This window comes from Ranitomeya variabilis, chromosome 4 (assembly GCF_051348905.1).
Source record: "Ranitomeya variabilis isolate aRanVar5 chromosome 4, aRanVar5.hap1, whole genome shotgun sequence".
Lineage (NCBI taxonomy): Eukaryota > Metazoa > Chordata > Amphibia > Anura > Dendrobatidae > Ranitomeya > Ranitomeya variabilis.
In genome coordinates this window covers 394,784,834-395,073,191 of record NC_135235.1, presented here as the reverse complement: position 1 = coordinate 395,073,191, position 288,358 = coordinate 394,784,834, and the positions used below count along the sequence as shown (strand labels likewise).

Sequence of the window (288,358 nt, the reverse complement as noted above, 5' to 3'; positions counted from 1 at the left end):
GAGGTGAGTATTTATTGTTTATTTATAGGATCTGCCTATGGGAGAGGGGTGCTGCCTTATATGCAGGATCTGCCTATTGGGGGGTGCTGCCTTATATGCAGGATCTGCCTGTTGGGGGGGGTGCTGCCTTATATACAGGATCTGCCTGTTGGGGGGGTGCTGCCTTATATACAGGATCTGCCTATTGGGGGGGTGCTGCCTTATATACAGGATCTGCCTATTAGGGGGGTGCTGCCTTATATACAGGATCTGCCTATTGGGGGGGTGCCGCCTTATATACAGGATCTGCCTATTGGGGGGATGCTGCCTTATACACAGGATCTGCCTATTGGGGGGGTGCTGCCTTATATACAGGATCTACCTTTGGGGGTGGGGGTGCTGCCTTATATACAGGATCTGCCTATGGGGGTGCTGCCTTATACTACAGGGTCTGCCAATGGGGGTGCTGCCTTATACTACAGGGTCTGCCTATAGGGGTACTGTCTTATACTACAGGGTCTCCCTATGGGGGTGCTGCCTTGATCTATATTGAGGACTATCTGGCACATTATACTATATGGAGGTTATCTATGGGGCCATCATACAGTGCGGGGATTACAGTGAAGGGGCATCATACAGTGTGGGGATTACAGTGAAGGGGCCATCATACAGTTTTGGAGCCATCAAACAGTTTGGAGGCTAATAAGGGGTCAGCATACTGTGTGGATGGTACTATACAGTGAGGGGGCATTAAACTGTATAGGGGAGCTGTACAGGGGGAGACTCAGGACATTATTAAATGTAAAGTGGGCACTTATCGTTATAGGGGAACTCAGGTTACTGTGACTATCAATGAGGCACACGGCAATATTACTTTCTAGGGGGCAAAATGTGGGCACTGTTTTCTAGGGCACTTGCACCCGGCATTACTTTAGAGGGTACAGAGAATCACACAGCAGGGGCAGTAATAGGGACACATACGGCAGCAGCGGCTCAGTATTGGGGTATCAGGTGCAGTAATAGGGACACATACAGCAGCAGCGGCTCAGTATTGGGGTATCGGGTGCAGTAATAGGGACACATATGGCAGCAGCGGCTCAGTATTGGGGTGTTGGGTGCAGTAATAGGGTCACATACAGCAGCAATGGCTCAGTATTGGGGTATCGGGTGCAGTAATAGGGTCACATACGGCAGCAGCGGCTCAGTATTTGGGGTATCAGGTGCAGTAATAGGGACACATATGGCAGCAGCAGCTCAGTATTGGGGTATCAGGTGCAGTAATAGGGACACATACGGCAGCAGCAGCTCAGTATTGGGGTATCAGGTGCAGTAATAGGGACACATATGGCAGCAGTGGCTCAGTATTGGAGTATCAGGTGCAGTAATATGGACACATAAGGCAGCAGTGGCTCAGTCTTGGGGTATCGGGTGCAGTAATAGGGTCACATACGGCAGCAGCGTCTCAGTATTTGGGGTATCAGCAGGATAAGGCGTTTGTGCAGGTTGGGAATAGATGGTGATGGGGCTGGAATATGAGAAGTGAAACGTGTCTTTGTTGTATTCTCTGCAGACGAGTCCTGGCTGGAAGATGTTGTCATGTCGGTCTGGGCCAGATGGAAAAGACGGGAAACGTGAACGATTCCATCATAAAGGACATCAGCGGTAAGTCATTATCTGTAACTGTGCTGTGATCTCTTACATGTTCTGCAGGGCTGGTATCTACCACTGACCATATGGCGGTAATATCCATGTTGGTCTTTATATAGAGATTATCTTCAGTAACAGCCCAGTCATCTGCTGATGTTCTCCTCCACTATTAGGGTGCATCACCCAGTTATAATCAAGGTTACCTGGTTAGGGGCACACTCAGAAGCTTCGCCCCCCCGAACCAAAACCCTAGCTACGCCTCTGAGTACACTATATACTAAGGGACTGTGCTATACATAATAAGTGAGTACACTATATACTAAGAGACTGTGCTATACATAATACGCGAGTACACTATATACTAAGGGACTGTGCTATACATAATAAGTGAGTACACTATGTACTAAGGAACTATGCTTTGCATAATAAGTGAGTACACTATATACTAAGGGACTGTGCTATACATAAGTGAGTAAATATACTGTATATATATATTAAGGGACTATGCTATACATAATAAGGTTATATTCCTGTGTCCGTGTGCAGTGTTGGTGTGCTGCACGCATTTACAGATCCATTGAGCATGTCCTATTCTGTTCTTCAAAATTAGATCAGAACAGGACTTCTGACCTTCACGGATCTCATTCTCAGATCTGTGATTTTCACGAATGTGTGAATGGACCTATAAAACTCTACGGTATACCGTATGATAAAAAATTCTGGAAGTGCACGGACATTTCACACAAATGTGAGAATGTAGAATAAGAGATTTTACAAATAACATTATCACTCCACGTCACACAGTGCAGATACTGAATAATATTTACATCCAGGAACTTACCGCTGACGTCTCGTCTAATTAGAGCTGCTTTCTGCTGTTCCTTCTCCATCTGGTCAGACCTTCTTGTTGACATCTCCCAGCCATGACTCGTCTTGTCATGACCCTGGTAATGTCGAGCAGTTGGGGTAAGGTAACATAACCAACACTCACTCGTCGATGCCCACCCCCAAGCCCCATGCCCATGACTCCAAATAAAGACTACGACTACAAATTCTTTGGAATAATATCGGCCACAGCAGCCTTTTATTTAAATACCATCAAACAAAATGAATAATAAACATCCAATAATTTTAAACTAGGAGGGGTCCTTGGAGCTCCGAGGAATCTGGTGATCAAAACACAGCATAGTGTGAACGTTATCAAAAACCAAATTACTCCCAGCCGTTACCACCTGGCTCAGGAGCACCAAAAACCCCATAGGGTTCACTGTTCACGCTAAAATTCCCGGGGAACCGACCACCCCTGCCGAAACCCCCCAAGTCACCAGATCCAAAACAAGTTTTACCACAAAATACAGGGGATCCATAAGCCAATGAATCCCCCCAACCCAATTTCCATCAACTCCAAGGACTCCCCCCAGCCACCACGGCCACAATGACCCATGCTACTGAAATTTAACCTAAGAACAAAAGAAAAAACCACCCTCTGAAAACAAAACAATTAGGGCAGGCGGGCGGGACACTCGTTGCCCAGAGAGCGGGAACTGACCAGACCACACCCCCCACTGCCGTTTTGAGTTAAAAATTCCCCTTAAGCCCCCACCCCTAAACCTTAACCCCTCCCTCCATCCCATGGTCATGATGTGCCTACCCTTACTCCGCGGGGGGAGGGGCGGCTTCAGCTCCGGCCATTACTCAATGATCATCGCAGCACTAAAAATAACAAGGTCATATATATTGTATACATGTTTCTTCCTGAATGCAGATATGTACCCTACCATGAAAAACATAAAGCGATAAGCAGCACTGTTCCCTCCATTAACTATAATCACCGCCACCCAATAAATATAAATGATTTAGTCACTGGGACTCTCCACAATTAACTGTAAGGCTATGTGCACATGGAAAATATGAGAGGTTTACAGTACAGGAAAAGTGAATGAGATCCCTGAAGTCTCATGTACACATTGCATAGTTTTTCTTGCAAATTTGCAGCATATTAACATCTGCATAATGTAAATTTTCGCAGCTTATTTTACCCATACTAATGTGTGGGGGAAAATACGTAACAAAAGCAGGTAAAAAAGTTGCAAAAAAAATTATTTTACACAGCGTTCTCCCTGCCATCACATTAGAATATGCAGCAGAATTTTCTCCTGCAATCTTGAATGTGTGCATATAGCCCTAGTCCCATTTGGTCCCAAGTCCTCCCCAGTCATTATAAATCCTTGATACCATCATAATGAATTACAGGGTGGGAGAAGACTTTATAAGGTACTGAGCATCCACCGCCACCTCCCAATTCATTAAAGGGAATCTGTCACCTCATTTTGCCGCTATAAACTGCGGCCATCACCATTAGGGGCTTACCTGTAGATAAGCCCCGATGTAACCTGAAAGATAAAAAAAACAAGTTAGAATATGCTCACCCGGGGGCGGTCCCGGTTCAGGCGTCGCAGGACCGGGTCCAGCGCCTCAAATCTTCATGTGATGACGTCCTCTTCCTTGCTTCTGTTGCTGCTCCTGTGCAGGTGTACCGATTTGCCCTGTTGAGGGCAGCATAAAGTACTGCAGTTGCCAGGCTCCAAGCCTCTCTGACCTTTCCCAGCGCCTGTGCACTGTAGTACTTTGCTCTGCCCTCAACAGAGAATTACGCCTGTGCAGGAGCCGCGACAGAAGCAAGGAAGAAGACATCATCGCATGAAGATGGGAGGTGCCGGACCCGGAACTCCGACGCCCATCGGACCCGGACCGCATCGGACCGCCCCTGGGTGAGTATAATCTAACTTGTTTTTCTTATCTTTCAGGTTACATCGGGGGCTTATCTCCAGCATTACAGAATGCTGTAGATAAGCCCCTGATGGCAGCTTATAGCGACAAAATGAGGTGACAGATTCCCTTTAAAAGTCCATGAGAGCATCTTCTCCCACCTTTCAATTCATCATAAAGGGTCCTATACACCTTACTGCCTCCTCTCCCACTCCCCAATAAATTTTAAGTCACCAAGAGCATGAAAATGAATTGTGAGATGGGGAGGTTGCTATCAGGGACTTAGCACCCTCATCCACCACACAATTCATTTTGTATCCATATCTAATGTCTTCCTCCCCTCCCCCTGTTCAAAAGTCCATTATAAGTTCCTCTTCCTCCCATCTCAATCCCCCACATCTCTCATTGTCCTCCTCCCCATCCTCCATCTTTGTCCTCTCCGCCACCCCATCATTCCCCACTTCACCACCTACTTCAATGCCCTCTCCACCACCATCATTGCCCTCTCCACCACCTTTATCATTGCTCTCTCCACCACCTCTATCGTCGCCCTCCCCACCACCTCCATCATTGCCTTCTCCTCCACCTTCATCATTGCCTTCTCCCCACCTCCATCATTGCATTCTCCCCCACCTCCATCATTGCCTTCTTCCTCCACCTCCACCATTGCCTTCTCCCCACCTCCATCATTGCCTTCTGCCCACCTCCATCATTTGTTCTCCCCCACTGCAATCATTGCCCTCTCCATCATCCCAATCATTGTTCTACCCCACCTCCATAATTGCCCTCTCCACCACTCCCATCATTGCCTTTTTCTCCACCTCCACCATTGCCTTCTCCCCACCTCCATCATTGCCATCTCCACCACCTCCACCATTGCCTTCTCCCCCACCTCCATCATTGCCATCTCCTCCACCTCCATCATTGCCCTCTCCACCCCCCATAATTGCCCTTTCCACCACCCCCATCATTGCTCTTTCCACCACCCCCATCATTGCCCTCTCCACCAACCCCAATCATTGCCCTCTCCGCTACCCCAATCATTGCCCTCTCCACCACCCCCATCATTGCCCTCTCCATCACCCCAATCATTGTTCTTCCCACCTCCCTCCAATATATTGTTGAAAAAAAAACACCACTCACCTCTCTGTACATTCGCTTGCAGTCGCAGCATCATCATTCCTGGCAGCTTTCTCTCTGACACAGTTAGACTGGAAGCGCTGGGCAGAAAGCTCAGGACGGATACCTGAAGATCTGCTCCATTGCCATTTTCTCATGTAGACAGTGGACTTGCAGGGATCGCCCCCTGCTTGCCGCACATGAGCGCAATCTGGCCATGGGCCTCCCAGAGCCTCAGGACCGGAGAAACAGGCCAGATTGCCCTCATTTTTATCCGCCCTGCAGGGCCACCCTCCACCTCCGTGCCCCAGGTACAGCTGCACCAGCACTATGTCCGCACCTGTACTACCTTTGGTTAATTCCTGTTACTGAGCTTCTGCTATGCCTATTTGATTCTCATTCTGACTAGTGTTGAGCGATACCTTCCGATATCGGAAAGTATCGGTATCGGAAAGTAAGATCTCGCCGATACCGATACCCGATACCAATGCAAGTCAATGGGACCAAAATATCGGAATTAAAATAAACCCTTTCTTTCCTTGTAGGTTCATTCTACATGTAGGAAAACAACTAAGAATAATGTAGGATGTATTGGGGGAGGTGGCGGAGACATTAAAGGCATAGAGGTTTAGCCCAATCAAATAGAATAGCAGGAATTTAATTTTTTTTTTAAGATGCTCGGAGTTACAAAGATATTGACTATGTTAAGAATTTTTTTATTTTGTCAGATATTGATGTTTCACAACTTCCACGCCCTTCACCTTTTTTTTTACTTCTCCCACACTTTCTTCTTCATCATCATCAGCATCTTTGACATCAACTTCTTCTTCACCTTATTCATCTTCTTCATCTTCTACCTATTATTTTTTTTTTGTTACATTCTTCATATTCTTTTTATTCAACTATTATTCTTCTTCATATTCTACTTCTTCATCATATTCTTATTTGTGACAGGCATTCCCGTAGTTGTTATCTATACAAGTTTGAAGATTACACCTTCCGTTCTGCCTGTCACAAAAGAGTTACATTTGTCCGCATTCAGTTTGGCCTGCAGCATCAGGCTTTATCCAGGGGCACCACGAGGAGGAACGGACTCGCCCCCATACACTGCTTAGTCTTCTACTGCTTATAATTTAGATAATATCTTTTGCTCTGATATTTAGTGTTATGCTTAATGTTCTTCTGCTCTTTGTTCTGCAGCCTCTTGTTCTTCTGCTTCTCGGTCTTCCATGTTGTCGTCTCCAGGGTCGTCGTCTCCGGGGTCGTCGTCATCGTTGTCGTCATCGGGGTGGTCTTCAGGGTCATCGTCTCCAGGGTCGTCATCATCTCAGTGGTTGTCGTCTCTGGTGTCGTCGTCATCTTAGGGGTGGTCTTCCGGGTCGTCGTCTTTAGGGTCTTGAACTTGGAAATGTAGCAGAAGGTACAAGAAGGCTGAGAAAATGGCGAGAACCAGCTGATGGAACTGGAACTCGGATGGCTACCCGAAGGTCCAAGAGCCAATGGAACTACCGAGGACCAGCAGACGTTACTGGAACCCGGTTACTAAGCAGGAGGTACCCGTGCCAGAAAGCACTACCAAGGACCACCTGACATTGGTGGAACTCGGATACCCAGAAGGAGGCACCTAAGCCATAGGCTCTGCCCGGAACCAGCTGATGGTACTGGAACCACGATGGGGAGCAGAAGGTACAAGAGCAAAAGACACTGCCGAGAACCAGCTGACGGTACTGGAACCCGCATGGGTAGCCGAAGGTCCAAGAGCCAATGGAACTACCAAGGACCAGCTGACGTTACTGGAACCCGGTTACTAAGCAGGAGGTACCCGTGCCAGAAAGCACTACCAAGGACCACCTGACGTTGGTGGAACTCGGATACCCAGAAGGAGGCAGCTAAGCCAAAGGCTCTGCCCGGAACCAGCTGACGGTACTGGAACCAGGATGGGGAGCAGAAGGTACAAGAGCCAATGGAACTACCGAGGACCAGCTGACGTTACTGGAACCCAGTTACTAAGCAGGAGGTACCAGTGCCTGAAAGCACTACCAAGCACCACGTGACGGTGGAACTCGGATACCCAGAAGGAGGCACCTAAGCCAAAGTCTTCTACCCGGAACCAGCTGACAGTACTGGAACCAGGATGGGGACCTATTCAAGATTGTCTTCCTAGAGCCCCAACTAGCGGTGTTGGAGCAAAGAGTCAGCAGGGGGAGCAGAGTGTAGGCCGAAGCCTGCACTGGAGGTAGCTTTGTGTCTGCGTGGCGTTTGCAGGACACGATTGCGGCTACACAGCAGGGGAACAGCTGGCGTTGCTGAACCCCACTGACACAGTGGCGGGGGTTTTTCTCTGTGCAGCTAGCACTTCCGGGCAGCAACTGGTGGTGTTAGAGCCCAGGGTCAACAGGAGGAGCAGAGGAGCAGAGTGTAGGCCGAAGCCTGCACTGGCGACAGCTTTGTGTCTGCGTGGCGTTTGCAGGACATGTTGCCGGCTACACAGCGGCGGAACAGCTTGCGTTGCTGAACCCCACTGACACATTGGCGGGTGTTTTTCTCTGTGCCGCCAGCACTTCCGGGCACCAACTGGCGGTGTTAGAGCCCAGGGTCTGCAGGAGGAGCAGAGTGTAGGCCGAAGCCTAATTGAACCAATTTTAAAGGTAACCTTTAACCCCCCCTCATGTGTTACAAACTAGAAGAGCCACCTTGTGCAGCAGTAATGCTGCACAAGTCAAAGGTTGCTCTTTTAATTTTGTTCCTTGCACACGCTGAATGAAACACGTATAAAATTTAGCCCCTTATACAGTCAAAACTGTATTGGAGGCGTGAGTTCCCTTCTTAATGAGACGCAGCACAGCTGTCAAAAAAACCACCTTGGTGCTTGGCGCGGCCTCCTGAGTGTCACATTTTGCTGTACAGGAGTCTGCGCTGTTGTGTTATCCCTTGGCCCTGCGCTGTTCGTCTTCTGACATCATTTCATGTCGGCCGGTGCGGTTCGCGATGCCCATGAATCCCAGCCCCGCAGTGTCTTTTCATTAATTCACACTGCAGGGCTGGGATTCATGGCCTTGCGCAGTAAATATGTTCGCCTCTCACTCATGTCCTTACACCTGCTTCAGACTGTGCGGCGTCAGCTGATCCCTTATCGCATGCCACGGCCATGAAACCGCACAGTCTGAAGAAGGCGGAAGGAGATGAGTGACAGGCGAACATATGCACTGCTCATGCCCATCAATCACACCCTCGCAGTCAAAATAAATAAGACACCGAGGGGTGTTGTGTCGGGCAGGGCGGCCGCAGAGGCGCAGCCAGCCAACCAATGATGTCAGAAGATGGGCAGCGCTACCAAGGGGGTTGCTGCGTGTCATTACAAAGGAAAGTCACACCTCAGGGACGGTTTAATGGTCTCAGGGGACACATTTTATACGTGTTGAGTTCGACGTGTGCAAGGACAATAACTGAATGAGCCACCTTGTACAAATGCAGCATTACTGCTGTACAAGGTGGCTGCTACACATACAAACGCCTGGGGGGGGGACAGGTTCCCTTCAATTTCAGTTGTTGTGTCTGCGTGGCGTTTGCAGCACACGTTGCCGGCTACACAGCAGGGGAACAGCTGGCATTGCTGAACCCCACTGACACAGTGGCAAGTGTTTTCTCTGTGCAGCCAGCACTTCCGGGCACCAACTGGCGGTGTTAGAGCCCAGGGACAGCAGGAGGAGCAGAGTGTAGGCCGAAGCCTGCACTGGAGCAAGTTGAAAGGGAACCTTTAACCCCCCCCCCCCAGGCGTTTGTTGCTGAAAGAGCCATCTTGTAATGCTGCAAAAGGAAAAGGTGGCTCTTTTAATTATGCTCGTTGCAAACGCTGAACTAGACACTTATGAAATGTGTCCCCTCACACCGTAAAACTGTCCCGGAGGTGGGACTTTCCTTCGTAATGGGACGCAGCACAGCTGTCATTCCTACCCCCTTGGTGCCGTGTGCCGCCTCCTCAGCGTTGTTTGATTCTGTCCCGGAGCCTGCGCTGTTATGTTATCCCTTGGCCAGGCGCACTTAGAGCTGCCCGTCTTCTGACATCATTTGGTGTCAGGCTGGCTGCGCCTGTGCGGCCGCGCTGCCCAAGATCCCGCCTTGCAGTGTCGTCTAATGTAATCCCACTGCGGGCCTGGGATCCATGGGCATCCTCTGCTCCTCCTGCTGTCCCTGGGCTCCAACACCGCCAGTTGGTGCCTGGAAGTGCTGTCCGCACAGTCAACAGTCGCTCCTCTGTTATTGGGGTTCAGTAACGTCAGCTGCTCCCCTGCTGTGTGTGCGGCAATACCTCCAATCTGCTCCTCCTGCTGTCCCTGGGCTCTAACACCGCCAGTTGTTGCCTGGAAGTGCTGTCCGCACAGTCAACATTCGCTCCTCTGTTATTGGGGTTCAGTAACGTCAGCTGCTCCCCTGCTGTGTGTGCGGCAATACCTCCAATCTGCTCCTCCTGCTGTCCCTGGGCTCTAACACCATTACAAAGGAGAGTCCCACCTCCGGGACGGTTTTACAGTATCAGTGGACACATTATATAAGTGTTAAGTTCTGCGTGTGCAAGGAGCTAAAATAAAATAGCTACCTTTTCCTTGTGCAGCATTACTGCTGCACAAGGTGGCTCTTTCAGTAACAAACGCCTGCGGGGGGGGGACAGGTTCCCTTCAATTTCAGTAGTTGTGTCAGCGTGGCGGTCGCAGGACACATTGCACAGCTGGGGATCAGCTGACATTACTGAAACCCAATAACACTGGGTCCTATGTTTTGACTGTGCAGATGGCACTTCTGAGCCTCAACTGGCGGTGTTGGAGCCCAGGAATTACAGTTCAGGTGGTAGAAAGATGAACACAACAGGAGACCTGGATACTGTAGACAGTCACCCAATTATTTAATCAGGAAGAGGAGTGGCAAATTCCTGCGAGATCCAGGCCTGGTTCATTTTCAGAAAAGTAAGCCGGTCAACGTTATCGGAGGATAGTCGCATGCGACGGTCTGTTAGTACACCACCTGCAGCACTAAAGACGCGTTCCGATAATACACTAGCCGCAGGGCAAGCCAGCACCTCCAATGCATACTGGCTTAGCTCTGGCCATGTATCCAGCTTAGAGACCCAAAACTTGAAAGGGGAAGAGCCATCTGGGAGTACAGTAAGAGGGCAAGACATGTAGTCTGTCACCATCTGACGGAACCGTTGCCTCCTGCTGACTGGAGCCGCCTGTGATGGTGTAGACATTTGTGGCGGGCACACAAAACTGTGCCACAGTTGGGCCATACTGGTCTTGCCTTGGGCAGAGGCACTGCTTCTGCTCCCTCTTTGTGCAGAGCCTCCTCCACTGCCTGGACGCACTGAGCTGCTTTGTAAAGCACTAGCAGCACTTCTATCAGTTGGACTGGAGAAGATGATGGAATTCACCAGTGTGTCTTGGTACTCCCGCATTTTACGCTCCCGGTTCAACGGTGTGATGAGGCTTTGTACGTTGTCCCGGTAGCGAGGATCGAGGAGGGTGTACACCCAATAATCAGCCATGTTGAGAATGTGGGCGATGCGGCGGTCGTTTCTCAGGCACTGCAGCATGTAATCAACCATGTGCTGCAGACTGCCAACTGTCCAAGAAACGCTGTCCCCTGCTTGAGGGGTGATCTCTGCCCGCTCTTCATCACCCCACCCTCGCTGTACACACTGACTACTGGACAATTGTGTAACTCCCTCCTCTGGACGGATGTCTTCCTCCTCCATTGACTCCTCCTCATCCTCCTCACAAAGTGTCCCCTGCCTACGCGTTTGTGAGGAACCACGTGGCGCTGACTGTCCAGAAGCTGATGGAAATGGTGAATCCTCATCCTCCACCTCTTCCACAACATCATCCCTTAGCGCTTGCAGTGTTTGTTGAAGCAGGCAGATAAGGGGGACAGTCATGCTGACTAGTGCATCATCTGCACTCGCCATCCGAGTTGAATAATCGAAGGGACGCAAAACCTGGCAGACGTCCTTCATAGTGGCCCACTCTGTGGTTGTGAAGTCTGAACGGCGCGGAGTGCAACTTCTTTGCACCTGATGCAGCTGGTACTCCATTACTGCTTGCTGCTGCTCACACAACCGCTCCAACATATGTAACGTGGAATTCCACCTGGTAGGTAGGTCACATATGATGCGATGTTCCGGAAGGCAGAATCGGCGCTGCAGAGCTGCAATGCGCGATCTTGCCGTGCTGGAACGCCGCAAGTGAGCACACTCTAGGCGGACCTTGTGCAGCAGTGCATCAAGATCCGGATAGTCCCTCAAAAAACTCTGCACGACCAAGTTGAGCACATGTGCCAGACATGGGATGTGAGTGAGGTTGCCGAGGCCCAGAGCTGCCACCAGATTTCGGCCATTATCACACACTACCATGCCTGGCTGGAGGTTCGCTGCCACAAACCACACATCGCTCTCCTGCTTGATGGCATTCCAGAGCTCCTGCGCTGTATGGCTTTGATTCCCCAAAGAAATTAATTTCAAGACGGCCTGTTGACATTTGGCCACGGCTGTGCTCATGTCGGTCGTAACAGGTATACATTCACGGGTCCATGTGGAGGTGGACTGTGACGGCTCCTGCAGTGATGATTCTGAGGAACTTGTGTATGAGGAGGAGTCATTGCGTACAGACTGGATTCCTGCAATCCTTGGAGTGGGCAGGACACGTCCTGTGCCACTCGCACGATCTGTACCCGGCTCAACAACATTAAACGTAAACGGCGCTGCAAGGCCCAAAAAACCTCCTCTAGGTTATCCTATGTAGTGTTTTTCCACAATTTAGCTAGATACGGGTGGAAAGCCACTAATAGGAATTATTTGAAAAAATGTGCAGCAGCCTGCACTATTTGCAAAAAAAGACAATGTATTTTACGGTATGAGGCAGTGACGCACCCTGAGCTGGATACAACCGGCTGTGGCTGCACACAGACTACAGGGCGAGCTGCACTCACACGGAGACCGTGCAGACAGCCGTAAACGGCGCTGCAAGGCCCAAAAAACCTCCTCTACGTTATCCTATGTAGTGTTTTTCCACAATTTAGCTGGATATGGGTGGAAAGCCACTAATAGGAATTATTTGAAAAAATGTGCAGCAGCCTGCACTATTTGCAAAAAAGGACAATTTATTTTACGGTATTAGGCAGTGACGCACCCTGAGCTGGATACAACCGACTGTGGCTGCACACAGACTACAGGGCGAGCTGCACTCACACGGAGACCGTGCAGACAGCCGTAAACAGCGCTGCAAGGCCCAAAAAACCTCCTCTACGTTATCCTATGTAGTGTTTTTCCACAATTTAGCTGGATATGGGTGGAAAGCCACTAATAGGAATTATTTGAAAAAATGTGCAGCGCCATCACTATTTGCAAAAAAGGACAATGTATTTTACGGTATGAGGCAGTGACGCACCCTGAGCTGGATACAACCGGCTGTGGCTGCACACAGACTACAGGGCGAGCTGCACTCACACGGAGACCGTGCAGACAGCCGTAAACGGTGCTGCAAGGCCCAAAAAACCTCCTCTAGGTTATCCTATGTAGTGTTTTTCCACAATTTAGCTGGATACGGGTGGAAAGCCACTAATAGGAATTATTTGAAAAAATGTGCAGCAGGCTGCACTGTTTGCAAAAAAGGACAATGGATAGAACAGTATGAGGCAGTGAACCACCCTGAGCTGAATACAACCGGCTGTGGCTGCACACAGACTACAGAGTGGGCTGCACTCACAGACACACAGAGACCTTGCAGATCGCTGTGAAAACAGCGCTGCAAGGCAAAAGCAAGGTGAACACACAGCGGTTGCTAAATTAGCCTGGGAAAAGCACAATGAAGCAAATCGCTATCTCAACTGGCCCTCAGTCAGAACACAGCGTCCTATGCCTAACTGAATTCACAGCAGAGTGAGCCAGAAATGGCGGCAGCGTTTTTTATAGTGCATCATGACATCATATCAGCAGCCAATCACAGCCTTGCCAGTAGTTACATGCCCACCATGCTGAACAGGATGTGCCCACACTTGTAATCATTCCTCATTGGCTGAATTCGTGCAGTTTGATTTCTGGGAACTTCCGATTCCGGTATCCGATACGCGGTAAATATCGGAACTCGGTATCGGAATTCCGATACCGCAAATATCGGCCGATACCCGATACTTGCAGTATCGGAATGCTCAACACTAATTCTGACCTCATTCTGTATCCTGACAATTTTCAGACGGTTTGTCACTTGTCATGCCTTCTATCTCCAACCCAGTGACCTGACCATTCCAGAGTAGCTAGCACAAATATTGTCCATGGAAGCCCAATTTAAAGCTGTCAGGCGACCACGGACAGAGCCACTTTATAAATACTGGCACATATTTCCATTGCCTGCCACTGAAAACATTGTTTTTACTGGATCCTTGCACAATCGTAAACACCATAAAAGATGTGCCAGGTAACATGGGATACGCTGAATATAGTTCACAGCACAGCCTCATGTTATCTTTATTATATGGTACACATTACACTATGTAACAAATTTTTATTTTTTGTTTGTCCTTGGGTACCAATGGTGTTTTCCCAATCACTTATGTCTAAGGCCGGTTTCACATTTGCGGTTGTGTCCGCAGCGTTTCTTCCGCAAATATCCGCATGCGTTGTGTATTCCTATATTTAACATTAGGGACGCATGCATCTGCGATCGGTTGCTTTTTGCCGTGTTTGACGACGCATGCGTTGTTTCGTCGTCTGTGGTTTGGCGCGGTAAATGCTACATGAAGTAATTTTAGAGGCATCAATTTGCCGCCTAGAAACGTATGCGGTCGATTGCAGAAGGAATGCACCAAAAAAACGCATTGCTGTCTATGTGAACGCATGCGTTCACAAGCACATGCGTTTTCTTGCGTTTGTGAACGCATGTGTTGTATCCCAGGAAAACAAGTCTAGACACTGATTAGCCACCCCCCACATGCAAAGGTGATAAAGGGAAGGAGTGGACATTTGCAGGTCACTACTCAGCAGACAGTGAACCAGACGAGACGCAGGCTACAACCTTGGAGGAAAACAAGACACTGAACAATGTGAGTATATCCTAGCCAATGCCTATATTTTCTATTTTCTGTCTCTACATGTCCTAATTTCTGCCATTTCTTTCTGCATGCATGCATCAGAATGTCATCTTCTTCTGATGATGATCAAACGCCTGGGCCAGCACAAGCGGAAAATGTCAGTGAAGTGAGTACTCAACTCCCCAGATTGGTAAGTATTCACTGTCACATCAACACATATGACAATTTTTTTTTTGTTTTTTTAGAGCACTTCTTCCACTGCGGCAGAGGCTGAGCAGGAGGAGCGGGGTCACAGTCGGGTGGCACGGCGGCAGCGTGTACGTATACGTGGCTGACTGTTTATTGTATCCTCACTTTACAATTCTTGAATCTTCATTTCTTTACTTTTCTCTTTCTTTCCCTCTTGCTTCTGCACTCCTTTTTTTTTTTTACTTTCAATATTCATGCCATTTCTCTGCTTCTGTGTTCTTTCTTCCTTATGTTAATGTCTCCAATAGGGTTGAGCGAAACGGGTCGGCAATTTTCAGAAGTCGCCGACTTTTGGCAAAGTCGGGTTTCATGAAACCCGACCCGACCCCTGTGTGGGGTCGGCCATGAAGTCGGCGATCTTCTGAATCTGGAATCGGAATTCCGATACCGATTCCCGATATGTTTAAGATATCGGGAATTGGTATCGGAATTCAGATTTAAGTGTAAAATAAAGAATTAAAATAAAAAATATCGCTATACTTACCATCTGACGGGCCCTGGTACTAACCGGGAACCTTCCTTCCTTAGAATCAGCCTTCCAGGACCTCGCGGTGATGACGTCACGGTGACGTCGCGGCTTGTGATTGGTCGCGCGGCCGCCCATGTGACCGCTCGCGCGACCAATCACAAGCCGCGACGTCACCGTGACGTCACCGAGGGTCCTGGAAGGGCTGATTCTTAGGAAGGAAGGCTGCCGGAACGAAGCAGGGCGTGTCCGAGGGTGAGTATATACCTAATAGGAATATACACTCACCGGCCACTTTATTAGGTACACCTGTCCAACTTCTTGTTAACACTTAATTTCTAATCAGCCAATCACATGGCGGCAACTCAGTGCATTTAGGCATGTAGACATGGTCAAGACAATCTCCTGCAGTTCAAACCGAGCATCAGTATGGGGAAGAAAGGTGATTTGAGTGCCTTTGAACGTGGCATGGTTGTTGGTGCCAGAAGGGCTGGTCTGAGTATTTCAGAAACTGCTGATCTACTGGGATTTTCACGCACAACCATCTCTAGGGTTTACAGAGAATGGTCCGAAAAAAAAAAAAATCCAGTGAGCGGCAGTTCTGTGGGCGGAAATGCCTTGTTGATGCCAGAGGTCAGAGGAGAATGGGCAGACTGGTTCGAGCTGATAGAAAGGCAACAGTGACTCAAATCGCCACCCGTTACAACCAAGGTAGGCCTAAGAGCATCTCTGAACGCACAGTGCGTCGAACTTTGAGGCAGATGGGCTACAGCAGCAGAAGACCACACCGGGTACCACTCCTTTCAGCTAAGAACAGGAAACTGAGGCTACAATTTGTACAAGCTCATCGAAATTGGACAGTAGAAGATTGGAAAAACGTTGCTTGGTCTGATGAGTCTCGATTTCTGCTGCGACATTCGGATGGTAGGGTCAGAATTTGGCGTAAACAACATGAAAGCATGGATCCATCCTGCCTTGTATGGAGCATCTTTGGGATGTGCAGCCGACAAATCTGCGGCAACTGTGTGATGCCATCATGTCAATATGGACCAAAATCTCTGAGGAATGCTTCCAGCATCTTGTTGAATCTATGCCACGAAGAATTGAGGCAGTTCTGAAGGCAAAAGGGGGTCCAACCCGTTACTAGCATGGTGTACCTAATAAAGTGGCCGGTGAGTGTACTCACCCTCGGCTTCGTTCCGGCAGCCTTCCTTCCTAAGAATCAGCCCTTCCAGGACCCTCGGTGACGTCACGGTGACGTCACGGTGACGTCGCGGCTTGTGATTGGTCGCGCGAGCGGTCACATGGGTGGCCGCGCGACCAATCACAAGCCGCGACGTCACCGTGACGTCACCGTGAGGTCCTGGAAGGCTGATTCTAAGGAAGGAAGGTTCCCGGTTAGTACCAGGGCCCGTCAGATGGTAAGTATAGCGATATTTTTTATTTTAATTCTTTATTTTACACTTAAATATGGATCCCAGGGCCTGAAGGAGAGTTTCCGCTCCTTCAGACCCTGGGAACCATTGGAAACCCAATGCACTGCATTGGGTTTCGAGTTTTGGCCGACCCCGACTTTTTTATAGGATCGGCCGATTTCACTCGACCCGACTTTTGAAAAAGTCGGGTTTCGTGAAACCCGACCCGATCCTATAAAAGTAAAGGTCGCTCAACCCTAGTCTCCAACATTAATGTCCTTTTTTTTTAGGTTCCAGAACGGGATGAGGACCTCATAGACAATGACCACCTCATCTCCCTGGTCCATGAGCGAGTCCCGTTGTGGGACACCCGGATTCTGCAGCACTCGGACAACGTGACGATCCGGCGGCTATGGAATGAGGTGGCCAAAGCGATGTGGGATGGCTGGGACAATGCCCCGACTCGGGTCCGAAATGCATTTGGTAAGTATTGCAATGCAGTGTGAAGCAGCAGAGACCTTGGCCGTGCTCACACAACTGTGTGATATGAGAGAAACTCCTGAGAGTTTCTCTCAGCACACACAGTTGTGTGAGCACGGCAAAAAGACCATTGTCTAACCATTATGTTTTGTTTTTTCAACAGTGGGCAGAGTCAAAACACGTTGGCGTTCGATGAAGGATCGCTTCAACAAGGACCTAGTGGTTCTGGAGCAAAGATCAGAAAATACAAATATCAGCGCATCCTTGCATTTTTGAGACCGGTCCTTGCCCAGAGAATGTAAGTATATTTTTGGTGAAAAAAAAAAGATGTTTTGTATTGCATTAGGCTGCCGTCACACTAGCATTTTTGGTCACTATTTTACATCAGTATTTGGAATCCAAAACCAGGAGTGGGTGATAAATGCAGAAGTGGTGCATCTGTTTCGATTATACTCTTCCTCGGACTGTTGTACTCCTGGTTTTGGCTTCCAAAGTCTTATGTAAAACTGACCAAATACTGCTAGTGTGACTGCATCCTAATACAAAACAAATCTATACTCATCAAGTCGGGTGTCCGAAATAATGAATTCATGATGCCCAAATAAATGCCTCATGAATTCACTCTTTCTGACACATGTCCTGGTGAGTATAGATATGCCTTGTATTACCTCCATCGTCCCTTCATATTTTACATCAGTATTTGTAAGCCAAAACCAGGAGTGGGTGATCAATGCAGAAGTGGTGCATATGTTTCGATTATACTTTTCCTCGGACTGTTGTACTCCTGGTTTTGGCTTCCAAAGTCTGATGTAAAACTCTGACCTAATACGGCTAGTGTGACCTCAGCCTTAATCTGTATGTTTATATTCCACAGGAGTTTGCGTTTTGTAAATGTTTGGTATTATTTTTTTTTCTTCTTTTTTCACAGCACATGGAGCAGCACTGTTGGCCCAGGTTCTGGAGCGGTCCTTCATCAGACAGCCACGGACCCGTCCCAGCCATCCTCCAGCGCTGCAGCAAGTGGGCCTGCCACACTAACTGGAGACCAGGAAGCCGGTCCATCAGGTGATCCCCTTTCTCAGTCCTCTGCCTCTGCCCATTTTTGGGGGGGCTCCTCCCGGCAGCGGCAGAGGGCCGCGGACAGGTCACTCATGCCCGAGTTTTTGCACTTGAGCTCGGTTTTCCACGAGGGACTCAAGGCGATGGGTGACCGACTGTAAACTGCCATTAGCCATGTGAGTATGCGGCGCCCCAGAGTCCTGGTCGTTGCAGTACTGTCGCTCCGCCACTAAGGGGAGTGATGGTATGTCTGATGGCACTAAAGGAGTTCACCTGACCAGGTATCACAGACACACATTACACTTCACACTCCGGCCGCTAGGGGGAGCAAAAGGCCCTATCTACTAGGTCACTCCTCAGACTTGGGTAAAACTGGTGGCTGGATAGGAAGTTAGGGAGAAAGGAGCTGGGGAGAGCTCAAAAGGCCCTATCTACTAGGCCACCCCTGTCAGGGGTGGGATCCTGGCAGAGCTCTAGGAAAGGACAGATCGTTACGGAGCCGTGCCTGTGCCTTATAGCGGCAGACTCCTAAGAAAGGATAAGAAGCGAGGTTTATTGTGGAGAAGTGAGGAACGGGATCACAGCACAAAGGAGATAGAACCAGAAGGAGTCGTGCCCTAAGATCAGCAACATCCTTCTGAGGCGCATAGCCGGCGGCCGGAACGCCGAGGAAGTAATAGACTCTACGCATTACTTTAAACTATGGCCGGGCAGTTAACTTTAGGTTGGCTGTCTCACCTTTACACCTAACGAAGACAACGGAGGCAATTGAGGGAGAGGGGCATCTCTAGGGTCCCTATAAAATAACTCCAGGCCTACCCCGTCATACGGGTGCGTCCTATCCATATCATCTGGGGGACGGAGAGAAAGAACAGAAACATACATGACAGTTGTGAGGACTATCCCGTGGTGCTCAGCAGGGAGGTACTACAACACACAGGCGCTGGTAGAAGGGACACTGATTTCCACCTGCAAAGGGAACTCTGGATGTGCCTTTGGACCGGCCGGTCTCAGCCAGCCCTGTCAGCAGTGCTCTGGATGCCGAGGCCTTCAGTAAAGAGGTAAAGAGACTGCAACCCTGTGTCCTCGTCATTTACTGCGACCTACACCACCACCTACACCTTTTATTGCACGCCTTAGCAGGACCACGGACCGGGTCAGGCCACCGTGACATCTTCAAAACCGATAGACCCGGTACCGAGTACCCCGCTGCCCTGCGTCTGGGGGCCGCTCCAACTTGGCGTCACGAACAGGATGTACTTAAGCCTGAAGAATCAGGTCATGTGTGCCTTGGAACTGTGATTGAATTGTGCTTGAACTGTGATTTATTGCAAAGACTGTGTATTGCTATTTGCCGCCAAAATCCACCATCGCCGCGAACGAGGAGAGGAGCCATAGCTTCGTGGGCGGAGCCGGACAAAAAGAGCGTGGAACAAGAAGACGCGGAGAAGTGCCAATCCCGGAAGAGGAACCCCGACTTCCAGCAGGTTAGCAGGGGGAAGGAACGGCCATGTCTGATTCGGGAGGAGCGGAGGCGGCGGTCGCAGCCACAGACCCAGGGGTCCCCGCAGTAGACGCAGCCGCGGGACTTGTACCATCGCCGGTTGCCGCAGAGCTTGCTGCCCCCATCAGCCAGCCGGATACTGCCGCGGCTACAACAGCCATAATGCCCTTCTCCATGCTGTACCTACCTGGAGCAGCCTGGCTCCTGCGATACTCTGGGGAATCACATACATTAACTGACTTTAAAGAGGGGATCTGCAGCCTGCTTGAGTTCTATCCCTTGACAGAGCCTCAGAAAGTTCATATGATAACAGGCCAACTCTTTGGGGCGGCTCTGAGAGAAGTGAAGTCCTGGCCCACCGCGGATAAGGGAACTGCGCAGCAGGTCTTTGCAAAGCTTAAAGCCACCTTTGACACCCGCACCGCTACAGAGATTAAGTTGACGTTCTATGGGTGCAAGCAGAGGCCGCAGGATAGCTTACGGGACTATGCCCTTAATCTCCAGGAGGCGCTGCAGGCCATCAAGCAGAGTGACCCAAACAGCATGCAAGATGAAGATAAACATCGAGGGGCTCCTGTGCTGTCATCAAAGGGCTCAATTACACTTCCTGGCCATGCAGAATCCAGACCTGACTTTTGCGCAATTCAAAGATAAAGCAATCCAGGCACTACCGGAGCGACAGCCCAGCCGTGCCGTACTTCCCAGGCGTCAAGCCCTCACGTACCACCAGGAGGTGGCGCCGGATACTCCAATTTCCGCCGAGGCCGATGCCCAGACCCTGGAAGACGACTCCCCTGCAGGACTACACCTCCGGATGCAGGAGCTGACCAAGAGCGTTGCTGCCCTAGCCCGGACCGTACAGTCTCTACAGGAGGCCCCCAAGGAGAAGATCCAGCTGGCTTCCAGCCCGGAAGGGACGGATGACCTATCTGCCGCCGCTGCCACCAGGTGGGCCATCTTGCAAGATACTGTCATTTAAACGAGCAACCCCTGGGGCAGAGGGCCAACCCCCAGGAGTAGGACGATCAGGTCCGCAAAACTGGAGAGCCAAATACATCGGGGGGCGACCAGTTCTCCCCATCGTGATCGACGGTATCCCCATGAACGCTTTGCTGGACACTGGTTCCCAGGTGACGACTATGCCTTACATCCTTTATAAACATTATTAGGAGGACACGGACATTACCCGTGGCCCCGATGATGACCATAATAGCCAGTAATGGTCAGCCATTGCCACAAGTGGGGTATAAAGAGGTCACCATCAAAGTGGGGCGGGTAGAATTGGAGGCCCAAAGGATTGTAATTGTTGATATTGACCGCCGCGAATGTAATCCCATGATGACCATTGGTACTAATGTCATAGAAAACTGTCTTGCAGAAGTTATTGTCTTGTTACAGCAGGTAGAAGAAACAGCTGGCTACAGTGAACAACGTGCCCTGCAAAAAGAAATCAGGGCTCTGATGCAGAGACAGCAGGTGGAGCTGACTGGTGGTGAAATTGGTCGTGTCACAGTGAGTGATTCAAACCCCATTGCTATACCCCCAGGAGTGAAATGTTAATATGGTGTAGGGCAGCCATAGGCCTCAGGGGTAAAGACTATCAGGCCCTGGTAGAACCCGTATATTCAGATAATAGGCCTATCCTCCTGACAGCCAGAGGGGTGGTTGACGTCCGCAAGGGGAGGGTGCCAGTACGTGTTCTTAACTGTGGGGAGGAGGAAGTCCATCTAACCAAATATGCCACACTTGCCAAACTGTTTACTGTTAATAGTAGTGTGATACAGGCACCCGGACCCTTGGTCCCGTCCGATCCGGCGGAGAACAACGGTTCTGCAGGGCAACCGAAAGATTGGTGTCGGGAATTGCACGTGGGCACTGACTCTACCCCATCTCACCAGAAACAGGGGGCCTACAGGGTGGTTTATGAGTACGAGCGGGTATTTAGCAAACACCCCCTAGATTTTGGGCAGGTAAAAGGGATCCAACATCATATCCCCACAGGAGACCATCGACCCATAAAAGAGAGACACCGTCCTGTACCCCCAGCTTATTATCAGTGTGCCAAAGACATGTTGTGAGAGATGAAGGAGGCTGGGGTAGTGAGAGACAGTTGTAGCCCTTGGGCGGCTCCATTAGTCCTCGTTAAGAAGAAAGATGGCACAATGAGGATGTGTGTTGATTATAGCCAGTTAAATCGCATTACACATAAGGATGCATACCCACTGCCCAGGATAGAGGAGTCCCTGGCTGCTTTAAAATCTGCTAACTACTTTTCTACCTTGGATCTCACCAGTGGGTACTGGTAGGTTCCCGTGGCAGAGGCGGACAAGGAGAAGATGGCTTTCACGACGCCGATGGGTCTCTGCGAATTCAACTACATGCCCTTCGGATTGTGCAATGCCCCGGGGATGTTCCAGAGGATGATGGAGTGCTGTCTGGGACACAAGAACTTTGAAACCATGCTGCTGTATCTGGACGATGTCATTGTCTTCTCCAAGACCTATGAAGACCATTTGAAGCACCTGGCCGAGGTGTTTGAAGCCCTGTCCAACTTTGGTTTAAAGGTGAAACCGTCCAAATGCCATCTGCTAAAACCCAAAGTGCAGTACCTAGGCCATGTGGTGAGTGCTGAAGGAGTGGCCCCAGACCCCGACAAGGTTACGGTGATCAAGGACTGGCCGAAGCCCAGCAACCTCCATGAAGTCTGGCAGTTCCTCGGGTTGCTAGGCTATTACAGGAGATTTATCAAGGACTTCACCAAGAAGGCCGCGCCTTTGCAAGACCTGTTGGTGGGCCAATCCAAAAAGACCAAGGGGAAGAATACCCCATTTGATTGGAACGAGGGACTGGAAGGATCATTCACTTGTTTGAAGTTGGTGCTGACGGGAGAAGAGGTACTGGCCTACCCTGAATATGACCAACCGTTTGTGCTGTATACGGATGCCAGCAACATAGGACTGGGAGCCGTGTTGTCCCAGGTCCAGAAAGGCAAGGAGAGGGTAATCGCTTACGCCAGCAGGAAACTTCGTCCCACGGAAAGGAACCCTGACAACTACAGTTCCTTTAAGCTGGAATTCCTCGCCATCGTTTGGGCAGTGACGGAGAGGTTCAAGCATTACCTGGCCTCAGCAAAATTCACCGTCTTCACGGATAATAATCCTCTAACGCACTTGGACACAGCAAAACTCGGGGCCTTGGAACAGCGGTGGATGGCCCGGCTGTCCAATTACGACTTCACCATCAAGTATCGGGCAGGGCGCAAGAATGCAGATGCCGATGCCTTGTCCCGGATGCCCAATTTGCCAGAAACGGGGGAGGACCCGGAGGCACTTGAAGAGGTAGAGCTGCCCGCTTTCCATCGCCCCAAAGCCACTCAGTGCTCCCATCATGTGAAGAACAGGCACAAGAACAAACAGGATGCCACGCCGAATCCCCTGCCCCACCACGGATGGGCAGAGACCCAGGATGGTGACCTCGCGGTCCGTCGGGAGAAAGAGCTCCTGACGCAGGCAGGTTTGCATCCCTGTTATGATCTGGTGGCCTAAGAGCAGCATGGGACGTACTCTGGAGAAGGTGGTACCTGTACTGACCGCAGACCCTGAACCTAACACCGCAAATAGAAGTAGCCGTGGAATGTACCTAGCGCTCCCTAGACATCTCGACACAGCCGGAGGACTAATTACCCCTACAGATATAAAAGGGAAAACTATCTTGCCTCAGAGAAAATCCCCAAAGAACAGGCAGCCCCCCACAAATATTGACTGTGAGAGGAGAGGGAAAAAACATACACAGACTGAAATGAGAATTTAGCAAAGGAGGCCACTTCTAGCTAAATAGAAAGGACAGGACAGAGTACTATGCGGTCAGTATTAAAACACTAGAAAATATCCACCACAGAAAATACAAAAACTCCACAGCTAACTAAAGACATGCAGGGTATATCTGCATCTCCAGAGATACCAGCTTGGCTAAACAAATCCTTATACAGACCAAGCTGGACAAGACAAAACATGGAAAATAACTGAACAATAAGACCACAGCATGTGGACAGCAAAATCAAGGCCAGAACTTATCTTTGTTGAAAAGAACTGCAAAGCAGAAGAGGCCAGGCAGGGATGTGAATCCTCCAGGAACAATGGACAACTGGCACTGACTAAAGGGTGAAGCAAGACTAAATAGCCCTGTCCAAATTGCAAAAAGTGAAAACACCTGATAAATGCTGTGATTCAGAGACAGCAGCGCTACCACTTACAATCACCGGTGGGAGCCCAAGAGCAGAATTCACAACAGTACCCCCCCCTTGAGGAGGGGTCACCGAACCCTCACCAGAGCCCCCATGCCGATCCGGACGAGCCAAATGAAAGGCACGAACCAAATCATCAGCATGAACATCGGAGGCAACAACCCAAGAATTATCCTCCTGGCCATAACCCTTCCATTTGACAAGATACTGAAGCCTCCGCCTCGAAAAACGAGAATCCAAAATCTTCTCAACCACATACTCCAACTCCCCATCAATCAACACCGGGGCAGGAGGATCAACAGAGGGAACAACAGGCACCACATATTTCCGCAACAAAGATCTATGAAAAACATTATGGATGGAAAAAGAGGCTGGAAGGGCCAAACGAAAAGACACTGGATTGATAATCTCAGAAATCCTATAATGGCCAATAAACCGAGGCTTAAACTTAGGGGAAGAAACCTTCATAGGGACATGACGGGAAGACAACCAGACCAAATCCCCAACCCGAAGCCGGGAACCAACACAGCGACGACGGTTAGCAAAACGCTGAGCCCCTTCCTGAGACAACACCAAATTGTCAACAACATGAGCCCAAATTTGCTGCAACCTGTCAACCACAGAGTCCACCCCAGGACAATCAGAAGGCTCAACCAGCCCTGAAGAAAAATGAGGATGAAAACCAGAGTTACAAAAGAAGGGTGAAACCAAGGTAGCAGAACTAGCCCGATTATTAAGGGCAAACTCGGCCAATGGCAATAAAGCCACCCAATCATCCTGATCAGCAGACACAAAGCATCTCAAATAAGTTTCCAAAGTCTGATTAGTTTGCTCGGTTTGGCCATTTGTCTGAGGATGAAATGCGAAAGAAAAAGACAAATCAATGCCAAGCCTAGCACAAAAGGCCCGCCAAAACCTAGAAACAAACTGGGAACCTCTATCTGACACAATGTTCTCCGGAATGCCATGCAAACGAACCACATGCTGAAAAAACAACGGAACCAAATCAGAAGAGGAAGGCAACTTAGGCAAAGGTACCAAATGAACCATCTTAGAAAACCGGTAACAAACCACCCACATAACTGACATCCTCTGGGAAACCGGAAGATCCAAAATAAAATCCATAGAAATATGCGTCCAAGGCCTCTCAGGGACCGGCAAAGGCAAAAGCAACCCACTAGCACGGGAACAGCAAGGCTTGGCCCGCACACAAGTCCCACAGGACTGCACAAAAGAACGCACATCCCGTGACAAAGAAGGCCACCAAAAGGACCTACCAACCAAATCTCTGGTACCAAAAATCCCAGGATGACCGGCCAACACAGAACAATGAACCTCCGAAATCGCTTTACTAGTCCATCTGTCAGGAACAAACAATTTCCCCACTGGACAGCGGTCAGGTTTATCAGCCTGAAATTTCTGAAGAACCCGTCGTAAATCAGGGGAGATGGCAGAAAGAATCACCCCTTCCTTCAGAATACCAACCGGCTCAAGGACCCCAGGAGAATCAGGCAAAAAGCTCCTAGAGAGGGCATTAGCCTTAACATTCTTAGAACCCGGAAGATACGAGACCACAAAATCAAAATGGGAGAAAAACAGAGACCATCGGGCCTGTCTAGGATTCAGCCGTTTGGCAGACTCGAGATAAATCAGATTCTTATGATCGGTCAAGACCACAATACGGTGCTTGGCCCCCTCAAGCCAATGTCGCCACTCGTCAAATTACCACTTCATAGCCAACAACTCACGATTGCCGACATCATAATTGTGTTCTGCAGGCGAAAACTTTCGAGAAAAGAAGGCACACGGTTTCATCAAGGAACCATCAGAATTCCTCTGAGACAAAACGGCCCCTGCCTCAATCTCAGAAGCGTCAACCTCAACCTGAAAAGGAAGAGAAACATCCGGCTGACGCAACACAGGGGCAGAAGTAAATCGGCGTTTAAGCTCCTGAAAGGCAGAAACAGCCGTAGAGGACCAATTCGTAACATCAGCGCCTTTCTTTGTCAAATCGGTCAGGGGTTTAACCACACTGGAGAAGTTGGCAATGAAACGGCGATAAAAATTAGCAAAGCCCAAAAATTTCTGGAGGCTCTTCACGGATGTGGGCTGGATCCAATCATGAATGGCCTGAACCTTAACCGGATCCATTTCTATAGATGAGGGAGAAAAAATGAAGCCCAAAAAAGAAATCTTCTGTACTCCAAAGAGGCACTTAGACCCCTTCACAAACAAGGCATTATCACGAAGGATCTGAAATACCATCCTGACTTGTTTCACATGAGACTCCCAATCATCTGAAAAAATCAAAATATCATCCAAATATACAATCATGAATTTATCAAGATAATTCCGAAATATATCATGCATGAAGGACTGAAACACAGATGGAGCATTAGAGAGTCCGAATGGCATCACAAGGTATTCAAAATGGCCTTCGGGCGTATTAAACGCAGTTTTCCATTCGTGCCCCTACTTAATACGAACCAGATTATATGCCCTTCGAAGGTCAATCTTAGTAAACCAACTAGCCCCCTTAATCCTAGCAAACAGATCAGAAAGCAAAGGCAAAGGGTATTGGAATTTGACCGTGATCTTATTCAAGAGGCGGTAATCAATACAGGGTCTCAAGGAGCCATCTTTTTTGGCAACAAAGAAAAAACCTGCTCCCAATGGTGAAGAAGATGGCCGAATATGCCCCTTCTCCAAGGACTCCTTCACATAGCTCCGCATGGCGGTATGTTCTGGCACAGACAGGTTGAAAAGTCGGCCTTTAGGGAACTTACAGCCTGGAATCAAGTCAATAGCACAATCACAGTCCCTATGCGGTGGAAGGGAACTGGACTTGGGCTCATTGAATACATCCTGGAAATCTGACAAAAACTCAGGAATTTCAGAAGAGGGGGAGGAGGCAACTGACATCACAGGAACGTCACCATGAACCCCCTGACAACCCCAACTAGTCACAGACATAGATTTCCAATCTAATACCAGATTATGCACCTGTAACCATGGGAAACCCAGCACAATAGCATCATGCAAATTATGCAACACCAGAAAACGACAATCTTCCTGATGGGCTGGCGCCATGCACATGGTCAGCTGTGTCCAAAACTGAGGTTTATTTTTAGCCAATGGTGTAGCATCAATGCCCCTCAAAGGAATAGGACTCTGCAAAGGCTGCAAGGGGAAACCACAACGTCTGGCAAATTTTAAGTCCATTAAATTTAGAGCGGCGCCTGAATCCACAAATGCCATGACAGAAAATGACGATAATGAGCAGATCAGGGTCACAGATAACAGAAATTTAGGTTGTACAGTACTGATGGTAACAGAACCAGCGATTCTCTTGGTACGCTTAGGGCAATCAGAAATAACATGAGCAGAATCGCCGCAGTAAAAACACAACCTATTCTGACGTCTGAATCCTTGTCGTTCAGCTCTAGACACAATCCTATCACACTGCATAGGCTCAGGACTGTGCTCGGAAGACAATGCCATAGTGTGCACAACTCTGCGCTCGCGCAAGCGCCGATCAATCTGAATGGCCAGAGACATAGAATCACTCAGACCAGCAGGCGTGGGGTGTTGTGGATTCTGTTTGCAGGCTCCCTCTGGTGGTTACTGCTGGTACTGGGTGACTTTGGTGGGTTGCGGCCTTTGGTTTCCATCTGTCCATCAGAGGCTGGGTGTTTCCTATTTTACCTGGCCTCTCTGTCATTTCCCTTGCCGGCTATCAATGTGTTCAGATGTGCTCTGTTTGGTTCCTGCCTACCTGCTCCCAGATCTTTCAGGATAAGCTAAGTGCTGATTTTCAGTTGTTTGGTTTTTTGTCCAGCTTGCTTAGAATGTCTCTTTGTTAGCTGGTTGCTCTAGTGAGTTGGCACATGGGTTCTTGTAATCTCAGGATGGTTTTTTTGATTAGGGTTTTTTGCTGACCGCTCAGTCCCCTTTTGTGTCATTCTGCTTTCTAGTTTTCAGCGGGCCTCTATTTGCTAAAGCTATATACATCATCTCTATGTATGTGCCTTCCTCTCATTTCACCGTCAATACATGTGGGGGGCAACTATATCTTTGGGGTTAATTCCTCTGGAGGCAAGTGAGGTCTTTGTTTTCTCTGCAGTACTAGTTAGCTCTTAGGCTGGTGCGTGGCGTCTAGAACCAACGTAGGCACGCTCCCTGGCTATCTCTAGTTGCGTTTGTCAGGCGTAGGGCAGCGGTCAGCCCAGGTTCCATCACCCTAGAGCTCGTCCGATATTTAGTATACTTTGCTTATCCTGTGCTATCCCTAGCCATTGGGGATTCATGACAGTATAGCCGGCCCACAAAGTGTTAATTGTTTGGGCTGAAGCAGGAGGTAAAGAAGTGTTCAAGGAAAATTATTATTTTTTTTTTTTCCTTCAGAGTTTTGCTGCCTAGCCCTTAATTGCTGTCTAGCTGCTTCTTACCTCCTCTTAACCCTTGAATGGCTCTGATCTTAGCTGTTTATCATGGATGTCCAGAGTTTGGCTTCCAGCCTGAGTAATCTCGCGGCAAAGGTTCAAAACATACAGGATTTCGTTGTTCACACTCCCATGTCTGAACCTAGAATTCCTATTCCAGAGTTTTTTTCTGGAGATAGATCTACCTTCCTGAATTTCAAGAACAATTGTAAATTGTTTCTCTCTTTAAAATCTCGCTCCTCTGGAGACCCTGCTCAACAGGTCAAGATTGTTATATCGTTCCTACGGGGCGACCCTCAGAATTGGGCATTTGCATTGGCACCAGGGGATCCAGCATTGCTCAGTGTGGATGCGTTTTTTCTGGCATTGGGATTGCTCTATGAGGAACCTAACCTAGAGATTCAGGCTGAAAAGGCTTTATTGGCCCTCTCTCAGGGGCATGATGAAGCGGAAATATATTGTCAGAAATTTCGGAAATGGTCGGTGCTTACTCAGTGGAATGAGTGCGCCCTGGCTGCAAACTTCAGAAATGGTCTTTCTGAGGCCATTAAGGATATTATGGTGGGGTTCCCTGTGCCTACAGGTCTGAATGAGTCTATGGCTATGGCCATTCAGATTGATCGGCGTTTACGGGAGCGCAAACCCGTGCACCAGTTGGCGGTGTCTTCTGAACAGGCACCTGAGACTATGCAATGTGATAGAATTCAGTCCAGAAGTGAACGGCAAAATTATAGGCAGAAAAATGGTTTGTGTTTTTATTGTGGTGATTCAGCTCATGTTATATCAGCATGCTCTAAACGCACAAAAAGGGTTGATAAATCTTTTGCCATTGATACTCTGCAGTCTAAGTTCATTTTTTCTGTGACTCTGATTTTTTCACTGTCTTCCATTTCCGTCGATGCCTATGTGGATTCAGGCGCTGCCCTGAGTCTTATGGATTGGTCATTTGCTAAACGCTGCGGTTTTAGTCTAGAGCCTCTGGAAGTTCCTATTCCTCTGAAAGGAATTGATTCTACACCATTGGCTATGAATAAACCGCAGTATTGGACACAAGTGACCATGCGCATGACTCCCGTTCATCAGCAGGTGATTCGCTTCCTTGTACTGTATAATTTACATGATGTACTAGTGCTTGGTCTGCCATGGTTACAAACTCATAATCCTGTCCTGGACTGGAAAACAATGTCTGTGCTAAGCTGGGGATGTCACGGGGTTCATGATGATGCACCTCCGATTTCTATAGCTTCATCTACTCCTTCGGAGATCCCTGCGTTTTTGTCGGATTATAGGGATGTTTTTGAGGAGCCTAAGCTCAATTCGCTCCCTCCCCATAGAGAGTGTGACTGTGCTATAGAATTGATTCCTGGCAGTAAGTTCCCTAAGGGTCGTTTATTTAATCTGTCACTGCCAGAACATACTGCTATGCGGAATTATATTAAGGAGTCCTTGGAAAAGGGACATATTCGTCCATCTTCGTCCCCTCTGGGAGCAGGTTTTTTTTTCGTGGCAAAAAAAGATGGTTCCCTGAGGCCTTGTATAGATTATCGCCTTCTGAATAAGATTACAGTCAAATACCAGTATCCATTGCCATTATTTACTGATTTGTTTGCTCGCATTAAGGGGGCTAGGTGGTTCACTAAAATAGATCTTCGTGGTGCGTATAATCTGGTGCGGATAAAACAGGGTGATGAGTGGAAAACCGCATTTAATACACCTGAGGGCCATTTTGAGTATTTGGTAATGCCTTTTGGACTCTCCAATGCTCCGTCAGTCTTTCAGTCCTTTATGCACAATATTTTCCGTGAATATCTGGATAAGTTTATGATTGTGTATTTGGATGATATTTTGGTGTTTTCTGATGACTGGGAGTCTCATGTTCTACAGGTCAGGAAGGTGTTTCAGGTTTTGCGGGCCAATTCTCTGTTTGTGAAGGGCTCAAAGTGTCTCTTCGGAGTCCAGAAGATTTCTTTTTTGGGGTACATTTTTTCTCCTTCTACTATTGAGATGGATCCCGTTAAGGTTCAGGCTATTTGTGACTGGACACAACCTACATCTGTTAAGAGCCTTCAGAAGTTCTTGGGGTTTGCTAATTTTTATCGTCGGTTCATTGCTAATTTTTCCAGTATTGTTAAACCTTTGACTGATTTGACTAAAAAGGGTGCTGATGTTGCTGATTGGTCTCCTGCGGCCGTGGAGGCCTTTCGGGAACTTAAGCGCCGGTTTTCTTCTGCTCCTGTGTTGTGTCAACCAGATGTTTCACTTCCTTTCCAGGTGGAGGTTGATGCTTCCGAGATTGGAGCGGGGGCGGTTTTGTCACAGAGAAGTTCTAATGGCTCGGTGATGAAGCCATGTGCTTTCTTCTCTAGAAAATTCTCGCCCGCCGAGCGCAATTATGATGTGGGTAATCGGGAGCTTTTGGCCATGAAGTGGGCATTTGAGGAGTGGCGTCATTGGCTTGAGGGTGCTAAACATCGCGTGGTGGTCTTGACTGATCACAAGAATCTCATTTACCTTGAGTCTGCCAGGCGTTTGAATCCTAGACAGGCTCGTTGGTCGTTATTTTTTTCTCGTTTCAATTTCGTGGTTTCGTACCTGCCAGGTTCAAAGAATGTGAAGGCAGATGCTCTTTCCAGGAGTTTTGTGCCTGACTCTCCTGGAGACACTGGGCCTGCTGGTATCCTTAGGGATGGCGTAATATTGTCCGCCGTATCCCCAGACTTGTGACGCGCATTGCAGGAGTTTCAGGTGGATAAACCGGATCGATGTCCACCAGAAAGACTGTTTGTTCCGGATGATTGGACCAGTAGAGTCATCTCCGAGGTCCATTCTTCTGTGTTGGCTGGTCATCCTGGAATATTTGGTACAAGAGACTTGGTGGCCAGGTCTTTTTGGTGGCCTTCCTTGTCTAGGGATGTGCGTACCTTTGTGCAGTCTTGTGAAGTGTGTGCTCGAGCTAAGCCTTGCTGTTCACGGGCTAGTGGGTTGTTGTTATCCTTGCCCATTCCGAAGAGGCCTTGGACGCACATTTCCATGGATTTTATTTCTGATCTCCCAGTTTCACAGAAAATGTCCGTTATCTGGGTTGTGTGTGACCGCTTTTCTAAGATGGTTCATTTGGTGCCCTTGCCTAAGTTGCCCTCCTCCTCTGAGTTGGTTCCTTTGTTTTTTCAGAACGTGGTTCATTTGCATGGGATTCCGGAGAATATCGTTTCTGACAGGGGATCCCAGTTTGTGTCTAGATTTTGGCGGACGTTTTGTGCCAAGATGGGCATTGATTTGTCTTTCTCGTCTGCATTCCATCCTCAGACGAATGGCCAGACGGAGCGAACTAATCAGACCTTGGAAACTTATTTGAGGTGTTTTGTTTCTGCTGATCAGGATGACTGGGTTGCTTTTTTGCCACTGGCCGAATTTGCTCTTAATAATCGGGCTAGTTCGGCCACGTTGGTCTCTCCTTTTTTTTTGTAATTCGGGGTTTCATCCTCGTTTTTCCTCTGGTCAGGTGGAGTCTTCGGATTGTCCTGGAGTGGACATGGTGGTGGACAGGCTACATCACATTTGGAATCAGGTGGTGGACAATTTGAAGTTATCTCAGGAGAAGACTCAGCAGTTTGCTAATCGCCGTCGCCGCGTGGGTCCCCGACTTCTTGTTGGGGACTTGGTGTGGTTGTCTTCTCGTTTTGTCCCTATGAAGGTCTCTTCTCCTAAGTTCAAGCCTCGGTTCATCGGTCCTTATAGGATCTCAGAGATTCTTAACCCTGTATCTTTCCGTTTGGATCTCCCAGCATCGTTTGCTATTCATAATGTGTTCCATCGGTCGTTGTTGCGGAGGTATGAGGTGCCTGTTGTTCCTTCGGTCGAGCCTCCTGCTCCGGTGCTGGTGGAGGGAGAATTGGAGTATGTTGTTGAAAAGATCTTGGATTCTCGTGTTTCCAGACGCAAACTCCAGTATTTGGTTAAGTGGAAGGGTTATGGTCAGGAGGACAATTCCTGGGTGGTCGCCTCCGATGTTCATGCGACTGATTTGGTCCGCGCCTTCCATAGAGCTCACCCTGATCGCCCTGGGGGTTCTCGTGAGGGTTTGGTGACCCCTCCTCAAGGGGGGGGTACTGTTGTGGATTCTGTTTGCGGGCTCCCTCTGGTGGTTACTGCTGGTACTGGGTGACTTTGGTGGGTTGCGGCCTTTGGTTTCCATCTGTCCATCAGAGGCTGGGTGTTTCCTATTTTACCTGGCCTCTCTGTCATTTCCCTTGCCGGCTATCAATGTGTTCAGATGTGCTCTGTTTGGTTCCTGCCTACCTGCTCCCAGATCTTTCAGGATAAGCTAAGTGCTGATTTTCAGTTGTTTGGTTTTTTGTCCAGCTTGCTTAAAATGTCTCTTTGTTAGCTGGTTGCTCTAGTGGACTGAGGTTCTCCCCATGTGCCATGAGTTGGCACATGGGTTCTTGTAATCTCAGGATGGTTTTTTTGATTAGGGTTTTTTGCTGACCGCTCAGTCCCCTTTTGTGTCATTCTGCTTTCTAGTTTTCAGCGGGCCTCTATTTGCTAAAGCTATATACATCATCTCTATGTATGTGCCTTCCTCTCATTTCACCGTCAATACATGTGGGGGGCAACTATATCTTTGGGGTTAATTCCTCTGGAGGCAAGTGAGGTCTTTGTTTTCTCTGCAGTACTAGTTAGCTCTTAGGCTGGTGCGTGGCGTCTAGAACCAACGTAGGCACGCTCCCTGGCTATCTCTAGTTGCGTTTGTCAGGCGTAGGGCAGCGGTCAGCCCAGGTTCCATCACCCTAGAGCTCGTCCGATATTTAGTATACTTTGCTTATCCTGTGCTATCCCTAGCCATTGGGGATTCATGACAGTGGGGAACCCCACCATAACATCTTTAACGGATTCAGAAAGACCCTTTCTGAAGATTGCCGCCAAGGCATCCTCATTCTATTTAGTCAGTACAGACCATTTTCTAAACTTCTGGCAATATGATTCTGCCGCTTCTTGACCCTGAGACAGGGCCAACAAGGTCTTCTCAGCATGATCCACTGAATTAGGTTCGTCATACAATAACCCAAGCGCCTGAAAAAAGGTGTCTACATTAAGCAACGCCGGATTCCCAGGTTCCAGGGCAAATGCCCAATCCTGGGGGTCACCATGCAGCAGAGATATAATAATTTTAACCTGCTGGATGGGATCACCAGAGGAACGGGGTTTCAGAGAAAAAAACAGTTTACAGTTATTTTTAAAGCTCAGAAATTTGGACCTATCCCCAAAAAACAAATCAGGAGTTGGAATTCTAGGCTCTAAAACTGGAGTCTGAACGATATAATCGGAAATACCCTGTACTCTAGCAGCAAGTTGATCCACACGAGAAGCCAATCTCTGAACATCCATACCAGCGCCGAACTCCTGAGCCACCCAGAGGCAAAAAAAACACAACAGACTACAGAAAAAAAAATGGCTCAGCACTTTCCTTCCCTTCTTCTGAGATGCGGTTAACTCATTGTTGGCCAGTTGTACTGTTATGATCTGGTGGCCTAAGAGCAGCATGGGACGTACTCTGGAGAAGGTGGTACCTGTACTGACCGCAGACCCTGAACCTAACACCGCAAATAGAAGTAGCCGTGGAATGTACCTAGTACTCCCTAGACATCTCGACACAGCCGGAGGACTAATTACCCCTAGAGATAGAAAAGGGAAATCTATCTTGCCTCAGAGAAAATCCCCAAAGAACAGGCAGCCCCCCACAAATATTGACTGTGAGAGGAGAGGGAAAAAACATACACAGACTGAAATGAGAATTTAGCAAAGGAGGCCACTTCTAGCTAAATAGAAAGGACAGGACAGAGTACTATGCGGTCAATATTAAAACACTAGAAAATATCCACCACAGAAAATACAAAAACTCCACAGCTAACTAAAGACATGGAGGGTATATCTGCATCTCCAGAGATACCAGCTTGGCTAAACAAATCCTTATACAGACCAAGCTGGACAAGACAAAACATGGAAAATAACTGAACAATAAGACCACAGCATGTGGACAGAAAAATCAAGGCCAGAACTTATCTTTGTTGAAAAGAACTGCAAAGCAGAAGAGGCCAGCAGGGATGTGAATCCTCCAGGAACAATGGCCAACTGGCACTGACTAAAGGGTGAAGCAAGACTAAATAGCCCTGTCCAAATTGCAAAAAGTGAAAACACCTGATAAATGCTGTGATTCAGAGACAGCAGCGCTACCACTTACAACCACCGGAGGGAGCCCAAGAGCAGAATTCACAACACATCCCGGCCCGGATGATCCACAAGAAACATAACAGCTGTGGAAGGGGAGAGGCAAACTGTTTATTCACGATGGTAAGCTGTGCCGGAGAAGCATCGACCCGCGCACTCATGAATTGGTATGGCAGATAGTGGTTCCAAGGCAGGATGCGCCAATGGTTCTGGGAGCGTACCACAATGGGGCCGGGCACTTCGGATGGAGGAAGTTGGAGAGGCTATTCCGAGGGAGGTTCAATTGGATTGGTATGAAGAAAGCCATCGAGAAGTGGTGTCGGGAGTGTGGCCCATGTAGCCTACGCAGGAAGGACCGTGACAGCCAATGGGCTCCCTTGCAGCCCATCATCACCAAACGGCCGCTCGAACTGGTCGCGCTAGATTATGTGAAGCTAACACCTAGCCGGTCGGGCTATATCTACGCTCTTACCATCGTGGATCACTACTCCAGATTCCTGGTAGTTGTGCCTGTCAAAGATCTAACGGCCAGGACGGCCGCCAAAACCTTCCAGCAGTACTTCTGTAGACCCCATGGGTACCCGGAGAAGGTACTGACCGATCAGGGACCAGCATTTGAAGCGGAAGTGTTCCAGGAGTTCTGCAATCTGTATGGGTGTAAGAAGATCAGAACCACACCGTACCATCCACAAACCAACGGGATGTGTGAGAAGATGAACCAAGTGGTGATCAACTTGCTGAAGACCTTGCCTGTAGAGGAGCGGAACTTGTGGCCAACAAAGTTGCCTGACCTGGTAGACATGTACAACCACATCCCAGTGAACTCCACCAACTGCACTCCAGCGTACCTGATGCGAGGAAGATCTAGCAAGTTACCTGTTGATCTAGACATGGGGGTCCTAATCCCCGAAGATACCTCGCCGGATGCAGATTGGGATGCAGAAAGGCAGCAAAGGTACCGCAAAATACAGGAATGCGTGGAAAGAAGTCTGGCCCAGGCCAGACAAAAACAAGAAAGGGACTACAATCAGCATGCTCCTGCGATTCCCTTGTCACCCGGTGAGCAAGTACTCAAACGAAAGAGGAGATTGCACAAGCTTGACGACCAATGGGAAGCGAAACCGTATACCATCCTGCCATCCGATTTTGACAATACAAAGGTCTGTCTCATCAGCAAAGATGGAGGGGAAACCTCAACGGTAGTATCCCGAGACCACCTTAAAACATGCCCTGATAAGCTGAGAGAGAGGGAAACAGGTCCAGGAACCTCTCCACCTGTAGAAGAAGAGAAGATGATACACACTGTTCTTGGTGATTTTCCCCAGTCTTAGACTCAAATAAATCAGGCCATTGTGGTGCCCGTCTTAACGTTTCGTCAATTGAAACCGCCAGAGCTGGAGGTGGTGCCAGACCATCCGGACCCGCAATCACAGCAGACCCCACCAGAGGATGCCATGCCAACGGTTGAACCGGCGAGTCCTCCCTCTGCTATCGGTGAATCTGCCATACCCACCATTAGTAGCAGCAGCCCTGAGAGCTCCAGTGTGCCAGTGCTACCCAGACTCACTAGAAGTGTAGCTAGAAGACAGTGCACTACACAAGCGATAGCGAGCGCAGTGGGCCCTGTTAGGCCAATAGCAACCCCTGTACTGCGGAGGTCTACACGTAGCACCAAGAATCAAACTCCACTTCGATACAAAACTTGGAGATATTAAAAAAAGTTGCTATTTGGTTGAAAATGTTTGTGTAAATATCTTAGTTACAGGTTTAAAAATGGGCAATGGAGTAATGGACAGTGAATTGCTCCAAAACTTTCAAAGGGACCCCTTTGTTTACCCGGGGTCCCTGCTGTTTCAAAGTTACAACCACTGAACTGGGAGTCATAGACTGTGCATGACCAAAACTTTCGCAACGCTCAAGTGTCCTCACCTCCCATAAAGGGAAGCACTGTTATGTTTACTTGTTCATAGCATTTACTTGTTTATTGCATTTCAAAATTCTGTATGTCTTTTGCTAACATGTATTGTTGTTCTTCTTTCCCAGTCCGGGAGAACTGGATTTAACCGGGGGGGAGTGCAGCGCCCCAGAGTCCTGGTCGCTGCAGTACTGTCGCTCCGCCACTAAGGAGAGTGATGGTATGTCTGATGGCACTAAAGAAGTTCACCTGACCAGGTATCACAGACACACATTACACTTCACACTTCGGTCGCTTGGGGGAGCAAAAGGCCCTATCTACTAGGTCACTCCTCAGACTTGGGTAAAACTGGTGGCTGGATAGGAAGTTAGGGAGAAAGGAGCTGGGGAGAGCTCGTGAGAGGACCTGTCAGGGGTGGAATCCTGGCAGAGCCCTAGGAAAGGACAGATCGTTACGGAGCCGTGCCTGTGCCTTATAGCGGCAGACTCCTAAGAAAGGATAAGAAGCGAGGTTTATTGTGGAGAAGTGAGGAACGGGATCACAGCACAAAGGAGATAGAACCAGAAGGAGTCGTGCCCTAAGATCAGCAACATCCTTCTGAGGCGCGTAGCCGGCGGCCGGAACGCCGAGTAAGTAATAGACTCTACGCATTACTTTAAACTACGGCCGGGCAGTTAACTTTAGGTTGGCTGTCTCACCTTTACACCTATCGAAGACAATGGAGGCAATTGAGGGAGAGAGGCATCTCTAGGGTCCCTATAAAATAACTCCAGGCCTACCCCGTCATACGGGTGCATCCTATCCATATCATCTGGGGAACGGAGACAAAGAACAGAAACATACACGACAGTTGTGAGGACTATCCCGTGGTGCTCAGCAGGGAGGTACTACAACACACAGGCGCTGGTAGGAAGGACACTGATTTCCACCTGCAAAGGGAACTCTGGATGTGCCTTTGGACCGACCGGTCTCAGCCAGCCCTGTTAGCAGTGCTCTGGATGCCGAAGCCTTTAGTAAAGAGGTAAAGAGACTGCAACCCTGTGTCCTCGTCATTTACTGCGACCTACACCACCTACACCTTTTATTGGGCGCCCCTTAGCAGGACCACGGACCGGGTCAGGCCACCATGACATCTTCAGAACCGATAGACCCGGTACCGAGTACCCTGCTGCCCTGCGTCTGGGGGCCACTCCAAGTACAAATATCCAGAAGATTACCACAGCCCTTGCCCAAGTGAAAGCCGACCTCCAGAGGCCAGCACATCATTTTTTTTATCAAATTGAACAGGGCATGTCGGAACACCTTACTCCCGATCTCCAGATTAGTGTTATGCAGGCCTGCAATGCTGCTTACGTGCAGGCTATGCAGCAGAGTCGGTGTTTTCAGCAGACAGTGGGGGCATTTCCACCTGTGCCCACACTGTCACGCTTTCCCTCTATGCCGACCTCTGCTGCATACCACTGCACGGCCACCTCCATTCCAAGCACTGCCGGACACCACTATAGCACCACCACCATGCCGAGTGCTGTTGGACAGCCCACCGCCACCACCATGACAACTGCTGCTCCTGCTTGGACCTCCTCCACTGCCACCACCATGCGGCAGCCGCAGGACCCTGGCATGGCCTTCCCTGCCACCACAAGAATGCCGCTGCTGGACCCTGGCTTGGTGTTACCCACCACCACAAGTATGCCGCTGCCGGACCCTGGCCTGGCGTTACCCGCCGCCACAAGAATGCAGCTGCCGGACCCTGGCCTGGCGTTACCCGCCACCACAACAATAACGCTGCCGGACCCTGGCCTGGCGTTCCCCGCCACCACAACAATGACGCTGCAACGGCACACGGACCGTGACAGGTTGGCAGGTCAGCCACCACGGCCAGGCCGATACCAATGAGCCCAATGAGGCTCCCCGGACCGCAGCGCCGATCCAAGAAAGGGAAAGGCAAAAAAAACAAAAGACGATAGCTATCTCTTCCCCCTCACCTCCCAATGTGTCTGTAATGTCTGGTTTGTCTCACCCTTCCAGTGTGTCTCTGCCCTCTCATGTGTCTAGCCCAATCCCCGAATTTCCAGACCCCAGTAATTTTATTGCACTTTCTCCAGCCACCCCTGCGTCGTCCACAGTTAGCCATCCCTCACAGCTCCACACCCCCCATTTCCGTCAATCAACCCCAAGCAGGCACAGTTAATTTTTTTTTTTTTCGTTTGTTTTGTAAAAATAAATAATCATGTTTTTTGCCCCCAATAAGGTTTGGTTAATTGTGTATTTCGCAGCCGGCAACACACACTGTGCGCCAAATAAAAAAAATGCGCCGCACACTTTTTTTTTTGGCCACCTCCTAGCTCCAGTAGTTAGTAAGTACAACACTGAAGCTTTGTGTGTGTTTGGTATAAAGATATGAAATGGCCCAAAAAAATAATACTTGTATTTTCTCTATAATCTCTTCTTTCTGTTTACTCTGTGACTTTGTGTCACAGACTGAAGAGAAAATGGTGGTAATACACAGCTGAATACACAGCAGAACTATACTCAACAGGTCATGTGTACAAAAAATCATTAGTTATGACACCTGACCTGGTGAGTAGAGAAATGCCTTGTATTACCTCCATTTTATCTTCTGTGTACATAAAATCTATTTCACACAAAGTGAAGGGACGATGGAGGTCATACAAGGCATATCTATACTCACCAGGACATGTGTCAGAAATAATGAATTCATGAGGCATTTATTTGTGCATCATGAATTCATTATTTCGGACACCCGACTTGATGAGTATAGATCTGTTTTGTAGGTTGCCGTCACACTGTCAGTATTTGCTCAGTATTTTACATCACTATTGGTAAGCCAAAACCAGGAGTGGAACAATGTGAGGAAAAGTATAATAAAAACATATGCACCACTTCTGCATTGATCACCCACTCCTGGTTTTGGCTTACAAATACTGATGTAAAGTACTGAACAAATACTGCAAATGTGACGGCACCAAACAGCCGTCGTCTCTTCAGTCTGAGTCAAATAGATACTGGTGAACCGAGTCAGGACGCAATGATGTCAACAACCTAAGCCCAAAAAACCAAAGTGGTTTGTATAGGAAATACATAGGAGACATGGTCAAGATAATAAAACACGTATTTTATTAACAACAAACATTAGTAACATTTAAAACATAACTTGTACAGACCCAAAGCCAACAGGACATTTTAAACAATATTGTCCTGCCATGCCACACGTCCAATCTCAGAATCAAAAAAGGCAGCAAATTGGTTCCGCATGTGGCCAACTTCAACAGTTGACCGCAGCGGGTGATGCCGGTAATCAGGCAAAGGGTTTGTAGCTTGTTCGTCAAGTTCAATGGTGGGTCGCTCCTTTGCCAGAATGAAATTGTGGAGAACCACACAGGCTTTTACCACCTCATCCACTGTCTCCATTTTTAGATTTATGGCTGTTGCAAGAATGCGCCATTTTGAGACCATAAACCCAAAGGCACACTCTACTGTTCTGCGGGCCCTGGTTAGTCTGTAGTTATAGATCTGTTTTGTGCTGAAAGGCCTCATCCCCAACCATAACAAATGGCATCGGTGGGCCTTGAGTGTTGGGGAGAGGTCGTGGCTGTGGAAAATTAAAATTTTTGCCATAAACACGTCGGCCCATATCCAAGTTTTTGAAAGTCTGGGAATCGTTGCCACGGCCAAAAGCACCAATGTCCACGGCAATGAAGCGACAGTCCGCATCAGCTATTGCCATGAGAAATACTGAAAAATATTTTTTATAGTTGAAGAACTCTGATCCCGTTCTGGCTGGTTTGATAATCCGGATGTGCTTTCCATCCACCGCACCCAAACAGTTGGGGAAATCACACACAGTCCAGAATTTATCAGCAATTCCCATCCACATGTCCTCGGCGGGTATGGGTATAAATTCTTCATGGAGTACATTCCACAAAGCCCAGCAGGTGTCCAAAACTATTCCGGACAGGGTGGAAATTCCAAGCCGGTACTGGAAGTGGAGGGATGACAAGCTCTCTCCGGTTGCCAGAAATCTGTAATAAAATAAAGAAAAAATAAATTACAATCAATTCTATTTATGGTGTTATTCTGCTAAAGACATAAAGGAAAATGCAAAGAATACATGTCAGACCAACAATAATTATGACTGGCATTTGTTTAGAATTATTACGTACCTTAAGGTAACCAGGAGACGTTCCTCTGCTGGAATCGCTCTATGGAGCTGGGTGTCCTGTCTCCGGATGACTCCTTGAACACGAGCAAGCAGCTCCAAAAAAGAGTCTTGCAACATCCTGGTATATTCCGGAAATTTGTCCGGCTTGGCATTAAGCTCGCCATACAGTGTGTGATATGCTCCACGGCTCTCCCGCAGTTCTATAATGGGGTGTTGCCAAAAACGTGTCCTTCGCCGTCTTTCACGGTTTCGGTGTTGCTCCCAAGCAAACGCACAGGCAATGAAAGCTTGATGCTTAGATCCAGGTTAAAGTAAAAGCTATCCATGTGAAGATCCATCATGACACAGGATTCAGTAGCACACTGTTAAGATTTCAGCAGTCCTAGGGTCTATATATAGATATCCCATAATACACGCCCTCTTTAGTCCCATTGGCGGTGTCTGGTTATCTAGATTTTTCTCCTGTAAAATTTTCCACTATGCACACAAAAACGCAAACGCATGAAAAAACGCATGAAAAAGCATGGAAACGCAGCGTTTTTAAACCGCATGCGTTCCCGCATGCGCCTAAAAACCGCTGTGTTTGTACGCGCTTCTATGCGTTTTTTCCTGTACTTGCGTTTGCGGATTAAACGCTGAGGATTCTAACGCAAATGTGAAAGTAGCCTAAAGTGAAATGAAAATGGCAAAAATTCCCAAGAAAGTTTGCTTTTGTGGTCAGGACATTTGTCAGGTCACCGCCGGTCTAGCCATCACCGCCGCTGCCCCTGCTGCGTGCTCATACTTACCATTCCACGGCGTTCCGGTGCGCTCCTGTTCTCCCTCCAGTGCCGGCTCCTCTGCTCGCACCTCCGGCTCCTGCTTCCTGTCGGGCGCTCGCGCACTAGGTTTCACTGCGCACACTGTTTTCTATGATCTGCCGCTCCTTCCGCTGTTCTCTATGCCCCTGGAGGACCTTGACCCAGAAGGTACGCTGCCGCTCTGCATATCAGGCCGCCTCTTCCTTTTGGCTGTGCCTGATTATCATTTGTTTCCTAGCAAGTGTCTCTGGCCCCCACGCTTCTCTGCATGTGTTCTGCATTTTCTCTGTGGCTAGTCTTCCGTTTCTAGCTACCGCCTCCTGTGCTTAATCATTGTGTGTTTTCCTTGTTCCCTTTCAGCTCCAGTCCTCCTGTGTCTCCGTTTCCCTGGTGCTCCGGTTCCTCAGCTTGGTCCTCCTGCCATCGCCCCCTGCTCGTCCGTAGTCCTGCTTCCTCATCTATTCCTCTGGTTTGTCTCTCGTCGCCCGTCTGTCTTTCGTCAGTCTCCCGTTTCCTCGTCTCGTCCTCTTTCATGTTTTTTTCCCATCGTCCCTGCCTAGTCTTTTACTTTTCCTCCTTCTTTTGGTACCAGCTGCCGTACAGTAGTCTCCCCTGGGCCTGCTCCTAACGCTTCCTGTATTGGGGGTGGTCTACCTGGTCCACTCGCCCTGGGGAGGTTCGCTGCCACGATCCAGTGGGTTCACCTATTTTAGTTCTTTTTGATGTCCTCCGATGGGGTCATTCCTGTCAGACTCGATGCCTGCACCCTGTTATTCCTATGAGGTCGCCTGTGTCTACCACTCCACCGATGGGTTTGCCTTCGGCCTACCATTCCTTTGCGGATGTCTTCGACAAGAAGGAAGTGGAGAACTTGCCCCCGCATCGTCCATATGACTGCCCGATCGACCTCGTTCCTGGTTCAACTCCACCCAGGGGATGAATTTATCCACTGAATCCTCTTGAGTCTCAAGCCATGACCGAGTACGTACAAAATTTGGCCAGGGGTTTCATCCGAAAGTCCTCCTCACCCGCGGGCGCGGGTTTCTTTTTTGTTAAGAAGAAGGATGAAACCCTCTGTCCCTGCATTGCCTACTGAGGTCTCAACTCTATAACTATTAAGAACAAGTATTTACTTCCTCTCATTCCTGAACTCTTTGATCGGCTTCGAGGAGCACGAGTCTTTACTAAGCTGGATCTTCGTGGGGCCTATAACCTAATCCGAATTCGTTCCGGAGATGAGTGGAAGATCGCTTTCAATACCAGAGATGGCCATTATGAGTACCTGGTCATGCCCTTCGGCTTATGCAATGCCCCCGCAGTATTCCAAGAATTTGTGAATTACATTTTCCGAGACCTTTTGTATTCTTGCGTGGTGGTATACTTGGACGATATTCTCGTTTACTCTCCTGATCTGTCTACTCACAGAAGGGACGTTCGTCTTGTTCTTCTGCGTCTGAGGGAGAATCGCCTTTTCGCCAAGATCGAAAAGTGCGCCTTTGAACTGTCGTCTCTTCCATTCCTGGGGTACATCATCTCCGACTCTGGTTTGTGTATGGACCCGGAAAAGGTATCCGCCGTGCTCAACTGGCCTCGTCCTCTTGGTGTCAAAGCTATCCAGCGATTCCTCGGTTTCGTGAACTATTATCGACAGTTCATCCCTCACTTTTCTTCTCTGACCAGACCCATCATCTCTTTGATTCGCAAGGGATCGAATCCTCACATCTGGTCTTCTGAAGCTGAAGATGCCTTTCTGTCGCTGAAACAAGCCTTCTCCACAGCTCCCGTGCTTCATCGCCCTGAGGCTAATAAACCTTTTATTCTTGAGGTTGATGTGTCTGCTGTAGGAGCCGGAGCAGTACTTTCTCAAAGGTCTACGTCTGGGCAATTCGTCACCTGCGGTTTCTTCTCCAAAACTTTCTCCTCGTCTGAACGAAACTATTCTATTGGTGACAGGGAGTTGTTGGCCATCAAGTTGGCGTTGCAAGAGTGGAGGTACCTATTGGAAGGAGCTGTTCACCCATTCAAGATTTATACGGACCACAAGAACTTAGCCTATATTCGTTCGGCACAAAGACTTAATCCCCGGCAAGCTAGATGGTCTCTCTTCTTTGCTCGTTTTAATTTTGAATTACATTTCCGTCCAGGCAATAAAAATCTTAAGGCCGATGCCCTCACCAGATAATTTTTGACTACCGATTCGGAGGAAGAACCCACGCACATCTTGGATCCCTCCAAAGTCATCGTAGTAGCTCCCGTCAATCTGTCTTCTTTGCCTCCGGGCAAAACCTTCGTCTCTGAGCGCAACAGGAGGCGGGTTTTATGTTGGGGACATGCCTCCAAATTTGCTGGTCATGTTGGTTTTAAGAAGACTCTCATGTTTGTGTCTCGCTACTATTGGTGGACTGGCCAACCCTTTCCCAAGATGTCCAAAATTTTATTGCCTCCTGTCCGTCTTGTGCCAAGAACAAGATACCTAGGCAACGGTCCTTTGGACTTCTTCATCCACTTCCAGTTCCTTTGGCTCCGTGGCAGCACATTGCAATGGATTTTATCACCGATTTACCTCGCTCTTCCGGCTGCACCATCATCCTTGTGGTTGTGGATAGGCTCTCTAAAATGGCACATTTCATATCCCTTCCTGGTTTACCCTCTGCACCTGAATTGGCAAAAGTTTTTATTCACCATATTTTTCGTATCCATGGCTTTCCTCAGCATATCGTTTCGGATAGAGGAGTTCACTTCACCTCTTGGTTCTGGAGAGCTCTTTGTAAATTTATGAACATCTTGCTTGACCTCTCCTCTGCCTACCACCCACAGACCAACAGTCAAGTGGAACGCACTAATCAGACTCTGGTCACTTATCTTCGTCATTTTTCTAATTCCCATCACAGTGACTGGTCCGATTTACTCCCGTGGGCTGAATTCGCATACAACAACCATCCCAGTGAATCTTCTTCCAAGTCGCCTTTCTTTGTTGTCTACGGGCAACATCCTGGTGTACCTCTACCGGTTCCTCCTGTCTCGGGGGTGCCGGCGGCTGATCTTTTGTCCGGGGAGTTCTCCAGGATCTGGCAGGAGACCAATACCGCTCTTGAATTTGCGCATGACAGAATGAAAAGGCATGCTGACAAGAGGCGCTTAGATCCTCCGTTATATCATCCTGGTGATAGGGTATGGTTATCCTCTAAATTTGTTCGTTTAAAGATTCCTTCACATAAATTGGGTCCTCGTTATATTGGACCCTTTGAGGTCTTAACCCGCATTAATGATGTCTCTTATAAGCTAAAGCTACCTCCTTCACTCCGTATTCCTAATTCTTTCCACGTTTCCCTCCTGAAGCCACTTGTTCTCAACCAGTTCCATGCTTCTACTACTCATTCTCCTCGACCTGCCTCCGCTAATGATGTTTTTGAGGTCAAGGACATCCTGGCCATGAAGAGAATGAGAGGGAGGACCTTTTTTCTGGTGGATTGGAAGGGTTTTGGTCCTGAGGAAAGATCTTGGGAGCCTCAGGAGAACATCCAGGCTCCCCGAGTTTTGGCTAAATTTCTTTCCAGTCTTAGGAAGGGGGGAGGTAAGGGGGGTACTGTCAGGTCACGCGCACACTGTTTTCTATGATCTGCCGCTCCTTCCGCTGTTCTCTATGCCCCTGGAGGACCTTGACCCGGAAGGTACGCTGCCGCTCTGCATATCAGGCCGCCTCTTCCTTTCGGCTGTGCCTGATTATCATTTGTTTCCTAACAAGTGTCTCTGGCCCCCACGCTTCTCTGCGTACTCTGCATTTTCTCTGTGGCTAGTCTTCCATTTCTAGCTACCGCCTCCTGTGCTTAATCATTGTGTGTTTTACTTGTTCCCTTTCAGCTCCAATCCTCCTGTGTCTCCGTTTCCCTGGTGCTCTGGTTCCTCAGCTTGGTCCTCCTGCCATTGCCCCCTGCTCGTCCGTAGTCCTGCTTCCTCATCTATTCCTCTGGTTTGTCTCTCGTCGCCTGTCTGTCTTTCGTCAGTCTCCCATTTCCTCGTCTCGTCCTCTTTCATGTTTTTTTTCCCGTCGTCCCTGCCAAGTCTTTTACTTTTCCTCCTTCTTTTGGTACCAGCTGCCGTACAGTAGTCTCCCCTGGGCCTGCTGCTAACGCTCCCTGTATTGGGGTGGTCTACCTGGTCCACTCGCCCTGGGGAGGTTCGCTGCCGCGGTCCAGTGGGTTCACCTATTTTAGTTCTCTTATCCCTAAGTCATAACAACATTGATCATTTAAATCTGTTTTTTCGAACATTAGCAAAACATGCTACGTTGTGTAGACTTCGAGAAGCTTCCGGAATTGCGAGAACTGTTGATAAAAGTATAAATACGGGATCATTAATTGTCCATTTCTGCTTCTGTTACAGTTGATACATACCTGCATTTAATTTAGATGGCATCAAGAGGTTGTAAGTATCCGGCGGATGCATTTTGCTACATTTGTGACGAATTTATAAAAACATGAGCTAAAAGATATAACGTGACGGCATCTTCTAATATGTGTGAGGCCTGCAGAGCCTACTTCGGCATGCCTGTAGGGCATCAAGACAAACCATCGGTGCCTCATTTCACATGTGAATACTGCAAGAGAACTCTTGAGGGTAAGGTGAACAATTGTTGATAGCTAAGATATCAATATTTAAATTTTTTAAATTCCGCATTACAGCTTAAAAGAACTGTTGTTAAAATAAGTGCAATTTTTTTTGCTGCCATAGAAGAACATGTATAATTGTATATTATACAGTTCAATACACTTATATATTTTATTCTCATGTTTAATACCTTACAGGCTGGTACAGAGGAGAAAAAAAGGCAATGAAGTTTGTTATCCCACGAATTTGGCTAGTGCCTACTGACCACGTCAACAACTGTTACTTCTGTGTGGTGGACGCATCCAAACATCGAACTGGCAAGCGTGCGCGTCCTATCACCTATCCAGACATTTCACACTGCCCCGAGCTGCCCGTATCCATTCCTCTAGAAGGAGTTCAGCCATCTTCAGGAGAATGTAGGCACTCTGAGAGTGAGGAAGACATTGCAGATCCAGAATATAGTTTCAGAGAAGAAAGAACACCTTACTACCCTAACCAAAAAGATCTTAATGATCTCATCAGAGATCACAGACTCACCAAGTCAAACACTGAGCTTCTCATGTCCAGGGTGAAACAGTGGAACTTGTTAGATGAAAGTGTCAAAGTAGCTGATCAGAGAAAGCGTCATCAAACTTTTGCCAGCTTCTTCAGTCAGCAAGATGGACTATGCTTCTGCAACAATGTGGCGGGTCTATTCGAAGCTATAGGAATCACGTGCAACTCGAGAGAGTGGCGCCTATTCGTAGAAAGTTCATCCAGGAGCCTCAAAGCCTTGCTGCTGCATAATGGGAATAGGTACCCGTCTCTGCCTGTGGTGCACTCGGTTCACCTCAAAGAGGACTACACCAGTATCAAGCTGCTGTTATGTGTCTTGAACTACAAGGATTATGGCTGGGACGTCGTTGGAGATTTCAAAATGGTGGCATTTCTAATTGGCCTCCAAGGAGGTTTTACAAAGTTTCCTTGTTTTCTTTGCCTTTAGAACAGCCAGAACACCAATCAGCACTATCACAGGCAGGGCTGGCCACAGATGACCGAGTTTTCTGTGGGAAATAATAACGTGAAGTGGGAGCCATTGATGGACCCACGGAAAGTGCTGATGCCACCCCTGCGAATCAAGTTAAGCCTGATGAAACAGTTTGTCACAACTCTCAACAAAGAATTGGCAGCCTTCAAGTACCTATAAGATCTCTTTCCTAAGCTGTCTGAGGCAAAGGTAAAAGCTGGTATCTTCGTCGGACCACAAATCAAGCAGATTCTAGAGGACGAAGAATTCATAAAGAAGCTAACTAGAAAAGAGAAAGTAGCTTGGAGCAGCTTTGCTGCAGTTGTGCATGGTTTCATGGGCAATCATAAGGATGAGAGATATGTGCAACCAGTTCAGGCTATGATAAAGAACTTTGGAAAAATGGGATGTAGAATGCAGAGGCGTATCTAGGGGGATCAGCCGGGGCATGTGCCCTGGGCACAGCAGGCAAGGGGATGCAGTCGGGTCACCCCCTTGAAGGAGAGAAGAGATGAAAAATCAAGTTTTGTTTTTTTTTGTTAAAAATAAAGTTTGGGGGTCACCTCCTGCCTCCCATCCCCCGTGTGCATATTCATCACTGTAATGAGCGGTACCACGTGACCGCTCACACAGGACAAGCTGCCGGCGCTGAGAGGAGACATCGCGGGAGCTGGGTGAGTATTTCTCTGCATGCGGGCGGGCGCACGGGGGGTGGGACGCAGGAGGTGACCCAAAATTTTATTTCAAACAAAAAAAAACTTGATCTTTGATCCCTTCTCTCCTGCAAGCGCTGCTTTCAGCCGAGCAGGACAGAAGGGATGAATGCCAGCTTCAGCACCACAAGCAGGGGACAGCGCTTACTGTAGCGCTGTCTCTCCTGCACGATCCATATGGTCCTCAGGCGGCACACGAGCGGCACACGGCTGCTGCACGTGTGTCACACTGATGTGCCACGTGAGCACACGGACACACGGACATGTTTTCTCCAGTACCGGAATTATCTGGATGTGTGAAACCGGCCTAAGATAAATGTCTCCACAACTTGCCAGTCATATGGCTCAAATATCATGAATAGGGTAATAGTTCATATTACTATATATGGTGACCACATTACTTGGGAACACATATATCCTATACCTTAAGGTGGCCTATCCCAGTCAACAACCTTTCTTTAAATATGTTCCCAAAGAGTCACTTAATATATCACCCTAGTACCTCAACTGAAAAAGAAACTAAAGATTTATGCAGACGTTATAATGCACAAAAGATGGCTATATGTATATATATCTCCTCAATGAAAGGTTCCACTATGTTGCTAATTACTATCATATAAGGTGTCAATATTCAGAGTATGTGACTTAAATATAGTCTATAAAATAAAGTGCATAGTGCTTAATCAAAATCTCATACAAGACATATATTGCACATGTGCTCAAATGAATGAGGTGAAAGTCTCCAACATAGCAATCATAGCAGTAGTCACACCTAAGAACAGGAGATCAGTTTAAATTTGCATAAATGAAAGGAGTGTAACCTGGTTAGGCAGCTTGGGTCCCCGACGCGCGTTTCACGTTTAGCTTCTTCCTGGGGGGGGGGGGTTTCCATGGTTTTTCTTGACTATTTGGACATGAGTAACTGGAATATAGCAATTAAAAGGTGGAGACAAAAATTGTGTTACATAGTGTTATTAGTAAATAATACATGACAATCTAATATACTGTACAGTACACATTACACAATAAAGTATACATAGAATTTCTTGTATTAAAACTGTCTTACTGTCACTTTTGCTAACTGAAATGAATACATTTAATGCTTCTTGTGCTGTTTAAAAGATGAAAATGAGGCTATTTACTTTGAGAGGTATATAAAAGGACTAATGTATGGTTTCTTTATTCATAAAACATACATATTGTAGAAAGGAACTTGTTGGGGTTGGAATAATTATGCCCCCTGGGCGTTTTCACTGTACCTATAGGCCCCAGAATATCTTCTTTGATGCCATAGGGATAATTTATGTTGAACCTGACAGAATCCAATTAGCTGAGGCTAATATCATGAACCTAACACAGGGGAGAGGCACCAGTGAGAATTATAGTACTGAATTCTGGCAATGGTCCACCGAAGTTCAGTGAAGCAATGTGGCCCTAATTTGCTAATTCCATAGAGGTCTGTCCAAACTCTTAAGGACGCTCTGGCTCTTCATGCTCCCCCTTGTTCTTCGGTGGAGGCCAAGACTCAGGCCAATCGGATGGACTGCAGAATTCGTGAGAGACGTGGTGAGCAGTAGAAAGCTGTTTATACTCCCCAGGAGCATTTCCGTTTACCTGAGGTGTAGTTGATGGAGGTTGGAGTTGTCAGATCTCGTTCTGTGGAAAGAAAGCGAAAACACAATCTCAAACTCAGTCTCTACTGTGGCCTCACTGGATACTTTTTAAAGAACTGCCCAACTGACCCTCAAACAAGCAAACTGAGTATAGCCTAAATCTGCATGATTGTTGGGGGGGTCACCCAGACTTCCAGGTACCTTATTTCTCCTCCTCAGATACAGTACTGCTTAATACAGTTTTGTCCCTAAAGATCCAAGTGTTACCAGTAGGGTTGAGCGAAACGGGTCGTTCATTTTCAAAAGTCGCCGACTTTTGGCTAAGTCGGCGTCTCATGAAACCCGATCCGACCCCTGTGCTTGTCGGCCATGCGGTACGCGACTTTCGCGCCAAAGTCGCGTTTCAATGACGCGAAAAGCGCCATTTCTCAGCCAATGAAGGTGAACGCAGAGTGTGGGCAGCGTGATGACATAGGTCCTGGTCCCCACCATCTTAGAGAAGGGCATTGCAGTGATTGGCTTGCTGTCTGCGGCGTCACAGGGGCTATAAAGGGGCGTTCCCGCCGACCGCCATCTCACTGCTGCTGATCTGAGCTTAGGGAGAGGTTGCTGCCGCTTCGTCACAAGCAGGGAGAGCGTTAGGCAGGGTCCATAAACCACCAAACCGCTTGTGCTGTAGCGATTTCCACTGTCCAACACCACCTTCGGTGTGCAGGGACAGTGGAAGCTAAATTTTTTTTTTTTTCTCTCAGCGCTGTAGCTCATTGGGCTGCCCTAGAAGGCTCCGTGATAGCTGTATTGCTGTGTGTACGCCACTGTGGAAACCAACTGCTTTTTTCAAAGCACATATCCTCTTGTTCCTTCCTTTCTGCACAGCTATCTTTTTTGTTTGTCCACACTTTTTATTTAATTTGTGCATCAGTCCACTCCTATTGCTGCCTGCCATACCTGGCTGAGATTACTGCAGGGAGATAGTAATTGTAGGACAGTCCCTGTTTTTTTTTTTTTTTTTTGTGGGAGATTAAGATTGGCATTTCTGCTAGAGTGCCATCCCTGTGTGTGCCATCTCTCACTCAGTGGGCCATAGAAAGCCTATTTATTTTTTTCCTTGATTTGGGTTTTAAAATCTACCTTAACAAAAAAACACTACATCAATCAGTGGGCGAAAAATATTGGCCTCAGTCAGGGCTTGTGTGCCACTCCTGTGTGTGCCATCTCTCATTCAGTGGGCCATAGAAAGCCTTTTTTTTTATTTTATTTTATTATTTGGTTTCTAAAGTCTCCCTGAAAAAAAAAAAATAAAAAAAAAAACAGTGGGAGATTAATATTGCCCTTTCAGCTTGTGTGCCAGTCTTGACTCCTGGGTGTGCCATCTCTCACTCAGTGGGCCATAGAAAGCCTTTTTTTTTAATTATTATTATTATTTGGTTTCTAAAGTCTCCCTGAAAAAAAAAAAAAAAAAAAACAGTGGGAGATTAATATTGCCCTTTCAGCTTGTGTGCCAGTCTTGACTCCTGGGTGTGCCACCTCTCTCTCTCAAATTGTGGGCCATAGAAAGCCTATTTATTTTTTTCCTTGATTTGGGTTCGAAAATCTACCTTAAAAAAAAAAACTCCATCAATCAGTGGGAGAAAAATATTGGCCTCAGTCAGGGCTTGTGTGTCACTCCTGTGTGTGCCATCTCTCACTCAGTGGGCCATAGAAAGCCTATTTATTTTTTTCCTTGATTTGGGTTTTAAAATCTACCTTAACAAAAAAAACACTACATCAATCAGTGGGAGAAAAATATTGGCCTCAGTCAGGGCTTGTGTGCCACTCCTGTGTGTGCCATCTCTCATTCAGTGGGCCATAGAAAGCCTTTTTTTATTTTATTTTATTATTTGGTTTCTAAAGTCTCCCTGAAAAAAATAAAAATAAAAAAAAAAACAGTGGGAGATTAATATTGCCCTTTCAGCTTGTGTGCCAGTCTTGACTCCTGGGTGTGCCACCTCTCTCTCTCAAATTGTGGGCCATAGAAAGCCTATTTATTTTTTTCCTTGATTTGGGTTCGAAAATCTACCTTTAAAAAAATCACTACATCAATCAGTGGGAGAAAAATATTGGCCTCAGTCAGGGCTTGTGTGCCACTCCTGTGTGTGCCATCTCTCACTCAGTGGGCCATAGAAAGCCTATTTATTTTTTGCTTGATTTGGGTTCTAAAATCTACCTTTAAAAAAATCACTACATCAATCAGTGGGAGAAAAATATTGGCCTCAGTCAGGGCTTGTGTGCCACTCCTGACTCCTGTGTGTGCCATCTCTCACTCAGTGGGCCATAGAAAGCCTATTTATTTTTTGCTTGATTTGGGTTCTAAAATCTACCTTTAAAAAAATCACTACATCAATCAGTGGGAGAAAAATATTGGCCTCAGTCAGGGCTTGTGTGCCACTCCTGACTCCTGTGTGTGCCATCTCTCACTCAGTGGGCCATAGAAAGCCTATTTATTTTTTGCTTGATTTGGGTTCTAAAATCTACCTTTAAAAAAACACTACATCAATCAGTGGGAGAAAAATATATGCCTCAGTCAGGGCTTGTGTGCCACTCCTGTGTGTGCCATCTCTCACTCAGTGGGCCATAGAAAGCCTATTTATTTTTTTCCTTGATTTGGGTTCGAAAATCTACCTGAAAAAAAAAACACTACATCAATCAGTGGGAGAAAAATATTGGCCTCAGTCAGGGCTTGTGTGCCACTCCTGACTCCTGTGTGTGCCATCTCTCACTCAGTGGGCCATAGAAAGCCTATTTATTTTTTTCCTTGATTTGGGTTCGAAAATCTACCTGAAAAAAAAACACTACATCAATCAGTGGTAGAAAAATATTGGCCTCAGTCAGGGCTTGTGTGCCACTCCTGTGTGTGCCATCTCTCACTCAGTGGGCCATAGAAAGCCTATTTATTTTTTGCTTGATTTGGGTTCTAAAATCTACCTTTAAAAAAATCACTACATCAATCAGTGGGAGAAAAATATTGGCCTCAGTCAGGGCTTGTGTGCCACTCCTGACTCCTGTGTGTGCCATCTCTCACTCAGTGGGCCATAGAAAGCCTATTTATTTTTTGCTTGATTTGGGTTCTAAAATCTACCTTTAAAAAAAACACTACATCAATCAGTGGGAGAAAAATATTGGCCTCAGTCAGGGCTTGTGTGCCACTCCTGTGTGTGTCATCTCTCACTCAGTGGGCCATAGAAAGCCTATTTATTTTTTGCTTGATTTGAGTTCTAAAATCTACATTTAAAAAAATCACTACATCAATCAGTGGGAGAAAAATATTGGCCTCAGTCAGGGCTTGTGTGCCACTCCTACTCCTGTGTGTGCCATCTCTCACTCAGTGGGCCATAGAAAGCCTATTTATTTTTTGCTTGATTTGGGTTCTAAAATCTACCTTTAAAAAAAACACTACATCAATCAGTGGGAGAAAAATATTGGCCTCAGTCAGGGCTTGTGTGCCACTCCTGTGTGTGCCATCTCTCACTCAGTGGGCCATAGAAAGCCTATTTATTTTTTGCTTGATTTGGGTTCTAAAATCTACCTTTAAAAAAAACACTACATCAATCAGTGGTAGAAAAATATTGGCCTCAGTCAGGGCTTGTGTGCCACTCCTGACTCCTGTGTGTGCCATCTCTCACTCAGTGGGCCATAGAAAGCCTATTTATTTTTTGCTTGATTTGGGTTCTAAAATCTACCTTTAAAAAAAACACTACATCAATCAGTGGGAGAAAAATATTGGCCTCAGTCAGGGCTTGTGTGCCACTCCTGTGTGTGCCATCTCTCATTCAGTGGGCCATAGAAAGCCTTTTTTTTTTTTTTTATTATTATTTGGTTTCTAAAGTCTCCTTGAAAAAAACATTTTATCTTATTTGGTTTCTAAAGTCTCCCTGAGAAAAAAAAAAAATAGGTGGGAGATTAATATTGACATTTGTGCTTGAGTGACAGTCCTGCGTGTGTGTCATCTCTGAGATTTGGTGCCACAGAAAACAGAGTGTGTAACATTGTGCCTGATTTTCCTTGTGGTCTCACCAACCTGTTAAGGGATATTGAAATCATACTGAAGTTATAGCTCAACGTGTAAGTTGTTTGACAGCAACAAATAAAGTTAATTTGGTTAAGTTTTTCAAACAATGAGGAAGTCTGGTGCAAGAGGTCGTGGCCGTGGGCGTTCATTGTCAGCTGGTAATGATGGTAGTGGTAGTGGAGCATCAGGTGGTTGTGGGGATAAAAATATTCCACCTAAGTCTGGAGCTGTGGAGGCTGTTTCGTCGTCTGGCTACACAAGGCCTCGAAAGCTTTCTTTTCTGGGAGTAGGAAAACCGCTTTTAAAGCCGGAGCAGCAACAGCAAGTTTTGGCTTACATTGCAGACTCAGCCTCTAGCTCTTTTGCCTCCTCTTCTGAAACTGGTAAATGTAAAAGCAGCGCGTCGCTTGTGGATGTTCACGGTCAGGGACAAGTCGCTTCCTTGTCCTCCTCAGCAAAAACAACAACAAGAGAGAAGGATGCAGCAGGCGACACAACGGGTTACTCCATGGAGCTCTTTACACATACCGTCCCTGGCTTAGAAAGTGAAACACTTAACAGGCCATGCCCATTACAAGTAGATTCTGACATGGAGTGCACTGATGCACAGCCAGAGTACTATGCTGCTCCTTTGACTGAGACCACAACATTGCCCTCTCAGGGTACTGATCCGCAATCAGACCCTGATGAGACTATGTTGCCCCGCCACGAACGCTATACCACCGACCGACACAGTGACACAGACGAAGTTGCACACGAGCTCGAAGAGGAGGTAATAGATGACCCAGTTGTTGACCCCGATTGGCAGCCATTGGGGGAACAGGGTGCAGGCGGCAGTAGTTCAGAAGCGGAGGTGGAGGAGGGGCCGCAGCAGGCATCAACATCGCAACAGGTTCCATCTGCCGGGCCCGTATCTGGCCCAAAACGCGTGTCAAAGCCAAAACCTGTTGGAGAACAGCGTGGCCATCCGGTTAAAGCTCAGTCTGCAATCCCTGAAAAGGGATCCGATGCTAGGAAGAGTGCAGTCTGGCATTTTTTTAAACAACATCCAATTGATCAGCGCAAAGTCATCTGTCAAAAGTGTTCAACTAGCTTAAGCAGAGGTCAGAATCTGAAAAGTCTCAATACTAGTTGCATGCATAGACACTTAACCACCATGCATTTTCAAGCCTGGACTAACTACCAAACGTCCCTTAAGGTTGTAGCACCCTCGGCCAATGAAGCTAGTCAGCAACGCAACATCCCTTCCGTCACTGTAAGGCCACCATTTTCCGCACCACCGGCAGTATCTGTGCAGGTTTCTTTGACAGCCAAAAGCAGTCAGGGTCAGGGAATCTCCAGTTTTGTAGGAGGAAATATTGCATCTAGGGCACCGGCGGAAACAATACCGTCTCCAACCGTCTCTCAGTCTGCCAGGTCCACCGGCACACCCGCAAGTTCCACGATCTCCATCTCTCCAGTTCAGCTCACACTACATGAGACTCTGGTTAGAAAAAGGAAGTACTTATCCTCGCATCCGCGTACACAGGGTTTTAACGCCCACATAGCTAGACTAATCTCGTTAGAGATGATGCCCTACCGGTTAGTTGAAAGCGAAGCTTTCAAAGCCCTGATGGAGTACGCTGAACCACGATACGAGCTACCCAGTCGACACTTTTTTTCAAGAAAAGCCATCCCAGCCCTGCACCAGCACGTTAAACAGCGCATCGTCCATGCACTCAGGCAATCTGTGAGTACAAAGGTGCACCTGACTACAGATGCATGGACCAGTAGGCATGGCCAGGGACGTTATGTGTCCATCACGGCACACTGGGTGAATGTGGTGGATGCAGGGTCCACAGGGGACATCAATTTCGGGACAGTTGTGCCTAGCCCACGGTCTAGGAAACAGTTGGCTGTAGGCGTTCGCACCCCCTCCTCCTCCTCCTCGTCCTCCTGCAGAAGCTACAGCTCTTCCACAGACCGCAGTCGGCCAACCACTCCATCGGCAGATGACACTGTTGCACACCAGTTGTCCCATTATGGGCCAGCTACTGGCAAGCGTCAGCAGGCTGTATTGGCTATGAAGTGTTTGGGCGACAACAGACACACCGCAGAAGTTCTGTCCGAGTTCTTGCAACAAGAAACGCAGTCGTGGCTGGGCACAGTAGATCTTGAGGCAGGCAAGGTAGTGAGTGATAACGGAAGGAATTTCATGGCTGCCATCTCCCTTTCCCAACTGAAACACATTCCTTGCCTGGCTCACACCTTAAACCTGGTGGTGCAGTGCTTATTGAAAACTTATCCTGGGTTCTCCGACCTGCTCCTCAAAGTGCGTGGACTTTGCTCACATATCCGACGTTCGCCTGTACACGCCAGCCGTATGCAGACCTATCAGCGGTCTTTGAACCTTCCCCAGCATCGCCTAATCATAGACGTGGCAACAAGGTGGAACTCAACACTGCACATGCTTCAGAGACTGTGCCAACAGAGGCGGGCTGTTATGTTTTTGTGGGAGGATACACATACACGGGCAGGCAGTAGGATGGCAGACATGGAGTTGTCAGGTGTGCAGTGGTCCAAGATACAAGACATGTGTCAAGTCCTTCAGTGTTTTGAGGAATGCACACAGCTGGTTAGTGCAGACAACGCCGTAATAAGCATGAGCATCCCCCTAATGCGTCTGCTGATGCAAAGTTTGACGCACATAAAGGATCAGGCGTCTGCACCAGAGGAAGAGGAAAGCCTTGATGACAGTCAGCCATTGTCTGGTCAGGGCAGTGTACAGGACGAGGTAGCGGGCGAAGAGGAGGTGGAGGACGAGGAGGATGATGGGGATGAGTATATTTTTAATGCGGAAGCTTTCCCGGGGGCACTGGAAATTGGTTGCGTGGCAAGGCCGGGTTCTGGTTTTTTGAGGGACACAAGTGACGTAGATTTGCCTGAAACTGCCCCTCAACCAATCACAACCGGAGATTTGACAACTGGAACTTTGGCCCACATGGCGGATTATGCCTTACGTATCCTAAAAAGGGACACACGCATTACGAAAATGATGAACGATGACGATTACTGGTTGGCCTGCCTCCTTGATCCACGCTATAAAGGCAAATTGCAAAATATTATGCCACATGAGAACTTGGAACTAATATTAGCAACCAAACAATCAACTCTTGTTGACCGTTTGCTTCAGGCATTCCCAGCACACAGCGCACGTGATCGTTCTCACACGAGCTCCAGGGGGCAGCAGACTAGGAGTGTTAGGGGTGCACACATCAGAAGTGGCGTTGGACAGAGGGGTTTTCTGACCAGGTTGTGGAGTGATTTTGCTATGACCGCAGACAGGACAGGTACTGCTGCATCAATTGAAAGTGACAGGAGACAACATTTGTCCAGTATGGTTACTAACTATTTTTCATCCCTTATCGATGTTCTCCCTCAACCGTCATTCCCATTTGATTACTGGGCATCAAAATTAGACACCTGGCCAGAATTGGCAGAATATGCATTGCAGGAGCTTGCTTGCCCGGCAGCAAGTGTCCTATCAGAAAGAGTATTCAGTGCTGCAGGTTCAATATTAACCGAAAAAAGGACTCGTCTGGCTACCCAAAATGTTGACGATCTAACATTCATTAAAATGAACCACAACTGGATTTCGAAATCTTTTGCCCCACCTTGCCCGGCCGACACCTAGCTTTCCTATGAAAAGCTCTTGCCTGTGAATTACTTTTCTAATGTCTAATTTGCTGCAGCTGATTGTACAGCATACGACATGTTTACACCTCCCTAAATGGCCAAACTCCCCACACGGGGCCGTGGTATCGCGACTTGGCGCAAGCACCCGTGAGACTGCTGTTTGTCTGAAGAGGTGGGTGTGCTCGCTTTTGGTTGACGGCATTGCTACTGGGTCCCTCATAGTACAATGTAGTGTCTCTGGTGGTGGTGGTGCGCACCCAACGTCAGACACACCGTTGTAACATGAGGGGCCCTGGGGCGGTCCCGCCGGCCTCAAGAGAGTTCCCCCCTCCCCCAGCTCAAACTGTGCTCTACCACGTGCAAAATTATGTCGCACAGCTCCACCAATCTTTAGTCTATTCACTGACATCATTCAATGTCTGGCACTGACAATACAAATTTGTAGACATCTATGATGCAACTTAAAGTAGTCTGTGTCTGTGTCCTATATTGGCACCATTAAATAGTTACTGCCAAATTACTATGTCAGAAACTCAGCAGATGAGCCCACCCCTGTACTTAAGTATGCCACCTTTTTTTTTTTTGGTTGTTTTGCGAGACATTAACATCTATTTATATTTTGGGAGTACTGGGACAGACACTCCTTGCAATACTCCTCCACTGACCACAATGCTGCCTGTGTATCCATGTAACCGATGTAAAACTGCCATGAGCCTATTGTTTGTTATTTTAGGCCTTTGATAGCCTGTCTGCGGTCCCTACTTTAAATACTCCTCCACTGACCACCAAGCTGCCTGCCCGTGTATCCATGTAACCGATGTAAAACTGCCATGAGCCTATTGTTTGTTATTTTAGGCCTTTGATAGCCTGTCTGCGGTCCCTACTTTAAAAACTCCTCCACTGACCACCAAGCTGCCTGTGTATCCATGTAACCGATGTAAAACTGCCATGAGCCTATTGTTTGTTATTTTAGGCCTTTGATAGCCTGTCTGCGGTCCCTACTTTAAATACTCCTCCACTGACCACCAAGCTGCCTGTGTATCCATGTAACCGATGTAAAACTGCCGTGAGCCTATTGTTTGTTATTTTAGGCCTTTGATAGCCTGTCTGCGGTCCCTACTTTAAATACTCCTCCACTGACCACCAAGCTGCCTGCCCGTGTATCCATGTAACCGATGTAAAACTGCCATGAGCCTATTGTTTGTTATTTTAGGCCTTTGATAACCTGTCTGCGGTCCCTACTTTAAATACTCCTCCACTGACCACCAAGCTGCCTGCCCGTGTATCCATGTAACCGATGTAAAACAGCCATGAGCCTATTGTTTGTTATTTTAGGCCTTTGAAAGCCTGTCTGCGGTCCCTACTTTAAATACTCCTCCACTGACCACCAAGCTGCCTGTGTATCCATGTAACCGATGTAAAACTGCCATGAGCCTATTGTTTGTTATTTTAGGCCTTTGATAGCCTGTCTGCGGTCCCTACTTTAAATACTCCTCCACTGACCACCAAGCTGCCTGCCCGTGTATCCATGTAACCGATGTAAAACTGCCATGAGCCTATTGTTTGTTATTTTAGGCCTTTGATAGCCTGTCTGCGGTCCCTACTTTAAATACTCCTCCACTGACCACCAAGCTGCCTGTGTATCCATGTAACCAATGTAAAATTGCCATGAGCCTATTGTTTGTTATTTTAGGCCTTTGATAGCCTGTCTGCGGTCCCTACTTTAAATACTCCTCCACTGACCACCAAGCTGCCTGCCCGTGTATCCATGTAACCGATGTAAAACAGCCATGAGCCTATTGTTTGTTATTTTAGGCCTTTGATAGCCTGTCTGCGGTCCCTACTTTAAATACTCCTCCACTGACCACCAAGCTGCCTGTGTATCCATGTAACCGATGTAAAACTGCCATGAGCCTATTGTTTGTTATTTTAGGCCTTTGATAGCCTGTCTGCGGTCCCTACTTTAAATACTCCTCCACTGACCACCAAGCTGCCTGCCCGTGTATCCATGTAACCGATGTAAAACTGCAGTATTTTGCTTATAAAAAAGAAAATACTGGAGAGATATCAAATGCAGACATTTTAACATTAAAAACAAAAACACATACAACAAAAAACTGGTACAGTACAAAAATTGGCCACCAGCTACAAAAACTTTCTCCTGCAAGTAGTTAACTGAAAGGTTTTTTTCCATTGAAAACACAGATATGGCATCCACCGAGTGTTGTCCCGTCGCGTCTTCTTTATATTATTGCCAAGAAGCTGCAACTGAATAAAGCTGAGCTTCTACCTTCTGCCTCTTATTAACTGCTTTTTTTAAAAAAAAATTGGCCACCAGCTACAAAAACTTTCTCCTGCAAGTAGTTAACTGAAAGGTTTTTTTCCATTGAAAACACAGATATGGCATCCACCGAGTGTTGTCCTGTCGCGTCTTCTTTATATTATTGCCAAGAAGCTGCAACTGAATAAAGCTGAGCTTCTACCTTCTGCCTCTTATTAACTGCTGTTTTTTTTAAAAATTGGCTGTTCCGGCCTACTAAAGGTGTCTGCCCCTGCCTGGTGTTGTCCTCAACTGAATAAAGCTGTGCTTCAACCTTCTGTTCCAAATTACGATTTTTAAAAATGAAATTGGCTGTTCCGGCCTACTAAAGGTGTCTGCCCCTGCCTGGTGTTGTCCTCAACTGAATAAAGCTGTGCTTCAACCTTCTGTTCCAAATTACGATTGTTAAAAATGAAATTGGCTGTCCCGGCCTACTAAAGGTGTCTGCCCCTGCCTGGTGTTGTCCTCAACTGAATAAAGCTGTGCTTCAACCTTCTGTTGCAAATTACAATTTTTAAAAATGAAATTGGCTGTTCCGGCCTACTAAAGGTGTCTGCCCCTGCCTCGTGTTGTCCTCAACTGAATAAAGCTGAGCTTCTACCTTCTGCCTCTTATTAACTGCTGTTTTTTTAAAAAATTGGCTGTTCCGGCCTACTAAAGGTGTCTGCCCCTGCCTGGTGTTGTCCTCAACTGAATAAAGCTGTGCTTCAACCTTCTGTTCCAAATTACGATTTTTAAAAATTAAATTGGCTGTTCCGGCCTACTAAAGGTGTCTGCCCCTGCCTGGTGTTGTCCTCAACTGAATAAAGCTGTGCTTCAACCTTCTGTTCCAAATTACGATTGTTAAAAATGAAATTGGCTGTTCCGGCCTACTAAAGGTGTCTGCCCCTGCCTGGTGTTGTCCTCAACTGAAAAAAGCTGTGCTTCAACCTTCTGTTCCAAATTACAATTTTTAAAAATGAAATTGGCTGTTCCGGCCTACTAAAGGTGTCTGCCCCTGCCTGGTGTTGTCCTCAACTGAATAAAGCTGAGCTTCTACCTTCTGCCTCTTATTAACTGCTGTTTTTTTAAAAAATTGGCTGTTCCGGCCTACTAAAGGTGTCTGTCTGCCCCTGCCTGGTGTTGTCCTCAACTGAATAAAGCTGTGCTTCAACCTTCTGTTCCAAATTACGATTTTTAAAAATGAAATTGGCTGTTCCGGCCTACTAAAGGTGTCTGCCCCTGCCTGGTGTTGTCCTCAACTGAATAAAGCTGTGCTTCAACCTTCTGTTCCAAATTACGATTTTTAAAAATGAAATTGGCTGTTCCGGCCTACTAAAGGTGTCTGCCCCTGCCTGGTGTTGTCCTCAACTGAATAAAGCTGTGCTTCAACCTTCTGTTCCAAATTACGATTTTTAAAAATGAAATTGGCTGTTCCGGCCTACTAAAGGTGTCTGCCCCTGCCTGGTGTTGTCCTCAACTGAATAAAGCTGTGCTTCAACCTTCTGTTTCAAATTACGATTGTTAAAAATGAAATTGGCTGTTCCGGCCTACTAAAGGTGTCTGCCCCTGCCTGGTGTTGTCCTCAACTGAATAAAGCTGAGCTTCTACCTTCGGCCTCTTATTAACTGCTGTTTTTTTTTTAAATTGGCTGTTCCGGCCTACGAAAGGTGTCTGCCCCTGCCTGGTGTTGTCCTCAACTGAATAAAGCTGTGCTTCAACCTTCTGTTCCAAATTACGATTTTTAAAAATGAAATTGGCTGTTCCGGCCTACTAAAGGTGTCTGCCCCTGCCTGGTGTTGTCCTCAACTGAATAAAGCTGTGCTTCAACCTTCTGTTCCAAATTACGATTGTTAAAAATGAAATTGGCTGTTCCGGCCTACTAAAGGTGTCTGCCCCTGCCTGGTGTTGTCCTCAACTGAATAAAGCTGAGCTTCTACCTTCGGCCTCTTATTAACTGCTGTTTTTTTTTTAAATTGGCTGTTCCGGCCTACGAAAGGTGTCTGCCCCTGCCTGGTGTTGTCCTCAACTGAATAAAGCTGTGCTTCAACCTTCTGTTCCAAATTACGATTTTTAAAAATGAAATTGGCTGTTCCGGCCTACTAAAGGTGTCTGCCCCTGCCTGGTGTTGTCCTCAACTGAATAAAGCTGTGCTTCAACCTTCTGTTCCAAATTACGATTGTTAAAAATGAAATTGGCTGTTCCGGCCTACTAAAGGTGTCTGCCCCTGCCTGGTGTTGTCCTCAACTGAATAAAGCTGTGCTTCAACCTTCTGTTCCAAATTACGATTTTTAAAAATGAAATTGGCTGTTCCGGCCTACTAAAGGTGTCTGCCCCTGCCTGGTGTTGTCCTCAACTGAATAAAGCTGAGCTTCTACCTTCTGCCTCTTATTAACTGCTGTTTTTTTAAAAAATTGGCTGTTCCGGCCTACTAAAGGTGTCTGCCCCTGCCTGGTGTTGTCCTCAACTGAATAAAGCTGAGCTTCTACCTTCGGCCTCTTATTAACTGCTGTTTTTTTAAAAAATTGGCTGTTCCGGCCTACTAAAGGTGTCTGCCCCTGCCTGGTGTTGTCCTCAACTGAATAAAGCTGTGCTTCAACCTTCTGTTCCAAATTACGATTGTTAAAAATGAAATTGGCTGTTCCGGCCTACTAAAGGTGTCTGCCCCTGCCTGGTGTTGTCCTCAACTGAATAAAGCTGTGCTTCAACCTTCTGTTCCAAATTACGATTTTTAAAAATGAAATTGGCTGTTCCGGCCTACTAAAGGTGTCTGCCCCTGCCTGGTGTTGTCCTCAACTGAATAAAGCTGTGCTTCAACCTTCTGTTCCAAATTACGATTTTTAAAAATGAAATTGGCTGTTCCGGCCTACTAAAGGTGTCTGCCCCTGCCTGGTGTTGTCCTCAACTGAATAAAGCTGTGCTTCAACCTTCTGTTCCAAATTACGATTGTTAAAAATGAAATTGGTTGTTCCGGCCTACTAAAGGTGTCTGCCCCTGCCTGGTGTTGTCCTCAACTGAATAAAGCTGTGCTTCAACCTTCTGTTCCAAATTACGATTTTTAAAAATGAAATTGGCTGTTCCGGCCTACTAAAGGTGTCTGCCCCTGCCTGGTGTTGTCCTCAACTGAATAAAGCTGTGCTTCAACCTTCTGTTCCAAATTACGATTTTTAAAAATGAAATTGGCTGTTCCGGCCTACTAAAGGTGTCTGCCCCTGCCTGGTGTTGTCCTCAACTGAATAAAGCTGTGCTTCAACCTTCTGTTCCAAATTACGATTTTTAAAAATGAAATTGGCTGTTCCGGCCTACTAAAGGTGTCTGCCCCTGCCTGGTGTTGTCCTCAACTGAATAAAGCTGTGCTTCAACCTTCTGTTCCAAATTACGATTGTTAAAAATGAAATTGGCTGTTCCGGCCTACTAAAGGTGTCTGCCCCTGCCTGGTGTTGTCCTCAACTGAATAAAGCTGTGCTTCAACCTTCTGTTCCAAATTACGATTTTTAAAAATGAAATTGGCTGTTCCGGCCTACTAAAGGTGTCTGCCCCTGCCTGGTGTTGTCCTCAACTGAATAAAGCTGAGCTTCTACCTTCTGCCTCTTATTAACTGCTGTTTTTTTTTAAAATTGGCTGTTCCGGCCTACTAAAGGTGTCTGCCCCTGCCTGGTGTTGTCCTCAACTGAATAAAGCTGAGCTTCTACCTTCTGCCTCTTATTAACTGCTGTTTTTTTAAAAAATTGGCTGTTCCGGCCTACTAAAGGTGTCTGCCCCTGCCTGGTGTTGTCCTCAACTGAATAAAGCTGTGCTTCAACCTTCTGTTCCAAATTACGATTGTTAAAAATGAAATTGGCTGTTCCGGCCTACTAAAGGTGTCTGCCCCTGCCTGGTGTTGTCCTCAACTGAATAAAGCTGTGCTTCAACCTTCTGTTCCAAATTACGATTTTTAAAAATGAAATTGTCTGTTCCGGCCTACTAAAGGTGTCTGCCCCTGCCTGGTGTTGTCCTCAACTGAATAAAGCTGTGCTTCAACCTTCTGTTCCAAATTACGATTTTTAAAAATGAAATTGGCTGTTCCGGCCTACTAAAGGTGTCTGCCCCTGCCTGGTGTTGTCCTCAACTGAATAAAGCTGTGCTTCAACCTTCTGTTCCAAATTACGATTTTTAAAAATGAAATTGGCTGTTCCGGCCTACTAAAGGTGTCTGCCCCTGCCTGGTGTTGTCCTCAACTGAATAAAGCTGTGCTTCAACCTTCTGTTCCAAATTACGATTGTTAAAAATGAAATTGGCTGTTCCGGCCTACTAAAGGTGTCTGCCCCTGCCTGGTGTTGTCCTCAACTGAATAAAGCTGTGCTTCAACCTTCTGTTCCAAATTACGATTTTTAAAAATGAAATTGGCTGTTCCGGCCTACTAAAGGTGTCTGCCCCTGCCTGGTGTTGTCCTCAACTGAATAAAGCTGTGCTTCAACCTTCTGTTCCAAATTACGATTTTTAAAAATGAAATTGGCTGTTCCGGCCTACTAAAGGTGTCTGCCCCTGCCTGGTGTTGTCCTCAACTGAATAAAGCTGTGCTTCAACCTTCTGTTCCAAATTACGATTGTTAAAAATGAAATTGGCTGTTCCGGCCTACTAAAGGTGTCTGCCCCTGCCTGGTGTTGTCCTCAACTGAATAAAGCTGTGCTTCAACCTTCTGTTCCAAATTACGATTTTTAAAAATGAAATTGGCTGTTCCGGCCTACTAAAGGTGTCTGCCCCTGCCTGGTGTTGTCCTCAACTGAATAAAGCTGAGCTTCTACCTTCTGCCTCTTATTAACTGCTGTTTTTTTAAAAAATTGGCTGTTCCGGCCTACTAAAGGTGTCTGCCCCTGCCTGGTGTTGTCCTCAACTGAATAAAGCTGAGCATCTACCTTCTGCCTCTTATTAACTGCTGTTTTTTTAAAAAATTGGCTGTTCCGGCCTACTAAAGGTGTCTGTCCCTGCCTGGTGTTGTCCTCAACTGAATAAAGCTGTGCTTCAACCTTCTGTTCCAAATTACGATTGTTAAAAATGAAATTGGCTGTTCCGGCCTACTAAAGGTGTCTGCCCCTGCCTGGTGTTGTCCTCAACTGAATAAAGCTGTGCTTCAACCTTCTGTTCCAAATTACGATTTTTAAAAATGAAATTGGCTGTTCCGGCCTACTAAAGGTGTCTGCCCCTGCCTGGTGTTGTCCTCAACTGAATAAAGCTGTGCTTCAACCTTCTGTTCCAAATTACGATTTTTAAAAATGAAATTGGCTGTTCCGGCCTACTAAAGGTGTCTGCCCCTGCCTGGTGTTGTCCTCAACTGAATAAAGCTGAGCTTCTACCTTCTGCCTCTTATTAACTGCTGTTTTTTTTTAAAAATTGGCTGTTCCGGCCTACTAAAGGTGTCTGCCCCTGCCTGGTGTTGTCCTCAACTGAATAAAGCTGAGCTTCTACCTTCTGCCTCTTATTAACTGCTGTTTTTTTAAAAAATTGGCTGTTCCGGCCTACTAAAGGTGTCTGCCCCTGCCTGGTGTTGTCCTCAACTGAATAAAGCTGAGCTTCTACCTTCGGCCTCTTATTAACTGCTGTTTTTTTTAAAAATTGGCTGTTCCGGCCTACTAAAGGTGTCTGCCCCTGCCTGGTGTTGTCCTCAACTGAATAAAGCTGTGCTTCAACCTTCTGTTCCAAATTACGATTTTTAAAAATGAAATTGGCTGTTCCGGCCTACTAAAGGTGTCTGCCCTTGCCTGGTGTTGTCCTCAACTGAATAAAGCTGTGCTTCAACCTTCTGTTCCAAATTACGATTGTTAAAAATGAAATTGGCTGTTCCGGCCTACTAAAGGTGTCTGCCCCTGCCTGGTGTTGTCCTCAACTGAATAAAGCTGTGCTTCAACCTTCTGTTCCAAATTACGATTGTTAAAAATGAAATTGGCTGTTCCGGCCTACTAAAGGTGTCTGCCCCTGCCTGGTGTTGTCCTCAACTGAATAAAGCTGTGCTTCAACCTTCTGTTCCAAATTACGATTTTTAAAAATGAAATTGGCTGTTCCGGCCTACTAAAGGTGTCTGCCCCTGCCTGGTGTTGTCCTCAACTGAATAAAGCTGAGCTTCTACCTTCTGCCTCTTATTAACTGCTGTTTTTTTAAAAAATTGGCTGTTCCGGCCTACTAAAGGTGTCTGCCCCTGCCTGGTGTTGTCCTCAACTGAATAAAGCTGAGCTTCTACCTTCTGCCTCTTATTAACTGCTGTTTTTTTAAAAAATTGGCTGTTCCGGCCTACTAAAGGTGTCTGTCCCTGCCTGGTGTTGTCCTCAACTGAATAAAGCTGTGCTTCAACCTTCTGTTCCAAATTACGATTGTTAAAAATGAAATTGGCTGTTCCGGCCTACTAAAGGTGTCTGCCCCTGCCTGGTGTTGTCCTCAACTGAATAAAGCTGTGCTTCAACCTTCTGTTCCAAATTACGATTTTTAAAAATGAAATTGGCTGTTCCGGCCTACTAAAGGTGTCTGCCCCTGCCTGGTGTTGTCCTCAACTGAATAAAGCTGTGCTTCAACCTTCTGTTCCAAATTACGATTTTTAAAAATGAAATTGGCTGTTCCGGCCTACTAAAGGTGTCTGCCCCTGCCTGGTGTTGTCCTCAACTGAATAAAGCTGAGCTTCTACCTTCTGCCTCTTATTAACTGCTGTTTTTTTTTAAAAATTGGCTGTTCCGGCCTACTAAAGGTGTCTGCCCCTGCCTGGTGTTGTCCTCAACTGAATAAAGCTGAGCTTCTACCTTCTGCCTCTTATTAACTGCTGTTTTTTTAAAAAATTGGCTGTTCCGGCCTACTAAAGGTGTCTGCCCCTGCCTGGTGTTGTCCTCAACTGAATAAAGCTGAGCTTCTACCTTCGGCCTCTTATTAACTGCTGTTTTTTTTAAAAATTGGCTGTTCCGGCCTACTAAAGGTGTCTGCCCCTGCCTGGTGTTGTCCTCAACTGAATAAAGCTGTGCTTCAACCTTCTGTTCCAAATTACGATTTTTAAAAATGAAATTGGCTGTTCCGGCCTACTAAAGGTGTCTGCCCTTGCCTGGTGTTGTCCTCAACTGAATAAAGCTGTGCTTCAACCTTCTGTTCCAAATTACGATTTTTAAAAATGAAATTGGCTGTTCCGGCCTACTAAAGGTGTCTGCCCCTGCCTGGTGTTGTCCTCAACTGAATAAAGCTGTGCTTCAACCTTCTGTTCCAAATTACGATTTTTAAAAATGAAATTGGCTGTTCCGGCCTACTAAAGGTGTCTGCCCCTGCCTGGTGTTGTCCTCAACTGAATAAAGCTGTGCTTCAACCTTCTGTTCCAAATTACGATTGTTAAAAATGAAATTGGCTGTTCCGGCCTACTAAAGGTGTCTGCCCCTGCCTGGTGTTGTCCTCAACTGAATAAAGCTGTGCTTCAACCTTCTGTTCCAAATTACGATTTTTAAAAATGAAATTGGCTGTTCCGGCCTACTAAAGGTGTCTTCCCCTGCCTGGTGTTGTCCTCAACTGAATAAAGCTGAGCTTCTACCTTCTGCCTCTTATTATCTGCTATTTTTTTTAAAAATTGGCTGTTCCGGCTTACTAAAGGTGTCTGCCCCTGCCTGGTGTTGTCCTCAACTGAATAAAGCTGAGCTTCTACCTTTGGCCTCTTATTAACTGCTGTTTTTTTAAAAAATTGGCTGTTCCGGCCTACTAAAGGTGTCTGCCCCTGCCTGGTGTTGTCCTCAACTGAATAAAGCTGTGCTTCAACCTTCTGTTCCAAATTACGATTGTTAAAAATGAAATTGGCTGTTCCGGCCTACTAAAGGTGTCTGCCCCTGCCTGGTGTTGTCCTCAACTGAATAAAGCTGTGCTTCAACCTTCTATTCCAAATTACGATTTTTAAAAATGAAATTGGCTGTTCCGGCCTACTAAAGGTGTCTGCCCCTGCCTGGTGTTGTCCTCAACTGAATAAAGCTGTGCTTCAACCTTCTGTTCCAAATTACGATTTTTAAAAATGAAATTGGCTGTTCCGGCCTACTAAAGGTGTCTGCCCCTGCCTGGTGTTGTCCTCAACTGAATAAAGCTGTGCTTCAACCTTCTGTTCCAAATTACGATTGATAAAAATGAAATTGGCTGTTCCGGCCTACTAAAGGTGTCTGCCCCTGCCTGGTGTTGTCCTCAACTGAATAAAGCTGTGCTTCAACCTTCTGTTCCAAATTACGATTTTTAAAAATGAAATTGGCTGTTCCGGCCTACTAAAGGTGTCTGCCCCTGCCTGGTGTTGTCCTCAACTGAATAAAGCTGTGCTTCAACCTTCTGTTCCAAATTACGATTTTTAAAAATGAAATTGGCTGTTCCGGCCTACTAAAGGTGTCTGCCCCTGCCTGGTGTTGTCCTCAACTGAATAAAGCTGTGCTTCAACCTTCTGTTCCAAATTACGATTTTTAAAAATGAAATTGGCTGTTCCGGCCTACTAAAGGTGTCTGCCCCTGCCTGGTGTTGTCCTCAACTGAATAAAGCTGTGCTTCAACCTTCTGTTCCAAATTACGATTGTTAAAAATGAAATTGGCTGTTCCGGCCTACTAAAGGTGTCTGCCCCTGCCTGGTGTTGTCCTCAACTGAATAAAGCTGTGCTTCAACCTTCTGTTCCAAATTACGATTTTTAAAAATGAAATTGGCTGTTCCGGCCTACTAAAGGTGTCTGCCCCTGCCTGGTGTTGTCCTCAAGTGAATAAAGCTGAGCTTCTACCTTCTGCCTCTTATTAACTGCTGTTTTTTTAAAAAAATTGGCTGTTCCGGCCTACTAAAGGTGTCTGCCCCTGCCTGGTGTTGTCCTCAACTGAATAAAGCTGAGCTTCTACCTTCTGCCTCTTATTAACTGCTGTTTTTTTAAAAAATTGGCTGTTCCGGCCTACTAAAGGTGTCTGCCCCTGCCTGGTGTTGTCCTCAACTGAATAAAGCTGTGCTTCAACCTTCTGTTCCAAATTACGATTGTTAAAAATGAAATTGGCTGTTCCGGCCTACTAAAGGTGTCTGCCCCTGCCTGGTGTTGTCCTCAACTGAATAAAGCTGTGCTTCAACCTTCTGTTCCAAATTACGATTTTTAAAAATGAAATTGGCTGTTCCGGCCTACTAAAGGTGTCTGCCCCTGCCTGGTGTTGTCCTCAACTGAATAAAGCAGAGCTTCTACCTTCTGCCTCTTATTAACTGCTGTTTTTTTTAAAAATTGGCTGTTCCGGCCTACTAAAGGTGTCTGCCCCTGCCTGGTGTTGTCCTCAACTGAATAAAGCTGAGCTTCTACCTTCGGCCTCTTATTAACTGCTGTTTTTTAAAAAAATTGGCTGTTCCGGCCTACTAAAGGTGTCTGCCCCTGCCTGGTGTTGTCCTCAACTGAATAAAGCTGTGCTTCAACCTTCTGTTCCAAATTACGATTGTTAAAAATGAAATTGGCTGTTCCGTCCTACTATAGGTGTCTGCCCCTGCCTGGTGTTGTCCTCAACTGAATAAAGCTGTGCTTCAACCTTCTGTTCCAAATTACGATTTTTAAAAATGAAATTGGCTGTTCCGGCCTACTAAAGGTGTCTGCCCCTGCCTGGTGTTGTCCTCAACTGAATAAAGCTGTGCTTCAACCTTCTGTTCCAAATTACGATTTTTAAAAATGAAATTGGCTGTTCCGGCCTACTAAAGGTGTCTGCCCCTGCCTGGTGTTGTCCTCAACTGAATAAAGCTGTGCTTCAACCTTCTGTTCCAAATTACGATTTTTAAAAATGAAATTGGCTGTTCCGGCCTACTAAAGGTGTCTGCCCCTGCCTGGTGTTGTCCTCAACTGAATAAAGCTGTGCTTCAACCTTCTGTTCCAAATTACGATTGTTAAAAATGAAATTGGCTGTTCCGGCCTACTAAAGGCGTCTGCCCCTGCCTGGTGTTGTCTTCAACTGAATAAAGCTGTGCTTCAACCTTCTGTTCCAAATTACGATTTTTAAAAATGAAATTGGCTGTTCCGGCCTACTAAAGGTGTCTGCCCCTGCCTGGTGTTGTCCTCAACTGAATAAAGCTGAGCTTCTACCTTCTGCCTCTTATTAACTGCTGTTTTTTAAAAAAATTGGCTGTTCCGGCCTACTAAAGGTGTCTGCCCCTGCCTGGTGTTGTCCTCAACTGAATAAAGCTGTGCTTCAACCTTCTGTTCCAAATTGCGATTTTTAAAAATGAAATTGGCTGTTCCGGCCTACTAAAGGTGTCTGCCCCTGCCTGGTGTTGTCCTCAACTGAATAAAGCTGTGCTTCAACCTTCTGTTCCAAATTACGATTGTTAAAAATGAAATTGGCTGTTCCGGCCTACTAAAGGTGTCTGCCCCTGCCTGGTGTTGTCCTCAACTGAATAAAGCTGTGCTTCAACCTTCTGTTCCAAATTACGATTTTTAAAAATGAAATTGGCTGTTCCGGCCTACTAAAGGTGTCTGCCCCTGCCTGGTGTTGTCCTCAACGGAATAAAGCTGAGCTTCTACCTTCTGCCTCTTATTAACTGCTGTTTTTTAAAAAAATTGGCTGTTCCGGCCTACTAAAGGTGTCTGCCCCTGCTTGGTGTTGTCCTCAACTGAATAAAGCTGAGCTTCTACCTTCGGCCTCTTATTAACTGCTGTTTTTTAAAAAAATTGGCTGTTCCGGCCTACTAAAGGTGTCTGCCCCTGCCTGGTGTTGTCCTCAACTGAATAAAGCTGTGCTTCAACCTTCTGTTCCAAATTACGATTGTTAAAAATGAAATTGGCTGTTCCGGCCTACTATAGGTGTCTGCCCCTGCCTGGTGTTGTCCTCAACTGAATAAAGCTGTGCTTCAACCTTCTGTTCCAAATTACGATTTTTAAAAATGAAATTGGCTGTTCCGGCCTACTAAAGGTGTCTGCCCCTGCCTGGTGTTGTCCTCAACTGAATAAAGCTGTGCTTCAACCTTCTGTTCCAAATTACGATTTTTAAAAATGAAATTGGCTGTTCCGGCCTACTAAAGGTGTCTGCCCCTGCCTGGTGTTGTCCTCAACTGAATAAAGCTGTGCTTCAACCTTCTGTTCCAAATTACGATTTTTAAAAATGAAATTGGCTGTTCCGGCCTACTAAAGGTGTCTGCCCCTGCCTGGTGTTGTCCTCAACTGAATAAAGCTGTGCTTCAACCTTCTGTTCCAAATTACGATTGTTAAAAATGAAATTGGCTGTTCCGGCCTACTAAAGGTGTCTGCCCCTGCCTGGTGTTGTCTTCAACTGAATAAAGCTGTGCTTCAACCTTCTGTTCCAAATTACGATTTTTAAAAATGAAATTGGCTGTTCCGGCCTACTAAAGGTGTCTGCCCCTGCCTGGTGTTGTCCTCAACTGAATAAAGCTGAGCTTCTACCTTCTGCCTCTTATTAACTGCTGTTTTTTAAAAAAATTGGCTGTTCCGGCCTACTAAAGGTGTCTGCCCCTGCCTGGTGTTGTCCTCAACTGAATAAAGCTGTGCTTCAACCTTCTGTTCCAAATTGCGATTTTTAAAAATGAAATTGGCTGTTCCGGCCTACTAAAGGTGTCTGCCCCTGCCTGGTGTTGTCCTCAACTGAATAAAGCTGAGCTTCTACCTTCTGCCTCTTATTATCTGCTATTTTTTAAAAAAATTGGCTGTTCCGGCCTACTAAAGGTGTCTGCCCCTGCCTGGTGTTGTCCTCAACTGAATAAAGCTGAGCTTCTACCTTCGGCCTCTTATTAACTGCTGTTTTTTTAAAAAATTGGCTGTTCCGGCCTACTAAAGGTGTCTGCCCCTGCCTGGTGTTGTCCGCAAATGAATAAAGCTGTGCTTCAACCTTCTGTTCCAAATTACGATTGTTAAAAATGAAATTGGCTGTTCCGGCCTACTAAAGGTGTCTGCCCCTGCCTGGTGTTGTCCTCAACTGAATAAAGCTGTGTTTCAACCTTCTGTTCCAAATTACGATTTTTAAAAATGAAATTGGCTGTTCCGGCCTACTAAAGGTGTCTGCCCCTGCCTGGTGTTGTCCTCAACTGAATAAAGCTGTGCTTCAACCTTCTGTTCCAAATTACGATTTTTAAAAATGAAATTGGCTGTTCCGGCCTACTAAAGGTGTCTGCCCCTGCCTGGTGTTGTCCTCAACTGAATAAAGCTGTGCTTCAACCTTCTGTTCCAAATTACGATTGATAAAAATGAAATTGGCTGTTCCGGCCTACTAAAGGTGTCTGCCCCTGCCTGGTGTTGTCCTCAACTGAATAAAGCTGTGCTTCAACCTTCTGTTCCAAATTACGATTTTTAAAAATGAAATTGGCTGTTCCGGCCTACTAAAGGTGTCTGCCCCTGCCTGGTGTTGTCCTCAACTGAATAAAGCTGTGCTTCAACCTTCTGTTCCAAATTACGATTTTTAAAAATGAAATTGGCTGTACCGGCCTACTAAAGGTGTCTGCCCCTGCCTGGTGTTGTCCTCAACTGAATAAAGCTGTGCTTCAACCTTCTGTTCCAAATTACGATTTTTAAAAATGAAATTGGCTGTTCCGGCCTACTAAAGGTGTCTGCCCCTGCCTGGTGTTGTCCTCAACTGAATAAAGCTGTGCTTCAACCTTCTGTTCCAAATTACGATTGTTAAAAATGAAATTGGCTGTTCCGGCCTACTAAAGGTGTCTGCCCCTGCCTGGTGTTGTCCTCAACTGAATAAAGCTGTGCTTCAACCTTCTGTTCCAAATTACCATTTTTAAAAATGAAATTGGCTGTTCCGGCCTACTAAAGGTGTCTGCCCCTGCCTGGTGTTGTCCTCAACTGAATAAAGCTGAGCTTCTACCTTCTGCCTCTTATTAACTGCTGTTTTTTTAAAAAAATTGGCTGTTCCGGCCTACTAAAGGTGTCTGCCCCTGCCTGGTGTTGTCCTCAACTGAATAAAGCTGAGCTTCTACCTTCTGCCTCTTATTAACTGCTGTTTTTTTTAAAAAATTGGCTGTTCCGGCCTACTAAAGGTGTCTGCCCCTGCCTGGTGTTGTCCTCAACTGAATAAAGCTGAGCTTCTACCTTCTGCCTCTTATTAACTGCTGTTTTTTTTAAAAATTGGCTGTTCCGGCCTACTAAAGGTGTCTGCCCCTGCCTGGTTTTGTCCTCAACTGAATAAAGCTGTGCTTCAACCTTCTGTTCCAAATTACGATTGTTAAAAATGAAATTGGCTGTTCCGGCCTACTAAAGGTGTCTGCCCCTGCCTGGTGTTGTCCTCAACTGAATAAAGCTGTGCTTCAACCTTCTGTTCCAAATTACGATTTTTAAAAATGAAATTGGCTGTTCCGGCCTACTAAAGGTGTCTGCCCCTGCCTGGTGTTGTCCTCAACTGAATAAAGCAGAGCTTCTACCTTCTGCCTCTTATTAACTGCTGTTTTTTTAAAAAATTGGCTGTTCCGGCCTACTAAAGGTGTCTGCCCCTGCCTGGTGTTGTCCTCAACTGAATAAAGCTGAGCTTCTACCTTCGGCCTCTTATTAACTGCTGTTTTTTTAAAAAATTGGCTGTTCCGGCCTACTAAAGGTGTTTGCCCCTGCCTGGTGTTGTCCTCAACTGAATAAAGCTGTGCTTCAACCTTCTGTTCCAAATTTCGATTGTTAAAAATGAAATTGGCTGTTCCGGCCTACTAAAGGTGTCTGCCCCTGCCTGGTGTTGTCCTCAACTGAACAAAGCTGTGCTTCAACCTTCTGTTCCAAATTACGATTTTTAAAAATGAAATTGGCTGTTCCGGCCTACTAAAGGTGTCTGCCCCTGCCTGGTGTTGTCCTCAACTGAATAAAGCTGTGCTTCAACCTTCTGTTCCAAATTACGATTTTTAAAAATGAAATTGGCTGTTCCGGCCTACTAAAGGTGTTGTCCTCAACGGAATAAAGCTGAGCTTCTACCTTCTGCCTCTTATTAACTGCTGTTTTTTAAAAAAATTGGCTGTTCCGGCCTACTAAAGGTGTCTGCCCCTCCTTGGTGTTGTCCTCAACTGAATAAAGCTGAGCTTCTACCTTCGGCCTCTTATTAACTGCTGTTTTTTAAAAAAATTGGCTGTTCCGGCCTACTAAAGGTGTCTGCCCCTGCCTGGTGTTGTCCTCAACTGAATAAAGCTGTGCTTCAACCTTCTGTTCCAAATTACGATTGTTAAAAATGAAATTGGCTGTTCCGGCCTACTATAGGTGTCTGCCCCTGCCTGGTGTTGTCCTCAACTGAATAAAGCTGTGCTTCAACCTTCTGTTCCAAATTACGATTTTTAAAAATGAAATTGGCTGTTCCGGCCTACTAAAGGTGTCTGCCCCTGCCTGGTGTTGTCCTCAACTGAATAAAGCTGTGCTTCAACCTTCTGTTCCAAATTACGATTTTTAAAAATGAAATTGGCTGTTCCGGCCTACTAAAGGTGTCTGCCCCTGAATGGTGTTGTCCTCAACTGAATAAAGCTGTGCTTCAACCTTCTGTTCCAAATTACGATTTTTAAAAATGAAATTGGCTGTTCCGGCCTACTAAAGGTGTCTGCCCCTGCCTGGTGTTGTCCTCAACTGAATAAAGCTGTGCTTCAACCTTCTGTTCCAAATTACGATTGTTAAAAATGAAATTGGCTGTTCCGGCCTACTAAAGGTGTCTGCCCCTGCCTGGTGTTGTCTTCAACTGAATAAAGCTGTGCTTCAACCTTCTGTTCCAAATTACGATTTTTAAAAATGAAATTGGCTGTTCCGGCCTACTAAAGGTGTCTGCCCCTGCCTGGTGTTGTCCTCAACTGAATAAAGCTGAGCTTCTACCTTCTGCCTCTTATTAACTGCTGTTTTTTAAAAAAATTGGCTGTTCCGGCCTACTAAAGGTGTCTGCCCCTGCCTGGTGTTGTCCTCAACTGAATAAAGCTGTGCTTCAACCTTCTGTTCCAAATTACGATTTTTAAAAATGAAATTGGCTGTTCCGGCCTACTAACGGTGTCTGCCCCTGCCTGGTGTTGTCCTCAACTGAATAAAGCTGTGCTTCAACCTTCTGTTCCAAATTACGATTGTTAAAAATGAAATTGGCTGTTCCGGCCTACTAAAGGTGTCTGCCCCTGCCTGGTGTTGTCCTCAACTGAATAAAGCTGTGCTTCAACCTTCTGTTCCAAATTACGATTGTTAAAAATGAAATTGGCTGTTCCGGCCTACTAAAGGTGTCTGCCCCTGCCTGGTGTTGTCCTCAACTGAATAAAGCTGTGCTTCAACCTTCTGTTCCAAATTACGATTGTTAAAAATGAAATTGGCTGTTCCGGCCTACTAAAGGTGTCTGCCCCTGCCTGGTGTTGTCTTCAACTGAATAAAGCTGTGCTTCAACCTTCTGTTCCAAATTACGATTTTTAAAAATGAAATTGGCTGTTCCGGCCTACTAAAGGTGTCTGCCCCTGCCTGGTGTTGTCCTCAACTGAATAAAGCTGAGCTTCTACCTTCTGCCTCTTATTAACTGCTGTTTTTTAAAAAAATTGGCTGTTCCGGCCTACTAAAGGTGTCTGCCCCTGCCTGGTGTTGTCCTCAACTGAATAAAGCTGTGCTTCAACCTTCTGTTCCAAATTACGATTTTTAAAAATGAAATTGGCTGTTCCGGCCTACTAAAGGTGTCTGCCCCTGCCTGGTGTTGTGCTCAACTGAATAAAGCTGAGCTGTCATGGTTCTCAATGGCAAGAGAACGTAATTAAGCATACAAAAGGACTAGCTCTTGGAAGATGGGAACTCGAGCTGACCATGAGCTAAACCTACCGCACAACTAACAGTGGCCGGGTAGCGTGCCTACGTTTTATCCCTAGACGCCCAGCGCCAGCCGGAGAACTGACTGACCCTAGCAGAGGAAAATACAGACCTGGCTTACCTCTAGAGAAATTTTCCCCAAAAGGCAGACAGTAGCCCCCACATATATTGGCGGTGATTTTAGAGGAAAATGACATACGAAGTATGAAGATAGGTTTAGCAAATTGAGGTCCACTTACTAGATAGTAGGAAGACAGAAAAGGGAACTTCACGGTCAGCTGAAAACCCTTTCAAAATACCATCCTGAAATTACTTTAAGACTCTAACATCAACTCATGACACCAGAGTGGCAATTTCAGCTCACAAGAGCTTCCAGCCTCAGAAATATTCAATCACAGAGAACTGGAACAAAAATGCAAAACAAACTTAGGACAACAAATCCAACTTAGCTGATAGTAGTCTAGGAGCAGGAACATGCAACAGAAAGGCTTCTGGTAACATTGTTGGCCGGCATAGAAATGACTGAGGAGCAAGGCTAAATAGAAAACTCCCACATACTGATGGAAAACAGGTGAACAGAGGAGATGAAGCACACAAGTGCAGTACCACCAGAAACCACCGGGGGAGCCCAGAAACCAAATTCACAACAGTACCCCCCCCTCAAGGAGGGGGCACTGAACCCTCACCAGAACCACCAGGGCGATCAGGATGAGCCCTATGAAAGGCACGGACCAAATCGGAGGCATGAACATCAGAGGCTGTCACCCAAGAGTTATCCTCCTGACCGTAGCCCTTCCACTTGACCAGATACTGAAGTCTCCGTCTGGAAACACGGGAGTCCAAGATCTTCTCGACAACGTACTCCAACTCACCCTCAACCAACACCGGAGCAGGAGGCTCAACGGAAGGCACAACCGGTACCTCATACCTGCGCAACAATGACCGATGGAAGACATTATGAATAGAAAAAGATGCAGGGAGGTCCAAACGAAAGGACACAGGGTTAAGAATCTCCAATATCTTGTACGGGCCGATGAACCGAGGCTTAAACTTAGGAGAAGAAACCTTCATAGGGACAAAACGAGAAGATAACCACACCAAGTCCCCAACACAAAGACGAGGACCAACACGACGACGGCGGTTGGCAAAATGCTGAGTCTTCTCCTGGGACAACTTCAAATTGTCCACCACATGCCCCCAAATCTGATGCAACCTCTCCACCACAGCATCCACTCCAGGACAATCCGAAGACTCCACCTGACCGGAAGAGAAACGAGGATGAAACCCCGAATTACAGAAGAAAGGAGAAACCAAGGTGGCAGAACTAGCCCGATTATTGAGGGCAAACTCCGCCAAGGGCAAAAAAGCAACCCAATCATCCTGATCCGCAGACACAAAACACCTCAAATAAGTCTCCAAGGTCTGATTAGTTCGCTCGGTCTGGCCATTAGTCTGAGGATGGAAAGCAGACGAAAAAGACAAATCAATGCCCATCCTAGCACAGAACGCTCGCCAAAATCTAGACACGAATTGGGTTCCCCTGTCAGAAACGATATTCTCCGGAATACCATGCAAGCGCACCACATTTTGAAAAAACAGAGGAACCAGCTCGGATGAGGAAGGCAATTTGGGCAAGGGAACCAAATGGACCATCTTAGAGAAACGGTCACACACCACCCAGATGACAGAAACAGGGAGATCAGAAATAAAATCCATGGAGATGTGAGTCCAAGGCCTCTTCGGAATAGGCAAAGATAACAACAATCCACTAGCCCAAGAACAACAAGGCTTGGCCCGAGCACAAACATCACAAGACTGCACAAAACCTCGCACATCTCGCGACAGGGAAGGCCACCAGAAGGACCTAGCCACCAAATCCCTGGTACCAAAGATTCCAGGATGACCTGCCAACGCAGAAGAATGGACCTCCGAGATGACTCTACTGGTCCAATCATCAGGAACAAACATTCTACCAGGCGGGCAACGATCAGGTCTATTCGCCTGAAACTCCTGCAAGACCCGTCGCAAGTCTGGGGAAACAGCAGACAATATCACTCCATCCTTAAGGATACCTGTAGGTTCAGAATTACCAGGGGAATCAGGCTCAAAACTCCTAGAAAGGGCATCCGCCTTCACATTTTTAGAACCTGGTAGGTAAGAAACCACAAAATTAAACCGAGAGAAAAATAACGACCAGCGCGCCTGTCTAGGATTCAGGCGCCTGGCAGACTCAAGATAAATCAAATTCTTGTGGTCGGTCAATACCACCACCTGATGTCTAGCCCCCTCAAGCCAATGACGCCACTCCTCAAAAGCCCACTTCATAGCCAAGAGCTCCCGATTACCAATATCATAATTTCGCTCAGCGGGCGAAAATTTACGAGAAAAGAACGCACAAGGTCTCATCACGGAGCAGTCGGAACTTTTCTGCGACAAAACCGCCCCAGCTCCGATTTCTGAAGCGTCAACCTCAACCTGAAAAGGAAGAGTAACATCAGGCTGACGCAATACAGGGGCGGAAGAAAAGCGGCGCTTAAGCTCCCGAAAGGCCTCCACAGCAGCAGGGGACCAGTCAGCAACATCAGCACCCTTCTTAGTCAAATCAGTCAACGGTTTAGCAACATCAGAAAAACCAGTTATAAATCGACGATAAAAATTAGCAAAGCCCAAAAACTTCTGAAGGCTCTTAAGAGAAGAGGGTTGCGTCCAATCACAAATAGCCTGAACCTTGACAGGGTCCATCTCAATGGAAGAGGGGGAAAAAATGTACCCCAAAAACGAAATCTTTTGAACCCCAAAAACGCACTTAGAACCCTTTACACACAAGGAATTAGAGCGCAAAACCTGAAAAACCCTCCTGACCTGTTGGACATGAGAGTCCCAGTCATCCGAAAAAATCTAAATATCATCAAGATACACAATCAAAAATTTATCCAAATAATCACGGAAAATGTCATGCATAAAGGACTGAAAGACTGAAGGGGCATTTGAAAGACCAAAAGGTATTACTAAATACTCAAAATGGTCCTCAGGCGTATTAAATGCGGTTTTCCACTCATCCCCCTGCTTAATTCGCACCAAATTATACGCCCCACGAAGATCAATCTTAGAGAACCACTTGGCCCCCTTTATTCGAGCAAACAAATCAGTAAGCAGTGGCAAAGGATACTGATATTTAACCGTGATTTTATTCAAAAGCCGATAATCAATACACGGCCTCAAAGAGCCATCTTTTTTAGATACAAAGAAAAAACCGGCTCCTAAGGGAGATGACGAAGGACGAATATGTCCCTTTTCCAAGGACTCCTTAATATATTCCCGCATAGCAGCATGTTCAGGCACAGATAGATTAAATAAACGACCCTTTGGAAACTTACTGCCCGGAATCAGATCTATAGTACAATCGCAATCTCTGTGCGGAGGTAGTGAACCAAGTTTAGGCTCCTCAAAAACGTCACGATAATCAGATAAAAATTCCGGAATCTCAGAGGGAATAGATGACGAAATGGAAACCAAAGGTACGTCCCCATGAGTCCCCTGACATCCCCAGCTTAACACAGACATTGCTTTCCAGTCGAGGACTGGGTTATGAGATTGCAGCCATGGCAATCCAAGCACCAACACATCATGTAGATTATACAACACAAGGAAGCGAATAATCTCCTGGTGATCCGGATTAATACGCATAGTTACTTGTGTCCAGTATTGTGGTTTGTTACTAGCCAATTGCGTGAAGTCAATACCCTTCAGAGGTATAGGAACTTCCAGAGGCTCTAAATCAAGCCCACAGCGTTTGGCAAAGGACCAATCCATAAGACTCAAAGCGGCGCCAGAGTCGACATAGGCGTCCGCGGTAATAGACGATAAAGAGCAAATCAGGGTCACAGATAGAATAAACTTAGACTGTAAAGTGCCAATTGAAACAGACTTATCAACTTTCTTAGTACGTTTAGAGCATGCTGATATAACATGAGTTGAATCACCACAATAGAAGCATAACCCATTTTTTCGCCTAAAATTCTGTCGTTCGCTTCTGGACAGAATTCTATCACATTGCATAATCTCTGGCGCCTTCTCAGTAGACACCGCCAAATGGTGCACAGGTTTGCGCTCCCGCAAACGCCGATCAATCTGAATAGCCATTGTCATGGACTCATTCAGACCTGTAGGCACAGGGAACCCCACCATAACATCTTTAATGGCATCAGAGAGACCCTCTCTGAATTTCGCCGCCAGGGCGCACTCATTCCACTGAGTAAGCACAGACCACTTACGAAATTTTTGGCAGTATATTTCAGCCTCATCTTGCCCTTGAGACAGGGCCATTAAGGCTTTTTCAGCCTGAATCTCTAAATGAGGTTCCTCATAAAGCAACCCCAAAGCCAGGAAAAACACATCCACATTGAGCAACGCAGGATCCCCTGGTGCCAAAGCAAATGCCCAATCCTGAGGGTCGCCCCGGAGCAAGGAAATTACAATCCTGACCTGCTGTGCAGGATCTCCAGCGGAGCGAGATCTCAGAGACAAAAATAATTTACAATTATGTTTGAAATTCTGGAAGCGAGATCTATCCCCAGAGAAAAATTCAGGTAAAGGAATTCTAGGTTCAGATGTAGGAGCATGAATAACGAAATCCTGTAAGCTTTGAACCTTCCTAGCGAGATTATTCAAACCTGTAGCTAAACTCTGTGGATCCATATTAATCAGGTGAAATCAGAACCATTCAAGGATTAGAAGGAGAGAGAGACGAAGGCTGCAGTAAGCAGAGATGCTAGAGAATCAACTAATGAGCAAACTAAGGAAAAAAAAGAAAAAAAAAAAAAAAAATTCTCTGCAGACTTCTTTTCTCTCCTTTCTTCTGCCAATTATTTTAACCCTTGGCCGGCCAAACTGTCATGGTTCTCAATGGCAAGAGAACGTAATTAAGCATACAAAAGGACTAGCTCTTGGAAGATGGGAACTCGAGCTGACCATGAGCTAAACCTACCGCACAACTAACAGTGGCCGGGTAGCGTGCCTACGTTTTATCCCTAGACGCCCAGCGCCAGCCGGAGAACTGACTGACCCTAGCAGAGGAAAATACAGACCTGGCTTACCTCTAGAGAAATTTTCCCCAAAAGGCAGACAGTAGCCCCCACATATATTGGCGGTGATTTTAGAGGAAAATGACATACGAAGTATGAAGATAGGTTTAGCAAATTGAGGTCCACTTACTAGATAGTAGGAAGACAGAAAAGGGAACTTCACGGTCAGCTGAAAACCCTTTCAAAATACCATCCTGAAATTACTTTAAGACTCTAACATCAACTCATGACACCAGAGTGGCAATTTCAGCTCACAAGAGCTTCCAGCCTCAGAAATATTCAGTCACAGAGAACTGGAACAAAAATGCAAAACAAACTTAGGACAACAAGTCCAACTTAGCTGATAGTAGTCTAGGAGCAGGAACATGCAACAGAAAGGCTTCTGGTAACATTGTTGGCCGGCATAGAAATGACTGAGGAGCAAGGCTAAATAGAAAACTCCCACATACTGATGGAAAACAGGTGAACAGAGGAGATGAAGCACACAAGTGCAGTACCACCAGAAACCACCGGGGGAGCCCAGAAACCAAATTCACAACACTGAGCTTCTGCCTCTTATTAACTGCTGTTTTTTTAAAAAATTGGCTGTTCCGGCCTACTAAAGGTGTCTGCCCCTGCCTGGTGTTGTCCTCAACTGAACAAAGCTGAGCTTCCACATTCTGGCTTTCGGCCTATACTATCAGATATTAAACTGCATTTGGCCTACTAGTGTGGTTAGGCCCTTGAAACAGTGTCTGCTGCTCTTGGGTTTGCTACTCCACTGAACAAAGCAATGCCGCCTCTTTAGTCCTGTTACCAATTTTGAACTGCATTTAGCCTACTTTATTCTTTGGCCCTATATCTGTTTCCTCCTCATCCTGCCCATTGCCCAGCCACTGCTAGATGAGTCTGCTGGTACATTGACCTAGACCACTACATTCCCCTTGTACTCTACACAGCCAGAATCTGACCCTGCTGAAAGTAAGGTTCCCCTTCCCGCATGTTATACCACCTTACACAGGGACAAAGAGGAAGGTGCAGATGAAAGTGCAGGTTCCTTCATCAGGTGGGGGGGCATACTCGTTGGCGACGTCACTGGCACGGGGCCCCTCAGAGTACGCAAAAGTGTCGCTGCTGGTGGGAGGCGCCCCCGCCATGCAAACACACCGCCGTACTTTGAGGGGCCCTGTGCCAGTGCCAATGCGAACGAGTGGGCCCCCCCTGCTTGCTCAGGATCACAGCACTTGCAACGTTGAAATACTTACCTCTCCCTGCAACACCGCCGTGACGTAGTCCGCATTTCCTGGGCCCACGAAAAACTTGAGCCAGCCCTACTCCCCCCACAACTTTTGCCAAATGACCCCCAATTTCCTATGCCCAACTATTATTATAAAGTTAATTAAGATTGACAAGCTTCAGAAACAAGAATGGATGTTTTTGGCATTAAAATGGGCACTGTAGGTGTTTTCCTGGCCTCCACTCACTGCCGACTATGCTTCCCCATTGACTTGCATTGGGTTTCGCGTTTCGGTCGATCCCCGACTTTTAGCGATAATCGGCCGACTGCACTCGACTCGACTCTGGACAAAGTCGGGTTTCACAAAACCCGACTCGATCTTAAAAAAATGAAAGTCGCTCAACCCTAGTTACCAGCATTAGCTTTCAGTTACTGTGGGTCTGCAGCTAAATTTATTGATTAGGGAAAGGTTTTGAATTCAGGATTAGGAACAGTTAGTTTGGAAAAACCTATTCAAATTTTTTCTATTGACAATACTTTAGAATTTTGTAAAGAGGGTAATGGTGGAATTCACTCTTCAAGTGAGAGCACTTCATTCTGGAGGTCGCCATACAGAAACTCTGTGATGTCTAGAGGGAGGTTCAAAAGAATATTGGGGCAGCTTAGACACGCTAAAAATGGAAGGCCGAAAAAAGACATTCAGTGGGTCCTGTCCTTAAAGTAGGTCATAAGTATAAATCGCATCTCGCAACCCCACCTGATGTCACACGATGCCTGATGCCAGACAATACAGGGAGGTGTGGGGAGTGAAAGAGGGAGGACCACATGACCACTGGTATCGCACAACACTCACTCACAACCCTGACAGGCTGAGAGACCCCTTTCACTAACACCAGTGAAACAGAGCCTTGGCAGCCCTGTAGGACTGCCACCAGTTCCTCTTTAAATATAAGCCCAGTCCGTTAACAGATTATATTGCGGCGATCAGCCGCGCTCACAGGGGGGTGCGGCCGATCGCGTCCGGGTGTCAGCTGACTATCGCAGCTGACATCCGGCACTATGTGCCAGGAGCGGTCACGGACCGCCCTCGGCACATTAACCCCCGGCACACTGCGATCAAACATGATCTCAGTGTTCCGGCGGTACAGGGAAGCATCGTGCAGGGAAGGGGCTCCCTGCTTGCTTCCCTGAGATGATCAGTACAAGGCAATGTGCTCACCTTGTACCGAGCGTCTCCTCCCTGCAAGCCCCGGATCCAAAATGGCCGCGGGGCTGCATCCGGGTCCTGCAGGGAGGTGGCTTCACAGCGCCTACTCAGAGCAGACGACGGGAAGCCTGTCACTTTACTGTGATGCCCCCCCCTGGGAAAAAGTTAAAATGTAAAAAAAAAAAAAAATTACATGTGTAAAAAAAAAAAAAATCCTAAATAAATAATAAAAAAATAAATATATTGTTCCAATAAATATATTCCTTTAGTTAAATAAAAAAAAAACAATAAAAGTACACATATTTAGTATCGCTGCGTCTGTAACGACCCGACCTTTAAAACTGTCCCACTAGTTAACCCCTTCAATGAACACCGTAAAAAAAAAAAAAAAAACCGAGGCAAAAAACAACGCTTTGTTATCTTACCGCCGAACAAAAAGTGGAATAACATGCGATCAAAAAGACGGAAATAAATAACCATGGTACCATTAAAAACATCATCTTGTCCCGCAAAAAACGAGCTGCCATACAGCATCATCAGCGAAAAAATAAAAAAGTTATAGTCCCCAGAATAAAGCGATGCAAAAATAATTATTTTTTCTATAAAATAGTTTTTATCATATAAAAGAGCCAAAACATAAAAAAAATATAAATGAGGTATCGCTGTAATCGTACTGACCCAAAGAATAAAACTGCTTTATCCATTTTACCAAACGCGGAACGGTATAAACGCCCCCCCCAAAAGAAATTCATGAATAGCTGGTTTTTGGTCATTCTGCCTCACAAAAATCGGAGTAAAAAGCGATCAAAAAATGTTACGTGCCCGAAAATGTTACCAATAGAAACGTCAGCTCGTCCCGCAAAAAACAAGACCTCACATGACTCTGTGGACCAAAATATGGAGAAATTATAGCTCTCAAATTGTGGTAGCGCAAAAAATATTTTTTGCAATAAAAAGCGTCTTTTAGTATGTGACGGCTGCCAATCAAAAATCCGCTAGAAAACGCGCTAAAAATAGTAAATCGAACCCCCCTTCATCACCCCCTTAGTTACAAAAAATTAAAAAATTTAAAAAAAGTATTTATTTTCATTTTCCCATTAGGGTTAGGGCTAGGGTTAGGGTTAGGGCTAGGGTTAGGGCTAGGGTTAGGGCTAGGGTTAGGGTTAGGGTTAGGGCTAGGGCTAGGGTTAGGGTTGGGCTAGGGTTAGGTCTACAGTTAGGGTTGGGGCTAAAGGTAGGGTTAGGGTTTGGATTACATTTATGGTTGGGAATAGGGTTAGGATTAGGGTTAGGGGTGTGTCAGGGTTAGGGGTGTAGTTAGGGTTACAGTTGAGATTAGGGTTAGGGGTGTGTTTGGATTAGGGTTTCAGTTATAATTGGGGGGTTTCCACTGTTTAGGCACATCAGGGGCTCTCCAAACGCGACATTGCTTCCGATCTGAATTCCAGCCAATTCTGCATTGAAAAAGTAAAACAGTGCTCCTTCCCTTCCGAGCTCTCCCGTGCGCACAAACAGGGGTTTACTCCAACATATGGGGTATCAGCGTACTCACGACACATTGGTCAACAACTTTTGGGGTACAATTTCTCCTGTTACCCTCAGGAAAATACAAAACTGGGGGCTAAAAAATAATTTTTGTGTAAAAAAAAATATGTTTTATTTTCACAGCTCTGCGTTACAAACTGTAGTGAAACACTTGGGGGTTCAAAGTTCTCACAACACATCTAGATAAGTTCCTTGGGGGTCTAGTTTCCAATATGGGGTCACATATGGGGGGTTTCTACGGTTTAGGTACGTTAGGGGCTCTGCAAATGCAACGTGACGCCTGCAGACCTGTTGTGAACTCTGTTAGTGGGCTCCCTCTTGTGGTCACAACTGGTACTGTGTGAGTGTTGTCTTTGGGCTCCCTCTGGTGGTTTTGTTTATCTTCCTGCGGGTTTGAGGCAGGATCAGCTGTCTCGTTATCCACCAGTGAGGTTTTCTATTTAGCTCAGCTGCAACTTCACTTGTTGCCTGCTGTCAATGTGTTCAGACCTATTCTGATTTCATCTGGCTACGTTTGGTCTCAGTCTTTCCAAGACAAGCTAAGTTTTGCTTTTCAGTTTTGTTCTCTCATCAGTTATCAATATGTGCTTTGTGTATGATGAGTTTAATCCAGCTTGCTAACATGTGATTTCCTGCTTGCTGGTAGCTCTGGGGTTCAGACTTGCTCCCCTCACACCGTTAGCTGGTGTGAGGGGCTCGCGCATTCTCTGAGTGGATTTTTAGAGGGTTTTTTACTGACCGCATAGATCCCTTTCTATTTTCTGCTATCTAGTATTAGCGGGCCTCCTTTGCTAAATCTGATTCATCTCTGTGTTTGTATTTTCCCCTTAACTCACCGTTATTATCTGTGGGGGGCCTTTCTATATCTTTGGGGATCATTTCCACTGAGGCAAGGGAGGTCTTGCTTTCTCTCTAGGAGTAGTCAGTTTCTCAGGCCGTGACAAGACGTCTAGGATTTTAGGCACGTTCCACGGCTGCCTATAGTTGTTTGTGGTTAGGATCAGTTATGCGGTCAGTCCAGTTACCACCACCCCAGACCATGTCTATTGTTTAGTACTTAGCAGGTCAGGTTTTCGGATCCTCTGCCACTGGGATCATAACAGTACAGCAGGCCAAGTGTTAATGCATTGCAGAAGCGGGATAAAGAGAAGTTTGGAGTTTTTTTTTTTTTCCTCCTCCTCTGCTGCAGTGTGTCTAGCTTGTCTAGCTTCTCTCCTCCCCTTAATCTTTGTGTGGCTTTGAGTTCAGCTGCAGACATGGATATTCAAACTTTGACTTCTAGTGTTGATCATCTTGCTGCAAGAGTACAAAGTATGCAGGATTTTGTTGTTCACAGTCCTATGTCAGAGCCGAAAATACCTATTCCTGAATTATTTTCTGGAGATAGATCTAAGTTTCTGAATTTTAAGAACAATTGTAAGTTGTTTCGCTCTTTGAAACCTCGTTCCTCTGGTGATTCCGCTCAGCAGGTTAAAATTGTTATTACCTTCTTGCGTGGCGACCCTCAGGATTGGGCCTTTGCACTGGCGCCATGAGATCCTGCATTGCTTAATGTGGATGCGTTTTTTCTGGCGCTTGGAATGCTCTATGAGGAACCTAATCTTGAGAACCAGGCAGAAAAGGCTTTGTTGGCTCTCTCTCAGGGTCAAGATGAAGTAGAGGTGTATTGTCAGAAATTTCGTAAGTGGTCGGTGCTTACTCAATGGAATGAGTGTGCTCTGGCTGCAAATTTCAGAAAAGGTCTTTCTGAAGCCATTAAAGATGTCATGGTGGGGTTCCCCACGCCTGTTAGTCTGAATGATTCCATGACTTTGGCCGTTCAGATTGATCGGCGTTTGCAGGAGCGCAAACCAGCGCACCATTTGGCGGTGTTTTCTGAGCAAAGACCTGAGTCTATGCAATGTGATAGAATTCTGACCAGAAATGAACGGCAAAATTATAGTCGTCAGAATGGGTTGTGTTTTTACTGTGGTGACTCTACTCATGTTATCTCAGCATGCTCTAAACGCACAAAAAAGATCGATAAATCTGTCACCATCGGTACTTTACAGTCTAAGTTCATTTTGTCTGTTACCTTGATTTGTTCCCTGTCTTCCTACCCGGTTATGGCTTTTGTGGACTCAGGTGCTGCCCTGAGTCTAATGGATTTGTCATTTGCCAAGCGCTGTGGTTTTGTCTTGGAGCCATTAAAATTCCCTATTCCACTGAGGGGAATTGATGCTACACCATTGGCTACGAATAAACCTCAGTACTGGACTCAGGTGACCATGTGCATGACTCCTGTGCATCAGGAGGTGATTCGCTTTCTTGTGTTGCATAATCTGCATGATGTTGTAGTTTTGGGTCTGCCATGGTTACAGACTCATAATCTAGTACTGGATTGGAAAGCAATGTCTGTGTTAATTTGGGGTTGCCAGGGTATTCATGATGATGCTCCTTTGGTGTCAATTGCTTCTTCCACTCCTTCTGAAGTCCCTGCGTTTTTGTCAGACTACCAGGATGTATTTGATGAGCCCAAGCTCAGTTCCCTACCTCCTCATAGGGATTGTGATTGTGCTATAAATTTGAATCCTGGTAGTAAGTTCCCTAAGGGACGACTTTTTAATTTGTCTGTGCCAGAACATGCTGCCATGCGGAGTTATATAAAGGAGTCTCTTGAGAAGGGACTTATTCGCCCGTCCTCTTCTCCTCTTGGTGCGGGGTTCTTTTTTGTGGCTAAGAAGGATGGTTCGCTGAGACCTTGTATTGATTATCGCCTTCTAAATAAAATCACGGTCAAATTTCAGTATCCTTTGCCTTTGTTATCTGATTTGTTTGCCCGGATTAGGGGTTCTAGTTGGTTCACCAAGATAGATCTTCGTGGTGCGTATAACCTTGTGCGTATCAAGCAGGGCGATGAATGGAGAACTGCATTTAATACGCCCGAAGGACATTTTGAGTACTTGGTGATGCCTTTTGGACTCTCTAATGCTCCTTCTGTGTTTCAATCATTCATGCATGACATCTTCCATGTATATCTGGATAAGTTCATGATTGTGTATTTGGATGATATTTTGGTCTTTTCTGATGATTGGGAGTCCCATGTGAAGCATGTCAGGATGGTATTTCAGGTCCTGCGGGCTAATGCCTTATTTGTGAAGGGTTCAAGTCTTTTTGGAGTCCAGAAGGTTTCTTTTTTGGGTTTCATTTTTTCTCCTTCTGCTATTGAGATGGACCCAGATAAGGTCAAGGCTATTCATGACTGGACTCGGCCTACATCTGTTAAGAGTCTTCAGAAGTTCTTGGGTTTTGCTAATTTTCACCGTCGCTTCATCGCCAATTTTTCTGGTGTTGTTAAGCCTTTGACGGATTTGACCAAGAAGGGTTCTGATGTGACTAATTGGTCTCCTGCGGCTGTGGAGGCTTTTCAGGAGCTGAAGCGCCGGTTTTCTTCTCCTCCTGTCTTGTGTCAGCCAGATGTCTCTCTTCCTTTCCAGGTCGAGGTGGATGCTTCGGAGATTGGAGCAGGAGCTGTTTTGTCGCAGAGAAGCTCTGATGGCTCTGTGATGAGGCCATGTGCTTTCTTTTCAAGAAAGTTTTCGCCTGCCGAGCGGAATTATGATGTTGGTAATCGGGAGTTGTTGGCTATGAAGTGGGCATTTGAGGAATGGAGACATTGGCTCGAGGGAGCTAAGCATTGTGTGGTGGTCCTGACTGATCACAAGAATCTGATTTATCTTGAGTCTGCCAAGCGCCTGAATCCTAGACAGGCTCGCTGGTCGTTGTTTTTCTCTCGCTTCAATTTTGTGGTCTCGTACCTGCCTGGTTCGAAGAATGTGAAGGCTGATGCTCTTTCTAGGAGTTTTGTGCCTGACTCCCCTGGAGATTCTGAGCCGGCTGGTATTCTCAGAGAGGGGGTGATTGTGTCTGCTATTTCCCCAGATTTACGACGTGTGCTGCAGAAATTTCAGGCAGACAGACCTGACCGGTGCCCACCAGGGAGACTGTTTGTCCCAGATAGATGGACCAGCAGAGTTATCTCCGAGGTTCATTCCTCAGTCTTGGCAGGTCATCCTGGAATTTTTGGTACCAGAGAGTTGGTGGCCAGGTCCTTTTGGTGGCCTTCTTTGTCGCGGGATGTGCGTTCCTTTGTGCAGTCCTGTGGGGTTTGTGCTCGGGCTAAGCCTTGCTGTTCTCGTGCCAGTGGGTTGCTTTTGCCCTTGCCTGTTCCGAAGAGGCCTTGGACGCACATTTCCATGGATTTTATTTCGGACCTTCCTGTCTCTCAGAGAATGACTGTCATCTGGGTTGTTTGTGATCCTTTCTCTAAAATGGTTCATTTGGTGCCCTTGCCTAAGTTGCCTTCATCTTCTGATTTGGTTCCGCTGTTTTTTCAGAATGTGGATTCCTGAAAACATTGTGTCTGACAGAGGATCCCAGTTTGTGTCCAGGTTTTGGCGGACCTTTTGTGCTAAGATGGGCATTGATTTGTCTTTTTCGTCAGCCTTCCATCCTCAGACGAATGGCCAAACTGAGCGAACTAATCAGACCTTGGAGACCTATTTGAGATGTTTTGTTTCTGCTGATCAGGATGATTGGGTGACCTTTTTGCCATTGGCCGAGTTTGCCCTTAACAATCGGGCTAGTTCTGCTACTTTGGTTTCGCCTTTTTTTTGTAATTCTGGTTTTCATCCTCGTTTTTCCTCGGGTCAGGTGGAGTCTTCTGACTGCCCTGGGGTGGATTCTGTGGTGGATAGGTTGCAGCGGATTTGGAACCATGTGGTGGACAACTTGAAGTTGTCACAAGAGAAGGCTCAGCGCTTTGCCAACCGCCGTCGCTGTGTGGGTCCCCGACTTTGTGTTGGGGATTTGGTGTGGTTGTCTTCTCGTTTTGTCCCGATTAAGGTTTCTTCTCCTAAGTTCAAGCCTCGGTTCATCGGTCCTTATAAGATTTTGGAAGTTATTAACCCTGTGTCATTTCGTTTGGACCTCCCAGTATCGTTTGCCATTCATAATGTGTTCCATAGGTCATTGTTGCGGAGGTATGTGGTGCCTGTGGTTCCTTCTGTTGAGCCTCCTGCCCCGGTGCTGGTTGAGGGAGAATTGGAATACGTGGTGGAGAAGATCTTGGATTCTCGTATTTCAAGACGGAGGCTTCAGTATTTGGTTAAGTGGAAGGGCTATGGTCGGGAAGATAATTCCTGGGTTGTCGCCTCTGATGTTCATGCGGCCGATCTGGTTCGTGCCTTCCATGTAGCTCATCCTGATCGCCCTGGGGGTTTTGATGAGGGTTCGGTGACCCCTCCTCAAGGGGGGGGTACTGTTGTGAACTCTGTTAGTGGGCTCCCTCTTGTGGTCACAACTGGTACTGTGTGAGTGTTGTCTTTGGGCTCCCTCTGGTGGTTTTGTTTATCTTCCTGCGGGTTTGAGGCAGGATCAGCTGTCTCGTTATCCACCAGTGAGGTTTTCTATTTAGCTCAGCTGCAACTTCACTTGTTGCCTGCTGTCAATGTGTTCAGACCTATTCTGATTTCATCTGGCTACGTTTGGTCTCAGTCTTTCCAAGACAAGCTAAGTTTTGCTTTTCAGTTTTGTTCTCTCATCAGTTATCAATATGTGCTTTGTGTATGATGAGTTTAATCCAGCTTGCTAACATGTGATTTCCTGCTTGCTGGTAGCTCTGGGGTTCAGACTTGCTCCCCTCACACCGTTAGCTGGTGTGAGGGTCTCGCGCATTCTCTGAGTGGATTTTTAGAGGGTTTTTTACTGACCGCATAGATCCCTTTCTATTTTCTGCTATCTAGTATTAGCGGGCCTCCTTTGCTAAATCTGATTCATCTCTGTGTTTGTATTTTCCCCTTAACTCACCGTTATTATCTGTGGGGGGCCTTTCTATATCTTTGGGGATCATTTCCACTGAGGCAAGGGAGGTCTTGCTTTCTCTCTAGGAGTAGTCAGTTTCTCAGGCCGTGATGAGACGTCTAGGATTTTAGGCACGTTCCACGGCTGCCTATAGTTGTTTGTGGTTAGGATCAGTTATGCGGTCAGTCCAGTTACCACCACCCCAGAGCTGGTCTATTGTTTAGTACTTAACAGGTCAGGTTTTCGGATCCTCTGCCACTGGGATCATAACACAGACCATTCCATCTAAGTCTGCATTCCAAAAGGCGCTCCTTCCCTTCCGAAACGGTGGTTCCCCCCCACATATGGTGTATCAGCGTACTGAGGACAAATTGGACAGCAACTGTTGGGGTCCAATTTCTCCTGTTACCCTTGGGAAAGTACAAAACTGGGGGCTAAAAAATAATTTTTGTGGGAAAAAAATAATTTTTATTTTCACGGCTCTGCTTTATAAACTGTAGTGAAACACTTGGGGGTTCAAAGCTCTCACAACACTTCTAAATGAGTTCCTTTGGGAGTCTACTTTCCAAAATGGTGTCACTTGTGGGGGGTTTAAATGTTTAGGCACATCAGTGGCTCTCCAAACGCAACATGGCGTCCCATCTCAATTCCAGTCAATTTTGCATTGAAAAGTCAAATGGCGCTCCTTCCCTTCCGAGCTCTGCCATGCGCCCAAACAGTGGTTTACCCCCACATATGAGGTATCAGCGTACTCAGGACAAATTGGACAACAACTTTTGTGGTCCAATTTCTTCTCTTAATCTTGGGAAAATAAAAAATTGGGGGCGAAAAATCATTTTTTGTGAAAAAATATTTTTTATTTTTACGGCTCTGCATTATAAACTTCTGTGAAGCACTTGTTGGGTCAAAGTGCTCACGACACATCTAGATAAGTTCCTTAGGGGGTCTACTTTCCAAAATGGTGTCACTTGTGGGGGGTTTCAATGTTTAGGCACATCAGGGGCTCTCCAAACACAACATGGCATCCCATCTCAATTCCAGTCAATTTTGCATTGAAAAGTCAAACGACGCTCCTTCCCTTCCGAGCTCTCCCTTGCACCCAAACGGTTGTTTACCCTCACATATGTGGTATCAGCATACTCAGGACAAATTGTACAACAACTTTTCAAGTCCAATTTTCTCCTGTTACCCTTGGTAAAATAAAACAAATTGGAGCTGAATTAAATTTTGTGTAAAAAAATTAAATGTTCATTTTTATTTAAACATTCCAAAAATTCCTGTGAAACACCTGAAGGGTTAATAAACTTTGTGAATGTGGTTTTGAGCACCTTGAGGGGTGCAGTTTTTAGAATGGTGTCACACTTGGGTATTTTCTATCATATAGACCCCTCAAAATGACTTCAAATGAGATGTGGTCCCTAAAAAAAAATTGTGTTGTAAAAATGAGAAATTGCTGGTCAACTTTTAACCCTTATAACTCCCTAACAAAAAAAAATTGTGCTGATGTAAAGTAGACATGTGGGAAATGTTACTTATTAAGTATTTTGTGTGACATATCTCTGTGATTTAATTGTATAAAAATTCAAAGTTGGAAAATTGCGAAATTTTCGACAAATTTCCGTTTTTCACAAATAAACGCAGGTAATATAAAGAAATTTTACCACTATCATGTGGTACAATATGTCACGAGAAAACAATGTCAGAATCACCGGGATCCGTTGAAGTGTTCCAGAGTTATAACCTCATAAAGGGACAGTGGTCAGAATTTTACAAATTGGCCCGGTCATTAACGTGCAAACCACCCTTGGGAGTAAAGGGGTTAAACTGAGAACATGAATGTGTGGATTCGTGGATTGAGATAATAGATCAGCCTAAGGTTAAATATGATATTTAATCGCCTTAAGGGCACACACAAGACAAAACACTAAATATACAGTGAATATACACTACCGTTCAAAAGTTTAGGGTCACTTAGAAATGTCCTTATTTTTTAAAGAAAAGCACAGTGTTTTCCAAAGAAGCTAACATTAAATGATTCAGAAATACACTCTATACATTGTTAATGTGGTAAATGACTATTCTAGCTGCAAACGTCTGGTTTGTAATGAAATATCTTCATAGGTATTTAGAGGTCCATTTCCAACAACCATCACTCCAGTGTTCTTATGGTACTTTGTGTTTGCTAACTGTGTAAGAAGGCTAATGGATGATTAGAATACCCTTGAAAACCCTTGTGCAAGTATGTTAGCACAGCTGAAAACAGTTTGGCTGATTAGAGAACCTATAAACCTGACCTTCCTTTGAGCTAGTTCAGAATTTTTACATTTGTTGGTTCCATTAAACTCTCAAAATGGCCAGAAAAAAAGATCTTTTATGTGAAACTCAACAGTCTATTCTTGTTCTTAGAAATTAAGGCTATTCCATGCAAGAAATTGCCAAGAAACTGAAGATTTCCTACAACGATGTGTACTACTCCCTTCAGAGGAGAGCACAAACAGGCTCTAACCAAAGTAGAAAGAGAAGTGGGAGGTCCCACTGCACAACTGAGCAACAAGACAAGTACATTAGAGTCTGTAGTTTGAGAAATCGACCCCTCACACGTCCTCAACTATCAGCTTCATTAAATAGTACACAAAAAATGCCAGTGTCAACGTCTACAGTGAAGAGGCGACTCCGGGATACTGGCCTTCAGGGCAGAGTGGCAAAGAAAAAGCCATATCTGAGACTGACTTATGAAAGGAAAAGATTAATATGGGCAAAAGAACACAGACATTGGACAGAGGAAGATTGGAAGAAAGTGTTATGGACAGACGAATCCAAGTTTGAGATGTTTGGATCACACAGAAGAACCTTTATGATACGCAGAACAACTGAAAAGATGCTGGAAGAGTGCCTGATGCCATCTGTCAAGCATGGTGGAGGTAATGTGATGGTCTGGGGTTGCTTTGGTGCTGGTAAAGTGGGAGATTTGTACAAGGTAAAAGGGATATTGAATAAGGAAGGCTATCACTGCATTTTGCAGTGCCATGCCATACCCTGTGGACAGCGCTTGACAGCCAATTTCATCCCATAACAAGACAATGACCCAAAGCACACCTCCAAATTATGCAAGAACTATTTAGGGAAGAAGCAGCCAGCTGGAGTTCTATCTGCAATGGAGTGGCCAGTGCAGTCACTAAATCTCATCAACCCCACTGAGCTGTTGTGGGAGCAGCTTGACTGTATGGTATGCAAAAAGTGCCCATCAAGCCAAACCAACTTGTGGGAGAGGCTTCTGGAAGCATGGGGTGAAGTTTCTCCAGATTACCTCAGCAAATTAACTGCTAGAATGCCCAAGGTCTGCAATGCTGTAATTGCTGCAAAGGGAGCATTCTTTGACGAAAGCAAAGTTTGAAGGAGAAAATTATTATTTCCAATAAAAATCTTTTTTTCAAACCTTGTCAATGTCTGGACTAGATTTTCAATTCAATTGGCAACTCATTTGATTAATAAAAGTATGAGTTTTCATGGAAAGCACAAAATTGTCTGGGTGACCCTAAACTTTTGAATGGTAGCGTACGTATACGATGGTCAGATATGCAAATACAAGTGGTAGTACAATAAGCATTAGCAGAAGATAAAAATGTTAATTACCAGTTGGATGTTAGGTCTTGGTGCTGCGCAACCAGATGGGAGGTGTGGGGTGCTAGTGGTTTCCGGTTTCTTCCAGCACGATACGATGGAATGACCTTCCTTAGAAGAGAACGTTGGGTCACAGCCTCACACAAGCAATTAGTTTTCCTCCCCTTGGGTATGGTACCTGAAACTCCAAAACCTCTGATGGATCACATAACTTCTCAAAAGGTCATAGTGAGGCGGATTGTCACCATCGGAACCAGCTGGGCCCCCATTATGCTTGGAGACTAAATCTGGCTTCGCTACCTGGCTTCAATTAGCCATTCTATACCTCTCCACCCTGGTGTGCAAGAATGGCTTGAGACCCAGGCGAGCGTTTGTCCTGTTCTCCAATATGTAACCGGTAAATGCCTAGGATGTATGATAACTCCATAACTCCTTATGAAATGATGGCTCCCATCCATCTGGGTGGTTTCTTTGAAGCAATTAAGTAGCTTGGGATCTCAGCAGGAGTTGGTCCCAGATTGGCTGCTGAGGGTGTGAGTTTTTCCACTTGGAGCTTCTGAAGCTGGAATACCTGCTAAGCCAGGTGTCCTGTCTCAGCTTCACATTTTGAAGGAGGTCTATAATCTTGAACCAGATATATACAGTCGATTGGCATGAAATTATATCCCCATTATTCTTCACAATAAGATTTGGTTGTCATCCAAAAATATTAAACTTAAGGTACCGTTGATGAAATTGGATCCTAAATTCATTGTGTTGTATGAGATTCTGGAAATAGTCAATCCGATGGATTTTAGATTGAAACTTACCCAATCCCTTCATATTCCTAATGTCTTCCATAGATCCCTATTGGAGGAGTTAATTCCTTTAATTTTTGTTTCCCTCATCCCTGCCTCCTCCAGTTTCTGTTGATGTATGTAGAAGATCATGGACTCTCAGAGGGTTTGAAATTCCCTCCAATATCTTATCCATTGGAAGGGATACAGACCCCAAGACAGTTCCAGGGTCCCGACTCAATGTGAGAAGGCTGATTGTTTGGTCAGGGCCTTCCATTCTGGATTTCCTGGGAAACCTTGGGATCTGGTGTCCTCCATAGAAAATGGGTCATTGTCACAGTTCCACCACTCATGGTGACCTAGGGACTCAGTGAGTGACAACTCAGACACTTCATAGAATCAGGGGCATGTTGGTCTGACAGTATTATGAGTGACAGCCCCGCCTTCCAATTTGGCTGGGCCTGCTGGGTTTTCTCCAGGTTTAATCCATTTAGGGTGATTATCTGGCTATTTAGCTGTCTGACAATGATCAGACTATTGCCAGCCATTGCTTTGCTCAGTGATGTGTGTGCCTTTTGCTTAGAGTTTTGCAATTCTGATCTTTGTTGACTTGGAATTTGCCTTTTGACCAATCTTTTGTATTGCTTGTTTGCTTTTGATGTACTTTGACCTTCGCCTGACCTCGCACTTTACCTTCTGACCATTCTTTTGCCTTAGCCTTTTGACTTTGACGTGTTTTCCTGTTATTTGACCCCAAACTCCTTGACTCCCTTGTCTCACTGCGCAGAGGCACATTCAGCACCATTTTCACTATATACTGAAGTTTTTTAGTATTGCAGTATATAGAACAAGCAATTGCCAAGTAATTTACTGCACATCTGATGTCTAAAAAAGAAAAGAAAAATAAATGCAAAATTGCCTATTTTTTCATCACTTCACCCCAGCTGAAATAATTTCCTATTTTGCAGTACATTATATAGTAAAATGAATGGTATCATTCAAAATTACAACTGAGCTTGCAAAAATAAAAAAAGTTATGACTCTTGGAAAAAGGGAAGGAAAAACAAATACACAGAAAAAGAGGTTAAACCTTCTTCAAAAAACATTACAAAATACACATCTCTGAAGATTAAATATCTAATTTCCCTATAAACATAAAACCTATATAATACAGTTCATTAATTGATCTAAGCTGGCAATGATTGATAGAAATAAAAGTATGGGGAGAGAATATCTTGCATTATATAACATAGCATGAATTAAACATTACCTTTTAAACTACAAAATGTTGACAAAAAAGTGAATAAATAATATATTGTTTTCAAAATCCAGGGGTTACCACTACTTATCCATGAGGACCCCCCTCCAATACCTAAAAGGGGAACCCAACTATGCTATTTCCCTATACTGCCTAATGAGCATAAAAGGAGTTTGATTAAAGTGGTGACCGAGCATGTACGCATGATCGAGGATTTAATATGTGATCGCTTTATTACAGGGTAGAATTATGGCAAAGTTACGGTGTTTGTCCATGTAGCAATGTTGAGGTTCATTTGCAACCATTTTGGCACAACTCAAACTATATGCTAACATAAAAGTAACCATCAATGTGAAAATAGTCTCACCATGTGTCTAGCAAATTACTTTCATTAACTTGTGCTTCTTCATTATTACCACTTCACTTTGTATACTTCTTGGTTTAATTAACTATTGGACACTAATAAGCACTAAAGTCCTCGGATCAACAAAATATCAAACTATAAAATAAATCACAGAAAAAGCTGATGCTGTTTATTAAGTTTCAGGGAAAAGAAGGTTCTACAGAGGGAATAGTTTTTAAAACAAAAGAGAGATTGCGAGAGAATATAGGGTAAGAAAACACAAGGTTAATGATGGCCAGTAGAGATCTTCTTGTAGACACTGTCCATATAAGTTACCATAAATTAGGGTTGATTGGGACTGCTATTTTTATGACAAATAATTCCTCATTGCTGAGTGATTCCATAAGAAGACAATGACTTTCTTAAATTAAGTTAGTAATTAACTAGATAGGTCTACAACCCAACTTTGAATGCCAACTTTTTGATTGCTGTCTTTCATTTCTAAATCTGCTGCACAAGTCGATTATTACCTTTCTCTCAAATGTCCTGTCATGTTTGCACATCTAAATACAGCATAAAGGGCGTATGATTGAAGGGTTAATTATCGCAGGCAAGAACTAATGTGAACTTCCAAGCACACTACGTATTTATGTGTAAGGCCATGTCACATTTTTCTCGTTAAAAATGTAGATGAGGGACTCATAAAGCGATCTTCCCCTGACTTATTGGCACTATATATTGAGTAAGGGTAAACATAGAAGAATCTTCCAAGGTTGCTTTGGCTGGAACAGCGCAGGTAGGCAAAAGGCTTGTATGATGACCCCTTTATAACTATCTTAAGTATTATTAATAATATTTTCCTCTAAATTATGTATGGAAAACCAAAAACAACCAAAAATGAGGTATCTCAATTTTAGTGGTTTCGATTTTGAAGATATTTTAGGAATTTATTAACAATTAGAAATCTGTACTAAAGCAAAACCTCTAGAATTCAGAATTCAGAAACATGTTTTAGAGAAGATGGTTTAAAAGACCTTTTTTTAATAAAGATTCTTTCTGGCTTTTTATGTGGGATTCAATTCTGATTCATGTGGGAAATTGTAGAGAATTCGTGCCTCAACGTGCTGACATTGTTTGCAAATATGACATTTTGTATATATTTTTTTATTATCGAAATACAGTAGAGAAAAGAAAAAGTCACTAAGATCTTAGTACTAAGCAACATTCTAGAAATGTCTACTTAAAAGTCTTGCTCCAATGTCATTACCTCTAATTTTGGGAAGCTTTTACCTACGTTGATGTACATACTCATACTTGCTGGCCACCATTATCTAAGCTCTATTGTGACCCTTTTAGCCTACATAAACCTAGCATCACACCTGAGACTTAAATGAGCAAATATTCTTCAACAAGTTGGATCAAATCTTATGTGACCCAACCAAACAACCTTCCCAACATAATATAGAAGTTGTTATATTAAGGTCTGCTTAGTTAGATCCAGTCACTCCTAATTTTATTTCTAATGCTTGGGAAACAAGGTCTTCTTTATTCAAAAACCACCCAATTATTATCAAGATCTCATTGCTTCTTAAGGAGGAGCTGTTACTTGCCATAAATATGTCAATGATTATTTCTACTTGATGTCAATGTTGCTGTTCTCCTGATTAGGGTTTCATTTTTTCTTGTTCCCGCACCTTCACATACCTATGATATAACCAACTCTAATCTGTAAGTAAATAGCCTTTTTAGCCAAGTGGGGGCGGTTCTCTAATCTTCTCTACAGGAGTATGTGTGAGGGCCATGTCCAGTTGACTAAAAAGACTAGATTTACATACAGGGAATTAGGGCCATATTTCAGGAACAAAGAGGAACAGGGACACAAGAAAAAGAATGTCAATTTCAAAAGAACTTTCACATTTGCACAAGGAAAAAAATTACATATTGATGGCAAGTAACAGGTCCTCTGTAAGGAGCATTCACATTACATGTCTTATAATCTTCTCCAGAATTCTAGTCAAAGGTCCATTTTAAGGTTTACTCTATATCCCTGCGTCCAAACATTTTAAACATCCACAGGATAGTTGATAACTCACTGATCGGTGAGGGTCCGACCTCCGGTACCTGCACCAATAGGCCGAATTGGGAACATTTATCTCCAACAGGGAACTTTTATCCTCATTAGATAATGAGGGGGCATGTTGGTTGCTCACGTCTATTCATTCTCTATGGGGCTACCAGAAAAAGCAAAGCGCAGTATTCAGCAACGATATATGAATGAATTGATCGCTGTTCGATCATGCGCACTGTTACTACATTCTAACAATTGGTGCAGGTTCCAACATTCAGACTCATACCGATCAATAAGTTATCACCTATCCGGTAGAAATTTAAGGTTCACCAAGCATTATTTGTCATATAACGAAGTTACCCGGCGAGAACCTAGTTTACCAGATTAGAGGAACTTGTCTCATTGAAGCCTTTAATATTATACATTTTTATGCTCTTAGATAACTGACAATTGATCTTGGATAAAGAAACCTTTATTTTACCTAATCTTAACAGTTACAATGGTGTTGCCAAATATGGATTTACCCAAAGCTGGGAATACCCAGTATTTGGTGCGAAGGACGATATATGCTGAGCCATCTTTTCAAGATGATAATGAAAAAAAAGAGATTGTGCCGAAAACATACCGTGAACGACTGAAAAAGAGTTGCAGGTACACTATGTAGGCTTTAGAATATACCGGAGAATTCAGGAACTTCTTTTATAACAAAAAAAAAGCTTTTACTGTGTAACTAATCTTCTATATAATTGTCTAAGGGTCACTTCCGTCTTTCTGTCCTTCTGTCTGTCTGTCTGTCATGGATATTCATTGGTCGCGGCCTCTGTCTGTCATGGAAATCCAAGTCGCTGATTGGTCGCGGCAAAACAGCCACAACCAATCAGTGACGGGCACAGTCTGGCGGCAAAATGGCCACTCCTTACTCCCCGCAGTCAGTGCCCGCTCCATAATCCCCTCCAGTCAGCGCTCACACAGGGTTAATGGCAGCGCTAACGGACCACGTTATGCCACTGTGTAACGCACTCCGTTACCGCTGCTATTAACGTTGTGTGACCAACTTTTTACTATTTATGCTGCCTATGCAGCATCAATAGTAAAAAGATCTAATGTTAAAAATAATTTAAAAAATAAAAAATCCTTATATACTATCCAAAACAGGCCTTTCCCGCTCCTCGCGACGCTCCGGTGATGGCTCCATGCATTGCGATCTCGCGAGTTGATGACGCAGCAGTCTCGCGAGATCGTTACATCATCATCTCGCGAGACCGCAATGCACTCTTGAGACCAGAGCGCGCGAGGAGCGTCGGTAACCACTTCGCCTGGATCCGGGTGCCAACGGAAGGTGAGTATATAACTATTTTTTAATTTAATTCTTTTTTTTAACAGGGATATGATGCCCACATTGCTATATACTACGTGGGCTGTGCGATATACTACGTGGGCTGTGCGATATACTATGTGGGCTGTGCGATATACTGCATGGGCTGTGCAATATACTACATAGGCTGTGCGATATACTGCGTGGGCTGTGCGATATACTGCGTGGGCTGTGCGATATACTGCGTGGGCTGTGCAATATACTGCGTGGGCTGTGCAATATACTACGTGGCCTGTGCTATATACTACGTGGGCTGTGCTATATACTACGTGAGCAGTGCAATATACTATGTGGGCTTTGCAATATACTACGTGGGCTGTGCAATGTACTACGTGGGCTGTGCAATGTACTACGTGGGCTGTGCAATGTACTACGTGGGCTGTGCAATGTACTACGTGGGCTGTGCAATGTACTACGTGGGCTGTGCAGTGTACTATGTGGGCTGTGCAATATACTACATGGCTGTGCTATATACTACGTGGGCTGTGTTATACACTACGTGGGCTGTGTTATACACTACGTGGGCTGTGTTATACACTATGTGGGCTGTGTTATACACTACGTGGCCTGTGTATACACTACGTGGCCTGTGTTATATACTGCATGCGTGGGCTGTTATATACTACGTGGCTGTCTTATATGCTATGTGGGCTGTTATACACTCCGTGGGCTGTGCTATATACTATGTGGCTGTGCTATATACTCCGTGGGCTGTGTTATATACTACGTGGCTGTGCTATATACTCCGTGGGCTGTGCTATATACACTTTGGGCTGTGCTATATACTACGTGGCTGTGCTATATACTACGTGGCTGGGCTGTGCTATATATTACGTGGCTGTGCTATATAATATGTGGCTGTGCAATATACTACGTGGCTGTGCTATTTACTACGTGGGCTGTTATATACTACGTGGCTGTGCTATATACTACGTGGCCGTCCGCGAACAATCAGCGACAGGCGCAGTCCGGCCGCGAATTGGCGCGGGATTTGAACCACGCTTCACTAATTGGTCGCGGCCAGCCGAATCCTGTGTATTCAATGTATTATTCTAAAATCTTCATAAATAAACTACATACATATTCTAGAATACCCGATGCGTTAGAATCGGGCTACCATCTAGTAAATTATAAAAAGAACTAAAGAATTAGAATAACCGAAGACATAGGCTTTGTTATGTGAAATTAAAATATGCCAAATGTGCAAAGACAATATCTAGTGGTGTAAATGTGAAGATATCCTCTAGAATATAGGAATAAGATGTCACTACAGACAATAATAATGTGTTACTGACAGTCACTTTCTAACATGGCGCCAACATCTGTTCAGTTTGGCACAAAATAAATATTTCTTAAATTAGATCTGTCAGCAGCTTGTGGTTATTTATTCTGAGAGCAACATATTGTATGTGCTGAGAATCTAATGTGACACTTACTAGGCTGTGTGCTGTAGTTTCAATACAATCAGTTTTTATAACAGTAGTAGATGATCAATAGAGGACTAGGTGTCATGTGCAGGCCAGTCCAGCTAATCAGTGTAACCCCACCCCACCACTGATTGGCAGCCTGTTAGCAGTGTACACAAAAGCTGCCCATAGGGGTGTGGGCGGGGTTATACAGAGCTCTATATTCATCACTGCTACATCTAAAGCAGACTTAACAGGGTTTGTATCAAAACCACAACAAGCAGCCCAGTAAGTCAGACATCCCTGGAATTAACCTCTCTGCCCCTACATCATGCAGCTCTCATTTGCATAGCAAAAATCTGGTGATAGATTCCCTGTAAGAATTTCAGGTTAATTAATGCCATAATTCTGGGGAAAAAATAATTGTCATTTTTTCACATTTTATCCGTTTCTGGTTTCTTTGATGCTGTAGAATATGACACAAATGAAAGTAGGCATGTAAGATAAGAATGTAAAGAGGGAATAAAACATATTTTCATTGAGTTAATCGATAACATTGAAGTGACTATAAAGCTATTTCATTGGTGTTATATAGTCATCAAAGAGTAACAAACTCCAGAAAATGTTACCTTGTGCATAACAACCAAGCCAGCACAACTTTCCACCACGGTGGAAATGTCAACTACTGAGTACCTGAACTCAAATTGGTAGATAATATAATTGCTATGGGACTTTGTAAAAAGTTAGGTCTAAGACTGCTAGACATTTCTTATTTCACCAGACACTGTAAAGTAACACACTGGCGCTATGCTCTGGCCCGAAACTCCAGCCACAGGCACCTTGGCACGTGGTGTGCGACCCTGCCAAACAGTAAGAAAAAACCAAATCGAAATATAGGTGCCGCGCTGACAGGAGGAACTGTGACTACGGATGAATCTCAGTCACCTACCTCGCTGTTATGAACTAACGTGTCCAATCGGGACACTAGGCTGCTGCAAACCGTCCTCTGTAGTCTTGAAAGATCTATGATCCACACAGTGCAGCAGCACTGGCAATGCACTACCAGCCAGGGAGCGTCCTCCCGTAGTGCTAGAACCCCACTAATCTCGCTGCTGTAGTTCCCGGCAGGCAGCTACGGCCGATAACGCCGCCGAGCAGTAGCGTGGTGAGTGGGGGGCGTGGCTAATAGGTGACGTCACCAGTCCGTATGACGGACACTCACAAGGGCCAATCCTGACGCGTTTCGAGGGTACCGACCCTCTTTCTCAAGGTATGGCTTCAATGTCAGTGCTAGTTATTTTATAGCCACACTTCCTAATGCCATGCACATCGTAGAGCCACCCACCATCTGGGGACATCTGCAGAAACCAAATCACAAGAATATGCATACTGGACACCCCTTCGGGTGATCCACTGGAGGATACCTAAACCCTGCGATAATGCCAGGGGAAAAAATACTAGTGGAAAAATACTTATTACACCACTCTTCCCCATGGAAGATACCCCTTGCTGCTATCCCATAACCAAAGCGCTCTTTACTGGTTAAAACTATACACCTTTATTAATAGACCTCTAAAAACATTATATTGCATAGTATAAACCCCTAAACAGATAAATAAGTTACCCTAAAACCATTGCACTCAATAAAACCTGACGATTCCTCATTTTATTAAAAAATGCCAAAAACTGTTAGTGAGCCCCACCCCTAGATCCCTAAGTCCCAAAATTATACACATGGGGATAACTATACGCCGTTTCCAAAAAAACCATTTTCTTTTTAAAATATCTTTTAAAACTTTTTCGGACTAATGATTATAACGCCCGAACCCTCCCCCAACCCATAAAAATATATATCTATATCTAATTTTTTTTTTTTTTTTTTGAACCCGCGCAAATTTACAAAAGACCCTGCCTCTTAAAAGGTAAACAATTCAATTTCATAATTGAGTCCTTTGGGAGCCAAACTATCTAGTGTGAAAATCCATTTGGATTCCACTTGTGACATGCTTCTCAGATAATCTCCGCCCCTTGGATTTTCCTTTACTAATTGAGTCCCACAGAAGGAGGCGTGACTACATGACCGATTGTGTTTGTCCGCAAAATGGTGAGATAAAGGGTGCCCCTAAAAACCTTTTTTAATATTATCCAGGTGCTCCTTTATTCTCTCTTTAAGCTGCCTTTAAATGATTTAGTTTTATCCGCATTCGGTCCAAAAGCTGTTCTGGAATGCGGATAAAACTAAATCATTTAAAATCAGGGATAGTATCACCTGCCACTCTAAAGGGGTTATTTACATTGTGAGATGCCCGTGTGGCAAACTCTATGTGGGCCGCACGAAAAGGCAGCTTAAAGAGAGAATAAAGGAGCACCTGGATAATATTAAAAAAGGTTTTTAGGGGCACCCTTTATCTCTCCATTTTGCGGACAAAAACAATCGGTCATGTAGTCACACCTCCTTCTGTGGGATTCAATTAGTAAAGGAAAATCCAAGGGGCGGAGATTATCTGAGAAGCATGTCACAAGTGGAATCCAAATGGATTTTCACACTAGATAGTTTGGCTCCCAAAGGACTCAATTATGAAATTGAATTGTTTGCCTTTTAAGAGGCAGGGTCTTTTGTAAATTTGCGCGGGTTCCAAAAAAAAAAAAATTAGATATAGATATATATTTTTATGGGTTGGGGGAGGGTTCGGGCGTTATAATCATTAGTCCGAAAAAGTTTTAAAATTGTTTTAAAAGATATTTTAAAAAGAAAATTGATTTTTTTGGAAACGGCGTATAGTTATCCCCATGTGTATAATTTTGGGACTTAGGGATCTAGGGGTGGGGTTCACTAACAGTTTTTGGCATTTTTTAATAAAATGGGGAATCGTCAGGTTTTATTGAGTGCAATGGTTTTAGGGTAACTTATTTATCTGTTTAGGGGTTTATACTATGCAATATGTTTTTAGAGGTCTATTAATAAAGGTGTATAGTTTTAACCAGTAAAGAGCGCTTTGGTTATGGGATAGCAGCAAGGGGTATCTTCCATGGGGAAGAGTGGTGTAATAAGTATTTTTCCACTAGTATTTTTTCCCCTGGCATTATCGCAAGGTTTAGGTATCCTCCAGTGGGTCACCCGAAGGGGTGGCCAGTATGCATATTCTTGTGATTTGGTTTCTGCAGATGTCCCCAGATGGTGGGTGGCTCTACGATGTGCATGGCATTAGGAAGTGTGGCTATAAAATAACTAGCACTGACATTGAAGCCATACCTTGAGAAAGAGGGTTGGTACCCTCGAAACGCGTCAGGATTGGCCCTTTTGAGTGTCCGTCATACGGACTGGTGACGTCACCTATTAGCCACGCCCCCCACTCACCACGCTACTGCTCAGCGGCGTTATCGGCCGTAGCTGCCTGCCGGGAACTACAGCGGCGAGATTAGTGGGGTTCTAGCACTACGGGAGGACGCTCCCTGGCTGGTAGTGCATTGCCAGTGCTGCTGCACTGTGTGGATCATAGATCTTTCAAGACTACAGAGGACGGTTTGCAGCAGCCTAGTGTCCCGAGTGGACACGTTAGTTCATAACAGCGAGGTAGGTGACTGAGATTCATCCGTAGTCACAGTTCCTCCTGTCAGCGCGGCACCTATTTTTGGATTTTGATTTCTTATTTCACATTTCACAATATGCACACATTAATAAATCGATTTCTTAAAACTGAAGAGGCTGATGTACTAAGTTTGAAAATCAATGTCACGAATGCTAATTATTTTTGAAAGTTTTTTTGCCAGTTCCAACTGGACTCATAAACACTCAACTTAATATCAGGATTAAACAGTCAGTCTGTGATGGTATTTCAAAGTAAGTACATCAGCTTTGTCCAGTCCAACAGCTCTGTATATATATGTACAGTCATGCTCATCGTTATTGGCACCCATGAAGTGTAAGTACATAATGTGGAAAATCTCCTGAAAAAAATTAATCAAGTGAAACAGATTTTTTGTATAGAGCACTCGTGTTTAGTGATGAGCGAGTATACTCATTGCTCGGGTTTTCCCGAGCACACTCGGGTGGTCTCCGAGCATTTGTAAGTGCTCGGAGATATAGTTTTTGTTGGCCTCAGCTGCATGGTTTGCAGCTGCTAGCCAGGCTGAGTACATGTGGGGGTTGCCTGGTTGCTAGGGAATTCCCACCTGTAATCAAGCTGTCTATCAGCTGTATATCATGCAGCTGCGACAAGGAAAACTACCGTATTTTTCGGACTATAAGACGCACCGGACTATAAGGCGCACCCAGGTTTTAGAAGTGGAAAATAGGGAAAAAAATATTTGAAGCAAAAGAATGTGGTAAAATATTTAATAACATACTATTATATGTGGTGTTATTATATATAATAGTATGTTATTATGTTGGAAGCTGCGGGACCAGTGTGGTGTCTGTGAAATACTATATGAAGATGCTGGAGGGTGAGTATAAGAATGGGGGCACAGGGCTTATATTGAAAGCACCACTCCAGCACTGCAAAACAACACTGGAGTGCTGCTTTAAAAGCCCATGGGAGAACTATAACTCCCAGCATGTCCTGCAGATCCTATGACATGCTGGGAGTTATAGTTCACTAAAGGAGTGGCAGAGTGCTTTATTGTGTTTTGGAAAGACTAACCTCTTAATTGTGGCAGCCAGCCTGTGGTGAGGTAAAAGCATCCCATGACTGCACACGCAGAGCCCTCCCTCTTGTTGCCTTTCCACAGCACAGGTAATGGAAGCCAGCAGATTCTAGTGTTGGAGTCTGAAGGACCTGTGATGATGTCAAGAAGAGAGAGGGCTCTGTGCTGCCATGTGATGCTCCAGCCCGCCCACTTCTGACATCATCACAGGTCCTCCTTGTGCACATTGCACAGCACTCAGCTCCAGCCCAGGCAGGTATGCAGCGATCTCCTCTGCCCCTGACGCTGCTGCTGCCTCCTCCTCCCCCGGACACACGGATCACCCCAGCTGCTGCAGGAATCGGCGCTGGGGAAACCATGTGTGTCCCTGCTTAAGTGCAGTATTCATTTGCTGCTCCCGGCTCATCTCTCAGCTGATAGGTGGGCGGGGAGTAGCTAATGAATATTCACTGCACTTAATCATCGGGACCACAGTGCTTTCCCCAGCCTGTTTCCCAGCAGTGGGGACATTTTTCTGCCTCCTGAAGTGGGATAACAGTGCGATCCCACTCGCTGCTGCCCCCCTCCCCACATGCTACATCCCTACCATAAGACGTACCCACACTTTCCTCCCAAATTTGGAGGAAAAAAAGTGCGTCTTATGGTCAGAAAAATACGGTAAATCTCTGAGCACTTACAAATACTCGGAGAGCACCCAAGCGTGCTCGGGAAAACCCGAGCAACGAGTATACTCGCTCATCACTACTCATGTTAAATACAAAAGAGCAAATGATAAACAATTTAAGACAAAAAAAAAATGGGAGGGAAAAATAGAAAAACCTAAAGCTTGCTGTGACACTGGTACTTGCACCAGTTACATTAAATTAGTGGTAAATCACAAATGAGAATCCCCTGTGATTAATTGTTGGTGCCCATGTGACATGAATTAGCCAATGAATGATGACTTCAGTGTTTTAAAAAGCCACATGGTAGGCCTTGTTCCTTTGTCACAATGGTCAAGACAAAGGAGCTGTCTGAGGCCATCAGAAATGCTATAGCAAGCATAAGACTTCAGAAGGGTATCAGGCCATCTCCAAAGACCTTGGCATCCCAGTTTCAACAGTGCGCAATGTTATTAAGAAATTTACCAAACAAGAGTTAAGAACCTCCCTGGTTGTGAGGTAAAAAGGAAAATTGACAAGAGATGTCTCCCAGAGTTGGTGCAAACGGTGGAAAAAACACCACATCAAACATAAAAAGAGCTGAAGGCCAACCTGGGACAGTCTGAGGTCACGATTTCAACAAGTATCATAACCTGCATGCTAAATCAAGCAGAGCTTTATGGGCGAAAGCCAAGGAAGAAACCATTGCTGAAGAACAGACATAAAAAGAAGCAACTGATCTTTGCCATAGAGTACCTTCACAAACCATGATCCTTCTGGAAAATGTTCTGTGAACAGATGAAACAAACATAGAGCTTTTTAGCAATGCAAAGCAACAGTTTGTTTACAGACGGTGCAATGAAGCTTATAAGGAAAAGAACACCCCAACAACAGTTAAGCATGGTGGAGGATCCATAATGCTGTGGGGTTGCTTTGCTACATCTGGTACTGGAGGCATTGACTGTATCACAGAAATCATAAAATCAGAGAATTTTCAAGAGATTTTAGAGCGAAATGTCCTACCCAGTGTAAGAAAACTTGGTTTGAGTTCAAAGATCGTGGGTCCTCCAGCAAGACAGTGATCCAAAGCACACATCCAAAATTACACAGGAATGGTTGAAAAAGAAAAAATGAACTGTTTTAAAATGGCCATCAATGACAATGAGTCCTCCTGACCTCGATCCCATTGAAAATCTTTGGGGTAAGCTGAAATCTCTCATTGGGAAAAAGAACCCTGCAAACATTGAAGAGCTTGAACAAATTGCAAAGGAAGAGTGGGAGAAAATACCAGATGAGAAAGGCAAGAAGCTTATTGATGGGTACAAGAAACCTTTGGAGGCTGTCATCATTGCCAAAGGGTGTGCAACCTAGTATTAATCAGGGGGGCAGTTATTGCTGTACATGCTGTGTATTCTGTTTCGTCTTTGAAATTGCAACATGTAAGTTTAAAAGCAATGTTTTATTGTTGTATTACTTTGGACCACTATTTAAAAAAATCCTGAGGGTATAACTTCGGTACATTTACATTTATTTCTGAAGATATTGTACAGTCTATGAAAAAAATGATGGGGTGCCAATAACGATGAGCAGGACTGTATTCTGAAATCTGGTGACAGATCTGGATTAAATAGGGGATAATAGTCTGTGCAGGTCCTACAATGTTAGCAAACATTGGGGTCAGGAATAAGACCACTGTTTATGCAAAGGACAAGGAAGGCAACAAAGCATCATGTCATCTTGTCTCAGGTGTTACGTCATGGTGTGAATGAGCACCAGAAGGGGAATCATTTTGTGCTATAGGGCCATATTTTCTCTACATACAGCCCTGTTGGAGCTAATAAAATTTAATATAAACCATGGCCACACATTGTGACTCATGGGCCGCGATCATTTTAGCAGTCTGAGAACAAGTTCACTGACTGAAATACTAAAAGTGGACCAAAGTAAAAGAAAAATATTAGCCAAAAATAAGCAAAAATGTAAATGATGATATTTCATAACTGTAAGTATGATATTAGTAAAAGGACTTAAAGGGAACCTGTCACCCCCAAAATGGAAGATGAGGTAAGCGCACCGGCATCAGGGGCTTATCTACAGCATTCTGTAATGCTGCAGATAAGCCCCTGATGTATCCTGAAAGATGAGAAAAAGAGGTTAGATTATACTCACCCAGGGGCGGTCCCGCTGCGATGGGCATCGTGCTCCGGTCCGGGGCCTCCCATCTTCTAACGATCACATCTTCTTCTTGTCTTCACACCGCAGCTCCGGCGCAGGCGTACTTTGTCTGCCCTGTTGAGGGCAGAGCAAAGTACTGCAGTGCGCAGGTGCTGGGAAAGGTCAGAGAGGCCCGACGCCTGCGCACTGCAGTACTTTGCTCTGCCCTCAACAGGGCAGACAAAGTACGCCTGTGCCGGAGCCGCAGCATGAAGACAAGAAGAGGACATCATCCGATGAAGATGGGAGGCCCCGGACCGGACCGCGACGCCCATCGGACCGGACCGCAGCGGGACCACCCCTGGGTGAGTATAATCTAACCTCTTTTTCTCATCTTTCAGGACACATCGGGGGATTATCTACAGCATTACAGAATGCTGTAGATAAGCCCCTGATGCCGTGGGCTTACCTCATCTTCCATTTTGGGGGTGACAGGTTCCTTTCAGCTTTAATTCGTTTATCTAGTGTTCGGGCGCTGAGTTGTAATTTTACATTTTCTTCTCATAGCTGTTCAGGGAGAAAAGTACTCTTGATAATTAAATCTATTTTGCCAATTCTGGACTGGCTTCCTAAATACAGATGGAAAGAGTGGATAATCAGCGACATCATTTCAGGAGTCAGTACTGGGCTGGTATCTACTCTGCAAGGTGAGTTTACACATTTATACACTATGAACAATGCTACTGCCAGTTGCATACAATGAAATTTAAAGCATTTAACTTGTTTTTTTTTTTATCATAAATCAATAGTACATGTGAAATTAAGAAACATTATCATATATCTTATTAAACTAATCTGCTTTTTTCCCCTGATCTATCTCTATAATCGTCTAAGGGGCACTTCCATCTGTTTGTCTGTCTGTCTGCCTGTCTGTCACAGAAATCCCGCTGATTGGTCGCGGCCAGCAGAGTCCGGCCGCGAATTCGCCCGTTCCTACTCTCTGTCAGTGCCCCCTCCATACTCCCCTCCAGTCAGCGCTCACACAGGGTTAATGGCTGCTTTACACCGCGTTATGCTGCGGTGTAACGCAGTCCGTTAACGCTGCTATTAACCCTGTGTGACCAACTTTTTACTATTGATGCTGCCTATACAGCATCAATAGTAAAAAGATCTAATGTTAAAAAAATAAAAAAAATAAAGAATCATTACATACTCACCTTCCGGCGCCTTTCCCGCTCCTCGTGACGCTCCGGGCCATGCATTGCGGTCTCGCGAGACCGCTACGTCATCATCTCGCGAGATCGCAATGCATTATTGGGACCGGAGCATCGCTAAATGCCTTGCCTGGATCCAGTTGCCGCCAGAAGGTGAGTATATAACTATTTTTTATTTTAATTCTTTTTTTAACAGGGATATGGTGCTCACATTGCTATATACTATGTGGGCTGTGTTATATACTACGTGGGCTGTGTTATATACTGCGTGGGCTGTGTTATATACTACATGGGCTGTGCTATATACTACATCGCTGTGCTGTATACTACGTGGGCTGTGTTATATACTGCATGAGCTGTGTTATATACTGCGTCTCTGTGCTATATACTACTTGGACTATGCAATATATTACGTGGCTGGGCCATATACTACGTGGCAGTGTTATATACTGTGTGAGCTGTGCTATATACTACGTGAGCTGTGCTATATACTACATAGCTGTGCAATATATTACGTGGCTGGGCAATATACTACGTGGCTGTGCTATATACTACATGAGCTGTGTTATATACTGCATGGGCTGTGCTATATACTACATGGGCTGTTCTATATACTACGCGGGCTGTGCTATATAAAACGTGGCTGTGCTATATACTACTTGGCTGTGCTATATGCTACGTGGCTGTGTTATATGCTACGTGGCTGTGCTATATGCTACGTGGGCTGTGCTATATGTTATGTGGGCTGTGTTCTATACTACGAGGCCTGTGCTATATACTACGTGGCCTGTGCTATATGCTACGTGGCTGTGCTATATGCTACATGGGCTATGTTATATTCTACATGGGCTGTGTTATATGCTATGTGGGCTGTGGTATATTTCTCTGCTGTATCTGTGCATCATGAATCGTGGTATGTGTTAAAGAGGGGGGCCCACTGAGACTCTTTAAACCGGGGGCCCTCAAAAACCAGGAGCCGGCCTTGGCTTCACTGATTGTTCGCAGCTGGGCGTGACCAGTCAGTGACAGGCGCAGTCTGGCCGCGAATTGGCGTGGAATTTGAACCACGCTTCGCTAATTGGTCGCGCCCGGCCGGCCGAATCCTGTGTATAAATTGCATTATTCGGAAAACTTCATAAATAAACTACATACATATTCTAGAATACCTGATGCGTTAGAATCGGGCCACCATCTAGTTCACAAATAAAACCCTTCCCATTAGTGAGATAGAAGATGACAGTTGGTGCTCATAAAGTTCCATGGAGAACTGTAACTGTTATTCCAGAAGAACTTGCAGCAGAATGTCTGTCTTTATCTAGCTCCTCCCCTCTTCTCCGCCTTCCTCTAGCTCCTCTCTTCTCCGCCTTCCTCTCTCCATAGAACTTTAAAAGTATCAGCTGTCATCTGTTATCTCAATAATGGGATAACCCATCTTTAGTGAATACAGATTTTAACCAGAAATTGAGAATGGGTACTCAATCCAGGAGGAGAAACAAGATGATTTCTCTGATAAAATGTTTCAAAGTTACTTTTTTTCTTGTGTACTATTGATTTGTGAAATAAAAACTTAAACAACAGTCATGCTATGCTCACATGTTGTGTTTTTGCTGGGGGGAGGTTATGCAAATTAAAAGCTGCTTTTTACAGTACCAGTAAAGCTATGAGATTTCAGAAACCCACTACACAAGTTTGTTTCTTTTTTTCTTGACTGAATTGGAAAACTGCTGCATTTCTTAAAACTGTACCTTGTCAATTGTTTCCATGTTTTGCAGCATATTTTAACACATAGAAATCAATGAGTAAAAGCAAAAATCAGGTTTTTCCCCCCCAAAAAAATGCATGTACAGCAGGTAGTGAAACCCATCTATTTTTATGATTTTCCCAAGTATTAGTACAGTTTAATTACATTAGTAATATGTGTTAGCAAAGAATCAGACGGCCGTATAACTCGGACGGGGGTTACAGCGCAATGCTCAGACTGGCCAGCAGTGCTCCCAACCTGTGCGTGACAGCTGCATAGAAATAAATGCTATCACGCTTGGGTCAGGAGAGCCGCTGGCCGGTCCGAGCATTGCATTGCAATCCCCGTCCGAGTTATATGGCCGACTGACTCTTCCCTTAAGGTAAGCAATGCCCTACCACTTCAGCGTCCTACCAATGTGTCAGGTAAGGAATTCCCACCACTTCAGTGCCCTACCAATGTGTCGGGTAAGGAATTCCCAACCACTTCAGTGCCCTACCAATGTGTCAGGCAAGGAATTCCCACCACTTCAGTGCCCTACCAATGTGTCAGGCAAGGAATGCCCTACCACTTCAGTGCCCTACCAATGTGTCAGGTAAGGAATGTCCAACCACTTCAGTGCCCTACCAATGTGTCAGGTAAGGAATGCCCTACCACTTCAGTGCCCTACCAATGTGTCAGGTAAGGAATGTCCAACCACTTCAGTGCCCTACCAATGTGTCAGGTAAGCAATGCCCTACCACTTCAGTGCCCTACCAATGTGTCAGGTAAGGAATTCCCAACCACTTCAGTGCCCTACCAATGTGTCAGGCAAGGAATGCCCTACCACTTCAGTGCCCTACCAATGTGTCAGGTAAGGAATGTCCAACCACTTCAGTGCCCTACCAATGTGTCAGGTAAGGAATGCCCTACCACTTCAGTGCCCTACCAATGTGTCAGGTAAGGAATGTCCAACCACTTCAGTGCCCTACCAATGTGTCAGGTAAGCAATGCCCTACCACTTCAGTGCCCTACCAATGTGTCAGGTAAGGAATTCCCAACCACTTCAGTGCCCTACCAATGTGTCAGGCAAGGAATGCCCTACCACTTCAGTGCCCTACCAATGTGTCAGGTAAGGAATGTCCAACCACTTCCGTGCCTTACCAATGTGTCAGGTAAGGAATGCCCTACCACTTCAGTGCTCTACCAATGTGTCAGGTAAGGAATGTCCAACCACTTCAGTGCCCTACCAATGTGTCAGGTAAGGAATGTCCAACCACTTCCGTGCCTTACCAATGTGTCAGGTAAGGAATGCCCTACCACTTCAGTGCTCTACCAATGTGTCAGGTAAGGAATGTCCAACCACTTCAGTGCCCTACCAATGTGTCAGGTAAGGAATGTCCAACCACTTCAGTGCCCTACCAATGTGTCAGGTAAGGAATGCCCTACCACTTCAGTGCCCTACCAATGTGATAAGTATGCAATGCCCTAGAAATTCAATGCCCTACTCTTCTGTCAAGTAAACAATGCCCGACCAATACAACTTCCCCTACTGTTTTTACTTTTGCAATTGTGTATTTTTTCATGTACTCAAAAAACTTGGCTATGCTTCATACATCAATCCAGCTTTTTTGTTCAGAATAGTCACTATTTTTTCAGATATAATTTTTTCCCTCTTAAATAATTTAATCAAATTGTCCTTTTTTTCCAAAAATGTTTTATGGCTTCACAAACATCTTGCATTGATGGCTTAACACTTTGTATTGATCATACTTGCAAAGTGGAAGTAAAGCTGAACTCTGGGATCCTGAAAAGTGCAGCAAAAAACTATATAAAAAAAAAGCAGTAAAAAGCTCTAGTTTTTTACTGCCAAGAGATCAGGCTTTGGCTGCAGAAAAAAGCCTCATAAAATCAACATGTGAACATAGCTATACACTTTAAGCACCTCTTGGTGAAAAGTAGTCTTGGGTTCTTGCGATTCCTCTTGACACCACCTACTCAGTGAAATAAAATAAAACCTATGCCTATCGATTGCTGACAACCGAGTAAGACACACATGAAGTCAACCATACATTTATCTAATGTTCTACTGCTTCTCCTCTGTATATGTATATACTTTAATAAATGTACATTGCTCAGGTTGTAGGTATAGAGTTCACATTATAAAGATGTGATCCTGGAAAATTACTGACACCACAGTGTTTCATGGTAGTAGGATTTGGCAAAAACAGGAGTTTATGAACCAAAAACAAGCTTAGCTATCAACCTTCACCCTGTTTTACCACCCATTAAAAGAACCTACATTATGATAAAGCAGATGAACAGTTGATGAACTGGATCTGTCTGGTGATGCCAAGTGTTGTAATAAAAAAGAGTAAACTTTTATTATTTAGTCCTTATTTCACCTGTGCATCCATTTGGCATTTCTACCAGACATTTTTCAGGTCAACCAGACTCCAAATACAAAACTTGTCACAAAAATGACTGGAATGTTATTACTTTGTTAGCAATAGAATGACTATTGATAGAAAAAATGGTCCACATCTTTAAGGTACCGTCACACTAAACGACATCGCTAGCGATCCGTGACGTTGCAGCGTCCTCACTAGCGATATCGTTTAGTTTGACATGCAGCAGCGATCAGGATCCTGCTGTGATGTCGCTGGTCGCTGAATAAAGTTCAGAACTTTATTTGGTCATCCGATCGCCGTGTATCGTTGTGTTTGACAGCAAAAGCAACGATACCAGCGATATTTTACACTGGTAACCAGGGTAAACATCGGGTTACTAAGCGCAGGGCCGCGCTTAGTAACCCGATGTTTACCCTGGTTACCAGCATAAAATGTAAAAAAAACAAACAGTACATACTCACATGCGTCCCCCGGCGTCCGCTTCCCACACTGACTGAGCGCCACAAAGTGAAATTGAAAGCACAGCGGTGACGTCACCGCTGTGCCCTGCTACTGCCGGCGCTCAGTCATTGCAGGAAGTGAACGCCGGGGGACGCATGTAAGTATGTACTGTTTGTTTTTTTTACATTTTACACTGGTAACCAGGGTAAACATCGGGTTACTAAGCGCGGCCCTGCGCTTAGCAACCCGATGTTTACCCTGGTTACCCGGGGACCTCGGCATCGTTGGTCGCTGGAGAGCGGTCTGTGTGACAGCTCCCCAGCGATCAAACAGCGACGCTGCAGCGATCGGCATCGTTGTCGCTATCGCTGCAGCGTCGCTTAGTGTGACGGTACCTTTACCCTAGTCTTCTCCTGAAAGGATAAGTTTAATCAAAGTGGATATCACAGGAGCTGCATACAATTGCTTTGATGATATGCTAAAAGCATGGGCACATAAAACACTGGAAACCCATGAAATGTTCCCCATGCCATTGGCTTGACTTTTGGATATGGGATGGACCCCACTCCATCTTAAAACCACCATAACTACTGTAAACCTAGGTACTAAAATAAATACACAAAACACATTATTTTGGTTGTCAAAATGGCAACAGCTTTTATTCAAATCACAGGATTAAATAATCACAGTAGGAGTCAGGTGGAGTGCTAGTACATTGGGATATCCCCAGCTGTCTGACATACAGCACCAGGACAGACAGCCATAAAGGGGCGGCATGCACTGGCTTGCCATTCAAGCAGAGCCAGTAAACTTTCAGGGCACCAATGACCCTATTATCCTCACTCCTGTCCTTAACCACTGTGCTCACCCCTGATTGATGTTACCATTACAACGTCCTTGAGGCTGGCCACCAAAGCCGAGCCTGCTCACCACCATGAGGTTTTACATCCTCTACTAGTTAAAATGAGTACACCTTAACTTGTCTGCAACTTCCACCTGACTCCTAAACTGCAAAGCCGTGACGGGTTATAAATTCCAAGTCTCATTTGCCACTTTTTTTTTTTTTTAATAATTAAATCATTTTTGTAAACTTAAAAAAACTAGAAGTCCCTGCAAAAGCATTAATGGGACTAAACTTGGCAAACCTCCGACTCGCAAAGAGTCATCCTACAGCGCTCAGGAGAGGAAAAAACCCCTGTGCAGGAGAGGAAAAAACCCCTGTGGAGGAAACCTCCAGGGAACCATGGCTTAAGGATTGCCCTTCCCTTGGGCTTAGAAGGTTACCACAAATAATAACTCTTTATAGCCAATATACAATTGAACCTGGTACAAGATATACAATGACAAATTCAAAAATACAATAAAGCATCTATCATTATACAAGCAATAATTAAAAAGTTTTAGGACAGAGATTATAAACAGGGTGGGAGGGCGGGTAATGTTTCATCCTGTCCCTCCTGTGAGAGAAAGAGGGAGAGCCAGAGTTGCCTCCCCTATATAAGCCCCACCCTCCTCACAGTAATACACCAGGCATAAACATTTAAACTCCTTCCTCTTAAAGCAACAACACTCTTGTTTAAAATCTACACCGCAATACAAACAAAAGCTGCAGGAATTCTCGGTCCACCCATCCCCAAGCCATGTCCACCTCCGTCTAGTCTCCATTGGTTTCTGGAACACAACCACAAAGCATGACTTACACACCCCCAAGCTTAGTGGTTGGAGACATGTTCTTTTCCTGAAATTATGTGCACCTTTTTCTCCACACATACCTTTGATCACTGTGGCCAAAGAATTCTAGTTTAACCTTATCAGTCCACATTACTTGTTTCCAAAATGCATCAGGCTTATTTAGATGTTCTTTTGCATACTTCTGACGCTGAACTTTATGGTGAAGACAGAGGAGAGGTTTTCTTCTGATGACTCTTCCATGAAAGCAATATTTGTGCAGGTGTCTATGAACAGTAGAACAATGTATCACAATGCCAGAGTTTGCTAAATCTTTCTAAAGGTCTTTTGCAGTGAAGCAGGGAGTTCTGATTTGCCTCTTCAGCACTCCTACGAGCAGGTGTCACTGAAATTTTGCTTGGTCTTCCATACCTCATCTTGACATTCACTGTTCTTGTCAACTGCCAGTTCTTAATTACATTTCAAATTGAGGAAAGGGCAATTTGAAAACACTTTGCTATCTTCTTATAGCTTTCTCCTGCTTTTTGTGGGCCTCCACCAATTTCATTTTCAGAGTGCTAGGCAGCTGCTTAGAAGAACCCATGGCCAAACATTTGTGTCAGCCCATTTTCCTTTTTGTAATTTTTAAAATGTAAGAAATGACTCTCTCTCTCTGTGTATATATTGTATATACAGTGCCTACGGAAAGTATTCAGACCCCTTTAAAGTTTTCACTCTTTGTTTCATCGCAGCCATTTGGTAAATTCAAAAAAGTTCATTTTATTCTCATTAATGTACACTCTGCACCCCATCTTGACTGAAAAAAAAAATTAATGTAAATATTTTTGCAAATGTAAAAAAAAGAAAAACTGAAATATCACATGGTCATAAGTATGCAGACCCTTTTCTCCGACACTCATATTTAAGTCACATGCTGTCCATTTTCTTGAGATCCTCCTTGAGATGGTTCTACTCATTCATTGGAGTCCAGCTGTGTTTAATTAAACTGATTACACTTAATTTGGAAAGGCACACACCTGTCTATATAAGACCTCACAGCTCACAGTGCATGTCAGCCCAAATGAGAATCATGAGCACACAGCTAAAAGAACAAAGGAGTAGCTTCAGAACAACTCTGACCATTCTTGACTGGCCCAGCCAGAGCCCTGACCTAAACCCTACTGAGCTTCTCTGGAGAGACCTGAAAATGGCTTTCCTTTAACGTTCACCATCCAACCTGATGGAGCTGGAGAGGATCTGCAAGGAAGAATGGCAGAGGATCCTAAAAAACCAGGTGTGAAAAACGTGTTGTATCATTCCCAAGAAGACTCATGGCTGTACTAGCTCAAAAGGGTGCTTCTACTCAATACTGAGCAAAGGGTCTGAATACTTATGACCATGTGATATTTCAGTTTTTCTTTTTTAATATATTTGCAAACATTTCAACATTTCTGGGGGGGGTTTCAGTCAAGATGGGGTGCAGAGTGTACATTGATGAGAAAAAAAAATAATTTTTTTGAATTTACCAAATGGCTGCAATGAAACAAAGAGTGAAAAATTTAAAGGGGTCTGAGTTAGAGATGGGCGAACCCGAACAGTAAAGTTCGGCATCCGTACCGAACACCTACTGTTCGGGCACAGACTCTGAACACAGACTTCACCAGGATGTCTGTGTTACTGTTCGGGTTCAGCTGCCCGACCACCGGGTGTTTGTCGCACTGTCATATGCATGGCAGCACAGCAAACAACGCTTCTGATCAGTGGTGAAATCATCCCCGCCGGTCATAGAGCTGCGATTCCCACACTGTCAAAAGACAGCATGAGCGCTCAGCTGTGATCAGAGGTATAAAGTTTACCTACGGTCACTGGTGTCAGCTGATGGGACTACTGATCCCTTCATCCGACACCTGCTGCCGCTAATAACAGCTAGAGCAGCCGCTCCTGCACTGTAAATAAATATTTTTTTTTTTTAAATGGCATGGGTTCCTCTGTATTTTTGTTAACTAGCCAAGCAAAACTCACAGCTGGGTGCTGCAACCCTCAGCTGTCAGCTTCAGCAAGGCTGGTTATCAAGAGTAGAGGGCTCCCCACACTGTATTTTTTAATTATTTAATAAATGATCTTAAAAAACGGCATGGGGTTACCCCCATTTTTGACAACCAACCTTGCTAAAGCAGACAGCTGGGGGCTGGTGTTCTCAGACTGTTCAGGAGCCATGGATATTGCCCCCCGGCCTAAAAACAGCAGCCCGCAGATGTCCAGAAAAGGCATATCTATTAGATTCGCCAATTCTGGCGCTTTGCCCGATTCTTCCCATTTGCCCTGTAGCAGTGGCAAGTGGAGCTAATATTTGTGGGGTAGATGTCAACTTTGTATTGTCAGGTGACATCAAGCCCATGGCTTAGTAATGGAGAGGCATCTATAACCTAATCTAAGACTTCTCCCGTGCTGCGCCAATCCTCTGGAATCCTCTACCCCAAGATATTAGAACCATCCACAATTTGCATAGTTTTAGGCGCTCCCTCAAAACACATTTGTTCAGAGCGGCCTATCACGTTCCCTAATCAAACTCATTTTATGTTTGTGTGTGTGTAGCCCATTCGCTATCTCTATCTACCCCCCACTCCCTGAAGATGGCTGGACCATCATTGTAAATACATCATTGTAAATACACACCTGTACTTTGTATCTCCCCACCTTTACTGTAGATTGTAAGCTCTCACGAGCAGGGTCGTCGTATTTTGTTTTATTCTGCTTTATTACTGTATTGTTAACATTGTTACCTATGACTGTTGTGTTTGAAACTGTTAAACTGTAAAGCGCTGCGGAATATGTTGGCGCTATATAAATAAAGATTATTATTATTATTATTATAACACACCTATTCATTACTAATCCTATAGCTATATGGTAAATAAAGACACAGCCAGAATAAAGTCATTTAATTGAAAGAAAGACACAGATTCCTTAAATAATCTCAATTAAACCATACTTACGACCTCGCCTAATTCCACCGAAACCCTTGATCTCCTGTAATAAAGATAAAGTATAAAAACAACAATATACCATACCTGTCTGTCATTCTGTCCCACGCCGTAACCCATGTCTGGGGGATAAACAGTTTGCAACCTGGATGGTGCCAAGATGTGACTGTCCAGGCTGAGAAGCGCTGGTTACTGAATTGCTGTGAGCGCAGCCTCTGTGACCGGTGGTGATGTCATTGAGTTTACGTCCGGTCACTGAGGCTCCGTTCCCAGCCGAGCTGAACTGCGATGGCCTCCGTGAGATCCCCGCTAGCGAGAGTTATTAGTTGCAGCAGATGTCGGATGATGGAATCAGTAGTCCCATCTGCTGACACCAGTGACCAGAGGTAAACTTTATACCTCCGATCACAGCTGAGTGCTCACGCTGTCTTTTGACAGTGTGGGAACTACGGCTCTGTGACTGGCGGGGATGATTTCACCGCCAATCAGAAGCGGTGTTTGCCGCGCTGTCTTGCACATTACAGCGCAGCAAACACTGGATGTTCTGGCCCCCCATTCAAGTGGATGGGGTGTGGATACTGTTGTGGTACCCAAACCCGAACTTTTTGTAACTGTTCGGCCGAACCCACCGGACCCGAACATCCAGGTGTCCGCCCATCTCTAGTCTGAATGCTTTCCGTACCCACTGTATATACATAAACATATACATAAACTTGTATGAATAAGCTTTTGCCCCTTCATGATTTCCTGTTCTTTTGCATGTTTGTCACACTTAAATATTTCAGATCACCAGACAAATTTAAATATTAGACAAAAATAACACAGGTAAACACAAAATGCAGTTTTTACGTGAAGGCCTTTAACATTAAAGGAAAAAGAAATCCAATCCTACAGGGCCCTGTGTGATTGCCCCCCCAGAACATAAATTAACTGTGGTTCGTCCATAAAAACGGAAGAGAAAATTTTCACCGTACTCACATTTTAGGAAACAGCTGTCTTTATTTTCTGGAGTGCCTTTCCAATACTATTTACCGACCAGAAATATCCAATGTAATAAAGAGGTCAACATTCACATCCAATAATTAAAAATATCTTCCAGCTTTTTTCCAAATACATATCTTTAAAATCCATACAAGGATGATGTGGTACAGGATCCACTCTGACATGTTTCAGGAGCCTACTGCGCCCTTTGTAACTGGTTTATCACATCCTTGGGAAGCTGAGTACCAATTCCCTAGCCACACCCAAGCCTAATTACTGTCACACCTGTTCTCAATCAAAAAAATCACTTAAATAGAACATGCCTAACAAAGTTAAGTAGGCGAAAGGATCCACAAAAGCTAGACATCATCCAAAGAAAGTCTGGATCAAATGAGAAACAAAGTATTTGAGATGTATCAGTCTTGAAAACGTTATAAAGCCATTTCTAAAGCTTTGAGACTCCAGTGAACCACAATGAGAGCCATTATCCACAAATGGCGAAAACGTGGAACAGGGGTGAACCTTCCCAGGGGTGACCGGCCAACCAAAGTTATCCCAAGAGTGCAGTGATGATGAAGTACTACAGGCCTCATTTGCGACAGTTAACGTCAGTGTTCATGACTCCACCATAAGAAAAATTGCCTGCATGTTAGAGTTCCAAGAAGAAAACCACTGCTGAGCAATAAAAGCATAAAGGCTCATCTTATTTTGCCAGAACACATCTTGATGATCCCCAAGAATTTTGGGATACTCTGTAGACTGACGAGACAAAAGTTGAACTTATTGGAAGGTGTATTTCCCATTAGATCTAGCGTAGAAGTAACACAGCATTTCAGAAAAGGAACATTATACTAACAGTAAAATATGGTGGTTTTTGAGTGATGGTATGGGAATGTTTTGCTGATTCAGGACCTCGAAGACTTGCTATGGTAAATAGAACCATTAATTCCGCTGTCTACTAAAATATCCTAAAAGAGAATGCTGTGCCATCTGTTTGGCATCTCAAACTGAAGCGCACTTGGGTTATGCAGCAGGACATTGATCCAAAACACACCAGCTCTGAATGGCTTAAGAAAAATAAGACTCTGGAGTGGCCAAGTCAAAAGTCCTGACCTTAATCCACTTGAGATGCTGTGGCATGACCTTAAAAAGGTGGTTCATGGTCAGAAACCTTTCAATGTGGCTGAATTACAACAATTCTGTAAAGATGAGTGGGCCAGAATTCCTCTAGAGCGTTGGAAAAAGACTCAGTGCCAGGTATCGCAAACGCTTGACTGCAGTTGTTGCTGCTAAGGGTGGCCCAACCAGTTATTAGGCTTAGGTAGCAATTACTTTTTAACACAGGGCCCTGTAGGTTTGGATTTATTTTTCCCTTAATAATAAAGACCTTTATTTAAAAACTGCATTTTGCGTTTAATTGTGTTATCTTTGTCTAATATTTAATTTTTTTTAGTGAGCTGAAACATTTAAGTGTGACACTTACTGTACATTTTTAGAAAAAGTATTCCTAAAGTCTGTTTATGATATGTAAATGAGGCGTTTCACTAGTCGATGGGGCATTAGTGACCCCAGACTAGTCGGCCCACTTAGATATTATCATGACCCCGTGAACTTGATAACATGACTTACAAACATCGACGTCATCGCAAGCGCTATACTTACCTTGTGCAGAAGACTTCTGATCATGTGCAGTGAACTGCTCTGAATTTGGGACGCGTACACCCAGCTTCAGATGATCAATGATGCGAGGGGAGGAAGTTGCGTAAGCACAGCGCTTGTGATGACTCTGGCACTTGTAAGTTATGTTATCACGCCCACAGGGGCATGCTAACATCTAAGTGGGCCGACTAATCTGGGGACACTAACACCCCATCGACTAGTTAAAGGCCTCATTTACATATCATCATAAACGGACTTTAGAAATACTTTTTCTGAAGATCTGTTCATGTGTGTAATGTAATGCTGGGACTGTTAGGCAGGGCATTTACATATGCAGAACCAACTGCTGGTGGTTGTGGGGTTATGGGGGACCTGACAGGTTTATTTTAACTGTTCGCAATAACAGTAATTTTGACCAGGGGTGCCTAAACTTTTACATGCCACTTTATATTAAAATAATACTGCCCATGTAGGTGGGCGTGGCTTAATTCACCAGAGCTCACACTGCTCCTGTGTATTCTGCTGCAGACACAACGCTCAATGAAGATGCAGCTCTCCCTTGTATCTAAATGTATACAGTAAAGTGTATATATATGCACACAATGCTGTATACCCTGTGCAATGTAAGTATTCCCTCTATAATATGAATACAGTCATATCTCTTTTATCTCTCTCCATTCCATTCACTAGTCAGTGAGTGGGAGAAGGGATAATCGTTATCACCACGGCTTCTGTTTTGGTGCTTTCTGCATTATTTCTATTCCTTGTACAGTGCCATGTACAGGAAGTCCTGATTATGCTTTATGACACTGGGAGTCCAGTGTGAGAGGTTTAGGTGAAGTTAGAGGGGGTGTACTGACTGTGATCTGGCAGCCCAGCAGAAGGGACAGTGAGAAATGTAGTCAGATGGGAGCAGAGGAATCTTAGGAACAGGTGATGGCTTAGCTGCTACCAGGGAACAGGTAGTGAAGCAAAAGAGTACAAAACAACATGAAAGGTCGTAGAAAAGGTACATGGTTATATTTCGGGGCATAATTCTTAAGCATTTATGGCAAAAACAGTAACTGACCTAGCGTAGAACCTCTTTGTGTTACAGAGAAGTGCACATCATAAAGACAAGCTTTAAACCATACTTCACTGGGTCATCAAGCAATAAAGTAAGGAATACATGGTATATATAGTATGTAGTAAAAAGATAGTTATCCTTTAAAGCATATCTCCAATATACCTTTTATTCTGCATAAATAAATAGTACCTGTGAACATACTTGCAAATGCAGCGGCCCCCAGACACAGGGCAGCGGGGTACTTGGTACCGGGTCTCTCTCTCGGTTCTGGGGATGTCACGGTGGCCTGACCCGGTCCGTGGCCCTGCTAAGGGGCGCCCAATTAAAGATGTAGGTGTAGATGTAGGTCGCAGTAAATGACGAGGACACAGGGTTGCAGTCTCTTTACCTCTTTACTGAAGGCTTCGGCATCCACAATCCAGAGCACTGCTAACAGGGCTGGCTGAGACCGGCCGGTCCGAAGGCACATCCAGAGTTCCCTTAGCAGGTGGAAATCAGTTGCCTACCTACTAGCGCCTGGGTGTTGTAGTACTTCCCTGCTGAGCACCACGGGATAGTCCTCACAACTGTCGTGTATGTTTCTGTTTTTTCTCTCCGTCCCCCAGATGATATGGATAGGACGCACCCGTATGACGGGGTAGGCCTGGAGTTATTTTATAGGGACCCTAGAGACGCCCCTCTCCCACAATTGCCTCCGTTGTCTTCATTAGGTGATTAAGGTGAGGCAGCCAACCTACAGTTAACTGCCCTGCCGTTGGTTTGAAGTAATGCGTAGAGCCTAATAGTTCCTCGGCGTTCCGGCCACCGGCTACGCGCCTCAGAAGGATGTTGCTGATCTTGGGGCACGACTCCTACTGGTTCTATCGCCTTTGTGCTGTGATCTCGTTTCTCACTTCTCCACAATATACTTCGCTTCGTGTCCTTTCTTGGGATGCCGCCGCAATGAAGTGCAGGCGCGGCTCCATAACGTTCTGTCCTTTTTGCTAGGCCACTGCCAGGATCCCACCCCTGACAGGGACCCCCCTGAATCTTCCCAAGCAACGCTCTCCTCTCACTAGATGTTACCTGGGCAAAACCCAGTCAGCTTCTCTCTAACTTCCTATCCAACCCCCAGTTTTACCAGAGTGTGAGGAGTGGCCTAATACATAGAACCCTTTGCTCCCCCTGGTGGCCAGAGTGTGAAGTGTAATGTGTGACTGTGATACCTGGTCAGGTGAACTCCTGAATATACTCATTTACTGTGTTAGCAATTTTGCTTTGTTTACATGCACTTGCTCACTTTATGTTTTTTAGAGTGTAAGGATTTATTCTGGGGCTAGTGGACCCTCACCTTACATCATATCATTTATTAACTATTTGGCACTGTGCACTTTTTTGAGGCTAATTTTAGTCCTCACTTTCTTATACTTGGATTTTCTCTTTTAGAATTCACATTTTATCCTTTCTTCTTCCCCCACCTTTGTTCTTAACACAGTACATGACTTTTATGAAATATATTGTATTTATTTTACCTTTGGGGTTGTTCAACCTCTAATCTTCTTGCCTATATATATTTATATGATTGGTATATTTTTTTGGTCCAGCATACGTGCGCATTTTGTATATATATATTTTTATTATGTGGATTATTGCTTACTATATTATATTATAATAAAATTTAATTTTTAAATACTACCTATCTTCTTATCTGGGTCCCCTGTTTATCCATTGCTCAGGTTTTGTTGCCTTACACACCAAGGACTAAGTACATGGTCTCCATAAAATGTATAGAAAGTATACTCACAGAAAGTTCAGTGGCACATCTTTGAATGCAACAGCTACCTCCCCAACAGTGCCGTTTTGCCTAATGCTTCATCATAAGTTTATATGTTGGACATTACATAAATAATATACATCAATCAGCCACAACATTAAAACCTTCAGGGCTGATATTGTGTAGGCCCCCCACTTGTCACCAATAAAGATCTGACATATGGAATGCACAAGACTTCTGAAGGTGTCCTGTTGTATCTAGAGAAAAGAATAAAAAATATAGGTTGGGGGGTCTGACTTAATAAAAAACTACAATAGAGTTGAAAATCCCCTTAAAAAAAACTTTATCAAAAATATTTATAAATGGCATCTTCACAATTCATTAAATACTGTATAACACAATAATGTATAGGAGGATATTATGAGCAACGATTGCTGTGAAGCTTCAGGGGAAAAACATATGACCATATATAAAGAATAACAAAACAGCGACACAATTAATATAAATATCACAAAATAAATATCATTAAATTTCACTAAAGAAATCAGTATCATTACAGAATACTAGTCATCCTTCTTTAGTCACTTTTGGTATTTAATAGCCACCGTATGCTAGAAACTCCCCACAGGATCTGAAGGTTTTGATGCTTTGAACCAGTCACCTAGTTGTCACAGTTTGGTGTAAGATTGGTCAACTAGAGTGTTAAATATGCTTATTTCGCGCATTTATTTAATCAGGACTCTTTTCCAGATGCGATACTCTTAAAGAAAAATGTCATGATATTTTCATAAAAAATGTAGTGGTTTATTGGATTGTCCACAAAAAAAACCACATTGCAATAAAACATAAAATAAGTGAAGTAGTTACAAAGAGATTGTCCATTTGTCCATATCAACGTTTGTTCCCCATCTTTCCTGAAATTCTGAATAATAAATGGAATCTGTCCCTGTCATGGAGTATGGTAGTAGTCATCCTTGTTAACTCACATACCAGCTGTTCATTCCATCTATGTGAAGTCTGAAGTCCACAGAGAGTGATGGAGAAGGCAGGAGGATGCCCCAAGTGACCGCCGCCCTCCTAAGAGCTGTGGATTATATATGTCCCATAGAACATGTGTTCTCTATATATGGTGTTAACTTTTACTCTGAGCTAAATATACAGGAATAGCTAATGCAATGTCAGCAAAAGGCAATGTGCTCAGTACAGAATTGAGAATAAGAATAATTCAATTAATAATTAATATTTAACATAGAGATACTAACCAACTGAGTTATCAAATGATGAGCTAAAAGAGCAGCAGCTAACAGATTTTTGCATTGGACAGGCAGCACAGTTGACAAGCAGACAGGACCAAGAATGCACAAAAAAACCACAGAGCGGCAGTCAGTTGATAAGCTAGTTTATCATGACAGTCCAAAATTGTGAAAATTGTTGTTCAAAATGTAGGAACATGATTTTCTCCACAGGTTTTTAGAATCTCTTCTCCAGATTAAATGTTTTCAGTCAATGAGCTGAATAAAATCAGTTTTGATTACTTGAAGTCCAGAATCTGGTTGATCTGCCAGAGCTGTATATATATAAACCTTCCACCTCTCTCTAATTTTGTCATTGGTACCGATGTGTACCATGACCACTGGGTTTTCCCCAGCCCCACCCAGAAATCTGTCTATCCGATCCACAATATGTTGAACCCGAGCACCCGGCAGACAACACACTGTTTGGCATCCACGGTCTCGGCGGCAGATGACCGTGTCTGTCCGCCTAATTATAGAGTCCCCTACCACCAACATCTGTCTGGCCTTTGCTGCACTCCTATTTCCCTCCTTTTTACAGCAGTCGTTTTCCTGGTTGCTAGGAGCAACGTTCTGCTGTAGTGATCCCAGTCTTGGGCCTGCATTCCAAATATCAGCCAAACGGGCATATTTACTAGGTTGTGCCAGATCAGAACTGGGCTCCCTGGCACTTTTCCCCCTACCCCTTCTTGTAATATTTACCCAGCTGCGTACTTCTCTGTCCTGATCTCTCCTACATCGACCCTCCTCCATATCGCTGGCCCCAGGTGGCGCAAGCTCAGTGAGCTCTAAACTCCTCTCCAGGTTTGCAATGCTCTGAGTGTTGCAAGCTGCATATTTAGATCCATTACCTGGGCTTCCAAACATGTAACTCGCTGTCGAGTTCAGGCATATTCACCCTCAAACAGCTGTTCAAGTTATGCATACATCTCACAATACTCACATCTGGTGGCATTGTCCTTGGAGCACATATACAATGGGGATAATCATACAGATAAAAGCAGAGAAAAACAATGGAAAACTAATAAGGAAAACACCAAACTCTGTTCTTGTGTTAAACTGTGATACTGGGGTTAACTATGGACTTATCTGCAGCCCTGAACTTAAAGACAGCCCTCTTCTGCTCTGCAGCCCTTGCTTAGAGTATCTGGAATTTGTAGTCTACCCTACAGCACAGCACATGTGTTACTGTAAGAAGCTTCTGGATCAAAAAGCACATTTCTAGTGGCATCAGATATTCGTATACCAAGTATGATATCTGCAATAGTGATGTCCACCTGAACTAAATAAGCCATCTAAAAAGAGGATCAGTGCCAAAATGAAGAACCTTTTTTCTATCTATAGTCATGATGTTATCAACAGCAGTGGGACTGTGATTTCATGACTGACACAGAATAAGTAAAATAATCGATACTTTAGGCTACGTTCACATTTGCGGCCAGCGCCGCAGCGTCGGGCGCCGCAGCGGCGCCGCATGCGTCATGCGCCCCTATATTTAACATGGGGGCGCATGGACATGCGGCGCACTTGCGTTTTGCGCCGCATGCGTCGCTGCGGCGCCCGCGTCGGGGCGCAGAGGACGCAGCAAGTTGCATTTTTGCTGCGTCCAAATTCAATGAAAAAAACGACGCATGCGGCGCAAAACGCAGCGTTGTGCATGCGTTTTGCTGCGTTTTTGTTTGCGTTGTGCGCTGCGGCGCCGACGCTGCGGCGCACAACGCAAATGTGAACGTAGCCTAAGTTGGTGCTTTGTCTATCTCATAAATCTCAAGTGATTGCACAGGTGAGAAAAAAAATAAAATTCTATTTTTATTACAACACACTTGGCATCAACAGGGATCTCCTGCAGTAATGATGTACTGTTCATCTTTCACGCAGCTGCTACCACCAACCACTGGTCACAGTGATGCGGTTTGCATGTGGAGCGCCCCCACTGTCGCAGGGCCGAGGGGTACCCGGTACCGGGCCTCTCTGTCTCGGTTCTGGGAGTGTCACGGTGGCTAGACCCGGTCCGTGACCCTGCTGAGGGGCGTCCAGTAAAAGTTGAGAGTGATGATGTGTGGTGCAGGGTGCGATGAATAACGAGGACACAAGGTTGCAGTCTCTTTACCTCTTTACTGAAGGCTTCAGGATCCTCAATCCGGAGTATGGTTAACAGGGCTGTCTGAGACCGGCCGGTCCGATGGCACCTCCGGTGTTCCCTTTGCAGGTGGAAATCTGTGCCTTCCTTCTAGCACTTGTGTGTTGTAGTCCTTCCCTGCTGAGCACCACAGGATAGTCCTCACAACTGTTGTGTCTGTTTCTGATGTTCCCTCACAACTGATTCTGATGTTCTTCTCCGTCCCCCAGATGATATGGCTAGGACGCACCCGTATGACGGGTAGGCCTGGAGTTCTTCCGGGACCCTAGAGTCGCCCCTCTCCCACTGTTGCCCCCTATGTCTGCTTAGGTGATTTAGGTGAGACAGCCCGCCTATAACTGACTGTCCTGCCGTTGGTTTGAAGTAAGGCTTGGAGCTCAATACTTCCTCGGCGTTCCGGCCACCGGCTACGCGCCTCAGTAGGATGTTGCCTCGGTCTTACAGCACGACTCCTACTGGCGTTATCTCCTTGTTGCGTTGATCTCATTTCTCACTCTTCACAATAAACCTCGCTTCTTGTCCTTTCTTGGGGTACCACCGCAATGAAGTGCAGGCGCGGTCCCGTAGCGTTCTTTCTGTTCGCTAGGCCTCTGTCAGGATCCCACCCCTGACAGGGACCCCCCTGAATCTTCCCCTGCAACACCCTCTGCCACAGGATGTTGCCTGGTTCCAACCCAGTCAGCTTTCTGTCTAACTTCCTATCTAACCCCCAGTTTTACCAGATTGTGAGGAGTGGCCTAATACATAGCACCCTTAGCTCCCCCTGGAGGCCAGACTATGAAGTGTATTGGTGTCTGTGATACCTGGTCAGGTGAACTCCTTCAGTGCCATCAGACGTACCAATACCCTCCTTAGCGGCGGAGCATCAGTACTGCAACGACCAGGACTCTGGGGCGCTGCACTCCCCCCCGGTTAAATCCAGTACTCCTGGACTGGGAAGAAAACAACAATACATGTCAGCAAAAAGGCATACAATTTTTAGAAATGCAAAAACAAGTAAACTTTTAACAGAGCTTACTATAAAGAACTTCTATTACCCAACCGGGTATTCTACTTAGTGCAATTGCTGAACAATAATTAAACATTGCCTTTAAGGACGTATAAGCTGAATCCACTAAAGGCCTACTATAAAACATTACAACGCCAATCAACTTTTCTTTATTTTTCCAACTTTACATTCGCAGGACCGCCTGTCTATCTGCCCCAGGCCTACTGCCTCTCGCTCTTTTGCAGGACCGCCTCGTTCCTCGTCTGGGCCTACTGCCTTTCTCTTTCTATACACAGTATAGGACTTATCAACCTTCTCTCAGCACAAGATCACTGAGCCATCTCTGTATGGCTCCTAGGAGGACTCACCAATTAACTCCGTACGGGTTCACTTCCTGTCCTCATTCTCTAACACATTATTAAACATTTCCTACAATCAACTAACTGACTACATATAATTTTTACATATAAACATTATCATTACTTCTTTTAAGGCATCATTATACTTTAAGTGCTATTGGTGAACGTTCCCTTTAAGAGGGAACCAAGTCTCTTGGAGGTAGTGCAACTTCTCAAGCTGCAAGTTCGTGTAAGGCAGGGACTCCTGTACTGTTTCCAGGAACAGTTTCTTCGCAAAGAGTCCTTTTCCTTGTAAAACCAGTAGGGGGCACCTTTAAGAAGGTGCAATCTAGTTACAATAAGTTTGTAATCATGCAGTGTTCATGATCCAGCAGTTCTTTTCAACAGTGATAAACAGGAAACAAAACAAAAAGGGCAAAAATAGGGATCCCGGGTAAACTAAGGGATCCCTTTAAGAGTTAACCCTAGTCGGGTTGTAGCAGCAGAAAAACACATGGAAAGACAAACAGTCAACTATATACATTTTGTAAAGCATTTATGCTTAGGTTCTGGCTGATCCGGAGGTGGCCTCCTTCCGGGCCTCACCCGGCAAACGGCCCGTGATGGTATAGAAAGGCCCGATCCTCGTCCAGGCAGCGGCATCACTCCTCTCTGGGCCGCCTTCTTTGACCGGGAGCGGGCGCTACCCATAGATGCACTGTGGGCCGGGATATCCTGGGGTTCCGCGGCGGCGGGTTCCCGCTGCCTTTTCTGTAGGGGATTCGTCCTCTGGCGTTCTGGCAGCAGCCTGGAGAGTAACGCACCGCTGAACGCCCCGAGCCGTCCAGCCAACCTCCCTCCTCCATCGGGTATAGGTCACTGCGTCTCCAGGCTCTAAATCGCGGTCTTTGTCATATCCTCCACCGCAGGGCTCCACTTCCCTCCAGTCAACACGGACCTGCAGCGGCTCTCCAATTTCCTGGATGACTCCCCTGCCCTCTCGGGAATTAAAGAATACCACTACACCCCAGTGTGACGGGGGAACCTCCTCAGCACCCGTCAGGTCAATCTGGAACGCAGTTTGGGGTCTATTCCTCCACGCCGTCATCAGGCACCGCAGATGTTCTGCCTCCGGCAGGATCCTCAGGCCCTGGGCCTGCAGCTCGCACTCTGCCGCCGCCGGGATGGAGGAAGCAGGGGACACCGGAGTTAGGCGGACCTCCGTAGGCTGGCCCAGCCGAGCGGTCACACGAGCGTCGGCCTCCCGGCGGCATGCTATCTGCCGGGCCTCGGCTGCAGCCACACACTCCTCAGACGGCGGCCAGTTGGGTCTGCCCGGCGGTAACTCCGTGAGGGCCAGTCCCTGCAATGATGGCAAGTCTGGGGCTGTGACGGGTAGTGCAGCCTCATGCTGGGTCGGGTCGTCCCCATGCGGTGCTTCCGACGTCGCCATCTTTGCCTCCTCCTCGGTATCTTTTTCCCGTGCTCTCTTTCGTGGGCGGCCCCGTCTCCATGGTCTCCACCCTCCAAAGAGAATAAGGAGGCGGACCTCAGCTGCTGACGGACACATCCTCAGGATACAGAAATACTTAGACTGGGCGGCCATTGTCTTTCGCGCTCTCCAGCTTGTCTATGCCCACTCCACGCCCTTCTTCTTCTCCTGCGCTCTCCTCAGCGCTGTAATGGCAGCGATTTTGGTGGGAGCTTCTGATGGAAAGTGGCAATACACAGTCTTTGCAATAAGTCACAGTCCAAGCACAATAAATCACAGTTCCAAGGCACACATGACCTGATTCTTCAGGCTTAAGTAGATCCTGTTCATGACACCAAGTTAGAGCGCCCCCACTGTCGCAGGGCCGAGGGGTACCCGGTACCGGGCCTCTCTGTCTCGGTTCTGGGAGTGTCACGATGGCTAGACCCGGTCCGTGACCCTGCTGAGGGGCGTCCAGTAAAAGTTGAGAGTGATGATGTGTGGTGCAGGGTGCGATGAATAACGAGGACACAAGGTTGCAGTCTCTTTACCTCTTTACTGAAGGCTTCAGGATCCTCAATCCGGAGTATGGTTAACAGGGCTGTCTGAGACCGGCCGGTCCGATGGCACCTCCAGAGTTCCCTTTGCAGGTGGAAATCTGTGCCTTCCTTCTAGCGCTTGTGTGTTGTAGTCCTTCCCTGCTGAGCACCACGGGAAAGTCCTCACAACTGTTGTGTCTGTTTCTGATGTTCCCTCACAACTGATTCTGAAGTTCTTCTCCGTCCCCCAGATGATATGGCTAGGACGCACCCGTATGACGGGTAGGCCTGGAGTTCTTCCGGGACCCTAGAGTCGCCCCTCTCCCACTGTTGCCCTTATGTCTGCTTAGGTGATTTAGGTGAGACAGCCCGCCTATAACTGACTGTCCTGCCGTTGGTTTGAAGTAAGGCTTGGAGCTCAATACTTCCTCGGCGTTCTGGCCACGCGCCTCAGTAGGATGTTGCCTCGGTCTTACAGCACGACTCCTACTGGCGTTATCTCCTTGTTGCGTTGATCTCATTTCTCACTCGTCACAATAAACCTCGCTTCTTGTCCTTTCTTGGGGTACCACCGCAATGAAGTGCAGGCGCGGTCCCGTAGCGTTCTTTCTGTTCACTAGGCCTCTGTCAGGATCCCGCCCCTGACAGGGACCCCCCTGAATCTTCCCCTGCAACACCCTCTGCCACAGGATGTTGCCTGGTTCCAACCCAGTCAGCTTTCTGTCTAATTTCCTATCTAACCCCCAGTTTTACCAGATTGTGAGGAGTGGCCTAATACATAGCACCCTTAGCTCCCCCTGGAGGCCAGACTGTGAAGTGTATTAGTGTCTGTGATACCTGGTCAGGTGAACTCCTTCAGTGCCATCAGACGTACCAATACCCCCCTTAGCGGCGGAGCATCAGTACTGCAACGACCAGGACTCTGGGGCGCTGCACTTGTGTTTTATTTTTTGATTTAATAGCATTCCCTAGTCATTAACAATTTAAGAAAAATTCAACAGCCAGATCATATTTACTATTACTAACAGTTCTGCTGGTGGTAAAATATGGTGGATGATGATAATCAAGCCTGGCTTCACATTTTTTGCTTTTCATTTCTTATTCTGCTTACTGCTTATCTAAAGGATCATGGTGTCATTTTCCAGGACCTCCAAGTATCAATGTATAGTTTTTGCAACCCAAAGTGTTATAGATTGATAGCTTTGAGACCTTGCTTTAACCCCTTCATGACCTTGGGATTTTCCATTTTTCCGTGTTCGTTTTTCACTCCCCTCCTTCCCAGAGCCATAACTTTTTTATTTTTCTGTCAATTTGGCCATTTGAGTGCTTATTTTTTGCAGGACAAGTTGTACTTTTGAACGACATCATTGGTTTTACCATGTCCTGTACTAGAAAATGGGAAAAAAATTCCAAGTGCGGTGAAATTGCAAATAAAGTGCAGTCCCACACTTGTTTTTGGTTTGGCTTTTTTGCTAGGTTCACTAAATGCTAAAACTGACCTGCCGTTTTGATTCTCGAGGTCATTACGAGTTCATAGACACCTAACATGACTAGGTTATTTTTTATCTAAGTGGTGAAAAAAAATTCCAAACTTTGCTAAAAAAAAAAAAAATTTGTGCCATTTTCCGATATTCGTAGCGTCTCCATTTTTCATGATCTGGGGTCGGTTGAGGGCTTATTTTTTGCATGCCGAGCTGGAGGTTTTAATGATACCATTGCGGTGCAGATACGTTCTTTTGATCGCCCGCTATTGCATTTTAATGCAATGTCACGGCAACCAAAAAAACGTAATTCTGGCGTTTTTAATTTTTTTCTCGCTACACCGTTTAGCGATCAGGTTAATGCTTTTTTTAATTGATAGATCGGGCGATTCTGAACGCGGCGATACCAAATATGTGTAGGTTTGATTTTTTTTATTGATTTATTTTGATTGGGGCGAAAGGGGGGTGATTCAAACTTTTAGATTTTTTTTATTTTTTTCACATTTTTTTTTAACTTTTTTTTTTTTTTTACTTTTGCCATGCTTCAGTAGCCTCCATGGGAGGCTAGAAGCTGGCACAACGTGATCGGCTCTGCTACATAGCAGCGATCTGATGTTCGCTGCTATGTAGCTGAAAAGCAGGTGTGCTGTGAGCGCCGACTACAGGGTGGCGCTCACAGCTACCTTGGATCAGTAACCATAGAGGTCTCAAGGACCTCTATGGTTACACTGTAGACCTCCGATCATGTGACGGGCTCGGAGATGCGCTCATTTCTGGCCGCCCGCCCGGAAGCGCCGGTTAAATGCCGCTGTCTGCGTTTGACAGCGGCATTTAACTAGTTAATAGGCGCAGGCAGATTGCGATTCTGCCCGCGCCTATTACGGGCACATGTCAGCTGTTCAAAACAGCTGACATGTCCCGGCTTTGATGTGGGCTCACCGCCGGAGCCCGCATCAAAGCGGGGCTTCTGACCTCGAACGTATAGTTGTTGGTGTGCTAACCTTCTAATTTTGGGTTTTTGTTTTGTTGATCTAAGACTTCTTAGATAAACAGTCCAATTCATCATTTAAATTTCTTTAAGTCACTTTTTTTGTCTTGTGGTGATTGCTGATGTTTTTTGCGCCATGTTGATCATAATGGTGCAATTGGTTCTTGAATTTTGCACAAAATGAAAAATGGTCCTGTTTTCTGCCTTTAACCCCTTTCTGATTTGACTATTTACTGTTTTGGCGTTTTTGGTTTTTACTCTTCTCTTTCCAAATAGTGATGAGCGAGTGTGCTCATTGGGCTGGAGTCACACTAGTGAGGAATACGAACGAGTGCTATGCGAGAAAAAAATCACATAGCACACGGACCAATGTTAATCTATGAGACAGCTCTCATCACCGTTTTTTTCTCGCCCATATTATACGTGTGAGTGAAATCGCAGCATGCTGCGATTTGCACCGTATATCGGCCAAGACTTGTCAATGCAAGTCTATGTGTGCGAGAAAAACTCACTCACCACGGACCATCAGTGTGACTTGCAAGAAATACGCACCGGTGTCCTTTGAAAAACCGGCAATTCAGTGCGGTGTACAGTAAAATCACACTGACAAAATAGAATAGAATAGATAGAATAGAAATACACACATAGTATAGGTGTATATATATATATATTATAGGGATTCACTCGCTCAGGTGCATAGGAGGAAACAGGAGGCGCATTCTCTTCAGCGTTCATGTAGATTTATTCACTCCATAAACCATTTAAGTCAGCAAAACAAAGGTAAACAGTCTTACATCAGACGGATAAGTCCTCAGTGTCCATAGTAGAGCTCCGCTCTCCCTCAGACCTGTAGGCATACAGGCTGTGCCATATCCAGCACGTAGGCTCTCCAGCCTAAATATGGTCTCTGTGTGCTTCCAGGACGTCTGTCCCCACTTGGAACCGTCCAACACACAGGCCACTCTGCAGTGTCCAGCCAAGACACATGGAAGTGTGTCCACTCTGACAGACTTCCAAACACTCACAGCATGTGCCAAACACACCTCCATTATGTAGCCTGAAACCACACCCAGGCACCTGTCACATGATTAGACATGTGGTTCTGACATCACCACAGGTCCTGAAACAAACATAGATAGGCATGGTTATGCCCCTTACCCAGGGGTGAGGTATATGGGTAGCCAGACCCTCCCATCTCTCATAGCTACCCGTAACCCGGACCCAAATATACCAAACAATTCCTCATTGCTTTATGTGCATTAAAGAAAACACTCCGGGTTACATCACAGCGACAAACCTTCTCTGTGATACATACCTCCCGTTGACTATACAACCTTTAGCCACGCTACAATATATATATATATATATATATATATATATATGTCATTGACACATACATATATATACAGTGCTTTGCGAAAGTATTCGGCTCCCTTGAACTTTTCAACCTTTTCCCACATATCATGCTTCAAACATAACAAATGTAAATTTTTGGTGAAGAGTCAACAACAAGTGGAACACAATTGTGAAGTTGAATGAAATTTATTGGTTATTTTAAATTTTTGTGGAAATTCAAAAACTGAAAAGTGGAGCATGCAATATTATTTGGCCCTTTTACTTTCAGTGCAGCAAACTCACTCCAGAAGTTCATTGTGGATCTCTGAATGATGCAATGTTGTCCTAAATGCCTAATGATGATAAATATAATCCACCTGTGTGTAAACAAGTCTCCGTATAAATGCACCTGCTCTGTGGTAGTCTCAGGGTTCTGTTTGAAGCACAGAGAGCATCATGAAGACCAAGGAACACAACAGGCAGGTCCGTGATACTGTTGTGGAGAAGTTTAAAGCCGGATTTGGATACAAAATGATTTCCAAAACATCCCAAGGAGCACTGTGCAAGCGATCATATTGAAACGAAAGGAGTATCATACCACTGCAAATCTACCAAGACTGTTGTGTATCCGCTTTTTGGGCTCCCCTGGTGGTTGCTGGTGGTACTGGTGACTTGTTTGCACTTTGCTGCTTCTGTTCACCTGCTTCCATCAGCGTTTGGGAGTTTCCTATTTAGCCTTGCTCTCCAGTCATTTCCTTGCCGGTCATCATTGTAACCAGAGCCTTCGGTTGCATGTTCCTGCTACTAGTCTGCTGATCAGCTAAGTGGACTTTGTCCTTTTGTTTTGTATCTTTAGTCCAGTTTGCAGTTTTTGTAATTCTCTGTAGCTGGAAGCTCTTGCGGGCTGAAATTGCCACTCCTGTGTCATGAGTTGACACAGGAGTCTTAAAGTAATTTCAGGATGGTTTTTTGAAAGGGTTTTCAGTTGACAGTGAAGTCCTCTTTTGTATCCTTCTGCTATCTAGTAAGTGGACCTCTCTTTGCTAAATCTACTTTCATACTGTGTATGTCTTTTCCTCTTATTTCACCGTTATTACATGTGGGGGGCTGCTATCATCTTTTGGGGTATTTCCTTGAGGTAAGCCAGGTCTGTTTCTTCCTCTACCAGGCGTAGTTAGTCCTCCGGCTGGCGCGTGGCATATAGGAAGCCGTAGGTATGCTCCCTGGCTACTATTAGTTGTGTGGTAGATTTAGCTCACGGTCAACTCGAGTTTCCATCACCCGAGAGCTTGTTCGTTATTTATATGTTTCTTACGTTCCCTTGCCATTGGGAACCATGACAGTATGACCGGCCTGTGTTAAACTTATTGGCAGAAGAAAGGAGAGAAAAAGGAAGTCTGTAAATTTTTTTTTTTCTTTTTCCCTGTGCTTGCTCCATAGTTGGATCAGTTGTATTTCAGCTCTAATTACTGCCTTTGCCTTTCTCTCCTTATAATCCTTGAATGGCTCTGAGCTCACCTGTTTAAAGATGGATCCTCAGAGTTTGGCTGCAGGTTTAAATAATCTTGCTACGAAGGTTCAAAATTTACAAGATTTTGTTATGCATACTCCTATTTCTGAACCTAAAATCCCTACACCAGAGGTGTTTTCCGGAGATAGATCTCGGTTTCTGAATTTCAAATATAATTGTAAATTATTCCTTTCTCTCAGACCTCACTCCTCAGGAGATCCTGTCCAGCAGGTTAAGATTGTAATTTCTTTGCTGCGAGGTGACCCTCAAAATTGGGCATTTTCATTGGCACCAGGGGATCCTGCGTTGCTCAATGTGGATGCGTTTTTCCTGGCTTTAGGGTTGCTTTATGAGGAACCTAATTTGGAGATTCAAGCTGAAAAAGCTTTGATAGCCCTATCTCAAGGGCAAGATGAAGCTGAGATATACTGCCAAAAATTTCGTAAATGGTCTGTGCTTACTCAGTGGAATGAGTGCGCCTTAGCGGCAAATTTCAGAGAGGGCCTTTCTGATGCCGTTAAAGATGTTATGGTCGGGTTCCCTGCGCCTACAGGTCTGAATGAGTCCATGACAATGGCAATTCAGATTGATCGGCGTTTGCGGGAGCGCAAACCCGTGCACCATTTGGCGGTATCTTCTGAAGAGACGCCAGAGAAAATGCAATGTGACAGAATTATGTCCAGAAGCGAGCGGCAGAATTATAGGCGTAAAAATGGGTTATGCTTCTATTGTGGTGATTCTGCTCATGTTATATCGGCATGCTCTAAACGTACTAGGAAGGTTGACAAGTCTATTTCAATTGGCACTTTACAGTCCAAATTTATTTTGTCTGTAACCTTGATTTGTTCATTATCAGTTATTACCGTGGATGCCTATGTGGACTCTGGCGCCGCTCTGAGTCTTATGGACTGGTCCTTTGCCAGGCGCTGTGGGTTTGATTTAGAGCCTCTGGAAGTCCCTATACCTCTGAAGGGTATTGATTCTACACCTTTGGCTTGTAATAAACCACAGTTCTGGACGCAAGTGACTATGCGTATGACTCCAGACCATCAGGAGGTGATTCGCTTCCTTGTGTTGCACAATTTGCATGATGTTTTGGTGCTTGGATTACCATGGTTACAGTCTCATAACCCAGTCCTTGACTGGAAAGCTATGTCTGTGTTAAGCTGGGGATGTCGGGGGGCTCATGGGGACACTCCTATGGTGCCCATTTCGTCATCTATTCCATCTGAGATTCCGGCATTTTTGTCTGATTATCGTGATATTTTTGAAGAGCCTAAGATTGGTTCACTCCCTCCTCACAGGGATTGTGATTGTGCCATAGATCTGATTACTGGCAGTAAATTTCCAAAGGGTCGTTTGTTTAACCTATCTGTACCTGAACATGCTGCTATGCGCGAGTATATTAAGGAGTCCCTGGAAAAGGGACATATTCGTCCTTCTTCATCACCTTTAGGAGTCGGTTTTTTCTTTGTCTCTAAAAAGAATGGCTCTCTGAGGCCTTGTATTGATTATCGACTCCTGAATAAAATTACAGTCAAATATCAGTATCCGTTGCCTTTGCTGACTGATTTGTTTGCTCGCATAAGGGGGGCTAAGTGGTTCTCTAAGATTGATCTTCGTGGGGCGTATAATTTGGTGCGAATTAAGCAGGGGGATGAGTGGAAAACCGCATTTAATACGCCTGAGGGCCATTTTGAGTATTTCGTAATGCCTTTCGGCCTTTCTAATGCACCTTCTGTCTTTCAGTCCTTAATGCATGATATTTTCCGTGAATATTTGGATACATTTATGATAGTGTACTTGGATGATATTTTGATTTTTTCTGATGACTGGGAGTCTCATGTTCAGCAGGTCAGGAGGGTTTTTCAGGTTTTGCGGGAGAATTCTTTGTGTGTAAAGGGTTCAAAGTGTGTTTTTGGGGTTCAAAAAATTTCCTTTTTGGGGTACATTTTTTCCCCTTCTTCTATTGAGATGGACCCTGTCAAGGTTCGGGCTATTTACGACTGGACGCAGCCTACTTCTCTGAAGAGTCTCCAGAAATTCTTGGGCTTTGCTAATTTTTATCGTCGATTTATAGCTGGTTTTTCTGGCGTTGCTAAACCTCTGACGGATTTGACTAAAAAGGGTGCTGATGTTGCCAATTGGTCCCCTGCTGCCATGGAGGCCTTTCGGGAGCTTAAGCGCCGCTTTTTGTCTGCCCCTGTGTTGCGCCAGCCTGATGTTTCCCTTCCCTTTCAGGTTGAGGTCGATGCTTCCGAGATTGGAGCGGGGGCGGTTTTGTCGCAGAAAAGTCCCGACTGCTCAGTGATGAGACCTTGTGCGTTCTTTTCGCGAAAATTTTCGGCCGCCGAGCGAAACTATGATGTTGGTAATCGGGAGCTTTTGGCCATGAAGTGGGCATTTGAGGAGTGGCGTCATTGGCTTGAGGGTGCCAAACATCAGGTGGTAGTTTTGACTGATCACAAGAATTTAATTTATTTGGAGTCTGCCAGGCGCCTGAATCCTAGACAGGCACGTTGGTCGTTGTTCTTTTCCCGGTTTAATTTTGTGGTCTCGTACTTACCGGGTTCTAGGAATGTGAAGGCAGATGCTCTTTCTAGGAGTTTTGAGCCTGACTCTCCTGGGAATTCTGAACCTGCTGGTGTCCTTAAGGATGGAGTGGTTTTGTCTGCTGTCTCTCCTGATTTGCGACGTGCTTTGCAAGAATTTCAGGCGGATAGACCTGATCGTTGTCCGTCTGGTAGACTGTTTGTTCCTGACGAGTGGACCACTAGAGTCATCTCGGAAGTTCATTCTTCTACTCTGGCAGGTCATCCGGGAATTTTTGGCACCAGAGATTTGGTGGCTAGATCCTTCTGGTGGCCTTCCCTGTCTCGAGATGTGCGTGTTTTTGTGCAGTCTTGCGATGTGTGTGCTCGGGCCAAGCCTTGTTGTTCTAGGGCTAGTGGGTTGTTGTTGCCCTTGCCTATTCTGAAGAGGCCTTGGACGCACATCTCTATGGACTTTATCTCGGACCTCACTGTTTCTCAGAAGATGTCTGTCATCTGGGTGGTGTGTGACCGTTTTTCTAAAATGGTTCATTTGGTGCCATTGCCTAAGTTGCCTTCCTCATCTGAGTTGGTCCCTCTGTTTTTTCAAAATGTGGTTCGCCTGCATGGTATTCCGGAAAACATCGTTTCTGACAGGGGTACCCAGTTCGTGTCTAGATTTTGGCGGGCAGTCTGTGCCAGGTTGGGCATTGATTTGTCTTTTTCGTCTGCATTCCATCCTCAGACCAATGGCCAGACGGAACGAACTAATCAAACTTTGGAGACTTATTTGAGGCGTTTTGTGTCTGCGGATCAGGATGATTGGGTTGCCTTTCTGCCGTTGGCGGAGTTTGCTCTTAATAATCGGGCTAGTTCTGCCACTTTGGTTTCTCCTTTCTTTTGCAATTCAGGGTTTCATCCGCGTTTTTCATCTGGTCAGGTTGAATCTTCGGATTGTCCTGGAGTGGATGCGGTAGTGGATCGGTTGCATCAGATTTGGGGACAAGTAGTGGATAATTTGGAATTGTCCCAGGAGAGGACTCAGCAGTTTGCTAACCGCCGTCGTCGTGTTGGCCCCCACCTTCGTGTTGGGGACTTGGTGTGGTTGTCTTCCCGTTTTGTCCCTATGAGGGTTTCTTCTCCTAAATTTAAGCCTCGGTTCATCGGTCCTTATAGGATTTTGGAGATTCTTAACCCTGTCTCCTTTCGTTTGGACCTCCCGGCATCTTTCGCTATCCATAATGTGTTCCATCGGTCGCTGTTGCGGAGATATCAGGTACCGGTGGTTCCTTCTACTGAACCTCCTGCTCCTGTGCTGGTGGAGGGTGAATTGGAGTACGTGGTAGAAAAGATCTTGGACTCCCGTATTTCCAGACGGAGACTTCAATATCTGGTTAAATGGAAGGGCTATGGTCAGGAAGATAATTCTTGGGCCTCTGATGTTCATGCCTCGGATTTGGTTCGTGCCTTTCATAGGGCTCATCCAGATCGCCCTGGCGGTTCTTGTGAGGGTTCGGTGCCCCCTCCTTAAGGGGAGGGTACTGTTGTGTATCCGCTTTTTGGGCTCCCCTGGTGGTTGCTGGTGGTACTGGTGACTTGTTTGCACTTTGCTGCTTCTGTTCACCTGCTTCCATCAGTGTTTGGGAGTTTCCTATTTAGCCTTGCTCTCCAGTCATTTCCTTGCCGGTCATCATTGTAACCAGAGCCTTCGGTTGCATGTTCCTGCTACTAGTCTGCTGATCAGCTAAGTGGACTTTGTCCTTTTGTTTTGTATCTTTAGTCCAGTTTGCAGTTTTTGTAATTCTCTGAAGCTGGAAGCTCTTGCGGGCTGAAATTGCCACTCCTGTGTCATGAGTTGACACAGGAGTCTTAAAGTAATTTCAGGATGGTTTTTTGAAAGGGTTTTCAGTTGACCGTGAAGTCCTCTTTTGTATCCTTCTGCTATCTAGTAAGTGGACCTCTCTTTGCTAAATCTACTTTCATACTGTGTATGTCTTTTCCTCTTATTTCACCGTTATTACATGTGGGGGGCTGCTATCATCTTTTGGGGTATTTCCCTAGAGGTAAGCCAGGTCTGTTTCTTCCTCTACCAGGCTTAGTTAGTCCTCCGGCTGGCGCGTGGCATTTAGGAAGCCGTAGGTATGCTCCCTGGCTACTATTAGTTGTGTGGTAGATTTAGCTCACGGTCAACTCGAGTTTCCATCACCCGAGAGCTCGTTCGTTATTTATATGTTTCTTACGTTCCCTTGCCATTGGGAACCATGACACAAGACCCAGCTGTCCCTCTAAACTTTCATCTCAAACAAGAAGAATACTGATCAGAGATGCAGCCAAGAGGCCCATGATCACTCTGGATGAACTGTAGAGATCTACAGCTGAAAACTGCTGTTCACAAACGATCTCCATCAAACCTCACTGAGCTCGAGCTGTTTGCCAAGGAAGAATGTGCAAGAATTTCAGTCTCTCGATGTACAAAACTGATAGAGACATACCCCAAGCGACTTGAAGCTGTAATCGCAGCAAAAGGTGGCGCAACAAAGTATTAAGTTAAAGGGGCCGAGTAATATTGCACGTCCCACTTTTCAGTTCTTGAATTTCCACAAAAATTTAAAATAACCAATAAATTTCATTCAACTTCACAATTGTGTTCCACTTGTTGATTCTTCACCAAAAATTTACATTTGGTATCTTTGTGTTTGAAGCATGATATGTGGGAAAAGGTTGAAAAGTTCAAGGGAGCCAAATACTTTCGCAAAGCACTGTACATTTCCTTATATTTCATAGAGAGATAGATAGCAGAAAAGCCAGAAATTCATTGGTCGGCTTCTGTGAAATAATTGCAGAAGGTGACAGAATAGGATATATAGTTTACATACAGTAAGCCCATGCAGATATTAATAGCCTAGAGAGGAACCATGGTTATTGCCCCCAGCCACCCCAGAAAAGGCACATCTGTAACATGTGCCAACTCTGACACTTAGCCTCTCTCTTCCCACTTCCCTGTAGTAGTGGAATATGTGGTAATAAGGGGTTAATATCACGTTTGTATTGCAAGGTTTCATTAAGCCCATTAGTAATGTAGATGTGTCAATAAGATACCTATCCATTACTAATCCTAAAGTTTGCAAAGGGTTACATAAACACACACACATGCAGAATAAAGTATTTTAATGAAATGAAAGAACACACAGTTTTGCCATGTTTATTCTTCTGGCAATCCAAACCTGTAACGATCTCCTGTAACAAATAAAAAATAACAAACCAACAATATACCCATACCTGTCCGGTGTACAGTCAGTCCCACGCCGTAATCCATATCTTGGGTATATGCAGTTTACAACCGGGAGCGGTGCTAATGTTACCGGACCAGTTGTAAACTACTGGGGAAGGAATTAAATGCTGGGAGCGGAGCTTCATTAACTAGCGGTGACGTCACTGAAGCTGCGCTCCCTCACAGCATGAACTCAGATGAACTCTTGAGTGTGGGAAGAACAGCAGTCATCAAAGCAAAAGGTGGCTACTTTGAAGAACCTAGAATATAAGACATAATTTCAGTTGTTTCACACTTTTTTGTTAAGTATATAATTCCACATGTGTTAATTCATAGTTTTGATGCCTTCAGTGTGAATGTACAATTTTCAAAGTCATGAAAATACAGAAAAATCTTTAAATGAGAAAGTATGTCCAAACTTTTGGTCTGTACTGTAGGTGCTTTACCTGATAAAGGGAATCCTCCTTGTCTCCAAGCATGACACCACCCTCCCCGAAAGGAAGGCAACATCACTGTAACAACTGGTTACCTGGAGTGTTACACATGTGTTCAGGTTGTCTAAGAGCTGCAAATCATGCAGCTCTGGGGACACAAACATAATCTACGAGCACACCCAAGATACTCGGAGAACACCCGAGCATGCTCGGAAAACTTGAGTAACAAGCACACTCGCTCATCACTAGTTCCAAATGCAATAAAAAAAAATTCCATCGATGTAGCCATATGATTCTCCAGGTCATTACGATTATGGAGATACCAAATATACATTTATTTATTTTTTCCTAATCAGAAATTTGTAAAAAAATATGTTTGCTTGTGTCACCATTTTCCGAGAGCCGTGACGTTTTCAGTTTTTGGTCGATGGGGTTATTTTTTTTTTATTTTTTTTTAATGGGGTAAAAGAGGAGCAATTTGAACTTGTATGTTTTTTCTATATTTATTTAAAAATGTTCTCTTTACTTTTCATTGTATCTGTTAGTCCCCTCTGGAGACTTGAACCTGCCATCATCCGATCACTTGTACTATATACAGCAATACTAAAGTACTGCTGTAGATAGCAAAATTCCTCATATCCAGTCACCATCTGCTGGGAAAGATGAGGGCACAGTTCCTTATCCTGAAATAAAAGGGTTGTCTGGTCTAAAATGAAAACTCTGTAGTCACATCCATTTCAATTGCTCTGTGTGCTGCAAGGATTCACTGTTGTCTGCCCCGGGAACGATGGTCAAGTACGCAATATGCCTGCTCCCGGGCAGAACCTGACTAGTGTTTGTGGCTCTGCTCAATGCACTTGCATTGAGTCAGGCTATGCCCAAAAGATGACAGCAACCACCAAATACTGTGCCTACTAGACAAGGAGAGGTCTCACTCAATACACTTCTATTGAGCGAGACTGCGCCCATTAGGTCGGGTTCTGCCCAGAAGTATGCACATCGCATACTTGACTGCAGTTCCCAGGTCAAACAATGGCAAATCCTTGTAGAGCACAGTGCATACAATGGGAGGGTTCACAACTCTACTGTCTCACAGAGTGACTGGAGACTTTTCATTTTAGACTGGACAACCCCTTTAAACCCTTCACGACCTTAGACGTAGCCATAGGTCCAGGTTGGGAAGGACTTCCAGACTTTGGATGTATGGATGTATCCTGGTGATTTTGCACGCATATGAGCTTACATGACAGCTGACATCCTGCTCTCACTGCCAGGAGTTGTGCCTGCACCGCTCCTGGCAGTTTAACCCTCTAAACCACCTAAATCACATTTAGAAGGCAGGGAGAGGTAGAGAGCTCCCTCTCCCCTCCGAATAGTGCCCCTGTGACGTCATCGCAAGGGCCAGACTGTTGCCATGGCGTCCCGAGCCTGGTGCATTGCAATGCATTTTAACAGCTGTCAGACTGCTGAAAGTGAAAGTCCCATAGATGGACTAAGTAAAAAGTAAAAAAAAAAATTGCTGAATAATAAAAATATACATATTTTGTACCCTTAAATAAGTATTTTTATGTAAAAATAAAAGGAAAAAAGTAGACTTCGGGAACGAACTGTCCTATAAAACTGTCACACTAGTTAATCCCTTTAGTGAACATCGTAAAAAAGTAAAATGAAAAATGAAGCAAAAGACTATATTTTTCATCACACTGAAGAACAGAAAATGTAATAAAACACGACCAAAGAGAGGAATATATATAAAAATAGTATAGCTGAAAACATCACATTGTCCCACAAAAAACAAACCGCCATACAACTCCATCAGTGGAAAAATAAACAGCTCTCAGAATACAGCGAAGCAAAAATGATTACTTTTTCTATAAAAGTTTTTATTGCGTAAAAGCACCAAAACAAAAAAAATTATAAATGTTGTATTGCTGTAATAGTACTGACCGAAATAATAAAGCTGTCTTATCACTTTTACCACACACAAAACCGGATTAAAAAACCCAAACAATTTCTTAATTGCTGGTTTTTGTTCATTCCGTCTAAAAAAATTGGAATAGAAAGTGTTCAAAGAATGTCATGCACCCAAAAATGGAACCAATAAAAACATAATCTCATCTTGCAAAAAAACAAGTCCTCACATTACTCTGTCAGCAGAAGTATGGAAACATTATAGCTGTCAAAATATGGAGATGCAAAAAACGTTTTTTGCAATAAAAAGCGTCTTTTAGTGTGTGACAGCAGCCAAACATAAAAACCTGATATAAATCTGGTATCGCTGTAATCGCACCTATCCGAAGAATTAAGTCATCTAATCACTTATACTGCAAGAGGAACAACATAAAAAATAAATAAAACCAATTCTTGACCTGCTGTTGATTTGTTCATTCTGACTGATAGCAGTAAGGCTTGGTGCACATTTAGCCTGAACTCTGCGCTGACTGTTTATATAAATCTCTCAAATACGTGATTGAGATGGAACCCCCAGCAAAAGATTACCTATAATGAGGCAGATGGGGACACTGTAGATGCTGTCTGGCCTGCGATACGACGGTATCCCTTTTTTTAGGCTTGCAAGAAAATGCTGTTGGCCACAGGTTTGTGCATCTCTGAAAAAAAGGACACTGCTGAACAGCGGACAGACAAAGTCCACAGTAACTGCTGCCTCATTTTAGTGAATGGATACTTTTGGGCTTTTATCTGATTCACGTCACTCAGAGATTTAGATGGAAACCCCAAAGTAAGTGCTCGGCGTAGAGCACAGGATAAATGTGATCCCAAATGTTATGTAAAATGTTCCCAATAAAGATTTCCTTCCAAAAGAAATCCAGGGAATTCTGTGCTCCCAAAGACAAATGCCCCTGTCCCTTCCGAACCCCAGTGTGCCTAAACCACATTTAGCATCCACGTCTTTGGCATTTCTGTAGCTATAAGAGCCCAACTAATTTATGAGTGCATGTCTCCAGAAGCATGAGCTGGGCATAATGAGCTGGGCACTACAATGTACTCAGCACTACAATGTAGGGGCACTACAGATTTGCAATTTTCACTTGGCAACATCCTCTGCTGCTTGCTTCTGGAAAATACCTCAAATCATCACTACATCTGTAGATAAATTCCCAAAGGGGTATAAATTCTACAATGGGGTCTTTTGAGGGGGTTATTCTGCTCTTTTAGCACTTAGGGGATCTGTATATGGAGTCCGCAAACTATTCTTGGAAAATCTGTACTCCAGGAGCAAATAGCGCCCCATCTCTCCTGAGTCTTGCCATGTGGCTAAGCAGTACTATACAGTAACATGTGGGGTATTGCCATGTTCAGCAGAAATTGTATAACAAATTTTGGTGCAATTTTTATGCATTTCCTTGTATGAAAATGTAAAATCCGGGGCTGACACTAAATTTTGTGGTAAAAATTTAACTATTTTTTCTTCACTGCAGAATATTACAAAATTATGTAATACACCCATGCTGTCAATATGATCACTGCACCCTAGATGAATTCATTTAGAGGTATAGTTTGTAAAATGAGGTCACTTATGGTGAGTTCTGCTGTACTGTCACCTCAGGGTCTCTCCCGATGGGTCATGGCACCTGCAAACCATAACAGTAAAATCTGCACTATAATATGGTGCTCCTTATTTTCTGAGCGTTGCAGCTTTGCACTATGCCTCAAAAGTAGTTCCTAATTACATGTAGGGCATTGATGCACTCGGGAGAAATTGCACAACAAACTCCATTTTTTATCATTAGCCCTTATAAAAATGTAAAATTTGGGGATAAAACAACATTTTAATGATAATTTCTGTGAGGCAAATGTGGTGTCAACATACTCATTGCATAGATGAATTCATTGAGGTGTGTTGTTTGCAAAAGATGTCACTTATGCGGGGTTTCTGCTGTTCTGGCACCTCAAGGGCTCTACCAATGTGATATGGCACCCTCAAACCATTCCAGCAAAATCCTAACTCCAATATGACACTTCTACCCTTCTGAGCTTTGCACTGTGCCTCAAAAGGAGTTTTCTTCCACATATAGGATATCAGCATACTCAGGACAAATTGCACAACTTGTATGGTCCATTTTGCACTTGTTACCCTTGTAAAAATGAAAAAATTGGGACAAAATCAACATTTTTGTGGAAAAAAAATATTTTTTTTATTTTCACGGTTCTACGTTATAAACTCCTGTGAAGCACTTGGAAGTTTAAAGTGCTCATCACACATCTAGATAAATTCCTTGAGGGGTCTCGTTTCCAAAATGGGCTCACTTCTGGGGTGTTTCCACTGTTTAGGCACATCAGGGGCTCTGCAAACGTGACACGGCATCCACTAATGATTCCAGACAATTTTACTTTCAAAAAGTCGAACGGTGTTCAAAACAGCTGACATGTGCTGGGAAAGATGTGGGCTCACCGCCAGAGCCCACATCAAAGGGAGGGAGTCCAACATCTGCATAAATGTATGCCCGATGTCGGAGAGGGGTTAAAAAATTATGCAGATGTAAAGTAGACATGTGGCAATGGCAAATGTTATTTATTAACTATTTTGCAACATATTTCTCTGGTTTCAGGGCATAAGAATTAAAAGTTTGAAAATTGAGAAATTTTCTAAATTTTCACCATGTTTGCACAAGTAAACGCAAGTCATAGCAAACAATTTTACCACTATCACGAAGTACAATATGTCAAGAGAAAACAATCCCAGAATCACTGAGAGAGGACACTGGTCAGAATTGTAATATTTGGCCTTGTCATAAAGATGAAAACAGACTTGAGGTTGATGGGGTTAAAGTCAGGGAGCTGGTATTTGATGTAACTATTAGTGATAAGCGAGTATACTCGTTGCTCGGGTGATCTCCGAGTATTTGTTACTGCCCGGAGACTTAGTGTTCCTTGCCGCAGCTGCATGATTTGTGAGTGTTAGACAGCTTGATTACATGTGGTTATTCCCTAGCAACCAGGCAACCCCCACGTGTACCCAGGCTGGCTAGCAGCCGTAAATCATGCAGCTGCGTCAACAAAAACTAAATCTCCGAGCACTAACAAATACTCGGAGATCACCCGAGCGTACTCGAGAAAACCCAAGCAACGCATATACTCGCTCATCACTAGTAACTATATGTAATATGTGGTAAGGGGTTAACAATTTTTTACAGCAAAATGTTGCAAACATTTTTGGAGTAGATAAAATCACTCCAGAGGGGGACTGGTAAACATTTGCTATAAAATGTGTGGCTTTTTGAAAAGTTGCAAATGGTGAATCAATCATCTAGAAAACCCTAAATCCAAACCTCTGTATTGAATTAAATAAACAAACAGGCAAACACCTATTAAATAGACTTCAACAAAGGTGCAAATGGAAAGATGAATTTGGTTCAAACAAAATAGGCAGAAAGCACCAAATCTAAACAAAAAAGGCGTAAATGTAGTAATGTATCAGGCTCAAAATTTCAAAGCTGCTTACTCAATAGGATGGAATTATACTATGATATCTGTTAGGTTACAAGTCATACAGGTGGAGACCTGTGATGACTCATGTGGAAAGAACTGGTTTCAGCATGAAATATGGACATATAAAAGTACTTATTAACAATTCAAGAGTATGATAAAGCTATCAAAGCATTTTTAAGTCCATATTTTAGGTCAAAGAGAGATCAAACATTTCCTGGAATTTAGAGACATGGAATAATATAACAAAGTATATGTAGTAAAATTCAGTCTAAAAGTGAACAGTAGTGCTTTGGATTGCTCATGTGGTTTCTCCAATAAAATAACTGTAACTGACAACATGAATCTTGAACGGACCATGAAGCGGAGACCCAACTTACACAAAGATAGCTTGAGACAGACAAACTTTGAAGAAAGCCAAACCTTATCCCCAGCACGAAACAAGCAGGTCTAAACGTTTTGTCTCCGCATATCTCTTCATCTGTTCAGAAGATTTCATTAAGGCAATCTTGGTGTCCTCCCAGATTTTAGAGAAGCCCATGATGAGAGCTTCACCCCAGGAATGTTGCAGGTAGCATACACAGGAAATGGAATATTCTGGTGTTGACCATGAAAACAAAGACTTAGCTAAGGACTCACTCACATGGTTATTAAAGGAGCATATTAAAGGAGCATTCAAGCCCTAAGCGAGAGACCGGCCCAGTCACTGTGGTGATCACTGTCAAAGACTATCTGACCATTGGATTGTGGATGGTAAACTGAATAGAAGTCCAGGGTGACATTTAGAAATTTGCGAGTAGCCCTCCAGGAGCGAAATGTGAACTGAGTCTGACGCCTCTATCAGAAACTATATGGAGAGGTAATCCATGAAGGTGGAAGTTATGTGGGATGAACCTCTCGGAAAGCATTGGAGCAGACGGAAGGCCGGACAATGGAGTAAAATGGGCCATCTTAGGGAAGCGATCCACAACTACCCGACTGATAATACAACCAGTCGTTAATGAAGAAAAGACCTAAAAAGCACATCCGCCTTGACATTCTTGTTCGCCAACCGGAAATTAAGAATAAAGTCAAAGCAGGCAAAGAACAGAGACCACCTGGCTTGCCGCAAATTTAGTCATTATGCAAACTGCAGATAGGCTAAGTTCTTGTGGTCAGAGTAAATAATTACTAGATGCATCACTCCTTCAAGCAAAAAGCGCCACTCCTCCTGAGCTAATTAAATTGGCAACAGTTCTCAGTTGCCTATCAAGTAATTGCGTTCTGGAGCTGAGAATGCTTTGGGGAAAAAAACGTAGGTCACCATATGGCCGGAGGGAGACTTCTGGGTGAGACGGCTCTGGCCCAAGTGGAAAAAGTATCCACCTCCAAAAATAACTGTTTATTATGGTAAGGTCAGTGCAGGACTGGAATGGAGGAGAAGGAGACAATGGCGCTTTGAGCCTCCGGAGTCCATACCCTGGGGTTTGCTCCTTTGTAGTTTAAGGCAGAAATTGGGGCAGTCTGAGAGAAGAAATGTGGAATGAGCTGGCGGTAGTAATTAGCCAATTTGTAACACAGCTGGATTGCTTTCAGGCAGTCTGGACGGGGCCACTTCAGGACGGCAGAGAACTTCTTGAGATCCATCCTCAGCCCGGTTTCAGAGATGATGTACCGTAGGAAAGGAAGAGAGGTTTGCTCGAAGATGCACTTTTCAAACTTGGCGTACAAACAGTTCTTCCTCAATCTCTGCAGAACCTAATAAACAGCCCTCCTGTGTGTGGGCAGATCGGGAGAGAACATCAATATGTCATCCAGGTAAACCAATAGAAACATCTCCCCTCAGCACAACGGACCTCCTGATGATGCTTGGCCAGCTTCACCCAGTCGATTTGCATGTATTCAGAGGAAGGTGTTGAAGCTGAGGTCTGCGGCATGATCGGCCTTTGAAATGTAGGAGCCAAGGGTATAGATCTTCTCTCGCGTGTCACCTCCTTGGAGCGATCCTGAAACCTGATGTCAATTTGAGTAGCCTGGGACACCAGGTCTTCCAGTGAGGTGGGAATATCACAACCAGCTTGTCTTTAATTTTCCTGAGGACAGGGTACGAAATCAGACAACGTACTGAACCACTGTGAGGTGTTCCTGGAGCAATCTGAGGAGGGAGGGTGCTGCCATGGAAATGTGGCCAGGTTCATCAAATACCTTGCGGAAGGTCTGAAGAAACATCTGGAGATTGGAGACTAGAGGATCCTCTCTCTCCCATAGGGGATTGAGCCACACCAGAGCTTCGCCAGAAAGATTGAACATGATGAGTACCACTTTGGCCCAATCTGAAGTGAATTGATGTAACAAAAGCTTAAAGTGCATTGTGCATTGATTAATGAATCCATGGAATAGAGTATGATCACCGTCATATCACCGTCATAACGTGGTGGAGCTGACAGACAGGTTCTGGAACCAGAAACATAGCTGCTAGGCTGGTGATTCACAGCTGAGGTTGCCACAGCTTGGACAAGAAAGGATGTGGCCACAGATGTCAACATGTCCAAGGAATTGTCACTGTCTGCCGATAAGAGAAGATTTTGTCCTGCTGGTCTTTCTACCTGGAGACCTTATGGTACAGATCGGAAATAGAGGAAAATTGAGAGCCAGGGGATTCCATGGCCCGAGCAAACTGTAACAGGAATCGTGGTGGAACCACTATGCCAAGGACCAAGGAGAGCGTGACTAGGCAAACATCTGACTCTTCGTTAAAGCACCTGATGGTGGGGTTATATTCGGCTCTAAATGGATGCCAGGTGCTACTCAAGGACAGACCTCGGACACACTGTAGCTGACCCTCACAGGGGCAGGTAGTTGGAACAGCCAGGAATGGGTAGACTTGACTAGTACAGGCAGGCACGGCAGGAATACTGAAAGACAAAGCAGGTGTACACAGGCACAGCTGGTATACAGACTGGCACGGCAGGTGCAGACAGGTATGGCTGGCATGGCAGGTACTGGCAGTTACGGCTGGTATACAGATTGGCACAGCAGGTCCAGGCAGGTAAGGCTGATATACAGACTGGCACTGCAGGTATACAGACTGGCACGGCAGCTACAGTTGGTCTACAGACTGGAATGGTAGGTACCGAGGGAGGAAAGGATAGGGAGCATGCAGGGATGCACAGCCAGACCAAAGTAAATGATGATCATCGTGCGATCTGTAATAGATCGTTCAGTGCACATAGATGGCCATGGTTCTCAGCAGTGCAAGTACTGGAAAATGCACCACAGAGAATGGTGATCTTTTGTGCTACATAAAATATCATTTCATTCAATAAATGAGCGCTTTGCTTGTTCATTGAGTGATTGGCGATTATTATGAAACCAGCGTTTTTAAGAGTGCTAATTCACAATTATCTTCAGGGTAAATGCAGGTTTAAAAACCAATTGTGAGCTATGTGAAACTACGGTAATAAAAAACATTAATAGTCAGTGGGGCAGATTTATTATTACTTTCCAATGCTTAGAGTGCAAACTTAAACTAGACAGTCTTATAATGGGCCAGATTCATCAAAGTGAATACTGCTTTTTGATAAATCTGTCTAAAGACTTCTAAAAAAAGTCATTATTTTGTTTAAGAACTGGCGCCACTTCTTGTAATGTCATAAGAAATTTTCATTTAGATTAAGATATTTTAACATAATAGAGACATGTACATACAGTCTGTTCTGCCTGAGGCCAAATTATTTTTTGTTCTCCATGTACTACTATCTGGTGCTACTGTATGTTACAGCTTTAATACATATGGCAAACACATTTGGACCCCAGCTTATGTACTACTAGCTGTTTCCAGCCAGCTAAAGGTACCGTTACACTAAACGACTTACCAACGATCACGACCAGCGATACGACCTGGCCGTGATCGTTGGTAAGTCGTTGTGTGGTCGCTGGGGAGCTGTCACACAGACAGCTTTCTCCAGCGACCAACGATCAGGGGAACGACTTCGGCATTGTTGAAACTGTCTTCAACGATGCCGAAGTCCCCCTGCAACACCCGGGTAACCAGGGTAAACATCGGGTTACTAAGTGCAGGGCCGCGCTTAGTAACCCGATATTTACCCTGGTTACCATTGTAAAAGTAAAAAAAAAACACTACATACTCACATTCTGATGTCTGTCACGTCCCCCGGCGTCCACAGGGTTACGCGCTGCTGCTCAGAGCTTCCTGCACTGAATGTGTAAGCGCCGGCCGTAAAGCAGAGCAATGTGGTAATGTGGTGCGGGGGCGGGATTATGTGTGGTGATGTGGTGGGGGTGGGATTATGTGTGGTAATGTGGTGGGGGCGGGATTGTGTAGTAATGTGGTGGGGGTGCGGGATTCTGTGTGGTAATGTGGTGGGGCGGGATTGTGTGTGGTAATGTGGTGGTGGGGGGGATTGTGTGTGGTAATGTGGTGGGGGTGGGATTGTGTGTGGTAATGTGGTGGGGAGGGGGGATTGTGTGTGGTGATGTGGTGGGGGGCAGGATTTGTGTGGTAATGTGGTGGGGGGGCGGGATTGTGTGTGGTAATGTGGGGGTGGGATTGTGTGTGGTAATGTGGTGGGGGGAGGGATTGTGTGTGGTAATGTGGTGGGGGGTGGGATTGTGTGTGGTAATGTGGTGGGGGGCGGGATTGTGTGTGGTAATGTGGTGGGGGCGCGCTTGTGTGTGGTAATGTGGTGGGGGGCGGGATTGTGTGTGGTAATGTAGTGGGGGGGCGGGATTGTGTGTGGTAATGTGGTGGGGGGGTGGGATTATGTGTGGCAATGTGGTGGGGGCGGGATTATGTGTGGTAATGTGGGGGGAGGGATTATGTGTGGTAATGTGGTAGGGGGCGGGATTGTGTGTGGTAATGTGGTGGGGGGCGGGATTGTGTGTGGTAATGTGGTGGGGGCGGGATTATGTGTGGTGGTGGGGTGTTATTATGTGTGGTAATGTGGTGGGGGGTGGGATTATGTGTGGTAATGTGGTGGGGGGTGGGATTATGTGTGGTAATGTGGTGGGGGCAGGATTATGTGTGGTAATGTGGTGGGGGGTGGGATTGTGTGTGGTGATGTGGTGGGGGGCACGATTGTGTGTGGTAATGTGGTGGGGGGGCGGGATTATGTGTGGTAATGTGGTGGAGGGGAGGGATTATGTGTGGTAATGTGGTGGGGGGCGGGTTTATGTGTGGTGATGTGGTGGGGGCGGGATTATGTGTGGTGATGTGGTGGGTGGCGGGATTATGTGTGGTAATGTGGTGTGGGGCAGGATTGTGTGTGGTAATGTGGTGGGGGCGGGATTATGTGTGGTGGTGTGGGGCGGGATTGTGTGAGGTAATGTGGTGGGGGCAGGATTATGTGTGGTAATGTGGTGAGGGGGGATTGTGTGTGGTAATGTGGTGGGGGGGCGGGATTATGTGTGGTGATGTGGTGAGGGGCGGGATTATGCGTGGTAATGTGGTGGGGGCGGGATTGTGTGGTAATGTGGTGGGGGTGTGGGATTTTGTGTGGTAATGTGGTGGGGGAGGGATTGTGTGTGGTAATGTGGTGGGGGGGCGGGATTGTGTGTGGTAATGTGGTGGGGGGTGGGATTGTGTGTGGTAATGTGGTGGGGGCGGGATTGTGTGTGGTAATGTGGTGGGGAGGGGGGATTGTGTGTGGTGATGTGGTGGGGGGGATATGTGTGGTGATGTGGTGGGGGGCGGGATTGTGTGTGGTAATGTGGTGGGGGCGGGATTGTGTGTGATAATGTGGTGGGGGTGGGATTGTGTGTGGTAATGTAGTGGGGGGGCGGGATTGTGTGTGGTAATGTGGTGGGGGCGGGATTGTGTGTGGTAATGTGGTGGGGAGGGGAGATTGTGTGTGGTAATGTGGTGGGGGGCGGGATTATGTGTGGTAATGTGGTGGGGGGGCAGGATTATGTGTGGTAATGTGGTGGGGGGGTGGGATTATGTGTGGCAATGTGGTGGGGGCGGGATTATGTGTGGTAATGTGGGGGGAGGGATTATGTGTGGTAATGTGGTGGGGGCGGGATTGTGTGGTAATGTGGTGGGGGTGTGGGATTTTGTGTGGTAATGTGGTGGGGGAGGGATTGTGTGTGGTAATGTGGTGGGGGGGCGGGATTGTGTGTGGTAATGTGGTGGGGGCGGGATTGTGTGTGATAATGTGGTGGGGGTGGGATTGTGTGTGGTAATGTAGTGGGGGGGCGGGATTGTGTGTGGTAATGTGGTGGGGGCGGGATTGTGTGTGGTAATGTGGTGGGGAGGGGAGATTGTGTGTGGTAATGTGGTGGGGGGCGGGATTATGTGTGGTAATGTGGTGGGGGGGCAGGATTATGTGTGGTAATGTGGTGGGGGGGTGGGATTATGTGTGGCAATGTGGTGGGGGCGGGATTATGTGTGGTAATGTGGGGGGAGGGATTATGTGTGGTAATGTGGTAGGGGGCGGGATTGTGTGTGGTAATGTGGTGGGGGGCGGCATTGTGTGTGGTAATGTGGTGGGGGCGGGATTATGTGTGGTGGTGGGGTGTTATTATGTGTGGTAATGTGGTGGGGGGCAGGATTATGTGTGGTAATGTGGTGGGGGGTGGGATTATGTGTGGTAATGTGGTGGGGGCAGGATTATGTGTGGTAATGTGGTGGGGGGTGGGATTGTGTGTGGTGATGTGGTGGGGGGCACGATTGTGTGTGGTAATGTGGTGGGGGGGCGGGATTATGTGTGGTAATGTGGTGGAGGGGAGGGATTATGTGTGGTAATGTGGTGGGGGGCGGGTTTATGTGTGGTGATGTGGTGGGGGCGGGATTATGTGTGGTGATGTGGTGGGTGGCGGGATTATGTGTGGTAATGTGGTGTGGGGCAGGATTGTGTGTGGTAATGTGGTGGGGGCGGGATTATGTGTGGTGGTGTGGGGCGGGATTGTGTGAGGTAATGTGGTGGGGGCAGGATTATGTGTGGTAATGTGGTGAGGGGGGATTGTGTGTGGTAATGTGGTGGGGGGGCGGGATTATGTGTGGTGATGTGGTGAGGGGCGGGATTATGCGTGGTAATGTGGTGGGGGCGGGATTGTGTGGTAATGTGGTGGGGGTGTGGGATTTTGTGTGGTAATGTGGTGGGGGAGGGATTGTGTGTGGTAATGTGGTGGGGGGGCGGGATTGTGTGTGGTAATGTGGTGGGGGGTGGGATTGTGTGTGGTAATGTGGTGGGGGGTGGGATTGTGTGTGGTAATGTGGTGGGGGCGGGATTGTGTGTGGTAATGTGGTGGGGAGGGGGGATTGTGTGTGGTGATGTGGTGGGGGGGATATGTGTGGTGATGTGGTGGGGGGGCGGGATTGTGTGTGGTAATGTGGTGGGGGCGGGATTGTGTGGTAATGTGGTGGGGGTGTGGGATTTTGTGTGGTAATGTGGTGGGGGAGGGATTGTGTGTGGTAATGTGGTGGGGGGGCGGGATTGTGTGTGGTAATGTGGTGGGGGGTGGGATTGTGTGTGGTAATGTGGTGGGGGCGGGATTGTGTGTGGTAATGTGGTGGGGAGGGGGGATTGTGTGTGGTGATGTGGTGGGGGGGATATGTGTGGTGATGTGGTGGGGGGGCGGGATTGTGTGTGGTAATGTGGTGGGGGCGGGATTGTGTGTGATAATGTGGTGGGGGCGGGATTGTGTGTGGTGATGTGTGGGGGCGGAGCAACTGAGCAGGGGGCGGGATTAGAGAGTAATCACGATGCCTCTTATATATATAGATGTACAGTTTGGTAGTCGACTAGAGCAGAAGCACATAAAGTCGCTTGAATGGACATAAGGTGCAATACCAGGCACGGCCTATAGATAAGTGTGTCACTGTTTCCAACAAACCATTTTTTAATATGCCAAACAACCTCCTTAGCTTTAGTACTAAGCTATTACTGCCTATGATGCTTAATTATTGATTTTTTTATACACAGATGATTTATTTCACCTTTGACTATAATGTAGACATTGTTTTATAAGATAAAATTAACTCTCTCTGAAAGGTAAAGGGGTGATCTCAATTATGGAAGTTAGCGCCTATCCATGGGATAGGCGATAATTTTCTGATCGCCTGGTCCCCCACCAATCCCGAGTATAGGGGCTCCCTTTATGATTAGAGTGGTGGTCGATCATGCACACTGCCACTCCATTCATTCTTAAACCAAAATACAAATGTGCCAGGACTGAAATCACAACTATTGGATAAAACAATCTAATTGTATTAAGTAAAATATGTAACAAATTGACAAAATCCAAGATACAGACACAAGGACAAATTGGTGGGTGAGTAATTGTAGTATAAACACAATACAGGATATATTAGTGGTTTAGTAACTGGTCAATCAATATCTAGTATATAATATACTACAGGTCAAAATATCACAAACAGTAATAATATATAGGATCACTGACGCTGTATGTGAGGGGAGATATGTGTCACGGAGATTGCTTTCCTCCATGATCTAGAAACCCATAAGTGATTTTTCAGCATGCTATGTGCTGAAGGAGTTAAGCAGCCATGTTATGGGCGGGTAAAGAGATGGGTGGGACGCCTAGTCACCATATCTCCACTTCAAGGGTGTGACTGGGGAAATAAATGTCCAGCCAGTTTTTTTTTCCTCTGCCCGTGTTGTGTGGAGGCAAGTCTCCATACTGAAGCTCCTGTGAGAGCTGCCATATATGTTGTCCCAGAAGTACTGGGCAGGACTGTGTATGAATTGTTTATTTTCTTTTGCGCCAGAAAGGCTGTTTTTCTGTTACCATTTTGGGTTTTTGGTTTATGATGCAATAAACCACCCAGAGACTTTAACCCCACGTGTGCCTATCTACCTCGAGGAGAAGCTAAGTGAGCCGAACTTCTGCAATAGTAAAAATTAATAAATAAATCAGCCACCAAACACCCGACGCACGTTTCACAAATGCTTCATCATTCTTATTGGAGTGTCGGCCTAGTGCGGCTATCAACGGTGGTCCCATTAAGAATGAATGGAGCGGTAGTGCACATGATCGACCCCTCTTCTGGTTCTCGGGATGAGTGGAGATTCCAAGGGTCAGACCCCCAGTGATAATAAAGATATCACCTATCCCATAGACAGGGGGTAGATTGCAAACTTCAGAATACCCCTTTAAATAACATGAACCAGGACTTATGGGGTAGATGGTTTGCTTACCTATTAATTAAGAAGGCCTCAAGGAAAGTCACCTGGTAAAATTCCATGTAACCTCTTAAAGCACAGCTGACCTAGCTACAGCCCAATCATCACTATTGGGTGATGAGTTATCTGAGCAAGATAATTATCAGTGACTATTATAATCACTTTTCATGAGTTCTGATGAGAAAGCAAATGAAATGAATATACCCTTAAAATGGGTGTAACGGTGTAACAGATACTATGCATGGTAGACAAATATTGTTTATGTAATGAGTATGGTCAGATATACAGGCATGAGGAAAACTACGTACACCCTCTTTGAAATGTATAGCTTTTCATGTCAAGTCAAAATAAAAAAAAATGTGATCATTAGAAGGCCTTAAGATTAGTCATATACAGTAGAATTTCAGATGAAAAGATGAAAAACACATGACACATTACAACATGGTATTATTTATGAAAAACTAAGCCAAAATGTAGAAATAGTGTGTAAAAATTAAGAACACCTCATGAATTAACAACTTGTAGAACAACTGTTAGCAGCAATATCTTGAAGTAATCATTTTCCGCTTGCATCAGTCATTCACATCATTCTGGAGGAATTTTGGCCCCCTCTTCTTTACAACGTTGCTTTTAGAGGACCTTGCACTCAATGTTTATTATTTAAACCGAGTAATCCTCCAACTACCACTGTTTCATTGGATCTGGAAAAGATGGAGGGAGTACTCATTTTAAATTTCAGAATCCAGTGAATTCATGGAGCTTTGTGAACATTCATTTATGTACAGTTCTAATAAATGGAACCTAGGCCCCCAAACCGCCACCATGTGCTTATTGCTATCTTTTTTCCCTTCCTAACAAGCCCTTTATATTGTCTTGCTGATTTCAATATAGCATTATAATTCAGTTGGGGTCTAAATTTTGGCTGAAGTGAAAAATGTAGCATAAGTGGGGAAAACAGGATTAAAGAGAAAGTCTTCTTTGGGGGAGCCAAAGGTGACAGGCCTGAGTGAGCACACAACATCTGTCAAGGGGTTTCTGCAACAGAGAGGAGCCAGAAAACCACAGCGTCTGATTGCTCCTATTCATGCACTGATAAGAAGCACTTCTCCTTCATTTTAATGGTGTTTAACTGTTTATTCCTTTTGGCTGAACAGGGGTTAAATGGCTATGTTGGAAATCCCTAAGCTCTCAGCTGAGCTCAGTTAGCCACTCCTGTTCCCTTTATACTCTGGCTTCTGATTCAAATCCATGTCAGAGCTAGCATTTGCTGCATGGCTTAGGAGGAAAGGAGTTCATATGAGAAGGAGTTCTGGAGGAGTTATTTGTGACTTTTGTATGGATTATAAGTGTGGTAATTCCCTTCCCTCCCCTACTTTGGTTTATTCCCCTTCCTCTACTCCCAGGTGCATTCCTCTGTTATATGTGAGTAAATATTTTGTATGCCTGGTGTTTTCTGTTAACCCTCGTGTGTGTTTCCTTGTTTGTTGGATTGTTGTACTGCGATGCACTGTAGTGCCCCTCTTCCATGGGTGGGGGAAGAGAACAGACGGAGGGCTAACTCAGGAGATAAGGCAAGGGTGGCAGCCCCGGCATCTTGACCTTCAGAAGTATCCCAGGAAATAGGGCTAGCTAGGGCACCCCCCTAGTGTCAGGCACAGGGAAGGAGCCGCTGGTCCGGGGTCACCCGACAGCTGTGTCGTGACAACACCATAGTGGGTGGTTTGAGGTCGTTTGTTCCGGTCTACACATGAGACCAGCTAGTATTGTTCTAAAAGAAGAACATGTTAACAATTTATGAGTTTTGTTTATTGGGATTGGAATGGCTTGTAAACAGTATGAGTTACTGTAATAATTTGTTTCCCTGTGAATTGAAAACATGGTTTAATCTGTTAAGAAACAGAGATTTTTTTGGTTTTGCGCTTTAATTTTTCACTCTCTTTGTGATATTTTTCTGTCGACATCGCTGTATCACGGCTTGTTATTTGGAGGACAAGTTGAAGTTTTCAATCATAACATTCATTTTCCCATAAAATGCAATTCCACCATTGTTTTCTGGGCTTTTTTTTACGGTGTTCATTGTGTGATAAGAATTGACCTGCCAACATGATTTTCCAGGTCAGTACAATTGTAGCAATACCAAACATTTTTATTATTTCACTGGTGAAAAAAATATTCTAACAAATTACCCAGCAAAACCCTATCTTAGGGACTGTAGATAAAAATTTACTTTTGTTTATTTAACTAACATACTGTACAGGTGCTACTCATTAAATTAGAATATCATCAAAAAGTCAATTTATTTCAGTTCTTCAATACAAAAAGTGAAACTCATATCTTACATATAGATAATAATTTTATTTATATAGCGCCAACATATTCCGCAGCGCTTTACAATTATAGAGGGGATTTGTACAGATAGTAGACATTACAGCATAACAATAAACACAGATCAGAACAGATGCCAAGAGGAATGAGGGCCCTGCTTGCAAGCTTACAAACTATGAGTCATTACAAACAGAGGATCTATTTCAAGTGATTATTTCTGTTAATGTTAATGATTGTGGCTTACAGCCATTGAAAACCCGAAAGTCATTATCTTAGTAAATTAGAATACTTTATAACAGTTTATCCCATAGAATGCAAGTCCGCAAGGACAGGGTCCTCTCCCCTCTGTACTAGTCTGTCATTGTAAATTTGTTTACTGTAAATGATATCTTTAACTCTGCATGTAACCCCTTTCTCATATACAGCACCATGGAATTAATGGTGCTTTATAAATTAATAACAATAATAATAGTAATAACACCAGCTTGAAATATTATTTTAAAATCCGAAATGTTGGGCTACTGAAATGTATGTTCAGTAAATGCACTCAAATGGTCGGGGCTCCTTTTGCAGCAATTACTGCATCAATGCGGAGTGGCATGGAGGCGATCAGCCTGTGGCACTGCTGAGGTGTTAGGGAAGCCCAGGTTGCTTTGATAGCAGCCTTCAGCTCGTCTACATTGTTGGGTCTGGTGTTTCTCATCTTCCTCTTGACAATTTTAAAATAGATTCTCTATGGGGTTAAGGTCAGACGAGTTTGCTCGTATCAAGCACAGTGAACTGTTGTTTTTAAACCAAGTACTGGTACTTTTGCCAGTATTTACAGGTACCAAGTCCTGCTAGAGAATGAAATTTCCATCTCCTAAAAGCTTGTCAGCATTGGGAAGCATGAAGTGCTCTAAAATTTCCTGTTAGACATCTGCGCTGACTTTGGTCTTGATAAAACGCAGTGGACCTACACCAGCAGTTGACATGGCTACCCCAACAATCACTGATTGTGGAAACTTCACACTAGACCTCAAGTAGCTTGGATTATGTGCCTCTCCACTCTTTCTCCAGACTCTGGGACCTTGATTTCCAAATTAAACGCAAAATTTACTTTCATCTGAAAACAACACTTTGGACCACTGAGCAACAGTCCAGTTTTTTTTCTTCTTGGCCCAGGTAAGATGCTACTGGCGTTGTCTATTGGTCATGAGTGGCTTGACACAAGGAATGTGACACTTGTAGCCCATGTCCTGGATACGTCTGTGTGTGGTGGCACTTTAAGCAAAGACTCCAACAGCAGTCCACTCCTTGTAAATCTCCCCCAAATTTTTGAATGGCTTTTTCATAACAATCCTTTCAAGGCTGCGGTTATCCCAGTTGCTTGTGCACCTTTTTCTGCCACACTTTTTCCTTCCACTCAACTTTCCATTAATATGCTTGGCTACAGCACACTGTGAACAGCCAGCTTCTTTATCAATGAGTGCAATGATCTTTTGTGCCTTACCCTCCTTTTGGAGTGTGCCAATAACTGCCTTCTGGACATCTGCCAAGTCAGCAGTCTTCCCCATGATTGTGGAGCCTACCGAAACAGACTAACGGACCTTTTTAAACACTTCAAAAGCCTTTGCAGGTGTTTTTTGTCAATTATTATAATTTACTAAGATAATAACTTTTGGGTTTTCATTGGCTGTAAGCCATAATCATCAATGTTAACAGAAATAAACACTTTAAATAGATCACTCTATTTGTAATGACTCTATATAATATATGAGTTTCACTTTTTGCATTCAAAAACTGAAATAAATTCACTTTTTGATGATATTCTAATTTTGAGAGAAGCACCTATAGATACGTGTAAATTATTTAAAATCACAAATATGATCCTGTATTAGTGTGGTTTCACATTAACGGTACCCTATATTTTAGCGATCCTTACCCAATCTGCCACTAACATTGGATTAATATCCTAACTAAATCATAGTTGCAGTCCATGAACTGGCATTAAGCTGTAGAGTAAGTATATTTATCAATAGACACAAAGTCACACAAGCTGGTAAAAATGGCTCATAGCCTTCCCAACATATTTCACCTAAATAGGTGTCATCAGTGGACTGAAGCGAGAATGAGCTGTGGTGTATGAGATCAGAACTTTTAAAGTCTTTGCTGCGGCATTATCTTACCAACCTGAGTACTGAGTTGGAATGGCCAATAGAAATTACCCTAGTATAAAACAATTTATTATTCCCCAGAGTCAACCAAGTCTCATCATACATATTGCACATTTACTGATAGGGCTGATATATCCACATTGCCATCTCTATTTGCTGCATCACTGCTATAGAGGATTCAATAGCCAATATACTTCTACAGCGTCAGACGCCCTTTTCGTCATTCAATAAGCGTCATCGCTCAAACCGCTTGTCTATTTGTTAAGCTCTCTGTCAAATCAGATCAAGTGTATGACATACACGCACATTATGATTCATTAGAACTGTGCATTTCATCTGACTCAGGCTGGAGTCACACACAACGTATAAAAAAGGTCTGTTTTACACGGACGAGAATCGCAGAAATGTTCCCTGAACAGTGATCCGTATGTCATCTGTGTACAGTGCGAGGATGCGATTTTCTCGCATGTAAGCATCCGTTTGACATCCGTATCACATCCGTCATATGGCTTGCAAAATCATCATATAATAGATCCATTGGCTCAAATATTTGTGAAAACATATGTAAAGTCTCTCTCTCTCTCTATATATATATATATATAAATATGTGTCAGTGAGACACACACATATATATATATATATATATATATATATATATATATATATATATATATATATATATATATATATATATATATATATTTATATTTCATACAGAGCTAGATAGCAGAATAGCCGGTAATTCATTTGTCAACTTTTGCTAAATCATTACAAAACCCGACAGGATGTAATACATGGTTTACATACAGTAAACCATTGCATAACTATTAGATTTATATATGTCCCTCACTAATAATGTTAGTAGTGTTTGTGTGTGTGTGTGTGTGTGTGTGTGTGTGTGTGTGTGTGTGTGTGTGTGTGTGTGTGTGTAAAATTTTGGAGCTGTAGGTGTTAAAGGATTATTTCATGGAAAAAACTGGTGTGGGCTCCAGCAATTTTCTCCGCCAGAAAGGGAAAGCCAATGACTGAGGGCAGATATGAATAGCCTAGAAAAGGACCATGGTTATTGCCTCCTCTGATGGCTAAAAAAAATCTGCCCCCAGCCACCTCAGAAAAGGCGCATCTGTAAGAGGCACCTATTCCAGCACTTAGCCTCTCTCTTCCCATTGCCCTGTAGCGGTGGCATTGGGGGTAATAAGGGGTTAATATCACCTTGCTATTGTAAGGTGACATTAAGCCTGGTTAATAATGGAGAGGTGTCAATAAGATACCTATCCATTATTAATCCAATAGTATGAATGGGTTAAAAAAATACACACACATTAAGAATAAAGTCTTTTAATTAAATAATTAAACACACAGGCTTTCCATCTTTATTACACTCTCAATCCAAGCAAAGCCCTCGTTCTTCTGTAAAAAAAAAAATCCAAAATAAAAATACCAACAATATCCCATACCTGTCCTCTGTACAGTCAAGTCCCACGCTGCAATCCATCTCAAGTTAGTTTACAACCGGGAGCAGTGCTAATGCTACCAGCCAGGCTGTAAACCACAGAGGAATGAATGAAAAGCTGCCTGCGCAGCCTCCCCTCCTGACCGGACATGAACTCATTAGCGTGGGAAAGTTTCTGAACATTTTCCCACGCTGTCAAGTTCACTGCGTTAGGCAGGGAGTCTGTGCAGCCTCAGTGACTACCGCTGAAGTCACTTACCTATACTATGTGTATATATCTATTCTATTCTAACCTGTCAGTGTGATTTTACTGTACACCGCACTGAATTGTTGGCCTTTCTAAAGGACACTGGTGCGTATTTCTCGCATGTCACACTGATGGTCCGTGTGGTGAGTGAGTTTTTCTCGCAACCATAGCCTTTCATTGTCGAGTCTCAGCTGATATACTGTGCAAATCGCATCATGCTGCGATTTCACTCGCACGTATAATACGGCCGAGAAAATCGGATAGTGAGAGCTGCCCCATAGATTAAGATTGGTCCGAGTGCTATGTGATTTTTTCTCGCATAGCACTTGTCCGTATTATGCTCTAGTGTGACTCCGGCCTTAGTCTGAAAGTTAAACGCTGTAAGTGTGCATGTTATCTGACTTAGGCTGGGGTCACTCTTAGGCTACAGTCACATTATCAGTATTTGGCCAGTATTTCACATCAGTATTTGTTAGCCAAAACCAGGAGTGGGTCAAAAATACAGACTTGGTGACGTGTTTCTATTATAGCTTTCCCCTCTGTATGTTCCATTCTTGGTTTTGGCTTACAAATACTGATGTAAAATACTGACCACATACTGATAGTGTGACCGTTGCCTTAATATATGAAAAATCGGTCCGAGTCTCCCTGCTGAGAGTTGCACAAGTGTTCTCTGTATGGTCCTCCATGTGTAATGCGTTTGCAATGTGATGATGTGATTTTCTCGCACCTATGTATCCGTATGACATCCGTATGACATGCGTATGGCTTTACATTTCTCACTGATTTTCCCCATTGAATTTAATGGCTCAATGGGCTGAGAATGTGTGTGTATTTCCCGCAAGCTACACTGATGGTCGGTGTGGTGTGCTATTTTTTCTTTCACCCATAGACTTGCATTGGCGAGACTCAGGCGATATTACGCGTACAATCCCAGCATGCTACAATTTCACTCGCACGTTAAATACGCCCAAGAAAAAAACGGTAATGTGAACTGCCCCTTAGATTAACACTGGTCCAAGTGTTATGCGATGTTTTCTCGCATAGCACTCGTCCGCATTCTACGGTACTGTGACCCCAGCCTTAGTCTGAAAGTTGAGCGCTGTCTGTGCGCATGTCATCTCACTTAGTTTGAGGGTTGAACACTATCAATGCACATGTCATTCAACTTAGTCTGAGGATTAAATCCCTAAGATAGGTTCTTTTGCCCCACGTAGTATATAACACAGCCACATAGTAAATTGCCCAGCCACGTAGTATATTGCACAGCCACATAGTATATAGCACAGCCCACGTAGTATATAGCACAGAGACGTAGTATATAACACAGGCCACACAATATATAACACAGCCCATGCAGTATATAACACAGCCCACGTAGTATCTAACACAGCCACGTAGTATATAGCAATGTGGGCACCATATCCCTGTTAAAAAAAAGAATTAAAATAAAAAATAGTTATATACTCACCTTCCGGCGGCCCCCGGATCCAGCCCAGGCGTTTAGCGATGCTCCTCATGACGCTCCGGTCCCAAGAATGCATTGCGGCAATAACACGTGATGATGTAGCCGTCTCGCGAGACCGCTACGTCATCATCTCGCGAGACCGCTATGTCATCTCCAGTCATTGTCGCAATGCATTCTTGGGACCGGAGCATCGGGAAGAGAGGGAAAGGTGCCAGAAGGTGAGAATATAATGATTTTTTTTTTTTTATTATTATTTTTAACATTAGCTCTTTTAACGATTGATGCTGGTCACACAGGGTTAATAGCAGCATTAACGGACTGTGTTACACCGCGTTATGCCGCGGTGTAGCGCAGTCCATTTAACAGACTGCTAAACTGCAATGGGGCACTGACTGGGGAGTAGGGAGGGGGCACTGATTGGAGGGGAGTAGGGAAGGGCGAATTCGCGGCCGGACTGTGACCGTCGCTGATTGGTCAGCGACGCGGGTTTTCCGTGACAGACAAATAAACAGACAGATGGAAGTGACCATTAGACGGTTATATAGATAGATAAAACAAAACACAGTTATCCATGTTTATTTAACAACTAGCTGTACTACCCGGCTTCGCCCGGGTTAATAACTGCTGTTAGCAAAATAGAATGTGTTAACAAAAATTTATTCTGCACACAAAAACCACAAAACAGATAGAAATGTAAAGGCAAAAACTAAGCTAATAGAAGCATTTCACAACATATATTTCAACACCAGAGATATTCCACGCAGATTTAACTAAATTGGCCAAGTAATGTGAAGTAATCCTCTACTACTTATTCCAGAGCCTTTTGTTAAACGACATTCTTAGTTTTTCCTTCAGGTGCAAAGACGAACAGATTTTTGGCGGCTTTAACTTCTTGGAACTTTTTTTTTTTTATGCACCCATATCGCTACATGCCTTGGACTTATGTCCTGTTTGGAGTGATGGGGGTTATCATCTTATTCAATCTTCGCCAGATATCTACAAACACTTTTTGATTATTAATTTTAGGTGGCATAGAGGCATGGTCCGTTGATCTATTTCCTGTTTATCATAAAGGTCTCTTACCTTCTGTCTCGACTTGTAGATTTTTGCACTGTGCTGTATATACACTTGATATGGTATTGTAGTATCTACAAGTTCCTTGATGCCTATGTACGGCAGAATTCAGGCTCTAGCCGTAATGCTCGCACAAATATGTACTTTGCACTGGGTGTCTGTGCGCAATATTTCTGCTACTTCATTTATAATTCATGGCCAGCAGATGCGCACTTGCCGTTCTACCATCTTTATCTCACTTTCAGCATATGCGCTTTGGTGGTGGAGTATTGTGTGGTCCTAACATAATTGGCACTAGTGCATTACTGTACTTAGCCAACGCTTCCAGTTATATTTCCGGTCTCTCTGGTGCCTTATTAGCTACTCTAGTCTCTTTTGAACCGGTAGCGCTTCTGCGTGACGTTCCAGTGATGTGGGCTACGTCAATAGTGCATGTTATGGCTTGCTGCCACTTTCATATGGTGGCTTTGAGATACAGGAGACTGATCTATACCCTTTTCTGATAGGTGCTAGGCCTAAAGTTGGTGCATGTATTGGTCGGCTATTTTTTGTATTTCCAATACTAACTTTGGTTACACTTCTGGGTTGAGCATTTTCATGTGTGTGGAAGGAGAAAAATAAGGGGGGGGGGGAGCTTACATCAAACAGAGTATTCTTTCTACTTGTGTGTTTTTTAAGTGTTTTTATAAGTACTGTAGGTCTGTGTGCACTTTCTAATAAAGTTTCATTGTTTACATATTTCGGTGTTCTCCCTATTAGCGTATTCTATCTCTTTGTGCATTTATTACTGTTTCTTGTATGCTGTGGGATTGATCCCGTTTCTGCATTTGAATCTGTTCCATGGTGCCCTCCATATTCTGCATACAAACAGATTTTTGGCGGCTGTTCCAACTGTTGAACAGGCCACATAAAGTTGACCATGAGAAAAGCATGGAGATTGTAAATCGATTCCAACTACTTTCAAGGACTGTCCCTGAGCCTTGTTGATGGACATAGCAAATGCCAGTCGAACAGGAAACTGGAGGCGTTTAAAATCAAAAGGCAAATCAGATGGAATGAGAGGAAATGTTGGAATGAAAACATCTTCTCCTGTGGCACATCCTGTCAAAATGGTTGCCTCAATTACGTGTGGAAACAGGTTCTTAATCAAGAGTCTTGTTCCATTACACAGCTTTGGAGATTTCTCAATAGCAGGATAGGTGCTCTAGGTTTTAGAAAGAGGATGTGAGGAGGAAGTCCTTGTGGCTCCAAGGAATTGAGGAACTCAGTTGCATAAAATAATGCTTGAGCAGCGTCTATTACTGTATCCACTGACTTGTAGGTTGTGCACACACCTGGAAGGAGATTTAGAATTTGAAGATTGATCTTGTTGACGCTGTCATTTTTAGGAGCTAGAATAGCCCTTTCACACAGCCTGCCAGAATTTTTGTAATGGAGTTAAATTTTTGGAAAAAACTTTTCTTTCAACTCCTCAATGGAAGTCACAATACAACAAAAGTTGCTTGGGAAGGTGATCTGTCCAGTGGTTGAGTTTACTGGTGCCTTGCCATCTCCAATAGTCAACAACTGTCTCGAAAACAGTCCAGCAGAAACATCGCCTGTCATGTAGACCCTCATGTTTGTGTTCAGTGACAGTTTCTTTACTTTTCTCCAAAGGTACGATGCTTTGAGACAGGCATTGAGTTCGTCTGCAGGGGTTGATCTTGGAATAACAGGTAGTGTTTGGTGGAAGTCACCTGCCAAAACAACAACTACTCCTCCCATGATATATTTGTTGCTGCCCAGGTCTTGCAGCAGTCTGTCCACTGCTTCCAGAGCCCTTTTGTGTGACATGGTGCATTCATCCCAAATGATGGCACTGCATTTTTGAAGCAATTTGGCCAGTCCTGATCCCTTGGCAATATTACACACAGGGCTGTCACTATGAGACAGGTTAAGTGGTAGTTTGAATGTCGAATGTGCTGTCTTGCCACCTTTTAAAAGCGTAGCTGCAATTCCAGAAGATGACACTTTTTTGTTGTCAAAATTTTGCCAGGAGCAAGTTGATTACAAATGTCTTTCCTGTTCCACATGGAGCATCAAGGAAGACAATCCCACCTTTGTTGGTTTCACTGAAACTTAAAATGTAGTTATAGGCATCCCTTTGATCTGGTACCAATATTGGCTCGTTCTGACACACAAATGCTGTCAGTTCATCAATATTGTAGTTTGTTTCTATGAAAATCTCCCTACACATTTGGATGCCTTCAGGATTTCTTATTGGAGCAGGCAAACCAAGCAACTGTAAGGCTTTTCCTGACATTGCTATGCACTGATCTTCAAGGAGCATTACAGTTTCATTGAACATTTCCTCAGTGAAGTTGAAGGGTTGCTGAGAATTTTCCCTTCTAATCTGCATGAGGATGTCCTCACTGAGATCAGTTTTGTACTTTGTCCAAATCTCAAGAGGATTTGAAATGCTGCAGGTTGTTAGAATAATAGCAAAGAGGTGTCTTAGTCGCTTTGGGGTTTGTGTGGCTGCTGCTTCACTGAGGGTCATGTCCCAGTGTCCGTAATTTTCCACAAGTCTTTTTATTTGGCAAAATTGTTTGGTGAATTGGAACGCGGGGGGTTAAAATTTCGTCTCACAACAGCCTATGACGCTCTCGGGGTGCAGACATGTGACTGTGTAAAATTTTGTGGCTGTAGCTGCGACAGTGCAGATTGGCGAGATTGGTGTATGTGTGGTGAAATGTGTGCTGAGGGTGGTATATGTGTTCAAGCACGTGGCAGTGTGTGGCGCATTTTGTGTGTGTGTTCATATCCCCGTGTGTGGTGAGTATCCCATGTCGGGGCCCCACCTTAGCAACTGTACAGTATATACTCTTTGGCGCCATCGCTCTCATTCTTTAAGTCCCCCTTGTTCACATCTGGCAGCTGTCAATTTGCCTCCAACACTTTTCCCTTCACTTTTTCCCCATTACGTAGATAGGGGCAAAATTGTTTGGTGAATTGGAACGCGTGGTGTTAAAATTTAGCCTCACAACATAGCTTTGACGCTCTCGGGGTCCAGACGTGTGACTGTGCAAAATTTTGCGGCTGTAGCTGCGACGGTGCAGATGCCAATCCCAGACATACACACATACATACACACACACACTCAGCTTTATATATTAGATAACAAACACAGTTATACTCACCTAATGCCTAATTCCACTGAATCCCTCATCTCCTGTAATAACACAAAAATAAAAAAACAACCACATCCCTCACCTGACCATGGTTCTTTCCCATGCCGTAATCCATGTGTGGGGGATAAACAGCCAGTGACTGGAGGTAAACTTTATACCTCTGATCCCAGCTGCGGGCTCACGCTGTCTTTTGACAGCGTAAGAACCGCGGCTGTCTGACCGGCTGTGATGCTTTTACCACCGATCAGAAGTGGTGTTTGCTGTGCTGTCATGCATATGGCAGCATGGCAAACACTGGATGTTCAGACCCCCGATACAGGCGAATGGGGTTCAGGTTCGGGTACCCGAACCAGACTTTTTTGTAAATGTCAGGCTGAACCTGCCGGACCCCAACATCCAAGTGTCCGCCCATCTCTAGTTACAAGTTTTACCAGTATGATATGTAATGTGTTGTGAATTTGGATTCTGGGCTCCCCCGGTGGCCGCTTGTGGAATTGGACTTGTCATCCTCTTTCCTGTTTCACCTGGTTCCATCAGTAGTGGGTGTCGCTATTTAAGCTCATTTCTCTGGTGGTTTCTTGCCGGTCAACAATGTTATCTGATGCCTCTCAGTGCTTGTTCCTGCTTCTGACAACTACTAGATAAGTTGGACTTTTGTCCATGTTTCGTTTTGCCTATTTGTTCCAGTTCACAGCTGAAGTTTTGTTACTGTGTCTGGAAAGCTCTCGTTGATCAGGGATTGCTACTCTGGCGTTATGAGTTAATGCCAGAGTTTAAGGTAATCTCTGGATGGTGTTTTGTTAGTGTTTTTCTGCTGACCATGAAAGTATACTATCTGTCTTCTGCTATCTAGTAAGCGGACCTCAAATTTGCTAAGACTATTTTCCTGCTGCGTTTGTTGTTTCATCTGAACTCACCGTCATTATATGTGGGGGGCTACTGTCTTCTTTGGAATATTTCTCTAGAGGTGAGCCAGGTCTTATATTTCCCTCTGCTAGCTATTTAGGTCTTAGGCCAGAGCTGGGCATCTAGCAATAAATAGGAAATGCTACCTGGCTATTTCTAGTTGCGCGGCAGGCTTAGTTCATGGTCAGTATAGTTCCATCTTCCGAGAGCTTGTCCCTCTATAGGCTTGCTATGATCTCTGCCTGCAGAGATCATGACAGTTTGACCGGCCAATAAAGTGTTAAAGACCCAGGTTGAGAAAGGAGAGTTATAAGAAGTCTGCTGGAATTTTTTTTTTTTTTTTTTTTTTTTCCTCCAGTTTGCCTTGCTGCAGTCTTTTTTCTCTCTCTCCTCCTAATCTCTGTATGGCTCTGTGTGCACCTGACAATAATGGATCTTCAGAGTGTAACTGCGGGTTTGAATAATCTCATCACGAAAGTACAAAATTTACAAGATTTTGTGGTACATGCTCCAGTATCTGAGCCGAGAATTCCTTTGCCGGAGTTCTTCACAGGGAATAGAGCTAGCTTCCAGAATTTCCGAAATAATTGTAAGCTTTATTTGTCCCTGAAGTCTCGTTCAGCTGGAGACCCTGCTCAGCAGGTTAGGATTGTGATTTCCTTGCTCAGGGGTGACCCTCAAGATTGGGCCTTCTCATTGCCAGCAGGGGATCCTGCGTTGCGCGATGTGGATGCGTTTTTTCTGGCCTTGGGCTTGCTTTATGAGGAACCTCATTTGGAACTTCAGGCAGAAAAAACTTTGATGGCACTATCTCAGGGGCAAGACGAAGCTGAGGTTTACTGCCAAAAATTCCGTAAATGGTCTGTGCTTACTCAGTGGAATGAGTGCGCCTTGGCGGCAACTTTCAGAGAAGGTCTCTCTGATGCCGTTAAGGAGGTTATGGTGGGGTTCCCTGTGCCTGCAGGTCTGAATGAGTCCATGACAATGGCTATTCAGATTGATAGGCGTCTGCGGGAGCGCAAACCGGTGCACCATCTGGCGGTGTCTATGGAAAAGACGCCAGAAAGTATGCAGTGTGATAGAATTCTGTCCAGGAGCGAGCGACAGAATTTTAGACGGAAGAATGGATTGTGCTTCTATTGTGGGGATTCTACTCATGTTATATCAGCATGCTCTAGGCGTACAAAGAAGCTTGATAAGTCTGTTTCCATTGGCACCATTCAGTCTAAGTTTATTTTGTCTGTAACCCTGATTTGCTCTTTGTCATCCATTGCCACGGACGCCTATGTTGACTCTGGCGCCGCTCTGAGTCTTATGGATTGGTCCTTTGCCAATCGTTGTGGTTTTGATTTAGAGCCTTTGGAGACTCTTATTCCTCTGAAGGGGATTGACTCCACCCCATTGGCTAATAATAAACCACAATACTGGACACAAGTAACCATGCGTATCAATCCGGATCACCAGGAGATTATTCGTTTCCTGGTGCTGTATAATTTACATGACGATTTGGTACTGGGATTGCCATGGTTGCAGTCTCACAATCCAGTCTTGGACTGGAGAGCAATGTCTGTGTTGAGCTGGGGATGTAAGGGTATTCATGGGGACTTACCTTTGGTTTCTATTTCGTCGTCCATTCCCTCTGAAGTCCCTGAGTTCCTCTCTGATTATCAAGACGTCTTTGACGAACCCAAGCTTGGGTCGTTACCTCCGCACCGTGAGTGCGATTGTGCCATAGATTTGATACCGGGTTGCAAATATCCAAAGGGTCGTTTGTTTAATCTGTCTGTGCCGGAACATGCTGCTATGCGGGAATATATAAAGGAGTCTTTGGAAAAGGGACATATTCGTCCATCTTCTTCTCCCTTGGGAGCTGGGTTTTTCTTTGTCTCAAAAAAGGACGGCTCTTTGAGACCATGTATTGATTATCGGCTTCTGAATAAGATCACTGTTAAGTACCAATACCCATTGCCATTGCTTACTGATTTGTTTGCTCGTATAGAGGGTGCTAAGTGGTTCTCTAAAATTGATCTTCGTGGGGCGTATAATTTGGTGCGGATCAGGCAGGGGGATGAGTGGAAGACCGCATTTAATACGCCCGAGGGCCACTTTGAGTATTTGGTCATGCCTTTTGGTCTTTCTAATGCCCCTTCAGTTTTCCAGTCTTTTATGCATGATATTTTCCGCGATTTTCTGGATAAATTTATGATAATATATCTGGATGATATTCTGATTTTTTCTGATGACTGGGACTCTCATGTCCAGCAGGTCAGGAGAGTTTTTCAGGTTCTGCGGTCTAATTCTTTATGTGTGAAGGGGTCTAAGTGCGTTTTTGGGGTCCAGAAAATTTCCTTTTTGGGGTATATTTTTTCTCCCTCTTCCATTGAGATGGATCCCGTCAAGGTGCAAGCTATTTGTGACTGGACTCAGCCCTCCTCTCTTAAGGGTCTTCAGAGATTTTTGGGCTTTGCCAACTTTTACCGCCGATTTATTGCTGGTTTTTCGGATGTCGTTAAACCACTGACTGATTTGACCAGACATGGCGCTGATGTTGCTAATTGGTCCCCTCATGCTGTAGAGGCCTTTCAGGAGCTTAAGCACCGTTTTGCCTCTGCCCCTGTGTTACGTCAGCCTGATGTGAATCTGCCTTTTCAGGTTGAGGTTGACGCTTCGGAGATCGGAGCTGGGGCAGTGTTGTCGCAGAAAGGTTCCGACTGCTCCGTCATTAGGCCTTGTGCCTTCTTTTCTCGCAAATTTTCGCCCGCAGAGCGGAATTATGATGTTGGGAATAGGGAGCTTTTGGCCATGAAGTGGGCGTTTGAGGAGTGGCGCCATTGGCTAGAGGGGGCTAAGCATCAGGTGGTGGTATTGACTGACCACAAAAATTTGATTTATCTTGAGACTGCCAGGCGCCTGAATCCTAGACAGGCGCGCTGGTCTTTATTTTTTTCTCGCTTTAATTTTGTGGTGTCATACCTACCGGGTTCTAAGAATGTTAAGGCAGATGCCCTTTCTAGGAGTTTTGACCCGGACTCTCCTGGTAATGCTGAACCCACAGGTATCCTTAGGGAGGGAGTAATTTTGTCGGCCGTTTCTCCTGATCTGCGGCGGTCCTTGCAAGAGTTTCAGGCGGATAGACCGGATCGTTGTCCGCCTGATAGACTGTTTGTTCCGGATGATTGGACCAGTAGAGTCATCTCTGAGGTACATTCTTCTGCATTGGCAGGTCATCCCGGAATTTTTGGTACCAGGGATTTGGTGGCAAGATCCTTCTGGTGGCCTTCCCTGTCACGAGATGTGCAAGTCTTTGTGCAGTCATGTGACATTTGTGCTCGGGCCAAGTCTTGTAGTTCTCGGGCTAGCGGACTGCTGTTGCCCTTGCCTATTCCTAAGAGGCCTTGGACACACATCTCGATGGATTTTATTTCAGATCTGCCTGTTTCCCAGAAGATGTCTGTCATCTGGGTGGTCTGTGACCGTTTCTCTAAAATGGTCCATTTGGTTCCTCTGCCCAAGTTGCCTTCTTCTTCTGAGTTGGTTCCTCTGTTTTTTCAGAATGTTGTCCGATTGCACGGTATTCCTGAGAATATTGTTTCTGACAGAGGTACCCAATTTGTGTCTAGATTTTGGCGGGCATTCTGTGCTAGGATGGGCATAGATTTGTCTTTTTCATCTGCTTTTCACCCTCAGACTAATGGCCAGACCGAGCGGACTAATCAGACCCTGGAGACATATCTGAGGTGTTTTGTCTCTGCTGACCAGGATGATTGGGTTGCTTTTTTGCCATTGGCAGAGTTCGCCCTCAATAATCGGGCCAGCTCTTCCACCTTGGTGTCCCCGTTTTTCTGTAATTCGGGGTTTCACCCTCGATTTTCCTCCGGTCAGGTGGAATCCTCGGATTGTCCTGGAGTGGATGCGGTGGTGGAGAGATTGCATCACATCTGGGGGCAGGTTATGGACAATTTGAAGTTGTCCCAGGAGAAGACTCAGCGTTTTGCCAACCGTCATCGTCGTGTTGGTTCTCGGCTTTGTGTTGGAGATTTGGTGTGGTTGTCTTCTCGTTTTGTCCCTATGAGGGTCTCTTCTCCTAAGTTTAAGCCTCGGTTCATCGGCCCTTATAGAATATTGGAGATTCTTAATCCTGTTTCTTTCCGTTTGGACCTCCCTGCGTCCTTTTCCATTCATAACGTTTTTCATCGGTCGTTATTGCGCAGGTATGAGGTACCTGTTGTACCTTCAGTTGAGCCTCCTGCTCCGGTGTTGGTTGAGGGTGAGTTGGAGTACGTTGTGGAGAGAATTTTGGACTCTCGTGTTTCCAGACGGAGACTCCAGTATCTGGTCAACTGGAAGGGTTACGGCCAGGAGGATAATTCTTGGGTCAATGCATCTGATGTTCATGCTTCTGATCTTGTTCGTGCCTTCCATAGGGCTCATCCTGGTCGCCCTGGTGGATCTGGTGAGGGTTCGGTGCCCCCTCCTTGAGGGGGGGGTACTGTTGTGAATTTGGATTCTGGGCTCCCCCGGTGGCCGCTTGTGGAATTGGACTTGTCATCCTCTTTCCTGTTTCACCTGGTTCCATCAGTAGTGGGTGTCGCTATTTAAGCTCATTTCTCTGGTGGTTTCTTGCCGGTCAACAATGTTATCTGATGCCTCTCAGTGCTTGTTCCTGCTTCTGACAACTACTAGATAAGTTGGACTTTTGTCCATGTTTCGTTTTGCCTATTTGTTCCAGTTCACAGCTGAAGTTTTGTTACTGTGTCTGGAAAGCTCTCGTTGATCAGGGATTGCTACTCTGGCGTTATGAGTTAATGCCAGAGTTTAAGGTAATCTCTGGATGGTGTTTTGTTAGTGTTTTTCTGCTGACCATGAAAGTATACTATCTGTCTTCTGCTATCTAGTAAGCGGACCTCAAATTTGCTAAGACTATTTTCCTGCTGCGTTTGTTGTTTCATCTGAACTCACCGTCATTATATGTGGGGGGCTACTGTCTTCTTTGGAATATTTCTCTAGAGGTGAGCCAGGTCTTATATTTCCCTCTGCTAGCTATTTAGGTCTTAGGCCAGAGCTGGGCATCTAGCAATAAATAGGAAATGCTACCTGGCTATTTCTAGTTGCGCGGCAGGCTTAGTTCATGGTCAGTATAGTTCCATCTTCCGAGAGCTTGTCCCTCTATAGGCTTGCTATGATCTCTGCCTGCAGAGATCATGACAGTTTGACCGGCCAATAAAGTGTTAAAGACCCAGGTTGAGAAAGGAGAGTTATAAGAAGTCTGCTGGAATTTTTTTTTTTTTTTTTTTTTTTTCCTCCAGTTTGCCTTGCTGCAGTCTTTTTTCTCTCTCTCCTCCTAATCTCTGTATGGCTCTGTGTGCACCTGACAATAATGGATCTTCAGAGTGTAACTGCGGGTTTGAATAATCTCATCACGAAAGTACAAAATTTACAAGATTTTGTGGTACATGCTCCAGTATCTGAGCCGAGAATTCCTTTGCCGGAGTTCTTCACAGGGAATAGAGCTAGCTTCCAGAATTTCCGAAATAATTGTAAGCTTTATTTGTCCCTGAAGTCTCGTTCAGCTGGAGACCCTGCTCAGCAGGTTAGGATTGTGATTTCCTTGCTCAGGGGTGACCCTCAAGATTGGGCCTTCTCATTGCCAGCAGGGGATCCTGCGTTGCGCGATGTGGATGCGTTTTTTCTGGCCTTGGGCTTGCTTTATGAGGAACCTCATTTGGAACTTCAGGCAGAAAAAACTTTGATGGCACTATCTCAGGGGCAAGACGAAGCTGAGGTTTACTGCCAAAAATTCCGTAAATGGTCTGTGCTTACTCAGTGGAATGAGTGCGCCTTGGCGGCAACTTTCAGAGAAGGTCTCTCTGATGCCGTTAAGGAGGTTATGGTGGGGTTCCCTGTGCCTGCAGGTCTGAATGAGTCCATGACAATGGCTATTCAGATTGATAGGCGTCTGCGGGAGCGCAAACCGGTGCACCATCTGGCGGTGTCTATGGAAAAGACGCCAGAAAGTATGCAGTGTGATAGAATTCTGTCCAGGAGCGAGCGACAGAATTTTAGACGGAAGAATGGATTGTGCTTCTATTGTGGGGATTCTACTCATGTTATATCAGCATGCTCTAGGCGTACAAAGAAGCTTGATAAGTCTGTTTCCATTGGCACCATTCAGTCTAAGTTTATTTTGTCTGTAACCCTGATTTGCTCTTTGTCATCCATTGCCACGGACGCCTATGTTGACTCTGGCGCCGCTCTGAGTCTTATGGATTGGTCCTTTGCCAATCGTTGTGGTTTTGATTTAGAGCCTTTGGAGACTCTTATTCCTCTGAAGGGGATTGACTCCACCCCATTGGCTAATAATAAACCACAATACTGGACACAAGTAACCATGCGTATCAATCCGGATCACCAGGAGATTATTCGTTTCCTGGTGCTGTATAATTTACATGACGATTTGGTACTGGGATTGCCATGGTTGCAGTCTCACAATCCAGTCCTGATCTCGTTGATCAGGGATTGCTACTCTGGCGTTATGAGTTAATGCCAGAGTTTAAGGTAATCTCTGGATGGTGTTTTGTTAGTGTTTTTCTGCTGACCATGAAAGTATACTATCTGTCTTCTGCTATCTAGTAAGCGGACCTCAAATTTGCTAAGACTATTTTCCTGCTGCGTTTGTTGTTTCATCTGAACTCACCGTCATTATATGTGGGGGGCTACTGTCTTCTTTGGAATATTTCTCTAGAGGTGAGCCAGGTCTTATATTTCCCTCTGCTAGCTATTTAGGTCTTAGGCCAGAGCTGGGCATCTAGCAATAAATAGGAAATGCTACCTGGCTATTTCTAGTTGCGCGGCAGGCTTAGTTCATGGTCAGTATAGTTCCATCTTCCGAGAGCTTGTCCCTCTATAGGCTTGCTATGATCTCTGCCTGCAGAGATCATGACAGTAATGATTACCAGTGTGATGTGTAATGGCTGCTGTCTTCTCTTCTGATCTCACTGCAGAGCTGTGTGTGGCATATAATATAACTGGGATATCTGCAGGTTTATCTTGGTTTTCATCTATCAAGCAGACAAGGTTGCAATATTGTTACAATTCAGCGGAGCTCACAGGGAAGCAAAAAATGTGTTTGCAAGATGACAAATTTCATTTCTCTGTGTTAGTTACTTGGCTCACACTGGTAACTCCATCTTTCATAAAATATAATCTCTGGAGGCGGAATTACATTCTCGCCATAGCCTGGAAGAGGTAATTTATATATAAGAAAAACATGGATTTCTCTGTAATAAGACATCAGATCTCAGATATCAAGGTATGATTTTATTCAGCTTCCTAAGACATGCATGTCCATATAGATGGTTGAGGAGGATTGGTCCTACTGACAGAATCCCTTTAATGACAGTCAAGAGGTTAACAACTGACTTGGCAATAATGCAGAAAGAGATATTATTGTACTTTATTCAGACACTTAAAGTTCAGATTAGATATCTGAAACAATATCTGTAGCCCCTACTTTCAGCTCACAATCCACTCTATGCTGATGTAGACAGTTTACAATATATGAGTCGCCCGCCAGGGCCGTGGGGTACTCAGCACTGGGTCCGGTCAGCTTACAGGGGGATGTCATGGTGGCTGTGACACGGTCCGTTTCCCTGGGTGCCCATGTTAAAGGGAATGTCTTTAAAGGGGTTTTAGGATAAAGTTTATGTTCGTGACGCCACCTGTGGTTTTTGGTCAGTAGGGTTTGACGCTGCTTAAAGGGGTCCTCTATGGTGATGTTACTGCAGCAAGATGGTCACGCTTCCCACAGGTAAAGCGTGGTCCCCAGGGCTCCGAAGGTGTATGGCACAGATGGTGTGGAGGATGGTATAGAAAAGAATGGAGGACACAGGTTTGCAGTCTTTATCTGGTTTACTGATGGTAGCAGTCAGCTTCAGTCCTGGGTACCAAGTTCAGGAGTAGCTGTGGTCTGGCTGGCTTGGAGGCAATAGGGGATCCCTTTCCCAGGTGAGGTCCGTAAGCCTTTCCTACTTGCGCTAGCTGGCGAGGTCCCTGCTGCATGTAGCTTGCTGGCAAAGTCCTCTCTCCTGTCCTAAGACAGATGCCTGCACGGAGGGCAGTGTGAGCCGTTTTATAGGGTCTCTATCACGACCCGGGCTCTCAGGTTACTGCTTTGCCTCAGACTTGGTGTGGGCAATTAACGTACAGTCCTATGCCCTCCGGTTCTGTCGCGTGTCCTGCAGAACAAAACGACCTCGGGCTCCCGGTGCCTGGTTTCTGCGCTCTGGCTCTGTGGGTGCCCGGTCGCCGTTCCCCTCTGAGGGCCTTTCTCCTCCACTGTGCTCCTTTCCTCTTTAGCTTCACTACAATACAACCCTTCAGGTTCTCTCTTCCTTTTTCAGGGGCTGCTTGGCCCCCTTTGTCTGTTCCAGACGTCCTTCTCCTATCTCTCCCTCCAACAGACTGACTAGCTCGTCCTCCAAACCAGTATGTCTAGAGCTTAGGGAAGCTCCCCTGAATCCGGGTTCAGAGCTCCCCCTTCTGGCCTGGATTCAGAATGTGTTGAACAACCGGTTACCTGGGGTGTTACACATACATTTTGTAATATAACTTTTTAAACAAAGTTATCGTTTCACAATGATATATATGTGATTATTGTATATTACACTGATTGAATTAACATGCTACAGCAATTTTGATATTAAATATCACAGAGTGCAGCCATGATGGCAATCACTAAATGACTAGTCATCACCACCGAGGGTTTGAAACGTTTATTATATTGATTTGCATGTCTTGAGTTTGAATGTTTGTAATGTATTAGAATAGCAACAATAATTCTAGCATACTGAATATTGTACCACACTATGTGCACAGATTGTACAAGCTGTAAGCTCAGAAATAACAATACTTTTATATGATGTCCTCTGTGATTACAGGATTGTCATTTGCCTTGCTTGCTGCAGTCCCTGTTGGTTATGGCCTGTATTCCTCCTTCTTTCCTGTTTTGGCATATGTTTTTTTTGGGACCTCAAGGCATCTTTCAATTGGTAAGTGCAAAATTTCATAAAGAGAGAAAAGTGAAAGGCAACGATTCCTGCTTAAATCTATTTTAGTTATTACATTTGCTCAACAACTGGACAAACACATTGGACCACATCTAGTAACTAAAGATTATTGCATATTGTATATTAGCACTATTATCTTTTCATTGGCTAAAATATGGAAGCTTAAAATATTTACCTCCATCCCATTTTTGAAACCTAAAAAACAGCCCTTGAATTTACCAATACAAGTCTTGATATGAATAGTTATATTGTTTAAAGAAGTTGTCCAGTACTTGGGCAACTTCTTGTCATACCCCTTGTTTGACCCCAATAAAATAATAAAACCTATATTCACCTCATGTGCCGGTGCCATTCCCTCGGTGTTGACACTCGCTCTTCCCGGGGATCTTGTGCGGTGTTGTGACACGTGACGCCGGCCAGCGCTCAATCAGGGCTGACGTCACTGGCTACGCCTTCGGACAAATCAAACATGAAGAGGAAGTCCAGGATCAGCTGCAGCCCAGACTTCCTCTTCATGATTGATTTGTCCAAAGGCGTAGCCAGTGACACCAGAGCTGATTGGGCGCCGGGGTCACACGTCACAACACCACACGAGAGCCCTGGGGAGAGCAAGTGTCGACACCGTGGGAACGGCGCCGGCACTTGAGGTGAGTATAGGCTTTATTATTTTAAGGGGGCCAAACATTTCAAGAAGGGGTTGTCCAAGTAGTGGAAACCCCTTTAACTAATCACCTTGACCTTGATCTGCTACCATCAAAGGACTATGTCTGCAGTGACGTAATCTAAGATTATTATGAATGCAAAATAGCATATTTTACTCTCGTTTCAGAATTCAAGCTAATCCACTTGTTGGTAAAAAGTAGAATAGAGCAGAATAGAAAAAAACTTTATTGCCAAAATTTACAATGTAAGAGAAAACTGTAATCAGCTTAATTGAAAACGTATAACATGTTCCACAATCTGCGATGTTAACGGAGAACAATGCAGAGATCAGACTACAACCTTGTACTCCTGAATCCAGCCATCTCAGAGATGAAATCATTCACTCTAATGTCTGACAATAAAAAAAATAGCAGCTAATTACATAATTCTGGTGACCTTCACAAAATAATGACTAGTTATGAGGGCTATACCATGGTGAAAGCAGACCTGACATAACTGACTGACCCTGTAGTCTTCTTCTTCCAGCAATCCTACCAGAGCCGTTCTTCTCTATGGCCTCTAAACATTGCAATCACTTGTGCCTGACTCCTTAACCCCTTCATGACCTTGGGATTTTCCATTTTTCCGTGTTCGTTTTTCGCTCCCCTCCTTCCCAGAGCCATAACTTTTTTATTTTTCCGTCAATATGGCCATGTGAGGGCTTATTTTTTTGCGCAACGAGTTGTACTTTTGAACGACATCATTGGTTTTACCATGTCGTGTACTAGAAAATGGGAAAAAAATTCTAAGTGCGGTGAAATTGCAAAAAAAGTGCAATCCCACACTTGTTTTTTGTGTGGCTTTTTTGCTAGGTTCACTAAATGCTAAAACTGACCTGATGTTATGATTCTTCTGGTCATTACGAGTTCATAGACACCAAACATGTCTAGTTTCTCTTTTATCTACGTGGTGAAAAAAAATTTGCTCTTGAGGAGTGGACCAAAATACCTGTCGAGAGGTGCAGGAGTCTCATTGACAGTTACAGGAATCGTTTGATTGCAGTGATTGCCTCAAAAGGTTGTGCAACAAAATATTAAGTTAAGGGTACCATCATTTCTGTCCAGGCCTATTTCATGAGTTTTATTTATTTATTTTTTTATTCTGTGGAAGCATGGTTGAAAAGCAATGTCTGACTTTCATTTGTTCATTTTCACAGATTTTTTATTTATTTTATTTTTGTCAGATTCAGGTTATTTATGTGACCATTGTGGGATTTTCTGTCATTAAACGAAGGGTACCAACAATTCTGACCACGTGCATAGCAGCACTTCAGAATATATATGACCATTTATGTGGTCAGACAGTGACATAAGAGCGCTGGTCACAGATGATTGTGGATGGATACAGACAGATGAAATACCGTATTTTTCGGACTACAAGACACACTTTCCCCCCCAAAAAAAGGGGGAAAAATGGGGGGTGCGTCTAATAGTCGCAATGCAGGCTTACCGTGGCGGCAGAGGTGCGGTGGCAGAGGTGCGGTGGCAGAGGTGTGGCGGCAGAGGTGCGGGGATGAAGAGGGGCAGTGAGCGGGGTCCCTTTCCCCGGTGAGGTGATGCAGCAGCCTGGTAAGCAGCAGAGCCGGGTGAATCCTGTTGTTATCGGTGGTGGCGGCCATCTTCCTGGGGCCGCGTGTGCGCAGATGGAACGCTCTGCTTCCCGGGGCTTCAGGAAAATGGCCGTGGGAGGCCGCGCGTGCGCAGATGGAGATTGCGGTGGCCATTTTCCTGAAGCCGAGTTCGCAGATTTAGATCTTGGCTTCAGGAAAATGGCGGCCGCGATCTCCATCTGCGCACGCGCGGCCTCCCGCGGCTATTTTCCTGAAGCCCCGGGAAGCAGAGCGCTCCATCTGCGCACGCGCGGCCCCAGGAAGATGGCCGCCACCACCGATAACAACAGGATTCACCCGGCTCTGCTGCTTACCGGGCTGCTGCATCACCTCACCGGGGAAAGGGAACCCTCTCATGCCATACCGCTCACTGCGCCTCCTCATCCCCGCACCTCTGCCGGTAACCACTGCTGCAACCCTCCCATGGACACCAGGCCGTGGCGTCGCCCACCTAAGCAGGAAGGGACCCTGCTCAGGTGCACGCCGTACCGCATCACCCCACCTCTGCCGACACCATGCCTCCTGTGACCCTGCTCTGCCACCGCCAGCCCTCAGGTAAGATACTGTCAATTCGGACAATAAGACGGACCCCCATCTTATAAAAAATCTTTTTTTCTGCAATTTTCACCCCAAATTTGGGGTGCGCCTTATGGTCCGGTGCGTCTTATAGTCCGAAAAATACGGTAATGACCAAAGCAAACAAGTGTAGCAAATGATAGACTATATACTCCTATGTAAGGCAAACTGTGCACCTTTTTAGGACAAGTTGGGGCAAACTGTCATGTATGGTCTAATGGACTGTAGAATAAAGCTTAGTATTGTCTTAGCAAAATTTTTGCTTTTTTATCAGGACCATTCCCCGTGGTCAGTTTGATGGTGGGTGTAGTTGTTCTCCAAATGGCTCCAGATGAAGCTGGTACAGGAACAAGCAACGCTACACATGCAAACACGACAGACTCAGACTTGGAAACCAGACGGGTTTTAATTTCAGGAACACTCTGCTTCTTAATTGGAATTATACAGGTAACACTGGTTTAGTCATTCTCATAAGATGTAAAGCTTCTTTAAAAAGATTTAAGTTTCTTAAAGGGAATCTATCAGCAGGATTTCATCCTTCCAATTATTTATATGTGCATATAGTTCTTTCAAAGACAAATCCAGCATGGGCTTTACATGGCCAGTCATTCCTCCATTACTGAGAAATCAGCATTTGAATTGATATGCAAATGAGGCCGAAGAGCTATAGTCCCTTGCAAAAGTATTCGTCCCCCTGGAACTTTTCAACCTTTTCCCACATATCATGCTTCAAACATAAAGATACCAAATGTAAATTTCTGGTGAAGAATCAACAACAAGTGGAACACAATTGTGAAGTTGAAAGAAATTTGTTGGTTATTTTAAATTTTTGTGGATATTCAAAAACTGAAAAGTGGGGCGTGCAATATTATTCGGCCCCTTTACTTTCAGTGCAGCAAACTTACTCCAGAAGTTCATTGTGGATCTCTGAATGATCCAATGTTGTCCTAAATGCCCAATGATGGTAAATGTAATCCACCTGTGTGTAATCAAGTTTCCATATAAATGCACCTGCTCTGTGATAGTCTCAAGGTTCTGTTTGAAGCACAGAGAGCATCATGAAGACCAAGGAACACAACAGGCAGGTCTATGATACTGTTGTGGAGAAGTTTAAAGCTGGATTTAGATACAAAATGATTTTCAAAACTTTAAACATCCCAAGTAGCACTGTGCAAACGATCATATTGAAATGGAAGGAGTATCATACCACTGCAAATCTACCAAGACCCGGCCGTCCCTCTAAACTTTCATCTGAAACAAGGAGAAGACTGATCAGAGATGCAGCCAAGAGGCCCATGATCACTCTGGACGATCTGCAGAGATCTACAGCTGAGGTGGGACAGTCTGTCCATAGGACAACAATCAGTCGTACACTGCACAAATCTGGCCTTTATGGAAGAGTGGCAAGAAGAAAGCCATTTCTCAAAGATATCCAGAAAAAGTGTCATTTAAAGTTTGCAACAAGCCACCTGGGAGACACACCAAACATGTGGAAGAAGGTGCTCTGGTCAGATGAAACCAAAGTCGAACTTTTTGGCAACAATGCCAAACGATATGTTTGGCATAAAGGCAACACTGCTCATAACTGAACACACCATCCCCACTGTCAAACATGGTTGTGGTAGCATCATTGTTTGGGCCTGCTTTGAATTTCCACAAAAATTTAAAATAACCAATAAATTTTGTTCAACTTCACAATTGTGTTCCACTTGTTGATTCTTCGCCAAAAATGTACATTTGGTATCTTTATGTTTGAAGTATGATATGTGGGAAAAGGTTGAAAAGTTCCAGAAGGTCGAAAACTTTCGCAAGGCACTGTATTTGTAGATCTGAAGCCTCTGTCACTACAGCTTTATTCTCACTCAGGGTGGACTAACAGCTGACTTTAGGCAAAGCCATCAGTCAGGAGGAATAAAGTCAATTTTCTCCCAGGTGCCGCACTTTCAGTACCGTGTCCAGGAACGTTTTATAACATTATGAACTTTCAGATTAGCCCCATATCTGCAAGTTTATAGCGTAATCCAACCTGACAAGTTCCGTTTAATGGCTAATGTTTGCTATTGCTAAAATAAACCCCATTACTTTCATTTCTTAAAGGAAAGGTGTGACTCTCCAGACAAATCCATGAACTCGATGTACAGGACACTTTTCATGGGCATTATATAGTCAGCAAGATAAAATGGAAGGATGTCCAATGGGTCATATTAGGTTATTAAAATTTCCAGAGCTATGTATTCCATACATACAAGCCACAATGTTATCACAAACCTTTATACAAACCTGACTTAATAATGGAGTGCTGTGAGTTAGCTCATTGTCCCTAAAGATGCAGCTATTTATTGTGCATAGCTGACAAACCAGACGTTTATGCCTCTCACTGATGAGGTACTTGGTTATGTGACAGTCATTTCCAATAATTCAGGGGTTTTATAAATAATTACTTACTTGCAATTCCATTTTGTGTGATCTCAAATCATCTGAACACAGAAATGTCATGAATGTCACATAGAAGAGAAGCAGCACATACAGTGGGGAAAAAAGAATTTAGTCAGCGACCAATTGTGCACGTTCTCCCACTTAAAAAGATGAAAGCGGCCTGTAATTGACATCATAGGTAGACCACAACTATGAGAGTCAAAATGAGAAAACAAACCCAGGAAATCACATTGTCTGATTTAGCAAGATTTATTTTTCAAATTATGGTGGAAAATAAGTATTTGGTCATTAACAAAAGTTCATCTCAATATTTTGCTATATGTCCTTTGTTGTCAATGACAGAGATCAAACGTTTTCTGTATAGTCTTCACAAGGATAGCACACACTGTTGGTAGTGTGTTGGCTCATTCCTCCATGCAGATATCCTCTAGAGCAGTGATGTTTTGGGCTTGTTGCTGGGTAACACGGACTTTCAACTCCCTTCAAAGGTTTTCTATGGGGTTGAGAACTGGAGACTGGCTAGGCCACTCCAGGACCTTGGAGGCCACTCCTTCGTTGCCCTGGTGGTGTGTTTGGGATCATTATCATGCTGAAAGACCCATCCATGTTTCATCTTCAGTGCCCTTGCTGATGGAACGAGGTTTGCACTCAAAATCTCACAATACATGGCCCCATTCATTCTTTCATGTACATGGATCAGTCGTCCTGGTCCCTTTGCAGAGTAACAGCCCCAAAGCATGATGTTGCCACCCCCATGCTTCACAGTAGGTATGATTTTCTTTGGATGCAACTCAGCATCCTGTCTCCTCCAAACACGAGTTTGGTTTCTACCAAACAGTTCTACTTTGGTTTCATCAGACCATATGACATTCTCCCAATACCTTTCTGGATAATCCAAATGCTCTCTAGCAAACTTCAGACGGGCCTGGTCATGTACTGGCTTAAGCAAGGGAACACGTCTGGCACTGCAGGATCTGAGACCCTGGTGGCGTAGTGTGTTACTGATGGTAGCCTTTGTTACAGTGGTCCCACCTCTATGCAGGTCATTCACTAAGTCCCTCCATGTGGTTCTGGCATTTTTGCTCACTGCTCTTATGATCATTTTGACCCCATAGGGTGAGATCTTGCGTGGAGCCCCAGATCGAGTGAGATTATCAGTGGTCTTGTATGTCTTTCATTTTCTTATTATTGCTCCCATAGTTGATTTCATCACACCAAGCTGCTTGCTTATTGCAGATTCAGTCTTCCCGGCCTGGTGGAGGGCTACAATTTTGTTTCTGGTGTCCTTCAACAGCTCTTTGGTCTTCACCATAGTGGAGTTGGGAGTTTGACTGATTGAGGTTGTGGACAGATGTCTTTTATACTGATAACAAGTTCAAACTGGTGCCATTACTAAAGGTAATGAGTGGAGGTCAGAAGAGCCTCTTAAAGAAGAAGTTACAGGTCTGTGAGAGCCAGAAATCTTGCATGTTTTTAGGTGACCAAATACTTATTTTCCACCATAATTTGAAAAATAAATCTTGCCAAATCAGACAAGGTGATTTTCTGGATTTGTTTTCTTCATTTTGACTTTCCTAGTTGTGGTGTACCTATGATGTATGTCAATTACAGGCCTCTCTCATCTTTTTAAGTGGGAGAACTTGCAAAATTGGTGGTTGACTAAATACTTTTCTCCCCACAGTAGATTAAGAACAGGGAAGGGCATGAACTTATAGTGCACTGTGTAGCCATAGGTGAGCCATATATCAGGAGAACATGGTCACTTTACCTAGAATGGACTTCAGAAAGGACTATGTGCAACAGAAAAGTGTTAACCATACTGGCAAAGGATCCTAATTCTCCCAATAAGAGGGGGACCAGGAACCGAAACCTGTACTTGTCAGACATGTATGACATTATATATATATATATATATATATATATATATATATATATTTTTATTTTTTTTTTATATACAGTGTATATATATATATATATATATATATATATATATATATATATATATATACACAGTGGGTAGAAAAAGTATTCAGACTTCAGACTCCTTTAAATCTTTCTAATCTTTCTAATTGCAGTCATTTGGTAAATTCAAAAAAGTAAAAAAAAAATCTCATTATTGTACACTCTGCACCCCATCGTGACTGGTAAAAAACAGAAATGTAGAAATTTTTCCAAATTTATTAAAAAAGAAAAACTGAAATATAACATGCCCGCATAGAGTTTGCAAAAAAGATCCTGTCCAGATCTGGCGGTACACCACTACAATGACACTCTCAGAAGCACCCTTGACCAAGTTGCGCCCCTCACCCTGAGAACCTCCAAGCACAGAGTAAAACAGCCCTGCAGCTCTCCACCAGTCGGGCCTTTATGGCGGAGTGGCCTGACAGAATCCTCTCCTCAGTGAAAGACATATGAAAGCCAACATAGAGTTTGCTAAGAAACACATGAAGTACTCCCAGACTATGAGAAATAAGATTATCTGGTCTAATGAGACGAAGATAGACCTTTTGGTTGATAATTCTAAGTGGTATTTGTGGAGAAAACCAGGCACTGCTCATCACCTGCCCAATACAATCCCAACAGTGAAACATGGTGGTGGCAGCATCATGCTATGGGGGTGAGTTCAGCTGCAGGGACAGGACGACTGGTTGCCATTGAAGGAAACATGAATTCTGCCAAGTACCGAGATATTCTGGATGAAAACCTCTTCTAGAGTGCTCTGGAACTCAGACTTGGCCGAAGGTTTACCTTCCAACAAGACAATGACCCTAAGCACACAGCTAAAATAACAAAGGAGTGGCTTCAGAACAACTCTGTGACCATTCTTGACTGGCCCAGCCAGAGCCCTAACCTAAAATGGCTGAAAATGGCTGTCCACCAACGTTCACCATCCAATCTGATGGAACTGGAAAGGAAGAATGGCAGAGGATCCCCAAATCCAGGTGTGAAAAACTTGATGCATCATTCCCAAGAAGACTCATGGCTGTACAAGCTCAAAAGGGTGCTTCTACTGAATACTGAGCAAAGGGTCTGAATACATATGACCATGTGATATTTCAGTTATTCTTTTTTATTAAATTTGCAAAAATTTCTACAGTTCTGTTTGGTTTTTTTGAGTCAAGATGGGGTGCAGAGTGTACATTAATGAGAAAAAAAAATGAACTTTTTTGAATTTACCAAATGGCTGCAATGAAACAAAGAGTGAAAAATGTAAAGGCGTCTGAGTATTTTACGTACCCACTGTATTGTATATATAAAAATAATATCATAACGGTAATACCTTTTTATGTATATTGCTGGCTTTGAGAATGATTTAAGTTGACCTCCGGTCTACATTACAGGTAACTCATAGTAAAAACTGAAAAATTATCTTTTGCCAGAATTTACTGCAGCATACATGCATTGTTGGACTGGTTTGATAAGGGTCCCCCATTAGCATTGACTTTGGAGGCTCACTGTTCAGCTACATGCAAATATTACAAATGTAACTTTCTTCTGTATAATAATAAACTGTGTAGTTTTCTAAATGAGCTATGAGATACTGCCTTGTCTGCATGTAGTGAATCAAGTATATTATGCCAACTACTATTCATAGGGGAGTAGGCGGTCCATTCCTGCACAGGGTCCTACCAGGGGATTCATCTGTTGCCCTGTGGACCAGTCCGAGCCTGCAAACATGACAGAGAGTGTTCTCATGTTTCCCCTGGTGTGCCCTTCTAGGCCTCATTTTATGGCGAGTGCTTGGTCATTGCTATAAAGTGATGCTATTGTGAGACACACTTGAGTGTGAATACATCTACTGGTTTTGTTTCTTAAAGGGAGTATTTTTCTCATGACTTATGGCAGCAATATTACAGATTGATAATTTAACACTTTCTTCAGATAGTAGAAAAATTGTCCTCAGCAGCACTCATTGAGGACACACAGCAACTTGGGCATTCATACCCACAAGAAGACGCATCGTCACAAACTTCAAGGAGCTCACTTGGAAAAAGGTGCAAAATAATAAGCAATAGACAGCGTCCAAACTTGGGTGATGCAAATAAATCTTCTTTTATTCTGCCATACAATTTGCAATGTTTCAACCAAATACAAGTCTTAGTGAAGTTGTCTATTACTTATTATTTAACACTGTCCTCATTCTCAGGGATTGTTTACAGTGGCCAAAATGCAGTCGTAAAACACCACCAATCAGCTACATAGAATCCGATTGGCTATAATTTAGTAGCCTATTTAAACATTTCTCCTATACAGTTGTGTGAAAAAGTGTTTGCCACCTTCCTGATTTCCCATTCTTTTGCATGTTTGTCACACTTAAATGTTTCAGATCACCCAAAAAATGCAAATATTATACAAAGATAACACAAGTAAACAAAAAATGCAGTTTTTAAATTAAGGTGTTTTGTTATTAAGGAAAAAGAAATCCAAACCTACAGGGCCCTGTGTGAAAAAAGTTCTTGACTTCTACGCCCAGTAACTGGTTGGGCCACCCTTAGCAGTAACAACTGCCATCAAGCATTTGCAATAACTGGCAATGAGTCTTTTACAATGCTCTGGAGGAATTTTGGCCCACTCATAATTGCAGAATTGTAATTCAGCCACATTGGAAGATTTCTGAGCATGAACTACCCTTTTTATGTCATGTCACGGCATCTCTATTGGATTAAGACCAGGACTTTGACAGGGCCACGCCAAAGTCTTATTTTTTTTTCTCTTAAGCCATTCAGAGGTGGACTTGCTGGTGTGGTTTAGATAATTGTCCTGCTGCATAACCCAAGTGCGCTTCAGCTTGAGGTCACAAACAGATGACAAGACATTCTCCTTCAGGATTTTTTGGTAAACAGCAGAATTCATAGTTCCATTTATCACAGTAAGTCTTCCAGGTCCTAAAGCAGCAAAACAGCCCCAGACCATCACACTACCACTGTCATATTTTACTGTTGGTATGATGTTCCTTTTCTGAAATACTGTGTTACTTCTATGCCAGATGTAATGAAATATACACCCTGCAAAAAGTTAAACTTTTGTCTCATCAGTCCACAGAGTATTCTTTCAAAAGTCTTGGGGATGTCTTCTGGCAAAACTGAGATGAGCCTTTATGTTCTTATTACTCAACAGTGGTTTTTGTCTTGGAACTCTTCCATGCAGACCATTTTTGCCAGTCTCTTTCTTATGGTGGAGTCATGAACACTAACATTAACTGTGGCAATTGATGCCTGCAATTCTTTGGATGCTATTGTGGGTTCTTTTGTGACCTCTTGGATGAGTCGTCACTGCCCACTTGGGGTAATTTTGGTCAGCTGGTCACTCCTGGGAAGGTTCACCAATGTTTTCGCCTTTTGCGGAGAGTGGCTCTCACTGTGGTTCGCTGGAGTCCCAAAGCTATAGAAATGGCTTTATAAACTTTTCCAGACTGATAGATCTCAATTACTATGTTTCTCATTTGTTCCAGAATTTCTTTGGATCACGGCATGGTGTCTAGCTTTTGTGGAACTTTTGATCTACTTAATTTTGTCAGGCAGGTCCTATTTAAGTCATTTGTAATAATTATAGGGGATAACTCAGGAGACTCTTTGTGTGGAACAAGACAACTACAGGACACAGTTTTATAAGTCGTAAAGTCTATATTATCACACGGTGATTCAAACAGGTGCAGAGAGAAACTCAAGTCCACAACACTTGGTGCAAATATCAAATGCAGCTCAGCAGTTTATAGGAAACTTCAGAGGAAAATGCAATCACGCAGAAAGTCTATGAAGCACAATTATTCTTGAGGATACTTGACACGAATAAGTCCTTGCTTAGCCCAAAACACAGATAGATATGCTTATAAGGCAGTTCAAATAATATCTTACCTCAACCAGGGAGGTCTGGGTAATAGTCTCAGGTTCTTGCAGAGCAACAACAGCTTACATGTCCAGCAAATGCAGATGGAAGTAAACATGAGCAGCAGATGAAGGAGGATTACTGGAACTGGTGTATGTAGCAGGAACTCAGAGCAGAGTAGCAGGATAACCCCACAGGTTCACAGGAGCAGGTATATAGCCAGGGAGTAACCAGAGGTCAGGAGCTGGATGCAAGGCAGAATACTCTAGCACAGACTGAAGGCTGGGGTGGAGTTTTATAGCAGGAAGACACAGTGCACATGAGACCAAAGACCCCATCTTGGAAAAGGGCAGTAATGCACAAAAAGGTAATAAAAAATGTTCAGAGTCCTGACATTACTCCCTCCTTAGAAGCGGCCTCAGGACGATCCTGAACCTGGTTTCTCAGGGAATCTCTGATGAAAATGAGAAATCTTCTGTTGGGCATTGATGTTTTCCACAGGTTCCCAAGAGTCTTCCTCAGGGGGATATCCCTGCCATCTTATCAGATATTGGAGCCGATTCCTGCGAATCCTGGAATCAACAATTTCCTCCACCACAAATTGTTCTTGCCCATCAATCACCACAGGCTGCGGAGGTGACACAACACTTCCCTGGAAGGTATTAGGAGATACAGGCTTTAGTAAAGATACATGAAAAACTGGATGTACCTTCATAGTCCTAGGCAGCTTCAGCCGACAGGCCACAGAGCTCACAATACTGTTGATCTTGAAAGGGCCAATGAATTTCTGTCCAAGTTTTTGTGAAGGAACGTTTAACTTCAGATTCTCAGTTGCTCACCACACGGAATCTCCTACCTTGAACATGGGTGCAGGCTTACGGAATCTATCAGAGGATCTCTTATAACGTTCTTGAGCTGTGGTCAGGGTATCCTTCAGAACCTCCAGATTTTGCCTCAATGCAGTCAGCCTTTCCTCCACTGCCGAACCAGAGAATTAATTGGAGACCTAGGTAAGATACACGGATGATAACCCAGATTGGCAAAGAAAGGTGTAAATTTAGTGGAGGCGCTCTGAGAATTGTTATATGAAAATTCGGCTAACTGCAGCAACTCCAACCAATCATCCTGGAGATGGCTGACATAGCATCTTAGATATTGTTCCAGCGTCTGGTTGGTACGCTCAGTCTGACCATTTGTCTGGGGATGGTAAGCAGAAGAGAGACAGACATTAATATTGAGTGCAGAGCAAAACCCCTTCCAGAATCTTGAAGTGAACTGCACTCCACGGTCAGAGATGATCTCATCCGGAACCCCATGCAACCGAAAGATATTCTGTATAACCAAGTTCACTGTATCTTTAGCTGAGGGGAGGCCGGTGCACAGAACAAAATGAGCAGCTTTAGTCAGGCGATCAACTACCACCATGATTGTATTCATGCCCCCCGATGTAGACAGCTCCACAATAAAGTGCATTGATATAGACCCCCAAGGGCGGGACAGAACAGGTAATGGTTGTAGATGACCCGTAGGTGCCACATGAGGAGTCTTGTAATGAGCACATACCTCGCAAGAGGCCACCAAGAAGAATCGGCTCAGGAACTCTTGCATCTTCTGTACCCCCCTGTGACCAGCCAACTTGGAGTCATGTACCAACTTGAGGATTTGCAGACGGATGACCTCAGGGACGTAGATACGTCGATCTCTGAACCACATGCCACCCTTAAACGGAACCTGTCACCCCGTTTTTTAAAGATGAGATAAAAATAGCGTTAAATAGGGGCAGAGCTGTGCTTTACATTAGTGTCTTTTTTGTGCCTTTATTCCCCAGCTATGCTGCCGAAATACCTTTGTAAAGTCGCCATTTTGGGCTGTCACTCACGCTGGTCTGGTCAAATGGGCGTGGTGACATTGCTGTTTCTTCCCCCAGATCTTGCTTATCTGTCCGTTGGTGGCGTAGTGGTTTGCGCATGTCCAGCTGCCGAATCCACTGCGCAGGTGAAGGAAAAGTGCGCGATCTGCGCTATTCCCCTGGTGATCGGTGGGGGCGGCCATCTTCCTGAGGCCGCGCGTGCGCAGATGGAGTTCTCTGCTGCACGGGGCTTCAGGAAAATGGCCGCGGGATGCCGCGCGTGCGCAGATGGAGATCACGGCGGCCATTTTCCTGAAGCCGAGTTCGCATCTCGGCTTCAGGAAAATGGCCACCGCGATCTCCATCTGCGCACGCGCGGCATCCCGCGGCCATTTTCCTGAAGCCCCGTGCAGCAGAGCACTCCATCTGCGCATGCGCGGCCTCAGGAAGATGGCCGCCCCCACCGATCACCAGGGGAATAGCGCAGATCGCGCTCTTTTCCTTCACCTGCGCAGTGGATTCGGCAGCTGGACATGCGCAAACCACTACGCCACCAACGGACAGATAAGCTAGATCTGGGGGAAGAAACAGCGATGTCACCACGCCCATTTGACCAGACCAGCGTGAGTGACAGCCCAAAACGTCGACTTTACAAAGGTATTTCGGCAGCATAGCTGGGGAATAAAGGCACAAAAAAGACACTAATGTAAAGCACAGCTCTGCCCCTATTTAACGCTATTTTTATCTCATCTTTAAAAAACGGGGTGACAGGTTCCCTTTAAAGACAAGATTAATATCCACAGGTGGGTTGGCCAGAAATACATCACCATCATGGGCCTCCCTGCACTCCTTCCACAAGTCCTGATCATGGATAACTCCGATGAAATTGGCATCAGATAGAATGGTCTTGGACGGGGCTTCAGGTACGGAATCCGCAGCATGGATTCGGGATAAAGCATCAGCCTTCCCATTACGAGAGCCTGGACGGTACGAGATAACAAAGTTAAATTGATTTAAAAATAAGTTCCAACGGGCCTGACGAGGAGAAAGACATCTAGCGGATCTAAGGAACTCTAAATTGCGATGGTCAGTTAGCACTATGATCTGTTGTGCAGCTCCTTGAAGATGATGCCTCCAGTCTTTTAAAGCCGCAATAATAGCCAGCAATTCCTTGTCTCCCACGTTGTAATTCTTCTCTGCTGAGGTTAGTCTATGGGAAAAGAAAGCACAAGGATGTAGCAGACCCTTCTCTCCATTTCTTTGGGAGAGAATAGCCCCCAAAGCATTATCAGAAGCGTCCACCTCCACAATGAAAGAAAGTGTTGGATCTGGGTGTATCAACAGCGGTGCTGATGTGAAACAGATCTTAAGCCGATCAAAAGCTTCTTGAGCCTGTGATGACCACTTAAAGGGCTTTTCCTTCTTTGTCAAGGAAGTAATGGGACGGACAATATCAGAAAAATTTCGAATGAAGCGTCTCTAGAAATTTGCAAAACCAATAAAATGTTGGACCTCCTTAACGTTCTTGGGTACCGGCCAGTCAAGGATAGCCTGAATCTTACCAGATTCCATGTTCAGTCCCTGGGGAGAGATGATATAACCTAAGAACTGTATCTCAGAACGATGGAACTCGCATTTCTCCGGCTTAATATACAGATGGTTCTCTTTCAGACATCTTAAAACAGTTTTGACATGTTTTTCATGTTCCTGTAGAGAGTCAGAAAAGATTAGTATATCGTCCAAATAGATCACTACAAACTGGTCCAACAAATCTCTGAAAATGTCATTAGCAAGGTGTTGAAACGTTGCAGGGGCATTACAAAGCCCGAAGGGCATCACAAGAGATTCAAAGTGTCCATACCGGCATCTAAATGCTGTCTTCCACTCATTCCCTGGACGAATACGCACCAAATTATAAGCCCCACGAAGATACAGTTTAGAGAACACCTTAGCATGGTGGACTCTTTTCAGTAATCCGGGAATCAGAGGCAGAGGGTAACGGTTTCGTACGGTTACCTTATTGAGTTCCCGATAGTCAACACAGGGTCTCAGGGTCCCATCCTTCTTCTTTACAAAAAAGATAGGTACCCCTGCTGGTGAGGAAGAAGGACGTATGAAGCCTTTGGCCAGATTTTCATCAATATACTCCTTTAAGGCTTGAAGCTCAGGTGCCGCCAAAGGGTATACGTTACCAAAAGGAATAGCTGTCCCAGGAAGCAACTCAATGGGACAGTCATAATGCCTGTGTGGAGGAAGCTGATCTGCATTCTTCTTGTCACAGATGTCATAGAACTCTTTATATGCTGGAGGTAAAGAAAATACCTGTACATGTGGTTCCGTAGCCGTGGACTCAGGGACAGCTTCTGTTAATGCTGAGTTGCTCCTTGTTGGAAAGATAATCTCCTTGGTCTCCCAGTTGATAATTGGGTTCTGAGAACGCAACCAAGGAATGCCTAAAATCACAGGAAAATGAGAAGAAATTAGCAAGAAAGAAAGTTGCTCCTGATGATTAGGCTCCAACAAAATTTCAAGGGGTACGGTCTCCTGATCCACAGGCCCAGAGATTAAAGGTGACCCATCCACTGTTTCCATGGTAATTGGAGAGGCTGTTTGCTGAATTTCAATACCATGTTCCTTGGCAAATGCTATATCCATGAAATTGCACTCTGCACCAGAGTCAATCATAGCTGCACTGGAAATCCACTGTCCTGAACACAGGATCTTAATAGGGAGAGAACAGTGAGAGTTCTTTTCCTTAAGCTCCTTGGGGGGTGAAGTCATAGAAAGTGAATGGAATACAGCGTTTAAAGGCAGGCTACATTCAGAGATGTCAGATTCATCATCACAGTTGTCATACTCCTCTACTGCTGCTAGCACCTTGTTAAGCCATCTAGGACACTTAGGACAACTGATCAAGAAGTGGTCAGACTGGCCGCAGTAGAAACATAGACTTTCACGAAGGCGATGCTCCCGGCGCTCATTGATCTCGCACCTCTGAATGGAATCAAATTGCATGGGCACCTCCTCCACCTCCTGAGATGTTTTACCTGCAGGCTCTTTGGAAGGAAGGGAAAAGTTAGAAATACGGTTATATGCAGCAAATTTCTCCTGCCTACGCTCAGTAAGGCGAATGTCAATGCACACACAATGCTGTATAAATGTCTCTAGCTCTTATGGTGACTCAGAGCAAGCTAGTTCATCTTTTACAATACTAGACAGACCCCTTTTAAAAATAGGCAACTGTGCATAACTGTCCCAATTGGTATCTACCGCTAATCTCCTGAATTCAGTAGCATACTCAATAAGAGAACGTTTTGCCTGGCGTAAAGACAATAAAGCAGATTCAGCGGTTGCACGGTGATTAGGATCATCAAACATTAATGCCATAGCGGCCAAGAAATCATCCAAGTTATTTAACCGTGGGTCACGAGACTCAATCATCGGATTCGCCCAGGCGAGCGCTCGTGCGGTCAGCAGCATTATTACACACAATACTTTGGATCTATCATTAGGAAAACGGTCAGCATGCACATCAAAATATAGCATACATTGATTCACAAAGCCACGAAGTTTCTCGCGATCACCATTAAATCTGAATTGGGGCAACTTTGGTGGGCTAGCTGGTGGAGGCTGCCCAGAGGGAAAAGTCACTTGTGCAGCTATTTGTGTGCTTATGTCCTGAAAAGCCCATCCATACTAGGACTCTATGCCAGCATGTTTGTTTTCCTGGGCTGCCATGCGGGTGCTTAAGTCATGCAAAGTCTGTCCAAACACTTGTTGATTGTGTTCAAAGCTTCCACACTTCTTTTGCAGACCTTCCACATCTTTCTGCAGTGATCTAATTATGGAAAACACCTGCTCTAGTCTGCTTTCTGCAGTCATTGTTCCAGCAGTCTCCTTTTTTTTAAGGCTAGAGTATCCTGTAATAATTATAGGGGATAACTCAGGAGACTTTTTGCGTGGAACAAGACAACTACAGGACACAGTTTTATAAGTCGTAAAGTCTATATTATCACACGGTGATTCAAACAGGTGCAGAGAGAAACTTAAGTCCACAACACTTGGTGCAAACATCAAATGCAGCTCAGCAGTCTATAGGAAACTTCAGAGGAAAATGCAATCACGTAGAAAGTCTATGAAGCACAATTATTCTTGAGGATACTTGACACGAATAAATCCTTGCTTAGTCCAAAACACAGATAGATATGCTTATAAGGCAGTTCAAATAATATCTTAGCTCAACCAGGGAGGTCTGGGTAATAGTCTCAGGTTCTTGCAGAGCAGCAGCAGCTTACATGTCCAGCAAATGCAGATGGAAGTAAACACGAGCAGCAGATGAAGGAGGATTACTGGAACTGGTGTATGTAGCAGGAACTCAGAGCAGAGTAGCAGGATAACCCCACAGGTTCACAGGAGCAGGTATATAGCCAGGGAGTAACCAGAGGTCAGGAGCTGGATGCAAGGCAGAATACTCTAGCACAGACTGAAGGCTGGGGTGGAGTTTTATAGCAGGAAGACACAGTGCTCATGAGACCAAAGACGCCATCTTGGAAAAAGGCAGTAATGCACAAAAAGGTAATAAAAAATGTTCAGAGTCCTGACATCATTTCTTTTTTAAGAACAGATGTGGCAGTAATTAGGCCTGGGTGTGACTATGGAATTTGAACTCCGCTTCCCAAAGATGTGATAAGCTGCAGTTAATTTATATTTTAAGGTAGCAATCACTTTTTCACACATGGCCCTGTAGGTTTGGATTTATTTTTCCCTTAATAATGAAGACCTTCATTTAAAAACTTCATTTTGTGTTTACTTGTGTTATCTTTGTCTAATATTTACATTTGTTTGGTGATCTGAAATATTTAAGAGTGACAAACATGCAAAAGAATAGGAAATCAGAAATAGGGCAAACACTTTTTCACAATACTGTATATTAGAAAGATGCTCCTACGATATAAAGATGCAATTAAGTGTAGAATAGAACCAACCATAACAAACTATTAAATGAAAGAAAAAAATGGCTGTATCCAAAATCAAATGGGCAAATAAACTTTATTAATGAGCAATTGACCATCCAAAATGTTAAAATCAACGAGACACAAATATACTAGGTTAAAATGTCATATAAAATGGGAGAGGAACAAAGGGTGCACAATGATATTATGCTGACAAGTAGATAAAAATATACTTGTATAAAGGGTGACAGTAGCGTCAATTGAAAAATGTAAACCAAGGGAGATAAAGAAAAAGAAATTGAATTTGACTAGTATATAATATGTTGATAGCCAGCAATACTATAGAATGAGACAATAAAAAAATAGAAATGTGTTACCATTACCAGTCAAAATGTGATATAAAGTATGAAATATGGTGCAAAATGTAATGTAGAAGATAATTTGTAAAGTAGAAAATATATTAATCAGTAATACTAAGAAATGGTATGGGAAGAATATGACCAGTCAATGACTGCGTGCACAATTCATCAAGAAGATATACAGATCCCAGGGGGTGGTATTACAAATCTCACTGTTCCTCCAGCATGTAGTGTATACGCTATCATAAATATTAAATATAGAATATGTTAAAAAGAACAGCAGAGTGGAATAGTATGCTGCCAATGTATCAGTCTTCAAGCACCCCAAACACATCAAGCTTTTGGGATTTCCCAAGAAGATCTGTGACGATTATATATTTATACATCACCATTTGAAGGAAGTGCTAAAATATGAATTGAGTTAAAGGGTTGGACCCAAGTAGGACAGTCATGACTTATCAGCAGGATGCCATAAAGGCCTTAGATTTGTGTGTTTCACCGCTCAACAATTTTCAGATCTCCCATACAAATCAATGGAGAGAGGCACTTTTCCGTTCCTGAAAGTGAGCCTGTTGGTGTCCTGTTTTCATAAATGTGGATTCTAGAGGGGCCTGTATTTTAAGAAAATTATTGCATATCCTGTCAAAATGCCATAAATGTCTCACAGGTGAACACCCCTTTAAAGACAATTATAGATAATTCTCACAGTATCTCATGATTCTTTCTGTCTAAGAGATAATACATGACATCTACCTTCCTTTGGCAGTTGGCTCTTGGTGTCCTTCAGATTGGTTTTATTGTCCGATATCTTGGAGAACCACTGGTTGGAGGATTTACGACGGCTGCAGCTTTTCAGGTTCTCGTGTCACAAATAAAGCAACTCCTTAGCGTCCCAACGAAAAACTACAATGGAGTATTGTCAATAATATATGTAAGTACCAGAAAAAGCAACCCACAACTCTGTACATTTCTGAAGTGCAAATAACGATTTAAAGAAAAAAATCATATCTTAGAGTAAAACAAGTGAAATACAATTTACTGCAATATAATCTGAGAGGAATCATAGTGGTCCTAATGTTCAGTAGATGTGGTTATAGACTTTACTCATATTTTAATCCCAAGGGACACTTGGGATTCTCTCCCCTGCTTCGGGGTCTCGGGACAGGCAAGTATGCAACATACTTTGGTGTACTATTCGGGTAAGTGCCCACTCTTTCCCTTCGGGTTGAACCTCATAGACCGGACCCTTGGACCTAACACGGCGTTTTACCAGATATGAAGTCTTTTCCCAATGGTGTTCCAGCTTGCCTCGAGGTCGCTTATCTCGGACCAAAACACGGTCTCCGGCCTTAAGAGCTGACCCTCGAAGGGACACCGTTTCATGATGCTCAAGCTCTTGAAACCTGGTTTGCACCAGTCGAGGAAGGGTCTGCAACCGCTGTCGATGTTCTCAGACCCAGGAAGACATCCCCGTCCATGTGTAGTCCTCTGCTGGATCCAGTTCTAACTCCGTAATCTCCTGTCCATTTCAACCAAACAGCAGGGTATACAGGGTGTATCTGGTTGTACTGTGCACCCGATTCTTGTATACCCAGACCAGCTCAGCCACATACTCATGTCAGAGGACTTTCCTGTCTTTTTCCAACATTCTCAACATTTGGATCAGTGTCCGGTTGAAGCGCTCATAGGCTCCATTCCCTTGGGAATGATAGGGTGTTGCCCTGGACTTCTCAATCTGGTACAGATTGTGCAGCTCTTCCATCACTTGGCCTTGGAAACAATCACCCTGATCAGAATGAATACGCATCAGACAGCCGTACACCCGGATGAAGTCTTGACAAATGGCCTGTGCAGCCGACTCAGCAGTCTGATCTCGAGTGGGAGTCACCACAGCAAATTGGTCGATCATCACTAAGCAGTGTTCATATCCCAGATGAGCTGGGCCCATGGTCAAGTAGTCGATCATCAGTAACTCTAATGGAGCGGACGTCACAATGGTCTGTGTGGGGGCTCTCTGTTCTTGAGACTTAGCCAGTTTGCAGCTTCGACATGGCTTGTAGGCTTCTTCTACAGCAGTTTTCAATTGGGGGATGGTAGACCAACTTCTGTAGCCAGTGAAATGTCTTCTCTGGGCCAAACTGACCCCTCCCTCATGAGCCTCTGTAGCTACCACGCTGATCAACTTCTCCAGGAGCAACACTTGCCAGGTAACCCCCAACTCCTGTTCCAGCTGCACTTTCCAATACAGCAAACCATCTTCCAACTGAAGCTTCTCCCACTGCGTGAGAATCTGCAGCGTTCCAGGGAACAGAGCTTCTCCTTCACTTCAGTTTGGTTAAAGGCCACCCACTGTCTCACCTCCCCGCTCCGAACCTTCCCCGCTGAGTCTGCCGTCCCTTGCTCTTGCTCCCGCACGTGTGCTTCCGCCCCAATCTCTAAGATAGACGTGTGCAAACTAACTCGCTAGCACTCCCACAGAGCCTGTTTAAGCAGCGGACTTTGGAGACTGGCCACGAGTTGTTATCTCAGAATCACTTCAGGGGGCCCCACGCCCACATCATCCCGCTTGGTTATTGCCTCGTAACTCTTCTGCAAGGCGTTTATATACTGGGTCACGGACTCCCCCTCACCCTGAATGCAGCTAAACAAGTGCATGCGCAATTCTCTGACATCCGTGGGGTCCCCATGCATCTCCTCCAAAATTTGTAACACCTTAGTGAAAGTGTTCCGCTCATATGGGGGCCGAAACATAGCAGAACATCTGGCTTCCCCGTCCAGGGCCATCACAGCAATCTCTGCCTGCATAGCGGGTGTCATAGGGTGTATCCTCATCATTCCCTTGACCCGTTCAGTCCAGTCCAATAACAGCGAATAGCTCCCAGTAAAGTTTGGAACATTGCTGAGCATGGACCCCAGAGCTAAATTGGACCTTGGGGCACCCATGACCACCTGGTCTGCCACTTCTGTGCTTATGGACTGCATCCTGCCGACTACGCCAAGTGTAAGCAGGTTGCGGGATGCAGTGACGCAAGAAAGGCAGAGCAAGGGTTAACAATTTAATTTAACAGTAAAGATACTCCTCGCAGGGAGATGAACAGTTAAAGGGGCAAAATATAGGGAAATAGCAAGCACAATGTAATAACAGTCCACACAATCAACTGATCGTGTTCGTGGCTTCCTCGGCCACAGATGATCCGATGAAGGCTGTAGTCCCAGCAACGGCCGGTGTAATGTCCTCAGAGGAGATTCCACAGCTCATGGTATATCTTCTGGTGGCAGTCTCCAGTTTTTACCTGCTGAGCCAATTAGTCCATAAACTTGTGCAACCAAAGTCAAGGGAATTGCGTACAGTCTATTAACAAGGGGAGTGCGGCCGGCAAAGAGGGCCACAAAGAACAGTCCTGAACACGGCCCTCGTTCCTATGCCCGAGCAAGGGCGGCACTGAACTTAACGGGGCCCACGGCTTTTCCTCTGCTGCTGGGCTCAGCGGTGTGCTCGTGTACAGCCGACCGCGGTACATTGCGGGGCTGCTGCACACCCAGCGGAGCACACCTGCTTAGTCACCGCCAGTGGGAAACTGCCCGTCGCTGCGCGCGCTTTCTCGTTTACCACGCCCCCTGCTTCCGGGTTACAACGTCTGTCCGGTCTTCTATTCTATCCCCCGGACAACCTGGGATGCAGTCTCGACAGTTCCAGACCCGGCACAGTACTGGTGCCCGAGGCCCGGTCCTCCTACTTAAACTGACAAACAAATAATAGCCAGGCCTTGATGCCTCATTAGATTTATCATGATTGAAGAACTAGCCCTGGTTACTTCTTGCATCTGCAATCACAAGCTCTTGGAAAAACTGATCACAAAGAATCCCTCTGCTGGGTATCCCTCATTGGTCAGGTCCTCATTAGTACTTGTCAGCAAGTATTCAATTCCTATAGCATCATCAAAGGGGAGTAATAAGGTGTTCCAAATCCTCTTCTTCCACCTCTATGGTTGCAAATCTCAGCAGTGAAGTTCCAAACTCTAGTTGAAAATCTTACCAGCCATAAAGAAATAATTTAATTTTACATGCAAGTGGCATTTAGTAAATCAATTTACAGGTACCTATCACATACATGTCAGGCACGTGTTCATGGGCATAGAGCCAATGGTACAAGACAGGAACTAGACATTATGCCACTCACAAAAATTGGAAATTGTTACATTGAAATTTTACATTTTTATTTATTTTCTTTATCATGATTTTTTTGTGTGTTTAGACACTTGTTGACATCTTCAAGAATATTGCTCAGACCAACATATGTGACTTTATTGCTGGACTGCTGGCCTTTCTAGTATGTGTGGCGGTAAAGGAAGTCAATGAAAGATTCAAGCATAGGCTCCCTGTGCCGATTCCTATAGAAATTATCGTGGTAAGTTTGTGGTTACTTTCGGTGTAATTGTCAGACAAGTAATTGTGTATAATTGTGTATGGTTGAATAAAGTTTCATTAGGAAACAAATATAAGCAAACAGATATGGTAATAAATGTGGAATATTACCCACACATATTGGCAAATCAATACAGATCATTGATTACCAACGGTCCCATTGCCAAAGAGAACAGTGAATAAAGCAAATATATAAAGTCACCAAAAATGTTGTAAGTGATATAAGAATCACACATTAATTATGGCAGTGAAGCAATACTTGTTAACAGCAAGAAATAATTCAAACAATTACTACAAGAAAAACACATTCAAATGGAAGGAAGAAGGAAAGTGTGAAGAAGGAAAAAAGAAGAGAAAGAAAAAAAGGTGGAGGGGAATGGGAAGAGAGAGACAGAGGTACCCCACACACCTCCCGATATTCCCGCAGTTATTGTCACAGATTAGAATGATGAAGGGTTGTAAACTAGTGCAACAAATGGAGGAAGGAAGCCATATGGGAATGTTAATGATGGAGCAAATGTTGTAGGCTATAATGTGTTGACAGGACACAATGGTATGTCAGAGTGCCAAAATCGCCTCACTTCCTTAACCCACATGTAGAATCATGCCAGGTAGTTGGGTGTCTGCAAATTGGAGGGTTTCAAAGAACAGTTAATAGTATGTTTATTCCTTAAAGGGATTCTCCAGGAATAGGAAAAATAAAGAACATTTTAATTCTTTTGTCTAGAGCAGGGATGTCAAACTCAAATTCACAGAGAGACAAACTTAATGGACCCTGCATTGCCTTCCAAAAAGTATAATGTACCACATAAAGCTCTATACAGTATAATCACCACGTATAGTGCTCCATACAGTATAATGGGCCCTGTAGTGCCTTCTATACAGAATAATGGCCTCACATGTTGCTCCACACAGTATAATGGCCCCTACATTACCTTCCATACAGTATAGTGGCCCAACATAGTCCCACATACAATATAAAGGGCCCTGCATTGCCTTCCATATAGTATAATAGCACCACATAGTGCTCCAGACAGTATAATGGCCCCACACAGTGCTCCATACAGTATAATGGGCTCTGACTTGCCTTCCATAGAGTATAATGGGCCCACATAGTGTTCCATACAGTATAGTGGCCCCACATGGTGCTCCATACAGTACAATGGCCCACATAGTGCTCCATACAGTATAATGGGCCCTGCATTGCTTTCCATGTGGTATAATGGCCCCACATAGTGCTCCATAAAGTATAAAGGCTTCACATAGTGCTCCAACCAGTACAAAGGGACTCACATAAAAAATGAATAAATACTCGCCTCTCTTCGTCCCCCCGCTGCTCCAGTCTCTTACATAGTCAGTCTCCGGTCTCACATAGTCCTCCATACAAGTATAATGGACCCTGCATTGCCTTCCATACAGTGTAATGACCCTATATAGTGTTCATACAGTATAATGAGCCTTGTATTGCCATCCATACAGTATAATGGCCCCACATAGTCCTCCATACAGTGTAATGGGCCCTGTATTGCCTTTCATTCACTATAGTGGCCCCACATAGTGCTCCATTCAGAATAATGGGCCTTGCATTGTCTTACATACAGTATAATGAGCCCATATAGTACTCCATACAGTATAATGGCCCCACATAATTCTCCATACAGCATAATGGCCCTAAATAGTGCTCCATGCAGCATGATGGTCCTACATAGTGCTCCATACAGTAAAATATTAAAAAAACATAAAAAATAACATTAAAAAAATACTCACCTCTTTTCTTCCCCCTGCTGCTCCAGTCTTATCAAAGCATCTTCTGATCCTCTGCACTGCTTGGCCCAGCGAGCACATTGTAATGACATCATCACCACTGAGATAGCAGACTCAAAGTGAGAATGATGGCAGGGAGAGAAGTGGCTGAAGCTCCTTCCTCCATCATTGCTTTCAACTGTATCGGCATATAGGATTCCGATACAGTAGAAAATACAATACCAGACAGCCCCCGCCCGGTACCGCGGGCCAAATATACTCACCAGAGTTTGACATGTATAGTCTAGACAGATAATCCGTATAGAATTAAAATAGCCACCATCTTGTTACACTGGAACAAACCTTCCCTTAGTACAGGGACTTGTGAGCATGTGCTGGAGAAGGTCCGCTGCTGTTACCTGGAGATAAGCTATACCATGTAAAGGCAGGACGCTGAGATATTTGAGTGGCCTCTTCTTACCTCAGCAGTAAATCTTTAGGGTATGTGCACAGGCTGCGGATTTTGCTGCGGATCCACAGCGGATTGGCCGCTGTGGATTCGCAGCAGTTTTCCATGCGTTGTACAGTACCATGTAAACCTATGGAAAGCCAAATCCGCTGTGCCCATGGTGTGGAAAAAAACTAGCAGAAACGCAGCGTTGTTTTTTCCGCAGCATTTCAATTCTTTGTGTGGATTCCGCAGCGGTTTACACATGCTCCACAATAGGAATCTGCAGGTGTGAAAGCGCAGGTAGAATCCGCACAAAAAATGCCGGAAATCCGTGGGTAATCCACAGTGCGGTTTACCTGCAGATTTTGCAAAAAACAGTGCAGAAAAATCCGCACACCAATCCGCAAGGTGGGCACATAGCCTTCTACATATGAAGGAAGAAGAAGGAGCTTCTCCTGCACATGCTCACAGGCCCCTGTACTAACATTCTAGGACAAGTTCATGTCAGTTTATCAAGATGGCTGCCATTTTAATTCTATAGTGATTATAGAATCTACCTCATTGTAGATTGTAAGCTCTCACGGGCAGGGTCGTCTTATTTCGCTTTAATTATTGTATTGTTAATGTTGTTACTTATGACTGTTGTGTTTGAAACTGTTAAACTGTAAAGCGCTGCGGAATATGTTGGCGCTAAATAAATAAAGATTATTATTATTATTATTACCTCCCTAAGCAAAGCAAGTGTGATTTGCTAATTAAATTTATTTAGGAATTCCAACAAAAGAGAAAATGAACGGCAACTAGGGAACAGAAATCACCACTGTAGGCAGACAGAGCTATTTATCTGAACTTTTTATGGTTTAAGTATTCAGCTAATACACGGGTGCTTGCATGAAAAACAAGAAATGTCCAAATACTTCATGAAGAAAAAAATGCAGCACTCACCAGCTGAAGTGAAAAGTTACATGTCCTTTATTTCACAATCGTGCCTGGGCAAAAGAAAGGATAAGCAGGACATGAAAGGAATGTTGGGGGAGGTGAGAGGTGGACGAAGACCGTTTCGCGATTACTCGCTTCTAACTGGTCCAGGTGAAGTGATTAACTACAGGTCATTTCCTTTATAGGACCTATGACCTTACATATTAGCATATACAATATGTTAAAATTAGACTTCTACAGATTTAAACAAAACAATTATACTAATGCAGAGTGCAAAACACTAAACAGTAGTAGATCTATTAATATTAATTTACATAGAAGATATTGGTCTTTACAATTTAGTATTTATTCCTTTCACGTCCTGCTTATCTTTTCTTTTGTCCATGGCACGATTGTGAAATAAAGGACGTAACTTTTCACTTCAGCTGGTGAGTGCTGCATTTTTTTCTTCATGAAGTATTATTTAGGAATTTACATTATATTTCATGACATTTCATGTAGTTATTTTTTTTTCTATTCCCGTACATCCACTTTAAAGGGTTGTCCGGTTAAAACAAGTTATCAACTATCCACTATATAGGTGATACCTGCCAATCCGTGGAGATCCAACCACTAGAATCTGCACCGATCAGCAGAACTAGGAACTTTTATTCCTGTTAGGATGAAGCGGCAATGCACATATGAGAACTGCGCACCATTCATTCCTTGTGAGGCTCCTTTTTAGAACCCTAGGGAATTAATGGAGTGGTGGCTGGATGTACAACCAGGCACACCATTTTGTAATGGAAATAAAAATTCCCTATCGGGTTTAAAAACTTCTCGATCTACCAATCGGTGCTGATCCTTGTGACGTAGCATCCATCGATCAGCAAGATATCACCTATTTCGTGGATAGGTGATAACTAGTGATGAGCGAGTATACTCGTTGCTTGGGTTTTCCAGAGCACGCTCGGGTGACCTCCGAGTATTTATTAGTGTTCGGAGATTTAGTTTTCATCACCTCAGCTGAATGATTTACAGCTACTAGCCAGGCTGAGTACATGTGGGGGTTGCCTGGTTGCTAGGGAATCCCCACATGTATTCAAGCTGTCTAGTAGCTGTAAATCATTCAGCTGCAGCGATGAAAACTAAATCTCCGAACACTAATAAATACTCAGAGGTCACCCGAGCGTGCTCTGGAAAACCCGAACGAGTATACTCGCTCATCACTAGTGATAACTTGTTTTAACCAAACAATCCCTTTAATTGCACAAAGAGCTTAAAGTAAAAAATTGAAAGCATGGCTGCAGTGCATTGGTGTGCTTGCATGTATATATTACTAAATATACAATATCTTTTTCCTTTCAGTCTCTGTTGTTTCAGAAGAGAGAAATCACTATGAATGACATGATGATTATTTTCTTTCATTTCAGACAATAGTAGCTACAGGGATTTCTTATGGAGTAAATTTTGAAAAGAAGTATGGAGCTGCAATTGTGAAGAGCATCCCTAGCGGGTGAGTCTTTGTATTAGGCCGGGGTCACACTTGCGAGTGCAATGCGAGAAACTCGCACTAGTCTCTCGTCTCAATACCCAGCACTGCCGCCGGCACTCAGGACCGGAGTGTGCAGCTGCATGTATTTCTATGCAGTTGAACTATCCGGTCCCGATTGTCAGCGGCAGTGCTGGGTATCTCATGAGGCGAGAGACTCACACGAGCTTCTCGCATTGCACTCGCAAGTGTGACCCCGGCCTTACTCTTATTGTTGACTAAAATGTATTTCCAACAAGAAATCATAAACATTGGGTTAATAAACAATAAATAGTAAAATTTTCTAAAAATGGGTGTTACAAATCATGAGGTCAATGGTGATCAGGACTATTTCACTAGGTAAATTGAGGCTGGATATTAGACTCGACTGACATGAATATATAATAATAGAGAACAAGGGACCTGATACTAATATACCCCTGGGCCACCAGATACATGAAGTGATACTATGTGACAGGGCAAATATATGTATTCTGACCACTGCAATCCAAACAATTTATCAGTAGCAGTGATACTAGGGAAGCATTTTTGCTACTTCATCATGGGTCAACTCCACTTGGTAGGAACATGGGCTCAAAATCAATGGGCTGACATGCAGCTTCTAGACCAGAGGCACATAACCATTTCTGATTTGAGGTCAGGTTGAATCAAAGACCACAATAAAACTTAAGGGTATTATCATCTGAGACATAAGTGGCTTATAATAAATATGTGCCATAAATGTTTGAGAAAGTTCCTGTTCCACTTAAAAGTTTCTCATCTATTGCAAGAATGAGGTCCTCATCTCCTCTGTTCACACTCAAATAAGGAAGAGACCAGGTATATAGCTCTATCCATTGTAGTTTGTGAGTTATTGAAACAGACAAGTGTTTAACTGCTCCCATAAAATACAATCAAGAGAGCCACACTCATGAATAGCCACCTACTCTACTTCTTTCTGGAGTGCCATATAAGGGTCCAGAGACACACAGTCTGCCAGTATATGTTGGTTCTAGGGATCGCCACACTGTGCATCATTAGTACCTACCCATGCCAATGCCATGTGCCACTCCCTCCTCTATGTGAAATTGATAATATTTTGCTACGATGAGGTGGTTGGGGGCCATATACAATGTCATATTGGGACGCATGTGGACCCTGAGCTACAGGTTATGCACTACTGGTCTAGAGAAAGCTGATTAGTGCCTGCAAGACACAAAATGCCCCAGTGTTTTCTTGTTTTATGTTTTGTTTTTAGTTGAAACTAAGTGCCTCCTCCAATTTCCTTTGCTCCACTGCTTCTGGAACAATTTTCCTATATCTACAGGGCTTCTCCATTCTAAAGTTGTGGCCCCTGGTAATAATGGTGCAAATATTGCCTGTGGTCATATACAACAAAACTTCTCTGTTTGGTTTGTATCCTCTTATGTTGGTCAATCAAAATATAGTCGTGCTGATAGCGAAGTTATGTGGCATACTTCTTGTTGGCTGAAGGGAAAATTTGCACAATTATTACCGGGGTGGCATCATTTTGGATTTAGGGGCAGAGAACTAAAAGAAAAAATGTTCCACAATCAATGGAGCAGCGGCAAATGGAGGAGGTACTTGTCATAATTCGACACCTCATTGTGTCTGAGATGCAGTTACTGACAGCTCAGCCATCCAAACTGGTGCAGGGGCATACTGAAACTGTCAATGCTTTGACAGCTTAGTCATACAGTGTGGTACAGGGGCGTGTTGAAGCTGTCAGTGCTTTGACAGCTCAGTCATCCAATCTGTTGCAAGGGCATGCTGAGCTGTCAGTGTGTTGGTTGACAGTTTGGTCAGCCAATCTGAGACTGGGAGGTGCTGATTGTCTCCAGGTATTCATTATCCCAGGTGATTGCCAGGCTACTTAATTGGGCTGTAAGTGCCAGACCTCTGCCAGGTGTACACTCAGCTATAGTGTGGTTTGTCTCTCTGCCATGTGATGTGTTTGCTGATCTTTCGTTATCTAACCTTAGACCTCGATCTGATTATCCGTTAGTTTAACCCCTTCTGCTATGATCCACTATCCTCTTGACCTTGTACCATTACCTAACTATGCCTTTGTCTCTTCCTTGTGTTTATTACGTACCCTTCTGGCTTTTGATCTCTGACTCTTTGACTATCCCATATCACGGCTTGTCTATGAGAAGTGACTAAGCGTCACATTACTAGAATAGAAGCACAGCAACCAAACTTGAATGAAGTAAAAAATCTTCTTTTTATTTTGTCAAATACAGTGCAATACCAGTCTTTATCAAGCATCACAATTTGTCTGGCCTATACGTTTTTCTTTTTTGCCAGTATGGAGCCTGTTGACACTCTCTGTGATCAGGTGGCTAATTTGACGCAGATGGCTCAATATTGCCAGAGTCTGAAGTCATCATAACGTCAGTTGCAGGGTCAGATATTTAATTTTATGAGTAACATCATATAACCCTTCACTGTCGGCAGTGGCTGAGGCATCAGCACCTTCTGATGTAGAGTTGATCTCTCCGGAAGCTGTAATGGCCCTCCCTGATAAATTTTGGGGAGAGAAAGACCAGTTTAGAGTAAACAGGGAGAGCTCCGCTCCCTGTCATTAGAAGATGAGTTTCAGCAGGTGGGAATAATCATGTCCTTACTTCAAAGGGTTCCTCAGACCTGGGCATTTTCCTTGTCACCACAAGCCCCTGTTGACACCTCTTTTGCCAGTTTAGGTCTGATATATTACAAACCCAACAGGATCCAGGTAGCTGAGGCTAAGATCACAAATCTTTCACGGAGGGAGGTCACACAGCTGAGGACTACTGTACTGAGTTCTAGCAGTGGTCCACTAAAGTTCAGTAGAACGATGCAGCTCTCATGTGCCAGTTCCACAAAGGCCTTTCCGAAATGCTTAAGGATGGACTAGACCTTCATGAGGCCCTTTGTTCTTTTGTCGTGGCCTTGACCCAAGCCATACAAATGGACCGCAGAATCCATGAGAGACATGGTAAACAGAAGGCTGCCTATTATACTTCCTCGGAGCAGGTCCATTTACTGGAGTTGAAGCCATTGGAGGTTAGAGTTGCCAGTCTTCATATTATGGAGAAAAGATGTAGACAAAATCTTGTACTCTGTCTGTACTGTGGTCTCTATAGACATTTTCTCAAGAATTGCTCAACTCATCCTTAAGCTAGCAAACTGTCAAGAGAATGTCAGAGTCTGGGTGCAGAGGAGCTCACCCAGACTCTCAGGTACCTTTTTCTTCTGCTGATAAAGTACTGATAAATATATTGTTAATTTGTTATCCTTCGAGAACCAGGTGTAATCAAGATTGGTGTTCATTGACTGTGGGTCTACTGCTAACTTTACTGATTCGAGACTGGTTCTGAAGTTAGGGATAGGGACAGTTAGTTTAGAAAGACATATTAAAATCTTCACATTTGACAAGACACTGTTCGCCCAGAATTTGATAAACAGGGTAATGGTAGATTTCACGCTTCAAGTGGGAGCACTCCACTCTGAATCCATCTCCTGTTTTGTTTTGAATAAATTACCTGCTGGATTGATACTGGGGCCTCCATGGTTGCAGATTAACTATCCTGTTATTGATTGGTGTCAGAAGGAGATTGTTAAATGGAGCCTAAAATATGGCAAGAAATATCTAAGAACTGTACAAATGTGCTCCACTAGTCTGAAGGGTCTGTCGGGGTACCCAAAGGGCATGTTTACAGAAAAAGAGGCAGAGATACTAGCTCACCATCATCATTATCATTGTGCTATTGATCTTACTCCTAACGCCAAATTGCCTAAAGCTCGACTTCACAATTTGTCTGGGCCTCAATAGACCGCCATGAAAGAATATGTTAACGAAAGTTTACAGAAGGGTCATATCCATCGTTCCTCCCCTGTAGCTGCTGGATTTTTTTTTTGTAAAAAAGAAAGATGGGGCCTGTGTCCTTACCTCGATTTCCAAGAACTAAGCAAAATCACTGTTAAAAATACATACCCACTTCCGATCATCCCTGACCTATATAATCAGCTTCTGAGGGCCAGACGTAATGTGACGCTAAGCCACTTCTCATGGACAAGCCATGAGATGGGATAGGCAAGGAGTCTGAGGTCAAAAATGGATCAGAGCAAAATGGGTTAAGGAGACAAATGTCAGAATGAGGTCCAAGGTCAGGCAATGAAAGATCGACAAACAGAACACAAGGCACAGAGAGACAGGCCACACAATTGATGAATGTACATCTGACAGAGGTCTTGGAGTAACAGCCCAGTTAAGTAGTCTGGGACAATGAACACCTGGAGACAGCTTGAATTTCTTTGGAACTTGATTGGGGCTGCTTATCCACCAGTCGGACTATCCTGCACTGCAACCTTTTATACATTTTTCTCTGCCATCCACATCCAGGGAGAATAACTACAGTGCCATGGGTTGTAAACTTCAACAATTTTGGTTCTCAAGTCCTCAGACAGTTCTCATCTCTTCTTTCTGTTCTCCGTGCTTAGCGTGCAATACACAGACACATAATGCAAAGACTGAGCCAACTACTCCCATTTTTATGTGGTTTCAGGTGTGATTTTCATATCGCCCAAACCTCTTACTTGCCACAAGTGAGTTTGAACGAGCTTAACATGCTAGAAACAAAGTTGTTTATCCACAATTTTGGAAAGGTGTCAACAATTTTGCCCAGCCCATTTTTGGGGTTTTGTGTGAAATTGTCCAATTTGCCTTTTTTCAGTTTTTTGTGTTGTTACAATACACACAAAGGAAATAAACATGTGTATATCAAAACATGTGTAGGTGTAATAATTTTCTCAAGGAAATACTTCATTTTTTTGAACAATTTCAAGGGTGACAAGTTGTCACTGACAACACTTTCGGCCATGACTGCATATTTATAACGTTCATCTACACTCACACAAGAAACAGTAAATGCCCAAGGCAATATAAAATGTGTTTTGTTTTAACAGAGGAAGAAATATGTTGACCTGAACATTTCTATTCCTCCCTACTGCTGGTTTCTGCAGTTATGCATTTTCTATAACTGTGCAAAATTAGTGTGATTTAATGGCTGCGTGTCAATTCGAGTATGTTCTTTCTGTGATTTTCACTGTCATTGATAGAACACGGACCCCTTCTATTCCATGAGGCTGTTCACATATCAGAGTTTGTACGTGGAAAAAATCATGGAGACATGTCCGTTTTTACCGACATCACAGATGAAAAGTAGCAATACTAGTTTACGGGTCCAGGAAAATCACAGATAGCACACATATATTTTTGCATACATTAAAATCACTTATGACATACTAATGGTAAAAAGTGACTCTGACCGAACACTAATGAATCTCGGATACAAAACACTGATGACCCCTGTATTCTTTTTTTTTAGTACATAATAAATCATTGAAATCTGAGTATTACAGTAATTCTTTTTGAGTACTAAGGAGCATTTTGAATTTTTATAGAGAGTATAGAAAGGAAGACATATGACATTTTATGTAGTAAAGGCTAATATGAAACTTCATGTTCTCAAATACAAGTAATTAGGTTAATTAGCTAAATGACAAATAAATAATATTTTTTAGTTTTCTGTGCCTTTGTGGTAGCTCCCTTTAATTCTGTAAACGGAAAGATAGAATTAATAAATTATCTGATCACTAAAATGGCATATAGAGCAGATGTTACATTCTAGGCCTAATAGAGCACTTACAAGACAGCAGCATGGATAACAAAAATTGGACAGGTAAATGATGGCTGTATATAATCTCTTTTAGGTTCATAAACCCTGTCGCTCCAGATGTGAGCATGTTTTCTGAAATGATTGGCTCTGCATTTTCCATCGGAATAGTTGCATATGCGGTTGCTGTGTCTGTGGCAAAAGTCTATGGAACCAAACACAACTATCCTGTAGATGGGAACCAGGTAATTTTCTACATGTGATAAGGACACATATCATCCTGGGGTGGTAAAGGAGATGAAAAGAGGAATGTATTAATGGTCTTTGTGGCAGAAGACAACATCAAGGTAGTCCATGAGCTCAGACCAACACACGTTTCGCCCATAGCTTCTTTCGAGGGCATTTCGGCAAACGTGCGTTGGGGTGACGGGGGACGGTTAGCCAGTCCAGGCCAGCTGTTCCAGTGGTTCATTGTGTTTAGGTATAGTATGATAATTTATTATATGGTATATGGAATTCAGGACCTAATTTATTAACTACATAACAGTCATAATTTTATGCTTATCTGCCTGACACCCTGGTTGTTACTGTGATATAATGTGCAGCACTCAGGACATATGATTCATTAACTCTGTGGACACTCCAAACTTTATGCTGCTGATATCAATGGATTAATATATTGCTGGACAGGTTTAGCCTCCCCCCTACTTTTTTGTTTATGTCTTTGAGCTTTTCGCATATATGTATTTTAATTAGCTTTACAATAAAAATTTATGCTTCATTATTTAATTATGTATGGTTCTCTTCTTTCGGCCATTTAATGTAAGCCCGAATTTGTTGGCATATTATGTGAAGTGCCATAGCTTCTCTCATTTTTAGACATTATTGATTATTATTGAATCAATGAAGTGTGAAGCTTTTTAGAGCCCTCAAGCCTAAAGTCCCCTATACACATTAGACTAATTTTGGCCTAACCAGTAGTTATCAACAGGTTCAGACAACAGTTTAATATGTATGACAGCTTCTGACTCTCTGCCCCACAGATGATGTCAGGGGAGAAAAGGATTCAGAGTATTCAATTTTGGACTGCTAATCCTTTCATTCTTTGTAAGATAAGCCACTGCCAGATATGTCTGGCAGCAGCTCTCTCATAGAGAACGCAAGAGCGCTCGCCGAATGAATGTTCCTGTGTATTGGAGAGTTGGGCAAGATAGGCGATGGTCAAACAATCTTCCAAACGGCCTACAGCTATTAAAAGTGTATGATGGGCTTATAGGGGTTGTCCCCTTTCATGAAATACTGGTTCCTGGGTACAGTTTCGTATGAAATAAACAAACCATGCTAGACTCACCATCCCCACCGAGTCACTGACACTGCTCTTGGTGACTGGTATTGGCTGCAGTGCATATGTCACGTCAACAGCATGGGAGCCAATCAGTGAGTTCAGCGGTTGTGCAAGTGTAGAAGGAACACTCCACCTGTTATGACCTGGTGGTTAAGGAGCAACATGGACGAGCTCTGAGGAAATGGTATCTTTACTGACCGCAGTTCCTGAACCTAACACAACACTAGAAGTAGCCGTGGAATGTTCCTGTCACTCCCTAGACATCTCGTCACAGCCGGAGAGCTAACTACCCCTAAAGATGGAAACAGGAAAGCTATCTTGCCTCAGAGAAAATTCCCAAAGGACAGACAGCCCCCCACAAATATGAACTGTGAGTAGAGAGGGAAATGACATACAGAATGAAATCAGGATTTAGCAAAGGAGGCCACTTCTAACTAGATAGACAGAATAGGAAAGAATACTGTGCGGTCAGTATTAAAAGCTAGAAAATTCCATCACAGAGTTTACAAAAATCTCCACACCTGACTAACGGTGTGGAGGGCAAATCTGCTTCCCCAGAGCTTCCAGCTTAACTGAATATGGAATACTGACAAGCTGGACTAGAGCAAACATAAAATGAGCTGAACGATTAAGTCCACAGCAAGTGGACAACAAATGAACATGCAAGGACTTATCTTTGCTGAAATGGACTGACTAACAAGGAAATCCAAGGAGAGATCTGAATCCAACCAAGAAACATTGACAGCTGGCACAAGCTGAAGATCAGAGCCAGGCTAAATAGCAGAGCAGGAGAGACGATCAGTGGAAGCAGCTGCTAAGCTAAATCAACGGAGCAGCAGTTCCACTTAAAACCACCGGAGGGAGCCCAAGGGCAGAATTTACAAAAGTGCCATTTACAACCACCGGAGGGAGCCCAAGAATGGAATTCACAACAGTACCCCCCCCCCTTGAGGAGGGGTCACCGAACCCTCACCAGAGCCCCCAGGTCGATCAGGACGAGCCAAGTGAAAGGCACGAACCAAATCGGCGGCATGGACATCGGAGGCAACAACCCAAGAATTATCCTCCTGGCCATAACCCTTCCACTTGACAAGATACTGAAGCCTCTGCCTTGAAAAACGAGAATCCAAAATCTTCTCCACCACATATTCCAACTCCCCCTCAACCAACACCGGGGCAGGAGGATCAACAGAGGGAACAATGGGCACCACATATCTCCGCAACAAAGATCTATGGAAAACATTATGGATGGCAAAAGAGGCAGGAAGGGCCAAACGAAAAGATACCGGATTAATAATCTCAGAAATCTTATAGGGACCAATAAAGCGAGGCTTGAACTTAGGGGAAGAAACCTTCATAGGAACATGACGAGAAGATAACCAAACTAAATCCCCAACACGAAGCCGGGGACCAACACACCGACGGCGGTTAGCAAAACGTTGAGCCTTTTCCTGAGACAACGTCAAATTGTCCACCACATGAGTCCAAATCTGCTGTAACCTGTCCACCACAGAATCCACACCAGGACAATCCGAAGGCTCAACATTAACATTCTTAGATCCCGGAAGATACGAGACCACAAAATCAAAACGGGAGAAAAACAGGGACCATCGAGCCTGTCTAGGATTCAACCGCTTGGCAGACTCGAGGTAAATCAGATTCTTATGATCGGTCAAGACCACAATGCGGTGCTTGGCTCCCTCAAGCCAATGTCGCCACTCCTCAAATGCCCACTTCATAGCCAACAACTCCCGATTGCCGACATCATAATTACGCTCCGCAGGCGAAAACTTTCTGGAGAAGAAGGCACACGGTTTCATCAAAGAACCATCGGAACTTCTCTGAGACAAAATGGCCCCTGCCCCAATCTCAGAAGCGTCAACCTCAACCTGAAAAGGAAGAGAAACATCCGGCTGACGCAACACAGGGGCAGAAGTAAATTGACGTTTAAGCTCCTGAAAGGCCTCAACAGCCGCAAAGACCAATTCATCACATCAGCGCCTTTCTTCGTCAAATCGGTCAGGGGCTTAACAACACTGGAAAAGTTGGCAATGAAACGGCGATAAAAATTAGCAAAGCCCAAAAATTTCTGAAGGCTCTTCACAGAAGTGGGTTGAATCCAATCATGAATGGCTTGGACCTTAACAGGATCCATTTCTATAGCCGAGGGAGAAAAAATAAAACCCAAAAAAGAAACCTTCTGAACTCTAAATAGGCATTTAGACCCCTTCACAAATAAAGTGTTAGCACGAAGGATCTGAAATACCATCCTGACCTGTTTCACATGAGACTCCCAATCGTCGGAAAAAATCAAAATATCATCCAAATATACAATCATGAATTTATCAAGATAATTCCGGAAGATATCATGCATAAAGGACTGAAACACAGATGGGGCATTAGAGAGCCCAAATGGCATCACAAGGTATTCAAAATGGCCTTCGGGCATATTAAATGCAGTTTTCCATTCGTCACCCTGTTTAATACGAACAAGATTATACGCCCCTCGAAGGTCAATCTTAGTAAACCAACTAGCCCCCTTAATCCGAGCAAACAAATCAGAAAGCAAAGGCAAAGGGTATTGGAATTTGACCGTGATCTTAATAAGAAGGCGATAATCAATACAGGTGTTGTGAACTCTGTTTTTGGGCTCCCTCTTGTGGTCACAACTGGTACTGTGTGAGTGCTGTCTTTGGGCTCCCTCTGGTGGTTCTTTGTGTCATTCTGCAGGTCTGAGGCAGGATCAGCTGTCTCGTTATCTCTTAGCTGGTTTCCTATTTAGTTCACCTGGACTCTCAGTTGTTGCCTGCTGTCAATGTCTTCAGTGCTATTTTGGAGCTCTCCTGCAGTCCTTCGTTATCAGTCTCTTCAAGAGAAGCTAAGTTTTGCTTGGTTCATTTTTTGACCATCAGTGGTCACATGTTTCTTGGTTTATTTTTGTCCAGCTTGCTAATATGTGATTTCCTTGCTTGCTGGTAGCTCTAGGGGGCTGAGTTTCTCCCCTCACACCGTTAGTTGGTGTGGGGGTTCTTGCATTCTCAGCGTGGACATTTTGCATAGGGTTTTTTACTGACCGCACAGTTCCCTATCTGTCTTCTGCTATCTAGTATTAGCGGGCCTCATTTGCTTAATCTGTTTTCATTTCTACGTTTGTGTTTTCCCCTTACCTCACCGTTATTATTTGTTGGGGGCTTCCTATATCTTTGGGGTGATTTCTCTTGAGGCAAGTGAGGTCTTACTTTCCCTCCAGGAGTAGATAGTTTCTCAGGCTGCGTCGAGACGTCCAGGATTTTAGGCACGTTCACCGGCTTCCTTTAGTGTGTTGGTTAGGATCAGGTTTGCGGTCAGTCCAGTTACCACCTCCCTAGAGCTCGTGTCTATGTTCATAAACTTAGCTAGTCCGTTTTGTGATCCTCAGAAACTAGGATCATAACATACAGGGTCTCAAGGAGCCATCCTTCTTGGCAACAAAGAAGAATCCCGCTCCCAACGGTGACGAAGAGGACCGAATATGCCCCTTCTCCAAAGACTCCTTAACATAACTCCGCATAGCGGCATGCTCTGGCACAGACAGATTGAAAAGTCGGCCCTTAGGGAACTTACAGCCAGGAATCAAGTTAATAGCACAATCACAGTCCCTATGAGGAGAAAGGGAACTGGACTTGGGCTCATCAAATACATCCTGGAAATCTGACAAAAACTCAGGAACTTCAGAAGAGGGGGGAGAGGAAATTGACATCAAAGGAACGTCACCATGCACCCCTTGACAACCCCAACTAGTCACAGACATAGATTTCCAATCCAGCACTGGATTATGTACCTGTAACCATGGAAAACCCAGTACAACCACATCATGCAAATTATGCAACACCAGAAAACGACAATCTTCCTGATGTGCTGGAGCCATGCACATGGTCAGCTGAGTCCAGTACTGAGGTTTATTCTTGGCCAATGGTGTAGCATCAATGCCCCTTAAGGGAATAAGGCTCTGCAAAGGCTGTAAAGAAAAACCACAGCGTCTGGCGAACTCTAAGTCCATTAAGTTCAGGGCAGCGCCTGAATCCACAAATGCCATGACAGAAAAGGACGACAATGAGCAAATCAGGGTAACAGACAAGAGAAATTTAGGCTGCACAGTACTAATGGTAACAGACCTAGCGGCCCTCTTAGTACGCTTAGGGCAATCAGAAATAGCATGAGCAGAATCACCACAGTAAAAACACAGCCCATTCTGACGTCTGAATTCCTGCCGTTCTGCTCCAGTCCAAATCCTATCACATTGCATAGGCTCAGGACTCTGCTCAGAGGACACTGCCATATGGTGCACAACCTTGCGCTCGCGCAGGCGCCGATCAATCTGAATGGCTAGAGACATAGATTCGTTCAAACCAACAGGCGTGGGGAACCCCACCATAACATCTTTAAGGGCTTCAGAAAGACCCTTTCTGAAAATTGCAGCCAGAGCATCTTCATTCCATTTAGTGAGCACAGACCACTTTCTAAATTTCTGGCAGTATAATTCTGCCGCTTCCTGACCCTGACACAGGGCCAACAAGGTCTTTTCTGCCTGATCCACAGAATTAAGTTCATCATACAGTAATCCGAGCGCTTGAAAAAATGCGTCTACATTAAGTAATGCCGGATCCCCTGACTCAAGGGAGAATGCCCAATCCTGAGGGTCTCCACGCAGCAGAGAGATGACAATTTTCACCTGCTGAATGGGGTCACCAGAGGAACGGGGTCTCAAAGCAAAAAACAATTTGCAGTTATTTTTAAAGTTCAAAAACTTAGATCTATCCCCAAAAAACAAATCAGGAGTAGGAATTCTAGGCTTCAAAACCAGAGTCTGAACAACATAATCTTGGATACTCTGTACCCTTGCAGCAAGTTGATCCACACGAGAGAACAAACCCTGACCATCCATGTCAGCGCCAAAATCCTGAACCACCCAAAGATTAAGGGGAAAAAAAGGACAAAACAGGCTGCAGAGAAAAAAAAAATGGTTCAGAACTTTTTTTTCCCTCTTTTGAGATGCATTCAATACATTGCTGGCCAGCTGTACTGTTATGACCTGGTGGTTAATGAGCAACATGGACGAGCTCTGAGGAGATGGTATCTTTACTGACCGCAGTTCCTGAACCTAACACAACACTAGAAGTAGCCGTGGAATGTTCCTGTCACTCCCTAGACATCTCGTCACAGCCGGAGAGCTAACTACCCCTAAAGATGGAAACAGGAAAGCTATCTTGCCTCAGAGAAAATTCCCAAAGGACAGACAGCCCCCACAAATATGAACTGTGAGTAGAGAGGGAAATTACATACAGAATGAAATCAGGATTTAGCAAAGGAGGCCACTTCTAACTAGATAGACAGAATAGGAAAGGATACTGTGCGGTCAGTATTAAAAGCTAGAAAATTCCATCAAAGAGTTTACAAAAAATCTCCACACCTGACTAACGGTGTGGAGGGCAAATCTGCTTCCCCAGAGCTTCCAGCTTAACTGAATATGGAATACTGACAAGCTGGACTAGAGCAAACATAAAATGAGCTGAACGATTAAGTCCACAGCAAGTGGACAACAAATGAACATGCAAGGACTTATCTTTGCTGAACTGGACCGACTAACAAGGAAATCCAAGGAGAGATCTGAATCCAACCAAGAAACAATGACAGCTGGCACAGGCTGAAGATCAGAGCCAGGCTAAATAGCAGAGCAGGAGAGACAATCAGTGGAAGCAGCTGCTAAGCTAAATCCACGGAGCAGCAGTTCCACTTAAAACCACCGGAGGGAGCCCAAGGGCAGAATTTACAAAAGTGCCATTTACAACCACCGGAGGGAGCCCAAGAACGGAATTCACAACATCCACCTAAGTCTTACTGATTGGCTATCGCTCTGTCAATGTGACATTAACGTCGCAGCCAATAACAGACATCGGGAACATCCGCGGAGACTCAACACTGGACCTGGGAATGGTGAGTATAGGGCTCCTTTTTTATAAACAAACTGCACCTGGAGACCAATATTTCCTGAAATGTGAGTGGTACCAATCAAAAATTTTAGTTGCTTAACATCTCTGACACACCATGATAGGCAATGGGCTGGTTTTCTTAAAAGGTTGTCACAGATATGCATTGATGAATGGATTCGGAAGTCAGTAAAAGTACAATCTTGCAAACTCAATGAGGTCATCTTTTGACAGATCTCTATTGCAAAATTAGGAGCAGATTTTCTTTTGAAAGGTAGATCATCTGAGGTCAGCGCTGGGGCTCCTGGTGGTAATATGACATTGTTATGTCACACGACCTCTGCTGGGAGGTACAACACCAATATCAAAGGAGAGGCAACAATATACAGGCGCTTCTCACAAATTTAGAATATCATCAAAAAGTTAATTTATTTCAGTTCTTCAATATAAAAAGTGAAACTCATATATTATATAATCATTACAAATAGAGTGATCTATTTCAAGTGTTTATTTCTGTTAATGTTGATCATTATGGCTTACAGCCAATGAAAACCAAATAAATTAACTTTTTGATGATATTCTAATTTTGTAAGAAGCACTTGTATATGTATTTTTTAATTTACTGCAGTTGCTAAGAATGGGTTGTTGAGTAATGGACAACCCATTTAAGGAATGGAGAATCTCTATTTCTGTGGAAATTCAAAAACTGAAAAGTGGGGCGTGCAATATTATTCGGCCCCTTTAGTTCAGTGCAGCAAACTCACTCCAGAAGTTCATTGTGGATCTCTGAATGATACAATGTTGTCCTAAATGCCTAATGATGATGAATATAATCCACCTGTGTGTAATCAAGTCTCCGTATAAATGTACCTGCTCTGTGATAGTCTCAGGGTTCTGTTTGAAGCACAGAGAACATCATGAAGACCAAGGAACACAACAGGCAGGTATGTGATACTGTTGTGGAGAAGTTTAAAGCCGGATTTGGATACAAAATGATTTCCAAAACTTTAAACATCCCAAGGAGAACTGTGCAAGCGATCATATTGAAATGGAAGGTGCATCATACCACTGCAAATCTACGAAGACCTGGCCGTCCCTCTAAACTTTCATCTCAAACAAGGAGAAGACTGATCAGAGATGCAGCCAAGAGGCCCATGATCACTCTGGATGAACTGCAGAGAACTACAGCTGAGGTGGGACAGTCTGTCCATAGGACAACAATCAGTCGTACACTGCACAAATCTGGCCTTTATGGAAGAGTGGCAAGAAGAAAGCCATTTCTCAAAGATATCCATAAAAAGTGTTGTTTAAAGTTTGCAACAAGCCACCTGGGAGACACACCAAACTTGTGGAAGAAGGTGCTCTGGTTAGATTAAACCAAAATCGAACTTTTCGGCAACAACGCCAAACGATATGTTTGGCATAAAGGCAACACAGCTCATCACCCTGAACACACCATCCCCACTGTCAAACATGGTGGTGGCAGCATCATGGTTTGGGCCTGCTTTTTTTCAGCAGGGACAGGGAAGATGGTTAAAATTGATGGGAAGATGGATGGAGCCAAATACAGGACCATTCCTGAAGAAAACCTGATGGAGTCTGCAAAAAACCTGAGACTGGGACAGAGATTTGTCTTCCAACAAGACAATGATCCCAAACATAAAGCAAAATCTACAATGGAATGGTTCACAAATAAACGTATCTATGTGTTAGAATGGCCAAGTCAAAGACCACAATCCAATCAAGAATCTGTGGAAAGAGCTGAAAACTGCTGTTCACAAACGATCTCCATCAAACCTCACTGAGCTTGAGCTGTTTGCCAAGGAAAAATGGGCAAGAATTTCTGTCTCTCGATGTACAAAACTGATTGAGACATACCCCAAGCGACTTGCAGCAGCAATCCCAGCAAAAGGTGGCGCAACAAAGCATTATGTTAAAGGGGCCGAATAATATTGCATTCCTAAGGAGAGTAATAAATAGACAAAGGCACCGCGCCAACTAGATGAAGTAATACGTGGGTGTAGAGAATGAGCGTCTACCTGGGCACAACGTGAAGCACAATGAAGGTATAAGCAGTATCAGCAACCAATAGCCAATAACAGAATGAATGCCTGTTTTGTCCAGAGTTCCACATAAAATGCGTGGCTAATGTTAAAAGGAAAAGCACACTTACTGACTAATGATGTAGCTGCTTGTAAGGGTGATAGCGCGTTCTCAGTAAGGCTGCAGTCGTCCTAATAGGTTGTAGAGACAGGATCGCCAGCGGCCCAGAGAAGTGAGAGTACAGTGTCCAGGGTAGCAATGTCCAAGGCAACAGCGTGGGGCAGCACAAACACCCGAAAGTGAAGGGAGCGTCCTCCCTGGTGAGTGTGTGCCCGCCGCGCACGTCAGGAACACCGCTTGCCGGCACACGTGGACCAGAGGAAGCTGGTGCACGGAGCGGTGAAAAAAGGGGGCGTGGTAAAGGTGACGTCACCAAAACAAAAGACAAAGGACGGATGCCGCACAGGACCACACTTGCCCAAGGCAAGGCTCATTCTCTACACCCACGTATTACTTCATCTAGTTGGCGCGGTGCCTTTGTCTATTTAATACTCTCCTTTGTTAATTGACAGAATTAGCACAGTTACTGTCTAGGCACCTGCAGCCTTCTTTTTCACTCCCCTGGGAGCGCCGGTGTGTGTTTATTTCAATATTGCATTCCTCACTTTTCAGTTTTTCAATTTCCACAAAAATTTTAAATAACCAATAAGGTTTGTTCAACTTCACAATTGTGTTCCACTTGTTGTTGATTCTTCAACAAAAATTTACATGTGGTATCTTTATGTTTGAAGCATGATATGTGGGAAAAAGTTGAAAAGTTCCAGGGGGCCGAATACTTTCGCAAGGCACTGTATCTTAACCCATTTGAGATGCACTAATTTTTTACCACTGTCTTCCTCCTTGTCTTTCAAGACATGTAGGCCCTGATTCATCAAGACTGGCAAATTGAACGCCCCATTTTGCCACCTCCAGAAATTTTACTCCAGTCTAGCAGATTTCTGGCTAAATGAACTGATGTTCATGATGATGATGCTCATCATGAATTAGATAAGTTGTGGAGTTACACTGTGTCATGCTGTGACAGTCTTAAGTAAGGGAGAGGGACATCAAGCTGTCCCTGGAACCCTAGCTATCCATTTCCCGGGGGTACTCTTGAAGGTAGAGAGGCCCAGATCTCCATCATTACTCCTGGTAAACCCTAATCTGTCTCCTCCCCCACCCCATGAGGCATGGAACAGAAGTGTAAGGAAAACAAGACACAAAGACAGAACAGGGATAACAGAAAACCTCTATCATACAAAAGCACTCACCAACAATAGGGAGGAGAATAGGGACAGAGAGGAATGAACTAAATAGAACTAGGGACCAGGAGATAAACACATAATTCAGCAAACTACAGATTATTCCCACTCCCACTCCTCAGCTTAGCACAGGAAGAATAATCTTTCACCTGCAAAGGAAGAGATGCCCAGAGCTGGGATATGTATGGAGTAGAGATGATTAGCAGCAGCAACAGCTGTGTTTACAAAAGGTGAATGTTCCCAGCCAGCATGGAAAGAGTCCTTAACCCCTTTAGTGCTGAAGCAAAGGAAATCCATTTAAAATAGGACAGGAATCCCACTGTCTCCAAAGAGGACTGCAATTCATTACCCAAAGTGACCTTCTAACTCCAGGTCTTCCAGGAGGACATGACGCCCTTGTGACACCCCCTTCCCGCTCCACCCTTGTCTCGCCCAAGCTTTGTTGGAACTAGGAGAAACTGGCGTGAAAACACTAGAAGTCACAAAACTTAAAATTGCACAAAAATTTTGAGTTTTCAAGCAATTTTGGCTAGAATTCTGACAAAATTGCTTTGATGAATCAGGGCCATAGTTTGGAGGAATTTAAGAATAACTGAAATTGACAATTATTTTTTGCTCCATGGGTCAGTACAGTTATAAGCATATCAAATTTACATAGGTATTTTTGTTTGTTTCTCTTCTAAAAAGAAAAAATCTGCAAATAAATTGGCTTCTGTTTCTCTATTCAGAGAGCAATAACTTTTATATTTTTCAGTCGCTAGAATTGTAGGAGGACTTATTTTTTGAGAGGAGAGCTGTGTTTTTTAATTGTATCATTTTGTGGTCAATTTCATATGACTTTCTGATTCCCTTTTACTGGGGGTAAAAAGTAACAAAAAGCAGCAATTCTGTTTGTATTTTTGTATTTTTTTGTCATTTTGGCGTTCATTGTTCAGACATGCAGAGATACCATATATTGTAATACTTTTTACTTTTTAGATTTTGCTATTTACATTTGAGAAAATGGGGTATAACTAAACCTTTTATTTTCTTCTGGGCAAGTGCTGATATTTTAAAAACATTTTTAATTTTTTTTACATTTTTAAATAATTTTCTTAGGTCACTTGAACCTGTGAGTGCCCACAGACTAGGCTTCACAGGTGTAGTATCATGGCAGACGCAGCGGTAATTGGTGGGCCCTTGACTGACATAACTAGAATTGGCACCCTACGATCACGTGGCAAGTGGGCTGAGTGATATCCACACTACCCCAATTCCTAACCTCATGTGTCCTGACTGATAGGTGCATTTAAGAGGTTAAACAGTTGCAACCTGAGGCCCACTCTATATAACATTGGTCGTAAATATATGGCAGGTTTTTCATACCTGTGTACCAGCTTGTATACACAGCTGCTGTTAATAATTGTTAGGGGTACTGGAGGGGTTAGAGAGAGGACAGGGAAGCACTCTCTTCATGAATACAATGGACTATGAAAGCACTGTATTTTTTTCCAAGCAGCTGTTAACCAAATACCAAGACTTTATTATGTGGTTGATATCATAGTCAAGCAGACATGTCATTTTATGTTGCTCTTCAAGATGGTCTCATAAAGACAACACTTCCACATTCTATGATCTAGCATACTAGAGCACCACCCCATCATTGCAAAAAGTCTATCAATAGGAAACAACCACTTTACACAAACCAAATATATCTATAAAAACTATTTTATTACATGGATAGATGAGATGTGCGCCCTTTTGAGGCCCAACTGGTCAACTATGGCCCAGATGCATCAAGTAATTTTCAAGTTTTCACCTGAATACATTTTTGCATGACTCTGGAGTAACAAAAAATTGCCAATTTTTTTTTTTAGATATTTCTTGTCTTTACATCAGTCCTAGATAATTCTGCCAACTTTTGGAAAAGTGGGCAGGGATTTGCCAGAAGGGGGTATGGCAAATTTATCTGACTGGAGTACATTTCTTGTGGTGGTGCAGGCAACTAAAAGTTGTGCCAAATGAGACGTGCTAATTAAGTTGTCTCTTCTTACTCCAGAGCACTGTCCACCAAGACTGGAATGCAAAAGCATGACTTTTGAAGGGTGTGGGGAGGTTGTGCTGCCCTCTGCTTTTTCAGCATGATGTTTAGATGGAAGAATAGATTGATCCTGGTTTAACCCTTGGCATATTGGCAGAATGCACATTGATCTATTAAATACATAACTCTTCTTACAGGAATTTATTGCCAATGGAATCAGCAATTTGTTCGGTGGAATCTTCTCCTGCTTCTGTGCCAGTACTGCTCTCTCACGGACTGCAATCCAGGAGGGCACTGGTGGAAAAACCCAGGTACTTTATTATGTGACCTAACCCTATTTCAGTGATGAAGTGGTCGGAGAATGTCGACCTTTAAGAATCGTTTTACCGGTTATCTTCATGGTGTTACCAGTGTTGTGCTCATCCCGAGCCTGTCTTAGGCCATGTTCACACGTTGCGGAAAATTCCTGTGGGGTATTTGGTCTTAAATTCAAAACAATTCTGTAACCAATTTACAAACAGAATCAACATATAATACTTGCAGATTTTGTTGCGAATAAACCATTCTTCATTATGATGCACTGAAACGGGTGCAATCTACAATGGAAATCCACTCAAGAATGAGCAAATTTGATGTCCACATTTGTACTGATGTACTTTCATTTTTGTGTGGATTTTTTCTGCATCGTGTTAATAGGATTTTGAAAAACCCATTTACTTGTACTGTTAACTGTTGACGACTTGCAGTGCGGGATACACAACACAAATCCATGACAAATCCCCACTGTGTGAACTGGGCCTTAGAATTTGCAAAATCAAAATTATTTTTATTATTGTAAACAGTCATCAGTTAAGTTTTCTAATACAATACTAAAAAATATTTTACGCTGTGTAAATGAAAGAGTATACTTACTAAAACAGAAATCGTCAGTGCAAATTTGAAATATACTACAACCTGTAAATCACGTTCAGTCTAAATTAATGCAATATACTTATAAAGTTACCTTATTATGTAAGGTAACAAAGTATATAAGGCATATGTGAATTGTAAAATGGCATAGGTTTATTATACTGAGCCCTGTGAATAACATAACTGCCGCCTGTCTGCAAACATATTACTACAACTATACTGCTTCTTTAGGCAAAAATGTAACTACTGCCTTTTATAGTCAAGAATATAACGGTTGTAGGGAAAAATTAAAATCTATAAAGGCATCTCCGCAGAGGGGACATATCACCCTCACAGTGAACATATGGGATTATTTATAACTGGGGAAGTGAGAAACTAATTATAACTGGGGAAGTGAGAAAGAGCTCACACTTCAACTTCCATTGAAGTAGGGACCTCCTAAAATAACTAGAGGTGAAGAAGTACGCATCCAAGACATAAGCTTCCTCTGATCAAAGCACTGATCCCAAGGAGCACTGTGCAAGTGATCATATTGAAATGAAATACCATATCATACCATATCATACCAAATATCATACCACTGCAAATCTACCAAGACCCGACCGTCCCTCTAAACTTTCATCTCAAACAATGAGAAGACTGATCAGAGAAGCAACCAAGAGGCCCATGTTCACTCTGGATGAACTGCAGAGAACTACAGCTGAGGTGGGACAGTCTGTCCATAGGACAACAATCAGTCGTACACTGCACAAATCTGGCCTTTATGGAAGAGTGGCAAGAAGAAAGCCATTTCTCAAAGATATCCATAAAAAGTGTTGTTTAAAGTTTGCAACAAGCCACCTGGGAGACACACCAAACTTGTGGAAGAAGGTGCTCTGGTTAGATTAAACCACAATCGAAGTATTGGCAACAATGCCAAACAATATGTTTGGCATAAAGGCAACACAGCTCATCACCCTGAACACACCATCCCCACTGTCAAACATGGTGGTGGCAGCATCATGGCTTGGGCCTGCTTTTCTTCAGAAGATGGATAAAATTGATGGGAAGATGGATGGGCCAAATACAGGACCATTCTTGAAGAAAACCTGTTGGAGTCTGCAAAAGACCTGAGACTGGGACGGAGATGTGTCTTCCAACAAGACAATGATCCCAAACATAAAGCAAAATCTACAATGAAATGGTTCACAAATAAACGTATCTAGGTGTTACAATGGCCAAGTCAAAGTCCAGACCTCAATCCAATCAAAAATCTGTGGAAAGAGCTGAAAACTGCTGTTCACAAACGATCTCCATCAAACCTCACTGAGCTCGAGCTGTTTGCCAAGGAAGAATAGTCAAGAATTTCAGTCTCTCGATGTGCAAAACTGATAGAGACATACCCCAAGCGACTTGCAGCTGTAATCGCAGCATAGGTGGCCAACAAAGTATTAAGTTAAAGATGCCGAACAATATTGCACGCCCCACTTTTCAGTTTTTGAATTTAAAAAAAAATTTTAAATAACCAATAAATTTTGTTCAACTTCACAATTGTGTTCCACTTGTTGATTCTTCACCAAAAATTTACATTTGGTATCTTTATGTTTGAAGCATGATATGTGGGAAAAGGTTGAAAAGTTCCAGGGGGCAGAATACTTTCGCAAGGCACTGTATATATATATATATGCATTGAAGGAAATAATTATTTGATCCTTTGCTGACTTTGTAAGTTTACCCACTGACAAAGACATCAACAGTCTATAATTTTAAGGGTAGGTTAACTTTAACATTGAGAGATGGGGTATCAAAAATACAATCCGGAAAATCACATTGTATAAGTTTAATTGCCTTTTGCAGTGAGAAATAAGTATCTGATCCCTCTGCAAACAAGACTTAATACTTGGTGGCAAAACTGTTCTTGGCAATTTGATCCACTCCTCTTTGCAGATCATCTCTAAATCATTAAGATTTTGGGGCTGTCACTTGGCAACTCGGAACTTCAACTCCTTCCATAAATTTTCTATGGGATTAAGGTCTGGAGATTGGCTAGGCCACTCCATGACCTGAATGTGCTTGTTTTTGAGCCACTCCTTTGTTGCCTTGGCTGTATGTTTTGGGTCATTGTCTTGCTGGAAGACCCAGCCACGAACCATTTTCAATGTTCTGGCGGAGGGAAGGAGGTTGTCACTCAGGATTTTACGGTACATGGCTCCATCCATTCTTCCATTGATGTGGTGAAGTAGTCCTGTGCCCTACTTTTAACTCTATTTTGGAGTGTTGTGGTATTTTTTATATTTTTAAAGCCACTATAATACTGCCCCCCATGTACAAGAATATAACTATTATAATACTGCCGCTGATGCACAAGAATATGCTGTATGTCCTATATGCGAGAACATAACAAAACTCCCTATGTTTCCATGAATTATAATACTGCTGTTTGTATACAAGAATATAACTACTATAATACTGCCCCTGATGGTCAGGTTAGACTTGGCTCCAGATGGGCACCAGGTACTACTCCAGAAAAGACTTTGGACGCACGGCTGCTGACCCCCAGAGGGGCAGGTAGATGGAATGGCAAAGACTAGATGGACTTGATAAGTACTGGCAAGCACAATAGGAATACTGGGAGACATGGCAGGTGCAGACAGGTACAGCTGGTATACAGCTTCGCATGGCAGGTGCAGGCAAGTGTGGCTGATATACAGGCAGGTTGATGCAGGCAGGCACGGGGGGTGTACAGGCAGGTGTTGGAGGGCACAGTTAATGTACAGGCAGGCAGATGCTGTCAGGAGCGGCTGATGTACAGGCAGGCTGGTGCAGGCTGGCACAGCTGATATACACTTAAGCAAGAACCTTCAGCACTCAATGAGTGTTCAAATGAAAAAATGAGGCAAAACATCCACCAAATACAAAAGAAGAAACAGAACACTTTGATATACACAGATACGCTTCAGCTGTGGATGTTTTGCCTTTTTTTCAGTTGAACACTGAACAATAAATTGTTCTCATTGAGTGCCGAAGGTTCATGCTTAAGTATATTTGGATCTTTTCCTTCAGAACACCATTTTGCATTAAAACAGTGAGCACCCCTTATATACCAGATTCAACAGATGATATAGAGACAGGTTGATGCAGGTGGCCACGGCTGATATACAGGCAGGTTGGTGCAGGCAGGCATGACTGATATGCAGGCAGGCAGGTGCTGGCGGGTACGGCTGATATACAGGCAGACTGGTGCAGGCGGGCATAGCTGATATACCGGCAGGCTGGTGCAGGTGGGCACAGATGATATACAGGCAGGCTGGTGCAGGTGGGCATGGCTGATATACAGGCAAGTTGATGCAGGTGGGCACAGATGATAGGCAGGCAGGTGCTGGCAGGCACAGCTGATATACAGGCAGGCTGCTGCAGTCAGGCATGGCTGATATATTGGCAGGCAGGTGCTGTGGGTACGGGCGAATACAGGGACACAAGGCAACTAAGGGTAGACAGGTACAGAACAAGTAAACTGACTGGTGAGTACTAGGGATCTGATACTAGCAAGAGTGCAGACAACTGACTTCACACATTGCTCAGGCACCTCCATTCAGGTGGAGGTGTCTTAAATAATAAGTGTCTCTCTGCCACAGGCTGGGGACACATTTTTAGGATGGCAAGCACTGTCCCTTTAAGAAGGAGGGAGCGCACTCCCTAAACACAGTGCATGAAGATTTGCGAGCAGGGTGCAGCCCCCAAGCAGCAACCAGGAGAGGAGGAAGTGCAGGATGAGGGCTGCGGTGGTGAGTGAGTCGGCATCCCTGACGGGGGAGGGAAAAAGCTTGCAGGGATGTCAGTGCTACAGTACCCCCACCTTTCCACACCCTCTTCTTCAAGCCCACTAGAAATCTCTTCAGTAGGAGAAGGACATGGATGTTCTCCCTGGGCTCCCACAACATCTCCTAAGGACCGAACCCCTACCAATCCACTTAAAAATGTTTTTTCCTCTTACCCTCTTTGTGGGCAGAATATTCTCTACCTCGTAAACATCTTCAGAGCTAACTGGGGCAGGAGTGGTACCTGGATCTTTGAAGAAGGAACTGAGGGTGAGAGACTTGAGGAGAGACACGTGAAATGAATTTGGGATCCGTAAACAGGCTGGGAGTTTGAGCTTGGAAGCTGCAGGATTTATCTGTTTGAGAACCTTGAATGGGTCAATGAGGCGAGGAGACAATTTAAACAAGAGTAGCTTGAGATGGATATACTTTGAAGACAGCCAAACATTGTCTCCAGGATGAAACAGAGGCAGTTCCAGACATCACTTATCTGCACGTCTCTTCATCCGTTCAGAGGTCTTGGTGGTCGTGGTGTCTTCCCAGATCTTAAAAAAGCCCTTTATGAGGGATTCAGCAGCTGGAATGTCTGTGATAGTTGACATAGAGAATTGAATATTGCGATGTTGACCGGAAGCCATAAAAAAATGAGATTTAGCAGAGGATTCACTCAGGACTGCTCAGGAAACACAGGGACAGCCAGGAAGCAGGACAGTGGAGTGAAATGGGCCATCTTAGAGAAGCAATAAACAACCACTCAGATGGCGGTACACTCGGCTGATATTATAAGATCAGTAATAAAGTCCAATTGTGATATGCTGCCAGGGAGCAGATGGTATGGGCAAAGGAAGTAGAAGTATGGTCGGAAGCTGTTTCGGAGTCTTGTTCTGGGCACAGGAGAGGCAGGCCGAGATGAAATCCACAATACCTTTGAGCAGGGTCGGCCACTAATAATAATTCCTGGAAATGAGAAGAGCCATTTTCTTATGTCTCGCATGACCAGTCAATTTAGACGAGTGACCCCACTGATGAACCGCTTCCTGTCTGATACAGTGACGAAAGATTTTCCGGATGGGACCCGACACAAATAGAGTGAAGGGACCGTAACTATTTTGGAGCGCTCAATGATGTGTTGAGGCTTCTCCTGCTGGTCGGAATACAGAAAGGCCCTATAGTGTGCATCTGCCTTGATGTTCTTATACACCAGCCGGAAATAGAGAATAAAATTGAAACAGGCAAAGAACAGAGACCACCTGGCTTGACAACAATTTAGCCGCTGTTTGTACTGCAGATAGGCCTTATTCTTGTGATAAGTGTAAATAACCACCGGATGCATCGACCCTTCAAGCAAAAATCACCACTTCTCTAGAGCCAGTTTTATCGCCAACAGTTCTCGATCGCCTATAGAGTAGTTGCATTCTGGAGCTGAGAAGATTTTGGAAAAGAAACCGCAGGTCACCATACGGCAGGAAAGAGACTTCTAGATGAGAACAGCTCTGGCCCCATAGTACAAAACAACCAGTTCCAAAAACAATTGCTTATTATTGTCAGGTCGATGCAGCACAGGAGCTGAAGAGAAGGCCTGTTTTAAGGAGACAAAGACATTCTCTGCCTCCAGAGTCCATACCTAAGGGTTGGTCCTCTTACAGCAGAAATAGGATCAGTCTGAGAGTAGAAATGCGGAATGAACCAGCAGTAATAATTAGCGAATCTGAGAAACCATCGGATAGCTTTTAGAGCGTCAGGACGGAACCACTTCAGGCAGGTGGACACCTTCTTGGGATCCATTCTCAGACGGTCTCAGAGATGATATAACCTAGAAATGGAAAAGAAGCCTGCTCTAAGACACAATTCTCATACTTGGCGTACAGATGGTTTATCCTTAATCTCTGCAGAACCTAGCGAACATGCCTCCTGTGTGTGGGCAGACCAGGAGAGAACACCAAATTGTCATCCAGGTAAATACCACACATGTGTAGAGGAGGTCCTAGAATATATCGTTCACCAGTTCTTGGAACACTTCAGGGGCATTACATAGCTCAAACGTCATTACATTATACTCATAATGGCTATCATGGGTGTTAAAGCCCATTTTCCATTCGTCCCCCTGCCGTATCCGGATCGGTTTATACACTTCCAGTAGGTCGAGTTTCGTGAAGACTCTGTAACTTTTGAAACAATCAAACAACTCTGAAATGAGGGGCAGAGAATATTTATTATTGATTGTTATCTGTTGAGTCTGCTGTAATCGCTACAGGGTCGAAGTGAGCTGTCCATTTTCTTTACAAAGAAGAATCCTGCATCAGCCGGTGAGGGTGACTTCTGGATAAATCCCCTGGCAAGATTCTCTTTCATATACTTGGACATGGCTCGGGTCTCAGCCTGAGACAGGGGGTAGATACGGCCTCGTGAGGAGAAGAGCCAGGCAGAAAGGTCGGTAAGGCAGTCGTAAAGTCTTTGAGGTGGTAGCATCTCAGCCTCTTTTTTTGTTGAAGACATCAGTGTAAGTCCAATAAGCGTAAGGCAAGCTAGGTAAATTTGATGGAGTAGCCAGCGGTCAAGCAGGACTAGACAACTCTTGTGGCACATCTGACCCCAACAGAGTACTTCTCCTGATTTCCAAGACAGGCTTGTGTTTTCACAGCCAAGGCAGACCTAGAAGCAGAGGATGAGACTAACCTGACAGCACATATGAGGAATTTTCTCCGAGTGTAGCATTCATACCCAAAATTCCAGAGGCTCAGAAACAAAAAGGATGGTCTTGGAAATGATACCACTAAAGAATTCTGCAGACATTGAATGGGGATTTGATACTGCTCCACAGGAAACAGATACTGATAGAATCAGTGTAGAAGTGGTGGAGGCCTTTCTCAAGGTAGCCTCCATAATGGACCCTAGGGTTTGGAGTTTCCTGTTTTTTTTAAGACAGGAGTGGATTAAATGTTCAGGACTGCCACAATACAAACACCTTCCTTCGGCCTGACGGTGATTGGCCAGCTTCACATGGTCGATCTGCATGGATTCAGAGGAATTTTTAAAAGTTGAGGACTTCGGCTTGATTGGCCTTTGAAAGGTAGGAGCCAAGCGCAAAGGTCTTCTCTCGCGCGTCACCTCCTTGGAGTACTCCTGAACCCTGATGTTGATTTTGGCAGCTAGCTATACCAGATCATCCAGTGAGGTGAGAATATCATGACCAGCCAATTCACCCTTAATTCTTCCAGAAAGAGACTCCCAGAAGGAGGCCACCAGCACCTTGTTGTTCCAGACGAATTCAGCAGACAGGGTTTGGAAGTGGATGGTATAGTGGTCCATTGTGAGGTTACCTTGACACAACTTGAGAAGGGAACACAGCCAGGCTCATGAAAAACCTTGCAGAAGTCTTCTAAGAAAGTCTGAAAGTTGGAGGCAAGAGGATCCCTTCCCTCCCATAGTGAATTGAGCTAAGCCAGAACATCGCCAGTGAAATGGGACACGATGAAAGCCACTTTGTCCCAATCTGAAGCAAACTGATGGCCCTAGAGTGTAAAGTGCGGCGTGCATTGATTTATGAACCCCCGATATAGGGCAGGATCACCGCGATAATGAGAAGGAGCTAACAGATGAGCTGTAGAACAAAAACACAGATGGCAGGCTGATGGGCCATGTCCGAGGTTGCAACAACTTTTGGAGGCGCGGTTGTGACTGGAGATGTCAGCATATCCAGGCGGATGGTCACTGTCCATAGGTAGGAGAAGATTTTGTCCTGCTGGTCTTTCTAGCGGGAAACTTCCTGCTACCGCTCTGCAGTGGAGTAATCTTGGGAGCAGCGGATTCCTTGGCCTGAGCAAACTTTAAAGGGGGTGGTGGAACCACTGCGCCGTGATCCGAATAGTGCCTAGAGGGGTATGACTAGGCTAACATCTGACTTTTCTCTAGAGTCCCTGCGAGCGGTGCGCAGACTCTGGGGTGCAGCCGGAGGATGAGGAAGTGTGGGATGAGGGCCATGGTTGTGTGTGAGTGGGTGACCCTGCCGGCGGAGAGGACAAGCATGCACAGATGCCGGAGCTACAACTACTATAATATTGCTCCCATGTACAGGCATATAACTACTATAATGCTGATTTTGTGTACAAAAAATAACTACTATAATACTGTCCCCTTGTACAAGAATATAACTGCTATAATACTGTCCGCTATGTAGAAGAATATGACTAATATAAAACTGCTCCTACGTACAAGAATATACCGTAAATACTATAACACTGCTCAATATGTACAAGAGTATAACTAGTATAATACTACCCCTATGTACAAGAATATAACTACTATAATACTGCCCGCTATGGACAAGAATATAACTTCTATATTCCCGTACCTATGTACAAAAATATAACTGATATATTACTGCCTTGTGTAAAAGAATATAACTACTATTATACTTCTGTGTAAACATAATCATTTTACTTTTAAACTGACACCAATAAAAAGGTATGCATGTCTAGGTTCTACACACTACAGGCAATAATAAAACTATATTATAACTTTATTATATTACTATATACAAACGTGTATCTACAATAATACTGCTTACTACATTCAAGAAAATAACTAACTACATACAATTTTAAAATCATATCAGACCATTCCATCTATTGAAAAGTTATATACAACACAATAATCTATGAAGCATTATCCCATATATGTTTGTAAACTATTGTCATACTCATGTGTGTAGATACCCTATGCTAATTATTATTTTATAAATGTAAAAAACAACATTATTATAGTTTAAGCCTTTGTGTGTATCTAAGTTCCTAAATACAGGATCCAAACTGTAGCCTGGGGTAGTACCTGATTCATCCAATTCCCTTCTTGTACCAGTTTTCATACTTTCTCTCTTGCATCAAGCATATCCATATTTCCTCTATGTTTTGTTTCAAAATGTTTAAACAATTAAAGAAATATATGACATTTTTTACACAATAGTATGTGTGAACTACTATTTGCATTGAGAACAGTATTGATTTTTCGGCCATCCCAGAAATCAGGCAATATTGTACTTAGTATAGACAATAATAGAAGTGTTAAAATTGCCACCTCCTACGTGCAAAAACTGCTATAATACTGCATTGGATGTGACAGATCACAGTGCGTTGGTCATTAAAAATGTTCCTTATTTTGTCTTCTTTCCAGTTTGCCAGCCTAGTTTCAGCTGTGGTGGTACTGATTGCAATCCTGGCATTAGGAAGGCTCCTGGAACCGCTGCAGAAGGTAGTAGAACAATAATGTGGAATTATAATAGAATTATTATAAAAGTTTCATCTGTTTTTCAGATGAGATTTTTATCAGAGTTTGGTCAGTGTTAGTTTTTACCAACTGAGTTTGGTCCGTGTTTCATCAAGGTTTCTCAACCTCCTCCTATTAGGCCTGTTTCACACGTCAGTGGCTCCAGTACGTGTGGTGACAGTTTTCTCACATACCGTAGACACTGACCCACGTAGACACATTAAAATCAATGTGTCTCTGCACATGTCAGCGTGTTTTCACGGACCGTGTGAAAAACACTGAGACATGTCAGTGTTCGTGGGAGCGCACGGATCACACGGACCCATTAAAGTCAATGGGTGCGTGTCAACACGTACCGCACACGGATGCCGTCCGTGTTCTGTCTGTGTGCCGACTGAGTACCACACGGACCGTGCAGGAGACACCTCCCATAGGGGTGGAGCCGCATATTCATCACTGTAATGAGCGGCACCACGTGGCTGCTCATACAGGACAAGCTGCGGCGCTGAGAGGATGCATCGAGGGAGCTGGGTGAGTATTTTAATGCCAGCGGGCAGGCGCACAGGGGGTGGGAGGCGGGAGGTGACCAGGAACTTTATTTTAAAACACAAAATAAATAAAAAAAACCTAGATTTTTCATTCCTTCTCTCCAGCGAACGCTGCGGGGGAGAAGGAATGAATGCCGGCTTCAGCACCACACGCAGGGGGGACAGCGCTTACTGTAGCACTGTCTCCTGCACAGTCTGTGTGGTCCTCAGTCGGCACACGGGCGGCACACGGGTGGCACACGGCTGACGCACGTGTGCCACACTGATGTGCCATGTGAGCACACGGACACACGGACACGGACACGGATAACTCCGGTACCGGAATTATCTGGACGTGTGAGACTGGCCTTAAACAGTACATGAAAAGCAGACATGGATGACACAATTTTTTCACTGACCATAGGGCCTGAATCATCCTTTGCAGGTTTTTTAAGTAACTTGTTTTTGGCTTGTGGTATTTTTGTGCTATATTCATCAAATTGGAGCATGTGATTTATTAATTTTGAACAATGGCCAAAAATGTCTTTATTTTTTGGCTTTAACAGGTTTTGTAACGTTTTAGCTCAGTCATACATTTTGCAAAATGCAAAAAAAAATAAAAGTTACATATGTAAAATTATTGCATGAAATTAGTTTAAAAGCCACGTTAACGTAAAAATCAGAAAAATACAGAATAACAAAAGGCAGCTTGAAAACAAGTGCAAATGATTTGATACATTTTCCACAAATCACAAGATTACTAATTGAGAGATACGGTATTCACCCAAAAATCTCAAAATGTAATGATGAATTGCACCCATAGACATTGAATTAGCGATTTTGATCTGAAAATTTGTTCAATATTGGACATGTCTCCACAATTTTGTGCAGATACTCGGTCAAGAAAAATACACAGACATGTGAAAAGCTCCATAGACTCATTTAGAACTCGTACAAGCAAAACTGACCTTTAAGGAGGGGATGTAAAGATCAAATGTGTTGTCACAATTAAAGGGGCTGTCCAGGCTGGAGGTTAAAGTCTGGTGCAGGCACGGGTGTTGAGCCAGAACCATCCACAACAGGATCTGGTTATAACATATGAGGAGTTTGAGAGAGGGAAGTATTCCTCTGTCAGTCCATCGCCCCTTGCAATTCAATCATGGGTGCTAATGGATTACAATTGCAAATGAAGGCCTAACAAGGACCTGACATACAACTTTATCCTGAAGATACTGCCAGTGGCAGGGTCTAACAAGTGGCATGGCAGGGTCTAACAAGTGGCCTGTAGGTATATAAGTAGTACAGGGTGCTATTTATGACATCCAAGATCCCATGTTCCAGTACTTTGTAAGAGTAATAAATATTGACAAAAAAAGAAATATAATAAAATGTTTTTTAGTCTTTAAAATAAATGTAACCCCCCCCCCCAAAAAAAAAACAAAAAAACAAAACAGATTTTTCCCAATAAAATAGCTTAACTTTGAAAAAACCCTCCCCAGAGAAAAACACAAATTTGGCATCACCACGTCTGTAATGTGTTGCTGAATGCTGTAAAAAAAAATAATAATTTGAAAAACAATGCCAGAATGGCTGCCTTCGTTCACCCCCTACCAAAAAAGTAATAAAAAGTGAGAAAAAAGGTGTACCTAAAGATGGCACTCTTTAAAAATTCAGCTCAACCCACCAGAAATAAGCCCTGATTCAGCTCTGTCTACAGAAAAATGAAAAAGTTATGGGTGTCAGAAAAAGTTTTTTTTATTTTTTTGCAAACATAGCAAAACATAAATTTGATATCATCATTATTTTATTGACCCACAGAATAAAATTAACACTTCAATTAGCAATCCAGCCAGCTTCAGATAACTATTGAAGACAGTAAAAAGTGGGGAAAAAAAGTTTTGAAAATATGAAAAAAATAAAAAACAAAAGTTCAAATGACTCCTCTTTTGCCTCATTAAAAAAAACAATTAAAACAAAATAAAAAAATACAAATATTATATCTACGCCAAAATAATATCAATAAAAATATCAGTGCTCAGTGCATTAAAAACAATCCCTCATACAGCCACAGATCCCGAACAATGAAAATGTTAAGGTCCCAGAAAATGGTGACAAAAGCAAAATCATGCTTTTTTCACAAATTTCCAATTTTATTTCACCACCTGTTAGGTGTCAAGTTCCCACCGCTGCACAGGGAGAATCTTGAACCATGGTCATTTGCGGCCTCCCATTCTTCCTCAGCCACAGAGGAGCGTGCTCAGCAGAGACGTCGGTCCCAGCGTCTGGCTCAAGCTGATGCTGTGCTTCTGGATACTATTGCCATCCCAGGTCCAGCCATTGTAACCAGCATTGATCAGCAGATAGCAGATGCTCCAGGGACTAAGTCCTGCTTTTTCCCTGAGCATGCTCATGGGATGACCTCTCATTGGAGGTCGGAGGTCACATGCTCAGGTCCTCAAGCGGCTCTGATTGGACCACTTAGAAGGTCCCGGAAAGCTGCAACTATAAAAGGTTTGCATGGTCGGCTAGTATAACATGAAATTATGGTGTGTGGATGCATGTATGTTCTGGTGAAAGCTACTAATTGATCCCCTTCCCTAGTATTGTTGTCTGAGTGTGGGTGACTGGAGCTGACTAGCGCCAGTTAGTGCCATCCAGCACTGTGCATGTTTCACCAGCATCAATAAAGCAGCGTTCGCCAGTGCGGCACTGTGCACAAATGGTGCGCTTTCCTCTCCCTAGTTAGTGTGCTTAGTGGCATTCTCCAGCGTGACACTGCGCGCACTCTGTGCGCTAAATTCTTATTTAATTTTGTCCTGGCGCCGCAGGTGTGGCACCGTGCATTAGTGGGTCTAGAGGGACTCTAACCCTGTGTCCTTGGGGCAGAGTCATGCGACCAAACACTAGAGCACATTCTGCAGTATAGCGGCTCTGTGAGTCAAGAGTTTGCCTCAATACATACCGGGTTACGTTGACCCACGTGTGTTTGTCTATAATACCGCCATATAGTGTAGATAATGATAACCCTAGATATCTTTTTTACATGGCCATAATGTCAATGTCACAACTACAGTATGCTGCCACAGCAGTCAATTATTGGGTTATGCGGATGTAGGGAAAACCTGAGGATTAAAAAAAACAACAACCGGCTGTTAGGGCTAGCGGAACGCACCAAATAATAAGAAAGATAGAGTAAGGTGCGTTCGCAGCCCGGGGTCCACCGTGCAGAGATGGAACCTGCTGCCAAGTAATGACGGACTATATGGCGGTACAATGTGGATACACACACGGGTTAACTTCACCCTGTGTGAAGGAAGCGAACCCTGTTGCGTCACAGGGCCACGGTACCACACCAAGAGCGCAAGCAAGGAGTCACAGAAGTCTATCCCAAGACACAGGATTTGAGTTTATATAGACCTCTTGCGCTCGACACCGCAACTGGGGTGTCAGAGTGAAAGAAATAATAAAGATGCACGAGAGTGCGTGCGGTGCCGCACTGGCGGACGCCACTAACCACCCAGGTTTGGGTCAGGAAAGCGCTGTGAAAGCGCACGGCGCCGCACTGGCGGTCACAGCAGTTAGACGCTGTATTGTGTGTCACGTGCTGATGGCTAAGTCGGGCGCTAGATAGCAATCATCCACCTTACGCGAGCAGTGATACACAAGGGAGGGGATAATTAATGAACGACTTTCACACATCAACACACACACGTTTACACTAGCGCATGACCGTGCGGTCATGCGAAGCTTATATAGCTGCAGCATGAACAGGACCTTCCAAAAAAGGACCAATGGGAAGCTGCCACAGAAGTTGAGCACCTTCAGGACCTTCCTGGAGGACCAATGGGATCTGCTGCAGTATCAGAGTATGTGACCCTCAATATCCAACGGGAGATCTTGCCCTGGGCATGCTCAGAAGGGGAAAAGCAGGACTTAGTCCCAAAAGTGTCTGCTCGCCACTGCCCAGCACTGGCTTCAATGGCAGAAGCTGGAAAAGCAGTAGTAACCCTATGCACAGAGTGGGACTGAGCAAGACGCTGGGACCATCGTCTCCGCTGAGCAGACTCCACTGCGGCTGGAGAAGAATGGGAGACCGCAGCAGACATGGTTTGAGATTCCCCCTGTGCAGCGGCGGGAACTTGACTCCTAACACCGGCAAACCCCATTAATATCTTTCAAATTCTTGCTCAGAAGCAAATAAATACCTAATTTAAAGTTTTATAAATTGATACATACTATTCCACCATAACCGTCTTCTTTGAAAACACCACCATTGCGAAATGGCTAATGTCATGTTTTGTTTGGAAATTATCTTTACCAGCGCACCATGTGGTCAGTCATGGTACTGCGACTTAATAAAGAAGAGTTCTTCTGATACCCGACTAATCATGTAACAGTATAAATTAGTGTAACATCTTACGCTCAAACTTGACACTTCTTTTAATCACATTTTTTTTTTAAAGATTATGTGGACAGAGGATTAACCATTACCTTTTTCTTTGAAAGTCTGTTTTGGCAGCTATTTGTATAGCCAACCTGAAAGGCATGTTCTGGCAGGTTCGTGATGTGCCCAGACTTTGGAGAGAGAACAAATGGGATTCGGTATGTTTTATTTAAGTATTACTAGATAAGATAAAAAGATAACAGATAATCAAGACATATTAAAGAAGAACTGTTATGTATCTCAGGTTAAGAAAATATTTCATTTCCCCATAATTTACTAATTCTTGAGCATCTTTTCCTAGAACTCTGTGTTGTGACATTTCTCTGTTATTTGGGTTATTACTCTTGGAAAATTAACAACTGATTGTTACCATTCACCATGTTGATGTGTCTAGAGGTAGGGCTACATTTAGCTACTTATGCAACCCTTTAGACTGCCTGTCATAAGCCTCTCACTCAACCAAATTAGTAAAAGTAATTCCTCATTTGCACTGCTGAGGAGCAAACACTCTGAAACATGTCTGCAAACAAAGTTTCTAGTTTTGATTCTCATCCTAAGTCATGTGGCAAGGCCCATTTAAGGTGGCACTTGAGTCTTCTTCTCTGAAGAGGCAATTTCCACATCAAAGAGGCATGTCCCTCCACACATTCCGTGGCCAGTAATCACTGACAACATCCGTCTGTGCAAGGACTCTTCCTAAAAAATAGGGCAATGTCTAGATATCAATAAATTAATGCATTTTTGAGAGTTTGTGATTAATTTCAACTGAAGTTCATTGATATTGGGAAAACAGATCAAGCTCAAATAACATTTCCTTAAACATAATTTATGGTGAGAAATCAAATTTGCACCATTGTTGCTCAGCCAGAACAATCAGTGGTGGTCTTAGTAGTCTGTCTACCAGCAATCACATGATATGCCATTGTTAGGAAGAGCCTTTTAAAGTGAATTTGTCATTAGGTTTTTGCAACCTAATCTGAGAGTAGCATAATGTGGGGTCAGATACCTTGATACCAGAGATGGTTCACTTACTGGGATACTTGGTGCAGCTAAAGGGGGCCACAAGGCCGATGCTGAGGGCCGGAACTGACATTTCCTAACCCTGAAACCCCTCTTCTAAATGGAAAACAGATATATGTGCATCGTGCTGTGGGATTCGTTCTGTATTCTCTTCTTGTTCGAGAGTCCTTGCTATCTTCCAGCTCTTGAGACCGGATATAGGTGCACACTAAGAGGAGACCTTAGGTCCAGTTCAACAGGTTCAGCTTTACTCTGCAATTTGGATACAGGCAGTTGCAGCATACAGAATGAGACAGAGTCCCCTCCGGTTGGTGTTCCCTTTGCCCAGTACACTATCAGTTCTTGCTTCCATTCTGCCCGAACTGTCCCCACCTCAACAGCTCCTGGGACTTTCTATTTGGCATTACAGCTTCTCTGAGGCCCACCATCTTACCCTCCCACTGTGACCCAACTGGCCTCTTTCTCTCAGGGAAACAGAGCCATGGAATCCAATGCCTCTTCTAGGCCCTAGGTCCAAGACCTTCCCACGATCTAACCGAAACATTGGATGTGTCCTCATACTGTTTGGAGACTTGAAAATGACTGGACCCTTCGCCGCTTATGCATCCACTGAACTAGAACCTCTCACTCACTGTCACTGTCACTTCCTCTACTGTCACTCCCTTTACTCTCTCTTGAACTAGAAAGTGCTTCCTCTTCTTATCTGATATAACATATCCTCATATGTGGGCTGTTCCTAAGCTTTTTAACTATCTCCTACCATGAGTGATGCCAACTATATCCCTATGCCTTCCACTGGTTCCCCTATGGACAGCCCTCCCTAAACATCGGGGACAGCCTTGAGGTAAAACCTCCAGGGAAACCGAGACACAAACCAGTCCTTAAGATAAAAATGCAGATTTATATAAAACATAGAACAATAAAGCATTACTATACATTACAATCCAAGAAGTATCGTTTCTCTTTGCGGAGAGTGGCATGTTAAGCATTTCGAGGTGAGGAAACTTAAAGCCGCAATGCTCCTCTGGGAAATATGCAAATTGTGTATTCAGAGAGGAAGAGGACTAGAACTTTAGTGCCACCTATTGGAAGTAGCAATTCTAACAGTCAATGTCGACCCTTTAACGAGCCTTGTCACATGACTTAGGATAAAAGCAAACCAGAATCTCAATTTGCAGACACTGTGTTTTGGGGTACTGCCCCTCGTCAGTGCAAAGTGGAGATCTGGTTTGGCTGAGTGAGAGGCGTCTGACAGGGATCCAAGAAGTATTGTTTCTCCTTGCGGAGAGTGACATGTTAAGCCTGTCGAGATGAGGAGACTTAAAGCCGCAATGCTCCTCTGGGAAATATGCAAATTGTCTTTTCAGAGAGGAAGAGCACTAGAACTGTAGTGCCACCTATTGGAAGTAGCAATCGTCAAGGATTGCAGCCTGTGGCCATGTTGTCCTCCAAATTCATGAAGTCAGTGTACCCCCACCCACACCACTGATTGGCAGCTTTCTGCCTATGCACAGTGTACTTAGAAAGCTGCCAATAATTGGTGTGGGCGGGGTTACAGAGAGCTCAGCATTTTGAGAATTGGTAGATATGCAGCACAGAAATAAGGGATTGTATCAAAACTTCACCAGGCAGTGCATTAAGTGACACATTGCTGGAATCTCGGTCTCTGCTTCTATATCATGCAGCTCCCAGAAAGCAAAGGTCTGGTGACAGAGACCCTTTAAAACACTCTGAAAGGGATTGTCACCTTTACATTTATTTTTACAAATATGTTGGGGAGTGAGGACATGATTTTGTACTACTGCAAATATACAGTAGCAATGAAAATTATTGAACCCCTTTACTAATTAGGTTTATATGCAAAATGTACAAACTGTTTCCAATAAATCAATCAACCAAGAACAATTTAAAAAGCTCAACACGTCTAAAATATCAAATGGTTCCTCCAAATTCAGCAAAAAATGCCACGCTTACTATCTACTGCAGTCTAAAATTATTCAGCTCCTTCATGATAAGCATCTGTCCGCTATCTTTGGAGTGCGGGGGGCAAACCTTGAGAAAACCCACGCAACACAAGAAAACATACAAACTCCATGCAGATGGGATTTGAACCCAGGGCCCCAGCACCACAAAGCAATAATGATAACCACCTCCTTAGAGAGCAGTTTGGCTGTTATATGACCTCTTCCAAATGTGATGTAAAACCAGACACCAGCTTCTGGCCTCTTTCCTGGGGAATTTTACCATATTCCTTATAGGCAATGGTCTCAAGTTGTTTAATATCCTTGGGTTTGTGGGCTTCAACTACCTTCTTCAAATCCCTCAAATCCCTTCAAATCTTCAAACCATTCAGGATCTTTCAGGACTTCTACTGAGGTATGTTTGGGATTATTGTCCAGTTGGAATGTCCCATGATGCCCAAGCTTCAGTTTTCCTCACAGAAGATATGACATTTTCTTCTACTATTTCTTGATATAATGGATTAATATATCTTTTTTACAGCTTATCTGGGTATTTACATGTATCGCAGCTATTATCCTGGGCCTGGATTTGGGGTTATTGGCCGGTCTGGTGTTTGGATTACTGACTGTCGTTCTGCGCGTCCAGTTGTAAGTACATTAATTTATTCAGTATTTTGAAGCATTTTATTTTCTATTATTATATTAGGCCACTTTCTTGAACTTTAGACTGTTTGTAACTGCAGCTTGTACAGGGAAGAGCTTGAGGGAACAACTAAAAAGCACAAATAGTAGCGCACAGGGAAGAAGTTACACAGTCAGAGTTAAAAGAGATGCTCGCTTAAACAAAATCATGCAAAATGTGCTGAAAATTGTAAGGTGTACAGTTATTAATAGTTTGTTGATGTGAAAAATTGCACTTTATGTGCCAACCAACTTAAAATGATAGTCCGTTAAAATAATATTGTTAAAAAAAAATCTATGTATTTTCTTTTTCAGCCCTTCCTGTTGTGCTCTTGGGAATGTTGCAAACACTGATCTCTACAAAGATGTGAAAGTTTACAAAAATGTAGGCATTTTATATCACAACTTTATGACATAGAAATCAGCTCTAAATTTACAAATCTTTAACAAATTGTACTTTACAGCTTGTGGAGTCTGATGGAGTGAAAATTGTTCGCTTCTCGAGTGGCATCTTCTATGGAAACATAGAAGGACTGAAGAGCGGCATTAGAAGAATTGTAAGTAGAATGATGGCTGATACAGCTGAGCCCCTAACTTACAGTATTTCTTTGGGAGTTATGACAATCAGGCAGCTCTGATGCGCTCATGGATAGATAAGTTATTTTCCTTACAGTCATGAAAAGTTCAGACGGCAATACAGTTCCATTTGTTAGAAATGATGTCCTGCTGCTTGGACTTTCAGTTATCAGAGTAATCTACATTGACCCTTGCAGATTTCCTTGCAGCTCCCCCACAGATAAAATGAAACACTACGCGTGGTGAGTCCTCCAAAACTGGAGAAATTCACTGAATTTCAAAATTATGTGTCTGGGACACTATAGACAGCAGCTCCCCCACAGATAAAATGAAACACTACACAGGGTGAGTCCTCCAACACTGGAGAAATTCACTGAATTTCAAAATTATGTGTCTGGGACACTATAGACAGCAGATAATATGTTAATTCTTCACATACAGTATGAGTCCCTGATCATGTACATAGTAGTATTATCTTACACAACCTCAATTCCAAAAGTTGGGACACTGTGTAAAATGTAAAGAAACCAAAAATGCAAAGATTTGGAAATGTCTTCTAGCCAGATTTTATTTACCAGAGAACATAGAACAGATCAGGAGGTGAGAGTTGGACATTTTTCCATTTCATTTGAAAACATTAACTCATTAGAAATTTATGGCAGCCACACATCTCAAAAAAGTTGTTACATGGCCCTGTCTACATTGTGCATCATCCCCTCTTCTTCTACAACAGTCTGTAAAAGTCTAGGAAGTGAGGAGACCAATTGCTGGAGTACCATTCTTGCCTGGTATAGGTTTATAGCTACTCAACAGCCAGGGGTCTTTACCGGATTTTTAATTTCATAATGCGCCAAATGTTTTCTGTTGGTGAAAGGTCTGGACTGTACGCGGTATGTTCATCACCTGGAATCTTCTTCTGCGTAGCCATACTGTTGTGATGGATGCAGTGTGTGGTTTAGCATTGTCTTGCTGAAATATGAAGGCATTACCTGGAAGAGACGTTGTCAGAAGAGCATATGTTGTTCTTAAACCTCTATATCATGCTCAGCATTGATACGCCTTTCCTTGTCAAGCGGCCCTGCCATACGCACTAATGCAACCCCATACCATCGAAGATGCACTCATGTGAGCTGTGTGCTAATGATAAGTTGGATGGTCCCTCTTGAGTCCACAGGATACAGAGTCAGTGGTTCCCATAAAGAATTTCACATTTTAAGTCATCTGACCACAAAGCAGTTTTCTATTTTGCTTAACTCCTTTTTTAACACATACCGACATCCACTGCACTGCACTGTGCTAATCGGTAGCGAGTGTATGGAATAGCCTCATGGGGTGAGCTTGCCCCATACCTAGCAGTTGGCACAAAGTGCCACTCATGATTTTTAACCTGTTAAATGCTGCTGTCAAACTCTGACTGCGGCATTAACAACAAGCTGGCGGGGGGGGGGGGGGGGGCGCATCTAATGTAACCATCAGCGTGCCCATGACGTGATTGTGGGTCGCTGATGGGTTGCTATGATAGCAGAGAGTTTGTTGAAGACCCCCATGCTTGTCATTGCAGAGCTCACTTGCAACCCTGCCTGTGGCTGCACTTCATAGGAGACCATGATTTTCACTAAATGCAGCAAAACTGTGGTATTGCTGAATATAGCACAAGCGATCACATAATCACAGGGTAAATTCAAGAACGCCACAATTATATTTTTTTTGGTCACTGTAATACCACAAAAAATGCTGTAACAAAAGATCAAAATGTCATATCCATCCCAAAATGATATAAATAAAAACTTTGTCCCGCCCTGCCAAAAATAAGTCATCATACATCTCTATTGACAAATGAAAACGTTATGGGTCTTGGAAAGTGGCGACACAACTCAAAACTATTTTTTTTCTCTTTCATCTTATTGTAGGACACAGATCCATGGGATAATCTGTTGCCACCTTGAGGCTGACACTATTATTGCAATTAAATAAAATTGTCTCCTGCTCAGCTGACTATACCCTGCATGCTGGAGCAGGCTTCCTTAGTTTTAGTGTAATGTCAGTTGGAGGCAAGGTCCATCTCAGAACTGTCTTAGGTTAGGGACTAACCACTTTGCTTTTTGTTTTTCATATGGATGTTTCAGGGTAGCAGAGTGTAGTTGTGCACTGTCTCACTGTCTCACCTATGATGTGGCGTACAGTACAGGCTGTAATTGTTCAGGTCATAGCCTCTCACGTTGGTGTGGCTGGACCAACAAGCCTTAACACAGTTGGTGCAGGAACGAGGCAGAAGTCACCACAAGCAGAAGATAAGGGGATCAGGCGCTGCAGGACAGGTAAGTATATCGCTGTCGTAAGCCCTTTCCCCACCTCCCTCCTATATAGTCCTAGGGTGGTGGTTACCAGGAGCTTTGCAGGGGACAGTTGCTGTTGCTGGGGGCCCTATTCATCCTGCTGGTCCCTCAGGGTTAAACTGGAGGTGGGCGGGAATGAGCCATTGCAGTGGTGGCATCTGGAATGCTGTAGAAAGTAGCAGTGCCATCCTGGTGTGTGGCATGGCAGTGGGAGTGTTAGGCCATTTTGCAGGCAGGAGTTTTAGGCCTATCACTGGGCTGGGTGTTTCCAGCCAATATTCAGCCGTGTTACTCATGGTCTATCAGAGAGGCTGCAAGCTTGGCCAAACAGCGGTTGTGTCTCAACGCTGGGTTCCCACCCCACTGGCTCCTCTCCTTCCTCTTCCTGGCTTTGGCACAGAACTATGAAATGGTTTGAGGCACAAAAGCACTTTATCATCTTCCTCCTTGTGGGATAGCAAACTCACAGGGGACACAGATTCCTGCATTGTGGATATGGTAGGCTGTTGGCTACTGGGGCTGATTCTAGGCACTCTTAACAGTTTTTGTGTCACTGTTTAGTGGAGTTTTCTATTTTTTCTTTTTGTATTTTCTTAATCACTCATAATATCTGAGTCTAGAGAGGACAGTGCACACCCATTAGGACAGTCTGCACTTGTCACTTATTATGCTTGTGTGACTTGTAATAGTAAGTCTTTCACTGGTCAGTCTGTGGCCTATTGTACTGCCTGTACCCCTTCTGCTCCGATCGCCGCTGTGAGTGGGTCCGATCCTCCGGCTACGCCGTACCAATAAAGCCGGTCACGAAAGCGGTCCAGTAGGCTGCGGGATTCTTCCTCATCCCGATCACCTTCACAGGAAAGGCGTCAAGATTCCTTTTCCCCTTCCCAGGGGATTCGCTTCCCTTTGCACTCAGAATCCAGTTCCAATTCAGAATCCATCCTGGATTTATATTAGTTGGGATAACTAAGGTAAATGGTGGATAGTTTGGTGTCAGTAGTGGAAACCTGTCTGGGAATGACGGCTACGCCGCCACCAATCGCTTCTGAAAAGATTTTTCTTTAGAAGGGGTAAGTGCCTGGCTAGATCCTTTTTCAAACATGTGTAGTTTACATAGGTGTTGCAGAAAACATGGGAACATGCAGACAGATGCTTTCAGAAGGGTAGCCATATGAAGGTGTTATTATAACCCTTCCCAGCAGAGCTGGTGGCTGCTTGGTTTACCCCACTGATGATAGATACTATGGTATCTCACTTATCTAAAGTGACCAGTGTGTCTCTTACTGAGATTGCAGCGCTTAAGGATCCCTCAGATAGGCGTATTGAGTCTGTGTCGAGGTCTGCTTTTGAGACAGCAGGTTTTGCCCTTTGTCCAGCTTTTTCTGCTGCTTGGGTTTCCAAAGGCGGTAACGGCATGACCTAGGCATTTGCAACAGTTTCTTGGCTGGTTCCCAGTATCTTGGATTAGCTGAGATCGATGACCAAATTGCACAAGCAGGGAAGTATCTCTGTTCAGCTCCCTTGGATACGGTGGAGTGCTCTGCCCACGTGGCGAGTAACTGTGTCGCATTTCTCAGCATGCTGTGGCTCAAAATTTGGAGGTTGGACTAAGGTTCAAAGAAATCTTTGATGAATCTACCTTTCTAAGAGTCTAGCTTATTTGGGATCAGGCAAACACAGGCAGTAGAAGCACCCTGCTTCCTCAGTCCAGGGCCAGCCATCCCTTTCGAAGGTGTGGGGCCTTTCAGGTTTTGTCACTTTCGCCAGTTTCCTGCACTAGATGAGTCAGGTGGGCAGGTTAGAAGAAAAGGTCTCCCATGAGAACTACATTTTGAGCAACACCTGCCGGACGCCCCTCTGGGTCAGGAATTAGGCCTTCTGGGTCAAGAGGTGGTAGGAGAATCGATGCTTGACAGGCAGCCCCCACTCCGGGTCTCTTCACAGGTTGGGGGCCACCTCCTCCTTTTCCAGGAAGCATGACACGTGGAAGTCAGCAATCTTTGCTTCAGGGAGATCATCTCTTCGGGTTTCAGAATTGAGTTCTCCGCTCTACCTCATGATGGTTTCTTTTGCTCTTGCCCTCTCAGATCTCACATCTTAAGAGCCATTTTGACCAGGTTATAATATCCCTGCTTCAAGCATGGGTGATTCGAATACCAGAGAGTTTTTTTCTTTAGTTGATATTCGAGATGCTAATTTGCATGTGTCAATTTTTCCGGGCCATCAGCAATTTTTTCACTTTGCGGTCAATCAGGATCACAATCAGTTCAGGACTCTCCCATTCGGGCTGGCCACAGCACACAGGGTATTTACAATGATCCTTGCCCTGATTTTGCCATTTCTATGATCTACAGGAATAATTTTTTTCCCCTATCTGGACAACATTTTTGTCAAAGCGCCATTTTTTTTTTGCTCAAAATCTAGATTGCATACATATCATTCTTCAGACCCTGGATTGATTTGGATAAATTGTCAACAGGACAACCTTTGTTTTAATCCAACACAGCGGCTACCATTTCTGGGAATGGTGTTCGATATTGTTGAGTCATCGGTATTCATTCCTCCAGAGAAGAGATTATCTCTTCAATCTTCCATCATGACTTTAAATCGACCAGGCAGACATACCCTTTGTTTTTGCATGAGGTTCTTAAGGAAAGATGTTTGCGATGTTCAAGGCTTTACTGTTTGCTCAATTTCGGTCAAGGCCTCTGCAGAACTTTCTCATAGTGTCCTCATCTTCCTCTTCACTGCTGCTAGTCTCTCAGGTAGTGGTTGACGTCACCCCGTTAACTCAAGGTCACTCTTTTCATCACATTCAGTGGCAGGTGCTTACAACAAAAGCCGGCCTAATTGGCTGGTGAGCCATTTTCCATTACTTGATGGTTTGGAAGAGGTAGGAGAGACTGCTCCCAATCAACAAACTGGATCTCAGAGCTTTAAGTCTGGCTTTTTTTTTACATTGGCAACACCTATTTCAGGGTTTGCTGATCAGAGTTCAATCAGATAGGTTGTAGCCTATATCAATCGCCAAGGGGGCACACGAAGCCCATCAGCCATGGCAGAAGCCACATGGATCCTGGAGTGGGCTCTTCACCTAGAGGTGTTCGGGCAGATCTGTCAACAATGGGGTACACAGGATGTAGATCTATTGGCATCTAGTCTGAATCACAAGGTATTGAAATTTTTGGCAGGGTCCTGGGATCCCCAGGCAATTTCAGACCATGGCCTGGCAATTTCTTGGACACAGTTCACTTTGCCTTACCTCTTTCCACTTTCATCGCTTTTACCCAAAGATCAGTGCAGAGGGTGTTCCAGTCATTCTCATTGCTCATATTGGCCTCAGAGGGCCTAGTATTTGGAAGTGATCAATCTCTGGTCAGATGTTCCAACGGCTCTTCTTGACTGCCCAGACCTTCTGTCCCCGGGATCATTCTTCCTTCCAAATGTATTTTTAAAAGGTTAAAACTTTTCTCCATAGGGTGGCATATGTTAAGCTACCCGATCCAGCCCCTTTGGAGCTGAATCTTGTTTTGGAGACTCTTCAGTCCCTTCCTTTTGAGCAAATCAGAAAGAGCTCTGTGCTTTTTGTTTTTTATAAGGTATCTTTCCTTATAGTCATTATAGTCATGTCTGTTAGGAGGGTGTGACGACACAGCATTTATTCTTAGTTATGCCAGACATATTTTCCAGTGGGTCAGGAGACATAAGCCATTGTTCATATGAGCCTGAACATTGACTGTTGAATTGATGTTTGTTGAATTGTTGAAGGGCCACTGTTTACCTATTATATCAGCTCCTACAGTTCATTGTGCTGCTATCCTTGGAGGACAGGGATGTAGGGTCATTGGACAATCAATGTTTGCTAATATGTTGATTACCCATTGTATAAGTCCAAGCAGCTTGTTGACCTGCAAACATCGATGGACAAACTATGCAGATTGATTGAATACTCAGTGAGAGTTGACCCCATTTCACCTTTGGGCTGACCTGCAGATTTGGGTATAAAAAGTGACCCCTATCCATCTGCAGAGATACTTTCCAGAATAGCAGCCATGCACCATGCCTCCAACTGGAGGAATACAGATGTGATCCACTGCCCATCAATTAGCCCATGAAGATGTTTGGAGCACTCAGGTTGGGACAATTGGGCCACATACCTCAATGGACTGTCAGCTTCCTAAGCTTGTCGTTACCTCCTCTCTGTGGGTGCCCACCAAAAGTGAGGTGCCACTGGTGGAGTAGTCGGCCTGGAAATGCTGAAGTCGCAGATGCTCTAATCCTGTTGAACCAGTGGTAAGGTGAGGCACTGTAATTTGCACCATCTTATGTACTTGCTGGAACTGTACTATGAGTTGCCTGTTGGTGGCTCAATAAAGTATTGCCACACTGTTTCACTGTCACCCTGTGTTGTCTGAGTAGTATTCTGCCCATGGGAATGGAGTATGGGAATTCAGAGGGATAAGTCCTGGTTCATGTGGTCTTTCTAAAGACAGCGAAGTCAGCGAAAGAGAGCACTCACTGACCTTCATGTCTACAGAGAGGGTTTGGAGCTTGCGGCTCTGTCTAGTCACACCCCTTACCTTATTCTTCATCAGGATAAGGTAGTGTTGAGGACAGTTCTGTCTTTTCTTCCAAAAGTGGTTTTGAGTTTTCACTTTAATGAAGATATTGTTTTACCTTCCTTTTGTCCGGCACCATCTCAGTCTAGGGAGAAGGCTCTGCAAAGCGTGGACACTGTTAGAGCCATAAGATATTGTTTATTGGCTACTGCCTCATTTAGGCATTCTGATTCTTTGTTTGTTATACCATAGGGCCCTCATAAGTGTCAAGCCGCTTGTAAAGAAACCATTGCCCGTGGGATCAAGTCTTCTATTGTCCAGGTTTATAAGGCTAAGGCCAGGGTGGCTCCATTCACTCTTGCGAGTAGTGGACGCTTCCTGGGCAGTTCCTCAGGCATCGGCTTTGCAGCTCTGTAAAGCAGCTACTTGGGCACTGGTGCATTCTTTTTCTATGTTTTACAGGGTGCACACTTTTGCCTCGGCAGATGCAACCCTTGGTAGAAAGGTACTGCAGGTGGCAGTAGCCCTGACTTCCGCTTAAGTTATGGCTGAAGGCCAGGTGGTATTACCATAATACTAACCCACCCTAGGGACAGCTTTAGGAGATCCCATGGTTCTGTGTCACCCAATAAGACGAACAAGAAAAATAGATTTTTTACTTAAAAATCTATCTCTTGTAGTATTCTTTGGTGGACATAGCTCCTTCCCTTGATTGCCTGGTTGGGGTACTGTTATATTTCTTCTTTCCTTAATTCTTTTCTTTTCTCCTCCTACTGCTTTCTCACAGAACGTAGGAAGTCTGCTCCAGCATTGCAATAATTACAATAATAGTGTCAGCCTCCTGGTGGCAGCAGACTATCCAATGGTTCTGTGTCCCTCAATGAAGACTATGAGAAACAGATTTTACTGTAAGTAAAAAATCAATTTTTTTGCAAACTTCTGATTTTTTTTCACCAAAATAATAAAAAAATTGACATATTTGGTATCACCGTAATCATACTGACGAGCAGAATCATATTGCAGGGTCATTTTTACCATAAGATGTACATAGTAAAAACAATTTCAAAAAAACAATGTCAGAATTTCATTGCACTTGGAATTTTTTGTTCCCCGTTTTCCAATACATTATGTGGTAAAATGTATGGTGTCATTCAAAAGTACAACTCATCTCATAAAAAACAAGCTCTCATATGTTTATGTGGACAGAAAAATAAGAGTTATGGTTCTGCGAAGAAGGGGAGGAGAAAACGAAAACTCAAAAACAGATACGGGCCACCTTGGGAAGGGGATAAATGAGCTTTGGCCCAACGAAGACTGCAGCATTTCTTGATTGTGGTGTTATATATGGCTTCTTCCTTGCATTATGGAGTTTTAACTTGAATCTGCAGATTTTACATTGTCAGTATTTCAATTTATGCTGCAGCAATTCCACAGCGGAATATGCGGCATTTGGACAAGATTTTTCCATTGCGGATGCAGTGTAGATTTGTCCCATGTGGACCTTCCCTGTCAAAGATGTTCAATTCCCTACTAAATGTTTCTCTCTTTAAAGGTTGGATTTGATTCTGTCAAAGTTTTTACAAAAAGGACAAAAGCATTGGGAAAGATCCATAAACTTATAAAGAAAGGAAAGCTGACAACTACAAAGGTGAGTTTGCAGTTCACGTTTTCATACTCAATGGCAACCAGTCAGATAACAGCTCACATTTCTCCAAAGCTAGGAGGAAGTACTCTACTTTTGAAACTGCAATTATTTCTGCTCAGTTGACTAGTAGCGAGGCTCCTGCTAAATGACTTCCATATTTGTTTATCAGTATATTCACTATATTAAACCTTTAGGAGCAAAAACATAGATGCAATCATGACCAATGCTAATGCTAAGTACACTGATCAGTCATCCGATTAAAGGGAACCTATCGTGTTGAACATGATGCCTGACCTTCAGCTCCTCCTGCCTGATCAGATTCAAAAACATTTTTATGGGAAACGTTTGTGTGGATTTGTCCAGAGGGTGGTCCCATTCATTGACTAGAAGTCTTCCCTTTATGACTGTGCATGAAGAGTTAGATGTCAATCACTTAGTAGGAATGCCCACTGGACTCATATGTATGATAACACCAGGGATTTCAATGAATAAAGTACAAGTTCTACTTAATCTTTTCCAAAAGATGTATAATCATTGTGCTCAGCTTCTCCTTCTCTACACCATACTGTCCGCAGATCGGACTGTATGTACAATGTGACAGGTTCCCTTTAAAGGTGAAGTGGGTATAAACATGTATAGACAGGCATCATAGTAGACATATGGCTGGCAGCACTCTCCTTCAGAAGGACAAAAAGTCCAAAAAACAAAGGAGCCAACTTGGAAATGGTATAGATCACAAAAGTAGCAGACAGCATCCAAAACAGGTGATATTCCAGTCAAGTCATCTTTTATTCTGCCGTATACAAAGAAATTTGAATACGCTAGATGTCTTGATTGGAATATCACCCGTTTTGAACATTGTCTGCTACTTTTGTGATGCATTGAGAGGCACGTCACTGTTGCAGCTCTAGTATTAAAACACAAACCAGATCAGTTGAACTTGAGTGACAGGGGATATAATGAGTAAATATAGATTATTTTTTATTTGATCACATTGCCTGATTTTACTCAAATTTATTATAAACTACAAAGCACGATTTCTGCTTTTTGTTTTATTTTATTAATAGCAAATGATGACTACTAGATTTAAAATATATGGTAAAGAAAAAGCATTTTTTTCAATATGGGATGGTACATATTTTAATCAACCAGTCACATAGACCAATTTCTATGTCTTTTTCCAGAATGGTGTAATCAGTCCAGTGGGTATAGACAACATTGGATACGAATCAGAAGATGACCCTGAGGATCCTCAAGGACTTGAGAATGATGGCATTCAAACAAAAGAAATTGAGATCCAAGTAGACTGGAACTCGGAGCTGCCTGTTAAAGTCTCTGTTCCAAAAGTGTCCATCCACAGCATTATTTTAGATTTTAGTCAGATAACTTTTCTAGATGTGGTGGCTGTGAAAGTTCTAAAGCTGGTAATTTCACATTCTTTGTGACAGTTCATGCAAATTGCTTTATGTTAAGTGATCACCTCAATCTATGTATTTTCTACCACAGATATATAAGGAATTTAAGAGAATTGATGTAGATCCTTACATTGCTGCGTGTGATGGTAAGCAGAAACAGCAGATTAACTTCTTCTCAAATGTTTCTTTTTCTAAATAAACCAGGATTGGACAATCCATTTACGTATTACAGATAATCTGAGTTCTTTACACACACATAATAATTTAAAAAAATGCCTTCTTATCTACACAATACTGGACAACAAGCTAATGAATCATGTAGGTGAACATTAACATTGACTTGGTACTCTGAAGACTCAAAGTGTTTTTTCTGAGGATTCCAGATATATCAAAAGTATAAGGTATCATCTATAAGGTAAACATAATTTCCAAGTGTTCCTGGTCTCTCACCATTATTCTCATAGAGGCCATGATGAGGTTCATCTAGTCATTTCTGCCCAAGGGATGTTATCAGAACAAGAAACTAATTCAAAGAGTTCATTAACAAAGAATAGTACATTACATTTAATAAATGGCTAAATTATCCAACGATGAGAAGTCAGAAACCTATGATGAACAATCATGGTGACAAATCTAAAGGTGGTAGCACTTGGAGAAGGCAAAATGTATCAATATGGCAGCAGTAGTACATAAAAATATTCTCTGTTGTATGTAATACATTAATAACGGCTTAGCTCCAGAAATTAAATGCTATTATGGCTCCACAGTCCTCTGAGGATCCAAGTCATTTGGAAATAATCACATCTTTCTTTTACTCAGATAACATGTTTAAGAAACTGGAGATCTGCAATTTCTTTGATGACACCATCAAGCCTGATGTCTTTTTCCTCACGGTTCATGATGCTGTCTTGCACATAGAAAATACACAACAATTTAGAAATGGACATGATCCCCTACTGGAGAAGGTATGAAAAACTAAGACTGGAGAACCTGTTAAAGAGCTAAAATTAAGTTGGGAATATTCAACATAACCTATATAAAAAAAAGTCCCACCCTGATGTAGCTTGCCATGTAGCCACTTTAATTAACAATTAAATATGTGCATTTTTTCTTTCAAAGATTTCACTTATGAGGGAATCAAAAACTCCCATCAACGATCTAATTATCGATCCAGCATACCGGGATCTACAAGAACCAGATGAGGTGAGAAGATACGTTATGTTTACTTGATTTTTTTTAATTAAAAAATCATATATGTTATAATCATAGGTATGTATTCAAATTATTAATGTTAATTATCTATGTTATTAAAAGTAATGCCTCCCCCATCCCTTCCTAAATGGAATACCTACACCTTCAGCAAAGCACTGCCGATAACTGAAGATCATGCATTAATGGCTTGTTCACAATGGTCCAATATGCAGCACAGCAGATTTTAAATTCTGGTGTCTTTTAATATGTTCAGAATTTGCATGAGCTCTGAAGTCAATGTTATTGGTATTGTATATGGGCTGATGGATTATATTTACTTGGCAGGCAATGAGAGCACTGGCATTCTGAAGAAAACGAAGATCTTTGCTATTATCACAACTTTTATCTGGACTCTACAGTTATTAGTATGTTTTCAAATTTTATCAAACGACCATCAAAGTAAGCCCACCAAGCCAGAAAGTCCTGAGAGTCTCACTCCACAAATCTGGGCAGACCTATCAATTGTGACTTGGGAACCTCACAGAATGGGCTGGCACAAATCCAAACAAATACGTATCCTCATTTGCCATACACACAAAGCTAATTTTTGAAAGGAATTCAATTGCAGTACTCACCAATTGTAGATGTATAAATCTTTTTTTGAAGCACATAACTAAGACGGAGAATACAAATAAATAGCCCACGGTCAACTGCAGCTTCACGTCATCCATAATGCTTCCTCAGGGACTGAGAATACATCATGAAAAACATGGAAACGTCCATAGTCCATGTGCCACAATTGAATTTTAACAATATATATCTAAGACTCTTCTATTATTTTTATTCTTAACTGATAGATAATTAGTTGATCACTTGGATGTATAATCTTGTTGCAAGGTTAAGCTGGTAGATGAGCAGTGCTGACATATTTCACTTTTGGATTGTTTATCTAAATGTACAGCAGCAGAAAAAAGGTGGTGTTTGAGGATTTACGATACAAACCAAATATTGTACTAATAATTCTTTATTGAAAACTACATAAAGCTAACAGATAAAGGCTAAAATCAATAGTAGAATTGGTAAAAAGCATGCAGAATAACCAGTGAATACAACAATAAAAAAAACTGCTAGTTAAACATATATAACAGTGTAAACCATACAAAAGGAATACATATAAAGGGCAGAAAACCTATAGAAAAGTGTATTGTTGAAGTAATGGGATCAGGTGGGATGGGGACAATCAGCAAAGAGAACCAACATGTATCAACACAATTTCTACTGAGGAAACCACAATTTCCATCAAATGTCTATTTGCTGATATGTTTATCTAGCACTTTTTGCAGATTATCGCTGTATACACTTGTTATTCTGAATGATTATCACTACTACTATTAAGTTGTTCTGTTGAGCATTAGAAAGTTCTATGCCATTTTGGACGATATATTACACAGGTCTACAAAAAAATATTTTTTGTAATCATCGCAGGTTACTTTGTACTTTTCTGAATCATCTTTTTGTCCTGATTTCAAAAATGTATATAGTTTTTCTGTAGCACGTATAGTTTCCATGGAGCAGCATCATTATTATAAAGTATAGGAAATATACTGGCGATATTAAGAAAGCAGTAATCTACATATCTGAAAAAAATGCTTCACCTTACAAAACAGTTTTTATTGAACCAAAATAATTTCACATGCAAAACAGAAACCAAAATATGAGCAGAAACTAATGTGCTTGGTATTAGACTGTCGTTGATACGAATTTTCAGGGTTGTCCCTATATAACATCCAACAGTAATCTGCCATCATTGAGTCATTCCAAAATTCCTGGTAGCGGTGTTCCATTACTTTAATGTCCTGGTGAAACCGCTCGTCTTGTCCATCGCTTACACCAAAAAGATTTTGAGGGAAGAAATCTAAATGTGAATGCAAAAAGTGCATTTTCAGAGACATGCGACATCCAAGACACTGATATGCATTTAGCAGTTCCTCAACACCTTCAACATATTCTGGAGATTTTTGTTTTCCTAAGAAGTTTTCACAGATCCACTTGCAGCTTTTCCAAGATCTCAATTCCTTATCATTTAGAGTTCCTTCAAACACATCATCTCTCATAAGCTTTTTGATTTGATGACCAACAAATACCCCTTTCTTCAGTTTTGCTAGTGAAATGCTGGAGAATATCTGTGAAATGTACAGGAACCCTTGTGAATTTGTCTTTGCCATGGCTTTCACAAAGTTTTTAATTAATCCCAACTTTATATGTAGCGGAGGAAGAAAGATTTTTGTTGGAGCAACTAAAGGATTATGCTGAACATTGTCTCTACCTGAAGCATATATGTTTCTCTGTTCCCAATCACGACAAACATAATGCTCTACTGTATTTCTACTGTCCCATAAACACAAAAAGCAACACTATTTGTGAATGTGAAACCTCCTTGCATTCCAATTAGCAGACAAAATCTCCACAGATATTCCATTGATGATGCTTATATTGTATAGCATCCAAAACAACTGGCAGATTTTCATAACTTTTCTTTAGATGACATGAGTGAGCAATAGGGTTTGATTGTTTCATATTTCCATTGTGAAGCAACACTGCTTTCAAACTTCTCTGGGATGAGTCAATAAACAATCGCCAATCTGCAACAAATTCTCTCGATTCAGTTCTTCAAAGAGGCCATTCGCATTGTTACAGTACACCATTGGTCCATCAACTGTGAAAAATTGTGTTAAAGTGTTACTTCTGCTTCAGTAATAACACACTTTGACATTATCATGAAGAAGATTCTTCTATTTCAACCTAGATGCAAGAAGTTCAGCTTTATCTTTTGACAAAAGGTCTCTGATGAGATCTTTTAATTCATGTTGAGTAAAGTGTTCTGGCTGCTCAGCTGCTCCATCAGGTACATACTCATCTTGACTTGAGGTCTCCATGTCTTCACCAGTAGCCTCAGCTCCATAGTCTTCATATTCTACTTCATTTTCATCCAATCCAGACAACGGTGGTACAGGAACTGGCAAGGTACCATCATGTGGAACTGGCTTAATCGCAGATTCAAGTTCAGGGTAATTAATGTTATGTTTGTTCTTTGTAGAAAAGCCCTTCAATTTGACAAAACAAAAGTAGCAGTCATCACTAGGATTTTTGGGTTCTCTCCAAATCATGGGAACAGCAAATGGCATAGCCACTTTCCACATACTCAACCAGTCATGAAGACCATTTGAACAACTTGAGCATATCACATGAGGGGCCGAGCTTTCGTCTTGATCACCAAGTGGACACTTAAAGTACATCTGGTACATCTTTTTAATATCATGAGCGATTGAACGTACTTGGCCTTTTGGTGTAAAAGAGCCACACACATAGCCTAATCTGTTCGGATGATTGATACACTGCCGGGGCATTTTTCTCTTTTAAATCAGATCAAACAGTAGAGTAAGTTCAGTTCAATGATGGTGACAAACTAAAAAAAAATGCAATGAGCCGACCGACTATATGTAGATATTTCCCCAAAGATGACAGAGGCAGCTTGTATTTAGAACTGATTTTACTAGAGGTATTCTGGTAGATAACAATATACAGTTGTGAGGTAAATGGGTCAGCCTATTCCTTACAGATGAACATTTGCAGACAGGCAGTTTCTCAGTGTGATATTGGCTGCTTTCAGGTTCTCTCTCTCTGTGGAGACCCTCACTCAGTTACACCTCAGTGGCTGAGGCAACTTGCCTTCCAAGAAATGCAGTGAAAATCCTCTCACAATGGCAGCTGTCTGCTGCCTTCCCTTCTATCTCCCTGTGGCAGGGCTCAGATCCCTGTAGAGGCCTGTCTCCTGTCAGAGTCTCACATACCAGTCCTTGCTGCCATCACCATCCTTTTCTGACTGACTCAAATCTTACCACCTCGTAACGTGACTTTCCGAGAAGCAGTCATTGGTTTACTGCACTGTTAATACTCCTTCCCATAAAACTCACTAAAACCTTTACTGATGTTGTCCCTATAAAAAAATTCACAAATAAGTAAGACAAGCAAAGAAAAGGAAATAACATAGGAAAAAAAACACATACGGTACATTGAAAATGCAGAAATAGCGCAATAACAAAAATACTTATATCTCAGAAACTTTGTGATACAGCAAAACTAAGTATATTTTTGGAATCAGCACATCAATCTCCATAAAACAGACATATTACCTTTGCTGATGATTTTTTTGTATTGCCCAGTGTTATTTATGTATTTATTTTGCCTATATTGATATTGATTATAGCATAGGGGATATACTTGACTTTGAGTGATTATGGATAAAGATGCAAAACATTTGTTAGGTTGCCACCCCACCCCATTGGATAATGGCTTGTGGCACGTTTTAAGACAATGTTTTTGCATTTGTCAGCTTCATGCAATTTTTAGTAAAGATTTATTTGTATTTGGTAAATTTTGGAAGTATTTTTGCAATTTTTACATATTGTCACTTTTGTCATGCTGTTTTGTTAACATACAGTGCCTTGAAAAAGTATTCATACCCTGTGAACTATTTAAAAATTTTTGACATTACTCCCACAAATTTTATTGTTTTTTTATGTGATACACCAATACAAAATAGCAACTATTTGTGAAGTGTAAATGAAATGATACATGGTTTTCTAATTATTTCGAAACATAAAACTCAAAATTGTGACTTTCATTTGTTTTGAGGTTCTTGTAGTATGATACCCCTAAATAAAATCCTGAGTGACCAATTGCCTCCATAATTCACTGGAAGACTCATAATTAGTGAACTGAGTCTACCTGTGTGTAATTTCTTCTCAGTAAAATTACAGCTGTTCTGTAATGCGTGAGTCTTGAGCAGGAGGCTATATAGAGAGAAAACAAGTGTAGAGTGTTACCTGAGTGCAGTAAGTATAATAGAGGGGTTAATAATACAAGTGAAATCGCTCACTTGGGCTGGATGTACAAAATAGGCACAACGCTAGAGAAAACTTTGCAGATATATGGGATCCTTGTCTGCAGTTTTCCGCTCGTCCGAGACGCATGGAGATGTGCTTGTCCTGGCGCAACCACAAATCCACATGGATGCAAAGAAGGAAGGAGATTCCAGAGGGGCTAAACTGCATGCCAAAGAGTAGATTGAATTCATAAAATTCTAATAAAACCATAAACGCTAAACACAACTCATTCTACCTGATGAAGGCTCTTAGAGCAGAAACGCGTTGTATTTAGTTTTTATATTTATATTAGCATTTTATTCATCTAATCTGCTCTTTGTATGCTGTGCATCCTCGGTGTCTGCAACCCTTTGGAATAAACAGTTATATATTTTTTGGTCTCAATCAGTGCACAGAATATGGTTTTTCCATCCCAGCTAATAGCTGGAAGTATGGTTTGAACATGATATGAAATATTGGGAGCCCGACTGCTAGCAGAGGCACCTCTGGAATCTCCTTACTTCTTTACAGCTGTTGTGTGAAGGTCTCAGAGGCTTGTTTGAGAACATTAGGGATCAAACAGCATCATGAAAACCAAAGAACACACCAGACAGGTTAGGGATAAAGTTGTGGAGAAGAGTAAGGCAAAACTAGGTTTTTTAAATAATAGCCCTAGCTCTGAACATTTTATGAAGCACTGTTCAATTGATCATCCAAAAATGGAAGGAGTATGGCACAGCTGCAAACTTTCCAAGACATGTCTGTCCACTAAACTGACATCCCAAGCATGGAGAGCACTAACTAGTGCAACAGTCAAGAGGCCCATGGTCACTCTGGAGGAGCTGCAAAGATTCAAGGCTCAGGTGGGAGAATCTGTTCACAGTACAACTATTAGTCATATGCTCCACGAATCTGGCCTATATGCAAGAATGGCAAGCCATTTTTGAAAGCAAGCCATAAGTAGTTCCATTTGTAGAATGGTTTAGATTAAAGCATATTCATGTGTGTGAATGGCCCATTCAAAGTCCAGACCTAAATCCCACTGAGATTCTGTGGCAAGACATGTAAATTTCTGTTCACAAACGCCTCCATCAAATCTCACTGAGCGAGAGCTAGTTTTCAAAGAAGAATAGAGCAAAATTTTCACCCCCTAACTGCGTAAAGCTGGTAGGGACATACCCCAAAAGACTTGCAGCAGTAATTGTAACAAACGAGATCTTATAAAGTATTAACTTAGAGGTGCTGAATACAAATGCAGGTCACAATTTTCAGATTTATATTTTTAAAATAATTATAAAACCATGTATCATTTCCTTCACAAATACTTGCTACTTTGTTTTGGTATATCACATAAAATCACAATAAAATACATTTAAGTTTGTGAGTGCAATGTGAAAAAATGTGGAAAATTTAACAGAGTATGAATACTTTTTCAAGGCACTATAACATCTGAGTTTGCTTCTAAAACAAGTATCTCTGAACTAGATTATCTTATAGGCCTGCAAAATGTTTTAGCTCTCATTATGTTTGGTCATTCAGTAATTCTAGTGAGTCTCTGCATGTTTGCTGTCATTTGAGTTGATAAAATAGATTAATCTAGTAAGTGGGAACATGCCAAATTTATGTGCTACTCATGATGAGATATGGTGAAGTGTTTAACTATGCTGCAATATACTGGAAGTTCTGTCAGATTGGGCGGCCACGCAGGCACAATTTATTTATATATAAAATATCCCCTAATTCATATTCACATGTCCTAATATTAAGTGCACTTTAAAAAACTGCCATTTATTTGGTACAGATATTACAAATTGGCATAACGCGGTCCGTTACTGCTGGTATTAACCCTGTGTGAGCGCTGACCAGAGGGGAGTATGGAACGGGCGCCAGGCACTGACTGCAGGGGAGTAGAGAGGGACTAAATGGACTGTGCCCGTCGCTGATTGGTCGAGCAGCCATGACAGGCAGCTGGCAAGACCAATCAGCGACACGGGATTTCCGTGACGGAAGTTGCTGACAAAAAGACGGAAGTACCCCTTAGACAATTATATATATAGATTATATATATGTTGCATTGCAAATTAGAAAAGCTGGCTAATGACATGAAGGCCCACTATGTACCACCAAAACAGTTGACTCTTTGAAGCCTGGAAGCCATAAGACCTCTGAAGGCCATACGATAGACATCTTCTCTCCAGGGAAAGATGAGGCATCCTATACACATAAGACGGTCTAACAGTCCCACTGAAATCTTTGATTACAGCTTACTTAATTATGTATAGACACTTTAAAGAGGACCTATTTCTTTCTGGAGAACTCCACGGAAGAAAATGGAGGAAAAAATATATACAGTCATTTTTCTCAAATGTATATATTTAGGAAAACAATTTTAAAAATCTAATTTAATGATAATGGCTCTTACCCTGTAAAAAAAAAAACAAGAGACTCCGGTCGGGTCTCCCTGTCATCTCACTAGCTTGACAATTGAGGTAGGCTTCCTGCTTCTGAGCTCTGGGACAAGATTGGGAGAGGAAGGGAAGGGAGATCTGGGATCTGTTATCTTATTTCATACCTGATGAAGATATATAAGGTGCAATCTAAGATGGATTCCTGTTTATTGTAAAGCAGCAGGAGGGGAAGTCTAACAGCAATTGAGGTATATGTTGTCACAGTATTCTCCTCAGTATGTTGTGCTTTGGCTGACTGTGTATAGTATATAGTGACAGACTCAGATTAACTTCACCTATCAGAAGTTTTAATGTTATGGCTGATCAATGTCTGTCTGATCAATGTGATACAATGTAAATCAGATAGTATCACCTTTGTATAGGGTTTAAATTCATATCCCGCCTAATCAAGCAACTGATGATATCATACACAACTGCTTCATGGATATTACTAACATTAGAATTGTTAATTCAAAAGTAGCCATGAGAGATAATACTGAATCACTGATCTATACAAATAAATGATTGACGATGATAATATATTTTATAATGGTGCTGCAAAGTTCTACAAGCCAGACAGTGGCCTAAAAGTCATGAAAGGGGTCATCAAAGGCTCCACCATCTGACATCATGAGAAGTAACCAACAAACGTTTATGTCTAGACATGGACTAGAGGACCAGAGTCCTGATGCTTGTTGCTCTGAGATTCTTTCTGCCCCATTTACTTGTAAGCTCTTGTGAGCAGGACCCTAACTCCTAATGTTTGATTCGTTTATTACTCTGTAATGTCTGATTTCTCTGTCAATGTACCAATTTGTAAATAAATAAAGATTAATATTATTATTTACTGCCATAGAGGTGAGCTATAATAAAGGTGACCATGTACAACCTGCAGTGTACTTGTTTACAGTGGTGGATAATGTAGAAGAACACTAACTCTTTGGTGGCTATGAATATCCAGACACTCTTGCTTGATCGTGCTCTTTTGATTCCCACTGATTTACTTTTGGAATTCTACCCTTTTATTTGTGGCTGGTATACAGTTAGTACAAATGGTACTGGGGTCAAGGCCTTAAGCTAATAGGTCAAAAAATAGGTCTACACTACAACTGTGATTGAAAACAGGTTTGATCCTGGAAGTTAAAGGGGTTGTCCACTACTAGGACAACTCCTTCTTGATAAAAATGTTTGTCACTGACAAAATAATGAAGCTTATACTCACCTCCCATGCCGGTGCCATTCCCACGGTGTCGGCAGTCGCAGTCCCGGGCCCACATGCGATTGTTGTGACACGTGACACCAATCAGCCCTGATGTCACTGTCCCCGCCTTCAGACAAATCAAACAGGAAGAGGAAGTCTGGGCTGCATCTGCTCTCAGACTTCCTCTTCCTGCTCAATTCGACAGGAGGCGGGGACAGTGTTACAACAACCGCAAGAGAGCCCTGGGAGACTGAGTGCCAATACCACTGGAACGGCGCCAGCATGAGAGGTATTATATTTATAAGCTACGGTATATTATTTTATGGGGGCCAAGAAAGGGGTATGAGAAGAAGGTGTCCAAGTAATGGATAACTTCATTAAGACACCATCAGTACATCTTTAGTATACAAAACACATTCAATATACTGCAATCCAAAACATATCACAGGAAATCACTATTGGTTCCTCGTGTGATATTGCCATCTTAGAAATGTATTCTATATCCATAGGATATCAAATGCATGTCTGATAGATGCATATCCAATCTGGGATCTGAGCCAATCTTGAGATCAGAGAAAATCATGCTCTAAATGAATGTACGGCTCTTTCCAGTTACGTCTTTGGGTGATGACCTCTCCATTCCAGGCACTTGGCTATTTTAAGAACTCCCGTAAAGTGAATGCAGAGAGAGCTGTGCATGTGGAATTACCTTTCAATTCCCAGAGGCACAAAGTGTGGCCTAGCTCTGGAGATAGGTTTGGATCCCACAGGCGATCTGTTAGCTTTATCCCTTTACGTTCTTTTGACTTAATCACCTGTACATTCATTAATTACAACCATTGCTCCGATCATAACCAAGTGTAAGGATAGGGCCTCTTGTCGCCTTGTTCATCCAGCTCCATGAAAGATGCCACATTTTTTGAAAGGATAATTAGAGATTTTGGGCAAACAGTGCAGTCATTGGCAATAAGCAATCAAGCTATACTTATTTTCTAATTATCCACTTTTAAGTCGCTGTGACCACCATGAAAAGGACACAAGCTGATACCCTACTATAAAGATATCTAGTGATATGACAGCCAGATCTGTAGTTGCCACTAGGCACCAGAGATTCAGTATGTAGGATGGCGCCAGGACAGAGGTAAAAAAAAATGTATTCATTTGTATTTGTGTCTTTAAGACATGAATGCAAATTAACTTCTGAGCGTGCTGGGTCAGAGATGCTCCAATCAGTGCCGCAGTACAGAAGAAAACACCGGAGCCGGTAGAATGCAAGCTCTTAAAGAGATGACGATTGAAGGTGCTTTTTACTATAGACCAGAAGAAGGGCTCTGTATTGAGAGTGACAGCACAATATGGACATCAGTATAGAGAGTTAGGGAACAGTATGAGAGAGTCCAGATAGAGAGTGATGGAACAGTATGAGGGTTCAATATAGTGAGGGCACATTATCGGGAGTGAGTATAGAGAGTGAGGGCACAGAATGGAGGGCAGTATAGAGAGGGAGGGCACAGTATGGGAGGGCAGTATAGTGAGGGCACAGTGTAGGGGCAGTATAGAGTGAGGACACAGTATGGAGGGCAGTATAGAGAGTGAGGATACAGTATGGGAGAGCAGTATACAGTGAGGGTACTGTATATGGGCAGTATATAGTGAGGGCACAGTATATGAGTCAGTATGGAACATGAAAGCACAGTATGGGGGTCAGTATAGAGAGCGATGGCACAGTATGTAGAGTCAGTATAGAAAGTGAAAGCACAGTATGTGGATCATTATGGAGAGTGAGGGCACAGTATAGGGGGGTCTGTATAGAGAATGATGGCACAGTACAGAAAGTCAAAAAAGGGAGTGAGGGCACAGTAGGGAAGCAGTATAGATAGTAAGGGAACACTATTAAGGCTGTATAGAGAGGAAGGGCAGAGTATGGGTGGTCACTAAAGTGAGGGCAAAGTATAGGGGATGAGTTTAGAGAGTGGAGGCACATGTATGGAGAAATAGGAGGTCAGTATAGAGGTACAGTATAGAGAGTAAAGAAACAGTATGGGGGTCATTATAAAGAACTAGGGCACAGTATAGCAGGTCATTATAGAGTGTGAGTGCACAATATGGGGGTCAGTTTAAAGAGTGAGGGCACAATATAGGGGGTTAGGAAACCAATTCAGGCACATAGTGGTCTGTATAATGAGCACACAGCTGATAAAGGATAAAAATAGAGAGTGAGGGTACAGAATAGAAATCAGTATAGCGAGTGAGGTCACAGAATAGGGGTGTGTTTACAGAATGAGAGCACAGCATGGCAGTATTGGTGGACAAAACAGAGTGTGTGGGCATAGTATAGAGTGTCATTATAGAGCCAAGGCACAGTATGGGTGGTCAGTATAAAAAGTGGGCACAGTATAGAGGGTCATTATGAAGAGTGAGAGTACACTATGGGAGTTCATTATAGAAAGTGAGGGCACAGTATAGGAAGTTAGTATAGAGAGTGATGGCACAGTATAGGGGGTTAGTATAGAGAGTGAGGGCACAAAATAGGAGTCCGTATACAGAGTGAGGGCACATCCGATAGAAAAAATGTACATATGATGAGCCAAAATTAATAAAAAAGTACAAACTTTATTTATATAAGAAAAAAGAAAAATAACGGACAAGGTTTATAAAGTGGGAAACCACAAAATGGCACCAAAACCCACAATTAAGCAAATAGAAGCTGTACACAATAAGTCATATATTATAGATAACATTCCAAAGTAATATATCCAAAGCAAGGGGTATCATGTAGTCTTTATATTCCCAATGTACAAAAAATCAAAACAACAAATGATCAATAAAGTACAAACATTACCTCTTGTGGGTGATGGTGCCAGCCCCCAGAGTGAGGGCACAGTATAGGTGAAATGAATAGGATGAGTATAGGGAGTGAGGGTGTGAGCAGGTTGCGGGATGCAGTGACAGGCAGGAAACAGCAAGGGTTAACTGGGTTTTAATCAACAGTGGGATACTCCACGCAGGGAGGTAAAGGATTAAACAAGGAATACAACAGTTCAATGGTGAAATTGTGGGTAGGGTTAAAGAACAGTAAAGACAGTAGGGACAGTTCTTATTGGGTTAACTTATGGTATCCGCTTATCCTCAGGCCGTGGGTGTTGTGAAGCAGTGATGGCGCCAACATCGGCTGAAGCAACGCTTGTCCACGGAGGTAATAGAAATAACGGTGGTCCATCTTCTTGCGGCAGCGTTTGGTCCCCGGTACCTTCCGCTGAGCCCCTACTCCATGCATCAGTGTGGCTGGAGGGATGGAAGCCACCGCACGGTCTGAGCCCGATGTGGTCCGGGAAAAGTATACTGGGGAAGCAGAGCGCTGCCAGCAGTTCCACTCTCGGTCTCTCTCAAGCGGCACCCGCGCTGTACTCACGGGCCTGGAGTGCTCAGCTTCTTGCTTAGTCACGATCAGCGGGCACACTGCACGTCTTTTCTCACAAGTTCTGCTGGCAGCAGCGGGGAAGCTCCGGCATGGGCCTGCGTGGTGCCGGTACTCGAGGGCAGGAGCGCTCACCTCTGTCTGCTGTACGCTGTCCCTTCCTGCCAAGTCTACTCGCTTTTGCGCACGCTCCGCTCTTCCAGAGCTAACTACGCCCCTTGCTGCTCAGTGTAAAGGTCGGTCCAGTTGCTTAAGCTTTCCCCCAGACAACAGAGGAGACAGCCACGACAGTTCCGGACTCGGCATAATAATTGGAGATGATATAAGGTGCGTTCGCAGTCCGGACCCCACCGTGCAGCTAAGACACCTGCTGCTTAGTAATAACGGACTATATGGCGGTATAATGTGAGTACACACGGGTTAGCTTCACCTGGTATGAAGGAAGCGAACCCTGTTGCGTCACAGGACCGCACAGAGAATGCAAGCAAGGCGACACAGAACTGTGCCCCAAGACTCAGGGTAAGAGTCCCTCTAGATCTCTTGAACTCGACACCGCTACTGCGGTGCCAGGGAAACTAAAGTGTGTGCAGTGCCGCTCTGGAGGACACCACTAACCACCCTAACTTGGGCCAGGAAAGAGCACTATCTGCGCATGGCGCCACTCTGGCGCTCGCTGCTAACTGAATTCAGCAACTTGTGCAATTGTGCAGGATAGCACTGTCGGGTGCTAGGTAGCTCTACCATTCGCGTGCAGGCAACAACACTAGGGATGGGAATGATTCGGAGTTTTCATCCATCGTATCACGCTACACGGGGGTGAGCCAGAAAGAGAGAGGTGAACCCCGAAGTGGACCCTCTGGGTCACGGTCCCAGAGCCCCCTAGGGCGAGCAAACCTGATGGGTGCACCCCCTATACAGGGAGTGTTAGGAGCAGGCCCAGGGAGGGTGGAACCGCAACTGCCGGAGCCAAAGGGACGACTGGGTGGAGCAGAAGAACAGGTACGCTGAGGATGATTAGGGTAACCAATGCGGAGTACTGGAAGGGAAAAATACAAATAATAAACAGACAGCCGGAGCAGGAGGAATAAGGGACGTGGGAAGAGGCTGAAGAAACAGAGACTGAGGCGGGGACGGAAACACAGAGGCAAAGCCAAGAATGGGCCAGGGTATAACGCTGAACTAACGGAGTAGAAACAACGTAGATACGCAGGCGCTTACCTGAGGAAGCGCCGAGCAGAAATACCCGATGGGCGCCACCATATTGGAGGCGGGGCCACCGGGTCACGACCTCCCAGAAGACCGAGCGGCGGAGGCGACCCTACGGCGCATGCGCTGACCGCTGACGCGCAGAGAAGCCGAAAAATTGGAAGAAGGAGAAGGGGAAGGAATACTGGGAGCGCGCCGGCCGGACAGGTAAGTATCAGGAACCGTGACACATCGACAGGCATTCATCCACACACACGCAAAAAAGTTAATAAGTTTACACTAGCGCATGGCCTTTTATAGCAGTAGCGCTCCGGGACCTTCCTGATGGTCCAATAGGAACCGCAACAGGACCTGGAGCATGTGACCACCGACCTCCAATGGGAGGTCGTCCCGTGGGCATGCTCAGTGTGGGAAAAGCAGGACTTAGTCCCTGAAACGCCTGCTCACTGCTAAACAGTGCTGGCTACAAAGGCAGAACCTGGAAAGGTAGCAGTACCCAAGTGCACTGTATCAGCTTGAGCCAGATGCTGGGATCTACGTCTCTGTTGAGCAGGTTCCACTGCGGCTGGAGGTGAATGGGAGACTCCAGTGGATATGGTTCGAGATTCCCCCTGTACAGTGGTGGGAACTCGACACTTAACATTACCCCCCTCCTAGTGCCCCCCTCCTAAGGCCTCGCTACGTTCAAAAGCTGCAATGAGCAGTGGAGCCTGAATGTGCTCCACAGGTTCCCAGGATCTGTCCTCTGGGCCGTGACCCTTCCAGTCCACCAAATAGTACTTCTTGCTACGTACCACCTTGCTCCCCAAAGATAAAATTCACTTCGTACTTGTCCGTGGACAAACCCGATGTCCTGGCAGATGACTCGGAAAACCGGGACATGTAAATGGGCTTTAAGATGGACACATGAAAGGTGTCGGTGATACCCAGGCATGGAGGAAGAGCCAGACGGTAGACCACAGGATTAACCTGTTCCAGAACCTTGAAGGGACCTAAGTAGTGAGGCGCAAACTTAGTGGACTCAATTTGCAGCCTGATATTGCGGACGGAGAGCCACACTAAGTCGCCAGGAGCAAAGGTCGGAACGGGGCGCCGATGTGCATCGGCAGAGACCCTCATTCTTTCCTTGGAGGCCTGGATGGCATCCTGTGTGCGGTCCGAGATGTCCCATGCTTCCACTGCCCAGTCTGCCACCCTAGAGTCGGTGGAAGACACGGGCATGGGCACAGGAACCCGCGGATGCTGGCCGTAATTAAGGAGGAATGGGGTCTGCCCAGTGGAGTCGGCTACGGCGTTGTTCAAGGCAAACTCCGCCCATGGTAGCAGGGATGCCCAGCCATCCTGCCTGGCCGAGACAAAATGTCGTAGGTATGTGACCAGGGTCTGGTTGGCCCTCTCTACCAACCCATTCGTCTCGGGATGGTATGCTGAAGAGAGATTCAGCTCAATACTAAGTAGGCAACAAAGCTCTCTCCAGAACCGAGACACAAACTGGGGACCCCGGTCACTGACGATCTTGTCATGCATACCGTGTAAGCGGAAGACATGTTTGACAAACAACGCCGCCAAGGCCTGTGCAGAAGGTAACCGTGGGAGAGGCACCAAATGCACCATTTTAGAGAAATGATCGGTAACTACCCAAATAACGGTGCAGCTACGGGACTTGGGTAAGCCAACCACAAAGTCCATCCCGAGCATCTCCCAGGGCCTATCAGCCACCGGTAGGGGGTAGCCCAGCAGGCCATTGTCGAGAAGAATTGCGCAGGAGACGCACACCCGAATATAGTCTTCGATGTCACGGGCCATATGCGGCCACCTGTACGTCCTCGCCAGAAGCTCTGATGTCCTCTTGATCCCGAAATGTCCACCCACCCTGGATGAGTGAGCCCAAGAGAGAACCTCCGGTCGCAAATTAGATGGCTTGAAAGTCTTGCCAGGGGCACAGACCCTAGCGACACCGGAGCCACAGTTCTCAGACTTTCGGAGGGGACAATTAGCTGAGGCTCTTCCTCCTCCTCCTCTGATGACACCACGGAGCGGGAGAGAGCGTCGGCGCGAATGTTCTTCTCCACAGATAGGAAGTGAAGGGTGAAGTGGAACCGGGAGAAGAACAGGGACCATCTAGCCTGGCAAAAATTTAGCCACCGGGCTGTCTGCAAATACACAAAATTCTTGTGGTCAGTGTAAACTTGGAAGGGAAAGCGAGCTCCCTCCAGGAGGTGTCTCCACTCTGAAAAGGCCAACGTCATTGCTAGCAACTCCCTGTCCCCGATGGAATAATTCCTCTCCGCCGGAGTGAAGGTCTTGGAGTAGACGAATCAAGGATGCTCTAGCAAAATGGGACTTAACAGATAAGAAGGTCTTGGAGACCTCCTCCGACCACAATTTGGGATTTGCACCCTTCTTGGTGAGGGCTACCAAGGGAGCTACCAAAGTGGAGAAGTGGGGAATGAACTGGCGATAATAATTAATGAACCCCATAAAGCGCTGCACCGCTTTGAGAGAATGAGGTTCCTGCCAGTCCATCACTGCTTGTAGCTTGGCAGGATCCATAGCTAATCCCCGGGCTGAGATGATATAGCCCAGGTAAGGCAAGGACTCCTGCTCAAACAGACACTTCTCCAACATGGCAGTTTGCCCGTAGGAGGTCGAAGACTCTGCAAACATCTCTCCGGTGGGAATCTACATCTGGAGAGTAGATGAGAATATCATCCAGATAGACTACCACTGAGGTGGAGAGCATATCCTGGAAGATGTCATTCACAAAGTCTTGGAAGACGGCTGGGGCATTACAGAGCCCAAAGGGCATCACCAGATACTCATAGTGCTCATCCCTTGTATTAAAAGCCGTCTTCCAATCGTCCCCCTCACGGATGCGAATCAGGTTGTAAGCACCCCACAGATCTAACTTAGAAAATACCCTCGCCCCTCGTAGTCTATCGAAGAGCTCAGATATTAAAGGCAGAGGGTACTTATTCTTAACGGTGATGGCGTTAAGACCCTGGTAGTCAATACATGGACGGAATTCTCCATTCTTCTTTTGCACAAAGAAGAACTCCGCCCCCGCAGGTGACACTGACTTCCTAATGAATCCTCTTGCCAGATTTTCCTGGATGTATAGTGACATTGCCTCTATCTCCGGGAGAGACAGGGGATAGACTCATCCCCGGGGAGGCTCTGACCCAGGCAAGAGATCAATAGGACAGTCATAGGGGCGGTAAGGCGAAGAGTCTCTTCAGCTCTCTTGGAGAATACGTCCGCATAAGACCAATAGTGTTTGGGGAGAGAGGTAAGATCTGCGGATACCTCAGTTGTGGCAACCTGAACGCACTCCCTCAGACATCTACCCTCACAAGATTTACTCCATCCCAGAATTCTCCCAGAGGACCACTCTATATGTGGAGACTGGTACCGCAACCAAAGTATCCCTAGTAGTATCTCGTCTATTCCCTTAGGAATGACAAGAAGGGAAATGATCTCCTGATGGGTTGGAGACATGGATAATGTAAACGGGATTGTCTGGTGTGTAATTTGTGAGGGCAGTGTCGACCCATTCACCACTTTTACGGTCACTGGTTTGGCTATCATAACCAGGGGTATTGTGTGCCGTTGGGCGAAGGCTAAGGACATGAAATTTCCCTCCGCCCCGGAATCCATACAAAGCTCAACCACAAAAGTGGAAGGGCCAAAGGTAATTATCCCCTTGAAGGACAATTTGGAGGAAACGCCGCTGTGTCTAGTGAACCTCCTCGTACAGTTACTAGACTCGGTCGTTTCCCCCGCCGCTGTGGACATTTCTTGGTATAATGTCCTGACTGCCGGCAGACATTACAGACCATGGGTATTTGAGCTGCCTAAGACTTAGGACCCACTCGAGAAACCTCCATGGCCTCATAGGGCTCAGACGCCTGAACATGGGACTCCAGAGGCTTGTCAAAGGTAGGTGCCAGCCAAAACCTCTGCCTACACTGGGCTCACTCCAACCCCCGCTCATGAAAATGGAGGTCAATGCGAGTGGATATGGCTATCAGCTCTTCCAGTGTGGCGGGAATCTCCATAGTGGCTAAGGTGCCCTTCACATGGTCAGTCAGTCCTCTCCAGAACACAGGGATAAGGACTTTATCAAGCCACTCCAGCTCAGATGCCAAAGTCCGGAAGTGAATGGAAAAATGACTGAACCTTGGAGCACTCTGCACCACATGATCATCACGCTCCCACAACGGTGTTGCCCACTTCAACGCCCTGCCCGACAACAGGGATACAATAAATCCCACCTTCGCCCGCTTCGTAGGAAAACGTGCAGCTAGAAGCTCAAGGTGTATGGCACACTGACTCACGAATCCCCAACACAGCTTACTGTCACCAGTAAACTTATCAGGTAGCGGGAGATGGGATAAGGTCAGAGCAGGGGTGGCAGTGGACAAACTGGCTGCAGCTACGCTAGCAGCCTGAACAGCGACCGCGGTAACATCCACAGCCGAGATTATATGCTCAAGAGACGCCAACCTGCCCTCCAGCTGCTGGATGTACTGGTGTAGACGCTGTTCATCAGCCATTACAAGCCAGACCCTGGCACTAGTGTAATGTTAGGACTGGCGGAACGCACCAAATAATAATTGGAGGTGATATAAGGTGCGTTCGCAGTCCGGGGTCCACTGTGCAGCTAAGACACCTGCTGCTTAGTAATGACGGACTATATAGTGGTATAATGTAAGTACACACACGGGTTAGCTTCTCCCGGTATGAAGGAAGTGAACCCTGTTGCGTCACAGGGCCGCGATACCGCACAGAGAGCGCAAGCAAGGCGACACAGAACTCTGCCTCAAGACTCAGGGTAAGAGTCCCTCTAGATCTCTTGCGCTCGACACCGCTACTGCGGTGCCAGGGAAACTAAAGTAAATATTTACCGAACAGGAGTGCGTGCAGCGCTGCTCTGGCGGACACCACTAACCACTCTAACTTGAGCCAGGAAAGTGCACTATCTGTGCACAGCGCTGCTCTGGCGGTCGCTGCTAACTGAATTCAGCAACTTGTGCAATTATGCAGGATAACACTGTCGGGCGCTAGGTAGCTCTACCATTCGCAAGCAGGCAACAACACTAGGGATGGGAATGATTCGGAGCTTTCATCCATCGACAGGCATTCATCCTCACACACACAAGTTAATAAGTTTATACTAGCGCATGGCCGAGAGGCCATGCAAACCTTTTATAGCAGTAGCGCTCCGGGACCTTCCTGATGGTCCAATAGGAACCGCAACAGGACCTGATCATGTGACCCCTGACCTCCAATGGGAGGTCATCCCGTGGGCATGCTCAGTGTGGGAAAAGCAGGACTTAGTCCCTGAAACGCCTGCTCACTGCTGAACAGTGCTGGCTACAAAGGCAGAGCCTGGAAAGGTAGCAGTACCCAAGCGCACTGTATCAGCTTGAGCCAGATGCTGGGATCGACGACTCTGCTGAGCAGGTTCCACTGCAGCTGGAAGTGAATGGGAGACTGTAGTGGACATGGTTTGAGATTCCCCCTGTGCAGCGGCGGGAACTTGACACCTAACACTCCCCCTCACCTTTTGCTCACCATTCCACAGGCGAGAGTTCTTGTATTATTCTCTGCCAAATAAATTGGTCTTGATTGTATCTGTTGGGGGGTCTTCCAGCTGTTGCTCGTTTGGTGTGGCGTCAGATTGCGAAGTAGAGTCAGGTTGAATGGGTCAGGACGGGGACGTGTCCAGATCCCAGTCATCTCTGGAGCTTTAAGAACTTGTCCCTAGCATGGGATGAGTCGAGGAATTCTTCTCCATCAGAGTCAACAACTGCAGGAGGAAGTACTTCAGGTGCACTTTGTGTTTCTTCTGTTTGATTAGGGTCCTTTGAGAGGCAAGGACAAAACATATTTCAATTAACTACCCGAGTGGGAGCGTCTTCTTCACCTTCAAGTTGAACTTCATAGACGGGTCCTTCGGAGCTGATCCTTTGCTTTACCCGGTATGGGTTTTTTCCCACTGATACTCCAATTTGCCTCGAGGACGTTTGTCTCAGACTAGCACACGATCTCCAACCTTGAGAGCTGTCTCTCGTAGAGGAGCTGCCTATGGGTGCCCGAGTTCCCTAAACTTGGTCTGCACCAGCCGATGGAGCGTTTGTAAACGGTGACGATGTTCTCGGACCAAGGTGGACTCCCCCGTCCCTGGATAGTCCTCCTCTGGATCCAACTCCAGCTCGGTGATCTCTTGTCTCAGTTGGCCAAATAGCAAGGTGTTGGGTGTGTATCCAATGATGCGATGTACTCGGTTATTGTACACCCAAACTAGCTCAGCCACAAATTCAGGCCAGTGCACTTTCCTGTCTTCCTCTAGCATTCTCAGCATCTAGATGAAGGTCCAATTGAACCGTTCACAGGCCCCTTTTCCCTGAGGGTGGTAAGGCGTTGTCCGAGATTTCTCAATCTGATACAGGCGATGCAGTTCTTCCATCATTCGCCCCTGGAAACAGGCACCTTGATCGGAGTGAATTCTCTTTGGACAGCCATAAACCTGGATGGAATCCCTACAGATGGCCTGTGCCGTGGATTCAGCAGTTTGATCCCGGGTCGGAGTCACTACAGCAAACTTAGTGAAGTGGTCGATCATCACCCGACAATGTTCGTATCCAAGATGAGCCTGGCCTATAGTAAGATAATCTTCCAAGGGATCAACACTTCCAAGGTGGCGAAAATTATGATGGTCTGCGTAGGAGCTCTCTGTTCAGGAGGTTTAGCTAACTCACAGCTTTTACACTGCCAGCAGGCTTCCTCTACAGCGGTCTTCAGTCGTGGATGATAAACTGTCCTTTGTAATCACTGAAATGTCTTTTCTTGACCAAGGTGGGCGCCTCTTTCGTGTGTGTCTGTGGCCACTTAATGAAGCAGCGTTTCAGGGAGCACCAGCTGCCAGGTGATTCCCAGTTCTCGGTTTAGCTTGATCTTCTCATACAGTAAGCCATTCAGCAATTGAAGTCTCTCCCACTAGTGAAGGATCTGCAAAGTTTTTGTGGACAGGGCGTCTCTCTCTCTCCTCGATTGGGCAGCTGTTTCAGGGCCACCCACTGCCTTATCTAAGCGAGTTCTCCATCCTCCTGCTCAAGTCGTACCCATTTGTCACAGGGTCGCCCCAGGGTACATTCTATGAGTGCAGTCTGAATCTGTTCCTGCATAGCCGCCATCGTCCTGCTGAAAGATCAGAACTCAGGGATTTCTTCAGCCTCCAGTTCTTCATCCCGGTTGGGTCCATGTCGCTCATATGTCACTCTGGACAAAGCATCTGCGTGGGTGTTCTCAGCTGCTTTCTGGTAAGCGATCTTATACCGGTATTTAGCCATCCGGGCCACCCACCGCTGCTCCAGGGCCCCCAGTTTTGCATTCTCCAGATGAGCTAAAGGGTTGTTGTCGGTGCCCACCAGGACTTTGGACCCGCACAGGTATTCAGCAAACTTCTCAGTCATGGTCCACACCAACGCCAGCAGTTCCAGCTTAAAAGAACTGTAATTGTCCGTGTTTCGTTCAGAGTCGTGGAGAGACCGACTTGCGTAGGTGATTATTTGCTCCCTTCCATCCTGCATTTGGGACAGCACAGCTCCTAGCCCATGTAGACTTCCATCGGTGTGGAGAATAAATGGTTTGGAGAAGTCTGCGTATGCCAATACAGGTGCCTCGGTGAACGCATCTTCAAAGCTCGAAGCGCCATTCTTTGCACCCGATGGTACTCCTTTCAGCAATTCCAGTAAAGTGTTGACAATGCCGGTGAAATTCTTCACAAATTGCCGATAGTATCCCGTGAGTCCCAGGAAAGCCTGAACATCTTTTACAGTATTTGGGGTGGGCCCATCTTGTACTGCTGCGATTTTTTCCCATGATTGTCTCACCCCTTCCGCAGACACATGTCCAAGGTATTCAATTTGGATGCAAAAAAGATGGTACTTCGGAGGCTTCACCTTCAAGCCATGTTTCTGTAGTCGACTCAATACTTGTTCCAGTCTCTGCAGATGTTCCTCAAAAGTGGCTGCGTAAACAATAAGGTCGCCCAGATAGATGATGGTGGCTTCGAAGTTTAAGTCTCCCAGACATCTCTCAATAAATAATTGAAAGGTCCCGGGGGTATTGGTTAGGCCAAACGGCATCCGGTTAAATTCAAACAACCACATAGGCAATATGAAGGCTGTCTTGGCTCGGTCTTGCTTGGACATGGGGACTTGCCAATATCCGCTTGTCAAATCCAACAACGTGAAGTATTTTGCATTTCCCAGAGCGGACAATGATTCCTCAATTCGGAGTAGGGGATACGAATCCCAGACGGTACAGGCATTCAACTTACGTTAGTCCATGCAGAAACGCAGAGTCCCGTCTTTTTTTCACACAAGTACAATGGGAGCTGCCCATGGACTTTGACTTTCTCTATGTACTCCACTCTGTTACATTTATGTTAACATTCCCTTCACTTCTTGATACACTTGTGGTGGGATCTGATGGTAGTGTTCATGAATAGGTGCAGCATTCCCAGTCAGAATTTCATCATGAAGGGCAAACACGTTTTGGAATCAGCCAAGCAGAGCTTCCACTTGTAGCACTTGCTGTGGTGAGAGATCCGTTAGTTCAGCTTGCATATGTTCTAGAATGCAGTGTCCTTCCTGTAGGTGTTAGGGTTCTGGTTCAGAAGACACATTCACAGCCACTGTCCAAGGGTTTCCCTGTTTCACCGTCAACTGGACAGCCTTCGGTGGTATCAGCTCTTTAGGCATGCCCAAGATCTGTGCTATTTCGTTTTTAGGCGGTAGCGTGAGATTGTCCTCACTGAGATTGACACATCGCAAAAATCTACAAACATGGTACTGCTGAAATGCCATCTTGTCCTGCAAAAAACAAACCATCATACACCTGCGGAAAAATAAAAAAGTTATAGCTCTCAGAGTAAAATAATGCAAAAATCATATTTATCTTCTGTAAAATAGTTTTTATTGTATAAAAGCATGAAAACATAAAACACATTATGAATGGGGTATTTTAGTAATTGTACTGAAACATAGAATAAAGCTGCCTTATGAATTATACCACACGCGAAATGACATAAACCCCTCCCTCAAACAATTCCTGAATTGCTGGTTTTTGTTTATTCTACCTCCCAAAAATCGGAATACAAAGCAATCAAAAAATGTCATGTGTCTGAAAATAGTACCAATAAAAATATCAACTCGTCCAGCAAAATGCAAGCCCTGACATGACTCTGTGGGCCAAAATATTCGAAAAATCATTGCTCTCAAAATATGGTGATGAATAGACTAGTTTTTGCAATAAAAAGCATCCAAATCTGGTATCGCTGTTACCGCACCGACCCAAAGAATAAAGTCGTCTAATCACTTATACCACACTAGTAACACAGTAAAAAATAAATAAAACCAATTTTTCACCTGCTGTTTTATTAATTCTGCCTCCCAAATTTCGCAGTAAGGCTCGGCGCACATTTATCCTGCGCTGTGCAATGAGCGCTTACAACGGGGTTTCTGTGTAAATCTCTGAAATACCTGAATCAGACGGAACCCCCAGCGGAAGTGTCATGACACAGGCTGTCGGGTGACCCTTCCTTGTCCGTAACACTAGCGAGATCCCTAGCTCACCCTACTGAAGGTGAAGATGCCGGAGCCTCCACCCTTGCCTTATCTCCTAAGTTAGCCCTCTGTCTATTCTCTTCCCCCGCCCAGGGAAGAGGGGCACTACTGTGCATTGTAGTACACCAACCCGACAAACAAGGCAACACAAACAAGGGTTAACAGAAAACTCCAGGCATATAAAATATTCACTCACATATAACAGAGGAATGCACCGGGGCATGGAGGTGGGGGAATAAACCAAAATAGAGAAGTATAGGGAATTACCACAAATACAAACCAAACAACAGTCACAGATAACTCCTCCAACTCTCCTCATATGAACTCTCCATTAGCCATGCAGCAAATGCTTGCTCTGACAAGGATTTGTAACACAGCCCAGATTAAAAAGGGGAAAGGAGTGGCTATCTGAGCTCAGCTGTGAACACAGGGATTTCTAACATGGTAGATGAAGGAGAAGTGCTTCTTCTCAGCGCCGGAGTAGGAGCAATCAGATGCTGCGGTCTTCTGGCTCCACACTGTTGCGGTAACCCTGTGACAGGAAGATTCCCAGGCAGATGGAGGCACTGTGAATGCCATAGGACCTGTGACCTGTGATGTCTGTCTTTTCAGGACTGCATAAAATTGCAGTTGGACAGTTTTGTGCACTTTTGAATAGAGGCTAGACAGAGTCTAGAGTGACTCTGCTGCCTCATTATAGTGAATGGACCCGTTGAAGCGTGCAAGACGTGAAACGGCCGTAGTCCTCTTTTGTTTTTTCTGCATGTTCTTGCTAACGTCTCTCCCTTATAACCTTGTCCACATTGTGCAAATGAAATAAAGGACAAAGGTTTTTTATTTCACAGAAGATGCGAGTTGTGCGGCTGTTTTCTTCTTATTTCTGGCTCATAATAGTGAATGGATCCCTCGGGGGTTTCATCACTTGGACAGATGGAAACCCCTTGAGTGAGTGCTCAGCTTACAGCTCCAGCTAAATGTGATCCCAAACATTATGTAAAATGTTCCCAATAAAAGCGTCAACTAAATCCAGAAAAAATCAAGCCCCCACTCTGCTCTGTCATCTGTTAACGGAAATATAGGGGGCTTCCACATTACTGGTAGCACAAAGGCTCTTGAAAAGCAAAATGGCTCATCGCCCCTCAAAAGCAATTCACCAATTTCTGCGCTCCCAAATCCTAAAGCCACCTCCCTTCTGAGCACCACAGTGTACCTAAACCACATGTAGTATCCACATGTTTGGCATTTCTAAAGCGGTGAGAGCCTGCCTAACTTACGGGTGCATGTCTCCAGAAGCATGAGCTGGGCATTACATACTGGTGACTGTAATGTACTGGTCACTACAATGTACTGGTCACTACAGCGCAGCATTGGACTGGGGTGTCTGGGGCCCACCAGGGGAATGGACTCTAGGGACCCACCCTACAGCTATATGCAAATATCTGTCATTATAGCGGAGCATCAGCTGTAAAACACCGGTGGCTGCTGCACATCTACCATGTGCCCCAATAACTGGGATGTATAATTACGGTAGTTTACATTAATGGGGTTCTTGGTTAAAACAAGTTATCACCGATCCATGGGCTCCACAGAATAGGTGATCGCTTCGGTCCGACCATTAGAAACTGCACCGATCAGAAGAATGGGGAAGTTTTATCCCTGACAGGACACTTTTATCACTATTTTAAAATGCAGCGGCAGGTGGGATATCTGACCGCAGCTCCATTCATTCTCTTTGGGGCTTCCAGAAAAAAACAAGTGCAGCCACAGAGTGAATGAATGGATCAGTGATCTAGTCGGACATGCCACTCCAGTCTAATGGGGATAAAAAGTTCCTCATTTTGCTGGATGGGTCCAAGCAGTCAGACCCCCACCAATCAATACGTTATCACTTATCCTGTGGAGAGGTGATTACTTTTTTCCACAGGAAACCCCCTGTAAGTGCATCTCTGCCACTGTGTACAAAGCATCAAAACTCTAATGGAAATAAAGAATCTTCTCCTAATTAATATCAGACAGAACAAATGACTGCCATACACAACACAATCCACTATACCAAGACCAATATTACCACACACAGGAAGAAATACCACCACACCATGACCAGACCACATAGAGACCGAATAATAATACATACAAGGGACAAATACCACAACACCATGAACAGATCACATATTACCACCACATAGTGCCCGAATAATATGGCATATTAGGGCAGCACGGTACAGAGATTAGCACTGCAGCCTTGCAGTGCTGGAGTCCTGGGTTCAAATCCCACCAAGGACAACTGTTGTGAATTCTGTCTGGGCTCCCTCTGGTGGCCTTTAGCGATACTGCGGGTCTGGAGCTGGGCTCAGCTGCCTCATTTCCTGCTATGCTGGTTCCTATTTAACTCCACCTGGACCTTTACTTGTTGCCTGCTGTCGTTGTATTCAGTACTGGTTCTGACCTCTCCTGGATCTCCCTGGTTACCTGTCTCTTTCTGAGAAGCTAAGTCTTGCTAGTTCTTTTTGCTCATTGTTTCCTTGAATATGTTTCTCAGTATATGATTTGTTCAGTCCAGCTTGCTTATATGTGATTTTTCTCTTGCTGGTAGCTCTGGGGTGCAGAGTGCGCCCCTCACATCGTGAGTCGGTGTGGGGGTTCTTGTACTTTCTGCGTGGATAGTTTTTGATAGTTTTTGTACCGACCGCACAGATCCCTTGCTTTCTTCTGACTATTTAGTGTTAGCGGGCCTCATTTGCTTAAACCTGTTTTTCATTCATTCATTGTATTTTCCCCTTAACTCACCGTTATTATTTGTGGGGGGCTGTCTAAACTTTGGGGTTATTTCTCTGAGGCAAGTGAGGCTTTGCTTTCTCTCTAGGGGTAGCCAGTTTCTTAGGCTGTGAAGAGGCGTCTAGGTTTTTAGGTAACGCTCCACGGCTGCCTTTAGTGTGTGTGGATAGGATCAGGATTGCGGTCGGTATAGTTCCCACATTCCCGGAGCTTGTCCTACAATTCAGGTTTACCTATCAGGTCAGTTTTGTGATCCTACCACCGGATCAGAACAGACAACATCTGCAATGAGTTTGTATGTTCTCCCCGTGTTTGCGTGAGTTTCCTCTGGGTAATCTGGTTTTCTCCCACATTTACAAATACATACTGCTAGGGAATCTAGATTGTGAGCCCCATCGGGGACAGTGGCAATAATGTCTGTAAAGCGCTGTGAAATTAATAGCGCTATATAAATGAGTAAAAATAAATAAAAATAAATATTACCAGCATATAGGGACCAAATGATACCACATGCAAGGAGAAATACTGGCACGCCATGACCAGACCACAAATTACCAACACATAGTGCCCGAATACTACAATATTGATTATGAATACAAACCACAATACTAACAACACTGTTATTACCACCAGTGACAATGTACACAGTACCGCTGTATATAGTGTCAGTGTACAGGTAATACAGTGATCACCAGTGACATTATACACAGGAGCTCTGTATATATTGTATAGTGTACGGATAATACAGTGATCACCAGTGACATTATACACAGGAGCTCTGTATATAGTGTCAGTGTACAGGTAATACAGTGACCAACAGTGACATTACACACAGAAGCTCTGTATATAGTTTCAGTGTACACATAATACAGTGATCACCAGTGACATTATACAAAGGAGCTCTGTACACAGTATATAGTGTAAGTGTACAAGCAACACACTGACTCACCGGTGACATCTGTAGTTGAGGTCTTTTTTCTTCATCCAGTGCAGACCGCCATTACTTCTTCCAGCAAAGACTCGTCTCTGCAAAAAATAACACAGTTAGCTATAGCTGATCGCTTCCAGAGCACATTCCCCACTATTTTCCTCGACTTCTATACTATGTCAGGTGAAGAAAAAAAAGACATAGTGCCACCCTGCTCAGTAGCAGGACCCTTTTGTTCTCTCCATGGAAGACAGTAAGATCAAAAGTAAATTACAGCAGTAATAATGTCCCCTGATTGGCCCCTACAGCAATTATGTCCCCATTTGCCACCATAAACCAATAATGTATGTTCCTCATCCTGACCTCAATACAGTAATTATGTCACCCATATATTTGATAAGGTGCCAGATCCTTGGCCTCTTTATTTAATGTCTCCATCTTGGACCCCAAAGTCCACCTTAATAAGGTCCCTATCCTGGGTCCCTTCCAGTAATAATGTCCTCATCCTGGACCCCTTTTTTTAATGTACCCTCCCTGGGCCCCTATGTCTGTCCCTATGGCCACTACCTTGCCCAACTATAGAGGGGGGATTCTTCTCATCTTCTTGCACTCCCCAGCATCCTCTTTTGGCTTCATATTCGGCGTGGTCGTTACAATGGCTGCCGACTACAGCTGTGACAGGGCGCTCTGCTCTATGACAGACTGTGCGCTGATGTCACATAGCAGTAACATTGAAAGGCCGCAGGCTTATCAAAGGCTGCAGGAGTCATTTAACAAAACTGCTATGTGACTTCAACACATGGCCTGTCAAAGAGCAGAGCGCCCTGTCACAGTTGCAGCCGGTATTCATCTTGATGTGCGTTGTCGCCAGGGTCGGCTCCAGGTTTTCATGGGCCTCAGTGGGCCCCTTTAACACATGCCACGATTCCTGATGTACAGATAAAAAAACAGATATAGTGCAAAATATAGGCACCCCACAGTGCGCCACACAGTATTACGGGCACCTCATAGTCCTCCATACAGTATTAGGGTCAATCACATAGTCCCCCATACAGTATTATGGTCAATCACATAGTCCTCCATACAGTATTATGGGCACCTCATACTCCGCCATACAATATTATGGTCAACACATAGTGCTCCATACAGTATTACGGGCACCTCATAGTCCTCCATACAGTATTATGGGCAACCACATAGTCCGCCATACAGTATTATTGGCCCCATATAATGCTCCTCCATATACAGTATTATTGGCCCCATATAATGCTCCTCCATACAGTATTATTGGCCCCATATAATGCTCCTCCATACAGTATTATGGGCACCTCATAGTCCTCCATACAGTATTATGGCAAATCACATAGTCCACCATACAGTATTATTGCCCCATATAATGCTCCACCATACAGTATTATTGGCCCCATGTAATGCTCCTTCATACAGTATTATTGGCCCCATATAATGCTCCTCCATACAGTATTATTGGCCCCATATAATGCTCCTCCATACAGTATTATGGGCACCTCATAGTCCTCCATACAGTATTATGGCCAAACACATAGTCCTCCATACAGTATTATTGGCCCCATATAATGTTCCTCCATACAGTATTATTGGCCCCATATAATGCTCCTACATACAGTATTTTTGGCCCCATATAATGCTCCTCCATACAGTATTATGGGCACCTCATAGTCCTCCATATAGTATTATGGGCCCCATGTAATGCTCCTCCATACAGCACATCATGGTATTTCCCCCCCCTCCTTCAGCTCCTCCACACAGTATTATGCCCCGTGCCCCGCATAGTATTTTCCCCCCAGCTCCTCCACACAGTATTATGCCCCCCTCCCCCTGCACAGTATTATGCCCATCCAGCACAGTATTATTGCCCCCTCCCTCGGCACAGTATTATGCCCCCGCTCCTCCATATTTATTATGGGCCCCCGCCCCAGTCAGACATAAAGAAAAAAAAATCCTCACCTCTCCCGTTCCCAGCGCAGGTCCGGTACACTCAGCGTCTCTCCGGCTCTGCAACGCTCAAGACAGAGAGGCTGAGCGCGCAGTGATGACGTCATCGCACCCTCTGCCCTGAGACATCGCAGAGTCAGAGGGCGCTGGAGACTCTGCAGCTGCCGCAGGAACCAGGAGAGGTGAGTATTAGAACGGGGGCCTGATGCCAGTGCTGGCACCGGGGGGGGGACCTGGTCGTGGCGGCGGTCGGCACCGCCCGAAGATTTAAAGGGTCCACGTCTTTTTTTTTTTTTTTCCTCCTCCTCCTTCTCCTCCTCCTCTCTGGGTCGGGGCCCACCGGGCATTTCACCGGTATCCCGGTGGGCCAGTCCGACCCTGCTACAGCGTACTGGTCACTACAGCGGCGGTTTGCAATTTCACTCTGCAAACTTCATTGCTGCTTATTTCTGGAGATATCAATGGAGTCAAAATCGTCGCTAAATCTGTGGATAAATTCCCAACGGGGTATAATTTCCAAAATGGGGTAACTTGAGAGGGGTTCTAATCTACTAGCAATTAGGGGCTCTGTATATGGAGTTTGCAAACTATTCTAGGAAAATCTGCGCTCCAGGAGCAAATAGGGCTCCATCCCATCCGAGTCTCTCCGTATGGCTAAGCAGTATTGTACAGCTACATATGGGGTATTGCCACGTTCAGCAGAAATTGTGGGACAAATGATGGTGCCATATTTACCCACTTCTTGTGTCAAAATATAAAATCTGGGGCTAAAATAAAATTGGTGGTAATAATGTAATTATTTTCTCTTCACTGCCCAATGGTATAAAATTCTGTGACACACCAGTGGTGTCAGTATGATCACTGCACCCCTAGATAAATTCATTGAGAGGTGTAATTTGTAAAATGGGGTAACTTATGGGAGGTTCTGATTTTCTCACAACTCAAGGGCTTTCCCAGTGGGTCATGGCACCCGCAAACCATAACAGTAAAATCTGCACTATAGTATGGTGCACCTTCCCTTCTGAGCTTTGCACTGTGCCTGAAAAATATTTCCCGATTACATGTAGGGTATTGGCGCAGTCAGGAAAAAATGGACCTCAGTTTGTTGTAAATTAATTTCTTATTAGCCCTTAGAAAAATTAAAAATCTGAGGCTAAAACAATATTTTAGTGGTAAAAAATGTATTCTTCCTTCACCGCTCAATGGTATAGCATTCTGTGAGGCACATGTGGTGTCAATATGATCACTGCACCCCTAGATGAATTCAATGGGGGTGTAATTTGTAAAATGAGTTCACATATAGGGGGTTTCTGTTGTTCTGGCACCTTAGGGGCTCTGCCAATGTGACATGGTACCCTCAAACCATTCAAGCAAAATCTGAACTCCAATATGGCGCCTCTTCCCTTCTGAGCTTTGCACTGTGCCTCAAATGTAGTATTCCCCCACATATGGGGTATCGGCGTACTCAGGAGAAATTGTATGGTGAAATCTATCCTGTTATCCTTGTGAAAATGCAAACTTTAGGGATAAAATAACAATTTTGTGGGGAAAATGTGATTTTTTTTATTTTCATGGCTCAACGTTATAAACTTTTGAAAAGCACCTGGGGGTTCAAGGTGCTCACCACACATATAAATACATTCCTTGAAAGGTCTATTTTCCAAAATGGGGTCACGTGTGGAGGGTTTCCACTGTTTAAGCACATCTGGGCTCTCGAAACGGAATATGGCATCCGCTAATGATTCCAGGCTCTGGTAAAATTGCACAATAAATTTTGTGGTCCATTTTTTCCTGTTATCCTTGTGAAAATAAACAAATTGGGAGCTAAAGTAATTTTTTGTGAAAAAAGTTAAATGTTCATTCTTGTTTCCACATTCCAAAAATTCCTGTGAAGCATCTGAAGGGTTAATAAACTTCTTGAATGTGGTTTTGAGCACTTTGAGAGGTGCAGTTTTTAGAATGGTGTCACTTTTTGGTATTTTCTATCATATAAAAGTGAGGTGGTCCCTAAAAACATAGTTTTGTCAATTTTGTAGGAAAAAGGATAAATCTCTTGTCAACTGTTAACCGTTATAACATCCTAACAAAAAAATATTGTTTCAAAAATTGTACTGATGTAAAATAGATATGTGGGAAATGTTATTTACAAAGTACTTTGTATTCTGTTTTCCATTTTATTCAAAAATAAACAAGTTATATCAAATAACTTTTGCCACTCTCATGCAGTAAAATATGTCACATAAAAGCAATCTCAGAGTCAGTGGGATCTGTTGAAGCGTTCCAGAGTTATAACCTCGTAAATTGACACTGGTCAGAATGGTAAAAATTGGACTGGTCATTAATGGGCAAACCACCTTGGGGCGTAATTGGGTTAAATTGCATTTTATTGCATGAAATAAGTATTTGATCACCTGCAAAACAACAAGAATTCTGTCTCTCACAGACCTGTTAGTTTTTCTTTAAGAATCTCTCCTACTCTGAACTCATTACCTGTATCAATTTCACCAGTTTGAAATTGTTACCTGTATAAAAAAACACCTGTCCACATACTCAATCACACTCCAGCCTCTCCACCATGGCCAAGACCACAGAGCTGTCTAAGGGCACCAGGGACAAAATTGAAGACGTGCACAAGGCTGGGATGGGCTTCAGGACAACAGGCAAGCAGTTTGGTGAGAAGGCAACAACTGTTGGTGCAATTACTGTATTAGAAAATGGAAGAAAGACAAGATGACTGCACAAACACAAACATTACCGTTAGTAACATACTACGTCATTATGGATTAAAATCCTGCAGGTCCTTCTACTCACGCCAGTTTGAAGTTCGCCAATGACAATCTGGTTGATCCAGAGGAGGCATGGGAGAAGGTCATGTGGTCAGATGAGACCAAAGCAGAACTTTTTTAATATCAACTACACTTGCTGTGTTTGGAGGAAGAAGAAAGATGAGTACAATGCCAAGAACACCATCCCAACCATAAAGCATGGTGGGGGAAACTTCATACTTTGGGGGTGCTTTTCTGCAAAGGGGACAGGACGACTGTAACATATTGAAAGGAGGATAGATGGGGTCATGTATTGCAAGATTTTGGTCAACAACCTCCTTCCCTCAGTAAGAGCATTGAAGATGTGTCGTGGCTGGGTCTTCCAGAACAACAATGACCCGAAACACAAAGCCTGGGCAACTAAAGATTGGCTCCGTAAGAAACATTTCAAGGTCCTGAAGTGGGCTAGCCAGTCTCCAGACCTAAACCCAATAGAAATTTTTTTGAGGGGATGAAAAAAGCGACAGCTCCAAAACCTGAAAGATCTGGAGAAGATCTGTATGAAGGAGTGAGCCAAAATCCATGCTGCAGTGTGTGCAAACATGGTCAAGAACTGCAGGAAACATCTGACCTATGAAATTGCAAATAAAGGTTTCTGTACCAAATATTAAGTTGTTTTTCTATTGTATCACTTATTTCACTCAATAAAAAGCAAATTAATTATGTAAAAATCATACAATGTGATTTTCTGGATATTTTTAAGCTTCTGTCTCTCACAGTTCAAGTGTACCTATGATAAAAATTACAGACCTCTCCATTCTTTGACGGTGGGAAAATTTGCAAAATCGGCAGTGTTTTTTTTCCCTTTGTATATATACAGTGGGGAAAAAGTATTTAGTCAGCCACCAATTGTGCAAGTTCTCCCACTTAAAAAGAAGAGAAAGGCTTGTAATTGACATCAAAGGTAGACCACAACTATGAGAGTCAAAATGAGAAAACAAATCCAGAAAATCACCTTGTCTGATTTGGCAATACTTTTTTCCCCCCTGTATATAGGGGTAGACACTGGCTAGCACTAGGAGGGTGCTGATTGGCGCGATATATACAGGTAGACGTTGAATGGCACGGTATATATAGGCAGACGTTGGCTGACCCATTATATACAGGCAGACACTGGCTGGTACAGTATATACAGGCAGACGCTGACTGGCACACTATGTACACGCTGGTATGATATATAAAAGGTAGAAGCTGGCTGGAACAGTATATACAGGCAGACGCTGGTTGGCAGGATATATACAGAAAGACAATGGACGGTACAATATATACATGCAGACGCTGAATTGCATGATATATGCAGGTAGGCGCTGGCAGGTACAATATATATGGTAAAAACTGGCCAGCACAGTATATACAGGTAGACGCTGGCCGCTCGATATATACAGGCAGATGCTGGCTGGCATGATATATACAGGTAGACACTGATCGGTACACTATATACAGGTAGCTGCTGGCCGGCATGATATATAAAGGTAGACATTGGCCGGCACAGTATATAGGTAGGCTACCTGTATACATTGTACCGGTCAGCGTCTACCTCAATATATTGCGTCTGTAAACACTGGCCGGCACGATATATACAGGTAGACACTGGCCGGCACAGTATATACAGGTAGACACTGGCACGGCACAGTACATACAGGTAGACACTGGCACGGCACAGTATATACAGGCAGGCGCTAAATGGCACGGTACATATAGACAGACGCTGACTGGCACGATATATACAGGCAGACACTGGCTGACACGATATATACAAGTAGACACTGGCCGGCACAGTATATACAGGTAGACACTTGCACGGCACAGTATATACAGGCAGACGCTGAATGGCACGATATATACAGGTAGATGCTGGCCGATACAATATATACAGGTAGA

At 44.4% G+C, this 288,358-nt stretch overlaps 1 protein-coding gene across 1 annotated transcript; it reads left to right on the top strand.

The window, feature by feature from the left end:
• The first annotated feature begins 96,872 nt into the window (after positions 1-96,872).
• On the top strand, positions 96,873-259,210 carry LOC143764876 (pendrin-like). The gene is made up of 21 exons (XM_077250938.1): positions 96,873-96,925; positions 98,692-98,848; positions 108,988-109,127; positions 178,962-179,072; positions 182,252-182,424; positions 198,166-198,330; positions 201,655-201,807; positions 206,370-206,452; positions 212,243-212,390; positions 225,018-225,131; positions 234,696-234,773; positions 239,822-239,917; positions 243,282-243,388; positions 243,737-243,806; positions 243,886-243,978; positions 252,445-252,540; positions 253,722-253,961; positions 254,044-254,098; positions 254,772-254,917; positions 255,072-255,155; positions 255,489-259,210. Exons 2-21 carry the CDS (start codon positions 98,697-98,699, stop codon positions 255,510-255,512), a joined length of 2,328 nt encoding a protein of 775 aa, XP_077107053.1. The 5' UTR covers positions 96,873-96,925; positions 98,692-98,696; the 3' UTR covers positions 255,513-259,210.
• The last annotated feature ends 29,148 nt before the right edge of the window (positions 259,211-288,358 follow it).

Excerpts from the sequence above, each read along its gene's own strand:
- LOC143764876 (XM_077250938.1), top strand. The coding sequence starts at position 98,697 with ATGGTGTTGCCAAATATGGATTTACCCAAAGCTGGGAATACCCAGTAT. Across the intron at positions 234,774-239,821 it reads TCCTGGAACCGCTGCAGAAG|TCTGTTTTGGCAGCTATTTG; the intron begins GTAGTAGAACAA and ends TTTCTTTGAAAG. Across the intron at positions 253,962-254,043 it reads CTGTGAAAGTTCTAAAGCTG|ATATATAAGGAATTTAAGAG; the intron begins GTAATTTCACAT and ends TTTCTACCACAG.